Genomic DNA, 260,321 nt, shown 5'->3' on the forward strand with positions numbered 1-260,321 from the left:
GACATAAATAATCTTTCTTACAAGGACCACAATGGAAATCAGTCATAAGTCAAAGAAAAAAATAATGACATAGGAGCGAAGCCAGAAGAAACATCAACATGAACATGAAATACTGTTTAAATGTTATTAGAGCTTAACGTTTGTAAAAACCGGTTGGAAGAACTTTGAAGAAGTTTGAACCATAACCAGATTTCGGGTCAGTTTTCAGATGCTGTTGGAGGCAATTTGACATACCAAATTGAATTTTTTGGCAAACTGTAATCAATGGCCACAATAGCATCTCAAAAATATCTAGGAGACTCCTCCACACAGTGTTTCTGTCTTGGGAGTATTACAAATCAACTTTGAAGTGGAAACGTATTGTTGGATGGCAATTCAGGTAATCATATTAAGTGTTATGTTATTAAGTCTCACAAATCCATATAAATTAAATCAAACTACCTGTAGCTATTAGACTGCCATTAGTTCAGCTCCATGTGTGCTCCAGTGTTGTCAAGGAGTCAAATAATTAAGGACATTGTTGAAAATCCTTTCACTTTGCATCTCAGTGTGTATATTACTTAAGTTTCAATTTTCCATTAGATGCAAAGGTCCTATTGATTCAGTGCTGTTTCAGCCTTAGACAGCGCAATTAACAGGGAAATATTTATGTGTTCTTTAAGTGATGTCTCCTGTAATGTAATTGCTTCAAATATCTATCAGGAAACAAGTGCCTTATTTATGTGGAGAAAAAAAAAATCAGCGTGCAATTTCAGCTGCACTATTTATGCATTGTTGTCATGAAAAAATAAATGAGCAGCAGTTTTCGATTAAGTACTATGACTTAGAAATCTGAGTTGAAGTTATTCATTCATTATTGCTCTGTAGTTTCTGTAATTGACAGAAACTTCAGCTGAACTGAGCTAAGTTGAAATGAGAGACAGAGCAACTCCACAATCTCCCATACATTGAAAGAAAAGAGGAAAAAGTAAGAGAAGAGAAAGCTTGGACACATACAGCAACAATTTTGTACTTGCTGCAGTTCCGATTCGTGTCTCCCTCTACTCGGTACAGGAAGCAGCAGAGGATAATCAGATTACCTATTCTGAATGGGGAAAGATAATTAAATCTAACATGAGCTAACCCACTTACCAATTTATTGCCGGGTTGGAACACCCTTTCCAAATGCAGAGGAATGGCCTTTACATTGAGATCGATAAAATGGATATCGCATTCTTATTCTCCTTTTTCTGTAATTGTTGAGTCACGATTGTGTTTACATGTATGCTCATATTTTTAGTTTTATTCAGGGATGAAGTGGAGTTTAAACTCTCCCTAAACTGAAGTTTAAATTGAACAGTTATGTATTGACAGAGGCTTTCAAGTGGGAAAATGGAATGGTCAACTCATCTATGACAATATATTTTCCGTTTTCTGTTCATTGGTTGTTGTTTGAGTCCTTATTTTCACCAACTGGAGGTTTTTCTTTGATTGTACTGGGGAATCACAGAACAGCTCTTCTTTCTCTGCATGTTTCTGTGAGTATGCTGTCCTTCTTAAGTAACTAAAGTGCATCATCTATGTCACTATAGAGGTGGGTTTCAGTTTGGGGCAGTGAGAGTGGAGAACTAAAAGGATAAAAGCCCTGAAGACTGTGATGAAGCTGGAAAAACAACAGACACACACAACACATGCACACACACACATATATAGACACCAAGTTTCCGAGTGACTGAGACACGACAAAGCTGTTTCTAAAGGACCAACTGCTTTAAATACAAAAGCTGACCCAGAATGGATGTTGACACAGCAGTACACAATTTGCATGACCATCAAAGACTGAGAATGATTCAGTTTTTCTGGTTACATACTATGTTATGTAATACTATTGTTACTTTCAAATGTTATAGCTTTTTTATTTTGAGGATTGAAACGAAATCTCATTTACAGGTATTCACACTGTCACTCTCTTTAATTTAAATGTAGTTGCTATGAAGATGATGGTAGGAACAAAACTGAGGTAGCCCGCTACAGATTCTGATCAAACATTAGGATATTTCCCTACATGGCCAGGAATATCCACAGCAAATTCAAAGGAAATATTACCATTGGGTTTGAAGACACTATCTAGCACCAGTGGACTGATACCTTGAGGTTTGGGCCCCACCAAGCGATGCATAACCACAGTAAACGGCGCATGTGCCAAGGTAATGTCCATGAAGTGTCACTTGTCCTGGCAGGAGACGTCTTTCCTTAGACCTGCGCTGTTTAGTCCAGTTGAATCAAACTCTGGTTCATTTTCCCCCTTGGTGTGATTCATTTGGGCAGGTGTGAACACAGTAATTGTACTCAGGTGTGGACCAAAACAACCGTATGGAGATCCCTTGAGGATGTGGCCTCAGTCCAATCCCAAACAGACTTGGTTCGTTTGCAGTGGGAACATGATCCAACCTCGATCTGACCCACCTATTCAGCGTACTTTACAAATTTTAGCTAAACATCTCCTGTAGCCAGGTGTGCTTTGCATATTGAGATGTGAATGAGCGAAATCAGTGCTAGCAACTAGCTGGAGAATCTAGGTCCAACCTGGACTAGCGCAACAGTAGGTTTCTTGACACGCCTTCAGATATGACTGCAAAGACTGTCTGTTGCTGTGCTGACACTCTGCTCTAAGAAGATGATGAAGCTCCCTGATAAATTAAAAGCTTCAACTCACTGAGCTCTTCTTTATGAATGACAAAATCAACTTTTGTCATTCATAAAGAGAATGTAGACAGATCACCTATACAACCCAGAATAGCCACATTACGAAACAGTGTTGCAGGCATTTACTGTCTCGTTTGTTATTTGGCACAATATGAAAATACAAGTTTCAAAAACTGCTCACCCTAAGAGAGAAACGTGATTCACAGACAGAATGTGTAATAAATGCCACAATTAGCATGCAACCTTGATCCAGCAGGGCGTGCAGGCTCTCCACCCTTTCAGTCCATTAATATGTTCTCCTGCATTGATTCGTTTGACAAAGAGCAAGTATAAAAGAAAACAATGGAGGGAAATAGAAAGAGCATGGATTGACCTGTTCTTAAAATAGGAGGAAAGCCATTCTCACAGATCTGGAGAAACTGCTGCCCATCACTCTGATGGAAAAAATCCAATCATGGCATTTTGACACCTATAAACAAGTCTGAACATGAACACTTCCAAGTCGTCATTTTGGCCTGTCAAGTCAGTCCACGTGATAGAAATGATAATGAATGAATATAAATTAATGGCATGAATGGAGGTAAATGAAAAATTCTTTTCCCATTTTCAATCCTTGCTAATGTCACTTCTATATACAGTAGATGACGTGAATTACATCAGCAGCACAGATGCTGTAACAGAGCAGGTAACTCTTTCCGTAAAATTAAATGGGTTCCTTGAGAGAGGCGGAGAGGCTATTTGTCTCCTAGTCCAAACAAGCTGAATCTAAGTAGGAGATCAATACTGATATATTTAGGCTGCTAACTGCTCCTTTAATATATTATTGATGTCTGGGTCTTGCTGGATTGAATTTGGGCTGCACACAGCAGTTCATCTTGATCAGCGCACACAAGGGAGATGCACCAACAGAAGAATACAAGAATTCCCTTGGATATGGGTATATGATGGTCATACAGCACCAAAAACAGAAAGGTATTACATGTTGAAGGAACTTTCGAGGTGAGTAATGAAGGAGGTTACAAAGAGTGATTGCAAAAGGCCACCACAGCCTTTTGTTCAATTTGTAACGTGTTTGATTTGAGATATACAGACTATGGAGTTCAAAAAGAATGATTATCCAGGGCCTTAGTGTGAGCTGAGATATTTATCACTTGCCAGTCACTCGACTTTGACCTCACTAACCTGGTAACTTGGTTCTGCATATGATGGACTTTCTGTTGCTTCCCCACCTTCAGCAATTACTTTGTAATCACCACAAGTGCATCATCAGGGATGTTTTGAACAGCACAGAAATATATATATCAAAAATAAAAGTCAACTGACAATCAGTGTGAGATATTTGACACCGTTCCATTATTAAATACATTTTGTGGCAGTTTCTGTCATTTCTGAGAGACAGACCTCACCACAAAAACGACAGATCATTTTAAGTGTTTGAACAAATAACTAATGCTAAGTTTTTATCCTTAAGTGCTCTCTTGCAAATAATGACTCTGCTGTCAGAAGCAAAGATGGAAGTAGCGTTAGAAAAGAGGTCAGGTGGCAGGCAGGTTTGTGTCCTGTCTCCTGTTAACAAACAACGTTGGTTTCTGTACATTTTTACAAAATGTGTATGTTGTGTTTACTCATGCTATGCATTTTTATCGACCTTTCTGCAAATCGAAAACATACAACTTCTATATTAGCACTGTAAGGGATCAATTGACCAGTCATGGTGTGGGTAAACACAGAACCTGCGATATGAACTGTAAAATTATTTGAAACAAGCTTGCTACAGTTCATAATGCATCTTTTGACAGCAGTTTTGTGAGAAATACGACCATGGAACTGTTCAAACAGCAAGATAGCCGACCAAAATGTCAAAAATGCCAGAAATCCATCTAGTCATCTAACAGCCAGATCATTGATCCATCGGGAGGTTAATCAGGTGCCATTCACCCCTCCCCCCCACAAACTGAACACCAAACAACAACTGATCACATAGAAATTCATTTGTGGTTTGGCTTAAAAATTAAGCAGTGGCAACCAATGTCAGTGTTAAAATTGAGATTAATTTGCACAATGTATGTCCAGCTACTCGGGTGTTCCAATGTTGGTTTCTTTTAACTATGACCGCAATCTTTCTCTAATCTTAGTATAGTAGTTTTAGTTGTCTAAACTTAATCAAACAGTAACCATAAAGGTGGCAGATCAAAAAACACTCATATGAATTGTTATTTAAAATGGTCATATGGGTTGTTCTGACAAACAAGCAAGCAACTGTATTTTGATATTGGTGTGAGGACTGCACATTACTTATTGTCACTAAAGGAGCCAGGGAGTCACTAAAGTCATTAAGTTTTTCAATTTTAGCAGAAACATCAGCTAAAACAAATCCAAAGATATTATGGGGCAAAGCTTAAAAAAAACTCTAAACTGGCAGAAAATGAGCCAGATTTATTAAACTTGTACATGAGGTGCGAAGACACTGAAAGAGTAAAGAGCTGACTAAAGGCTACGACATAGTGTAATAGAAAAGATGCATAAAAATACACAGTCCTGTCAAAGTTCCACAGCATGATGGCAGAGTTATGTACCTATTACAGTGGCACTGTAAGGTAAGGATGTTATTATCTTGGCAGGGTGCGGCTGGGTGGAGAGACTGCTTTGACAAACATGGTTTAATACTTGGTGTCAACACAGTAAAGCCCTATTCGTCATCTCAGAGTGTTTGCAATCACTTGTGACCGGTACTGGTACTGTATATTCACACAGTACATATACACTGATGTTCACTGTAAGAGTAGTTACATAATATAACATATAATATAGTAATATAATTACCTGCCGGCTCACTGGAATTCCTGGACTGCCACATTGGGATCTCAATCAAATCATTATTTTATAACAGTTTACTGACAATAGTATGATAAATATTCTTTAGGCTGTAAGTGCTTGAACATGCCTGTGAAAGGTTGACAATCAAATACTAAAATGCTCAGTTTTCCCCACCCACACTATGATGTGAAACCAACATTTTTAAAATGTATTACTTTAATGAGCATTTTTTAAACAAGTGCTCTTACCCCAACAGAAAATTAGGTTGCTTGTCAGTGTCACAGTGAGGATGAGTGTTTTCTAATCAGTCATTTCTAATCAATTTTCAGTAGTAAAAAAAAACCACAGGCCTAAATGCCAAATCCATATATAAACCCATCCTTTATATTTATTTGTGATTCAAACAGGCGCCATGCTGTTTGAGCAGGAACTCCCCTTCTTCAATTAGCGTTTTGTGTGAAATATTCAGCTGTAGAAGCATCAGGTGCAGCCTCCCAGTCAGCACATCTGGAGCTCCTAAATAAGGCTGCACTATAATTGCTGTTTGTGCCCTTATCAACCTGAATATGCTAACAATTCATTATTTACACCTTATTGGAGACTGTAGGCTTAAGTTTTGTTTGTAGGATGGGTCAGTTTTAGAATAGGCTTCAGAGCACAAAGTGAGTGTTTCTTGCAAAAGGCATCATATGAAGGATTACAAGTTGGAATTCATTAGCTTCCCTCGTTTCCCCGTCTCTCTTTGCAGCACTCTGAGGCTGCTGTAATTCCACTAATGGAGTGCTTACCGCAGTTATAGTTTTCAGACAGTGACTGATACTGCTTAATTGCCGAGAAAATAGAGAGTGGTTCCCCAGTTATTGCTAAATACAGCATGACTGTAGTTACAGAGAGGTGCAGAAGCTCTCATCATGGTACCCAGACATCCTCTTAGATGTCATGAGGGAGTAATATTAAATGATAAGTTTGCACACTTGTGCTGAACCAGGCCTTTTCAGATCTCATGAACGAAATGAGAAGCCATTATATTGCATAGCTACACACTTTGGAACTAGATTAATTTAGAAAATAATTTAATTTTATGACAAAAAAGTATGTCAATACAATAATATATATTCAATATATTCAGTAAAAAAACTGAGTGAAATGAATGACTATTCTGTAAGAATCAGTCAAAATAGCGTATGTAGCGGATGTACAGAGAGCCCAGTATTTGTATTCATATCTACATTTGTTGAGGCAGCAAAATTATTTGCAGACAGACCTCTACCTATTTATACACCCATAACACAGAGATGGCACACCGTGTAATGCGTAGGGAAGAACTGCAAAGGTGATTCTTGCTTTGCACTTTTCATGTATTGCCTATTTTTTACAACCTAACCTTGTGGAAAGGAGAAGGGGAACAACAGGTTATGGAGAGTACCTTCGAAGCACTTCTCCTGTGTCAGTAGCTCAGCTTTATCCTTGGGGAACAGCCCCAACTATGGGAGTGATGTCCAAATAAGGAAATGCGCGTCATGCAGCAGGTGGATGTGACACCCCTCGTTGAGACCTGCTGATAGAGCAGAGGAGAGAGACTGAAATGTTTTTTTTTCTTCCTGAAAACAAATCATTTTAAAAATATTTGTATGAAACAAATATTTGTAAAAAAAACAAAAAACAAAAAAAACAACTATTTGTGCTTTGCCGGATAACGTATCTGTATTCAGGCACCCCCCTAATGGAAAGTTGACCGCTTGCATAGCTTGCATGGTCCCTGGCAACAAATTTGGTGCAAGCATAGTCACACCCAGATGCTATGATGAGAATATCGCTCTCTTTGCTGAATAGCATTTTTAGAGGTAAGAGTAAGTTTACTGTGAATGCTGAGTTTGTCTGGACGGACTGTTTTACTTATTATACAGTGCATGCAGTGCTGCGGTTGTGTGTGTGCAGGACTGAGCTGAGCGTCGGCCAACAGTTCCATTAGCACTGATTGAAAGCGAGGCGGTGCAGATGAAATATATTCAAGTTAAGACTCTTCTTTGCACACAAACACATGCACACGCTCACTCACACTCACACACAGCTACAGGCCAATGGTTATAGGCCACAGCTCCACCAGACTGATGATGAATGACAAGAAGCAGGAGAGAGAGGAATGATGGAGAGAAAAGAAACATGAGAGACAGCGAGAGAGAGAGAGAGAGAGGAGGCAGTATTTCAGTCACACTTAGCAAACGGCTGTCACTGGTGAATCCAGATGCCTCATCACTCTCTCAGACATCAGCTACTGTGTTGTGTCTCCACCGCTGCTAATGAAATCAACACTGGCCTGTTGTGTGTGTGTGTGTGTGTGTGTGTTCATATCTGCATGTATGTGTTGTGTGTTTTAAAAGGGCCGTGCATTAAACAGGGCTGTCACTTCACTCACTAGAATGAGTCAATATGTACATTAGCTTCCATGGTGACTGCACAACAGGGTCATGTACACACAACACACTGACACTGAAAAATATCATACTCACTGATGGTCTTTAAAAAAAAGGTTTGCAATTATGCAACATCTGGCCTTATAGGCCCATACTAAATATTTATGAAGTATTAGTAGTAGTGACAATATTATTGTAGGGGAACCAGTCCAAAAAATGGCTAGAAAATGTCATCAAGCCCAGCGCAGCTGAACTGACTTGTATACAGACTGTATTTTATTTTTTGTCATGTGCTTGTGGTTCCTGTTGTCTGAATTATAGTTTTCTTTTGTTTTTTATACATCACTCAACATTATTACTAATGTCTTCTCTTTAATACACCTTACCTGCAAGTATGAGATCTATTATCATTATAATTATTATTATTATTATTATTCAAAACTGCTGCTAAGACCAGTCCTGCCAAACCCACGTGCAGCTTCAGTGTTGACTGAAAATAATGTTTGATACATTGTTGGATACTAGAGCTTCACTTCTGATTTAAAACTGACTGTAATTAATTTTTAAAATTAATGTGTGACAAAATAATCTCAGCTCAAAGGTCCAATTTTTCTCTTTTCTCTGCTGGATTATTTATAAAATGCACTTTCACTCTGGTCTACTGCATGCTCTGTTGCTGCAATGATTAGTGAACTAGGTTATTGTTATCTTCATTAACACAAAATTAAGAAAACCAGCAGGTCATGCTAAACAGAACATCATGAAAACAAGCGATCTGACAATAAACAGACAAACTGTGGATGAAGGTAACAGTAACGTTACCACAACAACAAATCTGACATCTCCTGTTAGCTTGCAGCAGAGTCACTGCAACAACTTCTACAACACAGTTTTGTTTTACAGACTGCGTGGGCTGCATTCCCAATAATTACAACTATTTACATCATTTATTCAAACTTAATTTCTGGCCTACTGGCCAGTGATTAGGTTAGGGCAAAACAACAAAATAATCCACATTTTCAAAACAGAAATTAGCTAACATGAACACAATGTCAGGCTGAATGAATGAGTGAAACAAAATGGCAATTCAGTTTATGCTTATTTGTTTCTTGCCTTGGTTTGATTTTCCCAAATTTTGGAAAGTTTATGTAATGCTGTCCAGCTCTTAACTTTGAAGTCCAATATATCAGAAATTTTACTCAGAAGAGGGATTTCTGGCTTCACCTTCATCTAAGAAGCATGGAGAAGGATTGACGTCCAGACAGAAGTCTTTGGGCCATGGATTATCTGTCTGACAAGTTTTTTTAGTTATCATGTGAGATATCCAGCAAACTTGTAAATAAAAAAAAAAGTGTCAACACAAACCTTGTTCCACCTCTTTTGGTGGAGGAAACGTGAGTCAACAACATCTACACAGGATGTGCAAACTGTGCTGTAAGCATGAAGAAGCAAAGGACAAAAGAAGCAACTGAGTGGGGAGGATGAGGAAGAGGAGTAACAGAGGAAGACTGCTGTAATCAAGGCTGAGTGCTAGTGCAGACGGATGCAGGTTGTGCTCGTGGTTCTTGATGAAGTGCTGTTCTCCTGCTGAGCCACCAAACTATTTATATACAACACACTGACAGCCTATGGGCATGGAAGAGAAAACTGCTACACTTACTGTTCTTTCTTCGTTATCCCTCACCTCTGTTCCTCCACTTACACAGGCAGTTTGAAACAAGGGCGTAGATTTACTGTACACTAAATACATCCAGCATAATTTGTCTACAAAATCTTGAATGATAAATACAAAAGAGAAGCGACAACTGATAACTGACAGTCTCATCTACTGTCACTGACTTTCTGTGGTGGACCCGGAGGCTTCAGCTTCGGCCTCAAAAAAGTCAGAACATCCTGAGAGACAGATCATCGTGGAGATCAAAGTTGCAACACCGTCATCAATAATAAATTGGCATCAGGATGGAGCCTTCACTGCTTCTGCTACACAAACACACCTAGACAGATATGTCACCTTTGACACGATTTTTATGCCGTCGCAAAGCCAACGGTAGCGCAAATGCCGTCACAATGCAATGTTTTCCAGTCTCAGGAAAATAGGACCTCTTGTCTTGACTCCTTTGGCCAAAATTCTCCTAGCTTGACAGCTGTCCAACACTGAATACTATCCAATTTCAATGCTTTCTTTGATATTAAGCAAATAATGGAGCAACCACAAGTTACAAATTCATAAAATAGAGATTCAACCAACCTGACTCTCATTAAAAGCATTTTATTTCTCATTTACAGCATCTATGTTTGATTAATGATATCCAACCCTGACAGATTACCTTCTCTGGTAATATGACACACAGACTTTATTAACTATTAACCTATTACGTAAAAAGCCAACATTATTAACAGCCGCTCAGAACATAACGACATATTCTTTCATCTTTGGAGAGTATAAGCTTTGGTTATTTATTAAAAAAGAAAAAAAACCACTCTCTCGGGGTCTACGCTGAAAAGAACAATCAGAGAGGTTCGGTTCCCACAATAATACATTAAAATGTCAAAGCTATATGTTAAAATGTCAGACCTATTAATGGTACTGCCAGTCTGCGGAGGTAAAATGTCAGGAAGCAAATAAATGCAGTAGGCAGTGAACAAAATAATGACGTATAAATGCTGAGTATACTGCAGGTAAGAAGCTTATGTGAAACACTCATTCAAACAAATACTACCGACACTGTGATGAAGGCGACTGAAAATGAATAATCAGCAGTAATTACATAGGTGTGAGCTCAGGTGAGCCAGAATCAAAATGTCTGAGTGTCTTTGCAGCCAAATTGTGGTTTATTCAGGTGATAATCAACGATTCCATTGTTGTTGGCTTGTGAGGGTCCCACTGAGAGGCTTCAATCACACTGTAGGGGGTCAGTGACATAACCACACCATCCCAGCACCCACCCTCAAAGTCACCTTTCACTGATTGGGTAGGAGGTTGAGTGCAGTGGAGTGGAGGAGTAAAAGGAGGAGGAAAGGGTACGTCCACATAAAGCTGGTTGAATTTGTAAAAACATCTTTTTCTCTCTGTTTCAACCCTCCGTCCAGACTAAAATATCATTATCCTCCCCCCAAAACTGAGCTTTTTTTGTACCGAAACATCTTCACAGTGTATGAATCTTAAAAAATGGAAAACTGAGCTTTTGCAAAACAATGAAAACAAGATGAAGGATATTCTCTTACTTGTACTTAAATGATTTCGTCAGACAATGCTGCAATTACAAAATTATCACAGCAGCACAGTAGCTTGAGAATGTTTTCAAGTGATTGCTGAAACTTACAGCCAAACTCTTCAACTCAAAGTTTATCTCACATATCACTGGCTTAACTTAATAAAATTGAAAAGTAATGGATGTCGGCAGTGTATTTTGGTAGTAAATGTACAGTAAACTTTTTATATAAACACAGGTTTATATACTCCAAGCTCCACCTCAATCAGCCTCTGACTCGTCTTTACTCTGCCTATGATGATTTCCAATTATCACTTCTTAATCTTAGGCTGGTTTTAAATGCAGATAAGACCCAGTACATGGTATTCACGTCCACTAATGTCTCTTACTATCCTGCCATTAAAACTTTAAGTTGTACCCATCACTCTTACTGACACTCATCCAAATACTTGACAGCGGACAGTCATTCAAGATTCATATTCAACATTTGACTCAAAAATTTAAAAAATAAATCAGACCTCCTAGAATTAAAAGAAAGTAAAATTAAAAATTTTTAAACTGTAAACCTATTGTTGAGCCCTGTTTATCAAAGTGCAAATGACATCATTGCTTTCTGTATCACAAGGTTTGATGGACTTCCTTACTGACAAGAAAAAAGAAACATTTCCTGATATTCATCAATAAAGTTCTACTGTTAAAGCTTCAAAACTGCATGATTTCGCTTACCTCATTTAAATCTTGTAACTACGGTACATGATCCAGCAGATATCCTGTATGTACACACTAATCTTGGCAGAACCGATTTCAGGTACTATGCACCTTCTTTTATTTACTGCAAACTCTCCTGAAAGCTAAATTCTTTCATTCGTCTTGGAGATTTTAAAGCTTTGTTGTCTGATATTTTTAAGATTCTTGTACCTGTTTTTATTAATTCTTTGTTGTCTGACTTTTGACAGACGTTGTTTCTGTATGCTAGTGTGTGATTGTCTGATTATGATTGTTCTCAGGTTTCTCTTGAAAAAGAGATCGCAATCTCAATGAGACATCCGGATTAATTTAAGTTTACATGGATAAATAAAATTGATGATGCAGTCAAGCTTATAAAGTTGTTGTGTTTTAAGCTTTTAAGATTTTTGGGACTTTGTCCTAGCTGCTGGAAATGTACCACTGAACTGCTGAAGCTGGCAATTACTTTACTGTTGAGTTGTCGTGTTTTCCACATCCTGTATACCACTTCAGCACAAAAAGCCCATGAAACAGGGAGAGAAATGAGCATTCAACTTTTTAGGCCATTCATACAAGACTATTTTTCACAAGAAAATATCAGTTTGACAAAATAACACAGCTACAGTTTTGGCCCAGGTTCACAGCTACAGATTCTCAGCTATGAAAAAAAGACATTTATAACACTGAGTGGTGCAGCACAGGGTGACTCTGCAGACCCAGTTTATGTATTTTCATAGACTGACATTAATCTTTATAGCTAAATTCATGAAAAGCAAAGAAATGCAATCTTACTGAAAATATGATCTTTTACAGGGGTAGAAGACAAATTAATGTTTTAATAAATATTTGATTCTATATTCACAGTTTGATGATCATACGCTGTCATTTTTATTTACCACAAGGAAGGTTTGCAATGTTTATGCAGGCACGGTCGAGACAACAAAATATATTTGCATGTCAGGTGTAGAGGGAGCCTGTCAGATATTCCAATCTCGGCATTTCCTAATCAAAATTAAAAAGATGAGGTGAAAAACAGAAGTAGTAAAGGGGTGAATTTGTCTTGCTCTCCATTTTAACAAGGGAAGAAAAAGATGGAAATGAAGAGAGAAAACAAAAGAAAAAGAGAGGAGCAAAAGAGTGTCTCTTGCTCCTCCTGATAGACCCAGCTAGGCTATTCATTACTCCCTGAACACCAGCCAGTGTCAGTTATATTACAGCAAAGCCGTCCCTGACTGACGGCTACGAGTGGGGGGAGAAAAATGGCAGCAAAATACTGCTAGATACCCTGGGAGAAAACAAGGGAGGGGCTGTGATGGATGGGTGTGTTTGACCCAGGCGGGGTGGAAGGCAGAGCTGGGTCTCTTCCACATGAGACAGGGAGTCGGCAGAGCTTCTGCCCCTCTGCCCAGAGCATCCCAGCCTTGTCAGGATGAGAGGCATCTCGCTAAGCTGCCTTCCGTCAGTGCTTCTATCACTCGTGTCAAAACAGTCGCTCTCCATATTCAACAGATAAAACTGGACCTTATGTGATGGGAATACAGACGCGCAGCCAGGCCATCCACTGAGTTTGTGACAGGCCTGATGTCAGCATCAGGGCAGATACCCCCACCTCCCTATATAGCTGTCCCAAAACCAACAGCATGGTAGCATCAGACAGCTTTGGGCTGATTTTCTGTCCTCTATGTTTTTGCATACACAGTAAAATAACAGGAGAGTTAGCTTTTGGTTCTCAGATACAGTATGTGATACCAGAAGCCTGTGTGCCTTACATCTTGGTTATCAAGGTCTGTGTGTATCTGGGGTTTTCAGCCATGCTAGCAACACGCCCCTATGGATGGAAATGTCAATCTGCCAAGCTGTTGGTTGGTCCACCACTTTGGTCCAGACTTAAATATCTCAACAATTATTTAATGGATTGCTATGAACTGTTGTGCAGACATTCATGGTCCTCAGAGGATGAATCCTACTGACTTTGGTATCCCCTGACCTTTTCTATACCATCACCAGCAGATCAAATATCTTAAAGTCTAGATGGATTGATGCAACAGATATTCATGGTTCCAAGATGATGAATCCTAATGACTGTAATGACTGTAATCTGCTGACTTTTCCTCCAGCGCCACCTTGAGGTTCACATTTGTGGTTTTGAGTGAAATGTCTTGACAACTATCGCCATGAAATTTGGTGTACGTTCCCCTCAGAATGAATTGTAATCACCTTGGTGATTAACTTTCAATCTAGCGCCATCATTAGGTCAAAATTTTAAGTTGTCCAATACTTTAATACCTGCAAAACTAGTGACATTGCAATCAGCCTCAGCCATACTTTGTGTAAAAGTAAAAGCCATTACTATTCATATTTGTAGCTATTCTGCTTTTTTAACTAACATATGTCACTTTCAGGAAATGTGCAAATGAAAAATACTGTTAATAATTTTTCATTGGGCCTCTTTTGGGCTTCTTGAGGTCCTGGTGAGTGCAAGACTAACAAGCAACAGCAAACCACGACTGCATAGTTGCATTTCATATCTGGCCACCCACAGTGTTACCTGGAGGCAAAAATGTTATTAACCTCGGGGCATATTAGTCGGAGCCATACATTATGCTCTTGCTAATAGAATTTAGAGTCTCATTTCATTGCATTCAGAGCCATTATGAAAGTACATAACCTGTGTGACCTGAAGTGAATGTTCACACGGTACGGAGGAGAGAAAGCACTAAATTTAATCATAATGAAAAAACATTGTGATTAAGGAGAAGGATATCCCACTAATTCTACCCACAGTGTCCCAACAACATGCTGTACAACATATTTTGTGCTGTGAATATGATATTCTGGAGAAAATTATTCAATTTCTTTGTCTGAGATTTACACGTTTTCCATCACGCTATAATAATACAGATTTCTTTATCTTAATAAGGTTGTAAGAAAGTATGATCATTTTTTTCATTTGAATACTTCAACCTCACAGCACACTCTTCTCATGTTTTTAACAGCTTTATTGAAACAAGTATACAAGAAGTTTACAGCACCATGTGTATACAACTTGAGTCTACAATAACAAACATGACAAGGGGAACAAAGGTTGTAATTAAAAATAAATAGTTAAATGAATATCTTGTAGGGCTTACAGTGGTTATACGCTTTAACAGCTTTATTGTTCAATATTGAAGAAATGTACTGTTTGACCTGGACAGTCAGCTCTGAACAGTTTGATTTGTGAATATAAAAATTTGCCAAAATAGTAAGCAAATTAATTAAATAACTGCGAGCAGAGATTCCTGTCATATTCAGTGAATCCAATCATGACAATTTACTCCGCAGTTGTTTTGTATGTGTGCAAGAGTAAAATAAATCTACCAGCATTTCTCTGAGCTCCCCACTAAAAGTACAACATCAATGTCTTTCTTGAGTTTCTGCAAATTATGATTAGTTGAACAAAACCTGTGAAGCATATTAAAAGATATCTCTTTGACTTTGTTGGTCAAAAACAACAACAACAACAACAAAAACATAACTCTTTCCTATCAAATATCTCCAACAAATGTGAACCAATATGATAAGGCAGAGGGTGTCCTTATGATGTCTTGTTGAATCTTCTCGTGTTTTCTGACTTTGATTTGTCATAGACTACGTTATTTACTGCAGAGTTCACAAGCATGCAATCTGCAAATGCCAGTGTCAATAAGGCCAAAACAAGATTCAATCCTTTTCCGGTCCTTTTTTTTTTTTTTTTCAAACTTCATTTATAAAACATTCAAATATACAAACAGTGCAAATATGTGCTCAACATAATGGTATATAAAGAACAAGAATATTAATTTAAATAAATAATAATAATACAATAATTTAAAAAGAAACAGAGTTCAGATGAATAAACTTCATTAATATAAAATTATGATTAAAAAAAACATGTTATTCTCCTTTAAAGAGTTCACTGTACTGTTTGACAGTTTTATTACTTTTTTTTAGTGTTTATAAGTGTGAGAGTCTTAATATATTCTTTCAATTCACATAAACATCCAGTGAAATTAGGGGAAACTTTTGTTATTTTGCATTTATGTGAAATTTACCATATAGAATCAATAAGTTTACTATGAATTCAATGTTATATTTATATAAAATGTAATGTAATTTATGTAACGACATTTTTACACTCAGTTTTAATAATGGTATATAGTATGATGACACTATATATATGTTTAATATCATGATGATGAGTTTTGGATTCAATCCGCGTTCCTGTTGACTGCGTGACGTAAATTATATTGACGTCACTCGGCTGACGACTGCGGAAGCAAGTCGTTGCTTTAGCCTGTTAACTCAAAACCAAAACAGAGGGGTTGTTTTCCTTTTAAATCCTCAAGGAATCGGACTTTAACTCGGATATCGCCTTGACTCTGTCTGGTCGACTTACCTGTTGTGTCTCTGTGCTTGTCAGGCGACTGAGAGGAAGCTAAAACAGCTAACTGACTAAAATGGAGGTAAATGTCCAGTATCGAGGAGTTAGCTTTAGCCAGTCTCTTAAAACTCAGTAATGTAACATAAATAACCTAAGTTTCCTAATATACTATAAATATATGTAATCATCTGTCGTTCTGTCATCTATCTAGTTGTTTAATGACAGTAATCTTTACCTATTTAAATAGAGAAAGTATGTGACTTTGCAGCAGGTTGCTCATGCTATTTAGCTGTTACTCGTGTATTTGAAGAGCACTCTTTGATGTGTTAATGTGATGAATATAGATAACTTACACCTACCTGGAACATTATAACATCCGTGATGTTATTCTAGCACAACAGGCATTTATTTACCACGTTGCCAAACATTCAAAGAAGTCGCCTTTCCGTATTTTTCAGGCTCTTGAGTGGATTTGAGTTGGAAAAGTCTGGACTTCTTTTAAAAGCAGAAATTTTAATTAAAGTTCTTAATTTGATCTATATATGCCGAATGAAAAAGTGGATCCCACTGATACAGAAAAGATTTTACTGAATGTATTCTCAGCAATATACTTCTTCAGACAAACAGAGTAACATTAACATTAAACTTATAATTTATAAAAGGAGGTTCTCTGGTGGCTGAGACTGGTGTTATCTGGTACTTATCAAGACGAGCAGTCAGCAAAACCCAAGAAATACAGCACACCTGACAGAGTTGACATCCCTCTAGATTAACCGCAACCTGCATCCATTTCATTTCTTCTTTTTCCTTTCATTGCAACAGGACCCTGGTGGTACAAGAGCAGAGTCGGTGGCTCCATCACCAGCTGGCACACCTAAGTCAAAGGTACTGTACAACTTTAACCTGTTTTTAAAACATCATTGTCTAAAAACACAATAAAAATCAGTCGTGTATGTCTAAATTTGCATGAACATGATTCACTGTAAGATATGTATTGGTATAGATTCATGGTCTTCTTGTATCTTTGCATTGAATTCTCAGCTGGACACACTGTCCAAAGATGACCTTATCAAGTTTTCCAAGAAGCAAATGGCAGCTTTGCAAAAGATGAAGAGCAGATGTGCAGGTAACTAAATGCTCATTTTGAGTTATAGAAAAGATCTGATGCACTCAAGAGGGTAATAAATTTAAAAAGCCTTTAATACTTCATGGCTGCTTAGTCATAGTTAAAAACATGCCTACACAAGACCTTCATCAGGACAAGTACTAGTAGGATCCTTAAACTGAAGAGCACCAGAGGGATACCTTTCTACCCCCACACAGCACTCCGTGCATCTGTTTTTTGACTAATTGCTCATGTTTATGTTTTATTATGACCTACAGTGTAGTATTCATCCCTTTTCAGATTTAGAGAAAGAAGTCGAATCCATTAAACAGCAGCCCAAAAACAGTAACAGCAGCTCAGATGACTCCACGCTGATACAGGTTTGTATGTTTTATGGCAACATCTCATGTTTTTATATGTGTTATAAATATTCCTTTGTTAACATATTTAATTTTCATACTGCCTCATATGAATTATTTATTTTGGGTGTATGTGTAACAGGAGCTGACTGAGAGGATGGATGCGTTATTACTGGAAAAGGCAGAAACTCAACAAAGCCTTGCATTGTCTCGTAAAGATTTAGAGAAGACTAAGCAGCAAGCCAAGGTGAAATAAAACACAAATATGATGTTTAACACAGTTTTACTGGCTGGTAAATGGTTTCTCTGATCATTCTATTACATTTTTGTATATTTCTGCTGATTGTCAGGTCTATTCATTGAAGCATGTACAGTGTGTTAATAATTAAACCATTGTCACAACATATACGTAACTCTTATTTTGCACAGGATGATTTGGCAGTGCTGCAAGGAGAGCTTGAACGTGTGATGGAAGACCACCAAAGGAAGATCAAGACCCTAGAGAGCAGCATTGAGGAATCCAACAATAAACATCAAGAAGAAGTGATTTATTTCCAGAAATTACTGAAAGAGCGAGAGGAGACTGACAGGGAGAGGGAGAGTGAAAGAGAAAGGGAGCGCCTAGCAGAACATGCCAGTGCCAAAGAGAGCGAAGAAGAGGTCCGACGTTGTTTGGAAGCTCAGCTTGAAACTCTTCGAGCTGAACTTGAACAAACAAAATCCCAGGGGATTGCTGAGCTGGAGGAGAGCCACCAGAGGGAGTTGACTGAAGCTCAGCAGGAGGTGGAGAACCTTAAGGAGGAGCTGGCTCAGAGGAGCCTGCAGCACGAGGAGGAAATGAGGGCTCTGGAGGAGGACTGTGAGGTCGAGAGGGAGCGTCTCCTGTTGCTGCATGAGGAGCTGACGGAGCAGCTCGCTCTTAAAGGTACAACAGTGCTTCATTTAAATAAAGCAGTCAGAACATGAACTACATCTATTAGAGTGAAAGCTACTCCCTGTTTTGAGTAGGCAGTTTCACTTATTACAGCAATGATACAATGTACTCATCGCAGCAGAGAGCAGGGCCAACCCAAGAAAACCAATAATCTGTCTATGTATCTATAATCTAACTTATAAATTATATATTTACAGTCTTCAGACTGTTTATGGAAAATATTCTAATTTATTTTTTATACCAAAGAGGCACTAAAACCATCTATATTTGGTTGACAATATTTCAATATTTTTAGGAAAATATGCTTTATAGCTGAGAGTTAGATGAGACAATGGGTATCACTCATGTCTATACAGTAAATATGAGGCTACTGCTAGCGGCCTGTTAGCTTTGCATAGCATAAAACAGGAGGAAACAACTTGTCTCACTCTGTCCAAATGTAACAAAATCTGCCTCCCACATCTAAAGCTCACTAATTAGAGTCCGAGCACGAAAGTGCCAGGGTCCCTGGCACTAAAAGTGTGAGGAGCCTATTGTTTTTGTAGAGATTATTATTATTATTCTAGTAAGCCATTGGCTCTCTCCAATTGTAATAAAATCTGCATACCAGCACATCTAAAGCTCAATAATTAAGACATTATATCTCGTTTTAATTTGTATAAAAACTAAAGCGTAAGAATCACAAATCACCATTTTCTGTGGGGTAGTGTGGGGTTTCATGTATGCTTAATGGGACTCCATGACGGTACTGGTCCCAGCCAAAAAATAGTCTGTTTTTTGTACCAGACTATGAGATATAACGTATTAATTAGTGAGCTGTGTTGGTAGGTAGATTTTGTTACCATTGGAAAGAGAAGCTGTTTCCCCTTGTTTCCAGTCTTTGTGCTAAGCTATAGCACAAAGCTAAGCTGACACCAGAAAGCAAATAAGTGTATTTCTCAAAATGTTGAACTGTTCCTTTAAGGATAATTCCCTTTAGTGAAATGTAGTTAAAACCTTGTTAAGGAGCATCTGTCTTAGTGGCAGCAGTAATTTAGGCTGTTAGACATCTACATTGTATGTTCATACTTCTGTCCATGTTATAAATTATTATATTAGTTAATTGATTTGATTAAGATCAGAATGACTTTTCCAACTTACATTACCTTTATTTTTACAGACAGTTACCTGCAGGATGTGCAAGAGGAAGACGAGGAACCAGTCCGTGGTTCAGGGATCGCCAGAATGCTGGAGCTGTCTGCATGCAGTCAGGGTGACTCCAGCCACGGTGACGGAGAAGAGACAGAGGCTGGAAAACTGAAAGCAGCCATGGAAGATCTTCAAGCCCAGAACACAATGTTACAAGACGAACTCACCCTGCTCAGTAATGTGAAGAGCGAGCTTGAGGCAGAGCTGGAGAGGGCCAAGGAGGAGTTCCAGATGGAGAGAGAGGAGATGGAGTTTAAAATCAATGAGTTGCAGATGAACCGGGAAAGTACCGCCTCTGATGTAGCGATAACCCTACATCAAATGAACACTGACCCTGACCAACAAGAGATCCAAAGAGAGGTCCAGCAAGAGGGTGAAGCACACAAATATGGAGTGGATGCTCTCCCATGTGAATCCAAAGAGTCAACAGTCAGTCCTGTCCAAGACCAAAACTCCTTGAATCCGGAGGAGTTACAGAAGCTGAACCAGGAGCTGAGGGCCCAGTGTGAGGCCTTGACCGGGGAGAGAGACTCTGCCCTGGCTGATTGCCAGTCCATGAGGGACATACTACAATGTGTGGAGACAGAGCTGGGTCAGAAGACAAAAGATTTTGTTCTTCAGTACAAAGCCATGAAGGAGCAGGGGGCTAATACTTTACACGACCTCCAAGACAAGATCGAACAACTTAGCCAGGAGAGGGATGGACTGTTGGCGAGGGTCAAAGAGGTTACAGAGGAGAAAAACACTCTGATGGAGGATGTGCAAGACCTGAAGACGAAGCTTGAAGATTCCCAAGGTGAGGACCAGAAACTCCAGGCCTGTGTAGAGGAACAAACAGTTTTAGCCTCTGAGCTGAGACAATCTGTGGAAGGACTAACCAGGCAGAACGAGGAGATCCTCTCCCAGCTACAGATGAAGGAAACCATGACTCAAGACCTGAGTGAGATGGTTAACATGCTGACTGAAGAGCGCGACAAAATAAAATCCCTGCTTCAACTTCGAGAAGACGAAATGCAGAAGCTTAACAGCGAGAGAGCAAAAGAAACCGAGAGGCTGCTGGAAGAGAAGGAGGCACATTTGCTGAGAGAGGAGAAAGACAAGGAGTTTGAAATAGAGGCAAGCCTCAAAGAGGAAATAGGAAGAATGCAGATGACAGTTTCCACTTTAGAGCTAACTGTCAAAGACATCTCTGCAGAAAAGGCTGAACTCCATCAAAAATTGGAAGAGACACTCTCAGGGCTTTCCCAAGCCCAGGAGAAGAGGGAGCTTTTGGGCTCCAAGCTGGCGACCCTGCAGGCTCAGCTGGAGCAAGAGACGTCTGAAAAGCATCACCTAGAGACGAAGTTGAATTCACTGACGGAGGAGGCGGAGGAGGCCCGCAACACCATTAGCACTCTGGAGGAAAATCAGTCTGAAGAACTAAAAAACACAAAGGAAGAGGTGGAGGAGCTCCGAATTCGCATAGATGAGCTGGAAAAGGAGAGGAACTTGTTGAAGAGTAGCCTTGAAGAAGCTCAAGGGGAAGTAAGATTGGAGGAGGTGCAAAATGAGTTCCAGGCTCGTATCAGGGACTTGGAACAGGAGAGGAACATGTTGAGAAACAACCTGGAGGAGGTTGTGAGGGATACTGAAGGGCTGCAGAAAGACCTGCAGGATATGAAGTCGGTCAATGAGAAGATTAGTGGTGAGAACCAGAATTTACAGGCCCAAATTTCTCTCATGTCTCAAGAGAAAGAAGAGGAGGAGAAAGGGGAAATGGAGAATACGGAAAAAGAGAGGCAAGAGCTTAAAGAGCAGCTGACAGAGAAGGACGAGCTCATCTCTCAGTTGAGGAGCGAGATGGCTGCTCTCCAGGTCAGTGCGTTTCTTGATTTGTCAGGTTCCTCTAAGAATAGTGTTAGTCCACTAGAGTATTTAAGAGATATGGTTGTATTGATCATGATCACTGCTACATATCTTTTCTGTATATGATTTTTTTCTTCATGACTGTCAGAAAAAAGCAAGTCATTTCAAGACATCCCGCTGGGCTCTGGCAACTTCTGAGAGACATTATTTTTCACATTTCATAGAACAAACTCCTGTCCAATACAACTGACAAAACAATCAGTAGATCAATGAAAGAGAAATATTTTTTAAAAAAATATTTTTTTTTTCTTGCAGCTCTAGAAATAATTTTATGTCTGTCATCTTGAGGAGGGTTAGGCTTATCCACCCTAACGAGAATGGAAAATAATAATTAATTCTCTTTTTTTCTCTCCCTCTGTCTCTCTATCAGGACTCTGCTGCCCAGTCTGCTTCCTCTGACGAACATGCAGCCATGGAAATCACAAAGAAAACAAGTATGGAGATAACAATCACTTGTCAATTTTAATGAGTAAAATAAACTAATATTTCAACCAGCAAATTATTTCACTGAAACGAACAGTCCTTCAAAAAACCAAATTAGTTCGCCTGCTGCGATAAATTATAGATAATAAATATAGACCTTTTTAACTCTTGCCCCACAGCTCTCCTGGAGAAAGAAATCAAAGAAAAGGACGAGAAGATGAACAAAATCAAGGCAGTTGCTGTCAAAGCGAAGAAGGAGCTGGACAACAGTAAGAAAGAGGTAAAGTGAGGCGTGACATTTCTAAACTATATGTTGTTTTAATCCTTCATTAACCAAGCTAATCTCATTTGGATTTACATTTCTTTTTCAAAGAACAAAAAAAAAATCAAAAACAAATCCAAAACTCTCTGGCTTTACTCTTAATAAAGTGTATAATATGAGAAAGCCCTTCATGAAAGAAGGTAAATATATTATACACAGATTATACATTTTCTCCATTTTTCTTTTTTCTAGGTTGCAACCCTCAAGGAGGAAGTAGCATCGCTGAAAGCGGAGAGAGAGAAAGTGAACAGCTCAATGAAAGATATCATCCATGGTGCTGAAGGCTACAAGGTAGGACTGTCTGGAAAAGAAGAAGAAGAGTCTGAGGCTCTGCGATGATATAATCCTCAACCAACGGTCATATCAAACACACTGACAGCATCTTCTTTAACGCACATTCTGTTGTACATCCATATGTTTCTCGATACGATATAAATTGTATGATTTCGTCAAATTGACCAGTTTAAACAAAAAAATGAAAGGTGTTGGATAACATTTACACTTTGTGATGTTATCTTATTTCGTACCAAAAGATCCAGTACAATGTTATTCACAAAACATGAAAGAAAAAAACAATAAACAGACAGATTCAAGAAATAGGAACATTAAAAACATAAGAGAGAGGATTAAAAAAAAAATAGAATCAAAGCAAGACTTTAAAACAAATAAAAAGAAAAGTAAATGAAATGACGATTAATACTGCAGGTGAGGTTAAAATAAAGTGCAAGGTTCTCGGTAAAAGCACCTAGAAAAAAAGTGAAAATTTGTCAAAACTGACTGAAATAAATGAATTTATTACTATTAATTCTGTTAATTAAGAATTAAATAATTTGGTAATTACTATGGCGATACAGCAGAGGCTTTATATCAGCTCACCAAACACTGAGCCCTGTAATTGAAGTCGGGAGGGATGCATAATTTACTGTAAGTAGTTATTTTGATGAATGTACCAAATGATGAACTGAAAAACAAACTGATCGTCTTTAAAGTAGATTTCACAGTAGAGCACCATTAAAGATCCAGTATAATAAGTGTTGCTTAGACAGCTGGACCCTGATGGACAGCTTCAGATTGTTAAACATTTGATTAATTGTATACATCCCTAATATGTTGCTAATTGGCAAGCAGAAGCAGGCTCACCTTGAAAAAAAAACTGACTCTCAGTGGTTTCGATAAGCAGCCCCCAGACTGCACTGTGCTTTATGACTGTGACTCCATTAGAAACGAAACCACTCTGTTGTGTCTAATGAGAGTTTTGTCATTTACTCAGATGTAAATATCTGAGATGCATAGTGTTTACCTTCACTGAGCTGTTCAGCCGGCTTTTAGTAATGAATGAATGAATATATGTGTGTGTGTGTGTGTGTGTGTGTGTGTGTAGAACCTGCAGATAGATTACGACACGCAGACAGAGCAACTGGATAAGGAGAGAGAGAAGGTGGAGGCGGCAGAGAGACAGATTGCTGAGCTGACCAAACGACTCAGCAGTGCTGTCACACAGGTAACACAAATACACACTCAATCGCTCACACACACACACACACACACATTACCACGAATAAACACACACACACACACACACACACCACTCACACCCTCCAGTAAATCTAAGAAGTGCCACTTTGTCCAGCAATACATCTCACATAACTCAGTTTCCATCTGATTTACAGCGAGTCATTTTATCCAGCTATGCTTGACAGCCCGGCACCCACAAATAGCCCATAAGATGTGACTGGGTGAGCTGGGGAGAAATTGTTTTTATATACACTCCCCTCCCTAAGCTCATAACTGTCTCTTTCCAATGAGAGAACAACAGGCAGGTAAATGGAGCGGAGTATAGCTTCCATCTGCTGTGTGCGAGTGCAACACCATTTTCTGAGGCGCAGGTTTATTCTTGTGTGCGCTCAGAGGTCTCAAGGGGGGGGGAAGCAGGCAGACTGGAAGCTAGTCATGGATCTCTCAGTACGTCTGGACATCTCTGTTTACCGATCATAGTTTCGGTGTTTGGCTGACAGATGACGGGAGGTGGCCGCCGTTGCTGGTTCAGTGTAGAGAAATCCCACAGAGCCTGCCGCTGTCAGATTTGCATGACTGACTTTCGAATGTGTCACGTGTGTTCGTGCAGGTTTGGTGTACTTCATGTACGTTTTCAAGCTGAAATCTTTAGTGTGTAACATAGTGGTGTTATAAGAGCTTTGTAAAACAGCCTTTTCTCAATGTGATATCCGCCTTTTTTATGTCCAGTGGGATTTTAAAAGAACTATACAGAAACATGTTATACATAAAATCACCACAACAGGCCAAATACAAAAAGCATTTTAGCTCATTTTATTTGTTGGCCAAACCTCCTAGTACATTTTCAGAGAAAAGACTCACAGAGATCATTACTTAAAAATACTAAAGTCAAAACTGAACTTCTCTGTGGATTTTAACTTTTGTTCATATCACCAGTTATCATTAGTTCACATGCTCTGTATTGGTTAACACCTCATTTCTGAGAAGTTGCCATCTTCTAAGTTTATCATCTGGCTGCGTCTGTAATCTGGAGTATTTATGCTTTTACAGACAGAGTTGCTGACCAGTGAGAAGGAGGACCTGCTGGCCGGTTTAGAGACCACGCGGAGCACAGTCAGGCAGCTGGAAACCCAGAACCAGGAGTTTCAAAGACGGTCGGCAAGTCTGGACAGAGACCTGCTGGCTGAGAGAGCTATGAAAGAACAGAAGATGAAGGTAGAAATATAGAGAGATGGACCCTCTGTTTCATTGTTATGTACTAATCAGAGATCACGCCAGCCTCTGCTCCCTAGTTTGTATTTTAGCTAATTTAATAATAGAACAGAAGGTTAAATTTTACCTTTTAACAGACAAATCTGATTCAAAGTATTTTAAAAATACTTCAAGTATCTTCATGTCTACTTTTTGTGTGTGCGTGCGTGCGCGTGCGTGTGTGTGCGTGCGCTTCTCCAGGAGTTGTCATCTGCCACGACAGAGGTAGAAGAGCTGACAGCCCAGCTCCGCAAGCAGCAGCAGCAGTCTCAGCAGACTGCCCAGGAGCTGGAGCAGCTACGCAAGGTACACACATTCACTCACACGAACAGCTTTTCAGACACTAGTGTCTCTGAGGGCTTGTCCAGTCAAGCGACTGGACTGTGATGGCCGGCCCGCAGCTACAGCAGCACCTCTCAGAGAGAAAGAGAGCAGTTCTAGCCCACAGCACAGAAACCGCTGTTGGTTTTCCATTAGCAGAGACCCAAACAGTGCAGCAACGTACATGGAAGCTGCCAGGAGGCCTGACTTTGTCATATGTTCACATTGTTAGTGCAGCCTGACAGTTACTGGAATTTGAGGCCCTTAGTGAAATTAAAAATTATATTTTGGAGTAAAAAAATAATGCAGATACCAGGTATTGTTTTTTTAATAATTATCTAACACAGTTATTTTTATATATAATAATATATTCATATATTAATCTTGAATGAAAAATAATAATGGTCAAATATATGTAATAATATGGCCTTGATCATTATTTTCTACCACACAGTGTAAGATTTCATTGTCTGCAATTATTATTAATAATTCATTTATATTTCAAAGAATTATCACTTTTACGGTCATGTTCAGAAGTTCTCATGTAAACTCCTACATACAATCTCCTTCAGTCTTACAAGGTTTTGACTAGTCAGTCAGTCACACAATCAAGAACGATGTTTTAGCTCTCGTCCCTGTAATGATCTCATATGTTGACTGTACCTCTAGGAGGCGCAGCAGAACTCTCTGCTAGACATGGAGATGGCCGACTACCAACGTCTGGTGAAAGAACTCAACACCAAACTGTCAGAGAGAGACGAGTGTGCTGAGGAGTTAAAAGCTCAGATAAACACACTGACCCAGAGGGAGGAAACGCTGAAACAGGAAATCGGTACGGTTGACGGTCACATTTTGTCTGTAACGCACAGATTGATACAATTTCTTCTCTGTTGTACTTAATAATGATTTGGGAATTACATGAAAATAAAAATATTACCAGCTTTACTCAGTCTTTAATCTTCACAGCATGATTCCACAGAATGTAAACGACCTGTTCGCTATTGACCAATTGGATATGTGTTCAAACCAACTGCATGAGAACAATCATGTCAGAGCCGGTTGACCCTGATGGGCTCATATATCAGTTTTAGTAATAGGACGATATGATTTAGGTCCCACATATTGAAAAGTCATCCATGCTGGAGGTCCACTTTTAGTGAGCCCAAATTGTTTGTCTTCAGTTGGAGAAAACTGTTGCATATAATTATCCTGTCTTTTTCTGATGTTTCCATGTTGTTCTATGCTGTCAAGCTGTGTAAAATACAAAAAAAAATAATAAAAAGCTTACAGTATGTCTTTCAACTAAGCCATTCTTATTTGTGTGTGTGTGTGTTTGTGTGTGTGTGTCTCCAGAGGCTTTGAAGTCCCAGCTGGACCAGGGGGAGGAGAAGACCTCCAAGATGAAACAGCTGCTGGTAAAGACCAAGAAGGACTTGGCCGATGCCAAAAAACAGGTCTGTTTCTCTGTCTCTGTACAAGCGGGGGTGTGTGTGTGTGTGTGTCTGTATTTTTAAGTGTGTCCCACAGGATTTCCTATTACTGCCTGTAACGTTGCTGCCTGATGAATGTAAATAGTGTTATGCAACCATGTGTGGGCATGATTCTCTGGTAGGCCTTGAAGATGTTGGGAGTAGTTAATCATTTGTGTGTGTTGCGGTGTTTGTTAACAGGGGTGTATTAATTTAAATTTTCACTCGGTTTGTGTGCGTGCATGCGTACAGGAGAGCTCCCTCATGGTGCTGCAGGCCTCTTTGAGAGGAGAGCTGGAGGCTAATCAACAGCAGCTAGAAAGCTCCAAGGTAAGACACCCAGTGATTCCCAGCGAAACTCCTCTCTGCTCTTCCTTTTAAAAATTATATCGTTTCAGAAATCAACATTTTGCCTTCATAAGTCACATCTTAAAAGCGTGTGTGTGTGTGTCTTTGTGTGTTCAGATTGAGGTGTGTGAGCTGACAGCCGAGCGCCATCGTCTGCAGGAGCAGCTGAAGTCCGCGTTGGAACAGCAACAAAGAAGCAGCAGCTCTCTGCAGCAGCGCATTAACAGCCTGCAGCAGGAGAGGGACGATGCTAAGGTACACACACACACACACACACATTCAACCTTTCATTTTTTTTGCTTTTTGCTTGTGTTTAATTGACCGTCCTCCATATACTGTACATACGAGTACATACACACTCACACTGACCCCTGAATGGCTCCACCAGAATGGGAAAAAGGTAAAGTGAATTGCTCAAGGACACATCGGTAGTAGTTTCTGAGATACTGCAGCTCATGCTCAGCACTTAGAGAGAGCAATGTGATGTAGGTCTGCAACTAATGACTATTGTCATTTTAAATCTCTGTTATTTTTTAACTAATCGATTAATGTATACAGTTTTTAAAATAAATAGTGAAAAGTGCTTGTCTTCAAATTGCTCAAGGTGACTTTAACCAACATCCGACATCCAAAGGTATTTAATTTACAGTGATATATATAATACAAGACAAAGCAGAACGTCCTCACATTTAAGAAGCCAAGGAACCAGTCAATATTCACTTGGCAAATGACTTGAATAGTCCGTTATCAAAATTGTGTTTGACAATGAACTCTCTGCCAAACAGCTAATGCATTAATCAACTAATTGTTTCAGCACTAGTGTAACGTGACTGGAATTTTTGGCTACAGGGCATCGAGGTTGGAAAAAAAAAAGATCTAATATTTCACGTACTGCAACCCATAAAACACTATCTGTAACTATAAGTGGGAAGGATTCCACTTAATGAGCAAACTGCACCTATTGTTTGAGTCTAGGAGCTGTATAATCTGTATGTTTTTAATCTAAGATAATGAAAAGCACACTGTAAATATAATGAACTTGCATAATTTTCCAAACTTTGTTTAGCTTTCTCACTAACATCCAAGATTGGTAATAATAGTCAAGTCAGCTGGTGTTCATTTCTTCTAACATTACTATTTCTGAAGGCCATGTTTTCACAACATCCTTTTTGTCATCACGAGCTTAAGTTTACCAACCTCTAGGCTACATTATCCTGCCTTTGCAGTTTTTCATCTTTCTCTCATCTCCTTCCTGTCCTTTCTTCATCCCCTCGTTACAAGCAGCTCAAAACTACTATCTGAGATATTTAAATGGATTTTTGACCACTATGTGAATGTGCAGCCCTGCACAAACCAACTGTCATTGGCATCGCATGAAGATAATCACTAAGTGGAAAAGATGGATGGAAAGATGAAAAATTATAACTGGGTCTTCAACCTTGTTAGAGATCGAACACAGGCAGCTTTAATAATAGATGCATTTGTGCAAACAAACTGAAACATGAGCATTAGTGAGACTGAGTTTTCACGTTAAAAGTAATGGTGTTGTTTGTCCAGAGAGAAGTAGTTGAGCTGAAGGAGAGCACTTTTAGAAAATCGAAGAAGGGCAATATAATTCAGTGGGTGAGGGTTATATGACACACCATTCGAAACATCCTCATTGGGAAAAACTGGAAAAAGGGTTTAGAAAGACAAACATCTTACCAATGCTTCTGATGATGAAGTTTTAAGATAGGGCCAGTGCACTGTCACAGCACATGTAGTACTGGTAAAATTGTTTGTTGTTATGTCAAATTGTGAGACAAGCCTTTGAAATGATTCATGTAAAAATCATGATTGTTATTAAGCTGTAGGAGGCTCATACACCTGATATACATCCTCATTTTCCCTGTGTCGTTTCCAGGCTGAACTTACAGCAACAGCCGAAGAGTTTGAGAGTTATAAGGTGCGAGTCCATAATGTGCTCAAACAGCAGAAGAGCAAAACCACCACCCAGAGTGACGGAGACTCCAGCAAACTAGAGAGGTAAGGACACATGAAGAAGTAGGGCTGCTAGTCCTACTCCTCTGACACCCTTAAAGCTGCAGTAATATTTTTTGGGCCACTAGGGGGCAGATTAACATCAAAATGAGCAGACAAACAAGGCTAGCGGTGTACAGACATTGTAAAATGATTAAAACTAAGTGATTGACACCTGAATATCTTTAAGTACTTAACCAAAACACAAGAAGCAAAAACCTTTTGCAATGTCTGATATCAAAAGCTCAGTCTTTCAGTGATATATGCAGATGTTGGGCAAAATACAGCAAATATCCTGTGAGAAATAATTATAATTTTGAGGTAATTAAATCACAGACACAAAGGCAGCAACTTCATATTAGAGTGAGTACAAATCTCTAGTTTGTGGAAGTATTAAACCATCAACATTATAAGAGTGATATGAATGTGTTGTGTGTGTGTGTGTGTGTGGCAGGGAGCAGTTGTCCTCTCAGCTCGATCAGCTGAGGTCCAGGCTGGTGGAGAGTCAGCAGAACCTCCAGAGCAGCACGGCAGAGCTGCAGCAGCTCCAGAACGAACACGACACTCTGCTGGAAAGACACAACAAAATCCTCCAGGAAAATGTTAGCAAGGAGGCCGAGCTCCGTGAGAGGTAAGCTGACTCGGCTTAAGGTTTTTGATTCACATTTTGGGGAACATCTGATTTGACTTTGCGAATATTTCTCCCTCTCCTATTCATGTTCCTGTTACCTGCCATCCCGAATAAAGCAGTCTCTAAACCCTTCCTTCAAAATTCCTCTCACTCTTTCTCCACCACCAGGCTGTTATCAGTGCAGTCGGAGAACGTGACTCTGCGGACGGACCTGTCTCAGGCTCAGGCTGACCTGTCCTCCCAGATCGAGGCCCAGCGACAGACCTACAGGGAGCAGCTGAGGAAACTGCAGGACGAGCACCGGGCCACCGTGGAGACCCTGCAGGGCCAGCTGACCCGCGTCGAGGAGCAACTCTTCAACCTGCAGAGCCAGAACAGTAAGCGTTGCGGCGAATTACAAACTTGATGCATTGTAATTTATCAGCCAGTGAGTGACTGATTCTATACATCAAGTAGCGTTTGAAAAAGATGAGGTGACACATGTGTTACTAAACAGAACAATCAAAACAGGAAAACAGGAAGTGAACGGTATCATACAAATACATCCATCAGATCATCAAGTATTTTTGGATGTTGAAGTTTTGTTAACTCTTCCATGAGAGGATGATGTAAGAGAGAACAGAGGAAGGGCGGTTGTTGGTGTGTTTATCTGCCGAGCAGCGCATTCATCACCTCCCACACAGCTGCCCTCTGGAGTCAAACAGCAAATACACAGTGTGTGTGTGTGTGTGTGTGTGTGTTTCTTTCTCCTCTGTCACTTATGACCAGGTGTTGGCAAGGCTCCTCAGCTCTATTCCCGCCTCTCAGTGTGGCAAACGGCTCACTGTGGCATCTGGAGAGACTCATCATTAGTGACTCACACATGCACGCCAGGATTAGCCCGATACCGTACAAGCAATGCCGATATTAGCATTTACTGAAAGTCATATTTGAGCCCCTTTTACCTCTGTATTTGAATTCATTGGCAGTTAAAATGCAGATTGGTTGAACATCAATGTATTTTACTGGCGCTATTGTGCAGGTGGCTCATGAAACTACTGGCCTATGGACGATATTTACTGGCCTCATATTTTTTTAATCAAACAGTTAAATTCATCTTGTTGTTCCTGTCATGTGTCCTATTTATCTTTAATCTAAGCAATTATACAGTATATAAATGCAAACTATTAATACCAAAATAACTACAAGTCGGTGGAGGCTGAAGATTCCTCTGCTGTAGAGCGATTGATGGATTAATCAATTAGTGGGAAATGAATCTGCAACTATTTAGAAATTCAAATAATTGTTTTACTCATTTTTTTAAGCAAAAAAGTCAAACATTTGCTGGTTGCAGCTTCTCAAATGTGAGGATTTCAAGCTGTTCTGTGTCATACATGACAGTGAACTGAATTTTTTGGGATTTTTGTCTGTTGATTGGCCAAACAAGACATTTAAAGACGTCACCGTGGGCACAGTGAGCTCTCAAGTTTACTGTCCCAACGAGGCTTTCTTCTAGTCCCAGACCATCATGAAACCATAACTCCTGAACCCTGATCAGACTACCAAAGCTGGCTGCACTCTAATGCATTCACGCGTGCACAAAAAAATCGACTAATTCACGTAGCAGGATGTCACCGTCTTGCTCTTCTCGCTCAGCTGCATGGGAAGAAGGGCCAGACCGGAGGTGGAGAGAGGTGAGGGGCGTGGTTTGGCGTCTGAGAGTCGAGTTCATTAATCACAATCCTCCCTTTTGTCCACCTACTCTCTCAAACACCTCAGCTTGTCACTGCTCATGCCAGCTAAACTGGTAAAGACCAGAGTGTGTCTGGTGCCCCCTCATGTCATAATGAAGTAGGACATTGACTCACAACTTCATTATTAATTTAGTGTGGTAAGGGATTAAGAACGTAGAGGTATTCTTTCACAAAATAGACATAAAAGCAATACAAATATAATCTCTACTGGTGGAGATATTGTCATTTTAAACTGGGAAACTTCAGGCCGTTTGAGGACTGGCAGCTATAAACCAAAGATAACAAGCACTCTAACCAACATAATGGATAAAAAATGATTTAAGTGTTTCAAATAAATCTTGTTTGGTGCGATAGAATTGTAAAATCAACCATTATTTTATTCAGTTTTAACATTAATCGTAGTTTTGTGTGACCCACTATTAACTGAATGTAATTTTCTATTGTTTGTTAGCCTAAGTATCTCCTTTTTTAACATTCACCTATTCATCTGCTAAAAAAAAATTATAACAACTTGTTCCTCCATCATTCTAACACCTTTCAGGCTCAGTCTCGGTCCAGTCCAGCCGTAAGTCAGACCTCCAGCGGAGAAATACAGATCAGAACCAGGCAGGGCTGGGACTAATGGCCCTCGGCGACCTCCAGTCTATGGCCAGGGAGGAGGGTGAGGGCATGGAGACCACCGAGAACGAGAGCCCCTCCCCTGCACTTACACCTTTACCCTCTCTGGAGCAGCTCCTCACATCCCCAGACCCCAAACAAGGTGTGTTTAAATACAGTAACATTTATTTAGTGTATAAAAGCACTGTGCACTTCAAAAGGTGGGAAGAGGTAAAAATATTCTACTTAACTGCACCAGGAGGATTTTATTCTCTTCTTAATTTATTTTGTAGCAGCAAAAATGAAGAATCTTTGAGGATTACTGCAAAACACAGAAGGCTGTTAAACAACCCGCTGCATTTCTGAGAGTTTTAATTGCGTTTACTTTTTACAGTGTCTTACTTCTGTGACTCAAATGTGATTATCCATACCACATAAAAAATAAGATGTGATTACAGAAGGCTCAAACTGGAGTTAAACAGCTTCTACTTTGATCTTACAGTTGTGTGTGTGTCTTTGGTTTTGGTCTCCAGAGCCGTTTGTGTGGACATTGGAGCCCACCAAAGAAGAGCTAAGTCAAAAGCTTAACACAGCCACACGCAGTATGGAGCATATGAACACCCTCCTGCATGAAACCGAGGCCACCAACGCCGTTCTCATGGAGCAGATCACTGTAAGTATACAGTAGAAGTCAACAGTTTGGACTTTCTCATTCAAGGGAATGGGGAGGTGTCCAAACTTTAGACACGTACACACACAGTTTATAGTACACACATTGGTCATTCAGAATAGTTTTAAGTATGAAATACTGAAAGAAGTTTATCATAAATATAATTTTCTGACAGTGTTTTGGCTGCAACTAATGATTATTTTCCTCACTGATCAATTGTTGATCAAATAGTTTGGTCTCTATAATATCATAAAATAGTGTAGAATGCTGATCACAACTTCTTAAAGCTTAAGGTGACATCTTCAAATTTCTTGTTGTGTTTCACCAACAGACCAAAACCCAAAGACATTCAATCTATCACATGACACAGAAAAGCAGCAAATCTTCACAATTGGTGGGCTTGAAACAGAGAATGTTTAAAATTTTTTGCTTGATCAATGAGTCAAAATAGTTGCGGATTAATCTTGTGTCAATCGACGTATCGCTTCAGCTGTAGACAGAGATGGGTGTGCCATGTTTGATACTAGACATAAATGAACCTAAACCAGTCTGTAATTGATCTTATAGATTTTATTTCAGTGATGAGAAACAATCAAACAAGGAAAACATATTTACTTGGAAGCAATGTTAAATCACATCAGTAGACGTGTGTGTCTTTTCTTTTCTTATTGATATTCTATTTTTATTTAGGAACCAGCAAACTTAAGGCATTGTTATACGAGTGGCATAGTCTCTTTAAGAAATAGCCCAGTGCATAGGAAGTGCGCGTGACGCATGCGTGTGGTCGAGCGAGAGCGAGAGAGCGAGCGTGTGTGACTGTGTTAGGGGCGACCGGAGCAGTAAGAGAGAGTTAAGTTAGCAGTTAGCTGTGACAGTAATAGTACAGTGTATGTACAGTTCGAGCTGTTCTGACAGAGAATAAATGCTGCAACTCCTCAAGATTGAAGCTGAGTTCCCGTTTCTTGCTTGCTACCTGTTGATAAAGTGGAGGGAGTTAACCCCGAAGTTAGCGGTGACTTCGGCCCTGGAGCAGTAAACTAAGTCTCCCCTGTGCTTCCCGACCACGGTCTGGACGCTGAAGCAGGAAAGGTTAACACTGGCGACCACGAAGGGACCCTCTCACGACAGGATAAGCAGCAGCAGTGGTGAGCAAAACGGTGAAATAAACCGGAAAAGTCCGCAAAAGTCCCTGTGTTTCCCCGCCTGACTAAGAAGCTAAGCTAAAATGGCGGCAGCTAACCAGCGCACCGCGGCCAATAACAGGCACAGTCAGTCTGGAAACGTAACCAGTCACTCCAATCCGTTCATGTCACTGACTGCAGTAAGTGAAATGGAAATAAAAACGGACTATGTGAGTAAAAGGAACGGAAATAATGGACATTATAACCCCTTTCTATGTGAAAGTGAGACTGTTACAGTGAAACAGCAAACGAGTGAGACATCTTATGTGCCAGCTCGGCTAAAGTTAGCGAGCACTAATCCCTTTGTTGATGCCGACGGGGAAAGTTACTGCTTCCAAGACTGTGGGGCAGACACAAAAAGCAAAGACTCGTACCCCCATGTGCTCAATCACCATGCCCATGTCCAGCCATTACAGCTATACAGCACAGTTTTGCCATCAGCTGCGGCCACTGCAACACCCAGTGCAAACCCCTTTGCATCAGCCCATCCAGGGAGTTTTGCTCAGAGCACACCAGTCCCCTGTTACTCTTCACTCCCAACATACCCACAGTTGCACACCCCTTGCTGCTGTTCACTCAAAGACACTAACTATGGACATTCATTTGAGCAGGGCAATAATCAAACTGTGCAGTTAAAGCACTCCTTCCCCAAATGTGAGCGGCCCAAGTCACGTGCACGCCAGCCCAGTCCTACATACTATGAGCCTTCATCTGAAAGTGAGGATGACTATGATCACAAGGAGAGAGTCCCCACCTTACGTCCTGGTCAGTATGATGGCACCACTCCATGGAAAGAGTTCATTCACCGGTTTGAGAGTTGTGCTAAAGCAAATTACTGGTCCAAAAAGACTATGGCTGTTCAGCTTAAGTTCTGTCTGGTGGGTGCAGCAGGGGCAGTAATCCACAGAAATCCACGGTCTTCTCAGTGGGACTACAGCCGTCTGGTGGAGGAGATGGAGACTGCTTATGGCCCCTGTTCAGAGCACGCTGCTGCCGTGGCCATTGAACTGAGACAGCGGGTCCGCAAACCAGGTGAAGCTCTTCATGTGTTGAGGGATGACATATATGAGCAAGTGTCAGTAGCCTACAGTGACAAGACTGATAATGAGCAGGACGCCATAGGCGTTGAAGTTTTTACAAATGCTGTAGGGGATGCAGAGATTGTACAGAAACTATTTGAACGGCGACCCCGCACACTAGCCCAAGCTTATGACATTGCGCGCCGCCACGAAACCACCAAGCAGGCGGTGTCGCGGGTCACCAGCCTCATGCAATCAGTGGCATATAATACACCAGAACGGAGGTCCCGTGCTGCTATGGTTAGAGAAGGAACTGAGGGAGAGGAAGCAGAGACTGTTGTGGCCACCCCAGCTGTCAGTTATAAGCCAAAAACCTTGGACTTCCACCGCACATCGACTCCACAGAAAAGCAGCAAGGATATTAAGTGGGAGGATATTCGTTGTCATAAATGCTCTGGGATTGGCCACATGAAAAGAAATTGCCCCTCCCCTAAGAAAATGACCAGAATTCAAGCCCCAACAGCCACCCATGATTGCCCAGAGCCCACTGTGCTTCATCTTAAAACCCATGATCAAGAAATGAGCATTCATATGCTAGTGCATGAACTGGATGTCTGTGCTGTTCTGGACAGTGGAGCACGGAAAAGTGTGTTGCCTCTGCACCATTATAATGCTGTTCACCCAGATGCCCGTCCCCCACTTCAGCCGTCAGTTGTAAAGACTCTGCTAGGTGTTGGGCCCGGAGATGTTCCTGTGATGGGGGAGGCCCACATCCCTGTTCAGATCAATAACCGGCAGGTGAGCGTGCATTTCCTGGTTGCTGACATTGCCAGTGACGAGGCCCTCCTGGGCCACCCTTTTCTCACCCAAGCCCAAGCACGCCTGGACTTTGGAAACCACCGCATTATACTGTTCGGTGAGGAAGTGCCATACTTCCACACCCTAAGCAAACCAAAGACACATGCAGTGAGAGTGGCCCGGACTGTGGTACTGGAGGCTGGGCGGGAGTATGTGGTAAGAGGCCAGACCCGCATTAGAGAACCTGTAAAGGGGGAGATGATGCTAAGCCCCACCAAAGGTTTTGTTGAGAAACATAGAGTGCTAGTTGCCCGTGTCCTGGTGGAGTCACACCCCTTTAAAGCTGTACCCCTACGCATCTTTAATCCGGGCAATACAGCTGTAACCCTCAAAAAGGGGGCCATCGCAGGGTTCCTCCAACCTGCAAAAGCCCTGCAGCCTGACACCACCACAGCCAAACCAGAGCAGCCAGAACATCCCACCGTTCCCCAGCACCTGCAGGAGCTTTACAACCAGAGTTCAGCCGAGCTCAACAAAGAGGAGCAGCTCCAGCTAGCTCAGCTGCTGTGCACCTATGACAGTGTGTTCTCAACTGGACCCAGCGACCTTGGCCGCACGTCCCTGGTGCAGCACGACATTGTGACTCGGCCGGGTGTCCCAGTTAAGCAGCCACCGCGCCGGATGGCGGGGGAGAAACTACAGGATGCTGACCAACAAATACAGCAGAGCCTGGAGGCTGGACTGGCCCGTCGTAGCCACAGCAGTTGGGCTTCACCCATAGTGATGGTACGTAAAAAAGACGGGACGTACCGCCTCTGCATAGACTACAGGGCCCTAAATGACTGTACCATTAAAGATGCTTACCCACTGCCCCGCATCCAAGACACCCTTGACACTCTCTCCACCGCCAGATGGTTCAGCACGCTGGATCTTGCCTCTGGCTACTGGCAGGTTGAACTGACCCCCAGAGCTCGCCGAGCGGCAGCCTTCTGCACCAGGAGTGGACTCTTTGAATGGAATGTCATGCCATTCGGACTGTGCAATGCTCCGGCGACATTCCAACGGCTGATGGACCGTGTCTTAGCCGGTATGCAGTGGGAGACCTGTCTAGTCTACTTGGACGACATCATTGTGCTGGGCCGGGATGTGCCAGAAATGTTGCAGCGACTTGGCCAGGTTTTCCACAGGCTGCACCAAGCTAACCTGAAACTCAAACCTGCTAAATGCTGCCTCTTCCGTCGTCAAGTAGCCTACCTGGGTCATATCGTCTCGGCAGATGGTGTTGTTACTGACCCCTCCAAAGTCCAGAAGGTGCAGGAGTGGCCCACACCAAAGTCCATCCAGGAGATTCGTCAGTTCATCGGCCTGGCATCATACTATCGCCGATTTGTAAAAGACTTTGCTACTGTGGCAGAGCCCCTCCATGCCCTGACCAAGAAGTACGCCCGTTTCCAGTGGACAACTGAATGCCAGGAGGCGTTTGACAGACTTAAGCACCTGCTAACCACCGCACCAGTCCTGGGTTACCCATTAGACCAGGGTAGCATGATACTGGACACTGATGCAAGCGATGTCGGCATCGGTGCCGTTCTGTCACAAGTCCAGCAGGGCAGGGAGCGTGTGCTGGCCTATGGGAGTCGCAAACTGTCTAAAGCTGAACAGAACTACTGTACCACACGGCGGGAACTTCTGGCTGTGGTGGAGTTCACGTCACATTTCCGGCAGTACCTCCTGGGGCGTCCTTTCATCGTGCGCACTGACCATAGCAGTCTCCGGTGGCTGACAAAAATGAAGGAGCCAGAAGGACAGCTCGCCAGATGGCTGGAGAGACTCGGCGAGTACGACTTTGAGATCATCCATCGCCCTGGCCGGCTGCACAACAACGCAGACAGCCTCTCCAGGAAGCCGTGTCGCCAGAACTGTCCATGTAAACTGCCGGGCCCCGCCCCTCCTCCAGCAAACATCAGGCACCAAGCTGTGCAGTGTGAGTTGGACTCTGACATCAACCAGGCGGTGCAGAGTCCAGTGGGGGTAGAGAGACATCCAGCCGTGACAACAGTGACTCCAGTGGGGGTAGAGGAAACCTTACACACAGACATGGACAATTTAAAGCCCCCTGAGAGAATCTATCTCACTAGGACCGGGGAGACTGCACTGTTTCCTGGCTGGTCCCTGGAAGAGCTGCAACAGGCCCAGGAGGCTGACCCAGACATTGCGCCTATCAGGGCATGGAGGGAGGCCAGTGGCGAGCGTCCCTCATGGAATACAGTCTCCCCACACAGTCCAGCCACAAAGGCCTATTGGAGCCAGTGGAAGCGGCTCTACGTCCGAGATGGAATATTAGTCAGGCGGTTCTATTGTCTGGATGACACCCAGTACTATCCACAGGCGGTGCTGCCACGCACCTTCCAGCCTGACGTCATGAGGCAGATGCATGAGGGACCAGTTGGTGGACATTTTGGTGTGGAGCGCACTGTGGCACGGCTGCAGACTCGATACTACTGGTACCGAATGAGAGAGGATGTTGCCCTCTGGTGCCACACTTGCACCAGCTGTGCGTCCAAAGCCAGGCCCCTTAAGGCACCACAGGCCCCCATGGGAACCGTCAGGGTGGGAGCCCCAATGGAGCGTGTCGCCTTGGACATTATGGGGCCACTGAATGAGACAGAGCGCAAGAACTGTTATGTGCTCGTGATACAGGACTATTTCACAAAATGGGTGGAAGCCTTCCCCTTACCCAATGACCAGGCAGTAACTGTGGCTGAAGTGCTGGCCTCTGAGTGGGTGTGTCGCTATGGGGCACCACAGATGTTGCACAGTGACCAGGGTCGGAACTTTGAGTCAGAAGTGTTCCAGAAAATGTGCACACTGTTCGGTATCGAGAAAACACACACCACGCCCTTTCGACCTCAGTCTGATGGCCAAGTAGAAAGGTTTAATGCCACCCTGCAAAAGATTTTGGCCACAACAGCGGAGCGCTGTCACTGGGACTGGGACCTCATGATCCCCTATGCTGTCATGGCCTACAGAGCAACAAGGCACAGTTCCACTGGATTCACCCCCAACTTCATGATGTTTGGCCGGGAAGTGAGCGAGCCGGTAGACCTCGTAACCGGCTTGCCCCCTGACTCTGAAACCGCCCCCTCTGCTCCTGAGTATGTTCAACGCCTCCGTGAGCGGCTGGAGCTGGCGCATCAAATCGCCAGGGATGCACTCGGTGAATCCGTGAAACGTGCAAAGAGGCAGTATGATAAGAACTGCTGCCGCACACAGTATCAGGTCGGAGATGCTGTGTGGTATCTCATCAAGGGCACAAAGAAGGCCAAGAACAGGGTCAGGAAGTTCCTCCCATCATATGAAGGCCCCTTCTTCATCCTAGGGCAGCTGGATGACCTAGTGTATCGCATCCAGAAAGGCCCAAGAACCAAAGTGAAAGTGGTTCACCATGATCAGCTGAAGCCCTATCGCAGCCGCGAGCTGATGGACAACACCTGGGCCATGGAGCAGGCTCAGGGCTGGGCACCGGTGGAGGTGTCACCTCCAGCCTTGGACACGGATTCTGCAGACCCAGACCTGGAGCTCTCTGGCCTCTTCTCCAACGCGGACATGGAGGAGACCTCCGGCAACACTCCACCAGATCCAGCAGGGCACACCCCTGCATCTGCTATCTCCCCCCCCTCAAACCTTCCTCACCCGGACTCTCCTTCCCCCAGGGACTTTCAGGATAGTGGGGGTGGAGAGGTGGGTCGTCGTCATCAAAGACCAAGCCGCCGTCGTAGGCCCCCGGCCAGGTATGGTGAGTGGGTGGCTCATTAAGGACAGTTGATGGACAGTTCCGAGGGTTAAAGGACAATTCCCAGTGTTAAGAGAAAAAGAATGAGGGGAAATGTCTTGTACTGTTTGCTACTGTTGGAGCTAATTGTTATTTTATATGTTTACTACATTTATAAAAAAAAAAAAGAAACTTGAGGAGTACTTGTTTGATAATAATTATCCACTGTGATACAACTGTATTTTTCTGTTAAGGGAACACCTTTATGCAGTAAAGTTAGTTTCATATGCTCCCGGTCGCCGTTTAGGGCTCAGACAAGTTCATGCCTGTGTAGTAAGTGTCTCTTCCAGAGTTTATCATGCTAGGCTGTGATGTGTGCACCCTATAAGAAAGACTGCTACATGTTCATATTTGCACTGAGAAACTGCACCTGTCGCTAGTTCCCTCCTACAATGGACTGTAAATATGCTGGTTACATTGGATCCTTTCAGATGGACTCCTTACAAATGAGGACTGTATACCTGTAAGAAAAAAAAATGTTGATGTGTATCGTTGTGCTGGAGTGGAATTATGGGGTAATGCCATCCAGAGTGGGGGTAGTGTTATACGAGTGGCATAGTCTCTTTAAGAAATAGCCCAGTGCATAGGAAGTGCGCGTGACGCATGCGTGTGGTCGAGCGAGAGCGAGAGAGCGAGCGTGTGTGACTGTGTTAGGGGCGACCGGAGCAGTAAGAGAGAGTTAAGTTAGCAGTTAGCTGTGACAGTAATAGTACAGTGTATGTACAGTTCGAGCTGTTCTGACAGAGAATAAATGCTGCAACTCCTCAAGATTGAAGCTGAGTTCCCGTTTCTTGCTTGCTACCTGTTGATAAAGTGGAGGGAGTTAACCCCGAAGTTAGCGGTGACTTCGGCCCTGGAGCAGTAAACTAAGTCTCCCCTGTGCTTCCCGACCACGGTCTGGACGCTGAAGCAGGAAAGGTTAACAGCATCATTCACATGTTTTTTATACAAATTACATATAATTATGTTACCTCTTAACTAATTGCAGCAGAGAACCAGTTGTGTGCAACTGGTGCAGTTTTACCGACATAAATGGTTTGACAGACTCAATCCATCCTTTCCAACATTTGTCAAAAGTGTTCATGTGGATAAGTGTTTCATTGGTGTTTAGACTGCTCGGTACGCCCCAACAGTTATATCAAACAGTTTAGCGTTGTTCACTGTCCCCTCTTTGTCCAGAAGATAGTAGAATTTGTGTCCTTTGACCCTGAGAGGGATGAATGAGTGGGACTCCTGTCTGTGAGCGTAACAGCCTACCTGGGACAGCGGGACTGTTATTTTCCGGCCTTGTCCTGCTCCCAGAAGTGACTGTGTGGAAACTGTCACCATCCTCCCACCTTGGTGTAAAACCACCTGGCTGACGGAGCGCCGGCAAAACAAAACCCCGAGCCCGACTATCCCTCCTCCTATAGTCAGGCATCCCAGCGTGAAGCCGTACCTCCAGGTGCTGGACCCCAGGTTCATCTCGAAACTCCACATCCCAGCCAGCCCGGTGGTGGTGGTGGTGGTGGTGGACGCCTTGGCTTTTCCTTTCTCCGTGGCGCCCCCCGTGTCTTTTAGCCCGGTGTAGGCGAAGTGAGCCAGGTAGGTCCAGAAGAGGAGCTGTCCGCCGCAGAAGCCGGCGAGGAGGCGGAAGAAGCGGGTCCTGTCGTGCTCAAACAGGGTGACATCTCTGGAGGGCTGGGTCGAGGTGCAGAGGCTGCGGCGGGCTGGCAGCCGGCTGTGAACCGCACCGAGGTGGCTTCTTTGCACAAAAATCCTGCTGCACAGTCCAGCTAAACACACCTGGTGACCCCGGTTGGACACGTCGCTGCTCGGTGAAACACGTACCGACATGGACGCATTTTGTAAGAGTCTTTGCTGGATAACCAGACGAAACTGTCCGCACAGGCGCTCTAACCCCATGTTTTATGACGGAGAACCGTTTTAATCTGTGTTTTTCTTGACAAATACGTCAATACGCGTAAAGAAATCGTTATCAGAAGTCGTGTTTTAACACTGATTTCTCACCACACTAGAGTCCTCTATCGTAGGCGCCGCCATATTTGTTGTGGGTGACGTTTTTTTCATTCAACTTTATTAACAGCACAGTAATATTACAATACAAACAACAGTATAGGGAGTATTGGAGAAAATAAACTAACCACAAAAACACAAGCAGAAATAAAACTACACGATAAACAAAGATACATAATACAGAAATTAAGAGAAAAAATAATAACTTAAAATAGTGAATAAGCAATATTGCAAACCAACTTAAATCAGCTGGCAATGTTGTCCACAGTGTTTCTCAAGAGATGTCTTTAAAGGGTTTTTTTTGTTTGTTTTTAGATACCCTGCAGACAGAATCACAGAATGTCTGAAGTTTAACATAAAGCAAATTTTTGTTTGGAAGAAACTGACGAAATCAGGCTTTGTGAAAATGATGTTTTTTCACGCAATTTTATCGAGTTATCTACTTCATTGTTGTTATGTGTGACGTTACGTACAGTATAAGATTACTGAAAGTGCCGCCGAACAAAATTAAGTACCACCTGTGTAATGGAGATCTGTTGATTTGGATAATAAGTTGTTAGTTTACCAAAACCCGTCCTCACGCAATTTCTCTTTTGGTTCTTTTTTTCTGTCACTAATTTCCTGAGGTGGAGGGAGTAATACCACAATGAAAAAATACTTCCTTACATGTAAAAGTTTTGCATTTCAAATCTTTCACTCATACAAAAAGTGCTTACAATACCACTCAAATGTTTGGACACACCTTCCTATTCCCTTGAATGGGTTCTGTATATTACCTTTAAATTGTAGTAAAAGTATCAAAAGTGAAAGTTGTCATTATGCAGCAGAATGACCTCTGTCAGTAATATGTTCTTAGATTATTTTGCAGCATTTTAAATTAATGTTGGAGCTGGTCACGGTGAAACTAATCACACCTTTTTATATACTGATGGTAATGCATCATGTCTTATAAGTTCATCATATCCTTTCCATATAAAATCATAATCTTCAAAAAAACTAAGAAAAATGTAGTGGAGTAAAAACTACTGGTTGCATTTTCAGCCAGTTTTTGTCTTTATAAAACGATTGGCTTAAATTCTTCCAGTTTTCTATTCCATCTTTCAGAAATTAGAAACTTTAGAAAATAGTAAAACATGTATTGTATAGATCAGTGAGTAAATATTGCAAACTGACAGTAGTAGACTGAGGGACTTGGCACAGTTCAGGATTTTGTGAGTTAATGCTGTTAATATCTTTTCACCTGCTAGTTGTTGAAGAGTGAAGTGCGTCGTTTAGAGCGAAACCAGGAGAGGGAGAAGAGTGTGGCCAACTTGGAGTATCTGAAGAACGTTCTGTTGCAGTTCATCTTTCTGCAATCCGGCAGCGAGAGGCAGGCGCTTCTTCCCGTCATCCACACCATGCTGCAGCTCAGTCCAGAGGAGAAAAGCAAACTGGCTGCCATCGCACAAGGTACAGTACACACTAAGTGAACAGATTTGTAAAACTGAAACATATCAGTGAAATGTGTGCTTATGCAGTGTACCTAAAAAACATCTCCCTAAAACATGCAGCTTTGTAGTATTGCAAAAAAAGGTTTACTATTAAACATATTCACCAAAATATAAACACAAATTCATATGAATATTGGTTAAAAATAAGGTAACAATACAGTATGACCAACTGAACTGCATATAAACTCAGGTTTTGTGGCAGGAATATTGTTTTAATTATACTGGTTTCGCTACTTCATTTGATATATTATGGATATAAGTGTCTGTATGTATGTTTGAGTGAATTTGATTCACTTTAATGACCACACAGCTCAATAGATGGAATTTGTTGTTGCTACAGTCTGCACAACATCACACAACCACAATTATTAGTACATCATACTGTACACATGTAATGTAATGACACTTACACACATCTCTTGTTTCATTAATAGACAAAATATTTCTAATTTTTTTTTTTCTCCAGGTTTTTCCCCAAGTGAAACAGGATATAATACTTTATCCAGAATTTCTAACCAGGTGCTCTTTGCTTTGCTTTATGCAGGTGAAGAGGAGGCGGCCGGGTCTCGCGGCTCAGGCTGGACCTCTTATCTCCACAGCTGGTCTGGGATCAGATAGACTTGATGACCAACCAACTACGAAAAAAAAAAAAGACTGGGAGTACTGTGCTAAGATGTTACTGGGCCTTTTTCTGTGAAAACCTGTACTGAGCAGTGATACGCCGACAAATAACTCGGAGATTAACTTGGGCATTGTTAATATATCGGGAGCACAATAGAGGGGACCGAGGAATGTATAAATGGAGAATAAGGACGTGTGTGGGAGAGAAAATGAAAACCAAAACATTTGACATGTTTATTGATTTGAAATTGCAGTGCAATAGATACATAGGTCTCCTACCAATGAATGTTAACAATTACACATTTCTGTCTTCCTTGATATTGACGCATGTATTTATATCATAAGATTTACTGGACGTAAGGATGAACTTCCTTGATGTGAAGCTCCCAAGGCATTATAAGACATTAGCACACTGAGAACATTGTGAGAGTATATATATGTATATCACATCATAATGTTAGAATCACAATACTGTATCAAACACACAATGTGCACAAATTATGAGAGGAGGAATCAGTCAAAGGGTAACTGTGTAGTTAATGGCATCATATTAACTTGAATATAATTTTCAGATGTTTGATTACATTACAAGAAGTGTCTGCTTGCACTTCTAATGGGATTTTATACTGTGTAGCACAGTACACTTAAAGGACCATACAAGTGTTTTAGCGCTTTTGGTTAAAAAAAAATCTTATATACTTACATTTCTTTCAAAAAGTTTCCAAGGCAGTGTCTTAATTTTTTTGGTTGTGTTATTACTACCTAAGAGGCAGCTATTGCTCCAATCCTTACATTATGACATCAACATCCATCAGAGTAAACCTCATGTCTGCCTTAATTTCTTTTGGCAGTTGCTGCCCAGAAGGTAGAAAAAAAAAAATACATTCAGAAAATGCAACATGCTCTGGGGAAAGATCAGCAGTGGTGTTAAGTATGTGTGATTTAGTTATTACGCTTAAACTCGCTAAAGCACTAGTATGGTCCGGTCTGTCTTATCATAATCCCACTTGAAGTACAAAAGAATTTATATCTCACATTCTCAGGCTCACCTGACCAACATGACTGACAAAAACATTGTAATATTAGTAATGTTTGTACATTTTCTGTCTAATTTTGTGTTACTAATGCTTCATATTCAGAAATCATGAGCAGTTATAATTTTTATTAATTGGGTTGTAATTTAACATATCATCTAGTGATGATTGTTTTGTGATTTTTGTTCTGGTTTCTGTGTAATTTGTCGTTACTGTTTGCTGTGGTTGTTATTATTTAATACCAAGTTATTATTTTAATTGATTCTACATCTATTTTGGGAATACTTTTTTTTTGTCAGTTGTTGTTCTGCCGTGATTTGTTGCTACTTCATCTGTCCCCATGACAACTACTACTACGACCCTGCTGAAGCCTCATTGAGCAGCAGGACTCATGGATGCTGCTTTTAAGAGTGTCTGACCGTGACCTCTGACCTCTCCGTGGAGGTGGGAGGGGAGGGGGGGGGTAGAAAATTCCACACAGAAGTCCCCCTTCCTTTAAAACACACATCCACCCTCCTTATAATCACATTAATACATTTTAGCTCAAGTCCTACCAATGATGAAGATGATTGGCCTGTTCATTTCTCATTCCAGTGGCAGCTTTTTGTGTGATTCCTTCAGCGTAACTGAATGTAATTTTATCCAGAGTCTTTATATTTATGATGGTGAACGTCAGCAGAAGCTATGAGAGATTCTGGTAACTATAAAATCTTAACTGTGTAAGAGTGAATGAGCAATAACAGTATGTAAAGTTGATTCCACGTTTGACTGTTGTAAAGTGACACTGTAAACTTTTTATGTTACCACGAGGCAACAGTTTAGTTCAGAGACAGTTCTTGTTTTGTTTTTTTTGTTTTTTTTTCTGGATTATTTCCAACTATAAACAATAATTAAGTCAACATGAATGATAACGTTTCCAATTACTTTGCACTCGATCTTTATTATTCAGTCATTAGAATATATTTTGCTATTAAACATTTCACCCACAGGTCACAATTGGCACAATTAGGAGGAACTTTATTTCGGGATATGTTGCCAAAGCACTTGAAACTTCCAATTTTCAGATTTTGAACATGACAGATTGAATCAGGATTAAAAACGACAGTTCAACACAGAGAGATTGCAAGATAAACATTAAAGCACAGCAGTTTTAATATGTCCCCTTCCTGTTTTCAGATTTTATCCTGAACATCTAGTTTCTCAACCTCAGTCTCAAACGATTTGTAATGTGAACTGATGTGCTTTATCATCTGTAGTTTCTTGTCATGAATATCTTCTCCTGCTGTGGAAGTCATCATCCTTCCTTCAGGAGGGAAGAGGGTTGTAAGGGCTTTCCTTTTAAGGAAATAAATGTGGTTTCTAGTATCATGACGCAGTCAGGGGAGGAAACAACAAATAATAGCCTCTGTGCCTGCCACTGGAAGGAAAGGTAAACATGCTATTATGCTTGTACGTCCCGGAGGGGGAGGACAATCATGAACACCGAGCTGTTATGTGTTGCATTTCTTCTTAATATTTTCCTTTAAGCTTGTTAGATATGTTTTCTCTTTTATCTTTCAAAGATGTAGTAGAGACAAATGTGTCTTTTTTTTTTTTTTTAACTTGGGCTTGGTTTAAAAAAATCTCAGCATCAAAAGTAAAACTGTGAATCATAACTGTGGACACAGGAGCCACTCCAAATGAAAAACTATGACTATCAATTAAGAAAAGCACGTTCTTGGACTGTGTCAAGTATCTTTACATAACCCACCCGCCATGATGAACTAATGTAGTTTCCAGTGGCCAGAAAATGAAACCTCAGACTTTCCATATAGATCCTTGAATGATGCTCCATATGTAATAAAATCAGTAAGGAGGATGCAGAAGCAGTAGCCTGCAACAGTCCAACAATAAATCCCGATTTAATCTGTTGATAAAAAGACACATCTTGCACTAAGTTTGCAGGGCGGGTCTGTCTGTTTTTGGCAGTAACACCTATATTGTAATCCTGCAGTGGTGAAAAGTTGTCACAGATACGCAGAATAACATTACATGGACGCTCTGCCCTTCAAAATAAAAGCATAAATATCTGTCAGACATCAGAACAGCTCATGTACAGGACTGCATATGACTTATTTTATTATTACAGCAGACATCTAATAGGAAAAGAAGTTTTTTACTAATAATATGAACAATGATTATGTTCTGTTCAAGTGCTCCCGACCCCTCACCCCCCCTTAGTTTACTTGCTTAGTTTCATTCAATGCTTACATGCCTATGGGATCATTATTATGTTATTTGATCCCATAGACATTCAACAATTGAGCCAAGATCGCATAATATTGCTGTTTGACATGACCTCAGACTACTCAGACTGTCAGCATTTATTATCTTCTGACTCTGGGAAAGTGGGGAAAAACAGTAAAATCTCAGTAAAACTATCTCTTTAACCAAATCACACACGTTTAGGCTATTCTACGTGATATTCTTTTAAAACTAAGATAATAACTAATGTAATATTATTTCACTTCTTTTCACTGAGCCTCCCTGGGAACTGTTTGGAGCCGCCCTGGGGAGGCTCCCACTTTGAAAATCTCTGAATTAGATTATTTACGCCTGTGCTTTTCCTACGTTGAAATGTCAAAATGTCTTCCAGGATAAAGGCCTATAGGTAGAATCATGGCCCCGGTTTGTCATTGAGTCCCTATAGACCCCTACTGTATATAGTAGTACTCTAGAGCTGAAATTATATCGATTAGTTGATTGACAGAACATTAATTATTTAAGTAAATTTTTAAGCAAAAATATCCCAAATCTACATGTATCAGCTTCTCAAATGTGTATATCTGCTAGTTTTCCCAGTTTTTCCAAAACGGGAAACTCAACATCTTTTGCTTTTTGTTGGTCAGACAAAACAAGTAATATGTTATATGTTAACACAGAGGTTGTCAAAGTGGGAAGTGGGCCTCCCCAAAGGTGCTCAGTGAATGCAAGTGAAAAAATATTACATTAGTTGTTACATCAGTAATCAAACTAATGTAGATTAGAGGGGTGGAGGGAGGGGGCACCTTTTTCCAAGCTTTGTCCGAGGGGAGGCTCACAGTCTCAGACTTTAAAAACCCTATGTTAACATACAATATGTTAACTTCATAGGGCATAATAATTAGCATTTTAACTGTTTTCTGACATTTTTAAACACTGAACAATCAGAATAATTGTCAGACCTGTTGATAAGGAAAATCATTGTTGGTTGCAGCTTTACAGTACTCCTATGATGGAATAATACTACCTTACCCTTCATTTTCTCTGTGCAGTTCAGTTAAAACAGAACTTTACATCACATGAGCTCAATATAAACCAAGACAATTAATTAATTCAGCAGAATAGTTTCACTTTGAAAGTCATAAGCGGAAGTGTGATGAGCCGTTGAGCGCGTGCTGACGGTTGGTGAGCAGAGGCGAGGCCCGTTTTTCGCCATAACTGCAACAAGCTACATCCGAGACTGTGTGAACATCTGGACATCTGCAATTGAAGACGGGGGGGAAAAAACAAGTCTGGTTTGAGAGAAAGCGGAACGATGCTCGGCGTTACTGAAATGACAAACGGGTAAGTCAGAAGTTTGAAAGTATTTACTTAATGTAACATTTGCCCGAAAACTTCGGGAGTTGACAGTTTCTCGCTGGAAGAAAAAAAAAAGAAAAAAAAAAAAAAGAAACGCAGCCCCGGTGTTACACCGTATTTGGTGACCCATCAGATTCTCTGACTAGCAGTGTTGGAAGAAGTGCTCAGATCCTAAAAGTACGGTATCAGTATCACAGTGTAAAAATACTTAATTACAAGTAGAAGTCCTGCATTTAAAATCCTACTTAAGTAAAAGTATAGAAGTATTACCAGCTAAATGTACTTAAAGTACTGATGGGTCACCAAATACGTTGTAACACCGGTATGTTCCACTCTCTCATGGGCTGGAAAAACTGTAATTTAGCTCTAAAAACAAACTCATGAAACTCTGCCAGTTTCGTTTTGCCTTATAAATATTAAAACCTAGCTTACGTGCATCGGAAAAAAGAGACTTTTATAACAGGAAGGCACGTACACTACACATGAAGTGGTTAGCTTTAACATTTAATTTCTCTGTAGCTACAATCTCAACTTGGTCACTCAAGCTGCTCTCTAGCGCCCTCCATCATCAACTGATCAACTAACTAATGTGTTTCCAGAATTTAAGTACAGTACTTGAGTAAATGTACTTAGTTACTTTCCACCATTGTCCTACACTGTAAGAGCTATTATCAAAGCTTATAAAATCAATAATTCTCACAGTATGGTACATAAATGTATATGGTTAGGTTAGTTAAAGTAGGCAGCAGCAGCAGCAAGTTGCAACAGTAATGATGCAACTGACAGCTAGCTGTTAGGTCAAGAGACCAAACTGCTGTCCTGCTGTGTCCGTGCTGTGTTTTAAAGTTTGTAAATAGCCGTCTCATTAGCCTCGTTTCCACCAAAAGTTCCAGGTACTTCAGACCCAGAGGAACTAATCTCAGGGACTAAACTTGGAACTTTAAAGTCCCTGTAGTGCAGTCCTGTTTGCGTTTCCACCGCATCTGAGGAACCGGGTACATCATGCAAATTAGACCCATGAGGAATTTAAAATTGACGGCAGCACATGAGGAAACAACAACACAGATTTGTCCTGTTCTTTGTATTTACTGCTGCATGAGTTGGATGTAATGAATGAATGAAAAGGAGAAATGCAGAGGAGGAAATGAAACTGAAACTAAGAGCGTCTTTCTCCACATTATAACGTCTGTTGAGTGGTTTGTGGTTATTTATTTCTGCTTTAGAACCCTAACCGCTGTGAAAAAAAAAAAAGAAAATAACACTTTATTTCTCTCACTCACAGGTGTTGTTCTCTCTCCTCACTTGACAACCACTGTTCTCTCTCTCACAGACAACAATGCCTTACTTTACTTTACAACCTCCCCCCACCCCTGTCCTTAACTGGTCCTAAATCAATATGAGAGTACTTCCTTGTTTTATGAATGAAGTCACACACAAGTTGAAGCAGCCGCACTGTGTGTGCTTGACCAATCAGCAACGGTCATCCTTGCTTTTGGGGGATAAAACAATCTCCCTGGAACTTAATTTAGACCCTGGTCCCTCCGGTGGAAACGCAGGTAAAGGAACTGAGTTCCTCAAATAGCTCTTATGGTACCTGGGGAAAGTTCCTGCGGTTGAAACGCAGCTATTTTAGATCAAATTTTCAGATTGATGAACTGGAAGTTGAAGTTAAAGTTGGACATTGTAAAGTTGTTAAAGTTGGATTTGAGATTGAATTATTGTATCAGTGATCTGGTTTGTATTAGTGATTGTCAGATTTCTATCAATCCTTCACCTTAAGAAGGCGACTTTCGCATTTACATGACATTTCAAAGATCGGGTGGTTGTTCCCAAAAGCCAAGAATAATCAGGTTAATAATCTCCAGGGAGAGACAGAGACTCTATTGTGTATTTCCCTTATGAATCGGTATCATCCCCTTTTGTCTAGACGTTAACAATAAAAGTCAATAGAAATGTGTTGGATCTGAAATTGTTTTTTAGGTGATGTTCCCTTTTCCCCATCTACTTCCTTCCATAATTATTTTGTTCCGTGTGTGTGTGTTCGCGTTGCTTTTGAGCTCATTAGTTAATCAATTAGAAAAAGCTATTTTGATGAATCCTAATGAGTCAGACTGAATTTCCATTTCTTTTCAACCTGTTCATTCACTTGAACAGCTGAATAAATTGGGTAAAGAGGAGGTGATTCAGAGGTCTGAAATCAACCACATTTTGATGAAGTGGTGTCAGTTCAACAAAAACTTTCTGCTCTGATGAAATGATGAAATTGAATCAAAGTAACGTGATAAAAATATAGCGAAATCTGCCTTTGTGTGTAAAAAGATGTTTAGTGTTTTTAGTTAACACTTGTAAGTTGATTTTAATTAGTTAATGTTTTTTAATTGACTTGATTTACTTCTCTCCCATGTTGGATTATAATGATGGTTTAGAGCCAATACCCCCATCATTTTAACCAAGACCAGTCCACACTGGAATCATTTCTGTAGTCACACATCTGACATATATAACAAATACTCATAATGGGGAATCCAACGTTGCATCAAAGCCCTGGCCGCAATCATTTCTTAATTTTTAATAAAAGGCCAGCATCATATTGACAAAAAGACAACGTGGTATATATGTGCTAAGGTGGAAATAGGGATGTTCCTCAATTTTCTGTAGATCAACCTCCTCCCTGCGCAGGAATGTCCACACAAACTCGCTGGACAGTAGTTATTGCTTACCAGACCACTTCCTGACCATCCGTTCCCTGAGGACTTCTATTCAGAGCGGTATTTTTTTCCACTGGTGTGAACCCTACTGTGTTCACTGCTGAGTTAATTATGGCCTGAGATGAATCTGGCTTTTATATAAAGCACTCTGGATACTAAAAGCTGTAAGAGGGCGAGTCTTTCTTAAGGCCCAAGGATTGCTGCATTCCCATCGCATTACATTTTTATCTGATTCCACACTATGTTGATACAACTAGAGCTTAGACGAATGCCCCAGTCTCCAGTGTGAACTTGTCCTTGTTTGGAAGAGCAGTGAAGTTGTGTAATGTAGGATTTGGACTCTGTGTGTAATAACTCGATGCATGTGGTGTGAGGAAGTGTGAAATGTTTATTTTAACTCATGCGTGATACTTCATTGAATTATTGACTTTTAACATGAGGGACAGTCGGTTTCTGTTGTGGTTTCATTCGGGAATTTTAATCTTAGTGCTCTAGAAGCACAAAAAAATTTATCACATTCTCATCATTCATTTATTATAATTGTCATAATTATATCTAAAAAGGTATCAGTCCAACTTTAGATAAAGTTTAGTTTAAGTTTAGTTAAAGATCCCCTCCAGACACATTTTAAATATTCTGCTTTGAATAATAATTTGTGTCTGATGTGGTTTTTTTCCACAAAAGAGTTCAGTTACCTCGTTAAAATCCATAAAATTACACCCCTCCTTCTCCTTCATTGAAAAATCCAGAATATGCAAATATTTTTAATTTCTAAAGTTTAACTGCTGGACACAAGATGTCTCCTACTTCACTGAAAAGTCCATCCTCAGTGTATATATGAGCGCTGGAGGCTTCAAATTCCACAATACACTTGTGTTAGTTGCCTATTCGACCATGATTTGCTCCAAACTAGTTGCAATGTCACAAATCACACTCTCAGGTACACATCTTAAACTCAGATTTAAGGTGAGCACAGAGAAACTTTCCACTTTCAGCAGAGGAGTGTGAAAACAGCTTTCTCCTATCTGACTCTGCACATACATCAGTCTGCACAGTGAAGCTCAAACATCCAACTGCAGGAACAAGAAGCAAAACACATTTTTGAGTGGAGGGGGACTTTAATGTGCGTTAACCTCAGTGGCATTACCACGGTGGCGTTGCAGTATAGGCTTACTGTCTTACTGAAACACATTTATTACTAAGCAAACACAGCAAGTGTTGAGTTAGTATCAATAATCTATTTGTATGTTAGCGTTAGCTTAGTGCAGCAAATAGAGCAGAAAACAATGAGGATGCTGTGATAGAAGGACTAATAGTAGGACTAATTATATATCAGGCAGAAGGAAGTACTGTCATATGTGTGGTTTGTATCACAAAGCTACAAACATAGATACATATAGAGGTACTAATTACTTCTTACTAAATAGTAATATAAGATACTTAGACATTATTGTAAAATACTTGGCTTGACTTATTAGTCACATATATGACATACTTAGTGATAATATTGACCTACTGTGTCGAGCATGAGTAAAAGTAAATAAAGTCTGTACTGGTTGAACCCTTGATGTGTTGTTTTTCTGCAGTATTAGTTGTGGTCAAAGATGGCGCTTTGTAACCTGTGAAACTGCAGCAATGTTCACCTCAATTAGCCTCTAACAGCTAACAGCCAATAACACAGCAGTCATGTGTGTTCTTGTGTTTGCTCTGGTCCACACTGCTGTGAATAGAGGCCGTTGTGGTTCATATTTCTAGAAAGAGGTTCTGTCGTGTTGGCTATACGATGGCTGTAAGAAACACTGTTGTCACTGAGTTTATCTTCGTAGCATATTGTTAACAATATGTGTAGTGCAGAAACTAAAGATAACAGAAGCAAATATAGAAGAACAGGATGTGTAATGGTCCCATAAGGCTTACTTACAGCAGTTCCTCCATGGTTGTGTGTGTGTGTGTGCATGTGAACACATTAAAATATTTCAAGGTTATTAATTACGTTACTCTTATTTCTCTCCCAGATGTTTGACCAGACAAACACAGTACCAGTCAAACATTTGGACACATTTTCTCATTCAACACTTTCTCATTCAAGTGAATATGAAGGTGTGTCCAAACGTTTGACTGCTACTGTATCTCCACTGTGTTGTGGCAGGATTTTGCTCAACAGTTTGCAAAAGTTGCCCAACCCTTCCGGTTAACAGCAGAGAGTTTTAATCTTCATGTTGGCACACTTGCAAGCCTCCATGTCCTTTTATTAATAGAGCATCTCTCTATTCTGCAATATTTTGCATTCCTTTATTTATGTGTTGATAATACGAGTTTAGCACACATTCTTAATGCTGTGATCTCCACCAATACATTCTTTATTTCAGTATTTAAATAAGTTGTTGAAGTAAGGCAAAACAGAGAGAAGTCAGATGAGTTTTTTCCTACTGTAACTGCGATGAAATTGACTTTTGTCATGCTGTATATTTCAAGGCACACCCATTATTATGATTAATTAGCGTAACATGTCACGTGGTCAGTGGATTTAGCCTTTTACCCAGTCGATGGAGGCTAGAGAGTTTTTTTTATGAGGCACTGTTTGTGATAACCGCTTGATTATGCATTCAGTCTGGTCACTTAAGGCTCGCTGCACCTCCTTACGCTAGAAAGACCATCCTTTATCTTCATGAATCTTCCCCTCTCCTCCATCTCACCCTCCCTCCATCCTAACGTACAATCTGGGAGCCAACGACCTAAAGTGCACACACACATAAGACTTTCTCTCCCAAGTGGACGCAAACATTCACACCCATACACACACACACAGACACACACACACACACACCACAGCAAACAGGAAATAAATGTGGTTATGCAGCCTGAGATAGTGGCAGAAGGAGTGTTTGCAGTGACAGCAAAAGGACTTAAGCAGCACCCGAAATATCCTCACTACAGTTTGACACAACACTTTGGTAAGATGTGTATATATTATCATTAATACATTGATAACATTGTAATTACAGTGGCATTAGCAGCTAGACTTTGTTACTCACTTCATGTGGGATGTACAAGCCACATTATTGTGTTGTTGATAGAGCTGCTGGTCTAACACTACTGTATCTTTGCATATTTTATTGTGTATTTCCTCTACAAAGTTTGATGTCAGTGATATTTTTGCGTACATTTTTTTTGCTGTGGTTTAACATTAGGACTGTTTAGACACTTTTTTGTGTGCTTCCTCTTATTTATGTGAGTGATTGCAAGATTTCATCATACGGACTTGCAACAGCGTAGAATGTAGCCTTTCGTTTTTTTACTCTGTACCTGATGAAAAGCCTTTTTCTAAATGTAACTGTAAGTGCTGCTGAGAAGCAGAAATCACCTTACTGGGCTCAGCACCTGGAAAAGGAATATGCAATGATGCCAAGATCCCCATTATTTTAATTTAATGATATTTATTTGATGTTTATTTGTATGGGAATAGCATGAACTTATGCCAGATAATCACAGCATTTATAGCCTAAGTTAGTTTGCAATGCCTGTCCCTAGATGAGCTTTTAAAATACATTAACAGTTCCTATGGTAAATGGTGTCATTGCAGCAGAGAAACAGTTAAAAGATACATCAGTAGATAAAAAAATACTTCTTAACATTTTTGAAAATTCAAGTGAAGTTGCTGATTGAAGGTGTCCAACAAATAGTAACTCCACAGTCAACTGAAACATTATATGACAAACATTTTAATCATCCTTTGGAAAAGCTGGTTTAACTCAATGACGTTACAGATAATGGTTAATAGAATAGCTGTTATACCGCTGTTGTCCACACGGTGGCAGTGTGTTCATGTGGTTCAGAGGTTGTTTTGGGACACGTAAGGCTCATAAGGAATCTGTGTCAGCGGGATAGGAGTGTGATGATGAGGATGCATCAGTGTGAGTGTTTTTTAACCAAATAGTTATCTCAGCACATTTATTCCAGCACAAAACCTTGGCTCCATTTAACTTCAATCCAAAACAGTGGTGTGTTCATGGTGCCATCATCACTTGCAGTCTGTCAGTTAAGACAGATTGATATACTGTGATGTTACTTATATTAGCCATAAAAATCTAGATGTTAATTAGTAAGACAAATTCTAAAATTAAATTGTGAAGAAAGTAAACTGAAGATGGACTGAATTGGAAGAAACTCAAACACGCATTCATGACATACACGTCAGCCTTCTGCTGCTGTAACCCAGTTGTAACTTCTTCAGGATGTGACGCTGACATTGAAGTTCAACATTCACATTCTACGCTCGCGTGTGTATGTGTGTGTCTGTGTCTGTGTGTGTCTGTTTGTGTGTGTGTGTGTGTGTGTGTGTGTGTGTGTGTGTGTGTTTGTGTGTGTGTGTGTGTGTGTGTGTGTGTATGTAGTAGTCAAACCCATGTGGAATGCTGAACAGGTCAAGGCAAGCTGCTGAAGTTGAATCTACATGGTTCATAGGACGTCAACTCGTCTTTATATGGGAGACATGATTTCTGTCAGCTGTTTAACACCAATTTTCACATCTTTTAAAATATCTATAAAATATCTATATTGACGAGTACAGACTGACTGAATGGCACACACAGAATAAAAACAATCCACTCAAAGAAGAAAGAATTGTAGCACCCTTGGTTATAGTGATAGTTGGAAATGGTCAGTGGTAACATGAAGTGTTTTGTAGTAAATGCAGTCAAACACGAGCATTAATCTAACATTAATCAGAATTGTTTTGTACTCAACTACAGTTTTGCAGTTTATATCTGTTTCTTCTTTGGCTACATGGCGACTTTGATTGTTTTGCTCCACGAACCCGCGACCAATCCCGTCCCTGCTTTGGCGACATCACGGCCTCTTGTTTTTAATTAAACATATCCGAGAGGCAACTTTCAGCTCGGTCTGTTGTGTTGGAGAGGATCTCTTGTTCCCACATAACATTGTAATGAATTATTCATAGATTGACATTTTCTCCTTTCTCAATAGCTTGTTGTGTCTGCTGGGAAATGATCTGACAGTTTACAACAGAGGAGCTCAAGTCTAATTGAAGAGCAGTGTATGACTGAAACTGAGATATTGTTTCATAAAGGGTGACTTTGTTCCATATTATGCAACTTAACTCGGCCTGTATTTTCCCACCCTTCCAAACAAGCTGCTGTTTAGATTAAAATGTTGATTGCATCCCTGTGCACGTAGCATAAAAATCTGCAGAGTTGCTTATTTACTGTGTGCGTTACTATGTCTGACCTGGAGGAGACTGCTTTCTGGCTGACTAACCATGCGTTAAATCAAAGTTATACTGTAAAGAGCTTGAAACTGTGTGTTAGAAATATGCTTTTAATGATATACAGGCATGCTGGTACAGTTAATACTTCAGTAGGGTGATTTTAGCCAATATTAGCTTATCATAGATACGTCGGTAATGGCACATGGGATTGTAGATAAGCACAAAGAAACTGCAGTACATAGATATTTTATAGGTGGCATTAATATGTATATTTAACCCTTATTTTTCTTAATCAATATTTAATATATGTTTGTTGTATTGGTGTTTATTCAGAATTGTTGTTCATAATAATTAGGGATGCACGATATTGTGGAGAGCCGGGGATAATGTTAGCTGGGAGGCCCCGGCTCTCCATGTGGATCCAAGTGGGAAGAAGCAGCTGGTCTGAAGGGCAGCTCAGTGAAGTGGAGCCTGCGGAGGAAGCACCAGGACCGTCAGGGTGACACAGTCCATTGAGGGAAGCACAGTCAGGCGGCGGAGGGGAGGGCGACATATCGGCCTCTCATAATCGGCAGCATTCGCCGATGCCGATATTTTATTTTAGATCTTTTACCGGCCGATTCCGATGATGTGCCGATAATATTGTGCATCCCTAATAATAATTTCTAGTGAATTCCCTATTTACCATTAAACATTACACATTACCCAAATATTACTACTACTACTACGACTGATGCAGCTACTACTGCTATTACTACTTTGTAAATGCTATTGCTACTGCTACTTCTGCTACTATCTCTGTCATTATTGATTATAAAGTTTATGGTTTAACTTTTAAATATCCTTCCCAAGTACATCTTTGTCACAACAGTTTAATAACCAAAATTGAGGGATCCTTGCCAAACATTTTATGTAAATTTATTTAAAAATGTATTGGCCGATGTAGCATTGTCGTTTTTTGGTGTTTAACATTTTCAGCTTATAACATCCATGAATACTGACCTCAGTTGCCCTTTCTGAAGTGATTTCTGCATCTCTATCCAATACACACATAACTATTTATCAGGTGCAAACAGCCTGTGTGTATATTCATATCTGCAGTCTATCTTTGTATGAAAAGGCAAAACCGCTTGTTTTCTCTTCCTTTTTCCTCTTTGTTGTTTGTACTCTCTCTATTGTCTGTCTTGGGCTTTTTTTTCTCTATTGTCTGTCTTGGGCTTTTTTTTTTTTTTCAAACAGAAAAGGAATGAGCCATTGAGAAGTAGGAGGCAAATAGAGCCAGCGGAGGCTAAAGGCCAGAGAGGGCAATCCCTCTCTCCTCGCTCTCTCTGTCTCTTTCTCCTTTTCACTGAGGCATTCCCCTCTCTACCTGCTGCAGGAGGGGGGGGAGGAGAAAGTAGTTGATAGGTGTGCAGGCCGCGAAACCACACCTCTGTTATATGTCCTTCCTCAACAGCAGTGTGCCCTGGAGGTGTGTCAGAGAAAGAGAGAGAGAGAGAGGAAACTGGAGCGACAGAAGATATTTTTATTTAAATTGAACATTAACCGGCGCGCTTTCTTTGGCGTATTCTTATTTCTACGGAGTGTTCTTCAGCAGACAAGGAGTAGGAAGGAAGGAAGGAAGGGAGGGAGAGAAGTTGAAGGGAGATGAACTCTTTGAGGCTGAAGGAGTTGTCAAACTCAGACTTGTACAGACGAAGACAGGAGAGACCAGACAGCTATGGAAGTCTTGCTAGGGACAGCCTCAGGTGAGTCTACCTTGTGAAGCGTTCTGTCAAATGTCAAATCTTTGATGAGAATGCATTTAAGAAGTGCTGATTCAACCGTATGATGACCTTTGGTGTTTCACTCGCATATATATGGTGTTGCTGATATTCTGCCCACCACCTCTACATAAATCATTCTCAATTTGTACCCGCCAGTATACAGTTTTTAACTTCTATGCAGTACAAGAGAACAGCTCTCAGGTGCTGCCCTTTTGGTTTTCTATAGCAGCTTATGTACATAAAACTTCATGGTGCGATAAGGAACCGTTAAAAAATGATGGAATTAACAATAACCATACTGAGCTCATAAAATTTGCCAATTATTCCTGCTTGTCAGACTGTCCAGCATCCTCATATGCTGTATAAGAAACTATAGTCATTTCTATTGGGTCTTTGCTAAAATGCCACGTCTGATGACCTTTAAAATCCTGCGCTGTGTCACATTTCTTCACAGATTGTTTGTGGAGGTGTTTGGCCAGCTAACAGATGATTCCTTTCTCAATTTCCACCGTTTTTCATAAGTTTTTACAGTAATAGATTTTTCTTGTTATGTTTGGCCAACTATTCAAAGTGGGCTTAAACTTGTGTCATGAATGTGATGTTGTAATTCAGCTTTTTTTCATGTGGTGTCTTTTGGCTTGATTTGATTATGATTAGCTGGTTATGTGCTTGGTTAACATTAGCGGGCGCTTATCAAAATTGTTGTGTATCTTGTAAGAAATCAGAGTGGGTTTGTTTGTCTCAGTATCATTACTACAAAAGCTTTGAAGAAAAGTGCTTGTCTGTGTGTAGCGTATTGACAGGGATAGATAAGGTGAGATTTGGAGTATTTGTTCAGTATAATACTGCAGCTGAGACTGAATTCCTCTGTTGTGTGACCAACAGCGATAGGACATGGATAATACGTGCAGATTTTGCAATAGTGGTTTCACAATACATTGACATTAGTCAGTTTTGAATGTTCCTTTCCCGTCTTTTACAACCATCCCCCTCTTCTAATCACTTCACAACCTGACGTGATTAGAGGAATGTAGTAATGTGAGGAATGTAGACAGAAAGAGGGAGCTCTCTCTTCAGAAGTGTCCCCAGTCAAACTGAACACACTGCTTTGTAGCCTCTCCTATTCCCATGCAAGAAAAAAAACAACAAAAAAACACTTGTTGTCAGATAAGTTCATCATGCAGGTTAGATGTTTAACTGTACCTGTTGGCACCTATCCCAAGCACAGTATTTGTACTATTCATTAACATTAAAGCAGTTAGAGAGGAGATCATATCATACTGTGCAGAGTCTCTGTGGTGATTGAACAAGGTAAATGTATTGTCACAAACTATTTGAGAAACATAGCTTACCTGCAGATGCTAGTATACATACAGTGCTGGTGGATTAATGGTTGTTAAAGTCACATCTGATTCTGCATTATTTTCACGAGTAGAGAGATCGTCTTCATCAACCCAAGCACTTGTGTTTTCCTCCGAAGTTGCATCAACACACTTTGCACAAGCAGATGGAGCAGAAACAAATGCGTGTGAGAGAGGGGCAGAGCAGTAACACAGTGAAAAAGGCTGTTTACAAAAATGAAAACAAAATGAGTCAGAATCAAGAAAGCCTCGCCAGCGCAGGTGAGGAAGAGAATATAAATTGAAAAAAAAGGATGGCTTTCTCTCGTGTGGACCCATTTCAGATTTAGCATGATGATAACAGTCAAAAGCACATTCTTTGCGAGCAATCTTCTGCCATAGGTGCATCACCGCAGGGTGAAATGTCAGTACAAATTATAGTAATGGCAAAGATATCAAAGCAAGGAAAACAAGCTGAAAAATCCTGCCTAAACAAAACTAGGTTCACAGAGCATCTGCTTTGCACTGTTGTAGGGATACATTAGGGATGTAATATACCCATTGTCATAACTGTAAATGAACCAGGTTGCCCCTAATCACTAGTTTAATGTGTAACAAAGGTGTGTTGCTAAAGCAAACTGATAAAAAATACTGCCTGAGAGTAATGAAAAAGAACATATAAAGTCTTACTACCATCCGTTGGGCTCACTGTGTTCCAGGCTGTCCTGTAGAGTCAAGCGGACCTGTGATAGTACAGGTCAGAATGTGAGTCGGGAACAAAAAGTGCAAAACAAAGGAAATGTTAGTCATGAATTATGTGTGCACGGTCAGTGAATCAGTGTGTGTCACAGACTCTCGCATGTGTGTGTGTGTGTGTGTGTGTGTGCATGTATTTGCTGTTACTGTGCACATACTCGATGCCCTGCCAAAGGAAAAACGGCCCAAGCAACCCTGATGTCTGTGTTGCCACGGTTGCTGTTGACACTGTGTGTTTGTGCATATGGGGGTTTGTTAGCAGGGTATGTGATTCATTTCTTTGGCCTTAGTCTTGCAAAGGTCCGGCTGAGAGTCAGGACTGTTTCTGGAAAATGAGTCTGAGAAAATGTAGCCTCACACATCTGTTCTAAAGAATTGTTTCTGTGAAAAACATTTCTGGTAATGAAGTATTATGTCAGAATAACTATCAAAATTATACTGTACTTATACTGTGATCATTTTGGCCACAATAAGAACTTGTGTACAATGAGTGACCGGGATGCAAAGCTTTGTATTTTTTAATATCCAAACAGGTAGCGGTGGAAGAAAATTCAAGTTATTTTAAAAAAATACAGAAAAAAATTACAAATATTAATTGGAAAATTCATCCTATCAATTTTATTCACTTATGTTGTTGAGGAAATAACATGACTCCTCTAATGTTGAACCAAACCATACAAGTTGGGGTTGCAAAGGATGCCTTTCTTTAGCAATGAGTTGTTTTAAGTTTTGTAAAAAATAAATAAATAAAATAAAAAAACATGAGCAGGGCTTGTCTTTGCAGATGGAAAATGTGAAAGACAAATACTTTTCTCTCTGTGTTATTGGGTGAAATATTTCTGACTGTAGTAGTCAAGCCCACATGGACTGTTAAAACTGAATAACTGCAGTAGGTTAAATGCACAAATCCCCTTCTGTTAGAAAATGAATGGCTTTAGCTTCATAGTAGCAACACAGAGGTCAGTTCATATTCCCTACCTCGTTTTCCAAGTCTTTGGCATGGGTGACCTGACCTGTGACCTCTCCAGTGACCTTTAATGACCCCACAAAGAAGTTTTAAAATCCTATCATGCAGAGGGAACACACCGGAGACACTGTGTCGGCTGCTGACAGTTGCTGTAGCCATTTTTAAGCTCAGGTTGACATTCATAACGGCACTCAGATTCTCTCTCTATCTCGCTCTTTCTTCCTCTCTCTCTCTCTCTCTCTCTCTCTCTCTCTCTCTCTCTCTCTCTCTCTCAGGCACTGAAAACCTCTGCTCTTTAAGCTAAAATGTCTGGTTATTACTTAACCTGAATATTCAAACTATAACACTGAACAACAAAATAGTGTCACAAGCCTCTTTGCAGTGTTTATACTGGCCAGGGCTACTTTTGGCATATCCAAGACAAATGAGGAAAAGGCTCCTTCTGCCTTTAATATGATGTTGTGACCATCATGAAAAGCTAATTTCTGTGTAGTCTGCTCCCTTGTTTAGTGCTGCGCCACACAAATACTCAGAATATCTTTTTAAGAAATGAGAAATAAGTGCCTGCAAGGGTTGTTGAGACGAAGTCAGAAAAGGCAGGTTTTTATTCTGCAGAACAGAGGATGGGCAGTGACTCTGACGTCCTGACCTCAGTGGAAGCTGAACACATGAACCTTGACTGGGATGAATGACGACAGGGTCCTCAGAGGGATTGCACGGCTAAATGTCCAGAAGCAGAGGAGCGTAATGGTCAAGCCTTGGGGTTTTCAATCAGATATTTTTAAATGATGTGATATTCCACCCTCTCTTTGCCATGGTTGGCACTCTGGTCAGAAAATTCCCAATTAGGTCAAGTTACTGTGAAATTGTCCAGAACTGGAATAACAATACTGCAGACAGGAAACTACTCAACTATCACTAGGGAGTTCACTGTTGAAGCAGATACAGATATATACCTGATTGTCATGACTAAACGTGTATTGTAATTCTATTGTGTCTAAAATATAGGATATATATTTGAAATGTTCACTAATGTTAATTTGACAGAGTTTATTGTAGCTTAAATTATATATGCACAATGCACATTCCATCATTTTAGGGTGGAACACCCTAAAAAACCAAAAACAACATGGCACTGTAATCAGGAGGAAGGATTGCGTGCGTTTCCTGTTAAGCACCCACCCTCTGTCCATTGTACCCCAGTCACTCACCACTGGTTCCCAGTAGATTAGATTCCCTACAGAGCCCCAGCTAAGGAGAGGTGGCATTTTCTGCAGTCATTGTTCTGTTTTGGAAAGGCTCTGGAAGGTTTAGAGGTTGCCTGGTGAAATGTTTGTTTTGAAACCAAGTAGTTGCTCCCAAACTGGCAGTATGTGTTTAAAAAAAGCTGAATGTACGAACCGAATAAATTGCATGAAGTAATGCGTAGTAATGGAAGCGCCTTTCAGAAGAGGTAGAGTTGGCTCTTACTATGTATACAAACTCACAAAACAGCAGCTGCCAGCACCAAGTTTGGAGTTGAGGCTCCATTGGGTGTCTATTTGTAGAATGATGGAGTCATGTAGAGGACTGTTTTACTGAAGGGCTAGGAGACGTGTTTCAGTTGGGTCACGCACACATACGGGACTAGAACATTGTGGTGCTGACTCCTCACAGAGATATGTGTTCATTGTTCTTCCCTTTTCGATTTGCACGGTCAACACAGCTGCTGTTCTTAAATAGACAGTCAAACATGTTTGTCTCACTCGAGTATATTTCCAGATCTGGCTTAATGTTGTTTTTGATGGTTTGGGAAGTGGTCATTAATTTGAGATGCGAGTTGAGTTTAAGCACATAAAGGGCTATCATTTACCCGTAGCAAACGCAAATGGGTTTATAGGAATGCCTATGCTCAGACCAATATAGGATTTCTCAGGACGATTATCATATTTTATGATTGTAGCTCCACATAACTCGAAATAGATGTTTTAAACTGATACTCAGGGTGTCCTCTGACTCACTTGGAGGACACGCGTACTGTGTTTCTATTATGTCCTGAGTTTGAATCCTGCTAGGGTCATAAATAAACAATCCATAAACAATCTCATGACATTGTTTACCAATCGGGGGGAGGTGGGGGATTAGGATGTATTTGGAAATTGGGAATGTTAAAGATTCCAATTCAGCCAGCCAACATCTGCATACTGTGGTCATGAAAGCCAATTTGCTTGTTAGCTTGTTATTTATTACAAATCAGTCATTTTGATCTCTGTCTACATGTCAAATTCTATGAGATTAAAGAGAAGAGACATTATGCTGGCAATTGAAAGCAGTAGTAAATACTAAGTTTCACTTTGGGTGTAGCTCCTAAAACATGTGTGATCCAACATACTGCATTATACCCATCCAGTATCTGTCCCTACGTATTGGTCTTAACCCAGCTGTTGCTTGACTTCTGGCTCCAGTGTGTTTATTCCACGATGTCAAACACAATGTGAAAACAACAGTAATTTGTTATCTGCTCCGTTGCTGTTGTATTTGCATCTCTGCTTTGCTATGCGACATTCCCACTTTGCGCAATACTGTGTTGGAAGCACATTGTTAAATCTCCCAGAGAGTTGAGAACTCCAGCTGTTGAACACAAACACAGTCACGCAAATTTATGTCATGGGTAGATATGAGATATAGGCTGTAGAATAATAGGGAAAAAAACTACACTTAAGGATTGTGTGTGTGTTTATGTGTGTGTGTTTACTTGGTTTGTGTGTGTGTGTGTTGGTGCCATGGCACATTGACCTCTGCCCGGACAGGCGTCAGGGTGGGCTCTTTAATTTCAGTAACGTACCCAAGAATAGACAGCAAGTGTGACAGGAGGGGAGACAGAGTGTGTGTGTGTGTGTGAGAGAGAAAAAAGAGAAAGATGTAATGTGGGAAAGAGAAGAGAAAGAGGGAGTGTATCCTAGAGAGAGGGTGTGTGCGTGTGTGTGTGTGTTTCCATGTGTGAGAGAGAACGAGAGAGGGAGAGTACTCCCAGCACAGTCTGATCAGTGTTTCGGTCTCTCTCTTGCTATGTGGATTACAGCTCCCACTACTTACTGGATTCTCATCACTGGAAACTAACATTGAACCAGCACAGAGGATTTTTATTTGAGTGTTTGGATATTTGACTTTTATATAGGTTTTATATACGTGGACTTTCGCAATTAATTCGGCCCTGTTGTAGATGAGTGCCAAGATGAACGGTCGTGCTCTGCCACCATCGATACCTGAGGATGGAGAAGCCCCCGACCACTTTCATCACGGGGAGATGAATGGTTATCACCAGAGGCTTCAGGGTGGTGATGGGGGAGAGGCCGAGGTCCCGGTCTCCAAGTCCCAGAGGCGGAAGAGCGATGTCAAAGTCTATAAGGAGTTTTGTGATTTTTATGCTCGCTTGTAAGTCCACAGTTTAGAGGACAAGAAAAAAAAGCACTGTGGTTATGTGATGATGATGAGACTTACCTTCAAAGCAAAGTTGCTCCTTAAATCACACCTATTATTATTATTATTATTATTATTATTATTACTTTTATGTTTGAGATGTCTCACCAAAAAAATCTTATCAGTGTGGTGTGAAAAAATTTTACTCTGCTAAAACCTGGAGTGGAACCGGCCTCATCCTCTTTCAACGAGCTGCTAAGTATTGAGTTAGTGTGGATTTACGTGTGTAGATGTATCATGACATGATGGTTTAAAGTGTCGTTTCAGATGATTCTCAGGAACACACCTCCACTTTCAATTGTCATCATCCTACAAAAACCCATAGTCATTAAAACCTAACGGCAGAATCTCTGTGGGAGTATCATAGACCAGGACGAAGGTTTCGGGTTGATTTTGCTCTGAGCTTACCATAGTGTTACAGAATGTGAAGAATTCTGATATTCTAGTAGTTTGAGTTTTACCAGCCGGTTTGATTTGCTTAAGCCGCCTTAGGTGCCATGTTTGTACAAGGATAGCTCCGAGCTCTACAGGAAGGAGCACACAGGAAGGTCTATTTTTGTGCCAAAGGGGTTGTTATGCAAAGTAGAATATGCCAACTGGTATTCCAAGTATGTGCGCATGAGGGACAGGAAGGCTAAATATACATGCTGTATTTCTGACTGATCTGGCTTCATCGTAGACATAGGGTCACCAACAGGTTTGTGAAGGGACATTTTGAAGTGTGAAGTTTTTTTGGCTCAGTGTTATCAGATGCTGGAGACAGATAATCTAAATTTGGGTGAAGGACGTAAAACTCAGGTGGTACAAGCAAGTGGCAGACGTCACTGGTGGCTGATGAGAGTCCCGTCAGTCATGGAAACATTACAATTATTTACGACGGTGGTAGAAAGCACACCACGGACAGATTTTACATTTAGTCTTTGGGAAGTGTTATATTGGCATCTATAGACTGTTCCATATGGCTTGGATCAATACAAATTCGGACCATGTGGACAGTACAAGCTATACGAAAAGTGGGGATTGGAACTTCAACTTGTACGTTGAAGAAAAGACAAATATACAGTGGTGTTGGAGGTGGTAACAACTTTAAGATGCTTCAAGTGACAGAGCTGGTTGAAATAGTTGACAGTGATAGTCTGATAAGACAGTAATGTTAAAAAATCATCTGTGCTCAGTAAAGACACCGACTAAACTTTGAATATCACTGTCAGCAATGTGTGAATCTCTGTTTTCTATAATAAGTGTTGAAAATATTTTAAAAATGGTATAGGAAGTCATTGTTATTGATGGATTATTTAACTGTCCATATAGTTAGGGACCTGCTGTCATGTACAGAACATTGAGAGAAGAACAGGAGACAAGAGGAGACCAGAGGAGGGAGGGTGGAGGGAACAGAAGGTATTCATAACAGAGGAGATAGTCTGGATCCTTTCGCTTTGCTGACAACCAGCCTCCATTTATAGTCACAGACCAACATGGTTTTGTTAACAGGGAGGAAGGAGAATCATATCTGGGTTTTTTTTTTAAGAAACCTTTCCTCCCCAACCTACTTTTATCTGGTTTCAATACCTGTTTTTGCTGCTGAACATATTTCTCATATTAAATATATAATATGATATATTTGGATATTTCATACTAAGTACATGAACACAAACATTAAAACTGATGTTGAACCCAAGAATGATAACAGATGTCTGTGTTGTAGTGATGTGTGTGTGTGTGAATATGAGTGTCTGTGTATTTTATGGCTTGCTTTTATGGTTTTACCATATGTACAGTACCAGTCAAAAGTTTGGACACCTGGCACCTCTGACCAAATTAATTTCCCCTTTTGGATAATAAAATAAAATTTTATTAGATTTAATCTAAAGTACATTTTTCTTGAAATGTACAACGTACCTCAGCAGATGTTTGATCCACCATAAATAATGGTACGGTAAGGTAGTTAATGTGATTAGTTTAAAAAAATTGTACCAAGTCGACCATAAACAAAGACACCGTTACCAAAGTCAGTTAAGGTCGCACGTTGTTGGGGAAGCCTGGATGATGCACGGGGAAAAAAAGCTTTTTGCGCCCATTGCTGCACCCAGCAGCCAGCCTGATAGCATTACTTCTGCCTTACCACAACTGGCAGCTGTTGGGTAGCTGATGAAGCTGATGCCATTGTTATAATACTAACACCTCCTCCAGATTAATTGATCTGTCTACACTTCTGTCCGCAACCTTTTAAGGACAAGAGTACAGTTACCAGCAACAAAGACTGGGAGAACTGGCCACCACATTGAGTTTAATGAAGAAAAACTATTTTGTTTTAGTCCTACAACTGCTTTTAGGCTTGTCTCTAACTCATGCAGGGTGCTAGAGGCAGATAGGAGGGTGGAAATGCCTAACAGATGTATCACTTCCTCCCACAAATCCTTTGGACAGGGCAGGGCTGTCAGAGTGTGTGATATCAGTTCAGACTATGTATATAGAACAATATGTATTTGAAAAGTTTGTGAGGAGCGGACCCAGAAGGAAGTCGTGCTTATTGCTGCATTTTGTTTCAGCGTAGTCAGTACATTTGAAAGGGCGTGCCAACTACCTGTTTTTATAGTGCGGATTCTTGAAGACATTTGGTAGAACTGAAATGTGTATTGTTAAAAATGACAAGCAGTTTAGAGTAAAGACCTAGAATTGAGAGGTGATGAGCAGTGTGTCTGGGTGTTTTTGGAATTCTGTTTAATTCCAAAGTTGATCTAATTAAGTTAATATGACCAGATGGCATCACTCCATGTGTGCGTGTGCGCGCGCGTGTGTGTGTGTGTGTGTGTGTGTGTGTGTTGCCTAGATACACTTTGGTATTCTGACCTTTTTCAACAAAGCAGATAACCAGGTGGTTCCACCATCATTCTCGCTTCCTTTTTCTTTTTCTCTTTTTACATGTTTACTTCCAGTCTGCCTCAGGTATTAAGTTGTTAATTGTGTGCATCCGCGTTGATACATTTGCTATTGATTAGCTAGTATGTTGTTGTTTTGTACACTGGCTGCTTATGACTGGTTTGGAACAGCTTGATAACTGTGTTTTTGAATCATGATAGGATCATCATGGATTTAGTCCAAGGTTCAGCCTAGGCATAAATCTGTAACAGAAGTAGGGTTTGGTGATATGACAACATACTGTATATCATGAGATGAAAGAGCATTGTCCACTGAATCATGTTTTGCAGTATCACAGTCATCCATAACACCCATCTCTAAATAGGACAAGAAGTCACACTCTTCTGCTCAAGTTTGCTATGAGATTAAAGTCTAAAAAAACGTTAATTTGAGAATTAATTTAGATACAAACCAGACCAGTCAGCCGACTGTGAGCAGTGTTTAGATGACAGCGTGACTTCTATCAAAATCCCAGACCTTGTCAACAACTATAAAAACTATGTGCTGTAAATATAAACTGACGTACGCTTCACCAACTGCGTGGCACAGAGATCGTTTTCAGTTTCCAGATCATTTGCAGTGTTTGTCAGTCTGAAAATCAAAAGCAAACACAGATGGCTTGTGTGTGTGGTGTTGATCAGATGTATGAAGGGTTTGTGCACGAGTATGTGAAGTGCAGGAGAGAAATGTCAATCAGATTTTTTTTTTACTGATTACCAATTTAAGTTAATTTAAAGTTTATGTAACTTTAATTTTTTAACATCGATTGCTGTGATGATGAGCAGAAAAAACAGAACATGAAGCACTGTGGCAGGTTTTTAGGGTGTGCCACTTTTCGTGCTGTAGTATCTGGCACCAGTGTGTCCAGTGTGAGAAAATATTAGTCTGGAGCCCTGCCCCGTTGATATATTACGGTCGTTTTGTGCAAAGTGCAGTAACAATACTGATTGTTTAATAAAATGGCAGTATTGGCTTCATATTTCATTCTAACTTCACATGTCATTACCAGGGTTTGTTCTTAAAACAGTCATCGGTCAATGTCGGACTGATGTTTTTGGCAGGGTGTCACAGCATATTCACCCATATCTGTACATTTACATACACACATCACCGACAGATACACTGCTAATACAGACTTCAGTGCAGTTGAACTTTCCCTCAAAAGATAACATGTAGGTTTCCCGTCTCATTCATCCCCACACCCACATGAGCAGAGCCAAAATAAACACGTGTGTGTATCCTTGCATTAGGTTGATAACCTCTTACATCACATTTTCCCCGCTCTGCTTGTCCTTTCTCTTTGTGCTGAGTGGATCTTCCAGCTGTTTTCATAACAGGAGAAACACATGATAGATGTTAAACCATTGGTGTTAGGAGTGTCCTGACTTGACCCAGGTTAACGCTTTGCCCAGTCGTTTTCACAGTCCGTTTTTTGTCATTTAACAAAAATGACACATAGAAACAAATTCAACATGAAACCTAAACATGTTCAACCAATGCATGGTCACATTCAAATCCCAAACATTAAGTTTTAATTAAATTAGAAATAAGAAATAGCAAATTACGGAGTTATTATCTTACGTCTTATGACTTGACAGTTAAATATTTAGAAAACACTGCCATGAAACATCTGTGCTCCTAAAATAATCAGCAAAAAATGTTAAGTTTATAGATAAGATAAGTTTATCTGCCAAAAACATTTCAAGTTTAACAATGGTTCTCAGTTAAATATGCCTCTCAGTGCATACTGTTGAACACGCTGTATTATAAGTTTATGGCACAGTTTCTAAATGAGAGCAAATGAAAATAATAAAGATACAAATGTACTGTAATATGAATAGAATGAATATATATTATTATATTGTTGTGTTGATGGTTAGATGTCCTTGAGTGTTTTAACTTTGCAAGTCCACTCCGATCCTGATTATGATTTTTTTTTTTTCTTCCCAGCAACATGGCCAACGCTCTGGCCAATGCCATGTGTGAGCGCTGCAAGAGTGGTTTTGCCCCGGCGGAGAAGATCGTGAACAGTAACGGGGAACTTTACCATGAGCAGTGCTTTGTGTGCGCCCAGTGTTTCCAGCAGTTCCCAGAGGGACTCTTCTATGAGGTAACACGTCGTCCTCACTGCTACTTTTCCAATATACCTTTCATCATCCATCATTTAAAAGATGATGCAGTCACTGACAGATTTAAGCACACCTGGAAGGCAATGTATTACATTAAGCAAGGTATTGCAAATGATCTGGATTTTATATAGACATTATGTATAAAAAAAAAAAAAAGACAAATTGCTTTGATGGGTCTAAACATGTTCTTATAACACTGTAGCATGCAGCTGCTCTCTGCACTGCTCATACACACTTGCTGCAGGCCCTGCCGTAAAGTTACATTTACACTCTGATCCAAATACACAGTTAACATTAAAGCATGTGTTGACAGATCAGTACGTTCAGATTCGTGTGGATCTCTTGCCTGAAACACATTTAAACCACCGTTGAGTGCAAATGGAGGGTTTCTTGTTCATGCACATCCCTCGGACATGTTGAGGTAAATAAAGAGGGGTGAGCACAACCTTAATGCAGTATTGAATTATCAGGAGCTCACTTCCAGTAAGCTGTTTGCTTACCAGCCCTGACACAAGGCCAGATGTCTCTCCGGCTGGCCCCAGAGAACCTGATGCTCTTCTGTTTGTCAGTCTATCAAAGACAAAGTGTCTCTAAAGCTCCGATCGATGTAAACATCAAAGCCGAGGGCGTTAGTGTACACTAACCTTTGATTCCCTGTAGATAATTCTACCTGCCATAAATAAACAGTCAAGAGAATATCGGCCCTCCCTCTGTGTGTTTGAGCCGTAATAGCCTGCTAACACGAGAGAAAAATAAATACAAAGTCAGTATTTTAATCCACACTAGATTAGGGCCTCAATAGCTATAATTCACTTGGTTTATGTGTGTTTGGTTGACGTTGCTGATGATCAATGATTAACTTGTAAATATTGAGGCTTTAGAAAGCACTGCACAATGGAATCAGATACATTAGAGTGATAATAAAATAGTTATTTCAGAATCATTGGCTAACAATCTAAAGGGATGAATCCAAAAATAAAGTTAAAATGCACACCAAGAATTATTTACAATATTTTTTGTAGATTGTAAAAAGACAGGTTTGGATGTCCTCAATACATGTATTGTGAAGTCATGGTGCACTGAAAGCTGTTTGAAACTCTTCTAGTTCATCAGTCAGTGATGCTGAATGATGTTTTGCAGCTGTCGTCATCATTGGATAACAAAGACGCATTGATGCTGCCATTTCTGATCAACACACCATAGTCCTCTATTAGGAAGAATATTAGAAAGAGAGGTTGTGTGTATATATTCTTTTGGGAATATAATGTTAATTAATGTAATTGTAGTTATAGTATGTAAATGTACATCTGTGTACTGTGCTAATGTATGCTAATTGTGTACAAATTGTTTAAATTCTGTTACAGTTTGAAGGCAGGAAATACTGTGAACATGACTTCCAGATGCTGTTCGCTCCCTGCTGCCACCAGTGCGGTAAGTGTACGAACTGCCGCGAAAGAAAAATAGTTTGTGCCTTCTCGACCGTAAACATCTATGTAACTGTTTTGCTCATGAACAAGCATCGTAATCATCTGTTCTTCTCTCAGGTGAGTTCATCATTGGCCGCGTGATCAAGGCCATGAACAACAGTTGGCATCCAGAGTGTTTCTGCTGTGACATCTGCCAGGCCGTTCTCGCCGACGTTGGATTTGTTAAGAATGCTGGAAGGTCAGTTTTAGAAATAGTTATCACATCAGTAGATAGTTATCACATCAGTTAAAGTCTGTTTTTATGCAACGCTACTTGCAGACAGTTTCTGTCCTTGTGAAGAATTGCAGTTTGTGTCAGTTGACGAGGACTTAAACAAAGTTTCTGCTGTTTTATGAACTCGGTGACTCTGGATTCATTGTATCACACAGGAAAAAATACAACCAAATGTTTTCGTATTCATTAAGCACGTGCCAAATCCCTTCCTGTTCTAGGGGAGATTTATTAGTTGACTGACCTTGCAACACATTAGATACCTCACTGATCCAACTTAGAAGATCAGTAAAGTTTCAAATCAAGTGTATCTCGGCCTTTCAGTGTTTTTTTTTTTTTTTTTGTGTATAATTTCCAACTCTTATCTGTCCCTCTCTCTCTCTCTCTCCAATCAGGCACCTGTGTCGTCCATGCCACAACAGAGAGAAAGCTCGGGGCCTTGGCAAGTACATCTGTCAGAAGTGTCACGCCATTATTGACGAGCAGCCTCTTCTGTTCAAGAATGACCCCTATCACCCGGATCACTTCAACTGCAACAACTGCGGGTAAACATGCACAGACACAAACTTGGCCAGCTGTGCCAGTCTCGCAAATCATCCAGAGCGGGGAGGCAAGGGGAGGGCCGGGTGATAGATAGAGGAAGCAAGCTGCGTCAGGTTGTGAATAGTCCTGAACAAACTCTGTGTTCACAGGTAGAGGTCTCTTTAATCCCACATCACACTTTATGTGTTATACAGTCATATTGCTGCCAAGTTTAGGCACACTTTCATGCTCAGAAATATTCAAATGAAACATCCTGAATATCAAGTTTATTATAAGTATTTGTTGCTTTGATTCACTGATTTAATGCTCTTATTATAAATAAAACTTCTCAGATCCTACAAACATAGCACAGTCTATGCAAAATTGGATCAAATACAGCATATGCAGCACTTGCAAAATGATGGACTTGTCAGTGCTCTCTGGTGGACAAAGTGTGTAATGGCGACGCTGTTTAGGAATTATTTCAAAGGTCTAATCTAATAAAAACATAACTATTAGATGCAATATCACAATTATTAGAGCATGGAGGCCTGTATGGGTGGGTCCATACAGCACAGTCATGCACATACAGTGGTCTGACTCAGTCAAAGTGTCGCAACATCTCTTGATTGAGAAGGGTAAGGACTGTAATTGCATTATCACATAACTTCAACCGCCTACTGCATTTTGTGGGTTTTTTAAAATCATGTTTCATTGTGTGAATGAATGAAATAGTTTTATTTTCATGTTCAGTCAATTATATGACCCATCCCTCTTGGGATTATTCAGACACATGAACTAACAACAAACCCAACATTCCAGCATGGAAACCGACCGTCATCTAACAGCACAATACATCAACATCATCCGAACATAAACATAAACCACCCACAAATGATGCTCCAGGAGATATATTCCATAATGGAAACACAACAAACATACAAACGCAGCTCCATAAGCACAAAACACAACACACAAATCCAAACAAAGCAAAATCTACATCTGCATCCATTAGTGTCAAACACTGTATATTTGATCCACTTCATAGACCAATAGTCTGCAATATATAGAGAATAGAGTCTGAGGAATTTATCTGTCATGTGTTACTTTGCTCCTCCTATCCCATACTTTAGAAATATATTCAGAAAACTAAAACACATCATCAAATAGGTATTAAATTAAAGCTCCATCCTCAATTCCTATCAAATTTAAATCTGGATTGTGAACTTTTTTAAACAATATTTGTCTTTGTGTATAAATCATGATATAAAGGACAGTAGAGCATGAAATGAATTTCGCTGACAATATTCACAGATACTTTATCTTCTATCACACCTCTCTATCTTCCATTGTCACTATGTACTGGTAATATACCGCATCTTATCTCTAAGTGTTGTAGTAAGTGCTGTAAGATATGATATGATTGATATTAACATTAATCATTAATATATTTGTGCCAGCTTAAGCACTAATATTCTTGTGAGATGTGTTAATATCCTGGGATCTCTCCATCAGTTACAAGTTGACGCTGTTTTGGTGTGATTTTCCATAGCTGACGTCATATTATTACTAGACCTGATGTTTTTTTCAAATGTTCCTATTTTACATAAGCATACACTCACCAAGCACTTTATTAGGAACACCTGTGCAATCTAATGCAATCCAATACAACCACTCTGCCATAAATATTACCTTTACAAAGCTTATACATTGTCAGTTTTTGTTTACATTTTCAGAAAGGTGATAATTCTACTGCATTATTTTCTTCTTTTTTTATAACAAATACCTCTTTGTCATTTGCATCATCAACATTTGAATGAGTTTAACCGCCTTGTACGTACATCAGTTTGCCTTACCTGATAAAAACAAAAGGTTATCTAGTGTTTACAATTTCCCTCCATCTCTGCAGCAAAGAGCTGACTGCTGATGCCAGGGAGCTGAAGGGAGAGCTCTACTGTCTGCCCTGCCATGACAAGATGGGTGTCCCCATCTGCGGTGCCTGCAGAAGACCCATCGAGGGCCGTGTGGTTAACGCCATGGGCAAGCAGTGGCATGTGGAGGTGCGATGTTAAACTGTATACCTATTTGAAAACAACTTCAGTTACCTTAAGCTTAGAACACACTAATTAAATGTCTGGATTCACATTTCCTGACTGTCAGATTACTTTCAGATGTATTTACATTTTAAATGATTCATTGTCTATGTTCTGTTTGATTTTTACTGCCAGAAAGAGAAAAGTGACCTCTAATCCAAACATATTATCTCCAAGGTTCTCAGTATTTAGTTATTTATTCAAGAGTGTTTATGGCAATTGTTTTGTTTTCTGCGTTATTTTCTATTCATTCCCTACCGGTGAGAGTTCTTAAACATCTATCATGTGTGTGACTCATACTTTTACCAGTTTTATCTCCACAGTTGTGTTCAGTCATCTCCGCTCCTACATCATCCCTCCATTACATGCAATCTGTCTCTTTTATTATTTTTCTTTCTGGCGTCATTCCACCTCTCTTCTGTCTTTTCACATTTTATGGCCGTTTTCCTGTCTTCCGTCCTCCACATGTAGCATCACGTGTGCACTGTGTGTGAGCGCCCGTTTCAGGGTCACCCGTTTTATGAGCGAAATGGTCGCGCCTATTGTGAGAGACACTTTGACATGGTGAGGGAATTAAGGATTGGCCCCCGACACTTGACTGCTGCCCCGTGTCTCACTCCTCCCTGCCTGGCCTCCATACAAGGGTTACACTAATATAGAGGTTAATCGTTGGTCTTTTATGAAGAAGCTCTCTGACTGACCACCATTTTGGTCCAGAGCATGATGTTGATAACTGCTGGCCAGATTGTCTTGATTATATTGTTCAACCAGCTTGCAAATGAATTAGTTTTCCTAATTAAATCTTTATATGTATATTGCTCTCTTTGTTAGTATTTCTTATTAACTTGTTTCATGATGATAAATTATGAGAGAATTATTATGAAGTATTATGATAAATTATAATACGTAATTCGGGCCAAATAATAAACTTTTGCAGTTTCCCACAGTCACCGAAAAAAAAGAAAACAGAAAAGGCATAAAATATCAGTAATGTGTTGATTTTGGCAGTAAAAGCCATGTGCTGACGTAGCAGCAAACAATTGTGGTTTAAATGGGTTGATAATGGTCTCTGGGGTCTTATTGTCTAATCATGTTTCATGCTCTTTCAGAGGCTTTTTATACGCTACAAGAGATCTGTTCTTTATCGTGGGTGTAGAAACATTGAATATTGGCAGGAATCACTGGCTAACAACACCCTTCATCAAAATCACCTTTGTTTTGGCTTTTAAAAATCCATATTTGTGTAACCCTCTTACTCACCCATGCTGTCCTCATTCACAGACACATGAGAGGTCCTTTTTCAATTATTTGTGAGGCAAAGACGGGGCTTTCTCGGAAATATTGGACTCTTTACTTGAATTTATGTCAAACCCTACAATTAATTCCTCATTTGTCTGTTTGGAGGATTAACACACCCTCTAGAGCTCCACCTTCTCTCCTCTTTTTATTCAATTTGGACGCAGTAGCAAGACAGCTGGACTGAACTGATGTGGTGTTGACCTGACCTGATAATGTCTAAGCCAGACTGCGCTGCTGCCTGCGGCACAGTCTGAAAGTGCTGTTGAACTGACTGATTGCTGTGCTAACCATGTGTGCTTGGTCATGGGTTTGTTTGCAGCATTTTGTGTGTGCTAAGTGTGAGAAACCCTTCCTTGGACACCGTCACTACGAGCGCAAGGGCCTGGCCTACTGTGAAACACACTACAACCAGGTAACACTCGACAGTATTATCGGAGTTTTTGCGTTGAACATGGAAACATTGAAACATGAAATCTCTCCTCCTCTGGATCCATTTGTAATCTCTCAAGTACCAAAATCAAGAATAGCAACCAGATGTGACTGCATCTGACTTCAGGGAGGCTAAATTATGAAGTGATGATGAAATGATTAAAAAGGATTGGTCATGTGGGAAAGTTCGACATATTTGAAATTAGAGAGTTGACTGCAAAAAAGACCATGCATTTACAAGCTAACTTCCAATTAGAGAAGTCATTTTTCATTCAACTTGAATGATAAAGTAAGCAGAAGAAGAAAGAAATTAATGAAGTAGGTATGGGAAAGACTTGGCGTGATATTCCATTTGTTCCCAAGACATTTTTTGAACTAGTTTAGTCATCATCACTTTTCTTAAGGAAAAGTTTTCTTATCTCAGTAACACACCAAAGAGTTTTGCTGTTCATTGTATTATTACTTTGACTTGTAAGTTTTTACTGGAGTCTTAACTCTCAATCTGAACCATCTTGGGTCTTAAAGACCAACATCAGTCACTGTAATGACTCCACCTAGTGTTTTTTTTTCAACACAACACTTCTGCTTTTAGGGATGCCCTTGTAGCCCGTGCTTGTTTGCATGGCATCTGAACACAGAGTGTTCAGTGTGAACCGTGACAACGACTGCTGTTGCTGCATTGTGTTACATGATTTCATAACTCATAAGATGTGACAGCGCGTCGCTAACCCTCTCTGTTTCTCTTCCCTCGTCACGCTCAGCTGTTTGGAGATGTTTGCTACCACTGCAATCGTGTTATCGAGGGAGATGGTGAGATAACTTGTTCTGATTGAAAATATATATGAATGTTATAATTATTAATGGACAGAGGTGGTCATATGTCATTCGTTGTGCAGCTCTGTTAGCATCAATCCTCATCAGTGCCCTTTTAACTTGCTTTTCTTTTATATGATGTTGACTGTAGCTTTCTTTTAAAGGCCACCCTTTGAAAATTAGATTCTGAATTCAAGAATAAACCCTTTGACTCATGTGATGGTGATCTGGGACAGTTTCTCATGTGACTTTGTGGTGTGTTTCTTCTTTTTTTTTTTCAGTGGTGTCTGCCCTCAACAAGGCTTGGTGTGTCAACTGTTTTGCCTGCTCTACTTGCAACACCAAGCTCACCCTCAAGTAAGTAACACGAGTCTAAGAGATACACTTTTACATAAATGCTGTCACTGTGGAGTGGGATCAATCCTCATATTTTAACCCAAACAAATTCAGTATTAATTAAACTTGCTGGAATTCACGTGTGAATCGGCCAATCTCTCTCCCTCTGTTTACTTTGTAGTTTTTCTCTTTCACAACTATGCTTCATCTGGGACTATTTGCATATCTGCTATGAGCTGCCTGATTTTCTGTCCTGTTTATTCCTGATTTTCTCACCTTTCTCTAATAACCTTGTGTCTCTGTGGACTTTTTTCTCCACCTCTCCTCCCTTTTATCCTCCCTCTTTTTGTCCTTTTGTTTGCTTCTCTCGCTCCCCTTTTCCTTCCCTTGCCCTATCTCTAACTCTCACTTCTCCTTCCTCTCCTCTTTCCCATCTTGTTGTTCTCATTCTTCCCTCTTTTCTCGCCTCCTCTATATCTTTCTCTTCCCCTCCAACTGCCTTTCCTCTTCTCTTCCCCCTCTTACAATCCTCTCCCCTTCCTCTCGTTCCTCCCTGCTCCGTCAGGGATAAGTTTGTGGAAGTGGATTTGAAGCCGGTGTGTAAGCACTGCTATGAACGCCTGCCGGACGACATGAAACGCCGGCTGGCCAAGCGTGAACGCGACTCAAAAGACAAGAAGAAGAAAACATTGATACCCATGTGTCTGTGATCTTGTCTTTCTCCTTTCTCCACACTTCCACTCTTCTTCCTTTGGTCAGTTTCCACTTTTCTTCCTGTCTGTTCCTTAACTTTCTCTGTTTCATCGTCATCATATTTCAAACACTTTTTATCCCTCTTACTATTATTATGATGAAAGCAGAGATTTAGGTAAACACATCTGAGTGACCTAACACTGGAAGTGTTTCAGTACATGAACACTTCTCAGCCAGAAACACAAGTAGAGATTAGACTGGTACTTTGGTAACCTCTGCTATGCAAACAGGAAAATCAGATCAGTCACATGCTGAAGGGACGGCTTTGTTTCTCGGGTCTCTCGATCTGTCTGGGCGTAAGGGGTAAAGCCTTAATCGCTTCCGGCAGCTTTCTGGCCTCAGCTGTGGAAGTGCCCAGGTCCCACCGGGTTTGACACGTGCCCTTCTCCTGCCAGCGATTATCTGCTTTGGGAGGGAATGCCGCCCAGGAGCAGCTGAGGGGAAAAGGTTTACAGAGCTGACCAGTGTTAGTGGAATTAAAGGCATTTGATACAGAAAACAACTATAAAGAACACATAAACCACATTGTACCTTCAAGGCTTCACAATCCTCAAAATGTGTTATTTTAAACGTAGAAAATGTTTAGAATATTTTTTTTCAGCTTGTGGATCCACATAATATACATACTGATAGACAATAATGGGATATGTATGCTAGATTGTTTTCTTTCAAGTAAGTGCCGTAGTTCATTAAAAAATATAAGATCATCTATGGACAATATTAAGAAATACTAGTCTGGTGGTTAAGATGCATATTATATAACTGTAATGTCCCTGATTTGATTCTGGCAGAGGACCTTTGTTACATATCATCTCCTCTCTCGCTTCCCATGTTTCCTGTACTTGTCTGCAGTCAGTGAAGGATAACAGGTTAAGGAGTTATATAACTAACTAACTAGAACAAAAACAAACTTAGGAGCAAAAACATAACCCTAATCCAAGTATAATACAATTAATGTTGCACTACAAGGCCTTTTGTATAGGTTGAAAAATGGCCAACTTGAGCAGGAGCACTGAAGTTGTACTTAATTGTGTAATATAAAATGCAATTACTGAAAAATAATCTATAAGTTATCTTAAAAGAGGTAATTTCTCAGAAACTCTAAAATAAACAAAAAACATGCTACTCAGTATTTTTTCCAGTGGAGCTACAAACCAGAATGTCACCAAACCATTTTTCATGGTGAATAACCAATTATTGATACAAACAGATTAATAAGTGACACGAGACATAACTTAGACAGACCGCAACACCTAATTTACTGTTCAATGTCTCCTCCACAGGAACAAGTTTGTGGAGTTTGACATGAAGCCAGTGTGTAAGAAGTGCTATGAGAAATTCCCGCTGGAGCTGAAGAAGAGGCTGAAGAAGCTGTCTGAAACCGTCGCACGGAAGTAAACACACAGATGCATAGCAGGAGGGAGGGAGAGGTAGATGAGACCCTAAGGTGGCCCCATGCAAGGGAGAAGTCACATCTTCACAATCGACAATCGTGTTTAAGATAGCATTTTCTGTGTTTCATGTCAGGTGGTGTGTTAAATTTAGGATCGGTTATTTCAGTGGAACTCTCCACTTTTTGTCCTTTCAGTTACAGCAGCAAAGCGTCGAAGGTCATTTCATGAGCCTGAAACTGACAGATGGGTCGACAGACTGTCAGTCAGTAGGTTTAACTTTAACCTGTTCAGTGCCTTTTGGCTCAAATACTGCACTGTACTGTATATATGTTCACATGCTTGCCTTATTTCACTGCTATGTATATATATATATATATATATATATATATATATATATATATATATATATATATATATATATAAAACCCAAAAACACATGATGATGGTCGGTATTTCATGATTATGTACAGTATAAACTTAGAAACATGGGAATAATAAAACCTCTGTTGACAGGTTCAACTGTTGCCAACTTCTGTTTGACTAATGTTACTGACTATAATAATAGAGTAAAACCCAAAGAAAGTTGAGAAAAAAATGCAGTTTGTTTATATAATATCTCTAATATTTACTGTTTTCCACCTATATGTATTATTTCATGTATTATAAATGCTTATTTTCTTTAATATTACGCAAAATGAGTTTGTGTTTAGCTCTATATAAAGTTTTCAGATATTTTTTTTCTTGCATCAGCGGTTTTTTGACGTACTGTATCCTCCTCAAAGCTTCAGTAATGGATTCAACCATAGCTGAAGTTTGTTGGATTATAGTTGGATTATAGTGTTATGTGCTATGCATTGTATATGTGGAGCGATATCTATGCAAACTGGCATTTACGCAGAGTTACCAGTTTATTAGGTTCACTTGTACAATCTAATATAATCTAATAGAACAGCCCTGAAATAAATCCCAAGTTTATAATGTTCAGTTTTTGTTTTGTCCTCTCTTATAGTAAGTACTTACAAGCAAATGAATATAAGAAGCACCTTTAAAAATACAGCAATCCTGTACAACACCACCACTAACTACTGTACATACAGCCTCAGAAATGACCATAGAGTAGACTCAACACCTCTTACACCATGTCAACAAATACTGAACATAATAAGCTTCACGGTGACAGGATTTATTGCGGGGCAACTGGTAACTCTTGTGTGTTACAACTTGATGGCTTGTGGCCTGTGCAGGGACCGGATGCGGGAGCAATGTTAGATGTTAGAACATGAGTCTCTGCTGTTTGTAATCCAAGGAAAGTGATCCTCTTAGTGAGGTATACAGACTTCCTCAGGGCTCAGACCCTCTTAGGAAAGAAAGCCAACTGTTGAATGGTAAAAAAAATAATAATTTCCATTCAAAAAATGTTTTTCGCTTGAGCAGTATTTTACCATAGAAAGCTTGTCTTTTACATAATAGTTAAATAGAAAGACACATTCCACAGTTTCACAGAAACACAAAGCCTATGTTTCTGTTCTGAATTTCACTACGTATGCCACATTTGTCATATGTCATGTAGAGGTACAACTATCTGCTGGACTGTTGTGAAGCAGAACTTCAGCGTCACTAAAAATAGTCCGGTAGAAAGCTTTATTTGATATCTTACAACTGGGGTGACTGAGGTGACTCTACACAGATATACACAGATATGTATTTTATCATCACATTGCTTGTCAAAATACAATATTTATTCATGTAAACACACCAAAGTGCATGTTTTGGACTTGAATGGAGAGTTATTGTTCATTATATCAAAGATAATGCTGTCAACTCACCTGAATAAACATGTACAGTATGTCAATGCTACCTGTGTGGATGTAGTATTGTTTTTGGTTTATAGTTTCTTGCATACATGACATCATTAGCATGTATAGGATTCATTGGGGGCATTTGATTAAATCCAAAGGTAGGACAGAATACCTAGATTTAATACACATTATCAGTATTTCCAAATGGTTTTCTTGCAGCTTTGACTCGATTGGCCTACTTGAAAGTAACGTATTCAGAGTTACATGAGTTAAAAGGCCATTCCTTGGCAAACTAACATGGGTTAAATAAGTATTCTGGTAACACTACATCTCCCCTGATAACACTGATACAGGGGTAATCTCTGCATTTATATTTATTAACACACTGTTACAGTCCTTGTAAAAAGTTGTTTAAATTAACCCTGATGAAGGCAACATGCACGGCTTTATTAAAGAAAAAAAAAATCAAAGTATTGCAAGTATTGCTTGTTTTTCATCTTTTTTCTTATATTCTTATATTCTCAATTAATACCATCACTAGTATTTGTTTAGTGTAATATGGAAGAATTATATTAGTATAAATGGAAGGTTGTTGTTTTTTTAAAACTTTTTATTTAACACATTTCATACATGCATGTACTTTATTCCCCATGATACAAACTAATTTAATCATATAATATAAATAAAACAAAACGAAGAACATACCACAACGTAAGCATTATATATAAATCCAATGTCAATAATTTTAAGTGAGAAGAAAAAAATAATCATCATAATAAAAAAAAGTAATAAAATAATAAAATAAATAATAATACATTAAAAGGTAGATGAAAAAAGTAGTCCCATGTAGTAGTCCCCCTAACTTGGCATAATAATACTTTAAAAACATAACGTACTTTCCACAGAGCAAAGACGACATAACTTTGTCTCGGGCTCAGCCAACCCACATGGTAACTCTAGATTTGCTCTTGCGGGATTTGTACACGGTGCTCCTTCATTTTGCGCGTTGTTTGTCATTGTACAAAACAGCAATGTCTTATGATGTGACAACGCTGAGGTTAAGGTCTTGTAGGGTTTAGGCACAAAAAAAAACATTCGGCAAGGGAAATACAATGTTTTGGGTTAAAATGCTCACTCTCGCGAGAACCTTCTCGAATCTAGAGTTACCATCTAGACCACACGACCAATAAAAGTGCGTCAGTGTGCGTCAAACTGAATGCTCAGCTCTCATTGGACAGCGAGCTGGATTCAAGTAAGCGCACGAACCACGTGACCCCTCTGCCATTTGACGTTAATGAGACTGCGCAATAATATCATCATGGGGAGTTAACGCTCACGGAATGACTATTATGTCAGCTTTTTATATTTTGTGAATTGTCGTATTATATGCACCACAGTCAACCGCTTTAGCAGTACTTTGTTTTGTTTTTTTCGGGGAGCCATGCGGCGGAGTAAGACTGAAGTGGACCGGTACGTTTCCTCCGTACAGAGCTCCTCTCCCTCCCTCAAAGAGGTAAGTTCAACCGGCGGCTAACGTTAGCGTGCTGCTGCCATCGTTTCACACCAACCCGGCGTGAGGAGACAGGCCTGGACACCACGATCAAACGGGCATTAATGGCAGTTATTTTTTTTGAACCGATGTTAATTTGGTTAGTTTTATGTTATGTGTAATATCTGTTAACTGCCGCGGGCTTATCCTAAGGCTAGCGGCGCTAACCGACACGATGACGCTTCGTCATGTCCTCCCCTTCACGCTCGGAAAACGCGCGGCATGGGCTTGTTAGAGTAGCCGAGCTAGTTAGCTATCCCACAAACAGCTCATGACTACTTGTAACGCCACAGCTAGCAACTACCAACTACTACTACAGCCGGGACGGGTTCACAATTTTCCACGCCTTTCTTAAAACAATAGTCAGGAGCCCAAATGAACGTTGACGCCGGTTTTTCGTGCTGTAATCACCCCTCCTGTCCATGCTGACTATTAGAAGATCTCTTCATAATGTTCTTAAAGGTTAAGTAATAGGGACCAGAATCCATCTATCTGTGCTAAAATGTATTTAAAAGTTTATCTGAAGCTACTATGAAGTCGATAGCTTTCAACGTTAGTCTTATTTTCAGAGTTTTTTGAGGATTATTGTGTTGTATTTGTAAGCACATTGAGAGCCACTAAATCGGAGTCAAAGTCCTTTTATATGTGAACATACTTGGCCAATAAAGATGTTTCTTATTGTGATTCATAGTGCCAAAGTCCCTCTTTTTGTTTATATACTTCCACCGCAGCTCAACAGGGAAACTTTTGAGGAAACACAAATAGGGAATTTGATGCTAAACAGGCTGTAAATGTGGCAGATATCCACTTGATATGACTAACTTGGACTGCTGAAGCCTCATATAAGCTTCAGATAAACTTATAACTACATTTTTGCACAAAATCTGTGTGGACACACTGTGGATTTTGGCCCTCATTACTTACATTGAAAGTGCATTTAAAGGGCATCTTTTAATAGCCAATATGAAAGAGAGGAACAATTACAGCAAGTGAAACCTCTTTTCAATGTTTCATTTGGTCACCTGACTGTTGTTTTAAGACAGACTTGAAAAATTGTGAACCTATCCTTTAACACATCTGGAACAAAATGCTTCCAAAGGATGAGCCGTTTACACACCCCAAACCTTATTCAGAAATCTGATAGTATTTATTTAAGTTGCTGACTTGGATAACTGTAACTATATGGTTTGTGCATCACATGTTGCATTAAACATTTAATGAATCTAAACATATATAATAAATATAAACGTTAATTTGACATTATTAGAAGGATGGCAACGGATCGCACACTACTACAAAAGTAGCTGCATAGCATAGATGTAGGAGTCCAGGTGTGTTGGTGGCTTCATACTACCAAGAAGTACCCACATTATCTTCAATAAAATCAAGTCACCTTGGATGATAAACTTACAATGCCAGATTTTCCATAATTCATTTATTGATCTTCCACTTAAAATTACTTGTGTCTTATTGTTTTAACGTCCAAAAGTAAGTTATTCCAGTTCGTGACATGTCTGAACCTGAAGGAACAGGTGTCCATGTTATTATTGAACCTCTGGAAGTACAAGCAGGCAACACTGACCTTGGTCTGGTGGGCATGAGTCCTTTCACCACTACTAAAGACTGACTTGTTTTGAGAACTCTGTAGTTTAAGGGTTTTCCCCAGACCTTCAAACCATGCTGAGATTAAGCAGTCTGACTCAAAACAAGAGAATTGCCCACAGACCCTTCTAATGCCATGCTGTCTCCACTCAGACTTTGAGGTGCCATCAGGGTGTTTTTTGCTCCATTTTGTGGATAGAGAGAGCAACACAAGGGCATAGGTGGAGTTTTTCCCTCTTTTGCCAATTAACTGTCATCTGTAATAGTGAAAACAGCCGGTCCACACCAAGATGAATTCACTAAACTTCAATATTGATGTTTTCTTTCCACAGAAGCCAGTCAAAGGATTTTTATTTGCAAAGCTGTACTTTGAAGCAAAAGAGTATGAACTTGCAAAAAGGTAAGCACATGAGCTTCCCTGTGGTTGACTGAATGTTATTGCCTCTCCAGAGAAATTATACTCACAGTACCCTCGCATAACAATCTGTTTTATTCTCCTAGACATGTATCAGAGTATCTCAAAGTCCAAGAGAGGGATCCCAAAGCACACAAATTCCTTGGACAGCTCTATGAGAGAGAGGGAGACATCAACAAGGCAGTAGGATGTTACAAGGTACGAGGAACATGACTCTTGGGGGGAAAAAATATGCAAAACAAAGAGATTCTTCCTGGAAGAGTGTATTGCATGGTGTGGCTGGGCCTTTTTCAGGATTGGTGTCTGGTTCCTCTTGTCCATTTATGAAAGTGATCTGTGTGTGTGTGTGTGGGTGAATAAGAGGCGTTCAGATTGAAAAGTGCTGTGTAACTGCAGTCCATTTTCCATTTAAAGTGGTCAAATCAGGATGGGGATACCCCTAATTAATGCCCAGATAGTGTATCATATGAGTGTTTTCTCAGTTTTCCTTCCCTTGTTTAATCTCTACATTTATAAACAGTGAGTGACTCTGTGTTTTGTTCTCTTGGTGCTGAACTCCAGCAAATAGGATCTAAAATGAAATGAAGTGCAAACATTAAGCTTTAGAATCATGAAACTGATTGATGAAACGATGAAAAACTTTAACCACTCCAACCAGTGTCTTTATTTAAATCAAAAAGTAACGTTTAATGTGGTTAAATCAGGAACAAAAAGCAGGTGAAGCTGTTGGCATTTATCTAATAGTGATTCTTACAGTGTCTTTTATCCATATGAGTGAAATAGTGTTGGATCAATGTGATCATATCAGCTTTAGCAGACTGTTCCTCATTTGATGGCTCACTGTTGACATACTTAACTGTGATTGACACAGCTGATTCAGAAGTATGACTGACTAAGAGTGTATTTAATAATCACCACACCCTCTGAACTATATTCCACTGTTCCCAGCACTTTCACATTTTACGCTGCTGAGCATAACGCGAACCTAAATAGCTTTTGCGCTTGGAGACAACCACATAGTCTCTGTGCCCGAGACCTGCCACTTCAAGCTTGTTGTTGGACGATTTAAATAGGGCCCAAGGTTTCTGTTTGGAACAGACTTCAATTATCTGTAGACCCAACCAAACAGGTATTTGAGGCTGGAATTAATACTTGCTTAGGGAGGGGAAATTACACTTGTACACTCTGAATGTAGTTTATTTTACTGAACAGGAAGTGCTTTAAACGCAATCCATGAATTGTGTATGCTTTCCATTCCTGTTGACCATTTTTTAATGTAGGGTCAATTCATTTTAGCACAATATGAAACACTTAAAATTTGGTTTGAGATCCAGTGAGAACCAATTTGTAGTGTATTGCATGCATTGAAAATGGCAAGAGGTGTAATGATTAATGTTATTTAGTTGGTTTGGTCCTTAAATAAGATTCTAAGTTTCCTTCATACAACTAATAATTGGAAGCACATGTGCCAAGCTGGGCATTGTTGGTAATTATAATATAATTATAGGTTAAGTTGTTTTACCACAACTCATTGCACTACAGTTGGGCACAGAAGCTATCAAAAGGCCCCATTGTGCTGTTAAGTGTGTGTGTGTGATTAGTCCACTGTCACATTTTTATCCTCTGTAATCAAAAAGTAGAGAGATTAAACATTTAATAGAGCACATGGTGCACATTATTCTATTTCTTTGGCAAACAAAGTCAAAGAGAAAATGAAATTGTGATAAAATCCCATTGAAGTCATGTCAATTTTATTAACAATGTTTAAAATTTTGTGATTTTTATCATGTTCATTGATCATTCAAAAATTTGACTGCTCCCTCCTCCTCTAATATGTTACTTCACTGAGGTATAAATGAAGTAACCAACTTAAATGGTCTTTCTTTTCTCCCTCTCTCACATTTTGGTTATTGTATTCTGGAGGAGTCTTGCTTTTTGGATAGATCTGATATATACAGGCTTTTATAAAAGCTGATGCCAGTATGTCTGCACTTTTGTGTGTATGTAGCGATCAGTGGACTTGAACCCGGCCCAGAGGGATCTGGTGCTGAAGGTGGCTGAGTTACTGGTCAGTAAGGAGGAATGTGACAGCAGAGCTGAGTTTTGGGTGGAGAAGGCTGCCAAGCTGCTCCCGGGGAACCCCGCAGTCTTTAACCTGAAGGTGAGGCTCCTTTTCTTCTGAATTAGCAAGACCTCTGTTGGACACTGCATCTGTCAACTTGTAATATCACTCTTTACATTCATATTTTACCAACTGCTGCTCATTTTCCAGCCTACTATATTCCCCTCTCTGTCTTCATAGTCTTCATTTCATGTTTTTATGAACAGGATCCCATACTGACTCTTTCTGGTTTACCTGTTTCCCTCTATGCAGGAGCGTCTGTTGAATCGTCAAGGTCAACAGGGTTGGAACCGACTCTTTGACCTCCTTCAGGCCGAGCTTGCAGCACGGCCAGCTGACGCACATGTGAACGTGAAGCTGGTTCAGCTGTTCTGTCAGGACAGTCGGCTGGATGAGGCCGTTAAGCATTGCCTGGCCGCTGAGAGAAAGGGCATGCTTCGCAACAGTCTGGACTGGTACACTGTGGTGGTGCACACACTGCAGGTCAGCATGGACTTTAATGTGGAAGGGCAGTTATGCATGGTCGGACTAGTGTGCATTTTTGAAAAGTTGTATGGTGTTGGCTTGTATTTCATACCGTTAAAAAATCTGCATTTAAATTCACAATAATACTAAAAAAATGGATGACTTTTGTTTCAGGAGTATCTGGCTCAGCCAAGTATTGCCAGCAATGAGAAGATGTGTCGGCGTCTCCAGAGAGAGCTGCTATTGGCTCACTGCAACCTGCTGAGAATCACACTGTCTGGGAGTGACGTGCAGCCCAGCATTGATGCCCTCAGAAGGTAAGTGTTTGTTTAGGTTAATATAGTGTTTGTATACACAAATCGTCTATGTTTACAGTACGTAGCCATGAAACCAAATGTAATGTTAGATTCCACTCAGGACTAAATTTCTTTATATATTTACGTTATGTGCTATGTTTATGCCTGTAGAGGATGTACAACATTCTAGGACTGCAACGTATGATTATTTTCATTATTGATTAATCTGCAGTCTATTTTCTACAACACCCATGTTTATGCAGTTTATACAAATATGTGTGTGTGTGTGTGTGTGTGTTTGTGTGTGTAGTTTTGACCAAGCTATGCAGACAGTGAGCAGCGTTGCAGGCCGCCACACAGACGAACTTTGTGAGGTGTTTGTGGAGATGCGCGGTCACCTCTATTTGCATGCTGCTGCATTATTGTTGAAGCTGCCTCAGGATCTGCAGAAGACCTGGAGGGACGTCATTGACCTGGCTGCACTATGCTACCTGCTGGCATACCAGGTACTGACACACCGACACAAATATGATCAGTATATGTCCAGTCCTATCATGACATGGACAACTAATTAATTTGTTGAGCAATTCTGTGGTATGGATACAGATAAGAAAGCTGAACTTCTCAATTATTTTTTTTTTAACAGCTGCCTTACAGGATAAGTTTTACTGTCTTAATAGTTTAATTTACTTAGTTTCCGTACCCAGACCGCATTAGGGAGCCGCGGCCAGGAACATTTGAATGCAGACGGATTTCTGGATGCAGTTTGTTCTCTTTTTTCCTTCCACCAGGTCCCCAGACCAAAGAATAAAGTGACCAAAAGAGACCAGTCAGCGCCACAGCTTCTGGAGCTGCTGGCAAGCGACCGACTGAGTCAAGCCGGCCACATGCTGCTCAATCTGAGCACCGACGCATCCACCTTGATCAGAGAGGTCTGTCCATGCATTCTGAATCAGTGTAGTTAGAAGTTGTAGCACTTTGAGCCTGGAATGAAAAAAGGTTTATTGTGTGTGTGTGTGTGTGTGTGTGTGTGTGTGTGTGTGTGTGTGTGTGATTAATCGATTTGATTAATCTAGTATAATACATGGAACTTAGATTTTCTGCTATAAATGAAAATATTTTATCACTGTAATGAACATGATAGATGCACTTCTACTTTGTCTTGCTAACAGTCATTTTCTGCACCATATCCATCACATGTTGACAGCACTAATAAACTGATGTTTAATTACTTTAAAGTTTAGAAAATGACACATTTGTATGTTCTGTGTGTTTGCATACATAGGTGGTTGAGGCGTTTGGGAACCGTAGCGGTCAGAACTCTCTGCTCGATCTCCTGTTTGGACAGCAGGCCTCTACTGGATCTTCCTTTATTGCCAATGATGACATTCGTTCCATTAACGCACTGACTCCACAGATCTCTCAGCTGGCTGAGTGGGACGCAGGTACAAAACTAGAGATGCACTAATATGGAATTTAAAGGCTGATCATTATAACTGATAATTATAACTGTTTATTGTAACTGATAATATTAAGCTTAGGAATGCAGAAATGTAAAGAGGACAATTCATGTATTTCTTTATTCTAAATTCGTTTGTAAAAACCTTTTGTTTAGTTTTTAAATATGTAAACTAATTGGCACTTGACTTGATTTAACTTCAGAGTGAGCAAATGCCAACAAAACAAATCTAACTAGGAAGGAAACAAATACATCCTGACAAAAGAAACCAAATTACAATAACTGACTTCCCTAACTAACATAAACATTAATTCTGTTTTTTAACAAGCACATTGTAAGCACTCCTATATTTTAATAACTTGGTGCTTCCTCTGTAGGCTCCATCCTGCTGCATGGTGGTGACTTGCAGCATCTGAGCTGGCTGGGGCTGCAGTGGACACTTCTGGCACAGAGACCAGCCCTGCGGGATTGGCTACAGCAACTCTTTCCAAGGCTTACCCTGGAAACCTCCAAACTGGACACGAATGCACCAGAGTCAATCTGCCTGCTGGATTTGGAGGTGGGTGGCATTGCGTGTGGGTTGTTATGTTGGGTCCACGTAACAAGAGAATGAAAAGAGAAGAAAAGGAAAGTTATTTAAAGTATGAAAACACAAAAAAATGCAAGATGAAATTATACATCTAAATTGAAGATATTAATATATATGCAACAGATACATTGGAGAAAATATGTATAATATAGATTGTAAACAGACATGATGAAGACTTTTCAATTGTTGATACATAATTATCTAAAGTTGATAAATGCAAAATTCCCCTGAAATGGTTTTTTAAAAGGGAAATACTGGGTGTGTGATTGACTTCACTGAGTAGTACTTTCAGTAATCTTTCACTTTCACTTGCACAGGGGAGGCACTCTTGCAACTCATTACTGATTTTTGGTTCTGAAATCTTTTTCTGCTTTTTGTTTGAAAACGTAAAGGCCTCTGACTCTCCTCTCGTTTACTCCATCCAGGTGTTTATATGTGGTGTGGTGTTCTGTAGCCATTGTCAGCTCCAGGAGACGGCGAAGATCAGCAGCGGAATAAACCAGCAGCAGCAACAGCAGCTCTACGAGCCTCGCTGCCTCCCCCTCCCTCTCCTCCGCCTCTTGACCACCGACAGACAGAGGGAGTGGTGGGACGCCATCTACAGCCTCATTCACCAGCGAGCTGCGTGAGTGTCAGAACCGCAGGGATCCGGCCAGAATATGATACTCGGAAGATAGTCATGACTACGTTTACGTGCACAAAGTATTCCGGTCTTCGCCCTTATTCCGAAAATGACAATATTCCTACTAGGCTGTTTACATGGCTAATGAAAATGAATATTCCACTAATATTCCCTTTTACATGTAGCCGTGCATACTCCGTTTATCACATCACAATATGAAAAAGTGAAACCCTAATTGACACGCATATTCCAAATGTAATCCAAACGTAATATGCTGTTTACATGACCCATATCAAATTCAGAATATTATTGTACATTATCTGTACTATTTGGAATAATTGTGGAATATTAGTGTGCATGTAATCGTAGTCAACGAGGAACGCTGAGCCAAATTAGAGTTACACCACACTACAGATTTGCAAAAATATAAGCTGTCAGGCTGTCTCTTATAGTCTCTAATCAGAGTTATTGAAAGTTATACCCTCTCTTGTCCTAGCATTTTCCCCCCAAACATATCAATATGTCAGTAATTGTAAAGTTTTAAATCTCATCGCAGAAAATAGAAAGCAAGAATGAACATTTTCTCACTTTTTAAACTTGTTGACAACAGTATTAAACTCACATTGAAACTCCTTTGTAGTCATGTAAGGACAGTTCAGTTGAGCAGGTTTGGGCACAAACATAAAATTTCCACAGCTGGGTGCTTGCCATTCTGCCCGCTTCATTGTTTGTCCTCAGTTTAGTGACATGAAAAGACCAAAACAAGCGTGACTGTTGTATGTGTATCTAATATTCAGTGTGTTTGTTGTGTGTCTCCTTGTAGTCCTGGCATGTCAGCAAAATTGCGAATGATTGTGCAACATGGACTGAACACTCTGAGGGCTGGAGAGAAACATGGACTCCAACCAGCATTGGCTATCCACTGGGCTCAATGTCTCAGCCAAACGGTACACACGCGCACACACACAAACACACACACACTGTTCTCTGCAAGCTCAGCGAGTAGCCAGCTAGAAAAACAAGTGTTTGCCAACCTTAGGGTCAGGACCTCATATGTGGGGTTACTTGACATGCAGATGAAGTTGCAGGAAATTTCTGATCCAGATATTCTTAATAAATAAGTTACTTTATAGCTCTAGAGTCATTTGTGCTGTTAATTATTTATTTTTTGGCATTTTATGCCTTTATTAGATAGAGATTGTAGAATTATGACGGGAAATGAGGGAGAGGGAAGACACACATAACAAAGGTTACCAGCTGGACTTTAACAGAGGAAGTTGCTGTCAGAGATGCAAACTCCTCACCTTTTGGCAAAATTCGCTGTTGAGACCAAATGGGTCACCAATGAGATTCATGTACACCCAAAGAGAATTGTAGAGGGGGAGGAGGGTGTTATCGCATTGATTGTGTTAGATGCAGACTTGGTTAATTGGGGAGAAACAGACCGAGCACCAAGTTATTCTCTTCACCTCAGAGTTGGTTTAAGTTGTTTGTGTGATGGTCAGCTGGTCTTGATTGTTACTGCCGTTTGCTGCTCTGCTCCGCTAACATCAGTCTCTGAGTGACGGTGTAGAAAGTTCACAATATACTTTTACGTTCATCTCGCAAAGGTAATTATTTAGTCAATAAATCAAAAAATGCTTGCAACGCTGCACTGCCTTTTTTGAAGATGAACTCTAGTAGCGTGTGCACGCTGTAGACTGTCTGGGTGCCGCACTGCCCTCACAGTTGAGTTCTGCCTTTTTCGTTCCGACAACATCACATTAATTAACATTTAGAAAATCGATTTTTGACATTTGTGAATCAATTCAGAATCATAAGATATATCAGTCGAGATTCTAATGTGAAACTTTTCTTCTTCTTTTTTTTTTTCTTCATCCACCCCTAACAATTAGAGTTTTGGACAGTTGGTCAGACAAACGAAGACCTTTGAAGATCTTTAACTGTGAGAAATTATAACAGGGTTTTTTCTTTTTTAATATTTACTGACATTTTATATACAAATGATCGATTAATCATGGAAAAAAATGTAGATAAATCAGTAGTTGCAGCCCTAATGACAATATTAAGCAAATTTTTAAATTCATACTTTAAAATGAAGAAGACGAAAAACCATCAAAAAGAAGACTTATTGGAGGAAAAAAGCCACATCTCCTTTCTATAAAGGATAATGTTATTCAAACAGTTCCTCCTTTCCATTAGGAGCTGTAGAAGTTAGCAGATGCATTTACTGTATCCGGTGAAATAATGGTAATGACCTTTTTAGATTAGATGCATTGTATATTGTAAAAGCCAACACTAATTTATTGCCAGTATTTTTCTTCATCTTGATATGTCTTGTTAGAGAGACAGATGGATGGATGAACAGCTGGGGGGGGGGGCAGCCATTTGAGTTTTTGTGTTCTTACAGTTTAAATGCTTTTTTTAAACATAGGGCTGGAAAAGCATTGAGCTGAAGATCAGTGTGTTGATTATTGATTCCTTTTTTTATGTGTTTTGTGTAGGGTTGTTTTACCCCATAATGGCTGTTAGTTTTCAGGCGGATGCAAATAAACTTAAAAGTAACTAAAAATTTGTTTGTAAAGCGAGTATCTTTCAAAATTTTCTCCAAGGGGAGTATGCCCCCCTAGTTGTGGTAGGTTTTCTCTATCCACGCAATGTTCTTACCTTTTTTACCCCTTACCTGTTTGCATCTCTGTGCTCTGTTTTAACCCCTTTAGCCATGGGCTTCTCCTCGTCCTCCTCTTCATTCTCCTTCTTTGTGCTCTTAAAGTTGATATTTAAAAGTACGCCATACGCACATTGACTCAAAATGATAAGATTGTCAGCTAGAGAGGGGTCAGTTATGTGGGTGGCAGTCGTCCACACACACACACACACACACACACACACGCGCGCGCGCAGCACTGCCCGATAAATCGCACTTGTTTGCCTTTACACCTGCTCCTGCCTGTCACTCACTTTACAACTGTTAAATGTGATGCACATGTGGTTTTCCAAACAACCACATGTGCTGCTTCTCTGACTGTGTCAGTTTGTTTGAATGGTAGCACGTGTAACAACTGAAGGCTTGACTTCTGTCAAAAGTTTACTGTATGTCAGCTCTGCATTTAGCTCATGTGACAGGCTCACCTTCTTTCCTTTATATTCAGCTGTGTTTTTGCATGTCTAACAACCCAGGGTGATGGAGTGAACTCGTACTATGACCAGAAGGAGTACATCAACCGCAGTGTTCACTACTGGAAAGTTGTCCTTCCACTGTTGGACAAAATAAAAAACAGACGCAGTATACCCGAACCCCTTGACCCACTCTTCTTACACTTTTCCTCCAAAGATATTCAGGTTAGTATTGTTGTCATGATTTCTGTCTCTTATATGAAATTCAGGATGTTAGCAGTCATTAATTAGGTTTATCCTTGTTTTTACAGTTATCACCCCTATCACTGTATCTTGTAGTGTATTGCTTTGATTAGGTTGTAAATGATTTTTGAGTATGATGTTTTTCAACCAGTAAGTAGTTCTGTAGGTGAGATGATAGAGCATTGTAGAGCTTAGGGTAAGGGGTTTGATTCCCACTGGAGCCACTACAGCAAATACATATTAACCTGTTGTAATATTTTGAGAGATCTAAGTTGTACCATCACTTACAAATTGTGTATTTCTGTGGGTACATGTCCGTGTCCTTTTTTTTTTTTTTTTTAGATCTCATCTGTGAAGGGATATGAAGAGGAAGCCAAAATCACGTATGCAGTTTTCCTTGACATTGAAGGCAAGACAGAGGAGGCCATCGCTACCTTGGAAACTATCAATAACATGTCGTCCGTCTGGCATCTGGCTCAGGTAAGTAATTTGCTTCGATATAATTGACCATCTGACTTTAACAATAGCTGTCTATTTATAATATATATTTCAATTACAGTAGATAACAAACATTTTAGAAGATTATGGCCAATAGACAAGCTTTTGTTATAGATCTTGAGAGCTCTATCAGCACCAATCCTGATACCACACATAGTTGATGCACCAAAGTATTTCTTGATTGTAGCTGAAGATTGTTTACATTTTGAATATTGTGACTCAGGTTTTGGTTTTGCATACCAATCCAGTTTAATAGATTGTGATTTGCCAATAGTGTAAAAGTATTTATTGGTGCAGACGTCCTCAGGGCTACTATCCGTATGAACTCCTTAAAGAAAAAAAGACATTATGGCTAAAGAGGATGCTAATCAAACAATGTCAAACTTATGCAGATACCTCAAAGTTCACCTGTATCATGCATCCCAAGGGTGGATGCTGATGTTAGTCTTTCTGAAGCCTGTGCTTGTCTTTGCATTTGTTTTCTATAATATGTTTTGTTTCCTTGGCAGATCTACCAGCGGCTGTCAGAGGAGGCCAGCAATGGGGTTGAGGAGACCCAAGACAGGTGCATCACTTTCCTGAGGAAGTTCAGGACCTACCTGTCCAAGATCTACAATGCCAATGCAGATGACATTGAGAAGGTAAGTCCAATATTTTGTAGCTCTGAGCAAGTTTAACTTTCAAAACAGAAGCATGTTTGATGAAATATCCTTTACATGGTTTATCCTGTTATCTTTATACTCCTACTATTAAATGTAACAACTCCACAGAAATAAAACCATTGTCTACATTTTGTGTCCCAGTTGCCTGTGTCCATGGAGGAAGTTGTGGACCTCCTGAATGATGTGAACCAACAGCTGGGGGACGATGGGGAGGACATGGATGAAGAGGAAGAGAAAGAGGACATGGGTCGAAGAGGACCAGCCCACTCCAGCCCTGCTCATCCCACAGAAACCAGTGCCACCATATCCCACATCAAATTTTCCACTCTCTCCCCTAACAAAAGCATTGTCTCTCCTTCCAAAAGACACCTGGTAGGTTCAGGTTATTGGTTTTGAAAACAATCATTTAGAAGACAATTTTAGATTTCTATATGGTTACTAAAAGTGTTTGATTGTATATATCTCAGACATCTTGATAAAAGTTGTACATTACTGACATAATTTATTTTCCCTGTTGTATAGATTTCCCCGAAGACCCCACCTCATTGGGTGGAGGACCAGAAAAGTCTCCTCCAGATGCTGTGTCAGCAAGTTGAAGCTCTCAAGGTCAGAATTAGGGACTAAGCACGTTTTATTTAATTTCACACAAATTCCACCCAGAAGGAATTATTTAAGGAATCCGGTGAAAATCTTTTTTATTGTTATTTACCGTCAGACAACCTCTCCGTTTCCCCCTTGCATGTGTCTTGACCATTTCTTCATTCAGTTTATTGTGTCCCTCTCTGATTGTCCTAAAGTTCATATGTCAATGGTTTTCATTCGGTACGATCTCTGCAGCCTTGTGCCCGCTCCCTTCTCAGTCACTTCCACACTACCACCCCTTAGCACATTCTCTTCACTAATGGTAAATGTGCACACCCCCCCCACCTACCTGAACTCCCTCATTCAGCTTTATGCGCCTTCTTGTTCGCTATGATCTGCAAATAAACAATGACAAATCCTGGCATCACTGTAAAACAGGAAATCTCAATCCAAACTCTTCTCCTATGTGGTCCCTTGGTAGTGGAACGAGTTACCAAACTCAACTGGATCAGCAGAATCCATATGTCTTCACAAATCGCTTAAAGACCTACCTCTTCCAAATTTACTATGCGCTAATGTGTTATTTCATGTATCTGCAACTTTGCCTCACTTAAGTCAGGTGGATATGTCTTATTCTCAAAGGCTTCTCCTTGATCTGTGGCTTGGATTTTACCTGCCAAATGAAAAAATGTAAATGGAATGAGAACAATATTTATGTTGAGTTTTCAGCAACATGAAGTAAAACAGGAGCACAGCATTTAGAAATTTAGAAAAGGCCCATCTCTAATAATAGCCTGTTTCAAATAGAGGCCTCTGCTGTTAAAGCAAATAAAGGCCCTGGCCACTATTTGACATTTTTTTATGGTTTTGAACACGGCACAGTAAATAATGTTGATTTTCTACATGAAATGGCTTAATCACTCTTGTGTCTTACTTTTTCTGTGGGTTAAATGCTCTGTTCAATTCTCATTAAGCTCCTTGTTTTGCAGAATGAGGTTCATGATCTGAGACACAACTCTTCAGGGAATGCAGGCTCTCCTCATCACAAGATGTATGGGGAGAGTTACGGAGCTGAGGGCTTACAGGACACTTTCACGCCAGTCCAGTCCTACCATGGGGCCCCTCTAACAGGTCTGCATACTACATAGAACAAAAGCATGTCTTAATGTATAGTGCCATATTGTTTTTTATAAATGCTTTGATGAACAGAATAAATTGTTTTAATTAACAAAATCTTTGTCTGTATTTTTAAGTTGCGACCACAGGCCCCTCTGTGTACTACAATCAATCTCCAGCATATAACTCACAGTATCTCCTGCGCACAGCAGCAAATGTAACCCCCACCAAGGTAATTACATTACTGTTTAACTCTAATTTACAGTAATAAACTTTTTCAGAGTATGTTGAATGACATTTGATTTTGTTTTCTTTTTTTGCTTTACACAGGGCCCAATGTATGGTATGAACCGTATGCCACCTCAGCAGCATATGTATGCCTACCAGCAGCCCACACATACACCTCCATTGCAGACAGCCCCGGCCTGCATTTACCCTCCTCAAGAACAGGTCTTTGGTGCCCCTCTTCGATTTGAATCACCAGCCACTAGCCTTCTTTCCCCATATAGTGAAGAATATTATGGCCAGAGTGTATCCCAACAAACCACCAACCCTCCCTTACCTGAACCTGGCTACTTCACCAAACCCTCTGTAGCCCCTGTTCAGCCACCAAAGAGCATCGCGGGGAAGCCTATGGAATTTGGGAAGCTCTCATTCAGCCAGCAGGCACCTGCTGAAGTTCCCAAAGTGCCTAGTTTTGGAGCAAGCACAGTTGCCCAGTCAACACCTTCAGCTGCATTTAAATTTAACTCCAACTTTAAATCCAATGATGGAGATTTCACTTTCTCGGCTTCTCAGGCCAAGCATAGTGAAAGTTTGCTTGGTCTTCTTACGTCAGACATTCCCACTAAAACAGATACTGTTCCAGAGAAGCCCATAGCTCAAGAGCAGCCCCCCAGCCAAACGGGCATCTTCACCTTTGGCAATAAAAATTCTAATGGCTTCTCCTTTGCTGATGCAGCACAGAGCACAAATACCGGAAGTCTGTTTGGAAATGTGGAGCAGCCATTTAAATTTGGGGATGTTACCAAGCCAGTGTTTGGGATAGCCAAGGCTACTGCAGAAGAGGAAAGGGCGGTAGATAGCGACAATGACAGCACGCATGTTGAGGAGGATGAAGATGGTCCTCACTTTGAACCCATTGTACCCCTTCCGGACAAAGTAGATGTGAAAACAGGTGAGGAAGAAGAGGAGGAGATGTTTTGCAATAGAGCAAAGCTGTATCGATTTGACACAGAGACAAAAGAATGGAAGGAGCGGGGCATTGGCAACGTTAAAATCCTAAAACACAGCACTAAAGGGAAGGTTCGCCTCTTGATGAGAAGAGAACAGGTCCTTAAGATCTGTGCCAATCATTACATCAATGCTGATATGCTACTGAAACCGAATGCTGGCTCTGACAAATCCTGGGTCTGGAATGCCATTGATTATGCAGACGAAGAGCCTAAGCCTGAGCAACTAGCCATCCGCTTCAAAACCGTAGATGAGGCATCACTTTTCAAAGCCAAGTTTGAGGAAGCTCAGAAAATTGTGTTGAGATCGTCAGAGAAGCATGATCAACAGGAGAAGAAAGAGGAAAGCTTAAAAACCTCTGATTCATTGGCCGCACAGTTTGCACTGAAAGAAGGGGAATGGGACTGTACTGTGTGCTGTGTAAGAAATAAATCCAAGGATATGCAGTGTGTTGCTTGTCAAAGTGCCAATCCTAATTCTTCATCAAAACCAGACATTCAGGCTGCAAGTGAAACCAAAGGCAGTCCCTTTACTTTCAAATTTGGGACTGATGCATCAAAACCTAGTAGTTCTGGCTCTCCATTTACTGGATTTGGTGCTTTTGGAGCTTCCATACCCCCTTCATTTACGTTTGGCACAAGCACCTCAAAAACTGCTGACACAGTAACCAGTGCCTTTAGTGCTGGCTTTGGGGCTCAGTTTGGCAAGAAGCCAGGGCAGTGGGACTGTGGCACATGCTCTGTAACAAATGAGGCCTCTGCAGACAGTTGTGTTTCTTGTAAAGCTCTGAAAGTTTCACCTAAAACAACTGCCACAGCACAAGTGGCACCAGCTGCAACTGCACCTGTAGTTAAGCCCTCAGATGTTGTTGACTCTGGGTTTGGTGCCCAGTTTAGCAAGAAGCCAGGGCAGTGGGACTGTGATGTATGTGAAGTAAGAAATGAAGCTTCATCTGGCAAATGTGTCGCCTGTGGCACTCCCAACCCTACTGCTAAATCAAAAGAGGGTGCTCCAGTTGTGTCCACTCTGTCAACAGTGTCAGTTTTGTCAGGAATTGTGCCTGATATTGCAAAGAAGGATGAAAAGTGGGACTGCAGTTCCTGCCTGGTCAGAAATGATGCATCAGCTGCTGAATGTTTTTCTTGCCACACCCCTCGTGAAACCCCCTCTTTAGAAGCCATGTTTGCCAAGAAGGATGGAGAATGGGACTGTGATATGTGTCTGGTGAGAAATGACGCTTCTGCCAATAAGTGTGTGGCCTGTCAGACGCCAAATCCCAATGCCAAAAGCATAACCAGCACTGCTCCTTCAGCTTCCTCCTTTAGCTTTACCTTTGGAACGAAGAGTTCATCAAGCCAGCCTGCTGGAACTGGATTTACAATGCCTTTTGCAGCAGGCAGCACTTTCCAGTTTGGGCAAAACAAAGATAACAGTTCAGCTGCTTCTTTCAAGTTTGAGGCTCCACAGTCTGGATCTAGTACCACAAGTTCTTCAGGCTTCTCTTTCTCAATGCCCATTCCATCTGATGGCTTCAAGTTTGGCATTCAGGACACTGCAAAAGAAACTCCCTCAACTGATAATGAGACAACCCCATCAGGGCCAGCTTCTAGTTTTCTTAAAAGCATAGCTGACAAACACAAGGAGAAAGTAGATGCATCTACACCTTTAGTAGGCCAAACAGAGCAAGATCAAAATCCATTAATTTCTGGGAAAACTGATTCATTCAGTTTTGCAGATCTGGCACAATCCTCTGGAGGAGACTTCCAGTTTGGCCAGACCGACCCCGATTTCAAAGGTTTCTGTGGGGCTGGTGAGCAGGTGTTCTCATCCTTCCAGGCAACGCCCACCAAGGCAGATGCCCCAAATGAGGTGGAGGAAGACGGCATGTATAAAACCGAGGAAAATGATGATATCCAGTTTGAGCCAGTGGTCCAGATGCCTGACAAGGTGGACCTGGTGACAGGGGAGGAGGATGAGCAGGTTCTTTATTCTCAGCGTGTCAAACTGTTCAGATTTGATTCTAACACCAGTCAGTGGAAAGAGCGTGGTGTAGGAATCCTTAAATTCCTAAAAAACACCACTAATGGCAGGCTAAGGGTACTGATGAGAAGAGAGCAAGTTCTGAAGGTTTGTGCCAACCACTGGATTACCACCACTATGAATCTTAAGCCGCTGGCGGGCTCAGACAAGGCATGGATTTGGATGGCCAATGATTTCTCTGATGGGGATGCTAAACCAGAGCAGTTGGCTGCCAAATTTAAAACCCCAGAGCTTGCTGAGGAATTTAAGGAAAAGTTTGAAGAGTGTCAAAGACTTCTCTTAGACATCCCCCTACAAACTCCGCACAAGCTTGTTGACACAGGTAGAACAGCACATCTCATTCAAAAAGCGGAGGAAATGAAGTCTGGTTTGAAAGACCTAAAATTCTTCCTGACAGATGAGAAAACAAAGATCAAAGATGATGACAGCCAGGGAGACATTACAACAACCAGCAATGTTTCAAGCCTTGTAATGAAGCCTCACGGTGAAACCACTGGCCCCACCCTAGAATGGGACCACTATGACCTTAGAGAAGGGGCTTTAGATGATACTGCTGACTCATCAGTCTATGCCTCTCCCCTCGCCAGCAGCCCCCTGAGAAAGAACCTTTTCCGCTTTGGGGAATCCACTGGTGGATTCAGTTTCAGCTTCCAGCCTGGCATTAGCCCCTCCAAATCTCCTGCTAAGCTTAACCAGAGCAGAGCCTCAGTGGGCACTGATGACGAGCAGGATGTAACCCAGGATGAGGAGAGAGATGGCCAGTACTTTGAACCTGTGGTCCCCTTGCCTGATCTGGTTGAAACTTCCACAGGGGAGGAAAATGAACAGATAGTCTTCAGTCACAGGGCAAAACTGTATCGCTACGACAAGGAGCAGAGTCAGTGGAAGGAGAGGGGTATTGGAGACCTCAAGATCTTGCAGAATTTCGACACCAAACGAGTGAGGTTGATAATGAGGAGAGATCAGGTACTCAAGATCTGTGCTAACCACTGGATCACAACGGCCATGAAGCTTGAACCTATGAAGGGCGCTGAGAAGGCCTGGGTCTGGAGTGCCTTGGACTTTGCTGAAGCTGGCGAAGGTAATATTGAGCAGTTGGCTGTTAGATTCAAACTGCTGGACACTGCAAACACATTTAAACAGGTCTTTGAAGAAGCCAAGGGTGCACAAGAAAGAGGGGAACTTGTGACCCCAGTTACAACCGGGGTTGCCACACCTCAAGACAGTGGACCTGCACAATCAGGAAATAGTGCTACAGCAGTGTGTGGGAAGGCAGCCATTGCTGTTCTGGAAGAGACTACAAAGGAACGTACAGACCTTTCTCCCGACAGTAAGCCATGTGCAGCTGGGTCTCAGAGTCCAGGCAACACCTCCAAGTCAGTGGTGTCGCCCCCTAAATTTGTGTTTGGCTCTGATAGCCTTCAGAAGATTTTTGGCAGTCCAAAATCTCACTCTGACACTGATGACTGTGAATCCGGGTTGAAGGCCAAAGATTCTGGACGTCTTGCCAGGACTTCATCTGCAGCACCTGCATTCAAAATCCCAGAGAAAGGTAAAAAAAAAAAAAAAAATCTTACTATTTATGGAATATTTGTTTGATTTTCTGTTTTTGAATGGGTATTATGACTGTTTTTGTTCATTTGATTTTTACTCCATTGTCTTGTTCCATCTGCATCTCATTGCTCCATCATCTTCTTAGTTGACCCAACCAAGACCATTCTCAAGTTTTTCTAGGAAAGTTGTTGGACAGTAGTGTTTAAAATCACTTCCCATCTCCTCCCCATGCAGCCACCTCACATACATTATTTAAGTATACCTAAGATATTATGCACCTTTTATTTACAGTTATACAATAACTTATCTACAGTAGGTTTTAGTGAACATGCTGCACATACGTTGCATACCCTCAGAGCTTGTCTGGTAACATTCATTGCAAAACATTTTCACATAATTGATTCATATTTTCATTTTAACAATTTTGGCCTTGTTTTCTGATTATGATACCAGCCTCACAATTAGTTTCTCTTCGCCCAACAACCCATCATCCTTTAGGGCTGGATTTTAGGCTTTTCAAAGATAACCCAATGGCCTTTTGGACCAGCACATCAACCACCCAATTTGAACCCCCAGGTACTCTAATCACTGCAGTGTGTGTTAACACTTCTCAGCTGTCACCTGGCTGGCCCGTACTATTAGAAAGAAATAACCTGGATGCACGGAGTGGAAAAAACAGTGAAGCTAATGTGTTGCATGTCCTGTGTGTGTGTGTGGAGGTGCAGTTTAACTGTACAAAGAATTTTAGTAATTGTAATCATACTTAAACGCACAATGTCATTTTCTGATGCCAGGGGTCTCTCAATCAAAACCATAACAAAAGATGGAGTTTGATGTTGTGAAGTAGTGTGGGATCATAGGAATTGTTGTCTTCTTTGTTAAACAACCACTACTGCCATTATTGCAGTCAGTTTCTCCCAGTTAGGATTCCGTCAATGTTCATCTTTTAGGAGGTTTTTACAAGGAGCTGAATTATCCACAGAGGTTTCTTCCTCTCCGAAACAAACAGACCTGGTGATTAAAACCAGAAAAAACACTGAATAAAACAGTTTCATGTTAAAAATCAGTGTTTCTAGTTGTTAGTTTCTAGTTGTTAGTTAATTTGGTAATAATGAATGGGCAGTTGAACTTGTACTAATCAATAGAGACAGATTTAAACTAGTTTTGCGTAGCTTCAGGGAGCAGGTTAGTGAAAGCAAAGGTTCTCCGTCTTATGAAAGGTGAGCTGAGAAGATTCCACAGAGAGCGTTCCCTCCGAGAGGAATGCACTATGCAAACGTCACACGTGCCATTTTTAGTGCAGGATGTGTAGCAACAGCATGAAACGCAATTCCCTCTCTAGTCTGGCTTCTGCCAGTGATGTGCACCTCAGCAAAGGCTAATTCGAGTTAAAGCTCAGGTATGTATGCTATTCAATGATACAGGGCCATGTTTCCTACAGTAAGTGGTGTAGTCTGTCAAATAAAAATAAAAACACCAAGACATGCATACATAAATGTTCTCTTAATACAACTTGTCTCACACATCGGTAAATCGAATGCATGCCATTCGTTTTTGCTGTGCATGTTTTTTTTGTGTGTGTGGAACTAACACCTGTGGTTATAAAGGGAATAAAACAGCTTAATCTGTGCCTTTTCTTAAGTTTTTTTTTGCTAGCCTGACTGTGTTGTTCTACTTTAATTTGTCTGTTGTAGGAGAAGACAGTGCAAGGTCGGATGATGACTCTGACGTGGAGATCGTCTATGTCAGGGAACCCACTGCCGAACAGGCTGCTTTAGCCAGGAAACTCCTGCTGCCTCTCACCTTCTTCTGCTACCAGAATGAACCAGGCTACACCAGCGATGATGAACCTGATGGTGAGACCAAAGTATAAGAAACAGTAATCTTTTAATGGTGTACTTGTGAGTGAGAGTTCATTAAAAAAGGAAAATGACATTTCATTTGAAATAACATGGACACTGGTAACAGACATCATGTAAATAAATGAATTAAACAATGGTATTCAAATGCAGTCGTCATAGAGGTAATCACTGTTAAAAAAAATGTATGAACATTATCCAGAAAGCTAAGAAAAGGTCTCTTGTTCTATTTGGATATGGAGGTTTTAGCTGTCGTGTCTCACCTAAAATTGTCACGACACCAGAATTTTAAACTTTGATACAATTCTAGTATAAAAATGATACTCGATACCTCAAAATAGGATCTTTTTTTTTTTTCTTTTCTTTTTTTTTATTAAATTTGACACGTGACCCACTAGTCATGTGGTGGGTTTGTTGCTGGAGAGAACGCTGTAACAGCCACAGGTTGATGACCAGTTGATTTTATTCCCTGTTGTTTCATCTGTGCAGCCTTTGGTTGAAAATCTGATTGTATATCTGTTTTTGGGTTTTTTTTGGTGTTGTTTTTTTAATATCTTTGGTACTTTTGATACTGTCAAATTGATAATTAACGGAGATCGTATCGATCCTTTCGACGACCTTAGTCTCACCGTGACGACAAAATGTGATGTCTGTAAGGCTGGCAGTCATTGAATCTGAATATGTCAATCAGAAGTGTAGACAAAACAAACACAACACTGACTTAACATTCATGCTCACTCGTATTGTCAAAGATCTGTTTTCAGTCAGGTTGCAGTTGGAGATGTGGCACCAACACAGCTCATCTGTACAAGAAAGAAATATAAATTAAGTGACATGTGTTGAATTTGTTTTGAATTTGAATCAGATGAGGACTATGAGTCAGCAGTGAAAGCCTTAAATGGAAAGCTCTACCCTGATCCTCTGGAGAGAAAGGCAGCAGCATCTGGTGGTGGTGATGGTAAGTATGTCATGTCATATCACACATAATGTTAAATACCTCAACCCAATTTTTTTTCATTCGTCAGTCACCATTCTGCTTAGATTAATTTCACTGACTGAGCTGTGATAGATGAAGAATTATCTCTACATTTACAGTATACACTACATGGCCTAAAGTATGTGGACTTTATCGAAAGTCACTCTCTAGTCTTAAACTTGTGTGTACTCCATTTAGAGTCAGACTGCCAGGTGGTCTGGGAGAAGAAGCCGACGCCAGAGGAGGAGGAGAAGGCCAAAAGCCTCCAGCTTCCACCCACCTTCTTCTGTGGCCTGAGCACCACAGACAGTGACCCAGATCACGACAAATCTGAAGACTTTGAGACAGAGGTCCGCAAGGCACAACAAGACCTGGTAAGCAGTTTTTTTTTTTTTTTTTTCTAGATTATTTTTGCCTTTTATTGGACAGTGGGCAGCAAAAAGGCAGACAGGAAACAAGGAGAGGGAGATGGGTATGACATGCAACAAAGGTCCCTGGCTGGAATCGAACCAGGGACCTTGCAGTTATGTGGCATGGGTGGTAAACATTCGGCTATGGGGGCACGCCAGTAAGCAGCTTAATAAAGAGACACATCAATGAGAAGTCACTCATGCAGGTTCCCATTAGGCAATGAATTTGTATCTATAATAATTTAAATCTGTTATAATTAACGATCCTGCAATCCTAATAACATTTGTAATATGTGCAAATCACTTATTTGCAACAGATATTATTTTTACACTGACCAGACAGTTATTAGCAAGTTGACACTTTGTAAATATAATATATAAATATTTCAGCTGCCAAGTCTTGATTTAAAAAAAACAACAACAAAAAAAACACTTGTTTTTCCTCCATACATGTCATATATTGAGTAATGCCATATATTCCCATAATAAGAATATAATGGACTAATGGGAAAAAAAACCTTATTTTGGCTAATGTGCTGAAAATATTTGGTTTAACTTTAGGCAGTTTAACCATTTACAGGATTTATTTAACGTAGCATCAAGCAAGCATCAGTATCACAGTCTTCTAACATCAAGCTCTGTACATAAATACATACATACATACACTGTACGTTCTGTTCAGTGACGGTCCAACATCCAGCTGAAGTAACAATAACAAGAACACATTTATGAGTGTTTTTTGGGTGCGGATGAATCCCTCTTTACATGGATATAAGCAAGTCACTTAGAAAAAGTATTCCTTGTGATTAGAGCTGGAACTAAAGATTATAGATTATGATTTAATTCATGAATTGTTTCAGGATGCCCAGTTAAACCAAGCTCAAAAGGTCTCCAGCAGCCCGGCTGAAGAGACAACATCAGACCCATCACCTAGCAGCGTGGAGGCTGCAGGCGGCACGTCTACACCAGAGGAACAGACTTCAGACCAGACCCCAGACCAGACTTCAGACCAGACCTCAGACCAGACTACAGACCAGCCAACAGACACTCAGAGTGAAGCTCCTAGCAGCGTCTCTCCCATTGACCTTTCGACTAAGAAGAGCCCAGAGCCAGAGTCAAACGCTGGGACTGCCACAGCTACTACTGCTACGACAGCAAATCAAGGTACAGACCACTTCCTGTTCTTTACCACAGAAGTACGACCACTGACAGTCTACCTGATATTTGTGGGTCAGTGCTGGTATGTTAAAGCTGAGATGCAGCCCTTTTGGTCAGAAGCTCTTACCAGCTTTATGATCAAAAGTCTACCGCCATCTTCAGGAGAATACTTGCTTAGAAATGTACCTCTGTGGGTGACATTACAGTACAATCATTGATTTACCTTGTTGAGGTAAGAAAGTGGGGTTTTGATCTGTTCACCTGCTTATTATTAGAGTAGGTTTGTTTGAATGCTACACTGTGGCCAGGAAAGACATGGAAAATTAATATTAGAATTTTCTAGCACAGATAAGTTTGATCATAATGTCAAAACTGCAAAGTGTATGCAGCTGAACCACATTGTCCTGCACAACAGAGTCATGCAACTAATTCAGCCTTTCCTACAGTTGGATTCAGGGCAGGTATCTTTTGGAAACTTACTTGGACTACTTTTAATAATCTATTTTAGATGAAATTCACTTTACCAGTTTTACAGCATCCTTGTATATTCTACTTAATGTCTACTGGGTTCAATTTCTACAACGCTGCTTGTTGTATGAGTTTCCCACTGTAAGTCTTGAATGTGCCACAAACAGACTTGCATGTTTTCCTTTTAAATTGGCTCCACTGTTTTAATCTGAACCTCAGTGATGCTTCAGTGTCTGTGATTAAAGAAATATGATTATAGATTGATGAGTGTGATTAAGGGGTTGGTTCCATTTTCTAAGGATTTAGGTGTTTCTATGAACCCAGTGGGTGGACAAGCTAACAAAAAGCAATTACAAAAAGTGTCATATAAAGATTCACACTTTGTTTATTGCCTCAGATTATATTGTACAGCGTTCATGTTGTGTCCAACCCGCTGTATGCTGGAATCCTGCAGATATACAAATATTTAATGATGAACTTTCTTTCTCTCACCACAGACTCTAACTTCGGTTTCAACTCACTCGGAGGCTTCTCTTTTGCCGACTTGGCCAATAAGACAGACGGATTTGCCTTTGGATCACAAGGTCGGCTTCAGTGCTTAAATTGTCTTATGTTCTTCTTTTTGACAACTTACTTTCTCTCAAAAATGACAAAATTGCATATTTATTGTTTTTTCCCCTTGTGTAGACTCCAACTTCTCCTGGGCAAACGCTGGAGCCACAGTATTTGGGGCCGCAGTGTCTTCAGCACCAAAAAACAATGGCGATGAGGAGGGGAGTGATGAAGAGGAAGCTCCTAATAATGTGGACATTCACTTTGAGCCAATAGTGTCACTACCAGAGGTACCTCAGTCACACACAGTTGTCATACAGATCAAATTGTCTGTGATGCATTGAGCTTTTTTTTAAGTATTATCCTGTACAAGTGTTTATAGAAGGTGCTGTTTTGATTTTGTCGTTCTACAAGCGTGATCACGCTTCAAGCTGACAGGCAACTGGGGAATGTCGAGCTGTGCTCCAACATTTTGGTCCCTTTTTAAGACACCAATCGCCACGCGAGCCAAAAAATCTCGCATGATTTTTTTTTACCTTGATGACTTGTTGGAAATGTGCTAAAAATGCAGTAAGCCTGTCAAGCTGCCTGTCCACAGGCGTCAGTGGGATAGACGCCTGATACAAAAGACAATTAAACTACGATACAACACCCACACACTCAATCAGAGCTTCCTTTGCTTTTATTTGAGATGTTTGGAACAACTACAAGTCTTCCTCAAGCCAAATAAAATAAATTCCTTCCTGCAAGATTTAAAACTGATCCACTTAACAAATGGCGCCAAATATCTATTTGTTTTTCTCTGTTGTAAAGCCCGTGGCTTTGTGGCTTCTTGGCCTCTCCTGTCCCATCTTTTTTTTAATTTCTATTATCTGGATTTTATGTAGTCTTATGTGTGTAGGGGAAAAAAATCCATGTCTCCATGTCTTGTTTTGTAGATTGAAAAATAGCACTACTGAAGAAAACTTATTTCTTATTTATTTATTTACTTACTTATAAGTAAATACATACTTAATTTACTTATTTATATCATATCTTATAACTTCCTCATAATGAAAGCCTTACACTGGTTCATCAGTGGAAAGCTTTCATGTGAAGAAGCAGCAGCACCTCATTGCTGTGAGGCTGGAAACACGTCATCATGGCTTGGCTTGGCTTGGTTTGGCACGGCTTAAGTAGACCGACACAGTACAATTGGGTGGGGGGGAGCACTACAGATCAGTTTAGTGAATAAAGCGGAAGATCACTTCTCATCTTTTGTGCATTTTAATTCTCTCAGGTGGAGACAAAGTCTGGAGAGGAGGATGAGGAAATCCTGTTTAAGGAGCGCGCCAAGCTGTACCGATGGGACCGGGACCTCGGCCAGTGGAAGGAGCGTGGCATCGGTGACCTCAAGATCCTCTACCACCCAACCAAACATTTCTACCGAATCCTGATGAGAAGAGAGCAGGTGCTGAGAGTTTGTGCCAACCACACAATCTCACCGGCGATGGAACTCAAACCCATGAACGCCTCAGCTAACGCACTGCTCTGGACTGCCACCGACTACTCAGGTATGTTGTCACAGTGTTGAGATGACGTCAGTTTCTACACTGTATGTGTCTGCTCTTAGCTTCAGTCTAATGTTAATTAGCTTGCTATTGTTGTAGAAGCATCTTTTTGTGACTACACAGCTGTGATTACCATGTTCGGAGCACTAGTTGTTATAGAGAGATGCAAGCCTCAATTCTTGTCTAAAATAGTGATTCAAATGGTTATAATTACAGATAACCTGCATTTTTTAATACCTTTATGAATACTTATGAGGATTTTAGAGCTTAATGTTATCACCTGAAATCAATATCACGTTTAATTGCCACATTTACCTCAGTAACGATTAATAAAATGATATCTAAAATAAACAGAAAACCTGGATTATGACCATATTTAGTAGTTAATAACACTTTTAGGTATTTCTTTACTAAAACAGGAAATTCAAAGTAAAATATGACGCGGTTTAACATATCTTAATGTCAGAATAAGTAACAATAAACAGATTTGAATAACACTTTTATGACCTCTGTTTTCTCATTTTGTTATCAGCTGGATCTTTTTATTATCATTATTTGAACAAACACTTATGTAACAGACGGCTGTGACTGTAACAGCCTTCAGACTGAGGTCAGGAAGCACAGAGAGACTGTTTTACAGATTCAAGGCTAAGTTGTAGCTAACTTCAGGGTTAACCCCATCAACATATTCAGCTGCTGGTAAACAAAACTAGTGAATTTAGCTTGGTTGTTGAAGAGCTGTGGCATTTTATATTCTGACAAACTGTTGCTCATACTGAACATTTACTGTAACATTTACAGTTTACTGTAACCTGCATTTGCTCCGACGTCCGGCTCACCTGCCGTCTCTCTTTCTGTCCTGCACACTCGCATCACACACCCCCCGCACTGAACGCTCCTAAAGAAGCTGCGCTATGCTGCTATGTTGTCATTTTGTCTTCACTGGACACGTTTGGTTAATTACATCACTTTGAACTGCAGGTGGAGAGCCTTTATGAAAGAATGAGTTTGTCAAACATGAGTAAAATTAGGTGGTTTCAGTTACTTCTCGATTGATTGCCCAGCCTATTAGCTATTAATGCCAAAAATACATTACTTTGTGTTAACGTGTGTCGATGCTTTTTAGCCGTCCTCTTGCTGACGGTCTCTCGTCTTTCTCCGTTTCCCAGATGGCGACGCCGCAGTGGAGCAGCTGGCAGCCAAGTTCAAAACCCCTGAGATAGCCGAGTCCTTCAAGAAGACCTTCTGCGAGTGTCAGAGCCACATTGGCCAAAGTAGCGACGATGACTCATGTATCTCCACACCACAGATGTCTAGAGTTCAAGAGCACTCCAGAGACTCTAACCCAAAGGTGTTCCTCACAGTGGCAGCAGACGGCCAACCACTGGGCACAATCACCATAGAGCTTTTCTCCCATATTGTTCCTAAGACGGCGGAGAACTTCAGGGCTCTCTGCACTGGAGAGAAAGGCTTCGGGCTGCGGGACTCCATCTTCCACAGGGTCATACCGGACTTCATGTGTCAGGTGAGGAGATGGTCTAAGACTTCACTTACACTAATGATTAAAAAGTTACACGTGAGCTACATTTCTTAACTATGGTGTTTGCTCACTGCTGACAAAACTAGTCTCTCTCACTGAGTGATGCTTGCTCCTTATGTTTGTGTTTATAACTACAGTGCTTAGTCTACACTTAATGAAAAAAGCCAAGTAGAGGAAAAAAAAAATGTTTGACTGTTTAATCTGTTTTGTCCAGTAAAAATGTGTGCATCCTAATCATAGCTCAGTAATAAAATCCTAATGCAGTGTGTATCTCCTCTGCTACATGGCTCCTGACAGCCAAACTGGGGATCACACTGGACAATAGTAGAAGGGACACCAGAATCTGTTCTGGTTCAGGGGCAGTTTAGCTGACCTTGTAACCACTCAGCATTAAGCTGCCATTAGACTGAAATCAGCCCTGCGTTAAACCAATGTAAGGTGGTGGGGGGTGTGTTGTTTAAGGTACCAATGAGACTGAGCTGAGTTGGAGCTACAGATCAACGCATTTAAATTGCACTGGAACCAACCTGTGTTAACGCACTGACCCCATTCAAACAAATGAGAGAGCTGTGTTTTTTTCATGCAGAGCTAATGTCAGTCTAAGTGTGTCAAAAACAAATTTGAGTTAACATTTACATACATTGAAGAATTAAAGTATAGGTTCACAATTTTACAAGTGTGGCTTAAAACAACAGGGGTCCATATGAACAGTGAAAGAGGTTTTCCTCACTGTAATCATTCCTCCTGTTCATATTGGCTATTAAAAGATGCCCTTCAAATGCGCTTTCAATGTAAGTGACGGGGGCCAAAATCCACAGTGTGTCTTCAGTCATTTTGTGCAAAAATGCATTTAAAAGTTTATCTGAAGCTTATATGAGGCTTCAGCAGTCTGAGTTAGTCATACCAAGTGGATATCTGCCACATTTACAGTCTTTATCACATCAAATTCCCACTTCGTGTTTCCCTTTTGGTCCGCAGTGGAAGTATAATAACAAAAAGAGGGACTTTGGCACTAAAAAGACTGTAACGTTGAAGGATATTTACTTGATTTGACTCATTTGGGCGACATATTGGCGTCATATAAACTTTAAGTATTTTTTTGGAGGAGGACTGTGGGTTTTGGCCTCCATTATTTATACTGTAAGTGCATCATGAAGAGGTTTTCTAATGGCCAGTACAAACAGGAGGAAAGATTAAGGAAATAAATCCTATATCAATGTTTACTTGGATACCTGACTATTGTTTTAAGACAGACTTGGAAAAAAATGTAAATCTTTCCTTTATCTTTGTTCAGATCAAAAATAAATGAATAAATAAAAAAAAAAACACACTGAGAGCATTGAAGGATGAAGAAAAGTGGGCTTTGCTCTGCCCTTTCTATCACCATTATCCTTATTTTCATTAATAAAGTTTGCAGTTAAATAATTTCCAGACAAGACAAGGTTTATAAAACTTTGCAGCCTGCCATGTCATCATGTTTTGTTCTATCTACAATAGCTGAGAAGACACTATTAGAGCAGTGAGAGAGAAACAGAGGCGTTAAGTTGTGGGCAGGAAAACCAAAACAATGAGCTGAAAGACACTTCCTCTGTAGAGCTGCAGAAGCAGGTGATAATTCTGGGTGTTGTTCATTTCGAGCGATCCCTTTCACATTCAAGTGGTCATGTGATCCATTGATTATAGATTGTTAAAATGAAATAACTGAGCAAATTAAATACAATAAAGTATTTCAGATTCCATCAAATGACCACATGGTTACTGTATCTCTCTTGGGGAAGGGATGTATGTGTGTAACACTACTAACAAGTTCCCCTTTGGACCTTTTTCAGGCTGGTGACATCACCAACAGTGACGGCACAGGAGGCAAATCCATCTATGGCAGCAAGTTTGAGGACGAGAACTTTGACGTTAGGCACACGGGCCCGGGTATACTGTCCATGGCCAATCGAGGACGTGACACCAACAACTCGCAGTTCTTCATCACCCTGAAGAAAGCCGAACACCTGGACTTCAAACACGTGGCTTTCGGCTGGGTGCGGGAAGGCATGGACGTGGTGCAACAGATGGGGGAACTGGGCACAAAGGGAGGCGTGCCCGCAAAGAAGATTGTCATCACAGACTGCGGACAGCTCTAGACATTTTACAGCTTGGTTTAGGTTATAAAATTCACAGTTTGGTTTAGGTTATAAGATTAAGGACTTTGGATAATGATGTGTTCCCTGTGCAGTGCGTACCCTCCTGCTGAAACTGAATCCATAGTCATTAAGCATCTGAGAATTTAACACTGATCATAGGACTACTGGTCAAGACCCTTCATCACAGACACTTGACTCCGGTAGCTTGGGATGAGAAGTTATTTTGCTTTTCTTGTTGTGTATTCTCAAATGGGGAAACGTGTGTGTGTGAGGAGGCATTTGGAGCAAACATAGCGTACTTTTGCTCTGTTGCACTTGTATCTAAATCATTGTCAATAAATTCTCATAATTTGTTTATTTTGTCTGTATAATTGTACATGGACTACTTTTTTAATGTTTGTTTTTTGTTCTTTTGTGTTGCATGTGCTCAGTTTGAACATGCTGGTCCTCTTCATCCGCTCCACTTTGGGGATTTATTTTTTTTCTCCCCTTTTTCTGAAGAAGTCTTAATCATAATGGAAAGATGAGATCCTTTGAAAGCACTCTGGTTTTGTAACAGCGCCCCTGCCTTCTCTCCAAATGCTGCCACTGTGTACTTTTTACTGTAGGTGTCCCCCACTGATTTTTTTCTTTGTGTAAGTGGATTTCACAATGTGCAGATAATTGGACTTCTGACTTTTCCCACATAGACTTGAGTCATCTCACTGTGTTGCCCAGTGGATGCAGGGTGGGTTGATGGTGAAGACATTAATCTGGTTCAGGTTTTACATAGACGATCCATTATAGTTTGAGATTATCACAGTTTAAAGTTGAAATGGTGCGTGTTGTACCAAAATAATATGCTGATAAAGGACAAATAAAGTTGCTTTACAAGTAATGGATGGCTGCAGATTGAAAGGTTATTTAAATGTTTCATGTTTATTCATGCTTAGAACAATAGAAACATGTATGGTCACTGTTTTATTGATTTTTACTTTCTAAATGTCTATTTGTAACCTCATCGCAGGCGATAGTCGTCATGTGAGCATGTTATGAGAGTATAATTCATTTTGCAATCGTTTCATTTGAAGGGTTTTTTTAGGAATCTGAGTTAACTGGTAGATATTTTTATAAATGGTTAACAGTACTTTTATCACAATATATTTAATTTTGACTCATTTTAACTCATGTGTAGGAGAACCTATGGTGGCTGCAAAAAACATGAAAAGCCCTTTCTAGAGCCTGTGTTTGGTTTGTCTGTTCTGGGCTACTGTATAAACATGGTGGGCACCATGTAGATTTAAAGGGCTCATTCTACTATATCTAGTAAAAAAAAGTTGATCTGAAGCTTATATGAGGCTTCAGCAGTCTGATTTAGTCATATCAAGTGAATATCTGCCACATTTACAGTCTTTTTAGCATCAAATTTATTCTTTGCATTTCCTCGGACAGTGTTTCCTTGTTGAACTGTGGTGAAAGTATAGTAACAAAAAGAGGGACTATGGCACTAAAAAGATTGTAACGTTGAAAGATATCCACTTGATTTGACTAATTGGACAGCTGAAGCTTCATATTAGCTTCAGATAAACTTTTAAATACATTTTTGCAGAGAAGGAGAACTGTGGATTTTGTCCCCGATCGATTACATTGTAAGTGTATTATGCAGAGATCTTCTAATGGTCTGTATTGTATTGTATTTATTGGGACAATGTACAGTTTTAAACATAAATGTTAACATTTGATGCACTGCACCAGAGTTAGCTTTAAAGCTAATTTTCATCAGCAGTCCCTTACAATTAAAACATATAACAGCACAATAACAAACAGTACAAAGCAAAAAAACACACAGGACACATTACACAAAATACAAAGCCACACACAACAGCACACCACATACACCCACAATGTCAACCAGAAATCAACAAAGCAAGCATGTCAAACCAAAAGCAAGATTATTTTAGATGACCATGAGATCAAATCCAGACTTAGTGGCCACAGAGCTGAGCAGCCTTCAGCAGATCGTATGAACAGGAGGAATGATTACAGCAAGAAAACTCTGTTTCAATGTTAATTTAGACACCTTAGTATTGTTTTGTTTTAATACAGACTTCTAAAATTGTGAAGCATTAATGTGGTGTGAGAGAGAGAGATGTAGTACCTATTACGGCCACAACGTCGAGGTGGCAGCAGAGCTCAGAGGCAGGGCCGAGCGTCGGTGACGTCAGTAGGATGTAAATAGACGGTCCTGGGGCCTGATCGTTCTTTTCCCTCTTCCGCGCTGTTGGGGCGGCAAGCCTGCACCCTGTCTCTGGAGGATTTAACACCGAAGCAGCAAAAATGATCATCTACAAGTGTCTAATCAGCCGTAAGGATACATCTCTTGATTACTCTCTCGTGTTTATCGGGTAGCGCGTGTAGAAGTCTTTCTGGCTGTGTTAAACGTGGTAGTAAGAGAGTTGGCCAGGCTAAGCTAACTCGTGTTAGCAAGCCAGATGCTAACCAAAAAAAACCGACAAGCAGCCGGTCTGTAGAGAGTTAGCCACCCTGTTGGCTAACCGGTGAGGCTGAGGCCGGTTAGCTTGTAGCTAATAGCCGAGGTTTAACTACCGCTAAGTTGATTTAAAGTGCGGAAAGTCGGTAGCGAAGAGCCACAAAGAGAAGCAGACGGTGTGGTGATAATGTTAACGGCGGTTCAGGATATAAATGTGCCGTTAGTAATGAGACAGTAACGCGGTGCATGTGGCCTTTCGGCGTAATGTAACGTTAGCTGCCGTTTAATTCAGAGAAATGTCTGACTGGCTCTTTTTTTCTCCCCTCCTCGTTAGCATTAGCATCGGTACCAAGATAAAGTGGCGAGAAGCGGCCTCTTCTGTGCTATGATTTAATGTGTTAAACTCGTGTTTAGAGCCAGATGGTGTTTCTTTTCTTCTTAGCAGACTTAGCACGCTGCCCAGGATGTTTGTTTCTTGTGGTGTATGGGGCACAGCAGAGGGAAGCCTGGAGGATCGCTTTGTGATTTATTGATGTTTATGATTTTAAGAAAAAATGATGATCATAAATAAAATTGTCTCCTTCCGCAGAGGACGAGATGTTCTCGGACATCTACAAAGTCAAAGTGTCTGAAAACGGCATCTTCTACGAAGTTGAAGGAAAGGTGAGTCAGTGGTACATAGGTAGATGGTTGGACAAATGCTACTCAAATACACACAGGGGTTGTGAAAAAAATTAAGAGGCCGACGTTTTTAAAACGTTATTATTCATGAAAGTAAACCAGAACCACAGTGGGCCTATATTGACTGAGGCCTGTTAGGCTGTTTACAGCAGCTGTTACAGTAAAAACTATAAAATGATTATGATCTGAAATAAAACGATTAAGAAACTTGAACTTGATCCCTGTGTTTGTAGGAATATCTTAATCTGTTTTTTTTTTAAGAAAGTTAACTCATCAAGTAGTGTGATGTTTTCACTCTGAAGGATGTGATGTTATGCCTTGTCCTTTCACTCATGCAGATACACGGGAGATGTGATCACATACAACAAAACAAAATGTTAAATGCCAATTTAATGTGCCAGAATTAAATCCCTTAACACTCCTTTCAGTACATTACATATATGTTTGTGTGTATATAAGTGTCATTGATACACATCCTAAACACCAAGCAAAGCTGAGATGCATCAACAACTTTGAAAACCAGTCGTTTGAAGAGGATGATACACATGTTTATTTACAAATAACACACTGTACAGACTTAAGACAAATAAATACAAGTACGGCAACACATGATACCCAGTTAATTTTTAAACAACCTGAGTTTAGTACATTTGTTCTTAAAAGTATTCTGCCTACTAGTTGTACAGAAGATTTGTGTTCTCTGGCCATCATTTGCACGTCTGAGTCCAGGGAACATAATTCACTCACAGCCTGTGTAGCTTTCAAAAGATGTGTGTTAAACTTACTTCACCTGAGATGACATCTGTGAGTCATGTGATCAGCATTCCTTTTATGACTGGCCACACCTGGAGTGACATGAATGGCATTGACTTTACATGACTTCACCATGAACTGTCAAGACTTTTTTTAAAAAAAATTTTAAAGGGAGAGGTTGAATTATTGTACTTTAACCACTTAAATATGTTGTGAAATTGTGATTGAGGGTGTGTTTTGTTAAATGTCAACGTTACTCTTGAATTTAGTTAAACTACCAGGATATTTTTGCGAAAGCCAAACTTGATTTTGACAGATGCAGTGGAGGTAGTCCTCATACTGTTAAGCCAAATGTAGCTATAATGAATTGACCTTCCGGTGTACATCCATCCTCACTCACAAATCACCCTCATTATCATCTATCCTCTTCTCACCGTGACCTATGAAATTTGTTTTCAACCCTCCTTTTTTTTTTTTTCTGCGTCTAGACCGTCACCAGGACAGAAGGCTTCGATGACGCTTTAATAGGTGCCAACGCCTCCGCTGAGGAAGTGTGCGAGGCCAACGAGTCGTCCTCCGTCTCAGGCGTAGACATCGTCCTCAACCACAAACTGCAGGAGACGGCCTACGACAAGAAGCAGTACATGGTATACATCAAGAACTACATGAAGACGTGAGTATCAGCGCTGGGTCGAAGCGGAGACGACGGGTTTCTTCTCGCGTCTCCGCCGTTTAAACGCAGAACAAGGTCATGGTCAAATATTGTGGCCCAGCAGCCAACAGCTGATGGCTCTTTTAGTGACATAAGTAACACGTTTTGGTCAGCATTCATTAATCACCACTTGGTCGGGAAAATGTATCAGTTCATACCTGTAACGCTGCCACACGCTGACGTTTCCAGGTATTAAATGTTTAGATAGATTTCCGGTTGCCGTCCTCAGAATCCTGAGTCTGAATACAGTTTCAGGGAGTTATTAAAAAGCGTAATAGATTTCCTGTGAACAGTTTTCAAGGAATAGTTTAGCATTAGAGATGTCGCCCATAACGCAGGAGTACAATACAAGTTTATGCAGGGTGAGTTAATCAGTCAATCACTGCAATAGACATGCAGAACAGCGAGCGCAGTGTATCTGTGCACAACATCAATAATCCTAAAACACAATGTGTCGCATGTACCGGGCTGCTGATGCTGCACATCATCATGTCTGCCCTCAGACCAGATGTGGTTAAAAATGTAAACCGAGGTAGATGCATGAAAACTATTCAATCTCAACTGGTCAGAACAACATGATGATGATGATGATGATGATGATGATATTTAGGACTGGATATCAGCACTGAGCTTTTACGATTTGGATGACTCAGTTGCATCAAATGCCAACACAGCATAATGTGATGCTGCAACTCGGGACAGCTGCCAATGCAAAGTTGTATTGGTACATCTCCAACTGTCACCGTACAGATTTGTCACTCGTTACATCAACTTACCTACTTTTTTTTTTTTTTTTCCTTCCCCTTAATGTCCAGCATCAAGGCCAAGCTGCAGGAAACCAACCCAGAAAGAGTGGAGCGCTTTATGGCAGATGCCCAAAGTGAAGTTAAGAGGATCCTTGGAAACATCAGCAACTACCAGGTAGCTATATGAAGCCACACATCACAGCTTAAAATAGCCGAGGTCGGATGTCAGTCCTGAGATATGGATAGGAGACGTTTAATCGGTTGTTCATGGGTAACGTGCTAATGCGTGTGATAATTTGCATCAATTAGCGAGAAAGCAAGCAAAGTTTATTTATATAGTACCTTTTCACAAACACCAGTTACAAAGTGCTTCACAGTCAAAGAAATAAAACAAAATCAGAATAAAGAAAAGGAAATACACAAGTAGAGCAGATAAAATGGATAAAAGATAAAATGGCACATATTAGAATTACAAGTTCTCCTAGTATTTATTTAAAACAACTGGTTCAACCTCCCTACCTGTGTGGATAAACATTTTATTTCAATTCTTTTTGACACAGTCCAGTCCTCTGGCTGCCGTTTACATAACATGAAGCTTGCTCATAAAACACAACGGACCTCAAGCAAGAACCACTCGTACCAACAGATTCACACTGAAATGGCTAAATTTCTTGTACTTCAATTTTTTCCCAAGGTACGACCTAAACTCACATGTTGTCCAGACCTGTTGTACGAGTAAATAACACAGCATGAGGCCCGATGATGTTTCTGTTAATAGAGACCCACTAATTATTAAGTAATGAGAAAGGACACACACTGTAAACCAGCCAATCACTGCCCGTCATCTTCCAAACTGCACCCTGTTGGTTTCTCATGGTTGTTTTATGCGACTAGTATCTCTGATACTACTCTTTTTCTCTATTGTCCTTTGACCCGCTGTCATTTCTCCCTGCAGTTTTTCACAGGCGAGTCCATGGACCCAGACGGCATGGTAGGTCTGCTGGACTACCGTGAAGACGGCATCACACCATACATGCTTTTCTTCAAAGACGGTCTGCTGGTGGAGAAATGTGTAAGTACTCTGCAGAGTCTCCGAAAGAAAAAGAAAACATCACAAGAGTTTCTTTTTCTTGAGTCATTATGCCGTTTATCATTAATTTATCAAAGCATACATCAAACAAGTCGTGAATGTGTGCCGTCTGTATTTATCAAACATGCACTTTAACAACTCGATGCAATGAGAAACCATAAATCTTTTCTGTTCTACATCAATCTGCTTGTGCGCTCAGAGGCTCATTTACATAAAGCAGCGGGAGGCAAATCTGGTCCTCCAGAAAAAATGATTTGGCCGCCTGAAGTTTTAATGTGTGAATTCTAACATTGTTTAATCTATTTGAGCGTAACAGATTTATTCTAAAGGAACCCAAATAGACAGCAAACCAACAGGAGCGGTGCGTTGATGCTGTTTTTTTTTGCTATCGACGTTTCAAAGGCAACACCAGCGCTTTCAGTCAACCATAAATGAAGCGTTTATCGTGTGTCGTTAACAGATAAAAATAACGTCTCTAGTTTCAAAGTGCAACACAGAACATTCACATATGAGTCACTAGTAGCAATTAGTTTCAGATTAAGCTGTGACTCTTTAGTCCTCGGTTACAAATGGTGGAAAAATAAAGAATACAGGCTTGTTTCCAAAAAAAAAAAAGATCCTGAAAAAAGTAAGCAAAAGTAGCAAACAGGGGAAATAAAGACAGAAAACGTAACAATGAGGTCAAAATACTGAAGCATCCCAGGAGCAGCCACGTGGGACAGTGATTGTGGTAAATAATTGAAAATGTTTCGGTCAAAATGGCAACATCTGCTGGGCAGCTACTGGTATTACACTCGTATGGATGAATGAAATCTGAGGTTGTGATGAAACAGTAAGAATATAAGTGGTCTTACTATTAAAACTGATCACAAAACCAGTGCGACACCATACGCCGCAACGATTACTCAATAAATAGAAAATTAATCTGCATTATTCCTGTATGTAACTGGTGTTTATAGTTTACATTGTGTTCTACAACGTTTACACTATTTACACACTTTATTTGTTGCCATGCAATTAGTTATCAGGAGGAAAATGTATTTAGACCAAATGATTTGACTTAAACAATTTTCAGAGCTCCCCAGTGTTCACGATCTGAGGGCTTGTCTGAATTGATATTGCACCAAAAATATACTGTGAGATGTCAAACTTCCTCTTATTTCATAGCTGAGTACCTGAGATCACCTAAATAACAACTCATAGGTTATGTTAGTTTTGGCTCAATTTAACATGTTGTAAAATTGAGGGATTGCCTCTTTAACTAGAAGTACTAGTAGATAAAGTATTAATGTGTATCCCTCTTTCTTTTTTTTTCTTCCAGTAACTACCTGGAACTACATCTGCTTTTCAACTGGCCACTGCTTCCTGAATCCCCCTCCTCCCCCCCCAAAGAGCAGACAGCAGGAGCACTATTTTGCATCATGCCTGAACGGAAACATTCTTCTATATTCACATCATGGCCCTCAACACCACACCCAAGGCTGGATGAATCAAACATGATCAGTCACTGAATACAGTTTTTAACTTTTTTCTTTTGGCTTTTGCAGTGTTTGATTTTTGTCCCAGGATTAGCCCAGTTTTTTGTAATTGAAAATAAAAGGCAGGACAGTGAGAGTGGAGGTCAGACTCTCCCAGAAAGGTTTTTTCTTTTCTTTTCTGCCTGTCGTCACAGTGTTTTAGCAATGATCCATAGACAGGTCGACCACCTCAGACCTCTTTGTTTGGGTTTTTGGTTGCATTAAATAAAATTCCATCATCCTTGAAAAGACTTCTGGTTTAATTTTGAAAATAAAATCTAGCACCACCACTTTGTTTTTGCTGTATTTTTGTGGGGAAAACCTCGTGTGTACATGTTCAAACAGGCAGCTTTTGGGTTGAATTTCAAATTAGCGGAGAGTCGTTTTCACACTTGTGCTTTTTAATCTGGTTAAATTGAGCTCTGGTTGGTTTTCCTCCTCGGTGCAGGTCTGAACACAGTAATCACACTCAGGTGCGCTGACTAAAACAACCATACAGAGAAAAAGTCTGACTCACGAAAATACAAAGAAGATACAGAATTCTGACAATTTGCAAACTACCATCTCTAACCTTTACCCACCTCTCTAACAATGTTGGTCATAAACATTATTACCATCCTTAAATTCTCACTGTACCTAACATCTTACAGCACAGCTAACATGCAGGGTCGACACTCTAGAGCAGCGCTGACAGAAAAAGACAATTAACTTTGGGGAAAAATGGTAACGATTAAGTACTTTTCCACTGGCGTCGGTGTTTCAGGGTATCTGCAGCAGACCTGCCAACCCTGGATATGTCTTTTTTTTTTTTTTTTTGAGTACCACTTCGGCAACCCAGATGCTGTTCATGCAATGAATTGTACATTATTTGCATAAATGCAGCAGTCATACAAAAAAGTTAAAGATGCACTGATATGAAAATTATTGATACCAATAACATTGTTTACAGAAATATCTGCAGATGCCAACACTGATTGTCTGTCTGTCTTTCACCTGTCTAAACATAACTCACCAAGGAACACAATTTCACTGAGCTACACACTAAGCTACTACTGCTGCATTTATAGTGTATATTGTTTACACCTCCACAATAATCAAACTTTTTGTTGCTTTGTGGCTATGGTGAAATAAATGTTTTAGAGCTGGTTGATACAACTGTTCTTATTATAAGAAGGCTGTTACTTAATGGTATGATGACCTAACAATACAGGCTGAACATGAACATGGCTGTTGAAACTAAAAGCAATCATATCCCTCCTTACATATTGTACTTAATTTGCAGTTGGGGGTGTTTCCTTTCCTTGACATTTTCCTCAAGTAAGCAAAGTTGTAGATGACACAGTGCCAACACACAAACACAAACACACTGCTCGCTCTCAGTTCTCTCCTTCAGGATCTCATGGTGACTTTTCCTTTCTTCCTCTCCTCACTTCAAATGACTCATTAAAAGCTATCATACAACGTAAACCGTCATTTTTTAATTGGTAGGAGAAGAAACAATCACACCAGCTTAATGTCTCGATTGGTTTGGCTAATTTTTTTTTTTATCTATTGCTTAGATGTAAGACAACTGGCCTGTTTTGAAATCTTAAAGTAACAACTCGTACCAGCGTACTTTGTCAAAATGCATACAGGTTGGCAGGTCTTAAAGTCTTTCGCATGTATTTGGGTTTCCTCAAAAAAGGCCTTAGAAGGCATTTAAAAGTCCTAAATTTTGTTCACAAATGTCTTAAATAATTGTCTAGCCTGCCATAGGCAGTAATGTTATAAAATGTTTTTAATGCCCTTTTAGCAAAATTAGTTACATTAGTCATTAGTTATATTATTGGGAATTATTGTTATATACTGCCAGGAAGTAATGACAAAAATGTAGTAAATAATTCTAGGCCTATGTGGTATTAAAATGTCTTAAAGGTCTTAAATTTAAGTCTGCAGAAACCCTCGTTCAGTGTTATTAGTCTTAAACCTTTTTTAACTCGATCATGTCTGTTGCTTCACTGATCCATTATTTCTGAGTTGGCGTATTTAAAACAATCCGGTTATTGATGATTGACTTGTTTGTAACAAGGTAAAGATCTTTTTGTTCTTTGAAGATACTCAGCTGAAGTAATGCAGATCTCCAATATACATGATTATGGTGACAGTTGACTCTTATCGGTGTGGATCATTTTATTTTGTTATGACAAAGATCTTTTAATTTTATTACAGTCTCACACAACATGGAGCAGAGTTCCTTCAGCAGCGCATTTTATACATTTACTGTCATCCTGTAAAAAAGTTGAAGCTACAAGACTGTACATAAAAACGTCAGGGTAGAAGTTAACTACGACTCCCAAGGTGCATTTCAGCAAGAAACAGCCAGTCACCGATCTTAAAATTAGATCAGATGCTTTTAATTTCCGGGTCACTTTTGAGTGAATTCAGCAACCAAGTGTTTTGAATTCATTACGCACTGATTTGCACCAACAGCTTCTTCTCCATAGCAACAGCCGCTGAGGCTCATGGGTATTGTAGTATTCTTAGCTGAATGCCAAAATCACACACACGTGAAGTCTGTTCCCCCCCTTGAACAGTTCTTCCCTCCTACTCTGTCCCAAATGGGGCCAACTGGCCTTAAAGGATGGAAAGTGTCTCAAAACAACAGTCAAGTGCCCAAATAAACACTGACATGTTTTTTTCTCACTGTAATCATTCATTCTGATCAGACTGGCGATTAAGATCCCTTCATAATGCACTCATAGTCTAATTGATGGGGGACAAAATTGTGTTTTCCTGTTCAGTAGCAGTGGCAGTAGACGTTGAAAGACGAGGACTGCAGATTTTGTCCCCCATCACTATATTGTGAGCTCATTTGGAGGCGATCTTCTAACGGTCAGTATGAACAGGAGGAATTATTACACCGAGCAAAACCTGCAAGACCTGAAATATTGTGAAGCGGTCTTGACTGCAGCCCCAGTGATAATCATACCCAGCAGTAGCTCTCTTTCATTTAAAGGTCAATTGTGAGGTTAAATCAAATAAATGTTGAATTTCTGCCCTTTAACAGAGGGTGCGGTCAGACACTCAACATACGTTAAAATTAGAAAAACACAACAGAGGCAGCAGCAGGTTTCTGTCCTGTGAGATCTATTGAAAATATAGTTCAAGGCTGTCCACAGTTGCCATGGTTACAGCACCAGAAAGGTACAAATTCATTCCTGCTGTTGAAATTTAGTGGCTTGCTTCATTTGGGGGAGGATGTCTTTATTTGTTGAACACACACAAAAACATGAACATTGTTGCACAGAACGTATTAATACTTGTTGCGTAACAGCTGAACAAACAAATCATCTGTCTTCTAGCTGCTGTTCTCCCACTAAATAACCAGCCAGATACTTTAAATTACTGGCATTTATTTTAGATTTTTTTTAGATCTGAGGCAGGCAGCAGATGTAAAAAATAAAAATTAAAAAATGAAACAGGCGGAGCTTTTTCACAGCGGACATGTTTGACTTGTCAAACGCAGGTGTGACTAATATAATCATCAGTTGCTACAATGGTGCAACTGAGTCCGGTGTGAAAAAACTATGTGACTGAAATCAAAAAACAAACTAGAGCTGCAGTGTTTAGTCGATTTGACGATTAGTCGATCAAAAGAAAAGGTGTTATTTTAATAATCAATTAATTGTTTTATTTTTTTGAGCAGAAATACCAAATATGGTTGCAGTTATTTATCATGTACGATAGTAAAGTATATTTTATTTGGTTTTTGACTGTTGGTTGGATAAAACTAGCAATTTAAGGACATCACTGTGGGCTGCAGGGAAGTTGTGATGCAGGCTTTTCACTTCTTTTTGATGTTTCATAGACTCTTACTGTGGATTAATCAGTAAAGAAAATAATTGTTTGTTGCAGCCTTAAAATAAACCTCTGACTCTAATATGGAAATCAATATTCAGGTTAGCAAGATTTATTCAGAGAATGAGAAGTAGTACAAGCACACAATTGATAAAATTGGTGTTTCTCATCAAGCAGAACAGAAATCCAAATATTGAAGGTTTTTCTTGCTCTTGAGTTCATTATCAGTGTAGCAGGAGAGCTTTGTGCCTTTTGTGTATAAACATAAACAGGTTGGTAGAAAAGTTTGGTTTAAAACATACCGGGAAACAAACCAATGACCTCCTGTTGGACGCTCTGGAAGATGATAAGCAGCTCTGTTAGGTACAGTATGTTTAATTGGTAACGTTTTACTTTATATACACCTTAAATACTATATAAATGTCCTGTAATTTTTGTTGAGTAAATTGTAGATATCTAACAGTTAATTTTTAGGGTATTTTACAGAGAGAATGAAACAATTTGGTGCAAATTATAAGAAAAAAAAAAGTGTGAAGTTTGTTTAGTGCTGATTTATTATATTTGGGTCAAGTTGTTAATTTGCAAAAATTAGACTCTTAATTCTTTCACTGACAGAAAATACTTAGTTTGCATATTAGGTTGTTACTAAAAATAAAAAAAAAACTATAATGAGCACATTTCCTGTATATCACTACATAACTCTGTCAAAGAAATGTCCTAAGAATGAACATTTACACAGCAGCTACTTTTAGGAAATTATTGAAACAACCTAATATGCTGAAATATCGTTTGACACACAAAACTACACACTGAAAACTATGTTAATTTAAGTGTCGCCAAGAACTATTACGTATGAACCCAAATCTAATGAATTGGTACTTACTGACTAAATCAATTTAACAGCTTTTCTGTTTTTTTCTTATAATAATAATAATAATTTGTACCAAATTACAACTCCTCTCTGTAAAATGACAAAATTCACCGTTAAATACCTGACAATGACTCAGGAAATTAAAATGAAGCGTTACCATTTGATTTATTGCACTTTATCTTTTGAACCCTCAGCGGAAATGAATCATGAATGTGTAGTAATTAGACTTATTCATATTCCTGTTTCCAGTAAAAATTAAATCATGCACACACACAAAAAAAAAATTGTCAGTAATTCACCAACATAAGTCGAACTCTACCATCATACAGATATAAGCTTCATACTGGAAAATAGATTCACCTTTCAGCTCTCAACTGCTGCTTGGTGTTGATCTTACATGTCTTCTTGTTATCATAACTTAAGGAGAGTATCAATTCACAACAAATCACTGATAATATCTCAACAAATCACACAGCATTTTAGATTTTTAAGTTTTTTTTTCCTCCACATGCCTGTGTTTCCACTGGTTGTTCATATTTTCATCCATCACTGTGAACAACATGTCTGTTAATTTATGTCAAAGTAACATTAACTGTCCCCTGCTTGACAAAACAAACAGATGTTTTTTAATTAGTCTGCACTTTACACTGCGTTACCACCCAATAATAATGTCAACCAAAAACAGCAGGAACTCAAACACATCACATACTGCATGCATGTGTGTAAACCATATCGGGCATTTCTCCTTTTTGACATCAAGCCTATATTCAGGAAGTCACAGAAAAAAAAGCTGAATTCCTTATTTACCACCTGAAAGCTCAAGTGAACATTTTATCTCTGCTCTGTTCCTCCAGTGCAGAGGGTTGGAGGAACTCGCTGGAACTAGGCAGTCTGCATCTCCTCCTCTTCCTCAGCAGACTGGTAGTGTCGGTACTCTGGTCTCAATTCCCAGGTGCTTTTGTGAGCTCCTTTGCTGTTGTACGTGCCAATTTCCTTCATTATTTCCTTCAGGTAGGTCTGGACCAGACAGAGGAGAACAGGTTCAGATTTACGGATGGTGACCAACAGCTTACTGTATATCTGTCGTATCTGAAATATGCAACACTGGAGGAAGTATTCAGAGTACCAGCAAACCAGTGTAAAAATGTACTTAAGTACAATGTTGAGGTACTTTACTCAAGTATTTCCATTTGATGCTAATTTATACTTCCACTCTACAACATTTCAGAGGGAAATATTGTACTTTCTACTCCATTATGTTTATTTGACAGCTTTAGTTACTTTTCAGATGAAGATTTGACACAATGGATGATATAACAAGCTTTTAAAATACAACACATTGTTAAAGATGAGTGATTTTTTCCCTCTAAACTGCTCACATGCTTCAATTTCAATAAATGTTCAAATTATCCAATATTTCACCAAAAATCAAAGATTAGAGAAAAAGTCCTAAAACTGAAAACAGATTTGTGTATCAGAACTTTGTTTTTTCTTCTTTCCTCTCCCATTAATCATCTCACGACCCCTCAGATTTATCTAGTGACCCTTTGGAGGGCCCGACCCCTAGGTTGGGAACCACTGGACTAAACTAGCTAACTGTAGATAAAGTGTTTGAAACTAGCTCCACCTCCAGCAGCTACAACAGTAACATGCTGCTTACACACTGACGCCTCAGTATTAATAATCTAATGATGTCATATATGATAATATATCAGTCAGAGGGACCAAACCAATACTTTTACTGCAATACTTTAACTACATCAAGCTGCTAATACTTATGTTCTTTTACTTAAGTGGGATTTTTCATGCACAACTTTTAATGGAGTATTTTTACATTGCTGTATTGGTACTTTTACTTAAATAAAGGATCTGAGTACTTATTCCACCACTGCTGCTTTCTGAATGGAAGAAAAGATTGAATAAGATCTAACTGGCCAATTTATTACTCATTAAAATAGTGGGTTCCCTGTGACTCTACTCATATACGTACACACAGCTTTGTTTCACATTTTTATCTAAACAGGTAAAACTGAAGAGGCACAAATCCTGGACAGCAGCCTAGAATTTAGAAACCTTTCAGTGTGAAAGAGCCTACTCTCTGATAACCACTGGGTGTCTCTGTTGCACTTGTAGACATGTGCTCGCTTGATGAGTAGCACCAATGTGGTTTCAAGACTTTTCATAATGGGCATTTCGGTTACTTCAGTTCATTTAATTTGAGTGTTAGCCAAGTGCTTTAGGAGAGAAATGATGGAGTGTATTGCGGCGTTTGACTCCTACTCAGCCGATGGTTATGCAATCAGATGCAATCAGAGGGAGAGAAGGACCTCCAGGTCTCATCAGCACCTACACATTGCTGTTCTCTGCTAGCTGGAACGAATCCACTGCGCTGTATCGATTCATCTCTTCTCTCTGTGTGTGTGTGTGTGTGTGTGTGTGTGTGTGTGTGTGTGTGCATGTTGGCCCAAATTTCAGCCACAACAGAAGTGTGAGCAGGCATGAACGTCATGCTGTGGGCGATTTGTTCAAATTTAACAAATCAAGGTGGATAGTGGGCAGGTGTATTTTTTTTGGTCTTTCCAGTTATATTGTTACGTGTGTGTGTGTGTGTGTGTGTGTGTGTGTGTGTGTGGCTCACCACAGGTTGTTTGGTGATGTCCACCAGGTCCTTAATGTTGTAATACTGGTGTTTCTCAAAGGCAGAGAAGAGCATGTCCAACACCACCTGCCGCTCAGCTCGCACCATCTTCCCTTCCGACTTCTTCTTCTTCTCATACTCCACCTTAGAATGACACTGAATATTACTACTAATACTACTGATAATACTGCTACTACTACTACTACTACTACTACTACTACAACTACTGCCACTATTAGTGCTGCTTCTTATACAGCTACTACTTGTGATACTATTACTGCTACTGCTAGTACTACATTTTTTAAATCATAATGAAAGTATATACTGTAGATAATATTTTCATTTGTAGTTATTTAAAGTTGCATGTTACATTAAAATATACTTGGTTATTACCTAGTTAATATACAGTATTTTCTTTCCTTTTCTATTTGGCACCGGCTATGGAACCGGACACAGAACAGGACTCTGAGTCAATAGTCCACAGGCTGTTGGTCCAGACTGGTTTTCTGTGCCGATAGTAGTTTGTTCTATTGGTACATAATGGATTTCTGGAATTTATCGCCAGACCTCTTGTAGACCACTAACCGGACATTTTTTAACCATCATGTCGGGCATTTTAGTGCAGTATCACCTGCAAGCAAATACATTCCTCCATTTTGAAAGCATTTGAATACAATCAATACCAATGCACATGCGTAATAATTATAATATATGTAATAAATAATGCGTTTAATTCCGTGAAGGAATCCGTACCAAAAAGCCACTTCCTTTCTATTTATACTTGTTCTTAATTGTCCAGAGCATATTTGTACATTAAAGGGTCACTCCTGCAGTTTAGTATTATGGTTCCATAAAGTTAATAGAGAGATATTCTGACTTATAGTCTCAATTGTGGGTCAAATCCTCAAAACACTGGACACTTTGCTTGTGTAGGATCAGGCTACATATCCTGTAAAAGACTCAGTTGTATCTTTTGTTAGACCTGCCCTCATGTAAATGCTAAAGTCTAGTTCAACTACATGCCCCCAGTTTGTACCGCATAATAAAACTACTACTGAAAAATATGACAAGTAAACTGAATAGCGCGCTACATCTGCACTCCGCCATTTTATTTCAGTGTCAAAATTCTGGGTGTGAAATGTATGCATTATACAGGCCTTCACAAAGAATGAAAAAAGTAGTGTCCACAACATGGAGAATACAACTATGCAATGTTTATAGATGTGAAAATTACTACAGCTGTCAATGATGATGCAAAATGACGATATCCAAAATCTCAATTTGCTGCTCACTATAGACTAAACTATTGAGTGTTTGTTATAAAGAGGGGAGAGAATTAGGGAACAAGGAGGTGATATCGGACACAGACGATGTGGAAAATTAATTGAAACCTGCAGAAGCTTAAACCTGAATTAACTGATTCTTTATCCACTTGGGGGCAGCGGAAACAAGTTGTGAACTAAACACCAACATAATCTCATTTAAACTGATATGTTGCACTTGTTAGCAAACAGCTGCTTATGTACATGGAGCAACATTATAATTCATTTGGAGTTGTGTTTTTGTCCACCTGGGCCAATACTCCATCTCCTTTAGCTCTGTTAATCTGTGTAATCTCTAACAACTCCTGAGGGAAATATCTGGCTCTTTAGCTGCTAAATGCTCCACTATATTCTCCAGCAGGTCACTAACTGTGTCTGTTTGTTGTTTGGTGCCAAGCAGGTAGTGTACGGTGGGTTTTTAGAGCTTTTTCTCTGAAAACAGCTGCCTCCTGCAGCCCGAAAACGACACTGTGAGAGCAGTGAAAGTGAACCAAAACAGTGAAGTTGTAGCCAGATGGCAAAACAATGAGCTGAAACTCACTGTAAAGCTCCTCTTCTCTGTAGGTTCATGACGAGGAGTGACGCTGTTCACGTTACACATTTAATACATTATAATAAAAATCATATATTGATTATAGATGCTTTATCTGCTGTAGCTTTAGCTGCTATAGCTGCTTTAAATACCTTTTATGCCACTAGCGTAATAATATATAGTATAATACATAATATCAACCACACAGTATGACCACGTTATGTTTTATATACATTTAGTGATTCAGACTGCTGAGTGACCTATCGATCACTTTTTATAGACACAATGTACATGTCAGACCTGCAGTGACCTCCATTACCTCAGTGCAACAACTTTTTACTTTATCAAATGGGTGATATCATGTTTTTGAATTAAAACTGGTTACACACATAAATACAGCCTTACTGTGACGAGCTCTCACATTGAAATCATGATTGGCCACAGGCTTGAAGACTGTAGTGATGGCTCTCTCCAGCTGCTGTGACAAACGCTGAGGCTTGGTGGACTCTTTCATCTGCAGCCTGACACACACACACACACACACACACACACACACACACACACACACACACACACACACACACACACACACACACACACACACACACACACACACACACACACACACACACACACACACACACACACACACACACACACACACACACACACAGTTTAAACCCAGGCTCTCTCTGCTCCAAACTTGCTTTGTGTTTTCTATGATCTAACTTGATCTCCGCTGACAGATGTGCCTGTTGGCATGAAGGCGGCTGTCAGCAGCTTAAGGTTAAACTAACCAAATAAGTAATGGCAGCTGCTCTGTTCAAAGATATTCTGCTTTCTATTTATTTTTTTTTTGACTTTCATTCATCATGACTTGGCAGGTCAGTGAACACATTTTATTTATACTGAGGGCCGAATAATACATCAAAGATTGTAGGCCTGAAAGAAACATTAAACACAAGGCACTGCAGCTGCCTGATGTCCTGCTATTACATATTCATAATGATATATTAACCATAAACAATTTAGTAAAGCTCGCTGATGCAAATAAATATTTCTGTCTACATACTTCTTTTTTCATCTCTTGTCTCATTTATGTGTAGACGAGACATATTTCATCCTCCATGTGTTACTAAACAGAAAATCAAGACAGACATCATAGGCATCATAAATAAATACCATAAAATACCATGATGAATCAATAAAGAAATACCACATAAATAGGATTCTAATTATGTATCTTAAAGGGGACATATCATGCACATTTCCAGGTCTTTATTTATATTCTGGAGCTCTACTGGAATATCTTTTACAGCTAAAAAAAACTCCTCATTTATCTTATACTGGCCCTTTATGCAGCCCCTCAGTTCAGCCTCTGTCTGAAACAGGCAGTTTTAGCTTTTGTCTCTTTAAGGCCCCCCTCCCCCTCCCGATGACCCCACTCTGTTCTGATTGGTTAGGTTTGGGAAGCTGCCCATCAGCCATAGATGTATTATAAGAGCTGGATAGGGTGCCGCCACTCAGCCTTGTAGCCAACTTTTCTCAGTGGTCACTTGCGGTATTGATAGACCCCCACGATAGAGACGTCTGTAAAACTGACACCTCCAACTGACTCTCTCCGTTACGAATTTTTGATCCATGGAGATTTTATATTTGTAAAACTTTCCTCTAGCCGAGAAAAGTGATTTAAAAATCTGTGATGTCATCACAATGTAAAGTCTATGGGCCGAGGGGGAACTTGTGGGCGGAGCCAGTGGGGGAAATACTACTGCGCATATTCAGTTGGCTGCACAACACAGAAGGAAACCAGAAAGCTAGATACTTTTTTTGACGTATGTGCCAGCCGAGCAATTCTTATTGGACTGAATGGGCGCCATTTTCAGTCCAGTATCCAGATCTTATAATACATCCAGGCCTTCAACAGACATCTGCCAGCTACGTCAATAAATCATGCAACAAACTATAAATATAGGATTTCACTACCTTTTCTCGTTCTTTACTCAAAATGTCAACTTCTCATATACATCCCTACATATTCGCCTGGACTTTTGACTGGCAGGGAGCATTTTTACATACAACAATCTGAGGTTTTGTAACTTTGACCATGTTAAGCACAGATATCCAACATCATAACAGTATATAAATAACAGAAAACCATAAAAAGTATATGTCCCCTTTAAAGCGATTATTTTTTAATCAGTTTTTACTCTTTAAATGAAAAAAATGTGGAAAAGTGCTACATATAATCACTTTATGAGCATCTGTGATGAAGTTTCTACCAAAACTGTTCTTGAATCATGTTCTTAAGGACACACACACACACACACACACACACACACACACACACGCCTCCATGAAATAATGTCCTGCCATGATGAAGGGACATTTGTCAGCTGCCATCTGAATGGGAGATATTACAAAACTGGAGTGAAAAGAGAAGACTTTGCTTGTCAAGTCTGAAATGAAATACAATCGGACAAATGCAAGTTCAGTGTGTAATCTACTCACATATTACCATCTGTGACTTCTAAGGAGAATCATGACAGTATGACAGAAACCTAAAAAGATAGTTTGATGACCAAGACGGTCACAGAAATGAACCCTTTTTTTTTTTTTTTACATGACCCATCCCCTTTAAAGGCTTTGACTTGTGATTTTCTGTATTTTTATGGTTGTCAACAAATCTCATGTGCAGACCAAGAATCAATAAGATATTAACCCACCACTGTGTGTGTGCAGAAGCGCAGTTCTGTTTACAAACCTATTGATTTTGTACTACATTATAAATTTCTCAAAAGAACTTCAACACAAAATCAAGAGGTTGTGATATGAAGCACAACAAGATGACGAAGCAAATCCGCACATGTAGACAGCGGCAGTTTACTATCATACTGGCATACATGGCTCACTAACGTGTTTTTAATACTTTTTGGACAGCAATAAAGCTCTGCGTTACAAAGGAATATAATATATCAGGCTTTGGACACACACACACAATACTTGTAAGTAGGATGAGCTCATTGTTGGTTCGCCTCTGCAGATGAGATTTGTTGACAGTAAGAAAAATATAGACAATCACCAGGCAAATCCTTTACAGTGTGTTCCTGTGATGTGTCTTGCTGGTTTGAATGTCTGACACAGAAATGGTCTCGCACACTAAAGTGTACTGTGTTTGTGTGTTTTTGCTTTGGGTTGTATTGTAGCAGTGCATCTGCCAGTGATGCAGTTGCTATAGCAATACCATCCACTAACTCTGGCTGGAATAACGGATTCCAATGAAGAGGAGACGATGTCAGAAAGCAGTAAAAAAAAAAAATAAATAAATAAATAAATAAAAAATGGCAGAGTGCACTGAAGTGTTTACAGTGTGTACACAAACTGACAGTGACAGTGCAACATCATTACTTCTCTACTCCTGTTGGAATTCACAACGCTGAAATTTCAACAGCACATTTTTGAAAAGAAAAAACAAATGCTGCTGTAACCATTTTATGCAATTAATGTGCATTTGTGTGCATATGATACCTAAAATTGTATGAATAATTCATCAGTAGTAAGTCTGCTCCCTCACTGTAGTGGAGATGCAGTGACATATTTTGCCACACTGAAATATTACACATGGCAGATCATTGTCGCCAGGTGTAAATCTAAAATGTCAGTTTTTGAAGACAAATTGATGACAGTGTATTTTGACTTTATGGAGGTGTTTATAAGTTGAAGGGAAAACTGCTCAAAACAAACATATGGTTGTTATTCGGTGATAATATATTCTGCTGTGCTTTCTTTTTTTTAACCTACATTTTCATTCATATATTTCTACTAAATGTAGAGTCTTGTTTTGTTGGGTTTTTTTTGCTCCATCTCATCTTTCTAACCCAGTGAACTGTGAGACAGTGTGACATTTACAATATTCTGACACAATTCTGAAGCACGTTTATAGAGCGCTCAGTCTCTCCAAACTGCAGCAATGTTCAAAGTTCACTCACTTCTTCAGCTTCATGTAGTTGTCATTGACGACTGGTCTGCATTCAGCTCTGTGCACCACCGTCCCCTCCAGACTGATTTCATCTACAACAAAGACAGTGACTCAGCAGCTCAACCGTGATTCAGATACGCTGGGTTTGTTGGAGAAAAAGTAACACTCTTTACATCAGCCACATTTACTGATGTAAACTTCATTAACTCTTTTGAGTAGTTTTTCAAGTATGTACACTAGTATTTGCACTTTTATTATGCAATAGGAAGAATTTGGTTTTATTGTACTTATTTGAATTTATAACAATGTTTTCTTTGTTCTCATAAATTATATTTATTTATTTACGGTTTTGAGATTATTGGGTGGGGGGGTAGAGTAGAGTCAGCGTTAGAGTAAAAGAAATACAAATTTGAGTAGAAGAAGACAATAAAAAAGTAGATACATCCAATCTATGTAATTATTTAGACTGTTTTGCTATTTCACTACAAGTTGATATAAAATGTTCCAGCTGATATCCCAAAACCCTGCCTGGAGTCCACCAGATTTAAATAAGTGGGTGTGATTTATGCCAAATTCATGTCATAAGGTAGTTACTGTGAGTTTTCGACTATAATAAATACAGTAATAATAACATAATAAACTAAACTAAATATTTAACTAAATCATCATTCATGTTGACATCCAAGTTATAATTACAACTGGGAAACAGATTTTTCTGAAAGCTCCAATATATTCGACTTGGCGCTTAGTAATTCAGAAGTTCCTGAAAAGGCAAACAAACGTTAGTAAAAGTCCAATGTCAAAGGTAGGTAAATATGAAAGGGTGCAATTTACGCACATAATGTAGGTAAAAGGCTATTAAAAAAACAGCACCAATGAACCATACTTACAAACATCCAAAATGTTTTGATTTGATCCGAAGATCCAACTTGGATTGAAACGTCCATTTGAATTAAAATTGTAGCTCTGGAGTAAGTGTACAGGCTTGTTCTAAGGTTGTTAAAAACACATTTAAAGGACCAGTGTGTAAGATTTAAGGAGATCTATTGACAAAAATGTAATATAATATTCATAAGTATGTTTTAATTAGTGTATAATCATCTGAAAATAAGAATCATCGTGTTTTTGTTACCTTAGAATGAGCCCTTTATATCTACAGAGGGAGCGGGTCTTCCACAGAGGCAACCATGTTGCACCACCATGTTTCTACAGTAGCCCAGAACAGACAAACCAAACACTGGCTCTAGAGAGGACCTTTCACGTTTTTCATGAGTTTAGCAGCCACAGTAGGTTCTCCTACACACTGAATTTAGTGCTGTGTTGTCAATGCTTGTTATTTCTAATCCTAACCCCATAAGATCTAAGGACATTTTCCACAGATCTCAACACAGAGTTGTGCTGATAAAAAAATCCAGAAAAGGGTAAAAAAAAAAAAAAAAAAAAAAAAAAAAAAAAAAAGTTCGGTATGACTCTTGGTGACGCTGGATGTTGAGCCAAAAGTAGTCACGGAGGAGACCCCAGCTGTCACTAACAGAGCTCGGCAGAGACGGGAAGAAGTGCCAGAAAGACGGTCACAGCTCCACGGCCGTTTAACAAAAACTGTAATGACCCGAGTGTCACTCCACATGAAGTCACACTCTCAGCAGTGGAGGCTCTCTGTACTAACTGGGAGGGTATAAATAACCAGGTAAACTGTGGGATTACGCTCTTACGCCACACAGGTGTTGTATCATATTGTGCAAATGAAAACATTCTCTAAATCAGAAGCTTTCACTGTAGAATATTTGTGCTCTTCTGAGCATTACACTGTGCTGCTAGCTTAAATCTAACAAACCAATACAGCAGTCCAGCAATATATCTATGAAACTTATCAGTTTTTGATGAGAAGTTTACATGTTTTCTGTTTTTTGTTTTAATATATAATATAATACGATTAGGCTGGTTTAGGCTGATATCAATAAAACCGCAGCACAGAAATGCCAAATATACTGTATGTTTGAGGTAATTTGGGAACTGTATCTCCATCACTTCACTGACAAGCTTATTTTTCAACTGCTAAAATGTCTTTTTCAGTACAGATTGTGGTCACAATTCCTAAACAAATTTAAGGGATGCTGACTGAATGTTTATGTAAAAAAAACCCAAAAAACATATAAAATATTTTTATGGGATTTTTTTTGTTTTTACTTCTAAATAACAACCTCAAAAATGCAGCACTGGTCAGGCTATAAAGGTGATTTCATCATCAAATATGTTCAATATTTCCACTCTTTCCTATCATATATTCTCAGTTTATAGTTGCACACTTGGCTCTTGTACAGTCGTCTGCTTCCTCTACTCACTACCTGATTTGGGAAAGCCCTAAATATGGCAAACATACACAAAAACTGACCTCAGACTTAGATACAGACACACCTTTCATCAAAACAGTAAATCATGTGGCCATGATGATGCTAGATAGACTTTGTGACAAGAAGCCAAAAACCGAACCAAACTGAAAAATCTGTGGAGAAACCCCTCCAGTCTGCCTAAATCTGGGAGTGTGTGCTGGCAGCAGCAGCCTCAAAAATACTTTCAATGGCTGTCAGTCGTACCTCAAATGTACCTCAAACCTACAAATGTGTAAAAATGTAAAATAATTGGTGTTTAATTATAAAACACATTTAGTATTTAGGGTCATTTGAATGTGAAGAGCAGGACGAAATGCTGCCATTTTCTCCCCTTCAGAACATGTTTTCAGCTCTAAATATGATTTGGAAAGCATACAGTCACCACTGAGCCAGTTATGGTCATACACAACATGCAGCTTGACATTTTCAGCTATTTCTGATTCACCTTGAATTTGTTTTTTTGTTTTCTTTTGTTAGATTTCTCTTTCAGAAGGTGCTTTAGCCAATTATTCAACTGTCCAACCCACATGAACCATTTAATGTCTCTTCACATCCTCTGTTATGATCATGAATCAGCTGTCCAGGAAACTGGTGGAGTCCAGTTGGTGAGCGTTGGCGTAATATTGGCACCAGCTTGGTCTATTGTGCATTGTTGTATGATTTGGCATCGATTTTGTATTTGGACATATAAAAAGGTCTGAGAATCTGCTACATTTTCACGCCTATCAGTTAACAAAACCAGCAGAGAGAGACGCTCAAAGAGCAAACAGAGAGAGCACGTCCACAGAGAGCTGTAGAGGTCAACAATTAGGTGATGAGGGACTGATAATGAGCAGACTGACAGGTCCAGATGACCTGCAGAGGAGGGAGAGAGGCTGTTTCTCTTCCAAATTCCAGAAACAGTTGGGCATCCTCGGATGTAACATGCTGTAAAAATCAAGAATTAGTAATTCCTCCAGGGATCCATGCCAATTCCCTCCCTTGTCTCCATGCTTCCCTCACTGGCATCTTTTCTTTTTCTCTTGGAACGCGTGGGAGAGAGGCAAAGAAAAATAAAACTGTGAAATACATTGTGCCTTCCCTCTCAAGCGTCATCTGAAGCGACGTCAGTTGCCAGTGACGGCGGCACAGCAGGATCTCCAGTCAGTCGGCTGCTACTGCTCTGCGGTAGCTATTGCTCTCTTTGTGTTTTCACCGATAATGTGATGTACTGTCCAGATAATAAGGGTGCGTGTCACCACTGCTCCTGCTGTTCCTGTTTCATTGATGTCCTTCCAAATGACAAAACTGCATGTAAAAAAAAAAAAAAAAGTGGCTCTGCATGTCGTCCCATAAAAGCATCCGCACATGCACAAAAAACCTCTTTTCACACCACGTACAGCTCTACCCACAGTTATATTTTTAAATGTGCTGGATGCACGTGGGCCATTTCTACTGGCAGCAAAGCATTTTTGTATTCAATCACTATTTGTGTCACCTGTGTAATAACTAATACACAAAATGCTGGAAATGTGTCCAAATAATTGATTACCTAAATGTTTTAGGGAAAAAGTGAAAATGTCATTTTCTCATAAATAAATAACACAGGTAGACAATGTCACATATTATGGAATATATTAAGGCTACTGTACTATTAATGATTATTTTCATTATTGATTAATCTGTCGATTATTTTCTCCATTAATCGATTAGCTGTTTGGTCCATAAAATGTCAGAAAATGGTAAATAATATACAATATTCTTCTTCTTTTTTCTAATTTTTTATTTTTTTTTTTTACTGTGAACAAATCATATAACAAGACCAGAACCAAAAAAGCGTGGATGTGTTTCTTAACACTCTCTGATTCTCAGCCACAAATTCATTGGTTCCCACTGGAGACATAAATCTGTGAAAGCAATAATATATTTTCAGCCACTGATTATTACACATTTGGTTCTCTAGTGAGTATTTACAGCAGCAATGGGGGTTTGTGGGACTGAGTCAAAATGACCATGACTCATGTTCATGATAAGGAAGGAACATGTCACCCAGTGCAACACTGTGGCTCATTTATGTGTGTTTTTAGTTGGAATTTAAACAACAATGGAGCTTTATAGCCTTGGATACACAGACGACACTTGTTGGTTTCAGTCTTTGAATGGAATTTGTTGACAAAAGGAAAATTAGTTTGTTGTCAGCCTTGTTATTCAATTAAAAACAGCCTTGATTCGTTCAGTGCTACTTAAAGCTGAACTAATGCAGGTGCAACAGCTGTGGTCACCATAGTAACCAACACATGCCACCTGACATCACATGTCATGCAACGTTCCATCAGCCGACCACAAGAGTCCGTTTTTAATCTTGAGGCGACAAACACTTACATGTCAGCACATGTCACATCGTTCACTAATGTTCATCTGTGCCTTTTCCACAAATGGATGCAATTATGCACAATTATCAGCTGGTGAGTGCCAGAGCACGTGCCAGCGACACGTCTAAAAACACACCCACACACATGAGAAACGTGTGCACACATGCGCACGACCACTGAACATGCTACACCAACATCCCTGTTGTGCATTCGCTAAGGTCAAACAGGGTCAAGGCCATGAAGAGATGAGGACTTCTTCCTTTTCTGCTTCCTCTCTTCAGGATCCAGAGGGACTGTATGTAGGAGAGAAATGTCTTTCTAAACATGGCAAGACATAAATACTGTAGACAAAGAGGACCAGCTTGGGAAGTGGACTGACCACAGCAAGTGTAGCTCAAGGCTTTTATGTGGAGGAGGAACACTTGAGATAAATAGAAGACTCCTGCACGCTGGCTTCACTAAGTGCTAGATCAATGTTTTGGTCCAAACCATCAGCAGACATTCAATATCCTAATTTTCCTACGCATCTCTTATTCAGGGCTGCACAAGAATTCAATGCTCTCCACCTGATGACGAAGAGTAGAGGCCGAGATTTACGGTTTTGATGTAGCCACGTGGTGGATTGTAATGCAGTTATCCAGCTGCTTTCATTTATAATAGTAATATCTAAGTGGTATCATGAATACGATGGGACTCATAATCTCTTGTACGAATAGATTTCAAGTGGCTCGTACAAGGGATTTATGAGAACATATCTCATTCACCAGTTTTCTCATATCCAGAATTTTCTCTTAAGTACAAATGAAATTTACGAGTTGTCCAGACCTGATGTATAAGTCATGCAGAGGAGAGAAAGAAAAACACTATTTAGCCCAATTAGGATGGGCTTAACATTACAGGGGGAGATGGGGAATTAAATATTCACTGTGCTCAGACATGAAACACAATGATATCATTTGGTGTGATTACACTTTCAAAAGGATTTCAATGCCTCTGATGTTCATCACCAATAAACGTCCGTAAATCCACAGATTCTGCTTTCGTCTGAGAATCATCATGTTTTTAAGTTTTCCTCAGTAACAAAGTAGATCCAGTCATTGTTGTCTGTACATCCGTGCGTACATTGCAAACAGGAACTGCTAATAGCGAATTTAGCATATTTCTAATGGCACCAATTTGCCAAAATGTAAACAAATATGGTTTACCGATATGGTTATAACACTTGGGTTTTTATATGGATTAAATAAATATAACATAACATGTTAATTAGTGAGCTTTAGAGGCAGGTCTGTGCCTGTTTGACTGAGGGTGGAGCTGAGCGACACACACACAGAGCAGAGAGGCCACAGCGGACAGGATGAAGCTCTGAATTCACACAAGATCCGGCAATGCTGCACCCTCTCCTGGAGTTGTGCTGAGGTGTGGATGTGTTTATTTGTGCTTCACAACGCAACCACTGTGAAACAATCAGAAAATAATTTTTTACCTTTCCACTGCTTTGCCTTGATCTCTCTACCACCACTCCCTCTCTTCATTCACACTCTAGCTCGCTCGGCCACTGCTCTCTCTCTCTCTCGTCATTGAGCCGGGGAGGAGGGGCCAACTTTGAATGGTTTGTTGACAGCAACCGCAACAAATCCTGCGTAGTCTCCCTTTAAGTTATAATCACTCTTCTCTCACATTGCTGTGTAACATACACAGACACACACACACACACTTGCTCTCTGCCTGCCCATCATGTCATACTCTAAATTACAGAGGCCTGAATTGAACACAAATAATGTCAAAACAATATCAGGAAAGTGCAGACACAGTCTTGAGTGTAGATGCTACTGAGTAATGATCCACAATATTAGAAACACTCATGCTCTAAAACACATTCTGAATGTTTGTATTTCTGACAGTCCATGATATATATAAGTGGCAAAATTCTTCCATTCAGAAGCTGAGTGCCTTTAAGCAGCCTGGCTTTCAGCAGCCTCTGTTTCAATAATGTGTTTACTGAATTTAAGATGCTTTGTTTCCAGTGTTTGAAGCTGTTTTGCCTAGGGCTTGGTATTTTTTATCTCCATTTGTTTTTTTCTCCCTCTCTCTTTTGCATTTCAATTGGAGATTTATATCAACATTATCTGAATCAGCCTTTAATGTTTAACATGCTCACCATCTTAGTTTAGCATGTTAGCATGCTAACGTTTTCTAATTAGCGCTAAACACAAAGTACAGCTGAGACTGATGGGAATGTCATCACAAATTTGACAAATTTTGACATGACAGCGGCACTAGATGAAAAGTTAAGGGATGATCAAAGTCATTAAAATTGATCCTAAGGGGGGCATCAATGTCCATCAGATTTCATGGCAATCCATCCAATAGTTGGATAGGATGGTGTTCATCAGCCTTGTCATTGATTCAACAAGTCTCCGAACTTTTCTGGAGGGATGAACACCGTTCTTCAAAAAGATATTCCCTCGTTTGGTGTCTCGATGATGGTGATGGAGAGCGCTGTCAAACACATCTGTCTGACACATCCTCTCAAAGGCATTCAGTTGGGTTGAGATCTGGTGACTGTGAAGCTACAGCATATGATTCACAGCATTTTCATACTCAAACCATTCAGTGACCCCTCGTGCCCTGTGAATTGGGTCATTGTATCCTGGAAAAGACCACTTCTATCAGGATAGAAATGTTTCATCATAGGATAAAGGTGATCACTCAGAACAACTTTGTATTGATTTGCAGTGACCCTTCCCTCTAAGGGGATAAGTGGACTCAAACCATGCCAGCAAAATGCCCCCCAAAGCATAACAGAGCCACCGGATCCCCTAACTGTAGGGGTCGAGCATTCAGACCTGTACTGGTTTTTCAGTTAATTTGTCACCTGTCTGTATGTATGAACAATAGTTTAATTGAAGCAGATAGGTTTTGTCTTATTAGCTAACACAAACAATGAAGATTGTGTTGTTGTTTTTTTTAAATTAATGATTCCTTGATCAACAAACATGTTGTGTCAGTTCAAATTTGGTGTAACAAATTAGGTCGGCTTGACAGCAAATTCTCGGGCTGCTTTTTGTTGCCAGTCGGCCTCTGGCTATACTACAAATACAGATCCATCTCCAAAAGACATCCTCCGTATTTCAGTGTGTCTCCAAGATAAAAATCTGCCATGAAGACAAAAAGAGCTAAAGATGCTCCTGGGAAATTAAATCAGAGTCTGACTGAAGATTATAAAGAATTTGTTCAAGCCAAATATTTGTCATGACCAGAATCATTTTTTTACAGAGCAGCGTGGCTAACAATTAAAACAAGACACTGCAATAGTCGCTCCTTTATTAAATAATGCAGTGATGTGATTTCACAGCAATTTTGGCATATTATCTCTGTAAAACGACACTAATTTAAAGCACTTTTGTTCCTTTACAATGAAAAACCACTTGATATAAAATAAACCCTCAGTGAGATCAGCGAATGACTGAATGAAACCAAAAAAAATGGCATTACCAGTTTAAATCTGCTTGATTGTAGTCTATAAAATAAATGAAAAGGCAGTATAAGAGTATAAGTTCAGCAGAAAAACATATTGAAAGGTATTTGGAAAGTATAAGACCTGTATTAAATGTATATACGCTATTTAAACACATCTATTTGCATTACATTTAGATGTTTCATTAAGAGTAGAGAAGTGCAAAAGGGCCGAGTGAAGACAACAGAGGAAGAGAGAGACCGATGCGAAGGTGAGAAGGTCACTCGTCCACCCCCTCACGCTCATCTCTTACCTCCATTTGCTCCGAGGCCCTTTCCTCAAAGCTCTGACCTTCCTAATGTTAAACACAACAAACAGCTCGCCGCCCACCAAGCCTCCATCCACCATCGCTGTCTCTGTAACTCTCTAACCATCCCTCCTCATCTGTGTTTCAACATATACAAGCCACAGAGTCTACATACACTACAGTTAGACCAATAAATACAAATAGGTCAGTCAAAGACCTTCATCAGCCTGATACATGGACGCTGCTCTTCAGTATTGTAAAACCACAGCTGCCTTACAGTTCTTCCTTCTCTCGTTTTAAGGGTCACTAACCTAAAGTTCCATTTAGAGTCTACAAAAATAACTTTTTTTTTTTCCAAACACAAGGTATGACCCATTGCATAAGCTGCCTGTTACTGTGCCTCAGGCTCTACATGTGACCCTGTTTTTTTTTTTTTTGCACTGAGATCACTCTCCAATAAAACTTTTGGATTATTTCATTGCCTCTAAAACGACACTATTTAACTGCCTCTGATCTCGATTGAGATGTGATTGAAGCTTGGTGACCTCCTGGAAATCACACTAACACTAACAACTAACTAGGATTTACATTTTCTTGTAAATCCTTTAGAGGGACCTACAGTCACACAACATCTGTACAATGCCGAGGCACAAAGGCACACAAACGACTTAAAACTAACTTTGCGTGATCAGTTTTTATCATGTATTTACATCGGAGACATCCTCTTATTCCTTGTGTTTACGACCTTCTCATATTATCTTTTCTTCTGAAGCCATTCGAAAATCTGTAAAGGCTGTAAGCGATGTAAACTAAACCTTCTGATATCACCGCTGATGACGGTTTGCAGGTACATGTGATGAGTTAATGATACGGGTGCTATAATAAGCCACAGCCATACATAATGACAGCTTCTCTGGCCTTGTTGGAGAACCTCGCCAATGCAAATCGGTGAAATTGTGTCAATTCTTTGCTGTTCTATTCATCGGCAGGTCTAAAGCCTGGTGGAGCAGACAAGTACTGATATGCAAACAAAAACATGTTTACATCTACCTGCAGCTAACCGTGTGGGCAAGAATCAGGCAAACAGGTAGCGACGGGACGAGAAAGTGACGTCTTGTACGACGGTATGACAGAGAAATACTGTGTATTGCTACATCACGCACTCAAGTATGTGGAGTAAGACAAGCACAACACACTGATTGAATCACGGGCAAATGTGTTGCCACGGTTACCTAATAATTTACATAAATACATTGCTAATACAGATTGAGTATTGTAGGATAGGTTAGTTTTTTTTTTATTTATGCTAAAATCACATATATACTATCAAAAAAATCCTGTGGTCAATCCATTTGCTTTCACATCACAAATAAAATGTCTGAAAGGTGTTCACTTCGCACCAGAGTCTGGCTGACAGCTTTCACACCAGCCCAACGAACTGCATTGAACACAAAAACACACTAGAGTTCATTTTAATCAAACCAAACAGGTTTGGAGTGAAAACCGAGTCATGAACCTGCACAAAGAATTATGCATCTGTCCTGCGATGGTTCACATTACTAGTTCCTAATTTGTCAGGTCAAATTTTATGCACCTCACTCCATCAGGTATAAAACACAACAGAAAAAGTAAAATTGAGTCTCTTTACTCTTTAATTTTCTCTTTTTCCACACACACACACACACACACCTGTGACGGAGCCTTGTGTATTAATGATGACAACAAGGAAGCAATAAGGGTCTCCAAATATAATTTTCCATTAGAGCTCATCTCTACAAAGCCTAGAGGCTGCTTCATTAAGCAAATTTAATGATTCCGCTCATTAACTTTGAAGTGATTTTCTGTCTGAAACAGTATTCCACCCACTCATTGTGATTTTAACGTGGATAAGCAGCATCTAGTATATGCAACAAACAAGCTTCAAAGTGCTACTACGGTAATGAACTGGTGGAAAATTTGATTATCAGCCGACTGGGCAATTTCCTCTCTTAAACTTAAAAACTCATCGGCTGTTTGCAAGTTATTCAAAATGTTGCCTCATGGGTTTTAAAAAAGGTCAAGTAGAGCATGTTTGCATGTTTGATGTGGGTGGACTATAACTCAGTATGGTACATAATATTTATGAACTTGGTATATCAAAGACCACCTTTGTAGGGTTGGAGGAACTCATGCCCATCAGACCACCAGAACTAAAGCAGCAGTGCAATGGATAAAAGGCTAATATATGTAGCTATTATTGCATAAATACAGGGAACTGGTGTATATATCAACTGCTCTTTTATTCCAAAAGTCGTACAAGAAAGGGATGTACATATAATAAAGCCCTGGAGGGCAGGAGTGGATGAGCCTGGTTCAAAAGGGAGAGAAACTGCCTTTAAGGGATTGTAATGGCAATTTTTATCATTTCAGTTTGAGCCATTTGGTTGCCTCTTTAGGTTGTCTATTCCTTAAAGGGAAACGTTGGCATTTTTCAACCTGGACCCTATTTTCCCATCATTTTGTGTCTAAGACTAATGGGGACAACCAGTTCCGACAGGGCAATTGTGCCTCATCAATGTACATCTACTAAAAGTGCTTGTTTTTGCCATTGACAGGCTCAGATTGTTATTATAAGTGGAACATTATGGAAAGGATCCATACAGAGAAATAAAATGTTTTTCTTTGCCTTTTGCTCCGGTCTGTTTGTTATTGTGTCTAACGTAGAAGACTAACAAGAAGAAGTCTCACTCTGAAATATTGCGATACCTAAGTTGTTGTTGAAATCAGCTAAATATTCAGCCATGACTTTTGAAAATCTTTTAGATAACACTAAGCTACGCTCTCTGTACTCCAACACAACAGACTCCTCCCGGCGCTCCTCTCTCCAACTCTGTCATGGCTGATTATTTAGCCGATTTCAACAACTCAATTCAAGATTTCAGAACTTTGAGCGAGACTTGGTTTGACACTATAACAGAAAAACATCTTATTTCTCTGTATGGTCCTTTCAGTAATGTCAGATAAACAATCTGAGCCTGTCAATGGCAAAAACAACATCGACGGGGCACAATTGCCCCAAAAGATTACATTGCAGCCTGTTTCACAGCTGCCGGCTGCAGCACTCTCACTTAATACTGGACCAATTTCAAAACTTTTTGTCCCTGTTAATCACTTAGACACAAAATGATGGGAAAATAGGGTCTAATCTGGGAAAATACCAAAGTTTCCCTTTAACATTCAGTCATGCATCCATCTCGACTTGAAGGGTTACTCAGAAATCCACAGAAGAATAGTTTGACGCTTTACTTTTCTCTCCAAGTAGACATGAATAATTCTCCTGTACGGAGAGATTGCATCTTACAATGTAAAATCCATCTGTAGAACAAGATTTTAATCAGAAAAATAATCAGAATCAGAGTTTGTTTTATTAGCCAAGTATGCAATCATGCAAAGAATGTGTTTTAGCGTTTGCTCCCACAGACGCAACATAGAAGAATAAAAACAGAGCAAACATTAAACATTAAAGATTAATATCAAAATGCAACTTTTAAAAAGAAGTCCATAAAACAGTGAATGGAACATGTGACAATGATACGCTCCACTAAAACCCAGGCCGTGTGTCGACTCGTTTAAAAATAAAAATGCATTAATCTGATCAGTCTGATGTATCGGATTAACGTTAACACCAGCAGACTCTCCATAATGAATAAAAAGATTGACAGCTGTGAGCTCATACAAGACCCTATTTTAAGTGGTTGCCATGCCACCTTCACAGCAGTCAGTAACTCCATGTTTCACCACAAGCTCTTAGAGCAGCTCCATGAATAATTCACCACCTTTAACACGGAAGAAGAGTCTTTGCTAACAGTATTTTGGGAAATTTAATTCAACCGTCATCGCTGACAGTTTGGTAAAGAAACACAACAGCCGTAGCAAACAGATTCTCACCGACGTTGAAGATAATGATCGTCCTCGATGAGCCAGTTGTAATCAACAGGAGAAGAGGCAGAAAGCAGGTCAAACCTCCCACAATCCTCTCTGCTGTATTTTGGCCTCGTTTGCAATTCTAGTTTGGCGTTGTTGAATGATACCACTAATCACTTATGATTAGAAAAGAGAGAGAGAGCCGTCACTCCAGGATCTGCTACTAAATAAACAAACATACGAACGTACACACACACACACACACAGAAATAAATGCAGGCATTTCAGAAACCCACATCAATTACCCCTGAGGTCACAGCGTTTGAGTGTTTGAGTGAAAATTAAGCTTGAATAATTCCCTGTGCAATGAACTTCCATTCACAGCAGCAGCTCTGAGGTGTAACTAGTTGATAACATATTGCACAAAAGAAAAAGACACCTGTGGCTCGCTGTATCTTGAAAGAAGAATGAATCTTTTCTTTATTTCTGTTTAGATTGTAACTGAGGGGAAAAGAGCCAGGATGACTTCCATGATTGTGTTATCTGTCAAATTAAATTTGTTATACATTACATGCACATTCAGTGATCAGGACCAAAAACTTATCAACCTCTCAAGTGAAAGATAAAAGTAAAAATCATTCACTTTCAGTCTTGCTTGCAAAGTTAAGAATAAAAGCTGTGAATTTCTTTTGCTCTATACACTATTAAGTCTTTAGCTTCTGTACTGTGACATATTTCCTAGTGAAACAGTACAAATCTGAAGCATTAAATCAAATCCTGATACACTGCGATGCGAGTACAGCAGGATACGAAGCTGTAGAGAGAAACCGAGCTGTCGAGGACTGCTGGCTTCCACACACCCCTCCCTCACCCGTGTTGTTAGATCAGGAGGAGGAGGAGGAATGAATAATTTGGACTTCAGCCACATTCTTTTGGAAACGAAAACATTTTTGTCCACTAATATCCAAAACAAACACCTCCTATGATATTGCTCTGCTAACTACTCTGACCCAGAGGTGGTTAAGTGCAGTTTTATTTGATGAATGCTGTTATGTAGTTGCCATAAATCACTTTTAATTGGATATATTTTTGTATAGAAGTTCAAGATGAGTCATGAAACATATGGAAATGTTTTACAGGAAGAGAAAACACTCAAAAATGATTGTTTTTTCAATGTATATTTGACACATAAGAAGAAATAACTGAATATTTAACACAGGGAGACAGGATTAAAACTGGGAAAATGTATTTTTATTTCACTATAAATCACTCAGGGGGTCTTTTGTACTTCTAAGTTGGCTCTTTGGAGCATTCTTAAGTGTAATTCTTAAAAGTTTCATAAATACAAACCCAGAGAAACATGAATCTTCCCTCCTTTTTAATTTGCTTTGCTAAATAAACAGGTGCATGCAACAACACCTTTATTTCCACACCTATTTTGCATATGAACGGACTGCTGAGAAGGAGCCACGAGTGTGAGGGCGGGTCTGAGCATCACCAAGACTGTACAGTTGCTTTTCTCAATTTGTAGACCAGAAAAACACAATACATCCAACAGTTTGCTACTGTGAGAGGAAGCTGACCCCTGATAGATAAACGTGGGTGTTGCTGGGCGGCTTGAGGCGTACAGTAACAAGAAATCGACTGCGGTAGAGCAGTTTTTGAGCTGTGAATGAACTAGTATGCATCACTGGTAAGAAAGTGGCACTGGTACCGTCAGTGTTTGGCAGCTGGGCAAAGCTCTGCTGTCTGCAGGATCAGCATTAAACAGCAGGGTATGTTGAGTCACTGTCATGACATTTGGCAACCGTTTTCAGGGCCAGAGGTGGTTCATCGAGGTACTCAACGAGGGGCTCTATTTTTCTGTACACAGGCAATTTTTCCTTTTCTCAGCTGTCAAGCTTTTCATGATGAACAAAAGGTTACTTTCTACATATTGGTATGTGGAAGAGGCCAAACTTTTGTTTTCCATAAATTCTACTTTATATGTTTGAATTTTGGGCTATATGTATACAACCTCATTTTCATGTAGTGGGGGAGGGGCAAAAACCATTTAAAATTTTATAAATAGGCACAAATTTGAGAAAATTCTCAAAGCTCAGTAAATTATATTTCTCCAGTATCCTACAGTGATGGAAATGCATTGATGAGTTTGTTTGTATAAGGACTCAAAAAGGTCTTCTGGCTGTTTCTCCAGCCTGTCCCCAACATGTAATGCAATAAGACATATGGGAAAGAATCATTGCATGCATAAATATCTTGGCTGCTTCCAGTTATGCTGTATATCATTTCTCCATAGAGATGTGACAGCCTAATTTCCCCACTGACATTATTCAATTCTCATCTGATCCAATCTAATCCATCATCCCAGGATCTTACTTCTCTCATCTGCGGTGTTCAGTACAGCCGACGTCATTCTCCCACCACAGTAAATGCATGAACAATATTTTGCTACCGAGTAGCAAGGAATATAAACATCCCTGCAAAGCAAACTTGTGTCTCTGCTGTCCTGCAGTGAAAAATGCTGCCACCATCCAGGTATTTTATCATTGTCAGACTCCTGTGCAAGAGCAGGAGTGACCTGGCCACCCAGGTATAAAAAAAAACTAAGTTACAAACCATTTGGACTGAAATATTTCTGTAGCAGAATTGTTTTATTTTTTTAAATTATTATTTTTATTGTATTTAATCTTTATTTAATCAGGCAGTCTCATTGAGATTAAGTTCTCTTCACAGAAGTGTGTCTTTTCAGACAGAAACAACACAACTACACAAAGAAATTAGTAAAAACAGCTACAAAAATAAAAAAAAAAACACAAGCTATTAAAGCTTTAAAGTCTCCAAGAGGAATGTAAGACTCAAGTTTGCAGTTCATTCCATTTAAAAAGTGCATAGTACCTGAAACCAGTTCTGCCAACATTAGAGCGAACATAAGGGATACTGTATCTAAGGTTAAGTAGTTACTGGATCATTACTGTAGTTACTGGATTTAAATGAGAGAAGAGATGTGAGGTAGTTTGGAAACTTTATAGATGAATAACACGAGATGTTTTTTTCTTCTTGTCGGTAAGGAAGTCCAACCAGCCTTGTGATACAGAGAACCTTGATGAGTATGAAATTTGTCATTTGTGATAAAGTGATACAACTGCTGAAGTGTTGATGGGGCAGCATGACAATACAGAATATCTCCATAGTCAAAGTCAGATATGAAGGTTGACTGCACAATAGGTGTACAGTTGGAAGAAGACAGACAACCTTTAATTCTATACAAGAAACCTAGTTTGATTTTTAATTTCTGAGTCAAATGTTGAATATGAATCTGGAATGATAGTCTGCTGTCAAGCCACATTCAAAAGTATTTGTATGACTCAGCAAGAGTAATATGGGTACCATTTAAAGTTTTAATGGCAGGATAGTCAGAGTCACTGGTGGAGGTGGAAAATACCATGTACTTGTGATTAAGGAGTGATAATTATAAAGCATCAGAGGCAGGCTGAAAACGAGTCAGGGCCTGGACTGGGGTGGAGCCTGGGGCATATACAATTGTATCATCTGCAAAAAAATGGACATTTAAGTATTGATTAAGTAGAATTCTGTTATTTATGTATAATGTGAACTGCAGTGGACCAAGGATAGACTCCTGTGGCACCCCATTTCTGATGATAAGATGGCTTGAGGACCATCAGCAACAACAGTCTGAGTTTTCTCTGTAAGGTAAGAGTAGAATAGTGGCTTCATCCAGACCTTTAGACTTTAGTTTATGAAGTAGGAGTACATTTATGATCACCGGTATCATTGTTTGGGTCAGAATCAAACAGACATAAATCAAGTGTTTGTGCATTTGTGACATTGGTGTTCTGCCATTTTCTTCTTCTTACTCCATGGTCTGTTTTTTGGTGACCACACTTTTATCGGATGGTTTTTCTTTTGGGTGCAAAGTGGACAGACGCAGGATTGTTTCATGTGCCATCGTTACATGAGATAAGAGAGAAATAATTGGAACCAATTAATCATCAAATGCTTACATATATACACTTTCACTCATACACACCCATGATATTCACACAGTCATATACAATACATACACACATAGACACCTGTTGCATTGTTGAACCATATACAACAATGTTTATCTGCATGCGCCTATTAATATCAAACATATAAAGCGTTGTTCCTTCCCTGAGCAAGGTTGGTACTGTGCAACCACAACAAAGATTAAATTGGACTCACACTTATGTCCCCCAATCAAAAAGAAATCCATACCCATTTCCATTTCCCAATGGGTTTAATACGGCATAAAGCATAATTTAACCTAATCAATACCATTTAAGAGAGTACTTATCGTAACCTCTTTTGCCACATTTACCCAAGCTATTGAGTTTCAGTGTAAGGATAACTAAATAGAGAGAGATAAATGTGGGGGCTTGCGTGTCAGTAGTCACATCAGTTTTATTTATACAGCCCAATATAACAAAGCACAAATTTGCCTCAAGGGGCTTTGCAATCTGTACAGCATACGACGCCCTCTATCTATAAACTCTCAATTCAGAAGGAAAAACTCAAGGAGTTCAAAGAAAAACTCCCCCAAAATCAACAGATTATCGTTCTTTTTGTTGACGTAACACCTGACAACCAAACGGTTGCCAAACTATGAATAAGAAATTCTGATCTCTGTCTAAATTATAGATTAAGTTCAGTCATTTTTTGGGCATTTTTTGCCTTTGACAGTTAAAAGTGCACAGAAATGGGGAACGGAGGTTGAGAGAGGGGTATGAGTTAAGTTCAGCGCAACCAGCTTAATCAATAATCATTGATGCTCTTTATTGATGGAAAAGTGCATTGCTGCTCACAAGTTAGAGGAAAAAAGCAGTTTCATGAGTTTTTAACCGATCATTGTTTTTTGTCAAAGCAAAAGGAAACAGTATTGTTTCTAATAAATCCTTAAATCATCTCAGAGGAATTTCATACCCTCAACTGAATATTTATCAACAAAAAATCATTAAAAACTGATCTAAATTGGTTACAGAATATTAATTATTTATCACAGTGAGACTGAATTTCCATCTTGCAGCACAGCTAGATGTAGTCGAGAGATTTATGAGGTGGGAAAACATTGATAGAATAAATATGGGTTGTTTTTTTTTTTTTTTAAATTGATTATAAAATGTGGAGAAAAAAAAAATCATTAACTCACCATGTGGTAGCTTAAGCAGCCAGGCCATGTATTCACTACACATTGATCTTTAGCTATAAAATCTCTAATGACCAAACAAAGACACTTCCAATGGACATGTAAGACAACTATTCCACATATCATTTAATACTATAAACCATTTAGTCACTACTTTCCTAAAATGATCATTTTCACAATTTTTAGATCATCTGCTGTAACACAGGATAGTGTCAAGTGTGCGCATAGAGCACCAGATCCAATCATCAAGGGTACATAAAGATTTTTATGTTTTTAATCACATACTGTGACCACTCAGAAACCAAACACATTATCTTAACATACATGACATTAACATGCCCTGTCTGTTTTTTCATAATTGATATGAACTGCAGGTGAACTGGCAGGCACACAATAATATGACACACACACATACACACACACAGTGGTGGTATGAGGCATTTGTACCAAATCACCATTATATTGTAGTTCCCCAGAGGGAGGAAACAGGCCAACGCATTAGTTAATTCAAAATCAGTTCTTCACAACCAGACCATTATTGACTGTAATTGGTTCATTTCCTCCACAGGCACCTAAAAGTCAACACGCACACACACACACACACACACACATTTGCAAAGACAATGAGCTTCCGTGTTAGCTTGCAAGAAAGAAAACAGGCTATTTACATAGATGCATTCCCTGTTGCTTTCATTTACATAAGTGAGGCAAGCAGCCTACTTCTCCCTGTCATTACCAGAGATGAGACAGAGAAAGTGTGTCAATAAATCCCAGAATTAAACTGGATTCCTTTTCAAACAGATTCCAGATCACATGTAACACTGTGTGGTAAACAGATGGATTTGGCTGCAAAAGGAGTTTCATATTCAGACTCACACAAGCTGAGACAGTTTCACACCACAAAAATTATGGAGGCACCCCCCTTCCATCTGGTGACAGGAGGTTGTGTGTGTGTGTGTGTGTGTGTGTGTGTGTGTGCACTAATTGCTAGAGCTCAGCTCTGCACCTCTTTATCAAAGATAATTAGGGAAAGAGAGCAAGGAAGAAAGACGGAGCTCCTGGAGTTCGTACTCTTCTGTTGTTTGCTCTCATATTCCCTCTCTCTCCTCCCTGCATGTGACGTCATCTGCCCACCCACAGAGAGAGAGAGAGAGAGAGAGAGAGAAGAGAGAGAGCAACATAGAGACTGTCTGTTTTCAGCTCCCAGTTCACTGTAGCTCCTTTGCCAGACAGCACTCACCCATCCACCATCACACACTCTCAAACACATTCACTCTCACTATACGACAGCTGACAACACCTTTTCATTTGCTCAGCAGCACCACAGACTCACATTGACAGATCCAAACGAGAAGAACAAAACAGACTCGATTTGTTCTGCGCGCACACACGTGCAGACACACCAGCTCGGAGGAGGCTGGGTTGAAGCTGGAGAGGGTGACTGGAGAATGGAATGGAACCTCGGGACGATGGAAAGTGAACTGAGGCACATCAACCCGGACCTGCTGCAGCCCAGCAAGAGCTTCAAGAAGCCTTCTTCAGGCACCATCACCCTAAACGTAGGGGGGTTCCTGTACACCGCCCACCGGACCACCCTTGCCAAGCACCAAGGTTCCTTTCTGGAAGAGCTTGCCAACGGTAAGAAGCCAGTTCAGCACACCGACTCCATGGGCAACCCGTTCATTGATAGAGATGGTCCAGTTTTCCGCCATGTGCTGAACTACCTCCGAACCGGAGAGCTCCAGCTTCCTGACGACTTCCGGGAGGCGGGGCTCCTGCGAAGAGAGGCCGATTTTTACCGTCTGAGTGAACTGGTGGAAGCCGTGGTCGAGTGGGAAAGTCTGAGGGCAGCCCAGAGGGAAGTCGCCTTTTTGGAGGTGACGGATAGCCACGAGAGGTCGCAGGGCCTCAAGGTGTATTGCAGTGATACCATCTTCATCGATAAGGTCAAAGCGCGGCTGGTGCAGATCTCCAAGAGCCGTCTGGATGGCTTCCCAGAAGAATTTGTGGTGTCGTCCAACGTGATCCAGTTTCGACACTTCATCAAGTCGGAGCCCGGCTCGAGGCTCGTCCTGAAGGAGGACAGCACATTCTTGTGCACTCTTGACTGTCTGAAACTAGAGACAGTGATGCTAGCACTGAGATCAGGCTTCAAGCTGGTTACCAGCCTTGATAGCAGCAAAGGCTCCGTAGTGGCAGCTGAGGCCCTGCATTTTGTCAAGTAGGATGAAGGGAAACAGTGGAAAGAGAGAGGAGGAGAGGGGGAGGCAGAGAGGGAAAAGAGTAGTGCCTGAATCCATATCTACCCCACTAATGTAAGGTATTGGTTTGAAGGTCTTGTAACATGTGCTGAACTGTAATGTGTCATAGGTGGGAGAAGGAGAACAGGTGGGTCTCATAAGACAGTGTTTTTATCTTTAATGCACAATGTCGGCTCAAAAGCACATCATTTAATAAGTTTGGGGGTAACTTTGGGTGAATCTACAATCATTATCTGCAGAATGGCATTTTGATCTTTGCACTGCTTTCTAAGCTCGTATTTACTGATTCAGAATGATCTGGAACAAATTAGCATTTACAATATCTAAATTGGAATTAATTCGGCATAATACAAAAAGCACCACTTAGTAATACGAAAAAAAGAAGACAACAGTGACTTGAAGGCCAAGTGATCAAAGTGAGATTCGACAGCTTTATCAGTGGATGTATCTCTGCACAAGAACTGCTTCTGCTGCTTTGTCAATGGCTGCAAAGCCTTCAAAAACCAGCCGTGATGTGCACTGTTGTGCCACTCAGCTTTTACTACAGTCTGTGCGTGTGTGTATGTGTGTATGTGTGCGTGTGTGTGTGTGTGTGTGTTGCTACAGTATACACTGTGCTGTGTTTAGTGGGTTTAATAGCTTGTGTTTAGTTTATTAGCTTCTCTGGAGCCGGAAGGGAAAAACACAGCGCATTAACGTCGTTTTAGATTGACTGATAAACCGACATCCAAATCAGACAGAAAAACAAACTGTCTCTCTGATCATGCCATCGAGTTGAATTTAAGCGGAAATGACCATGATTATTGTAAGGGCTTTGAATCTAGCATGATGCATGTGTGCACTAAATAAACAGTGTGTTTGTTAGTGCTGTGAGCCTCTGTGAAGTCAGTGCAACAACAATGCCTATTACTTCTCAGTGTGAATATTTTACAAATAAAAGTGACACTGAAACCCTTGATGGAAAGTGTTTTGTGTATCTGCAAAAGTCTGTAAAGTTTATGCATGGTGTAACTGTTAAATACTGCTTGTAATAATGCTGAGAGTTATGTTACTTTGCATTCATGTAAAGCTTTAAACTAAATTATTCAACAGAGAATTAACCAGCAACTATTTTGATGAGTTTCAGTCATTTTTCCAGCTTCTCAAATATGATGATTTGTTGTCTTTTCTTGTCATATGACAGTAAATTGAATATCTTAACATTTTAAGCTGTTAGTGAGACAAAAGAAGCAAACTAAAGACATTAACGTGGCCTCTGAGAAATTAATCAAGATAATAATTGGGGTTTGCAGCCCTACATTAATGACACATATCAATATATCAATAAGCCTCACTAACTGATGGTAAGGTTTTTTTTTGCTTGTATCAGATAGAATAAAGCCCCAATTCTGCATCACAGATGAAAAGTTTTCCAATAATTATTCAGTCCTGACCTGCCTGAACTTACAGTCTGTACACCGTGTGTCTGTTAAGCACTTAACCAGACAGGAGCACTATTAGTGTTAAGTTTCCAGAACCTTCTGATACAATTAAGTGGGGGAGACACACTGAACTGACTCTCACTGTCAGCTTTAGCAAACCAGAACATGTTCCTTGCAGAAATTACTCACTTTACACTTCTCTATATGTGTTAAAACCCCAATTTTTCATGTCTGGAACAAAGTAGTAGGTGTGTAAAACTAATGAAGAATAACAGGGACAGAAATAACACCATGTACAGTATATTCTTTGTCGTTACACATTTTAGTTGTCAGAACAGTGGAGGTTGTAATGTTTCTGGGTTTCTGCTGCCTGAATGAAGGTAACAGTTCAAATCCCACTTGGAAACCATTAATTGTGATAGTGGCTCTTGTTGGCTGAGGTCACTAAAAGCTTTTGCAACTACAGAAACCTCTTGAAATGAACAACCCTCTTTATAAAATGAATCTCACCTTTAGGGCTGCTTCAGCATTTTCACATCATCATCATGATTTCATAAAAAATTATGTTCTATCATTAAACTGCCTGTAATTGGTTAAGCCTATCAGACGTCCCCCAGTGGTAGTATGCTACGTATAAAAAGTAATTTTCCTGGTGGCTTTGACAGAGTTTCAGAATATAAATATAATATAAAACAATTCTGTCACGCTATTATAATATCCCAGCAGTTGGTGGTCAAGACTCTCTATACAGTGCAACACTTTCTGTGTATACCGTGGTTTATCGGACTTTAAATGGAGATAAAATGTGGAAAAATCTACTGTCAAGTAAAAATTGCGGGTCAAAAAAGAAGGCAAATCTTTCTGACTACATGGGCATCGCCTGGCCTGGGCATCTGTGGCTGTAGCCCTTTTTCTTTAGCCCTGAATTCTCCACGTTAAGCAGTTTGTCAATAAAGAAGACAGCAACATTGTAATTTTATATCGTCAGTGTATCAGAACGGAGGCAAGACCAATCAGAGAGGGTTTACAGGGAATGTGGAAATACTGGTGTTTAAGTCTAAGGGTTTACTATACCAAACGCTAGCTCACACAGTCAGTCAGTGTGAGGAAAAAATGGATATAGATAGATTTTTTTTACCGGTAAAGGGGTTGAAGCTGAAGCAGCCAGAAAAACGAGGTGTGCTAATGTCTGTATGAGTTCTAAGTTAAGTGAACATGATATGAGCAGAGCATAAGTTATGTACAGCTCATTGCACTGTAACCAGCCTAATCGTTAGCAATGATAGCTTAGCTGTGCCTCCCCTTGGCTAGCAACACCAAACTAGCCTAGTCTCATGTTAGATATAGCCTGGTAGCGGTGATAACACGCGAGGCAAGTTTTATGACCAGGCCAACTTTTTTGTGATCATGTCACACATTGGCAGCTAAATTAACCACAGCTTCTATAAAACAAAACTTTAGGCTACAAGCTGAGCTGATAACATGACGTTAAAAAGTAGGTCCATCAGCAATGATTTTGCAACCAAATATGGATATTTACTCAGTCACTCTGAGTAGTTAGCTGTTTTCAACTCTCATTCGTGAAATTGCTGTTGTATTTTGGGTTTTGAGGATTTTCCATCATGTAGGCCTTGTAATAATGGTAGCAGGTATCTGATATGATGCTCATTTTAGTTTGAGACATTCAAGTGACTTGAATATTCATGTGCAGATTATATGGTAAATCAAATCCAAACCCTTCCTTCCTTCTTCAATTTTCACATTTTTTAAGCAATGTGTAACCCTCATTTGCAAGAAAAAACAGCATGGAAAGTTTATTTAGAAGAGTTTATTTAGAAGAATGTTTTTAAAAGATAAGAGGCTCAGCCCCTGATGGTTAACAGTCCAACGCCCCTGTCTGACTATATTTTGGGTTTTGCAGAGTAAAAGTAATTATTTCTCCCAATGACTTTAATTTGAGAAAACATGAACACAATAATCAACGTTTCCAAATGTTAAACACCAACTTTAAACCAGCTGAAAACGTTCTCATCACTGTGGTAATGTTGAAGTGCACTGAGGATGTGGTCTGTACATCCCGACATCACTGGTGATACATAATTGATACGTTGAACTTGTTAGCAAGCTGTTGCTTATTTACACATCCAGCAGTTACAGAGCAACATTATCATTCAGTCAGTGTCGTATTTATGTCCAACAGATGAATGCTCTTAGCTCTGTTTATGGTGTCTATCAGCCCCTGAGGGAAATATCTGGCTCTTTAGCTGCTAAATGCTTCACCAGCTGGTCACAAACTGTGTCTGTTTGCCGTATGGTGCTGAGCAGGTGGGTTTTTTAAAACAGCTTCCTGCTGCCGAAAACAGCGCTATAAGAATGGTGAGAGTGAACCAAAACAGTAAAGTTGCAGCTGAGCAGATAAACAATGAGCTGAAACTTGCTACAAAGCTCCGTAATGCTGCAGAGTTGAGTGACAATGTTCTGTATGACTCACTACAAGCGACGCCTCTGAAATTACACATTGTCATTTCATACTTTATTATAGAAAATATTGATTATAGCCACTTTAAAAATCATGATGTTGACGCATTAATCTTCTACTGAGCTGGCTCATATTTGGTAAAAAAAAGACCTTTGATTTTCTGAATTTGTCTTAAGCAAATAATCTTACATGAAGCTTAAACAAATATGACATATAGGCCACTGAAGTAGTCCTACTGTCTTCCAGGAATCCTGCAGGACCGACCACAAAGTAACCTACAACAGGACAGTGTTGAGTGACAGTCGGCTTGTATCTATGGACAGAATTTGATGACACCAGCCATTAAACCCCATTTTCACCACGCAGCGATGTTTGTGCACACTCTGAATTAACAATATAATTAAAATGTGCTCAGCTCCATTCTCACCTGTATCCTACCTGTTGTAAAGCAGTGACTGACACAGAAAGTTGTACTGGCTCGCTGCCACCGAAGTCTTTAGGGAGCCCTTTCAAAGCCTCCCAGTTCCAGTAAAGATATCTGGTATTTTAAAAGTAGGCCAGTCACCCTCTTCCCTCAAGGAGGATCTCTTTTTTATCTGTCTGCATTGCACCCTGATGTGTGTCATTATCAAGTAGTAATATACAATTTTTCCTAGTAATGAACAGTCCAATTCTAATTTCAGTAGTATTATAACTGACAACAAAGTTTTCACTTTAGTTATTCCTCCTCTTAATATGAGCCGAAGTACTGAAACACTGTGATTATTGTCCTGTCTTGATTTGTTTTATCATAAGTAGCCTCCCAATTAAAGGTGATGCAGAAATGCTCTGAGCTTATGACAGCTTCAGTGAACTAGTTCAGATAGAAGAAAAAAAAAAAAAAATGAGAGCAAAGTTGACTTTTCCCACCACTAGGATGTGAAATTGTGAACAAACTGTTGATTTTATCAAGTAAAAAGATGAAAATTGAAGACTAGAAGATGTGCCAAAATGAAACTGATTGACAGTGAAATAAACAAACATGTGATTAAACATACTCTAATATAAAATCAATTAAAAATGATATGTCGAACCATTACCCTAAATTAAATAAGTAGACAATCAAAAACTAATTTAAAAAAAATCAATATCAACAAAAAGACTGAAACATTGTGATTTAATATAATTCAATGTGTTCTGTGTAATTATCATCCTACTGCTGCTACTCCTACTTTTATCTTAGCAAAAGATGAATAACAAAGGCGATGTAGTAGTTATGTAGGAGAAGTGCAAACTGGATTTGATCCACCACTTAAATATAAGTCAATAGATTGACCATACTGGGTCACAAAACAGGCCTGATACTGGTGTGTAAGGGTTTTGTTTAAATAAACAGAAGCTTCTTTGGCACTGGTCGATGTTGCTGGTGCGAAAAGAAAACAAGTCTAGCCTGGTTTATGTCCAAATGATGTGAAACAGGGATGAGTCAAAATCCTTTTTATGGGAGCCTGTGGGAGTGAAAATGTTTAAATTCCAAACATTTAAAAACATTCATTCCCTACAAGGTCAAGTCTTCACAGAGTGGAAAACATCTGTAAACAAGTTGTTTTAAAGTGCCTCTTGCCGCTTGTTGGAATTGTTAATATACAAAGTTAATACACAGCTTTTAGTTGCCGAGTGTACCCATATGGAGAACAACAATCAGCCACCTTTGAGTGAACAGCGTCTCTATCTCTCTCTCTGTGCTGTCCCCCCCCCTTCCATGGCAACTAAAACCATTTGCTCCAGCAGGCGATGTCGTCAAACCCCCGTCATGACTCATACGCCCACATCCACCTCTGACATCAGGCGAACCTCATCCTCGGCCCACGCCTCGCAAACACAGACAACATACAGTACATACAAACACCATATGTGACAAAGCACATACACGCACCATCATGATGGAGGCAAACTCAGTGAACCAGTGCTGTTCAGATGTCACACACACACACATAGACACACACACACACACAGATCTTGACACTTTACTGTCAACAACATCAAACCTTTTGAATTGCAGATCAGCTCCATGCATTTTTTATGACGGTGACTTGCTTTACTTATTAGTCGCTCAGTCAAAGTGATCCACACCTCATCAAAAGGGAGCTTTGGATGAAGAGGGAGGCAGGAGGTACAGGTGGTAATAGCAGTCTTTTCACCTGTTGCCAGGCAAACTCAATTCCTACATCATATGCCTGCACGCTGCTCTCCGACTCTCTCTCACACAACACACACCCCTCCTTATCATCATGCCTCAGGCGTGTGCAGCCGCTCAGCCAGAAAATGACTAACATACCTTGGATTTTTATCTTATTAATCCAGTAAGAGAGGCAATGGTGGTGGTGATGGGGGGCAGGAAGAGGAGAGACAAGGTGATGAAGAGGAGTCGGAGGGAAGGTCAGGCCCCTTCCACTCTCAGCTCAGACAAAAGAGGCAGCAGAAACCATTATACAGTCACAAAAAGGAGATGAGATATGCGTTTATGCAGTAATATATATTTCAGTGTTTTTAAGTCTGACCTCTTTCATACTTAATGTTGTAAAAAAAAAAAAAAAAAGCTTCTCACCAAGAACTGGATTTTTTTCCCTGAGGGCATAAAAGCCTCTGAAACAGCATTTTACACTTGTGCATAAAAAAAAAAAATAAAAAAACTTGAGTCTTGGGAGTCGTTTCTTCTTACATTCAAGAAACCGTTCTGTGAGTGAAGAGATAACAGTGAAGATAATTCCTCTTGTTCCCAGTGCGGTTACTCACTAAAAACATATCATGAAATCGGACAGAAAAGGGCCATTCAGTGCTCTTGTATCAAAGAAATTACTTATGATTATTGTGTAATCTTGAAGCAACTAGAAAAGTATTACATTGTAATAAATTCAGTGTTCCCATAAACTACCAGTATAATGTTGTTAATGTAAATTATACAATATAAAACATTATCAAGCTTGTTACGTTATCATATTGTCCTGATAGATAATCCTGAAAGAGTGAATTAAGGAGTAAATTACAGTGACAAAACACAAGCAAATGAAGGAACCATCTTCTCATTCACTCGTTCTCTGCTCCTACAGGCTCACAGACACTCGATAGTTTACTCTGAGTGATCACAGCAGTAATTTTAGCATCTAAAAATGTGATGCATCGTGTTGTTGGATTGTTAACAGAGATTAATGTTCATGCCATGAGCAACACTTTTTGTTTCATAGTGGGAATGTTTGAGGGCAGCAAACAGAGTGTAAATTTCACACTCAGATATATGATTTATGATTTTGGGCCAATGGCAACAACTAGTGTGCCTGGGCATGTTCAACACTTTCTAATGTCCCCTGGAAACTTGTCTTGTTTTAACTCAGTTCCTTTGTGTTCTGTGGCGTTTCTCTATTTGATTAAATGTTCTGTTTTAGCTGCATATTTCTGTTTTTGTCGTATATATAATATATATATATATATATATATATATTGTTGTGTTTTCTGTTTTTGCAGCATTTTTCTGTATTTGGTTGTTTCCTGTATTTGCAGTGTGGTTTTATATGTTTAAATGTGTTGTCAAATTGGTGAATGTGTTTCTTAAGTTGCTGATGTTTATTTCTTTGTAGTGTTTCCTTCTGAACGTTCTATACCGTATGTGTTGTCAAATTGGTGAAGATGTTTTTCTTCAATTTTATTGTCTTTTGTCTGTTTGCTTGTGTTTTTATAAGCCGCAGATCTCAGGGCCACCGGGGTAAAGAAAGTTAATAAAAATTGAGAGGAGGAGATGGGAGCAGACTGGAAAAAAAAAAAGACGACAAGAGAAGCTTTATAAAGGAAGGATCAGAGAGTGAAAGACACGGGGAAGATCTCCAGCAGAACAGAATCAGAAAGAAGGAGGTGGAGGAGGCAATCAGAGCCAACCTGTCCTGCACCTTCCTACTATATGTGTGAAAGTGGTAATCAACACGCTTTGACACAACATGACAGTAAGGGCTGCAACACACACATGTGTATCTGTGTGAATTAATCAATTAGAAATTAATGCAAATATCAGTATCTTTAGAGCCATGTTGTTATTGATACATGTACAGTATATTGTTTTTAATCCATAATTTCCATCTTTAGGGTGCAAAGGACAATATTTATAATAGAAATGGAGACAAGTAGCTGCAAAAAAAGGAGATTTTTTTCAGATATGACCACCGTACAGATGCTGTTGAAATTGATCTTTAGCATTTTTAAGCATTAACAGAAGCAAATTTAGTCCTAAACAAGAAATAATATCAGGTCATTGGACAGAAAAAGGACATTCACTTCTTATGTATCATAGAAATTACACATGATTATTATATTATATTCATGAAACAACTTGAATTGGACAGTATTATAAATTCAGTGTTGCCCACATATACAAGACAAATACAAAATAGAATTCAACATTTTTCTATCTTTACATTTTACTGTACACCACTTAACACACCTTAAACGCTCCAAGTCAGGTCCCATAAGTTGTAATTTATCATTTTAAAACAACTTGTATCTCACATTTACATCTCATCAGACCTCTAGAAAGTTGATCATGAGTAGCCGGTGGGGTTTGAATGTCTTAATCCAAATTATTTTCTTCTGTTATTTCAACATTTTTTTCATGAAAATTACAAAAAACTGGAGCCATGTCGCATTTTTTCCAGCATAAGAGTTAGAGGTTCATTTGTAGGTATATCATGAAGCTGCCATGTATAGTCTGCTGTGTGCACTGTGCTTAATTGGGACTTAGAGACCTCAGAGTAAATACAAACTGCAAACAGCTGCTGCAGGGGAAACAGCAAACAAACACAAGACTACATGGCTGCATATTATATACATTTTTTAATTCCACTCATCAGCCCTTACAAGATTTAGTAAGCACAATTATTCATCAGCACGCTTTCCTCCATACATCTCTAGAAGAGGGCATTCTCACCGTCATGACTTGCATTTAAATTTGTAGGAAAATGCTACACTTCATCTGAAAACAAGCCTCCCACCTTTCAAACCTGAACCATGACTAACTGGAAGCTGCTGTTAATCTCATACATCTCTTACACACTACAGTATGCAGCATTAAGCTGTATTAATGTTTGTTTTTGACTCATCCATCCACCCATACCTTTCAAAACTTTCTCCTGGTTTCACTCACGAACCATTACAGCACAGTTATTATGTAAAAAGAAGAAATAACATGTTATCGTATTCATCTTATAATAATTCATGAACATATGAGAGCAATGTAAGAGAGAATGAATGAATGAAACATAAAGGAAGATAAAATTAAACTATTAAAAAGACAAAAGCAAAGGGGGGATCTGTTAACATTAGAGTTAAGAGAGAATACAGTTTCTGTACATGGCTTTTGTCGCTACAGTATATATTTACATCATCCGATTTCCTCCTTTGCTGTCATCATAATTTCTACGGCCACTGGAGGGCTTCTGTCGCTTAAACGTAATGTATAATTTTGGAGCACTTGCATAAACGTCTGAGCATGTTTTTCTCTTGTACACTATGCAGCATTAATCATACAGCCTTCCTAGTTTGTTTTTTTTCTTAGCTTCAAGACTTCACAGCTCCATTTGGCAGAGTTGGGGCTTGTCTTCAGGACACAAAGCTGAATCCACGTACAAAATGTTCAACTCAGGCCTGATCTGGAGCACCATGGGACGATGTAACACATAAACGCTCCATTGAAAGCCAGACTAATGGTGGGTGAGCAGCTTTTATGGCTGAGTGAGGCAAGTTTTGTTTTTCTGTTCAGTAAAATCCTCCCACACGACACAAAATCATTTCTCCTCTCAGACATCTCACACAAAAATAATACAAACATATGGTCACCGTGACCCGAGTGTGGAGGAACCTTCATCATATCAGCGGACAACACTCACTGGATATTATTATGTTTTAATAAAGAGCAGCCGACTCATTCACCAGTGTAACAATAATGTGCTACATTTTTATTCCCAGTGACAGTGTTCATGACTCCCTAGAAATGCAATAGCCGGCTCTGAACTACCTCTAAAAAACCATCAGTGCAGGTCAGCTGAGCTTTAAAATGCTGCAGTGATGGAAGGAAAATAAACCTCAGCACAAGCTCTCAGACTCTCTCTGACAGAAAGGATTGGTTGCTAAAATGTGAGCTGTGAAAGCAGCGTTGCCTGAAATTACAAAAACTTTTAGAGGTTTGGTGAAATAGTGAAGAGATTCAGATCAAATTATAAGAAAAATGTAAAAGCAGCTGGTTTTGTACATTTTCTTTAAGTATATTTTGCTTCATTGTGAGTGTAAAAGGACCCACAGCACCTGAAAAATACTGAAAAATAACATTAACTGCAAACTTGGAGACTTAAGTGAAAATCTACTGTGTTTGCAGCTCAGAGACGTGACATTACAATTATCATAATGGGTTCTGTAGACAGAAGAAGAAGGGTCAGGAAAGAGAAAGCACCTCAACATTTTATAGAAAACATGACTTAAAAGAGGTTACTTCTATCACTTTCTCTTATGAATGTGTTTCACTGCAACCTTTTCAACCTGCTGAGGCTCACATTGTATCCTCCTGTAAAGATCTACCGGCGACGGAGCGTCACGTTTTATCCCTCTGTCATTATTCTGGATGTCACATGTCTCTTGTGTGGGAGCAAAGCAGGAGTTGGACAAAGCTTTGTCTCAGAAAGCAAAACAGAAATGAGAACGCGGATGACATTTGTCTGGCTAAACAATTGCCGGCTCACTCTCGTATTTTGACCTTGGCCAGCGACAACAACAACAATCACGGTTTGTCTCTGAGAGGAATAGCTGGCCTTCAATCACAGTGAGCTCAGCCCCCTCCTTCACATGACTGTGAGAATAGAGAGCAAAAAAGTGAGAGCTGCATTCATGCACCAATCAGTAATCCACAAGTTTAGACTTGTTTGATCCGGTAAATAATTGGTACTTTTCCTTTACTGAAGAATGGATTTATGAACAAAGAATAGAAGCTGCCTGCCCTCATTAAAAAGACAATCATGCTCTCTGGGCACAGAAACCATATTTCATATATTTCAGTAATTCTGCTTTATCAAAGGGTCCTTGAGCAAGATGCTTTACAGGAACAGATAGTAGAAGACTCTAGATTTACTGGGCTTTAAGGTTGTAATCCTTAAAGATCCCCCCCAGACATGACGTAAAACATAAAAATACTGAACAACTATATGTGTCTGATATGGTTTTTAATCCATCTAATCCTTCTCCCTCACTGAAAAATCCAGAATTTATGAATATGCAAATATTTTTCATTGCAAAAGTTGAACGAGATGTCTCCTACTTCACTGTAAAGTCCATTCTCAGTGATGGTGCACTGGAGATGTCACATTTCCACATTTTAGTTTAATACTGGACCACGATTGGCTCCAAACTAGTTGTGATGTCATAAATCATGCTCCTAGATACACGTCTTAGACTCAGATTTAAGCTGAGCAAAGAGAAACTTTCCACTTTCAGCAGAATGTGAAAACAAACTCTCTGCTCATACATCACTCTGCACAGCGAAGCTCAAACAGCAAACTGGAGGAACGAGAAGCAAAACACATTTTTAAGTTGAGGGGAATTTAAGCTTCACCATGATATAATCTTCTGATTTGTAAAACTATAAAATATCTGGCAATATTACAAATGTAATGACTATGTTATACAGCACAATTACTATTGGTAATATACAGTTAATATGATCAACGTATCTAGCAAATAAATGTGATATATTTCTATATCATTGCACAATAAACTCATATCTACCAACAAATCCTCCAAACAAATGGCACATACAAGCATTTTCTGATCTGACGCCCTCTATTGGCAGTAATCAGCAGGACGACATCATCTGTCTGCCTTCCAAAACTGTTACAAATCACTGTTGAAATAATAATTATGTTTCATGATGTGTCAACGCTGTGGTTAAGGTATGGTTAGGTTATGGTTAGTGAATCACAGATGAAAACGTACATCAGTGTCTTCCATCAGAAGCTGCTGCGGTCACTCAGCTCATCCTCCGGGTGTCTCCTGAGGGCAGCTGTCAATCACAGCTGTCAATCATGACGTCACACCCCCTTTTTATACCATCAAATAACTAATTAAAAACAATCTTATCAGAAAAATGAGCATTTGAACATCCATCAGCGTGAGAAGAACTATCTAAAATCACAGAAACCATCTTTGGGAAAAATTTATTTGACGTGACAAAACTTTAGAAATACCTCTCAGTACAACACAAATAACACAACAGCATCACACACGGCTACAACTGCAGCCTCCAAAATTACTATGAAGTTGAAGCACCACCTCTTTAAAACAGTTTCAACAAAAACTAAATTACAACCTTCATCAAGGTGGGAGCTTTTGGTGTAACAAATAAACTGGCAACTGAGCTTATGATGCAGTGGATGAGATGAATCCATGCTGCCTCTATTCCTTCTGAACTTGTAAGCAAACACAAATTAATTAAATCTGTTGAGGACAAGATTTTCATCCCTACATAATTGGTGTTTCACAACACAGATAATAAGCTATAATCTATTTTTACACCTCAATGAGCAGCTGCCAGTTTGAAAGTGTGAAACTGTTTAAATGAGACGAGGAGGATTGCTGGAAAAATAGCGGGGAGCTCAAGTGAATTTCTATGGATAAATAAAAGCTGCAGAACAAATATCACAGTAGCTAGAAATTCATTTCAACAATACCTGTAATGCTCATATTTCGAGAATGGTGGTGTTTTTTTTCTGGTGAGCAGTGTAACAGGGGAGAACTGACAGCTACAACCAGCTCTGACAGTGAGTATTCCCGAGAGATTTTAGCTTTCCAACAGCAGAAACTCTGTAGTCTCCTCATAGACAACGTTGTACACGACCTCTCCTAACAAAATACCAAGACTGCTGCTTGACGTCAGCCATGGAAACAGCCCAGCTATACAACTATTAGTGTACAACTTCCAGTGTAGCAGGAGGAACTGCTGAAAGCTGGAGATGAATGCCAAGAATTCATACTGTGGGCCTGCTGAATCCTTGTGAATGAAGTCCAACATAATCCTGAAAGCACGCGTTGTTAGTGTCGTCTGACTGCAAAGTCATGCTTTTCAAGAGGTATCCAGTCAAGAGATTTTCCTCTTTAAACCCTCAGCAATTCATGAGCCACACTTTAGGAATGAACATACAAAGCTAAGCCAGCCACACCGCTTCAATAAAAACACCTACGACAGTCTGACCAGCATCCAACAAGCTGCACAGTTCCAGTGATTCTTCTACCCAGCAGGGATTTCAAATAATCACACAGCAGGGGCAAGACGTATGAACGATGTGTATGCACAAAAATCATGCATACCCCATTTCCCCACACATAAACTGGTGTTTATAAAACTACAACATGCAGTGAGAATGCTCCCAACTCTCACATACTTCAGATCAGTGGGCTGCAGGTGATATGAAGAGGTGGAGATGGAGTGAAATGTAACATAATCAAAATAAAATATAAAATTAATTGTTCTGGTTGATTGGAGTGATTGTGTATGTGTTTATGCAGTCTACATGGCAGGTTGTATCATTATTTTAATTTAAGATAGGATAGGTTATGATACAATCTGATACGATACAATAGACTTTATTGTCCCAGAGTGGGAAATTTGCCTTGGACATCACAGTGTCTGCAGTATAAAATCACAGCAGCAACAATAAAACAACAGATACATGTATAAATCAATAGCCCATCTACATTAGAAAAAGTGCACATAGAGGACGATATGTAACGGTGATCACAGCGAGAAAGACAGCTGAGGTATAAGTATATTTCAGTCTAGGTTTGTTAAAGGGCTTTAATCCACAAGGGGGACTAAGGAATGTTTAAAACAGTGGTGCCTGCTGTAGGGGACCCTGTAGCGCCTGAGCAGGAGCTGATAGGGTGGAGGACACGAGTTGTACTTGAGATAATTATTTTTTGGGCCTGTCTCATTATGGATTGTCTAAAAAAAAGCCTGAGGACTGGGATCTTGGCAGACTCCCATGACTTTCATGTTTGTCTGTATAAGGCGGGTAAACTGGGCCTTTGACTGTACTGTCAGGTTACCAAACGATGCAGAGATGCTATGGTGTAGGAGTATTAGTTTTATTTCTGTTTTATTATTTTGTACCTTGTAAAGTCGGTTTTCAAAATGAGTGCTACAAATGAGTCATTGATTACATTTCTGACGTTTGACAATGATGATTGAGATAGTTTGATGATGGTTTACAGCTACATGTGATGCTATAAATAGCCACACAGCCGTGCGTAATGGTTGCACACAATGACAGCTGCTGTGGCATTGTTGGACACCCTCTCTGATGCAACATAATCGGTGAGAATGCGTAACTTCTTTCTCCTTTGTTTCACTGACAGGTGTAAAGACTGGTGGGCGAGTCTACATCCACTTATGAAACAGAACCATGCGTCTGCACGGCTTTATAAATCTGATGAAAAGGACACATTTGCATACTGTATTTCTGGCTTTGTGCGTACACACAGTTCATGTATTATGCATCTGGTCCCAGGAATGTATCCCTTTCATAAAAACTACACACACACATAAAAAAAACACACAAACATTCATACTAACATGTATGAGCTTCAACAATCTGGCTTTAGAAAATTCCACAGCAAAGAAACCTCAACGCAGCTTTTGATTGATGATCGATCGTCACATTCTGTCAGATCACCTACAAAATTATATTGGTCGCAATGAAACTGCTCTCTCCTGGTTTAGATCATACTTATCTGACAGATCTCACTTTGTTTTTCACAACAATTGTTCATCAGACTACAAGAAGGTCAGTTATGGTGTGCCACAGGGATCTGTGCTCGGTCCTATTCTTGTTGCCCCTTGGTACTTATCAATAATTTCAAACTTGGTTCCCATTCCTATGTAGATGATACACAGCTTTACGTCTCCATTAAGCCTGACATCTATCATCAGCTGGTGAAACTGGAAGAATGCATGTGAGAAATCACACACACACACATCCTTCTTTTAAAGGCTGAGAAAACTGAAATGCTAATTCTTGATCAAAAGCAGCTTAGAAATAAATTCTGTGAACTCGCTCTGAACATAGCTGGTTCCACAATTGCACAAAGCCCTTATAGTAGAAACCTCTGTTTCCTATTTGATCCTAATCTCTCCTTTGAGAACATAAACAATAGTACAAAGATTGCATATTTTCACTTATGAAATATTGCCAAGATTTATCCCATTCTTTCCACGGCTGATGCTGAAACACTTGTTCATGCATTTGTTTTATCAAGGCTTGACTATTGTCATACACTTTTCTCTGGCTTACCTAAATCAAAAAAGTACAACTTGTACAGAATACTGCTGCCAGGATATTAACCAAAACAAGAAATTTTGATCGTGTTACTCCTGTTTTTATTTCATTACATCGGCTCCCTGTATGTGCTAGATCTGACTTCAAGATTCCACTTTTAACTTATAAAATATTACCTGGACTTGCACCATCCTACTTATCATCTCCAGTCACTCCTCATATATCTGCTACAGCTCTATGATCTCAAAATGCCGGTCCCCTGACTACTCCAGAAATAAATAAAACATCAGTAGGTGGTGGGGTCTTCTCTTACCAAGCCTCTCTTCTTCCTACCAAAATTCGAGAGGCTATCTCAGTGGACTGATTAACTCATAAACTCAAAAACATCTTTTCTCACCAGCCTTCAACCTCACTTAGTCTGCCCTAAATACTAAACTACAGGTATCCAACTTATACGCAGTCTGTGTGTGCATAGTTACGTATTTGTACTGTATGTTACATATTTTTGTATATATACACGTGTTGTCATCTGTATCCAGATAAGAATGTTCAAGAGTCTCGTGTACATACTTTGTCTTTTTACTTTTTAATATTTCAAATATTCTGTTTATAATGCTCTATATATAGTTTATCTCACTTCTATATGATTTTATACTTTCTGCTAATGTTGCTCATTACTGTTTTTATTATACATACAGCCCTTTGAGGCATACTTTGTGATATTGAACTACAATAAATGACCTGACTTGACCTGACATTAGTAATCAACTACTTTTTATATTTATTCTGGTTCCAGACCCCTGCATCACTCCCTACATCTCCGACTTTGTGAACAGTTCAAAAAAGGTCTGATGTTGTTTTGTGAATGGCTTTTTCCTGGTTGGAGAATATTTTTCAGTGGGACCAAATGATAAGCTCATGATTTAATTAGGCTGTCAAAGCTGTCAGAGGCAGACGGATGGGGACACGTCTTAAATGATACAGCAGAGTTTCAAAGTTGGAAGTGGGAGTATTTTTCTCCTGTTTGAAGTTTTCTTTTACTGACATTCTCAAAAGTTCCTCAACACAGAAACGCAGGATTCTTTCAGATAATGTAGCAACACTAATGTATATGCTACGGCCATCAGTTTTAATTATTACCTCTTTGTTTCCATCAGTTTGGCATTGCAGACAGATCTGAATACGTCCAATGAGCGTCTGCTGTCATTGCTTTGGAGAAGATGCCAATCAGAGGAGCAAATCAGGGGCTGTATTCAGTGTAAGAGAAGCTCCTAACTGGCTGAGTTACGAGGAACTTTAAAATAAAGGGTGTGTCGGGCCTTAATTTAGGACTCCTAAGGTTTTGGGCTAAGAGTATTTTGCAAAGCGTTTAGTACTAATTCAACAATGCAAACCCGTCATTATTGCGATTGGAGATGAAAACAAGGCACCCTAATTGCAGTAGGGCTGCAACTAATGATTGTTTTCATTATTGATTAATCTGCCGATTTTTTCTCAATTATTCATTTGGTCTACAGAATGATTGAAAATAGTGAAAAGTAGCCATTATATTTTCCAGAGTCAAAGGTGATATCTTCAGATGTCTTGTTTTGTCTGATCAACAGTCCTTAACCAAGATTTACAATTTACTGTTATGTTTGACAAAGAAAAGCATTAAATCATCACATTTGAGAAGCTCAAACCAGCCACTCACCACTGATTAATCGATTATCAAAATAGTCTCCAATTACCTCTCTGCCAATCAACTAATCGATTAATTGGCTAGTTGTACTCTAAATTTGGTCTCAAATAAAACTGTGGTTGGCTTTAAGAAACTTCTTTGAAAAGTCCATGCTAAAACATTAATGCAGTTTTTACATACATTAATGATTGTGTACAACGTTTCAGTTATATAAAGCAATAAACACCAGGTTTTGGTGTCAGTCCTTCAGGACGAAACATCTTTCTATAAAGTCATGAACGAAAATTCAGCGTTGGTACAAAAACATATCCACTGCAGAGAAAGCATTGATACAGATATCCTGAATTGTAGTAGTGTAGTACAGTTATCAGAATGCAATGCAGCAACAAAGATATGGGATGACAAAAAAAAAAAAAGATCTACACTCCCGTTTGCATTTCAAATGAAAGTGGGATTCAAAAAGCACAGAAGTGGTTATTCAAAGTTACAACAGTTCATCCTGATAATAAGGATACAGACATGCTGTGCTGTGGTTTTCAGAGATGTAACAGAATTCAAGGACTCAAAGTTTGAATGAAAAGCTCCCATAGAGGCAGCTGAAGAAAAGTCATTGCCTACAGTAACAGAGCAATACATTACATCTGGCTGTCTCTTCTCTTCTGCACGCTTCTGTGGCAACTAAGCCTGTTGCTTAGCAACCTCTTAATCAATACCTGGTCCTTGCCAGAACAAAGCAGAACAACGAGAGGGGAAATAATGAAGGAACATTTAGCTAGCAGCCGTACAGTACAAAAGCCATGTCAGACACCATTTGTGTGTGTTTCAATCACTGACGGTGACCATTAGCAACCTCTCGCTATCGTTGGCTTATTGAATACGTGTATTACAGGGGTGGTGGAATGAGGTATACACAGTCTAAACGTTTGGATTTTAGGGATTAGACACTGCAAGGCAGGCTGGATTAAATATTTCCTATCAAAAGGGACATAGACGGAGCTCATTTAATTTGGTCAACAATGTCAGTCTGAACTGTACTGTGTGTCATTGCCATTCAGTTTTTTTATCTTTTGATATTTTTATGTGACAAACACAAAACTAGTGTTATTAGGAATGTGTTATACTGAAACAAACCAGGGAACATTTAACCTAAGGAACCGTAAGAGGCAGGCTAACATTAGTGTTTTTGCATATTTTTGCATTAATCTCAAATTACATTTGGTCACATAGTTTTAGAAATAGTCTGAAAATAACATCTGTGGCATTAGATTAAAAGTCAGTATTTAGTCTCTGGGAACCATGAATGTCTGTACCCAATTTTTTTTCACAGATATTCATCCAAAAGTTGCCAAGAAACTGAATATTACTTACATAAAACTTTAAATGCTAATTAGAAAATATGAGCAGAGGAACTTTATGAGACTTAAGAGACTAGAATTATTCAAGTCAAGTCAAGGATATTTTTATAGTCCAATATCTCAAATTTACCTCAAGGGGCTTTAGAACCAGTACAGCACACAACATCCTCTATTCTTAGACCCTTGATTCAGGTAAGGAGAAACATCAGGAAGAGCAACACTATGGTACTCCTCTCACCAGTTCTGTAACAGCGTCCATCAGCGCACCTAAGAAAGTACGAGACCTCCAAATCTCAACTCAGGACGGCATAAATTTAATAAAACTTGTCCATTAAAGGCAAAAAAATGCAAAATATATCTAAAAATATATCTTAGTTGCAGCGTTATTTAGACATAAAGTGATGACATAAAACATATATTTTATGGACATAAGGTAACAAAATGTGGATGCTGATAGCTGAATACATATTTGACTAGATTTCTCATATGTAAATCGATTTTTTTTTTCTTTTCAAAAAGTACACCCACTTTGTCCAAGCTGTCAAGAATCAGTAAAATATGAGTAGGTGTAAGGCGTGTGTGTGTGTGTGTGTGTGTGTGTGTGTCAAAAAAAAAAAAAAAAAAAAAAAAAAAGGTGAGAACGAGAGCGCAAGTGCAGATCAAACCAGTGCAAGTGTGCAGGTACAGTGAAGCTGGAAAGCTGCTGTGTGTGTGGAAAGTGAGTGGGAGACCGGTGTCATACAGTACACCTTCTTGTGGGCGAGTGGAGGTGGAGCTAAGCGTCCGGTCAGGTAAACAGAGACCACACACCACCACATCTCCGAGGACATTTATCCCACTTTGTGTTTCCAGTGCACTTTCACAGTCAAGCCAGTCATCTGGGCACCTTTAAGAACAAACCAAGAGGTTGTTACGCCTCCTGAATGCCATGTTTCCACATTCACAAACACAAATATGTTATGCGGATCCCCTTTGACACTTAAAGCCTATGCTTTTACTTAAATAAGAAAAGTATTTTTAACAATTTATAAACATATTTTTTTGCTGGGAAAATGATTACAGAAGATTTTGAAATGTAGAAAAAAAAGATTAAAGCAAGAGAGCAAAAAAAAAAATCTTGCAAAGGAGAAATGGAAAAATCCATCATCACATGTAGGAGGTAATAATGCACATGCAATGAGTGGGTGCATGTAAAGTGCATGAGGGCGGTGATAGAATAAACCTCGTGGCTGTAGGATGCATCCTGATGAAGAAAGAAAAAGCTTTATTTCACTTTTTTTAGTCAGAGTTTAGAGGCACAGTTGACTAACAATGACAGAGATGTCTCTGATGAGAAATTCAAATTTCCTTTTAAGTGGGCTGTAGTTATTTACTGTATCAACAGAGAAACAATGGACTAAATATAATCCTGGTCAGTAATACTCCTTTCATACAGGAGACACATGTATGATGTGTTTTATACTAAATTTTATATGAGGTTTATATTTTAAGGTCATAATATGGACACGACAAATCTAGTTCCACAGATTTCTGCTAAACCTCCACATAAAATACGTATTAGATAGAGTTAAATTTTAACTTCGGTTCAGTTTCTCTCTCTCTTGCTCTCTCATTCACTCACTAACACTTTCTCATTGTCGCTCTTTTTGTAGACTATTTCAGTAGTATGGAAATGTTCACAAATGTCGTCTGAACATCATCAATATTCAACAACCATCCTGCATCCCTAAATAGGGCGTTCACACTAGAGTTGGTTGGTTGACCTCACAATGTTAATTTTTCATTTTTTTTTTTCCATTGATCAATACATATTTTCATTCGTATGTAAAGATAGCAAGTATGCAAAATAATCAAAATGTCACAGAGCACAGAGGTCCACTGTTACATATTACATCAAATAAAATATTCATTGTCATCAAAGATTTTTACAAGAAAGTTATATTTTATGTTTTTCATGCAGTATTGTTAATTACAGTCTTTCCTTGTGCTCCAAATTATGTTTACTTGGTATATTTGCTACTATATGTTACTTATGCTGTGAGAAGAAAAATACAATACAGTTTTGTTATGTCCCTGTGCTGGAAAAATCCATCAAAGTCATCTTTTAGCCAACGGCTGAAAGGATTGTCAAGCCTTAAAAAATTAACTTTTGCATTAAAGGGAAAATCCAAAAATCCAAGGACTTTGAAAAGTGTGAAAAGTGTTGGACTTCCTGAAAAATGGCGGCTTTTTCAATACAAGGATTTTGTCAATCTTAAAGTATAAAGTTGTGACTTTATATAATGGATATTTTTTTATAACAACAATGTATCAAATGACAATGTGTAATGTGAGAGGCGTCACTCGTGGTGATGAATCTACAGTCATCACCCGACTCTTTATAGCGAGTTTCAGCTCATTGTTTAGCTCTCATAGCAGCTGTTTTCAGAGAGAAAGCTCTAAAAACCCGCTGTACACCACCTGCTCAGCACCACGGCAAACAGACACAGTTAGCGACTAGCTAGTGGAGCATTTAGCAGCTAAAGAACCAGATATTTCCCTCAGGAGTTGGTAGCGAGCAAACACAGAGCTGAAGGACAGTGAATATTGAACCTCTAAAACAATAAAAACTCACTATTAGTTAGCACGATACAATCATATGATGTGATGCCACTGAAAGTGTCACTCTAGTTCAGATTATAGCACAAAAAAACAAAGCTCTTAACCGCACACATCACTTTGTGTTGTTTTGCTCTGCTTTCTGACTTCTGCCCTGCATGTATTGAACACTAGTCTGGGAAATACTTACGATGTTTTATTTATTTATTAATTTTTTTTTTTTTTGGGCATTTTAGACTTTATTAACAACAAACAAAAGCGCTAAAGGACAATTCACCATTTAGACTGTCCTAATTCAATTTCCAGGCATGTGATGGCTAGAAAAGGTTTTTGCACATGTACCAGTGCTGCAAAATATGTTCACAGTACCTTTGATCTAAAACCTACTGGAAATAATGGAAAAGAAATTCCAGGATTTCATAGTGTGAGTTTGTAGTTTAGTATTACTAGTAGAAATTTCAACACAATGACAAACTAGAGAATCTGATTTGCACCAAATTCTGCTCTTTCTATTCATCTGAAGTACACTGTGTTAAAACTATTACACACACACACACACACACACACACACACACACACACACACACACACACACACTAACATGTCATTACTCAAATTCTCTTTCCTACACAGTGATTCAAGGTTTCATCAAAACTTTTAAGAGGACTGCATAATATTCTCTGATTCAAAATGCCGGGGGATAAATGTATTGATTAAAAATGCACAAGGTCGTACAGGAGCCTACGGGAGCTTTAACTAGTTTCTCTGGGCTGAAAGTATTTGTATTTCTTTCTTTTAATTTACACTACATCCATAATAAAATCAGTTTAGAGTTAGTTAAAAGAAGTACTGCAATCAACTTTAGTGAAAATACAGTTCACTGTTCAAGTGTATTTTCTCTACTACTGAGTGTGTCATTATGTTTCTCTTGCTGCGTCCTCCACTAACGGAAATAATCTAATTCATGTGCTCCTCGGTTCGCCTGCACTTTGTTTTACTGTCTGCTCAGCTGCTTAACGAGGAAATTATTTAGATGCTTTCCTGTTTGTCTCGGTTGTTGCCTATCATTTAAAATCAATGAACTTGTGGATTCATGACTTGGTCTCGTACAGATGTTCACCTCGAAAGAAGTGTGTGTGTGTAGAAGTAGGACAAAAAAAATCACATTTTTTTAATATATATCAGGGATTCACTACTGAACTGAAGCGTACTCACACACTGGGCTACGTGCTTCACTTTATGACCCCCTTCAACACCCCAGCTGCGTCAAGCACTGAAGTAGGGCTGCAACTAATTATCGATTAATCTGCAGATTATTTTCTTGATAAATAGATTAATCGTTTTGTCAATAAATTAGAGCCCAAGGTAACACCTCCAAATGTCTTGTTTTATCTGCTCAACAGTCCAAAATCCAAAGATAATTAGTTTTCTATCATGTAGACACACTGAACTTTCAAATCCTCACATCTGAGAATCTGCAACCAGCAAATATTTGGCATTTTTTGTTGAAAAATGATTAAAACAATTATTAGATTATCAAAATAGCTGCTGATTAATTTTCTGTTGATCGACTAGTCGTTGCAGCTCTGAACTGAAGTACAAGATCTGACTTCTTTTGACAACAAAATGTCTCCAATCAATATTAATTCAAAACATGGAAATGACTTCCAACACACGAGTGCACTGGGGAAAAGGCATCTAAATCATTTGGCATCAGTAGGCATTACGGCTCGGCTTCAGCACCCATTTAATGTCAAACACAGGAGCCAAATCGATACTTAGACAAAATATTCAAGTGAAAAAAAGAAATCTACAGTCACTGCGATCCAAATGCACCATTGACTAACAACACAAAAGCAGTCATGGTTAAATTGAGTTAAGTAATAACATCTCTCATAGTTTTTTTAATTGAAAACATGTTGGAAACGCCTACTTAGTCCCTATTTTTTGTGCTAATGATGTCTTTCAGTTACGTTTCATCCATTTTTACCTTTAGGAACTATTCTGGCTTCGGTCCCTCTTCATCAGTGTTATGGATATTTCTGAGCGATGGTCAACACTTCAGTGGAGAGAAGCACACACGAGCCTTTAATGTCTTAATGCTGAGAATGTTTATTGAAGTTACTTGATCAAGGAGAACTGTAAACAGCGAACATCCAAGTTGGTGTAACTCGGATGCTGTCTCTTCCTGTACTGCCCTCTGACAGTCTGAGTGTTAGTATTTAAGCCCAGCAGATTGGCCTACGATATAAAAAAAAATCAGTCTAATTGGTTCACTAGTTTCTATTTGGCCACAGATTCCACCTATCTTTGTTGACTAGAAGGGTCCTCTTTGGCCTTGGCTTCTGCTTTCAACAAAACATCACAGACAACTGATGCCTTGAGGAGAGATTAAGAATTACAGCGTGACCTCAAGGCGTCGTCTTGACCCAATGTCACTCCAACCTGTAACCCCTAAAGCCGGTTCTAACCTATGACTCTACCGTCCCATTTACAATGAAAGACAAATACTGTTCCAGTCTCCTCCTTATGTAGTAGATCTTTCTTGTGTACAAGCTGAGAGAATGTGATGATTATTTTCTCAATTAATTGATTGTTTGTTCTATAAAATGTCAGAAAATGGTGAAAATGTCAAATACTGTTTCCCAGAACAACAACAACCCAAAGACATTCAGATTACTGTCATAGAGGACCAAATAAACCAGAAATATTCACATTTGAGAAGCTGGAATCAGAGAAATTGGAAATTTTTGTTCTTAATAAATGACTCAAAATGATCAACCAATTATCAAAATCGTTGGGGATTAATCAATTAATTGTTTCAACTCTTATTACTTTTATTGTTTTGATACATGAAAGCGGTCAAACAGAACTATCCCATTAAAATTAACATCCTAATTCTCTGGTCACTTTCACACAGACACCAAATGATACAGTTACAGCTATTTTTATGCTCCGTGTTTGATGCAAATCTCTGCAAATCCCTCTGGCTCGGAAAGCAGTATGACACATCATGTCTGGCAGCCAGCGTCCTCCATAAATCAAAAGCCCCTCTTGAGTATTCTCATGAATATTACAATGCAATCAATGCAGAATTCATCAACACTGGCTTTCACAAAGCAAGAAAACCTAAGAAACTAAAAAGAACAAAGGCAAGTTAAATCTGTGATGTAATGTACCACCAGCCCGAGTAAATTCCCTGTGAGTGTAAAAGAGGTTTTTTATTATTTTCTCCTTTTATTGTCATAACAGCAGCTCCAAGATTTGTCTCTTGATAAAGTTTAATCAGTACATTTTATCTGCAGGCACCAGAAAATTCTAAACAAGACTTTGAGAAATCTTTTTGCTGGTTTGAGCTTGATTTAACAACCAAATCAGAAAAAAATAACATAAGACTCAATTTTCTAAGGCACAGCTTACACTTAAAAAGGAGACATGTCATGTTTTTTATTTGTGTGTGTGATTTTCAGTTATATACTGTTATGATGTTAGATGTCTGTGTTAAACATGGTCCAGAACTTGAGGTGAACATATGTAAAAATGCTGCCTTCAAGTCAAAATCCAGGGTTTCAACATGCTCTGAACGCTGTTTTCAACTCTATTTCCTCATCGTGATGCCATCAGATTGTTCGCACATACCCACCAACGGCCGTCCGTTCCATAACCTTTGTTGCTAAGGTTGTTGAAATCCTACTACTGTTTGTTTATGTAGCCTCCAAAGTCTGCTGAGGGGCAGCTTCTTGAAGCTGACCAATCAGAGCAGGGTGGGCTCATCGGGAGGTGGGCCTTAAAGAGACAGGAGCTAAAACGGCCTGTTTCAGACAGAGGCTGAACTGAGGAGCTGTATAAAGAGCCAGTATAAGATAAGTAAGGAGTCTTTTGAACTGTAAATCATGCAAAGATATTCCAGTAGAGCACAAGAATAAAAAATATAGACCTGGAAATGTGGAGGATACATCCCCTTTAATATTTAAAATAGTGCAAAGACTGTTATCCAAACTCTAAATTCTGTCTTAATCCTAAAATAGATTCAAACTTTTTGATTTTGTCTTGGAAACTGCAACATCCACATTCTGAATCAATGCAAACAGTTTTCTTACTCGTCTTTAAAAGTGATTTTTTGTGAAGCCTTATTTTTTGTTTAACCTCTTCACCGCACTTTCAGACTAAGTGATCTGCACTCTGCAGTAAAGAGTTTCAGATCTTAAGCTCACAAAACAACACTCTGCCCTGTGGATAGTCACAGGAATCACATTCACTGTCAGATCTATTTCAGTTTGAACCCTCTAGCCACCCATCAACATGCGTTTCAGATGACAGCACCCAGCACAAAAGACGCAGTGATGAGCACTGAGTTGGACACTGACCTTTGTCGCTCTGGCTGAAGACAGCCATGGTCTGTCCGCCCACTGTGTGCATAGTGAAGGGATGATCTCTGGGCACCTGCAGCGATGCATCCTTCTCCCCCACAGCAGCCAGCTCCTCATTCAGGCTGAAACGTACCTGAGAAACACAGCCGAATCGAGGTGAATGGTCATTTAACAGTCTACTCTGGTTCATCAGATAAGGTCAAATATGAGAAGATGAACATTATTGATCCCTGCGAAGGAACAGTGCAGCAGCAGACAGTGATGGCATACAACAAAGAAAAAAACTAAGAAAAATATGGCAAACCAATAAATATGACCTCGGTTATGTGACTAAAAATATTCAATACACGCAGTGTGAATGAGTGAAAACTATCAAAACTACCAGCTGAATTCAAGAAAATGTTTACAAAGAAACAAATCAATGGAAGGGGCTTAAAAGATCAATATATGTGCATTATATCAAGATGTTTGGGCTGTAAAGTGTCAGAAAATGGTGAAAAAAGTCAATCACTGTTTACAAAAGCCCAACAAGCAACCCAAAATGTTTTGTTTTGTCCTGACCAACAGATTGCAAACCAAATTTATTCAAATTACTGTCACAGAGGACTAAAAAAACCCTGAAAATATTCACATTTAAGAGGCTGGAACCAGAGAATTTCAATTTCATTTTTCATGTAAAAATGACTCACAACGATTAATCGATTAACTATCAAAACAGTTAGCGATCGACTAATTGTTGTAGCTCTAAAAGCTGTCTCACCTCTGTTTTGCTGTGCTTCCTGTCAGGTGGATGAGAAGACAAATAAAAGATTTTAAAAAAGTGTGCATCACCGACACTGATTATCAAAGCATATAAAACATGTATCAAAGGACATTTCCAGAATGAGATACGTACTTTCCAATGGTGATCTTTCCCACTTCTCCCTTTTCTGTTGCTTTGTCCCATTGCTGAGCCAAATACTTGGGAACCTGGTGAGAGATTTGGCAATTCAGGTGTTTTATTGAGATAACCAGTAACATACAGACAGACAAATACACATTAAACTCAACAAAGAGGATCAAGTCAGCTTCTAACTTTAACGAATCATTTTGTTACAATTTTTGATTTAGACAATGATTAAGCTGCTTAATTTAAACTAACAGCTACTAGCGTTAACTGATAAACAAGATAAAATGTGAATCAATACTGGTTTAGCATCCTGAAAGTTATTGATTACTTTGATCATCTCCAGGTGAACAAACCTTTACAAGCCACACGCCTTTACTTTGTTTGACTCCAGATAGATTAACCTCCATTTTATCTGACATGTTGTAGAAAGTTGTACAGACAGATTGAACCAGGTGAACAAGACTGGAAGGTTTCCACACCTCAGTTCAGTCAGGAGTTTTCAATTAAGCAATTACTAACTAAAACTTCCTGTTATATCTTTCAAAATAAAACTGATACATGACACAAACAATAAAAAATATTTGGAGAGCTATAAAAATATCTGTATGTTCAACAGAAACTTTCCTGTCTGCAGTTTATTTTATATCTTTATATTATTTTATATCTTATTATCTTATTTTATCTTTTTGTCTGGGCCAGACAAGCTTCTTCTTCTTCTTCTTCTTCTTCTTCTTCTTCTTCTTCTTCTTCTTCTTCTTCTTCTTCTTCTTCTTCTTCTTCTTCTTCTTCTTCTTCATCATCATCTTCCTCTCCTCCTTCTTTATATTTTATTTATTTATGTATGTAGAATGAGTAAAGCACAATATATGGTGCATATATTTAAATTAGTCTGTGTTAACTGGAGTAACCACACAGCAAACCAGAGAACACGTATTATTCCAGCAGAGAAATGTTGAACCCTATACAAAGACAGAGGGAGGAATGGGAAGTTAATGAGGGACCAGCTGAGCTTTTATCCTGAGGCTCCCTTGCAGCTACATCCGGCCATGATCTGCAAATTAATCATTCGGTAACTGCTGCTGACCACTGACAAAATATCTGCATTATAATTTGGATCAAAAAGAGCTACGGACTAATGTGATGTTGCAACAGAAGAAGTATTCAGATCCTTTACTTAAATAAAAGTACAAATACGGCAATGTAAAAATACTCCATTACAAGTAAAAGTTCTGCATGAAAAATCCTACTTAAGTAAAAGTATTAACAGCAGAATGTAGTTAAAGTATTGCAGTAAAAGTAGTGATTTGGTCCCTCTGATTGATATATTATCGTATATGACATCATTAGATTATTGATACCGAAGCATCAGTGTGTGAGCAGCATGTTGCTGCTGTAGCTGCTGGAGGTGGAGCTGGTGTGAATTACTTTATATGCAGTTAGTTAGTTTAGTCCAGTGGTTCCCAACCTAGGGGTAGGGCCCCTCCAAAGGGTCACCAGATAAATCTGAGGGGTCGTGAGATGATTAATGGGAGAGGAAAGAAGAAAAAACAAAGTCCTGATACACAAATCTGTTTACAGTTTTTGGACTTTTTCTCTAATCTTTGGTTTTGGTGAAATATTGGATCATTTGAACATTTATTGAAATTAAACCATATGAGAAGTTTAGATGGAAAAAATCACTGTTTGGTGGAACAACTCATAGACATCTGAAATGTGACCCCGACTACACACTGCTTTTTATAAGACATCAAAAGCCAAAAAGGTTGGAAACCACTGGTTTAATCTTTAACAATGTGTTGTATTTTAAAAGCTTGTTATATCATCCAATGTGTCAAATCTTCATCTGAAAAGTTACTAAAGCTGTCAAATAAATGTAGTGGAGTAGAAAGTACAATATTTCCCTCTGAAATGTAGTAGAGTGGAAGTATAAAGTAGCATCAAATGGTAAATTGTACTCAAGTACAGAACCTGAGTAAATGTACTTTCCACCACCTCCAAACCTGGTTCCAGACCTTTGATTAATCGCCCACATCTCAGTTCATCTCTCATTCAGTGAAGTGGAGAGAAATAACAATTCAGTCTGATTATCAGGCTACTAAAGTCCAGGATCAGTTATGGTAATGAATGCAGAACACAACCATGAGAGTGGCTTTTTAAGTTCTTTTCATCACCGAACCACCCAACTACCTGCCATCCCACTCAGCGGGGGCCTGCAAATAATTACCTTTTCTAATCATTGTGCTTTTAGTTTCAATTTTCTTCATCTTTTTTTTTTTTTTAGATATTTATTGAAAGATCTAAAAATTAAATGTTCAAGAAGAGGGCAGAGCAAATATGAAGTAGAGGAAATAAAACAAGGGAGTCGACTTCAACTGAGGCCACAAATCAACAAGTCAGTTTGCATTTATTGAACTGTAGCATAAACAGTTTCTGGCAACTTTATTATTATTCCTCTGGGACAATATTAAAGTTAATCTTATTCTCAATCAATAGGAAAATATTTTCATTTCTTAAAGACACAACAATAAACAAACTGAACATTTAGGAAGCAGTATTAATACACTTGCTTTCTTGTGTCTATTTTCTTTAAGTCATAAATGTAATTAAGATTTAATGATTCCATTTATTTGTATTTTTAATACCCCTGTCATGTGTCATTTAAACTTTTGTATCACTGTGTCATTTTTTAAAAGAGACTGGTAGCATCACCATGTGGATCGACAGAAAACCTGCAGTCTTTCACAACGATCCAATCAGAATCAGAATCAGATTTATTGACAAGTTTGCACATACAAGGAATTTGTCTTGATGTCGTGGTGCATTACGATCAAAAAATAGAAGGAGAGAGAAAAAACAAAACGAGTATCTCTGCAAAGTAAGAAAAATACAACTACTGTAAAAGACAGGTGGTATATAGGATTAAATTTGTGTCATTGAACAAAATCTCCTAAGAATCAAACAAATAAGATTGAAAGTGAATAATAATGAATTGAAAGCAACAACAACAACAAAAAAGACCTCAAAGGCAGAACTTGTGACCACAAAAGAGAAAACCTGATCAGTGGAAGAAAGGTGGAGAATATTGTAATCAAACGTCATCTTGTATAGTTTTGCTGAGTTCTGCCTTTGAAGCAACTTTTTTTGCTTTCAATTTATTTTTTATTCACTTTCAATTCATTTTTTTTGTTCAATTCATTTTTTTGTTAAATCATTGCAATAAAGAATAAGTAAAGATCTATTCAAGGTGAAGAGACCTGTTGAGTTTAAAAAAATAATGAACAAATATTGATTGGGAATGTGCAAATGTTCACAGTATTAACAGTATAAACAGTATCACCTGTAGCCAGCAGCACCCGTCTCCTCACTGACATGTTGAAATCAGTTAAGTAAGTATCTAATGTGTGAACCTGAACTACTGACAGTGATAGTTTCCACACTTAGCTGTTTATATTTCATATAACGTGTGTTTCATGACCCTTTATTTCCACAAGAGGGCAGTATCTGTCCTCTGAGCGTCCATCATCACCATGTAAATTAACCTTTCCTGTTACTGATCAGTTGTGATATTTTCTTCAGTGATGTCTGAGCTTGATGTGTATATAGTTCAGTTCAGTTCAGATCTTTATTGTCCCACAAGAGGAAATCATCAAACGTGGTGCTATAAATGCAATTTAGACAATACGGATGTATGTTATAAGCAAGGAAAACAGCAACAAGATGAATAAAGATGAGATGAATAAAGTGTTGAGAGGAATCAACAGGCAATTTATAATGTTTTAGAATAAAGAGCTCTTATTGCACAGAGGATAAATGAAAACCCCAACCTAGTTTTTGGAAACCTGTATCCCTGACAGGTCGGTATTCCTTCAGGAGACGATGGTCTGGATTTGATAACATAGATTTAGCTTCTCTGTGTGATTTGTCTGTTTTAAATCTAATGTAATAAACAGAGGCGGCTTCTGTTCAACAATGATTTTACTTGCTGCCTTGACAATGTTTAAGAGCTGATTCCTGCTTTGTATATTTAAATTCTCACACCAACAGATTCATGAGAAAGTAATGACCGATTCTATGATGGATCTGTAAAATAACACCACCAGTTAACAGGGGTCAGTTGTGAAAAGGGCTCAGATTGAATGAAGGCTGCGGTCAGAGCTAAAAGATTCATTGTCTGGAACAGCTTCACATTTTCTGGTGTGATGATAACATTGAATTTCATTGTATGTTTGAGTTTTGAACCTCTGACTTTTGGAGCAAGTTGATCGTTATCACAAATATTGATTAGACGTGTAGCGACAACCCTGACTGACCTGCACCATACAAAAATATGAAAGAAAGTCATGTAGCTTCACACTCAACACTGAGATGTTTCTTCTTCCACATACACCATGATACAAAAGGATTTGAGTTACAGAGTTATGATTCTTTACACAGTTATATATTTTTTTTGTTGATATTATTTGTTCACTTTATTTAATCTACCATTAAAATTTGCAGCTTTGATGTTAAAAATTAGATTTCACGGATAATATCTAAAGAGTCTAAAGCGGTTTTACTGTGACTTGAAGTTGCTGCTGTTATGGATCGTATGGAGACGTGAGCCAAGCTCAGCTCTGCACTCATTGTTTCACTAAATAAATGATGTATTTAGTAAATCAAGATTAGCTTTCAAGCTCATTAACATGAATTATTGGATTGTGACTGAAATGTAATTAGTCAACTTGCAAACTGCACTGCATCAGTTTGCCTATCAATAATATATTAAAGGTAAATCAAATATTTGGGACAATACTGAGTATATAAAAACATACACACATTGTTCCCCCATTACTTAATGTTAAGTGGAAATAAACATCTGGCTTAACAACACAACTGATTTAAAAAGATTTAATGAAATCAGCTGAGCTATTTTGAGTCATTTTAACATTAAATACCTCGTTCTCATCATCTTAAAACAGTCTGATACACATTGATAATCATGAAACTGAGACAGCACACTGCTAGATATTTAAAATGGTTCCTGAATCATAAACAATGAAAATCTGTTGTTTCTCTGCTTGAATACACTTTGAAGCACATATGATGGATAATTTTATTATCAGTCTTTAACAGAGATGAATGTGTTTGTGTCTCATTTTTTTTGTAATTTCAGTGGTCAGATGACATATTCGTAAATCCTCCAAATAAACAAATCCAAGTAAACAAGTAACCACAGTAGAAGAGAGAAGAAAGTAGTAAATAAAAGTACTTTTCATGTTGAAAACTTTGTGATCGGTATTTTACTGTTGTGGAGAGTCCAGTCGGTGCTGCGTCTAACTGCTTATACAGCTGGATAAACACATTTTAACAGCTTATTGTCTGTTTTGGAGGAAACATCTGGATCTGTGAAGTAACCAGTCACCATAGTTATTAGAAGAAAGTATTTTAGAAAGGATTTTAAAAGTATAAAATCTCAGAAAATAGGGATCAAGTGAAGTTTCACTACCTCAGAATTGTGATTAAGTCACATCTTCTGTAATATAAATAAGCTGGTCTGACCATTATACTCAAATCTTGAAAGAGGACACATGATTACAAACTGATGTGATGTTTTTGAGGTTGGGATGTGGATGTTATCTTCCTCAGATTTTAGTTTTATATAAATATAATAATGCTAACTGGTTTTGAGGACTAATGGACATTATCTTGTATTTTTTTACTGGCTCAGTGAATCCTGCGGTTTTGTCTAAACTGAGGTCATCTCTGTTTATTTCTGGGCAAACATTTTCTTATTTCTGGAGGTCATGTAAGAGTGAAGAGCTGTTTATAAAGGAATGAAAATATTTAAGCACTGCCCTTTAATGATGCAGCTGGTTTGTATGTATTGCCACCTTGTGGATAACTACTAGAACTGGACATGTGTAAGTGAATGAATGAATGAGTAAAACTACATCATATAAAGATAACATTTCCACACGTTACAAAGCCTCATTAGCTTTTCTTGTATATGACGTGTTTCCTATGAAGTGATGTACATATGAAAATTAAACATGGGACAGAGAAGTTACAGTCCTGCACACAGGGCAACATGGTTGCTTTTCTCTGCAGGTTGCGCAGGACATTTTTATAAACTCAAATGACAAAAGAGCCACACAACGGTTGTGTTAAAGTGGTTTAAGGCACCAACAGATTAATCCTAATTCTTTTGGGACACACTGACCTTTGCTCTGGTACTTCCATCTGAGGAAAATCTAATTAAAATTTTAACACAAGAAATACCAGAACTAATGGACACTTTAATGCTCCCCAGAAGTTGACCTCTTTTCTTTCTGAATCTAACTCTGACCTTTCGGCCAGTGTAACCTTCAGGCCAAACTGTCTGTTTTACATGCAAGACATATCGTGATCTAATAGGCAGAACGCCATGAAATTTCCCGAGAACATTCATGCTCCTAAGGGGTTACACCCGTAATGATCTCATGACTTATCCTCTAACTCCCTACCAACCAGTAAGGCAATAAAAACACTAAAAACAACTTGGAGGCTGTTATTTGTGCAGTTTTAAGACTTTTAAAGGAGGTCAAAAAGAGCCAGTGTTCAGCTGGTTTAGTTTTTGTTTGGTTTAAAACCACTTTAGCTGAGAGTGAACACTTACCAAGTCCTCCATGTAAAAATCCTGCACATGCATTGTCTTTGCCGGATATGTTGATTGTCATGCTTTTTTTTTTTTTTTTTTTGATAACAATAGGCAGCGAGGAGTTGTGACACTGGTTTATGGAGCAACATCACTTCCTGTGCTCCAAATGGATCTTTCAGCTGTGTGACCCAGAACAAACCAGCCACATCTCTGCAACACAAAGTTTTTCTCTCAGAGAAATCTGAGTCTCCGCCGTCAGCTGACCAGCCGTCAGCACATTCACATAAAGCTTTACACAGAGAAATCTCTCATCTACAGCGAGACACGGACTCCAACGTGTGCCAACTGCTGGCTGCAGTTCATCAGCATCATTGGAACGTGTTGAAAGTGTGTGTGTGTGTGTGTGTGTGTGTGTGTGTGTGTGTGTGTGTGTGCGTGTGTGCATGAGACACTGAAGCTTAACTTCCTCTTATTACCCAATTTTGACTCACACAGATCTGTGAAACTCCTTTATCAGCCCTCTGCTGGTTGAAAGATTCAGAAATCCCTTTTCATCGGGGATAAAATGAACTTGGCACCAACTAGCTGAGGGTTTTGGTTTTCCCCTCAAGGTCATCCTCCCTTTGAGGTAGGCATTTTTTTGTTGCCCACAGTCTGGGCATATTTCAGGGCCAGACTACAGTGATATATCAACCTCAGAATGAAATGCCAGCACACAGACTGTGTCCATCAACAAACCCTAATCTTCATACGCAAAAAAACATTTCCAAATGATTTTGATTGCCTGATCAAGCAGTTGTCTTACTGAGTGGATCATTTATGCGGGACCTGGCATGGTTTTGCATTAATGTAGCATAAACCTTTGCTATGATTTCTGCAGTACAGTAAGTGCTCGCAGTGAGTTGAAAGGCTGTTGCCATGGCAGCTCACATTTGGCAGATACAGTCTTTAAAGAAGGAAGCCAAAAGGAAAATGACATCTGCCAGAATTTTCCACATACAATGATTTTGGGGAGAAAAAAAAGGGATTTAAAACCTGTTGTTTGAGGTTTCCTGTAAAAATACAGTTAATTGTATGTACCAGTAAAGAGATGTCATTCCTTATAACATGCATTGGAGTGAAAATATTGCCAAATTCAAGCTGCTCTTCCTGTCTTTTCATGCACCTTAATTTTAAGACCAAAATAGTGACAGTGAAGAGAAAGAGAAGTAAGCAGATGACATGAAAATAACCACACTGTCTTCTAATTTGCTAATCTCCTCTTTCATCTCAGCTCATATTATAAATCTTTACGCCGTAACATATTATTTAAAGCTACAACCCGCACAAATGTAATATTAATTCATTTCGTTTGTCTGAAGTTGTTGTCTAAGTGATTCTGGGTTTAACTTATTGCCTGAAGAGCCTTAATTTTGAATGTATGAATTCATTGATGTTCTGGAAAATGTTGCTGGAGGCACATATCTTGAAAGCGCTCCTGTTTCACTTCCATCCTTGAGGTACTTTACTGCGCTGACGCCTGCAGATTATCTCTCACATGTTCTTGGAGCCATGCTGCGATGATGAGAGCTTTGTGATGCGGCACATTATCCTGCTGGATGTGTCCGTCAAAACAGTGCACAGGAGAGCTTCACAGTGGTGCTCTGTTTGTAATGAGGGGGATAAAGAAAACACCCCCGATACAGTTAAACCACCACCTTTAAGAGATTTAAGCTGTTTATAATAAATTCTCATCCCACCGATTAGATTTGGGGATGATGATTTTCCTGTTTTCAGTCATCCAGTTACAGTTTTGACAATTCATTCATGGGACTGTTCTCTGTAAACTCTATGTCTTCACTTGCAAACGTCTCAGGAAAACAGCTGTCAGACTATCTCTTGCTCTCTATAGGAGCTGGATGTTTGCTGTTAAGGTGTATTTAAAAAGTTGGCCACTGGTTATATGTGTTTATCTGTAAAGCTGAATACTCCAGAGGATTAATTAATTGGCTTGTGCTCTATATTGAGACTCTTCCCTTGAGAACTCAGCGTGAATATTCTGTTTACAATCAAACGCTGAAGTGAAGCGTCCTCCAGTAGAGGAGCTGTGTCTTTGAAGTACTGAGTACCTTCCATCTGTTTCCAGCTGCACAGTGTGGACAGATGCTGTTTTGTCCAACATATCTGGCATTAGAGATTAATCGTTACCGTGTCAAACTAAAACATTGAGGGAGAACAATGACACAAACACTGGCTGACCTGATGGAGGTGCTATAATCAAAGGTCTTTTAAATAAATATATATATATATATATATATATATATATATATATATATATATATATATACATTAATGGGAGGTGAGGAAAGTGTTCACATCTTAAGGACACAGATATCTAACACCCAGATACTGATATATTTCTATTTTTTAAAAACCTAACCTACTTGTGAATAAATGAGCATTACAACCTGTTTCGGGACTTACAAATGGGGATCACGGAGCTACAGATTATTGAGAAAATCTGGTTTACGAGCAAAGTTTAAATGATTAAAGTAACTCTTCACTTATTTTCATTTTACTTAAATCAGGTTTATGTACATGATCAATAGGATGTACTGCGCAGAAACCTTCATAAAACACAAAATAATTCACACAATCACTTTTTTCTGTACCTTATTTTCACAAACACCTATAGTAAACATGTCTCCTTCCCTCGTGGCCACGTGGTCCCGTCACTTAAACCAGTTTTTGCTAAAGGTTTGTTCTGTCGATTTTGGACGTGAGCTCTTATGCCTGCAAGTAAGAACCATCTTAGATTCTCTCCTTCATTATTAAATACAGTATTACTCAGGTTTCCCTTTCACTCATCAGTCAGGCAAGCAGATCTAAGGTTACTGTTTTGATTAATTCATTGTGCTGACTGTGTGGCTTTTAATGCAATAACGAATGCACAACCATTTTTCATAACACTGTGTATGATTTTAACATTAAAGCTACAATTTTTGTGAAACATTTTTATCTTTTTAAGGAAATATATCTTCATTTATTTATTCTTACATTGAAAAAAACATTTTAGTGCCTAATGTATGAAACCTTTATTGAATCAGTTATGGTTTAATGTGCCTACTCGTTTCATTTACTTCACAAATATAGTTACAAGGGGTGGAGCCGAATCCGGTATTCGGAAAAGCACAAATAGTGGGTTTATACAAATATTTATTATGTACAAATGTTTTAAAAATCATTAGTGTTCTGGAAGAAAAAAATATATGTCAAATAACAGCGAGCAGATCGGGACTCGTAACGTAGCGAGGTTACATCGCTGTCTCCGTCTTTGTCCTCTGCTCCACTCTGCTGAATGTCTGGCAGAGCTGAGCTTTGGCTGAGCGGTCAGCGCAGTCATCTGTGGTTTGGGAGACTGATGTTTGAGACCCAGTGTGGAAACCTTCCTTTGCAAAATAGTTTATTGAAGAACACTTATTTTAACACTTATATATCCTAAAATCAGGACTGTTATAAAAACAAAAACAGGATTGTTACTCCTATTTCCACTTTTATTTGAATACAAATAATTTTGCTGCCTCAAATAATACAGATACAAATACAGATACTGGGCTCTCTGTACATCACTAATATTCACTAATACTCTCACACATATTCACACCCATTAAACTGCTAAGTAAAGCCTCACTGTGTGTCCTCATTTAAAGTAAACACTATTCTATACTATTTCAAAATGTGGACATACATACACTAATGAGACAGCGGAGTCTTACAGGTATGTACAGTACGTTGTTGTACATACTGTAAAGAAAGAACATGTGCTTGAGGCTATCACCCTCATTCAGCTTCAAGACAAAAACAAACATAACAAAGGTTATGTGTAAGACTATACATTCCTGACTCTGTAGGTTTCCATTTGACATTTACCTGGAAAAAAAAAAAACAGGTGGTATGACTTTAATTCATTGCACATGTCTCTTCATGTGCAAGAAAATGAAATCACAGCTAAAATAACTGGATGCTTTTTGGATGAAGTGTCTTCATAATTCTGTAATGAGGAATCTACTCAGGAATAGATGACGGGATGTTTGAATCTACAAATATGAGCTTGGAAAGTGGATGCATTATGTTTTTGGTCTGCCTTTGAGCAATCCACCATATGCAGGTATAAATGTGTTGAACTGAGCGTATAAAGCAGGTTTTTCTAACTGAGGCGTCTTACACTGGCTTTTATAATTCACAATGTTTCCTCTTTCTTCTTCCTTTGTTAACGTGACAGACAGTAACACTGGTTTTGGTAGACTGCAGTATGTGTGGGAAGACAAACTCATGAATGAATGTAGTTGGCCTGGGTATTTAAACATCTAGTAAATCACACACTGTGATTTTCTGCTGGGAGGGCCGTCCAATAACAATAAAGCCCAGCATCTATTTTGGACACCATTCAGTGTGGGGAGGCTCAGTGGACACAAGCCGCAGACAGAGGCACAGACACCCTGCCCCGCATCACTGGGCACGGTCCAATGCACTCTGCGACCAAAGCCTCTGTTGTTTCAAGAATTTAGGTTGGTTTCACCGTCATCATCACCGCTCTGCTCTGACAAATCTGTCTCTTTATGCTCACAACTACCTGAACTTCAGCAGGCCAGAGTAATTACTACTTGTAGCTATAATCTAAACAAGGCAACTGAGGTCAATGTAACTCACATACAGTAGAAACGTGCATGTTGAGGACAACTAGAATACTTTGAACTGCAGTTCCCAGAAAAAAAACTTCAAACAGTCGCTGTGTTTACATGGAACATTTTATTATATTATTAATCTGAATTGCACAAAACATGTGTTTGTTTTGACCTTGCATGTAAGTAAGCTGAGAGCTATACCGCTGACATCCAGACTCAAATCTAAAAAAACTTGATCCTGATCTGACATAATCACAAAAAAATAACTCCTTTAGAATAAACTGCCTTATTCCGAAAGAAAGAACTCTTTTGAAATCAGTAAAAATGTTTGGAAAAAAAGTGGTTTAAACCTTTAAAAATGCATGTAAAAGACACGTTTGAGTTTTTGTCTTGGCACATTTCTTTACACTGACTGGAAAACTTGTGAACAGAAAACCTGGAATTGTTTTATTTGGCAACTTTTATGGGAACTTTCATTTGTAAAAGAAAAAGATTGGCTGTTGTTACCATAATCAGCGAGGACAGTAATGATAAAATTAGACTTTTTGTGGACCTCTTTTATTCATCTACTTAGCCATGATGAATGAGGTAGATAACATCTTATATACACGGAAACTTTTATTACATTATAAATCTGAATGGCATGTTGGTTTGTTTCTCTCTGTATGTTTGTTTTGGACATGCATGTACGTACACTGAGAGCTATACAGCATCCACAGCCAAAATCCTTGGATGTGTGAACATACTTGACCAATAAACTTCATCCTGATCTGCTTGGAGCATAATCACAAAAAAAATATAAAACTCCTTTAAAATAAACAGTCTTATTCAAAAAGAAAAATCTCTTCAAAAAATCAGTGGAAATGTTTGGAAACAGTGTTTTAAACCTTTAAAAATTCATATAAATGCGTTGTGAGTTTTTGCCTCGACACATGACAGAACATTTCTTCATAATTGTTGTCTGGGAAGCTGTGAACAGAAAACCTATAATTATTTTATTAGCCAACTTTGGGAACTTTCATTTATACTCACAAGAGAAACATTTTCCTGTAACCACAATCGGTAAGAACAGTAATGATACAATTAGATTTTTTTGTAGCTCTCTTTTATTCATCTGCCTAGCTACGGCGGCTTCTTTTAGCTCATGCTAACCACATTATATTACATTACACTTTTATACAAAGTGACTTACATTTATGAGAAGTTTGGGTGTCAATGTCTTGCTCAAGGACGTGTAGACAGGAGGAGTTGGTGACTGAGCTGCCAACCCGCCTTCCACTTGAGCTACAGCCAACCCTAACTGCCTCTTGAATTAAATTATAAACTACCACCATGAGAAACATCCAACAACTTTTCATCAGCTTTAGCGAGCATATAATTATTTTTAATGAATACAGTGTGGATTATTACTTTCACTCAGAACAGAACAGAGTGTTTACAAAATGAATGCAGAGTCCAGAGTATAAATTGAGCATTATTGTTGGGGCAGCGGCACAATAGTGCTGTGTGTTTTTTTGTTGCGGGGTGCCAGTGTGATTTAAAGCTGCTGACAGCACCAGACGCTTACACTGCAATCGGCTCCTGCTGTCTCTCGTCCTCTATCATTTGTATCGATGGATATAGCCTGTCTGCTTGCCTGACAGTCCATCCCTACCTCTCTCTTTTCTCTCTTCTCACTCCTCCGCCTCCTTCACTAACTGCTGCTCTCTCTATGAGTAACTTCAACTCCTCCTCTCTCTTGCTTTCTGTTTCAATCATTTCCCTCCCTGATTTTCTTCTGTGCAACGCTTTCACAGATAATCATATGATTTACAGTTTTTTCCCGGCGGCTGAAACTGAACAAAGCATCTTTACAGACATGAGCCTTTTTGTAAAAGCCTACACATAAGTCTTGGGTACATAGAGTCATAAAATATGCAAAGCTCTAATAAACACAACGTAGAAAGAGAGCTCAAGATGCATTAAAGCTTCTGCACATTTCCTCGAATACCAATAAGTATGCGGATGAGTCTGATGAACTGTCTTAAACAACACTGATTATAGATCTGCTTGCTGAATATATAATTAGTCTACAGAGCCCTAAATAAGGCCTGTAGCATCAATTTTTTGATGTTATTTTAATACATTTTCATGGTGATGTCTCCTTTCTGAAGGACTAGCAGAGTACAGTCTCTCCTTCTGCTACTGAGAGACTATTTAGTCTAATTTATTTACTTTTCTAAACTATTTTAATATTTTATCTTGTCTTAACTGAAACTATTTGGATACGTTTCCGTACCAGAAGAGAAGAGAAAAGAAGTGTTATTAGAGTAGAGATGAACAGAAAACACCAGAACACATAAAATGGAGATGCTTGACTATTTTAACACGAGAGTTCATTGACCCACAGCGGCAACATTACAGGCCAACAAATGTGTACATTCTCTCTCTCAGCCTCTCTACCTCTCTCTATATCACATACAAACACAACCAGAGAGAGAGAGAGATGGAGAGAGAGAGAGAGAGAGAGAGAGAGAGAGAGAGAGAGAGAGAGGCCCCAAACAGTACCTGTGTGTAGAATAATCCTTCAGTGTAGTTACCACCTGTGTCTGCAGAGAGATCTAGCACCTCTCTGTCTACCTTTGTTTCAGTGACACTGTTGTGATGTTGATGTTTTGCTCAATCCACAACAGATGCTCAGGAGCCTGATTGTGTATTTAAAGCCTATATGATTTGGCTTTTCATTGGGCAGTAATTATAAACTACTAATGTACAGTGTAACCGGGCACTATCACTGTAAAATGCAGAAGTGGAAGAAAAATTCAGATCCTTTACTTATGTATAAGTAGAAACATCACAATGTAAAAATCAAATCAGTCAAGTACAGATGTATTGTCAACAAAATAAAGTATAAAAAAGGAAAGTACTCCTTATGCAGAATGGGTACAGAGGGTTATATTACTATGTATATTATAGTATTGTATTGTTGTAGCAGATTGGTCAAGATGGAGCTAATTTGATTTGTTTATTATATAATTGGGTTGTTAAATCTGTAAGAATACATCATACTTTATAAAATAATCACATGTTTTTTACATGTAAAATCTTATATAAAGGTAGTAGACTCAAAAAATACAACATATTTAAAAAATACTCACGTAAAGTACAAGTACCTCAAAACTGCACTTAAAAGACGGGTTCATAGTTTCTCAAGTCTGTCTTAAAACAACAGTCAAGTCCCAAAATGAACATTGAAACAGATTTTTCTTGCTGTAATCGATCCTCCTGTTCATACTGACCATTAGAAGATCCCTTCGTAATGTACTTACAATATAAGTGATGGGGGACAAAATCCACAGTGCTCTTTCAGTGCAAAAATATATATTCAAAAGATTAAAAGAAGCTAATATGAAGCTTCATCCAAATGAGTCAAATTAAGTAGATTTCTTTCAACGTTACAGTTTTTTAAGTGACAAAGTCCCTCTTCCATCACAGCTCAACAGTGAAACACAAAGAGGGAATAATATGCTAAAAAGACTGTAAATGTGACAGATATCCACTTGATGTGACTAACTCAGACTGCTGAAGCCTCATATAAGCTTCAGATCGACTTTTAAATGCATTTTTTGCACAAAATGACTGTGTGGACACACTGTAGATTTTTGCCCCCATCACTTACATGGAAAATACATTTGAAGAGGATCTTTTAATAGCCAGTATGAACAGGAGGAATGATTACAGTGAGGAAAACCTCTTCCACTGTTCATATGAGCACCTGACTGTTGTTTTAAGACACACTTGAACAATAGTGAACCTAATCCTTTAAGTAGCCTATACAGACTTAATTTATTCATTTTTTCCCCAAAAATTTCTTATGTGAAAATGAAAAACATGACATTAAAAAACAAATAAACAAACAAAATGTTTACACATTCCTGCAGTTAAAGTAAGAGTTTATATTCTGAATAGTCAAATAAATGGTCAGAAAAAAAAGAAAACAGAAAAGATTAAAAGACAAAGGTAACAGTGAGGAGTGGGAGTTATGGATGTGGGAAACAGCAGGATGGAGTTGTGGGAGATTGTGTTGGTAAATGTACTCACTTTCCACTGCTGGTATAATAGCATATACAGTAGTGGAAGAAGTACTCAGATCCTTTACTTAAGTAAAAATATCAATACAGTGATGTAAAAATACTCCATTACAAGCAAAAGTCCTGCATGAACAATCCTACTCAATAAAAGTACACAAGTATTAGCAGCAAGCTGTACTTAAAGTATTAAAGTAAAAGTACTAGTTTAGTCCCTCTGACTAATATATTATTATATATGACATCATTAGATTATCTATCTATCTATCTATCTATCTATCTATCTATCTATCTATCTATCTATCTATCTATCTATCTATCTATCTATCTATCTATCTATGAGTATAATACATAAACAGTATGTAAAAACTGGTTCTAGGGGGAGCGCCCTGTCATCGGCACTTTCCGGCAAATTTCGTAGCTGTTGACGTCGGGCTCGTCTCCGCCTCTCCTCTCCCAGACTGCTTTATGTCTGGCAGCAGAGCAGCACAGACCATGCGCGGTCGCCATATTACCGAGCAGCCCTCCCCTCCGGTCAGTCCCGTCCCAGCAGCAGAGCAGGAGACGACACATAGAGGCAGCACCAGTGAGACAGCAAAACCAGCCCCCCCCCCTCCTAAAAAAACCGAGGATTCAGCGGAATGGATTAAACCTTTTATACGCCGCAGTTTGGCGATCGTGTTTGGATTTTGCATCGCTGTGCACCGGATGAAAGGTCGCTTGTTTCGTATTTTCTTCCCGTTGAGCCAATTCAGCAGCTAAAAACGAGTCACTGTAGTCTGTGTTTAGCTAGCCGGTGATGGAGACTGGCAGCTAGCTAGCATCAATACACACACACACACACACACACACACACACACACACATACACACACATACACACACACATACACACACATACACACACACACACACACACCGCACACACACACTACACATACACACACTACACACACATACATACACGCACACACACACACAGCTGGCTTATTCGGCAGCTATTCTCCTTTTAGCACAAGTGTTCACTATAGCTTCTTGTGACAAAACCCTCAAAATGTTAGCTTGTGTTTAAATAAAGTACAAACGGATAACAACCGGCTGACGTTAGCCCGCTAGCTAACGATACACATCAAGCGGCCAGTAGCATCTTTCGCTTCGCTAGCTGTCACCGGAGATCACTGGATCGTGTATGAGAAGCTGTAAATATTGGTACAACTTTGCCTGATATTTGAGAAGAGCCACCAAGACTCTTGATTTTGAATATTTATTTTTTTGATCGTGTTGTCTGTTGGCCCGTAGTTTTGTCAAAACGGCGCCGTTAACGAACTGCACCCTTATTGCATACTGTCAGAGACCAACTACCCCCCGGATCCTCTCGAAATGCATCATCCGGACCCTGCAGGAGACTCTGGCAGTGTTAGAAAGATGTCGCACCCGGGTGTCTTTCACAGGAGGGGTAGCACTACAGGCAGCGGGAGCGGCTCTGCGCTGTCAACACCGGCGAACCCGGTGGTCAATAACAGCCACGTCCCCGCCGATGATTATCAACCCTCCCTGTTGATTCAGTGCCAACCTCCTGCTGGTTCATCCTCCCCGAGTCCCCATCATCATCCTCCTCCTCCCCACAGCCTGAATTTACATCCCCAACCCCAGCCCGCGCAGTCCACCGGGGCTCAGATGAAAAAGAAGAGTGGTTTCCAGATCACGAGTGTGACTCCTGCGCAGATATCTGTGAGTACCAACAACAGTATTGCAGAGGACACGGAGAGCTATGATGACCTGGATGAGTCCCACACAGAGGATCTGTCTTCTTCTGAAATCCTGGATGTATCTCTCTCCCGAGCTAATGACATTGTCGGAGCCGAGAGGAGCTCCTCAGAGGAGACGCTGAATAATTTCCATGAGGCGGAGACCCCCGGAGCTGTATCCCCCAACCAGCCTTCACACCCCCATACCCTGAACATGGTGAACGGGACTGTGCACCATCACCATCAACATCCTCATCATCCTAACCATGTCCAGGCCTACCCTCTGTCCTCCGGGGCTGGGAGCACCCCGTCTGCCCTCACGTCTGGAGCTTTACCTTGTGTCACCCAGAAAATGCCTTCTAACATGGGGGAGAATGTTTCCCAGGCAGCCCCTCCAAGTGGCGTTGCTCAGCCTGTGGGGGTTGTGGCCCCGGGATCTGTACCAGGAATTCACAGCTCTGCTACGGGCACTACAGTTAGCATAGTTAATCCCCAGACCAGCAGTGTTAGTAATGTGAATATGTTGAGCTCTGCCAATGTGCCTGTGAGGGGGGGGATCAGTACGAGTGCTAGCAGTAGCAGTGGTGGCTTTCCTCTCAATGTGATAAGCAGCAGTGGGGGCAGCGGAGGTGGAGGTGGTGCTGTTGCCACTGGGGGTAACCTCATGGCCGCCACTAATGTCAGCATGATTCAGCAACACCAAAACATCAACTCAAACATCACTATGACTACTACGACCACTGCTGCTACTGTTGCTGCTGCTGCTGCTGCCAGTGCCTCTGGAGGAATGGGACTCTCCAGTGTGATCCAGGGCAGAGTTGGATCTGCTGTGCTGCAGCCCGCCAGTGCCACTGTTACAGCTATGGCTACAGCCCCTATACCATCTACTCCTGCCCCAGCTCCAGCCCCTGCAATTGCTACCACCAGCTCTCGCTTCAGGGTGGTGAAGCTGGACTCTAGTTCTGAGCCCTTCAAGAAGGGCAGATGGACATGCACTGAATTCTATGACAAGGACACTCCAGCCTCTGCTTCCAGCTCCTCCACATCTGAAGCTGGGTCTCTCAGCATGCGTCAGTTTGTCTCTGAGAGCTTTGCTGGGGGCTCAGAGAGGGAAAGCACAAGTGGTAGCTCTGTGAGTAGCACGATAAGTACATTGAGCCATTATACTGAGAGTGTGTGCAGTGGAGAGGCTGGGGGACCCCCAGTACCCCAGCATGCCCAGGATTATGCCTCCCCTCCTCAGGGCTTTCAAACAATCCTCCCGAGTGGCTTAAGCATGGGTGTGTCACAAACCCAGCCTCACATGCAGCCCCAGGATTTTACCCATTCACATGTAAAGACTACTGTGGCCCCCTCGACCCCAACAAACATTCAACAGCCTGCACCCATGCCGGGCCACCAGGCCACCATTGGACTCTCTACGTCTGCTGTATCCCAGCAGCAGCTCACCTATGCCCAGGCAGTTGCTAATCAACCTCAAGGCTCCACACAGGGCATAGTGGGTGTGCAGCAGCACAAGATAGGGTATGCCTCCCTGCCACAGCAGCCACCTGCTAACCCACAAGGAGCTCCGGTGCAGGTGAGGCCACCTGAGTACAGCCAGCAACACCAGGGTATCCCCCAGGCAGCTGCCTCTCAACCTCTGATGAACCAAGCTGGATCGGTTCCCTCCGGGCCAGCTAATGGAGCATGTCAGATGATGGGAGGCCCGCAGCAGTCACAGGCACTCCTCCACACACAGCCCCAGCAGCCCCCTTCCCTTCAAGCCACCACCTCTCATGTTGGAGTTGCAGGTCTTGGCCAGCAGCCTCAGAGCCACCCTGCCCATCTGGATTGCCAGCAGCAGAAGCCACAGTCACTCCCAACACAAATCCAAAACCCGGGCCTGGGCACCCAGATGCCCACTACAATCCACCAGAGCCAAGTGTCCGCACCAAGTGTGCCTCCTCCCAACCCCCAGAGTGATCCCCAGGCCCAGCAGCAAGCCCACAATGCTGGGAATAGTGGTAGGATGCCCCCACAGGGTATTCCCCACAACCAGCCGTCGTGTATCAACCTGTCCCAGGACCACAGCACTGCCCAGGCCCTGGCTCATGCCGCCCAGGCCAGTGCCCTCTATGCTAGCCTGCCCACCTTCACCACCACTCAGCTGCAGGACGCCCAGCGGCTGCTCCTCCAGCACCAGTCGGCTCTGTTTGGGATGACCAAGCTGTCCGGAGGAGAGGCTGGATCGGGATCTAACACTGGCCAGGGTCAAGAAGCTGAGGGCAGCGCCACCACCGCCAGTGCCTTAACTGCATCAGCTGGTCTCAAGAACGTAGATGGAGAGGAGGATGGGTAAGATTTTTTTTTTTTTCCCTCTACATTTAGTTGCATGGAGTTTCAACACAGGCACGGGTAATTAATAGATTTGCACTAGAGTCTGGAATCAAAGTAGATCAATGAGCGATGCCTCCTATTAAGTTGGTATTTGTAGACAAGATCAGCATTCAGCGTCTGTGTGAGGCTGGATGGGTTTTACTGGATGCTGTCACTGTTGCAGCTGTGAGGGATGAAGAGTGTTATTGTTATCCCAGATAGTTCACAGACAGTGGCCAGGCTGCCACAGTCTGTCTGTCCTCTGTCAGTGGGACACAGTGCAGGGCTCAGCTGGATGTGATGTCTCTTGTCTTTATCAAGTGGCTGCAGTGATTCGACATTTTACCTAGCCTGTCTGCCCGCCTGCTTCCAATCCTGACTGTCTGCCTTACAGGGCACAATTTCTGCCTGGTGCACAGTTTGCTGTACACTCAGCACATTTGTTGTTGAAAAGCAGGAGACACAGCAGAGGTTGTATGATTATTGAATTAGAAGATTAAACGAGGCAGATAGCTACAAATGTGATAGAAATGGAATAAATTCCACAGATGACAGAACATTACAGCCTACATTTAATTTAGTTTTCTGGTTTGTCTTTTAAAGCAAAGGTGAAAACTTCCCTTTCTATCCTTTGAATGAACTCATCAGGAAGAGACGACGGCTTCCTCGTTGAGATGAAACATATAGTGCAGTAGACCTTCACTAAAAGCTTATTGATTTCATTAAAAGATCTCCATCTGTCTCGCTACACTCACTATCCCTCTCTTCCTTTCTCCGTCTTTGTCACTCTTCTCCAGTCACTACAGTTGGCTAGTGATTCATGTTATGGCCTAACAGAAAATCCCATGGAATTTCCTTCCAATAAGACGTTTTAAGGACCCATTTTGAGTTTAGACAGGAATTTTAATCACCTTCCAGCAGCAGGAAATTGCTCACATTTCAGTCACTCTTAACAAACCTAAGCCCTTTTTCCTGTCTTCTGGAAATTGCAATGTTATGTTAGTTTTTAGGATGTTTAACCATGTTAAAATAAAAAAGGCATGGAGGTGAAAACAAGGAGTGGTAGCCTTTTTGTCTTTTTTTGGAAACTTAATTGGTTTTCATTACTGGGAATGTAGGAGGTAACAACTCTCAACGTATCTAATGCTGGTGGTTTTGTTTCAGTCAGGTCTGCCTGTCTTTATGGGCCAGTTAAATGGATACTGAAGGATGGCTACTGTTATCACATGATGTTTAACTCTGTGGAATGTGAAATCTATGGGGATCAGGTGGATTATTGTCTTTGATGATAAGCAGCATTTGGGTCAAACCAAAGCCCTTGTTACAAATGAGAAGATTGTCTTGGTGAATTAGACTCACGGTTCACTTCTGTATGGTTTACCTGCTGTCAGAGTGGTAGCGGTGGAGCCTGTTGAAGGGCTAAGGTTCCTTATTGATTGGTGGTTGTGACTTGACCTTGCTTTTTCTCTCCCGTTCTTAATAGGTGGATCTCCATTGACAAAAAAAAATAGCCTGAACGCAGACATGACAGTACAGGCTCATCAGCTGATGCGAACACACACATATGCTCATGCATACATTCAAATATGAATTTTTTTCTGGTTAAAACAAGTAGAAATAAGGCACAGTGTGGGAAATTGGGGCATATATTTTAAAAAATAGCAAACTGATAAGACTTATACTGTATGTGGAGCACTGTCAAGTGACTGTCCTCAGTTTTCTTGTATAAGTCAAAACACATATGTGACCATATTGAGCATCTTGATTAGCTTGTTTAACCATTGTTGAGGTTGGAGATGGAGGAGATGGTGCTATACTGATCCACATTGCTCCTACATTATTATTAGGGGTGTAAATCTTTGGGAATGGCACAATTCGATGCAATTCCAATTCTTTCGTATCCGATTTGATTCAGAATCGATTCTCGATCGAATAGAAAAGGTGCTGTTTTCTCTTTCTCCAGTATACTGCGTGCCAAACCATTCACTGCTGTCCTCACTCCTCTGAAATACAATATGAAACATAACTGGCAGATAAGATAAATGATCCACAGCCTTTTCATTTTAAAAAGCTAACTGCATTTGAATGAATTAATTTGGAAGCAGTCTCCTGCCTGTATGAGAATAACAAAATGAGGAGGAGGCAGAGTGCTCCACTGTGTTGTTATTAATGTCATGTCTCCAGCAGTGGAGAGCAGCTTCTCTGCTGCACCGTTAGCTCCGAGGAAAGACATGGTTGTGGATGTCCAAGATGCTGAGTGGATGCAGTGCTTTTGAGGTGAAACGGACTGAGCGTCGAGTTATTTTCTTCACCTCCAGAGTTGGTTTAAGTTGTTGAAGTGCTGCAGTGTGTGTCGGTCAGCTGGTCTCGTTTGTTACTGCTGGAGTTCGCTGCTCCACTCTGCTAACGTCAGTATCGACGAGTGATGACGTAGAAAGTTCACAATGTACTTAATGTCTCGTCTCGCAAAGGTAATTATTTAGGCGTTAAATCAAAAAATGCTTGCAACTGCTTCCTTCTTTGAAGATGAACTACAAGATAACTCTAGCGTGTGCTCGCTGTAGACCGTCCTGGTGCTGCACTGCCCTCGCATTTCTGCCTTTTTCCTTCTGTAAACATCACATTATTAATTAACATTTAGAAAATCGACTTTTGACATTTGAAAATTGATGCAGAATCATCCATGTCTGCATTGGGATACATCTTAGAATCGACCCCCCCCCACCCCTAATTATTACACACAAAACAATTTACCATGCAGAGAAACCTACAGAGTTATGTTTACGTTAACATATACTCCAGCTTTTATGGTTAAGTGTTTCAGAATCAGTTTTTGATTCATAATGGTGTATGTGATAATATTAAACTGACATTAAAATGCAAATAGACTTTAAACTAAGCCTGTATTGGCTATTGCTAGTTTCCTAATATGATACTGAAATTAACCAAGAAATAAATATATAACTAAAACAAACAATGCAACATTAATACCTATTGTGTTATATTTTCATCATCATGGCTGCCAATTTACTGAAAGGTTTTTTCGATTTTTATGATTTTTATTGGCATATTTTGGTGCAGCAGCTTTTACTTTTCAGTAATTATTAGGGAACTTCTCACTCTGACGGCCGCCTCTGTGTCTCTGCGGGTCTCTGTCTGGTATCATCTTGTGTTACAGCTGACTGTGTTAAAAATATCACCTACTGCAGACTATAATATTCTCTTCTATATATCTGTGACTGTCACATGACCGCCTCCCCATCACAGAGCGCTTTGCTTTAGAAAGATGTTTTTTAGCATCCGACGTCACACCACTTTAAAAAAGTGACAGCAGAACAAATTTGTTATGTGTCTGTCTTCTGATTTCTGAAAGCAGGACTTGAAGTTGTGCAGTCTTTTTACTCTTTTGTGAATGAAACTCACCCTTATTTTCCTCCTATCTTTTGTGCAAGAACAAATGTAAGAGAAAAATAAGAAAACATTCATGCATGAGGCCCAGTGTTATTTGTAGACCAAATTTCAGGGCAATTTCTGGAGAAAGAAAGAGGAAAACTAAATCCAGTGCACAGTGGGTAGTTCAGGGGACGTGGGACATTAAGGCATTCCCAGCAAAACCACCAGATCAGGCTGTTTCTCTCTGTGTAAAAATATCTTCTCACTCACTGTTAATTAAGTTTTATTAATTAAGTTTGACCACAGTGTTTATTCGCCTCTGACTGAACTCAGAAGTCATTTTCCTCCAGTCTCTCTCTCTCTCTCTTTTATTCCCTCTGTTTCTGTGTTTATGAACCAGATTCAGTTAATTTTCAATTTACTCTGAAGAGTCTTTGCATCAATTAGTGCCACCCCAGGCAAATTTCTGTCTAATCGTGTCTTTCCATTAACTTTGAATGCAATTGTGTCGCTGTTAAAATTAGCTTTGCTTTCTGTCTGAAAACACAGCAACAATGGAGTGACTGTTCTTGTTAAGCAACACTTTCAGTCTCCTGCTGAAATTGATAGTCAATTTGTGCAAAGAGGCAGTAAATTATTAGTGATTGCACCTTGTAAAGTCACTTTAATGGAAGCCTTGCCAAGATCCAGGACCTTTTTCCTTTGTGTACTAATTGTAGAGGAGATGGTCCCTCTCGTAAAAGATGATTTGTTGTATTAATGTATTTACAGCCATGTTCTGACTGGGGGAGGGGGGGGGGGCTGTGTTGCATATCAGTGGTTGTACAGGCCCTGCGGTCTGCTGTCAACATATTTTCAAGCTTTTATGTGTGGGATGACCCCATCTTCATAAAACCAGCACCTAAGGCACAGCTGTAAAACACCAGGGTCTCTTTAGAGCGTCAGTGCACATGTGTTTGTGTGCGTATGTGCGACAGCGAGGGTGTGTTTGAACGAGAGAGGGTGTCAACAGTGCATGTGCTCCATCTGCACTGACAAGTCATTAATGGAGTATGTTCAAGATGGGTGGGTGGTCTCTGTGTGTGTGTGTGTGCTGATTGACCGCTGGGGTTTGTTGGCCGTTAATGGTGAAACGGGCTAAATGTTGAATAGCATTAGCAAATGTAGCTAACGCGACAGCGGGTATTCTAACGTGATCATATACAGGTTTCTATGCACGTGTTTTTGTATGTGGTTTTGTGCAGTTTGACCTCATGCATGTTTCTGTGTGTGTGTTTCTGTGGGTGTGTGCTTGATGTCTTGTAGTTCAGTTGTTTTAAACCTTCAGACTGAAAACTGTTGTGATGAGAGGTAATGTAGACTGGTTAAAACACTAAATCAGCTTAGTTAGGTGTGACCGGGGTGTAGAATAGAGGTCAGAGTTGGGGTTAAGTTTAGTGTATGATATTATTTTCTATTCTGCTTTTATAAACACTTTATAAACATAATTTTAAAGTTAGTTAATTATTAGTTTTGTTTACTGATCTTTGTACACTTTTGTTCTCACCCAGTTGTTTTACTGTAATATTTCTTGCTCTATTTGTTGTCCTAATGTAGTTTCTATGTTGGTAATATTGTATTATGTTGGTTGTATTGTCTTTTAAGGCTTTCTTGAATGTGAGGTGACAAATTGACAGAGAGTTATTCTGGTTCTTAATTAAAGAGATGCAGTAATCAGATTATTCCACACAGATGGAGAATGTCACCACTAAACATTGGCTGATGTCTTTGATCCAAATATATGTTTACTTTTCTACTTCCTGGTTCCACTGATGGGGGCGTGTTCACCTGCATGCATGTGACAGGCCAATGTGGTTGCCATGATGCTACATTGCGGCAAAAGGTTGAGCCAGGTACAACCCCCCTCGCCCCCCCCACACTCCTCCTCCACCTCCCAAATAAACCTGCATCTTTTCGCTGAAGCCCCTGCTGCGCCAACGTAAAGGTCTCATTGAAATGAATGAGGAGGCTACATTTTCAAACGCAGTGCTATTGTTAGTCTGAACACAGCCTAAGTGTGTGTGTGTGTGTGTGTGTGTTTGAATGTGTGAAGGCTTGGGGGAATGTGGGCTGGCTGGCAGCGTGATGGCTATCTCTGCTGCTGGCTGTTTTGAATGTAATCTTTCCCCTGGCAGTGCAGGGGAGCCAGTGTGTGCTGGGCCTGTTGCTCATTGTGTGGAGATCAACGTGATCCCCAAAATTCACAGCACACAGAGGAAGTGACCCAACCTGACCCAGCCCAACTTTGTCAGGTCTACTGAAGCTGGTAGAGACCAACGACTGAGGACGCAGCAGACTGGACTAGATGGAACCAGACTGAATAGAGTTGTGCATCACTGTTCCAGCTCTGATAAATCCTACCATTGTGTTGCTCTACTATTTCCTTCATCAGTGTCTGCTCTGTAGATGGCTTTGTAGAGTGTCGGAGGTTGAAGGTTATTCCTTTGACAGAGCCGGTGTCCAGACAGTACATTTCCAGGAACAGCTGCTGTTCCACAGTCTGTCTCAGATAAAAGAGATATTCTAAACATCGGCCACATCTTGGTGTGTTTGTCTTTTTCAGATGTTCTTTAAGTGCTGTCCTGTGCTGAATCCTAACCCATCTTTTCCTCTTCAGTTACGTAGATGTGTCATCGGTACTTGTTGTAATCTATCGTGAAATGCAGAGTCGCAGAATTGTTGTAATCACAGACTAAATACTGTTTATTTTTACCACAGTTGGATTGAAAGATGGCTGTAAAAAGTTTGTAGTGTTACATTGTGGCAGCAGTCGAGTTGAATTTCATAAAATTATAATTCACTTTAATTTATCCGTTTCATTTACCGACAACATGTCGCGCATCATCATCGCGACCATCAACAGGCAGGGCTCAGACGGCTACACCCGGACCATCCTGGCTCTGCTCAAGATGGGACAGATGTTGAGTCTGTCCAGCCCAAAATAGCCTATAAATAGATATAACATGGAGTTAACACACCAGGACGTGTTTTACACTGTTTACATTCAGTTTACCTGAAACCAGGTGATTTTACCTTTTTTAAGGAAAAGTCTGACATTAATGTTTTATTGTAAATGAACTGAGGTGTGGCTCTGCTGTTAATGCTGCTGCTGTTTTTGTTTATATTATATTTAATTTGACCTCTTTCTCATTATCTGACACACTGACATGAATCCTGCTGTGTGTTTCAATCTGTAGGGAAAAATATTAGCGTAAATAGTACATTTGAATTAACACAGCTAATGAATATTATTAATCTAGATATGATGACCCAATAAGTAGAGCAGAGTAAAAAAACTGCTACAAATCACTATTAAAATCATGAGCTGATATTTGCTATATAAGTAAAATACTTTTTCATTACACAAAAAAAAGATAATATGTAGGAAATTACAAAATATTATAGGTGAAAAACAGGGTGGGAAAGTACTTTGTGGTTCCCACCAGGGTTTATCTGCACCACTAACTAATATTTTATCAGTATTTTACTTTGAGTTGACTTCAGTGAACTTAAAAGGTTCATCATGTAGTTAGAAAACCAAATACTGTGTCCATGTTTTATGTGAACAATGAACATACACTTGAATTTTCCATTAAAGAAAAGGTACAAAAATGTTTATGCTTCAATTACAGTCCTTAGAAAGAAAGAAAATCTGAATGGCAGGTCAGACTTTTACAAAAAAAATGGAAATCGGAATCGGCCAAGAAAAAAATAAGACATTTAAAAATGTAACCTTTGACTCTGGGAAATTATAACAGGCATTTTCTGACACTGGTAGATTAATGAAAAATGGAAATAATCACTCATGCTCATGTCCCAAAGACCTGGACAGGTGTTCCTCTTACTGCTCATTTAAGCAGTAAATAGTTTACTGACGACATGACAGACACTCAGTCACAGTTATTTATTTATTTTTTTTTGTAGAAACTGCACCAATATTGTGTTCAGCTGTTGCCTTTTTTTATGTAGAGCTGTGGTCTGCAGTAGCACATCACCAAAGTGATTCACTAAAAGTAAACAGCATTTGTTATTTGTTATGCTGCTGACGCCTCCCCCGTTCCCACCAACATAGAGCAAGCCAGAGAGCACCAGAACACAGCAGAGCAGCAACATGCTGTGTATGAGGGGGAGAAAGAGAGAGAGAGAGGGAGAGAGAGAGGTCTCATTACACACTACTGAATATTTATCATGTCTTTTTTTTTTTTTTTAAGCTGAACGATGAAAGCATGAATGGCAGAATGAAACTGAACAAGGAGATTATGAGCAGTTTACTGTGTGTCGTTAAAATGCAGATTAACCACTCACAGATTCATATCTCTCTTTAAATCACTCTCTCGCTTATTTGTATGCTTATTTGTAAGCTTTTAGCAGATCATTGATTTCATTTGTCTGAGCCTCCTTCTTCTTCTTCTCTCTGATGGTTTATTTTTTCATCAATAAACAGGATTGTTTCACTTAGAGTGTGATGGGAAAACTAATGGCTTGTAATGGATGATAATGGATTGTGTGTTTTTAGACTGCCTTTCATCTATGAGAAAATTGCCCACCCACCCCTACGCAGACGCACACACACACACACACACACACACACACACACACACACACACACACACACACTTAAATTTGAGATTACGTTTTCTTCCACAATTCTAAGGGACACCTTTTATGTTTTTTTTGTTTTAAAGCCTCTGGAAATGTGGCTTGAAATAGTAAAAATATGTATGTATACATATGTGATATCAAAGTTGAGTGTCTCATTACGCATCCACAAAAATCTGAATGAAAATAAACATTCATAACTATTAGAAAACCTAGCTCAAAAACAGCTCATTTCTTAGTACTGTGTGGGCGTGTCCAGATCACGTTTGATTGACAGCTCAAGTACCATTTTATTTTCCATTCAATCACTAAAACGTTTCGCTGACATGGAATAAACTACCAAATCTATCAATGGACCCTATTTGGTTAGAAAGGTTGACTAATTGACTAACTAGAAAAATAGGTCTGACCACCCAAATTTGTGTTTTTATTTAACCATACCTCCTGGAGTATGGTGCTAATGGTATTAGCATTCCCCCATTCACATACATGAAACGGTTAGCATAGCTTAAACGTTTTGCTCTTAACTACCAAATCTATCAATTTGACCCTACTTGATTAGACAGCTTGAATAATCCACTAACTAACAAACTAGGTTAGACCACCTGAATCTGTGTTTATATTTAACTACACCTCCTGGAGTATGGCACTAATTGTCCTAGCATCTTCCATTCACTTACATGAACCGGTTAGCATTTTCTATTCTATGTGAAACTTTTTAGCTTATTATCAACTACTGCAGTAGTCTGCTAGTTATCTTGACTAATTAGCTAACTAGCAGACTTGGGTAGACCACACATATCTGTATTTTTATTGAACTATACCTCCCAGACCAAGAAGCTAAGTGTTTTAGCATCTTTCATTCACTCACTTGCAACGGTTAGCATTAGCTTTGCTATGCTACACTTTTGAGCTACTTATCCACTCCGTGATTAATGCAGATTTGGGTGGTGTACCCAAGTCTGCTAGTTAGCTTAACACAGTAACTTTCAAACCATGTCGGGCTAATTTGAATGCTCAGCTTTCTAGCTAAAAGCAAAGACAAGTGCAGTGCATTGTTTTCTCATGGGGGAGACGAGAGTAAGTGTTGTGAAGTCAGCTTGGCTGGATAGCCACATCAATCATCTTTCTCCTAAATATTGGGCAGATTTTTATTATGTAATATATTCCCTTGCGTAGCCCTGCCTAACTGCAACCCAGTAACAAGGGAAGGGAGAGAGACTTTCTAAAGAACTACAAAGGCTATGTTCTCATACTTTTTAGGTGTTTACTATATGCACATAAGAGCCAATCACGCATTTGCCTTTCCAGGCGCTTTAAAACAAAAAAAATGCAATTGTCTTTTATCTAGAAGTATAAGCAATAAGATCAGAAATTTTGTAAAACAGACAGCTCTTATGTAACTCTATGAATTGCTAAATTCAAGAATAATCATCTAAGTCTGTTGTCTTCTCTTTTTTGGCAAATGTTTTCTTGTATTTCCTGTGTTACTAAAACTGTAATTGGTACACAGCTCATCTGTAGCCAGATATTGTTATACGTGCCCCAAAACTCAAAGGAGGCCTTATCCAGTTATGAATAAGACTGGGAGACTGCTTTATGCAAACCACTTCCACCCCCAAACACCAGCAGTTATTAGGAGCCTGCTTCAGTCCTCACGGTCTGTAGGCTCAGACCGTTTATGATGAGTCATTACTGATAAGAAAACAAACTGTCAGGCTCATGTGTGATTCAATAGATCAGCTTGACTAAAAAAAGGATTAATTTTTTTTTTTTGCATATCTGCCTCGACTGACTGATCACTAAACGGTCGTGTGTGACATCAGAGGAGGTAACACAACATGAAGAGCGGTTGTGGGAAGGTGATGAGTCATACTAATCTTCCTCCTGCTGTTGATGTTAGTGTGGTCGGGCTTTTGTGATGTGTCAGGTGGTTGTACAAATTAGCGGTTTTAATTTTTTTGTTGCAAAGTAACTTAGGTACTTTTTACTGTCAACAGTTCCACATAACTGCAAAGTTTTTACAGTACAAGCATTGTGTTTTTATCAGAACTGGGGGTGGATACTTATTTTGTTCTTCCTCCTCATCGCTTGGTGTCTGCAAGGACACATTTTTGTTGTTCCTTAAAAAGCTTTTTCTTTCACTGCATTTTACTCCTCAGTCTCACACACGTGAGATTTATTAATCAATGTCCTGTGTCCTTGTGACTGGTTTGTCATGCGGAGTAATGCACACTTGTCATTTGTTGATCTTTAGGATGAAATTAGGTGCGTTTGTTTCGATGCAATAGATCTCCCCGCTAATGCAAACACAACATAATCATTGTCACATAAAAATGAGATGGCGTAGATGCCTGAATAGAGATTGATTGTATTTTGATTAATCGTGCAGCCTCAATTTATGACACTATAAAGTTATCAGCCACATATTGGTATTTATTTGGCTTTTGTGGGCTGCTACTGTCATTCCCCTAAACATGCAGGCAATGTGCTGAATCATGGCTGGCATTCCTGTGGCCAGAACACTGTCCAGTCAGCTCCAGGAGCACACACACACACACTGATACAGACACAGACACACACACACACACACACACACACAAAGTGCAGTGGATGACTTTGCTATCGGCATAAGCATTCCTGCCTGTTCCTCCTCCGTGTCTTTCATACAGTTTGTTCTCTTGCAGTTTGGTTCATTACGTATCTCTTCTTTCAGCCTGACAGGAATAAATGTTGTCAAGGTCACTCATAGATAAGCACAGTAATTGATAAAAACATGATGTCATACTGTACTATTTACATTCATATGATTGTTCTCAGTGCTGAGCTGAATCGTGTAAATTATTATAATAGTGTATAATTATTGAAAATTACAATTCACAAAACCCTACAAACCAGCCTAATTTGTAACTGAATGTCAAATAGCAATACGTGTGTCATCAATATATCATGTTAAGAAACATGGCTTTATCTGCCAGAGGTGAATGTTCTGTCTACAAGTCCCTCAATAAGGATTAAATGATATTCACTCGATTTAATGCTCGACTGTTATCACGCCATAGACGCTGCAACAAACTATTGTTCTCATCATGAGTTATTTTCTTGATGTATTGTTTGATCTATAAAGTGTCAGAAAATGGTAAAAAAAAAAAATGTTCCCAGTTCCCAAGGTGACATCTTAAGATGTGACATCTTCAGTTTACTATCATAGAAGAAAAAGAAGAAGGAAACCAGCAAATGGTCACATTTGAGAGGCTGGAAGAACATAATATTTGTATTAAAAATTAGTTAAATGATTGATTGCTTGCCATCATAGTTGCTGATTAATTTTCTGTCAATCCTGTCATCGACCAGTGTTTCCGATCTAGAATCAATACGGTAACAAAGAATCTTGTCAAGGCGTTAATTGAATCTTGCTCTGGTCACTGCAAAGATGTTCAGAAGGACACACAGCAGGAGACAAATGTTGTAATAATCCGTTTCAAAACTCTTTGTTCAGGTAAACATTCTCTGTCATTTTAAGGAATAGTTCAACAGTTTTGGAAAAAAAATTTCTTTCAGAGGGGGAGATGTGAAATCTGGTGTGTGTGTGTGTGTGTGTACAGAGCGGGGGTTGGGTCGTGCTTAGCTTAGCGTCAAGACTGTAAGCAGGGGGAAATGGTTAGCCTAGCTCTGTTCAAAGTTCAAAAATACACCTTACAATTGAGATTTCTTGCTTGGATGTTAAAACCAGTCTGTGCATGAATGATTGTCTTTAAGTGTAATGCGGGTTACTGCTGTTCATTTATGTGGTTTCCTCATGTTGAAGGAGTCTGGTAGAGTTTCAGTCTTTCTGTTTGGCTGCGATGACGAAAGGGCTCTGGCCAGTGAGTGTCTTTTCCCATAGGATTTGATATTCATTCACTCTCTTTGTGTGAGCTAATCCCCTTCTCAATGCTCTGTTGCTGAATGAGGAAGGCTGCAGGAGGGAGGGGTGAAGGTCTTTTTTTTTTTTTTTTGTTTTCTATCTTTTCCCCCTCAGTAGTCTAGTCAGCTGCTTTCTTAATAGAATGAATAAAGCACAGAGACATTTGGCTGTTGCTTACGTCTACGTCTGGTACTTTAATGTCCATGTAAGATACTCATTGTTTCCTGTATATGATTCAGAATTAGAAAAATAGCTTTGCTCTCACATGCAGTCATTAGTTGACGTATGAATTCATTACTGTTTAGCAGCAGACTGTCTATGTTCAGGGCTGTTTGCAGCCCAACACACTGCCAACCTCCACTCCTCCCTGAGGTGACCAAAAGTACATCCTGAATTTGTGGGGAAACCCTGATCTACTAGTCTCTTTACCTAAAATCTGTTCAAACTAGAGATTAGCTTGTCTAAATTTGTTGCTCCCAGCATAGCGTGCTTAATACATTTCCTTTGGTTGCTATTGGCGCTGTCACTGCAGCATTATACTGTAATGCCAATTGTGGTCTTCCTGCAAACCATTTTCAGCTCTGTAAGCAGTCCTGCACCCCCCCCTGCTGGTTAGCAAGCTGTGAACTACCTACATACAGCAGGCTCATCATATGTACAGTACCACTCAAAAGGTTTGGACACACCTACGCATTCAGGGGTTTTTCTTTATTTTCACTATTTTCTACATAGAAGAACAATACTGAAAACATCAAAGCTATAAAATAACACACATGGAATTATGTTGTAAATAAAATAAGTGTTAGCAAACCAGAATATCTTTCATAATTTCCTCAAAGTAGCCACCTTTTGCTTTGATGAAAGCTTTGCACACTGTTGGCATTTTCTCAACCAGCTGCTTTTCCAACAGTCTGATGCTGAGCGCTTGTTGGCTGCTCTTCCTGATTTCCTGAATGATGGTTCCACTAAACACAAACCAGATGGGATGGCGTCTCGCTGCAGAATGTTGTGGTAGCCTTGCCGGTTAAGTGTGCCTTGAATTCTGAATACATTGTGAACAGTGTCACCAGCACATCACTCTGACACCATCACACCTCCTCCTCAATGCTTCACGGTGGGAACCACACATGCAGATACCATCCGTTCATGTTTTCTGTGTCTCACAAAGACACGGCGGTTGTAACCAAAGATCTCAAATTGGACTCATCAGACCAAAGTACAGATTTCCACTGGTCTAATGTCCATTCCTTGTGTTTCTAGTCATCTTATTGGTCTCCCTCAGTAGTGGTTTCTTGGCAGCAATTCGACCACGAAGGCCTGATTCATGCAGTCTCCTCCGAATGTTTGATGTTGAGATGTGTCTGCTACTTGAACTCTGGGAAGTATTGATGTGGGTTTTAATCTGAGGTGCCTTTAATTGGCGATTTCTGAGGCTGGTAACTCTAATGATCTTCTCCTCGGCAGCAGAGGTACCTCTTGGTCTTCCTTTACTGAGGCGGTCCTCATGAAAGCCAGTTTCATCATAGCGTTTGATGGTTTTTGCGACTGCACTTGAAGAAACTTTCAAAGCTCTTGAAATTTTCCAGATTGTCTGACCTTCATGTCTTAAAATAATGAAGGACTGTCGTTCCGCTTTAGCTGAGCGGTTCTTGCCATAATATGGATTACTACATTAGTCGAATAGGGTTATTTGCTGTATAACAACACAACGGATGATCTCAAATGCATTAAGAAGGCAAGAAATTCCTACAAATTAACTTTTGACAAGACACGTCCGTTAATTGAAAACCATTTCCAGGTGACTCCATGAAGCTGGTTAAAATATTGCTATTAGTATGAAAAGATGTCATCAAGACAAACAGTGGCCTCTTTGAGGAATTTAAAATATGAAAGGTATTCTGGTTTAACACTTGATTGTTTACTACATGATTCCATATGTGTTATTTCATAATTGTGATGCCTTAAGAATAAAATAAAGAAAAACTCTTGAATGAGTAGGTGTTTCCAAACTTCTTACTGGTATCGTAAAGGTATGTGTGTGACATGTGGTGATCTGAATGCTGTTTTGAGCCTTAAAAGCATTGTATTTGTCTTAAAGTTGAACAGTCAAATGACCTTGGGGGCAGTAGCAGGGCTACTGTAAATTTTAAACACTAGAAACAAGATCAAAATTCTGTCTTTACATATCCAGAATAGCCAGGTTGTGATCTTGCCAAACAGTAATCTCCAAGTGCAATGCGTAAAGGGTCAGCCAGCTGAACCAATTTTCCAAAAGCTGATTTACTTTCCCTCTAATACAGTAAGAAAACAACACATTTCCTCCTTAAACCAGCTTGAACTGAACAATATTTTATGTGCTCAGTTTCTTGTCTAGTTAACTATAAAGGCATGAAAATGTATTTTCTCAGTGTCTTACAATGAGTCATGTTGCCCAACATGAACAAAGTTAGAACTGTTTTAGATATTCCACATGAGAGATTTCTGTGTTTTTGCTTTCATCCATGGTTTCTCACTGGTTTAAAGTGCAGCGGGGCTCAACTGGGAAAAATGTGATGTCATGTACACTCAGCGAGCACTTTATTAGGAACACCTGTGCAATCTAATGCAATCCAGTCCAACAGCTCTGCAATTAATTCTACTTTTATGAAGCTTATACATTTTTAGTTTTTGTTGACATTGTCAAACATTTGATAATCATAATAAGAATTGATTATATTGAATGGTGTTCCTAATATTTTGGCCACCCAATTAACATACATGATAATGCACTTAGAGCTGCAACAATTAGTCGATTAATCGATTAATTGCCAACAACTAAATTAATCACCAGCTATTTGGATAATTGATCAATTGTTTTGAGTCATTTCTTTTAAGAAAGAAAATCCAAATTGTGTGATTACAGCTACTTAAATGTGAATAATTTCTGGTTTCTTTAGTCTTCTACGATAATAAACTGAATATCTTTGGGTTTTGGACAGTTGTGGACAAAACAAGACATTTGAGGACATCACTTTGGGCTTTTGGAAAGAGTGATAGATAGATTTTTCACCATTTTCTGACATTTTATGTACCAAACAACTAATCGATTAATTGAGAAAATAACTGACAGATTTATTGATAAGGAAAATATTTAGTTACAGCCCTAATAAAGTGCTCAGTGAGTGTACATCCGTGCAGGATTTAGCAACCTTTTAATCAGAATTGGATGCCTCTGTCAATCAAATCGAAGCAACCATTAAATCGCCTTTTTATTTTCAGGAAATTCAGTTTAAAGCGAATCTGTTTGAAAAGTTCATGCATTCACGTGCTCGTGGCTTCATATGTTTCAACATCTGAGACTCGAGAAGCCGTCATGTGAGAGCTGTGTGAGTCACGTGAGAGGTCACAGAGTTGTTAAAGCCACAGAAACAGAGATGTTTAGGATGAAAGGAGCTCTTAAACAGTGTTGCCAGGATGTAAATTAATAAGCGTAAAACAAACAAACTAAAAGGATCTTAAACCTGAGAGTTGAAAAAATGATTAGCCACTGTGAGCCATTGAGTGGCTTATCACAGAGGCCCAGATCTTTTGAGCAAGCGGGGTTCAGCATCTGATTGTGAGACCTAGCTGTGAGTCTAAATCGACAATAAGTGGTGAAATGTTACACACTTAAATAACTTACTAACTGCCTGTGTGCACATCTTTATTGCCTGGTTGGTTTATAGCATTTAAGGTGGTAATGGGGTTGTTTAAGTGCTAATAATGAAATGTGGACTTAGCCCAATGTTCCTTTCTCACAGTGACACTGAGTATCTGAACTCACATATGCTGCTCTCAATATATACTCGCCCACTTCATAGGAAATTATGCCCACCCTCTCCAATAGGTCTGAGTATGGGAAATGTTGATGTAATTTGAGTATCAGTACTCTAAATAGACTGATTTTCTGAGCACATGCTTTTTACAGTTGTTATGGCAAACCTACAGTCGCAGGTTAAACCTCTTTTACACTCAGACTGGACCAAGGTCAGGATTGAGAGCTGTTAATACTACTCATTCAGCCTCTATTGGAAACAGAGCAGCTTGTCAGAAGTTTCTGTAAGGAGCCTTGAATTATAATGCCATCCTCCCTCTAGTGGCTGATAATGAACCCTGCATGACAGAGATTAAGTATTAAAGGATTTTAAAGGCTTTTTCCAGCCAATACCTTAATTTCAAGCTTCATTAGTTTGTTTTCCAACTAATCAGATTTTTAAAATACACAGTATACTTTTCCCCATTACAAATGAAGCCAAAATACTGCAACATTACTATCATAAGGTTTGTTTAAGGTGATATAATTACATAAAGTCATGATATGATATATGCTATGACAAAAAATTGACAGTCATCTTAAATCACTTTCTCTTGTAGCAAAAATCGGAAGATAACTGCGGCATGAGACATAAAAAGTCTCTTTGTGCAGTTACTGTGTGTGACACCCACTTTTTAAAGTAACTTTTCTTCTTTGAGGTAGCTTCTGACTGAGGCAATTTGACTCTCTGCGCACTACAGAGAAAAACCAATCAAACGCCTTTTGTTTTGCACCAGACAGAGATGAAAGCTTCCAGACTGCAGAGGCTTTGTGTTCAAAGAGAAGTAACTCAGCCACTGTTCTTCTCAAGTTTGAATTTTTGTGACATGTCAGACATTTTCTCTGATGATCAAGGCTCAGAAGAGACAGGATTGTGTGGGTGTGTTTGGGTCTGATTGATAACATGGTGGCAAAGATTTTACTGGAATTAAGCCCGACGCTAGGAAGTCTGCCACAGGCCTATTGTGATAGTTGAAACTAGCAGTGAGACCAGTGTTGGCTCCGATATTTGCCACCAGATGGCACCGTGCACCAGCCTACACACCAGAAGTATCGATGCATCTCCTGACAGGCCCCGTAGGATGTGCATTTGAAGCCTGAAAATACAGCTCTGTGCGAATTTATAGACTTTCAAAGACATCAGATGAAGTGTCTGCCTTCTGAATGTTTAATACAAACCTAGTATGCGGCTTCTGGCAGTGTTAATCTGTGATTGAGTCAGCCGTTTTATTCATGTGTTTCGGTTTGTGCAGCACAGTCTCATTGTTCTATTATTTAAAATTTCAGTGCGACATCAGTGAGAATCATCAGACAGAATATTTCTAAGCTTTGTTTCCTCCGTTGGCAAAGCACATTTTCTACAAATATGATGTTTTTTCTAATAGTGGGGTTAACATAAATAATATAAGGCTCCTTAAATGTAAAAATAAAAGTCTTTTAACAGCTGAATACTATTGTGTAAGACACATTATGTTTATATGGAAGGTTGTCTTTTCATTTTCAATGCCATATAATCTTCATTAACCAGTACAGTGTAGAGATACTCCACTTTTTATAACCCTGCTTACTTCAGATTTATATTTGAGTCTCTTACAGTGATACTGACGGCAGAAAAGAGCTTCTCTGCACACTTTGACCCGCTGGTCCAGTATATTGTCATTAATCTTTTGTCTTTTTGTCTTTTCTTGCATGTTTCCTTGTGACCTGTCTTCTTGCTGTAACAGGTAAGACTATTTGTTTTTTTTGTTTTAATTTTCTGTATTCACTGTGATCCAAGTGCAGCTTGAATCCAGTTTACAGGAGGGCAGTGTGAAGTCGTTCTGCTCTCCCTGTTGAATTGTTAGAATTGAACTGATCACAAGAGAGCACCCATTTCCACTCATGTTACTTGAGGCAAGTTACAGGAAGCACTAAACAAAAGTTTACGGTCTTTATGTCTGCAGCGCAGTTTTTTCAAAGCAGTCACGGAGGACTTTTGAGTTCTGATTTATCACCAGAAGATGGCAGCGCTGACTGCTCTTACTGTAGTTGTGATATATCTTGATGGACATGTTGTATCAGTCTGAGGCAGTTCTTGCCACATTGCAGCAAAGACTTTCCTCCATTTAGCTGTTTTGTAAATTCATACAACAGCTTTTTTTTTCTGCTCGTCCCATTTTATTGCCATTTCAGGTCAGCTCAGAGAGCGTAGACCAGAGGACTCAGAAATATTAAACAGACTTGCAATGATTAGAGTATCCTCAATGAGTTTAACAGTAGTTTGTAAAGGTAAAAATTCATCTGCAACTATTCTTATGGGAGATTAATTGTTTTTGTCATTTTTTAAGCAAAAAATACCAAACACTTCCTGTTCAAACCTTTGGCATCATTTTATGTCATTATACATAAATTACATGAAAATTTGCAGTTTTGGTTGTTGGGCGAATAAAATACACTATTGAGCTGTAGGACATTAACGGGCATTTTTCACTATTTAAGGACATTTTATAAACAAAATTATGAATCGATTAAATGCGAAAACGTTCGGCAGATTAATTGATAATCAGAATAATTGTTAGATGCAGCCTTAGTGAAGACTTTGCATGTGAACTGGATACGTCATCAGATATTCTGGGCTGAACATGAGAAAATTCAAGCATGTTAAATATAGTAAAGAGAAATAGAGCAGAAGTTCCTCAGATAAGGATCATCTCAGTGAAAGCGGAACGATGGTGAGGCTGTATTGACCTAACTGTAAAGCTGTGTAGGAAACAACCGTTTGTGACTAAGCTGTGCTCATGATAGCTCTGCTGTCGTCAGAGATTTAGGCCCTGACGGAGGAGTCATCATCAGTTAATCCACTGACTGCTCTGTCCTCCTCTCTTCACTAGTAACACACACACACGCACCCACATATAGGATAAAGGAAATGGGCCATGGCTTGTGGCCTGGTTGTTCCACAGTTATTGATTTGATGAACTCTCCCTGACCCGCTTCAACAGCTGATGTAAACTGGAAAACAAAATGAGAATAATGATGTTTTCTACCTAAAATAATCTAGCCTTTTTTTTCAATCAATTGATCTTTCTTTTTATATCTATAAAATGTTATTTAAAGACCCCTATTTCTGTATTTTTGTATACTTGTCATAAATAAGGATTCTTTTGGGCTGGAGATGCTACGGATGATTCATGAAATAGGTTTTCTTTCAGGCAGCGAAGACATTCTTGATATTGAGGGAAAGGAATTCTGCAAAGTGCTGAAACAAACTAAGATGGACATTAACATTTTCTAGATGATCAATGACAGATCAATCCCGCCACACCCTTCAGCCTGCCAGGCTCCTAGCCGAAAAATAAGATGCAGCAGAGCCAGGGTTGGGTACCGAGCTCAGTACTTTTCAGGGTATCGACCTAATTATATCGATTTCGGATTCACATCAGACCAATCGATGCCAAATTTCGGTACTTTAAGGGACAGAGAGTGAGCGCAGCCCCAAAATAAGTTTTAAAAACACACATTTACTGTCCGAAGCGTCTCACATGGAGGCTCCAACACTGACAGGAGCACCAACCCGCGGATATAAAGAGACGCTACGGATTCTTTTTAGCAGCCTGCACAGTGGCTAGCAGCTAGTTAGCATGGCTAGTATCATTAGCATAGCCGTGCCATGTATAGCCCATAGACTGTATAAAAATGAGGTGTAGCGGCGGTGTTGCTCGTTTAGCAGCAGTGTGCTGGACAGGCGACAGGTGTGTTTACAGTGTTTGTGTGCTCTGAAAGACATCACAATGCGGATATGAAGTCACACAGCTGACGGACTGTTAGCTGAACATGCTAATCCTACTAAACATAAGGATAACAAAGTAGTATTACTTTGTTATTACAGAGAGAGTGAAGTACCGAAAAAAGGTAGCGTTGGGTACCGGAATCTGTTCAAATATGAACGGTACCCAACCCTAAGCAGAGCAAATATACACTTTTAGTTAACTATGGTGGTTGGTGGTCGGGTAGAGATAAGCAGAGGGGGGATGGAAGAGAGGCAGCACTACAAACCAAACACACTGTCAGGAATAAACTGAGGTAATGTTTCTCACTGCTTGTAGAATTTCTGGAATATCATGTATTTCTAGAGGTGTATTACAGACTTTTGGAAAAATTACTAGGGAAGTTGAGGGAGAATAAAGGGAATTCTGCAGTGGAGCCACCTTGTAGGAAAATACCTGAATATTTATTTCCATGTAATGAAATTTAGACTGGTCGCCCCTTTATGATGTTTCTCTATCAACAAACCAGCAAAGAACTGCACTGAAACCCATGAAAGCACAAATAACTGTCCTGGAAAATCTGTTTGAATTTGGGAGATTAGTCTTTATTTACTATCCTTGCATAAAAAGTGAGCTTACTGACACAAAGCTGAAAATAGATTGCAGCTGATTTGATAAAGGTTTCTCTGAAAAGCCAGAGGCAACAACAGGCAAACCTTGTTTTGGTTTTAATGTGGGTATAACAGTATTCCTCAGTGCTTTATAGGACTTTTCAAAATCCATCGTTGATGCCACTGAATATAGAAACACAGCTGTAAGGCTTTATTATTTAGCTGCTGCCTGTTGGGGAATATACGTTGTGAGTTCACCGATTTTGTATTTTTAACTGCCAACACATCACAAAGTAGATGTTATCAACCAGATATAGGTACAGGAGAAGTCATATGTACTGTTGACGCCTACCAGTAGGAGCCTCCGATTGTTGATTCCGTATTGACATTTCTATAAGGAGATATATGTATCACTACATTCATCCTCCAACCCCATAATAACGCCTTTTCACCTCATCTTCATCGCTGCTCGCTGCATTATTCTGTCCTGTTTTGTCTGGACTCGGAGCGCTGTGTGTTCTTTGGCTGCTAATCCCTTTAATGCCAGGTTTCACCCCACATTACTCAAACCTGCTGCTCACACACACACACACACACACACACACACACATCACACGCTCTTATGTAATTTGGATCTTCATTGTGTGTGTGTTTTGCGAGAAAGAGTGTTAGACCCTTCTCTGAAATGGGTTATTTTTCCTGCCAGTAGCAGCTTAAGTGTCTCAATGAATACTTTAAGGGTTATTAGCTGAGAAATGTACTACAGTAGCAGCTATCAGCGGACGGTCCACCTGCAGTAATTGTATGAAGTTTCCTCCTGAACTGTGGTGTCATTGTGTCATCTCTTAACTCTTGAGTCATTGTAAGGACGTTCGAGGACAGTTGCAGGTGCTCGTTCATATTAAGTCAATTTACAAAGTGTGATTTTTTTTTTTTTAATGCGTTTTGATGTAGTACTGTTTGTGGTGTGCTCATGTTGCCAGCAGAGTATTGTAAAAATGCACTACCAGTCATTGTACAAATCAATACATTTGAACATTTCTGCACTTTTTTAAGAGCAGAAAAACATGAATTTGACCTGATGAGCTTCAAATAGTCGTGCTTGGACAGATTGATCTGAACGTCAGATTTAAGAATTTTAATTTGCTTGCTGTCTGAACATAGTTGAAAAAAAAAAAACAAGAAATCCTCATCAGTCCAACCACCTTCTAAACATTTATTAGTCTTTGCTCTCCCTCCGCCTGTGACGTTTTGAGACAGCGTGAATGCTGAAGCGGTGGATCTAGACCTTTCCAGCTCTGTGTCTCTGGCTGACTCTCTCCCTCCTTCTCTCCCTCTGGCTCTCCCCCAGTGTGCATGAGCTGAGTACAGAGCGAGGACTAAGGACTTGCTGCTGTCAGCCCAAATGCTCCAATAGCACCTCTCTCTCTTAGAGGCCAAAGTGGCCACTCATCATTCCTCCCTGCCTCTCTGACTGACTCACTCAGTAGCTCTCTGTCATTCTCCATAGTCAGGGTGTGACTATGGAAAACCACTGCCAGGGCTTACTGGTAAAGTCTGTGTGCACTCTACACTATCAAACTACAGCTCAGCCAAAAGCCTTTACAATTCAACAATTCAATAGGCCTCTTTTTTCATCGCTGGGACATGCCAGGCCTCTTTTATTAACTTTAGAGATTGCATTTCCGCAGAAACACAGCAGATGTGACAGCAATTCGTCTTCCTGTGAGAAAGAGACAGTTTGCAGCAAAACACAGGAATTAAACCAGAAACAAAAAAATATAGACATACATAGTACTTCTCGTATCATAATCAAAATGAAAAAGACTGGGTAGTGCTATAGAACAAGCCATTATATTGCAGTATTTAGGTAAGAAACCTTCATGTCATGCTTTTGGCTTCTTAACTTAACAGACTTTTTATCCGGGCTGTTTGGCTTTACTTTGTGCGATTTCATAATTTGGCGATACTTGCAAAAGTGGATTAAATGTATGACTTTTAGTACAAAGTAGGCTTTCATTTAATACATTACATGTACCACTAGATGGGCCTGCTAATTGATGCATACATTACCTCATGCATTCACGTAGCATAAATACTATTGTTGAGTGTTTGTAGTCTTGCAAAGCCAGACTTCATCTTAAGAGCTCAGTCTTTGCTACAAGATTAAAGTCTCAAAAGCTGAGAATCACTGGAGGCTGGTGGTCAGATATGTGCTGAACCAGGAGGTAGTAGTAGTAGTAGTAGAAGAAGAAGGTGGTGGTGAGTGTTTTTAGCTGACGCCTGTTGAAACCCCCTGAACTCCTTCAACAACAAAACTAAGTTGTTGATGTTGCAAATTTAATTTAAAGCGTGCTGCTGCAGCTTTTTGATGCTGCACGACCTGTTTCTCACCTCGGCTTTATTTAGAAATTGACTTCACTAATAGTTTGGAAGAAGTCCAATATTTCCAGAAGCAAAGACCAATGATAGCGCAATAAGTAGTGTTTTTGTTCACTTAAGTGCTCGACAGTTCATTCCTTCACTCGGACATCAACATGAACTGTTCTGCCAGCCAATATTTAGGTCACGTAGATAAAAGTAATCAGAGTATGAAGTTATTTGCAAGTATTTAGTAAATAATTCACTCACATTGGGGATAGCGTCACACCTGCCAACAGCTATTCATCTGACTTGAAATTATCTTTTTATTTTATTCAAACACACATCAAAACAAAAATGGATGAACCCTAGATTTATATTAGCCCCTGCCAGAGGCAACAGCAGTGACTGTAGTTCATGAACGGCTTCTTCTTCTATTCTGATACCTTTTTATAACTGAGGAGGAAGCCTTAGACTGCATTGCACAGATCAGAAATGCCGATATCATATTGTCCTAATGACTTATAGCACTAGACTAACTTTGGACACCATACATAATAATGTGTAGCCCTAGTAGCCCTCCAATCCCAATGATGGTGTCCAGGGCTGCTATAATACTTATTTGGTGTTTGTTATTTTGCTTTTTTAAATTTATTTACTCATTGACTTCCTTCTTATTTCCCCTTTTTCAATCAATTTAATAATTTAATTCCTTAATCTTACTTCTTGCTTCTGTTTTTTTTCTTTCGGTCGTAGATTCACATCCTCATATACACACACACACACACACACACACACAAATACACACATGTCCTACAGTAACTGGCGGGCGTTATTATAATAATTGTTGTTACTACTATTAATATATCCGGTGATTTTTGTATTATTGTAATTGTTTTGTTTTTGTTTTTATTTAAGGATTTGTCAGCTCTTGTTGTGTTTTCTCACTTTATGTCTCTACCACTGTTGTTGTTGTTGTGTTAATGGACTTTGCACCAATTAAAAAAACAAACACAAAGTAATGTCAAGATAAATTGATGAAAGTGATGTCAGCTGCTCATGAAAGGCTGAATTTCACTTTCACAACAGAGGCATTATGACATGAGCCCAACTCCAAGAGGCAGTTATGTCCATTCACTGGCAGTGTTCAGTCTACAGAACATCACATGGGGAATATCAAGCCTTTTCCCTTTTTCTTTTTCTTTTTTTTTTCTGGATAAAAAGCAAAATTTTCAAGGTGTTTGAAGTCTGTTACACTGAGAAAGATTGCCCAGCTGTAGGACTTTTATGGCCCACTGAGAAGTCATGTGACACTAATTCACCCCAGCACACCAAGTCTGTTAGGACAAGTCAAATCCCCTGCATTGTGCTCACCCGTATACCTGTTGTTTCTTGGCCGGCCGTCTCTAAGCCGCCGGAGGCTCTGTGAGTGTATGTTGTGTTTTCTGTCCGCCGAGGCTCTAAGCCATCTTGAGGCAGCCTTTCAATGAGAAATGACAAGATAAGACCCTGATGCACAGGGTCTCCTGACTATCACGCAGAGGGCTGGCATACAAACCTACAGGGTGGACGAAAAAAATCTTGATTCAGTTGGAAACTGCCCACTAAAGCGACAAGTGGAAGTGTCAGAGCTGCTTTTGCACTTTTTTTATGAAAAGACCAAAAACCCTTGACAGCTTTGACCACTTCAGTGATCCTGACAACCATTTGTGTAACCAGAAAAATATGTTACTGGTAATCTCTGTCATCTGTGACTTTGGGACAGTGTGTGCGGACATCTACATCATCCCTGTCACCTCACTTATGTGAGGCAGAAGTACTTATCAAACTAGATTATTCTAAAGAGACACATATTTGTGTGTTGCCCAGTAAAAAATAAAGGGATGTTGAAGAGTTGAGGCTAAAAGTTCTATTGTATAATCCAGTCTCTGGCTATAGAGGGCTTGTGGTGTAGGAGCAGGGAAATCACTGGGCCACATGCTAATCTCTGTTGATGGTTTATGTAACTCCTAGTGTCACATGATCACACGTCACCACCCGCCCAGCTACCGTCCCTACTCAGTCATTCACTCACTAGTCAGCCATTCAAACACAAATGGATGACAGAGGAAAAATGAGCACACACATACACAGTCATCCCAACCTGCTATGCTACCTTTGATTCCCCGTGCAGGTGCTCTCACTAATGCATCTATAGGGGGCCGACTCAGATCTCTCCACCTGATTTTTATAAGGAACGAGGGGTGTTAGTTACACTAAACAAAAGAAGCTCGGGACACACTGCTCTGTCACTTTGGAGTATTTATGTTCCTCCTGACGGACGGCTCCATGAGAGTACGCGGAGTACGAGTACAGGGCCATGACGAGATGGCAATGAAGCTTTTGTTCTGGGAGCTGGAGCAGCATCTCAAAAGGTAAAATAAAGACAGGGAATCCCCAGGGAGTCAGTTCACCGTAGCACTGCCTGGGCCAATCACTACTGTAGCTGCACACAAAAGGCTGTATGGCTGTATTGTCTCCCTCTCTGAACTTCCTATTCAGTCATTCACGGCTTCAGGGGTTGTGTTAACAACTTAAACAGGCACTGTACTAAGAACTCTTCAGGATTTGTTTTTTTAATGTCTATAGTTGATAAGTTGGGAGGTATATTCAGGTGTTATAACAGTAAGTGGCACATATATACTATACATATCTGTCACCTCCATGGCACCGTGAGTAATTAAACCCACAGCATGTTTATTTTCTTGACATATTTGGCTAATTTGTAGCAGCTCTGTTGCCGTCATGTTAGTCAATCTGGTCTCACATGAAGTCACCCTCTGCTCTGCAACAGTATAGTGACACATAAAGTACACAAGACTTGCTCTCCTTTTATTATTGTTTTCAAACTGATTTCTACAGCACTCATGATTTAGGTAGTGTTTACCTTTCTTGTAAGGGGTTTACTGGTACCAGTTTGTTTGTTGTTCTTTGTGAAATGCTTGTTTTTGTTGTCACTATCAGAGATGTTGATTCAACTCTGGTCATTTTTGAGACCTTAGTTATGGTGTTGTAATATTTGACCCCTTCATGCATGTAAGCTTGTTTGATTTAAAGATAACTCTTGATTATATGTAGTAAGAAATGGATGTATATGTTTGGAAATTAATACATTTTGTACAGATTGTACAGATGAATATTGTTTTTGGAAACAGGTCGTTACTCGTTTGTATTTAAAATGCCCCAAACTACTAATTAGTGTTGAATTTCTGTTCAAGCAGGCCTCTGTAAGAGGACTTCAAGCTTTGGGCTGCAAACTGTGTGGGCTGTTTTGCATTTTGAGTCACTTCTCGTAAGTTGCATCAGTAGGTCACTGGGCTGTAGCTGTTATCCAGCAAAACAGCAAGGCTGTCAGTTGGCTGACCCACATATAACACAGTCTGCAATTATTACAGTTAAACACTCAAGTGTTTGCTAATAAATCAAGTACATGTACTTAGAAAACAGCTTTTTTTTTGTGATGTTAGCATCCCCACAAAACATCACAGGAATGCTGTCACTGGTAAACTCCACTGGTAGAAAATAAATCCTACTAATCTCAACAAACAAACATAGACCCAGTTGTTTTCCTGTGTTGTGTAGCATTTAAACTCTAGATTTGTTCCTGAAATAATGAAAATCTTGTCCTTGATCAGTGACTCATCAAAGTGTTTTTTCTTGGAACATTTTTCTCTCTTGGCTAGCTGCCACCGTAACCAAGATATAGCCCCAATCAAACCTCTGTTTGCTTGTGTTTGAGTGTGACCGCATTAGATGCAGGTTTTATTCCTCAAGAGCTGTAAGTTGTACAGGCTATTTGGGTCTGGATAATTGGCTAAACCCTTTTCCATTCAAAGAAGAGACCGGAAAAGATAATCGTGGCTTAGAGCGTCTTATTAAGCAGGTCGGCCTCTTGTTGAGTGCTTAAGTGTTTGACTGGGATCGGAAATAAGCAGAAACTGACATCAGTAAATGTATTCGGGTGCTATGTTTGAGCTCTGTTCATGGTACCGGCGCTTAATCAGCTAAGACTCAGGTGTAGTGCAATCTGACTATGCAGATACCCAAATTAGCCTTAGCCGCTAGTTCAGAGGGAGGCACTGACTTTTGAATCAGTTTGACGGTACTTTACCTTTTACTCCTGATATTAGTGACATATCTGCCCCCTCACCTACTCTCCTCTCTCACTACTAAATACAGCATTTAGTGAAAAGAAATGGTACAATGTGGAAATTAAATGTATTTTTTAGGATCTGTAACATTGTTTAACACCATGTATATGTCTACAACGTTTTAGTTTAACACCTTTTTATTATATTTTTCCAAACTAGCGCCAATAAGCGTAAGACATATTAATGAAAGTTTGATCTCTCTCAGGTCGCTACTTGTTATTCAGGCCCTTAATACAACAGCTACCAGTCGGTAGTACTGGGTATCTAGTGCTAGAGTGTATTTTAACATGGACTAAAGCACTGGTCTTGGATGAGTCAGAGTGTCTTATGTGGACCTTACCATACCTTTGACTTTGTCTTCATGTTTGTTTGATGCCACACCTGCTCTTATTTTAAGTTAGGAGTGTAACCATTGGCTTGTGGTCAATACATGAAAGCTTTACTAGATCTTGAACTTGGCGGACCTTCTTTTCATTGATAAATATGGGAGAAAAGAAACAGAAAGCCGAATTACTAATTTTGTTTCTTGAATGCAGAAGACTGTATAGTGTGTGTGTGTGTGTGTGTGTGTGTGTGTGTGTGGGTGTGATGTGAGGCAGGAATGTGGAGTGTGTGTACACATGATTTTTAGGGTTGTGGGTGTATGTGGAATGTGTGAGAGCGGCCTTTCAGAGTGTGTAGGAGTTGTGTGTGTCGTTTAAAGGGGTGAATTTCTGAGTAGAGGAGTTGTTTTTAGGTGTGTCTGCATGATTGTTCAGCACAAAGATACTCCCCTTGTCAAGTGTTGTAAAGGCATTTTTGAGTGTGTGGTAATGTCGTCAGGTTGACCTCTTTGATCTCCCTTGTCAACTGAATGTCTTATACTATCTTGCAAACTTGATTCTCGTGTGTTTTAAATCTCATAAGGACTTGGTGAAAAGTTTTAATCAAATCAGTGACAGGCCGAGGCATGAGAGGAACACTGCTTAAGAATAGTAACAGGATGATTGTATTGTAGATTAAGATGGTGCAGAGCCTTTGTATCATTCTTTCAAAAATGAATATGAAAAGTTCATGGAAAAAATTCATGGTAACAAATGAGACCATACTGACAAAACCTCCCCACTATTTATTGAATTTTACAGAGGTTAAACCAGTTGGGTTGAGAAAACATCTTTTTAGTATATTCTGAGGATTTAGGCTTGTAATAATCTACTGTGCAAGTTTTTCAAGGTGTCACCCTTTGCATTTAGAGTTCCAGTTTCTAGCTTCACAGTTGACAGCCATCTAGTTTCATATGTCAATTATTTGATCTAATAATTGTTTAAAGGATAGGTTCAAATTTTTTCAAGTGTGTCTTAAAACAACAGTCAGGAGCCCAAATGAACACTGAAACAGGTTTTTCATTCTGTAATAATTCCTCCTGTTCGTACTGGTCATTAGAAGATCCCTTCATGAATTATTTACAGTGTAATTGATGTGAGATAAAATCCACAGTCCTTGTTTTGAGCAAAAAGGTATTTATGTATTTAAGACAATATGAGGCTTCAGCAGTCTGAGTTAGTCAAATAAAAATCTTCCTCATATACAGTCTTTTAGGTAAAAAAAAAATCCTTTTTGTGTCTTGACAGACAGTGTTTTTTTTTTTCAGCTGCAGTGGAAGGATCATAACGAAAAGAGGGAATTTGGCAATAAGAAGGCAGTAACTTGGCTTGATTTGACTAATGTGGACAAGCCTAATACTGGCTTCAAATAAACTTTGAGGGCTGTGGATTTTGTCCCCTATCACTTACATTGAAAGTGCATTATGAAGGGATCTCTTAATGGCCAGTTTTAACAGGAGGAATGATTACAGCAAGAAAAAAAACGTGTCAGTGTTCACTTAGGAGCCTGAATATTGTTTTAACTAAGATTTGAATCATTATGAACCTATCCTTTAGAGTTTCTGGGCTCCCTGACAATACAGTGTCTCAGCCACTATGTTCTGCAGTACTCTACAAGGCCACATGAGGGCAATATGTACATATATATGCATGATGGACCACATCCATGATGGATAACTCATAGATGTCCAAAATTGATTTATCACCTGCCCATAAATGAATGGCATGTTTCTATCTGATCGGAAAATGACTGTTATCTATCCTCATGATAAATGCTGTCACTATTGATAGTAAAGATAGAACATTTGTCTTTCTTTGTGGTCAGAGATGCATCCTGGAATGATTTATTGGATACTGTGTTTGGGTAATATTATGCCTCAGGACTTTATTTTTCTCAAAAGGGGACAATTAGCGTTAGTATGCGAAAATGCTGCAAAAACGCAATTATACACATTCTGACACCCATAAAAATTGAGCATAAAATGACTTATTTGCCACCAAAACCGCTTATATTCACTTCTGGGTAACAAGACCGTGAGTAATAACGCATTAGATATTAACAGAGGGATTCCCCGCAAGTCCTCTGGGGCGACAAACGCTTTGCTTTCTTCTTAAAGAGATAAAAACAAGATCATGTCTGTGAGGTGAAGGAGGCAGAGTAAATTCCCGTGAATATAAAGCCCAAAAGCAGCACTGGCAGCTGACACATCACATTCAAACAGGAGCTGATTAATGTACACTGTCGCTGTAATTCAACAGTCCTAAATCTTTGCCCTTCCCCTGCCCTGTTTTTCAGCATTTGCAGCTCTTTCTTCTTCCTTTCCCATCCGGTTTTCCCCGGTTTCATCCACCTCCTTTCCGCTCTTGGAATATTTTATGGTAAAATCGTGTCAGCTGAGCGGCAGGTGGGGGCGTTCCTACATAAATTATGCAAATAGCTTCCGTCTCGACCAATCAGGAGGCAGTCCCTCGGCGTGTCACTGGATAAATTATGCCGGTTTGTCCCCGAGCTGCAGATCTTTTTTTTCCCACTGTGTAGAGACGAGATGAGCTGACCTTGGATTGTATTTGTGCCGCTGCTGCCGGTGCACGAACGTTAACGGACAACAAAAAATACCGAAACAGAGCTTGTTGGATGTGTCTGGCGGAGCTGGTCTACTCAGTCGGGACACGGGGCTGTTTGCTAAACGGACTGTAAAAACATGAACAGCATGAATACGCCGTGCTACACCGTGGCTATGGATCTAGGCGTCTGCCAGCTGAGAAATTTCTCCATATCCTTTCTGTCGTCGTTGTTGAGCGCAGAAAGCTCGCACGTAAAGCTTGACAATAGGTAAATAATGTCTTTTTACATATAGTCACAGGTGAATGTACTGTCCTATTTTAAACGTGTATTCAGGGCTCAGCTGCCTTCACCTGCACCCAGTAATGTAATGGTGGTGCTCAGTCGATGGATGCTTCAGAGGCAGCACTGCAATAAAACGCTTTCCAGGAAAAAAAAAAAGGCATGAGCAATGGTTTCACAATGAAAACAGGCCGTTGATTTTTATAGAAATTTCCAGAAGCTTCCCTGTAACAACCCACATTTCTATAAAGAGAGAAAGGCTGCTTCTCCGCGGTGCTCTGGCTGGCTGTGTGTCTCATTTATTCATTTATTCATTTATTTATTTATTATAAGCAGAGATTGGTTTCGAACATGTTTTATTAATTTTCTCTTTTTCTTTCTCTTTTGCAGTTCGTCAGGAGCCAGCGTTGTGGCCATAGACAACAAGATTGAACAAGCAATGGTGAGTTTTTTACAACAAAAAAATATCAGTGGCTTTGATGAGGATTACAGGAAACGTACGTGTAACCTTGGTGACCTTTTTGCTATGAGGCAGTTGGTTTATTGCATTATCCGTTAACATTGCTCTTTGTTGATCTTCTTGCGGCACTTGAACAACAGACTTGTATTCATTTAACGTTAAATCACTCGGAACAAAATGGAAGTTGCTTTTGTGTTACCGTGGTTTAAATGAATCATACACATGTACTAAAGCATTAAATAGCACCGAATATGCTAAAGCAATTCTAACGTCAGCGTCTTTCACAGAATAACCGTTACTACTCTGTAGGCAGCTTGAGACAACAACATGAACGTTTTCAGTGTCGTTTATGCCTATTTTCTTAAACATGAAACGATAAATTTAAAAACATAAAATAATAAATGTCAGATTATTGGTCGTATTCAACTTGCTTTCGGTATTCGGAGCTTTTATTTTCCCACAGAAAACCAGACGAGTTTCATTTTCAGTTTGAGTTCAGTTGTCGCTGTTGTCAGCGCTGTTGCTAGGCAAACTGGAAGGCTCTCACGGCTTGTTATAAATATCTCGGCCTCTGATTGGCTGGCACTTTAATGTGGGCAGGATTAATGACGTAGCACCCTGGGAATATACCTTCGTTTTCTGCTTTTTATATCTGATTATTGCATTATCAATAAATTTGATTTGATACTATCAGCCTCACTTTTAAAGATCTGTTTCACTTTTGTCACTCAATATGTGTGTTCAGTATGTAATATCTTTGGTTTACAATCACTTTGTATATATTTATAGTTCTTTTTTATTTTTAGTATATCCAGATTGCAGGTTTTTGTTTCGCACCTCATTCAGAGTGATACCAATATAGATGCTAGCATCATTCATATAATAAATCAGGGTATCTGCAGGTCTCCAAAAACATAATGCAGACCTTAGAGGGTGTTAAAAAGTCTTGAATTTCACTTACAAAAGTCTTTAATATTTTCTCCCTCCTGCTGTGGGCAGGGATGTTAGTTATGAAATCTTTTTGTATCTGATTGCAGGCATTATACACATTATAAACTAAAAGTGGGATTGTTTTGACAGTAGATTGTGCGTGCAGGAAGCTGTTTAATCTTTTTTTGTGCTGTATCAGTCAGCACCGTCAGACCTGTGGCACACACTTTCACTACTGCTAGTTGAAGTTGTTTGAAAGCTTATCAAGTGTCAATTTTAACAATAACTTAACTGAATTAATCATTTTTAATTGATAAATCCATCCATCTATTGTATACTTCTTATTCAGGTCCAGGTTGCATTAATTAAATTAATTATATCACGAGAAATTATTCTTATATACTGCTGGGAAGCACTGAAAAAATAATATATAATGATAAATAATTCTAGGCCATATCGTCCCCACTGGTTTTACATCATACTGTAGTATTTTTTGCCTGGTATTATGATATTAAATTGAATTTGATGAGATATTTAATAGGTCTTTTTGAACCCTGCAGATACCCTGTAAACAAAATTGTCTGTATTCTTTTAAATCCCATTTTCCCTGCTGTATGACATGATGACTAGTTTCTGCTTCAATGACAAACTGTTTATATTGTCATTATTCTTTTTCTGTGGGAAAATAAAAGCTCCGAATACCAAGCTTAATTAACATTTGCTTGGACTTTGTTAAAGAGCAAACAATCTTTTGGGTTATGGGGTCACTTGATGTACAGTTCAGGACATTTCGTAGCATTTCTTGGTCTGTTGCTCAGTAAATCTGGGGCAGGGAAACTCAGGTTGATGTTTATTTGATGGATTCTAGTCCTAAACCGTGATCTCTGTCTGTCTCAGGACCTGGTGAAGAGTCACCTGATGTATGCCGTGCGCGAGGAGGTGGAGGTCCTGAAGGAGCAGATCAAGGAGCTGATCGAGCGTAACTCCCAGCTGGAGCAGGAGAACACCCTGCTGAAGACACTGGCCAGCCCAGAGCAGATGGCCCAGTTCCAGGCCCAGGTCCAGACCGGCTCCCCGCCCGCCGCCCCTACATCTGCCGCTCCAGGGCCCCCAAGCACCGCCACCCTCGCCCAGCCCGCCTCGCACAGCTCTGGCCCCTCGGCGTAGCCCAGTCTGCGCAAACACAAACTTGACTGACTTGACTGTTTTTGAGCTCTGCTACGGCAGCAGAGCTAAACCTTGCCTTCTACAGCAGGAGGTTTCGCTGTTAAGACAAGAATTTGCACATATTTATCTCTCAGAAGGATGCAGCTAGCGGGACGAGTGGGGCAGTGGAGGGTGACAATCTTGAGACGCTCTACGGGGGGTTGGTTTCAGAGGAGGAGGAATCATCGAACATTTGCCAAATAACCCTTGGACATATCAACTAGAATGTCTTATTAAGAAGGAACAAAACAAGCTTATCAGTGGCGATAATATACTTAATTATAGATTAAAAAAAAAATCACTGTGCCTGTGTCTGGATTTTAAGTGATGTCGATTTTACTGATGATGGCGAAGGAAGAGTAGGAGGTGGAGGACTGTGTTGGTTGTTACCATTTTTTGCTGAATGATGTAATGTAAATAAACGCGGTTCTCTCTCAAGGCTAAAGTTACAGGCAGAGAGATTTGAGAGAGAGAGAGAGAGAAAGCGAGAAAAAACGCCTTCTCAGAGTGACAAATGAAGAATGTGAGCAATTATTATCATGACAAAGTCCCCATCTGGAATGGGGTGGGGTGGGGGGGGAGTCAGGGGAAGGGTATTTTGAACAACACTTGGCAGCATTGATGACGTTACTTCAACTGTGGGTTGGTGGGATGAACAAAACGTGGTTTCTTATGGAAATGATAATATTATATTTTCAGTATTTCACTTTCAAGCTCCTCATTTTTGCCCGTGACAAAAGCTCATCGTTGCTGTTTTCTCAGCCCTGCAGTGGCATGTAATTTAAACCTTATTTGACAGGGTTGAGAGACATTTGGGCTAAGCTGCATTTTTTTTTTTTTTTTTTTTTTTTTCCTAAAAAGTTTGGACAGAAGATGATGTATATTTCTGTATAGTGTAAGTAACATGTAAAATAGTGAGGAGGAGAGAAGAAAAACAACAGATGCTATCTAGGTCACACAGATTGAAGTGGGGAAGCGAGGAACGTGCTGGTCTTGCTCAGTCTGTGTCGTCTATTTTTAATGCTGTATTTTCAGGATTGTGGATCGATGGGAGTTTAGGTTATTTAAGTGACAACACACAGCCAACAATGTTGTCCATATCCCCTACTGCTACAATAACTCTTACTGTAAAACCATTTTCACTTGGCTCCTTTTTTTTTTTTTTTTTTCCTGACGTATTGCACCTTTTACGATTTTTTTTTTTTAAATTTTTGACAGTGAAGTACTTCTGGATGAACAATATCTTCAACCTTTAAGAAAAAAAAAAACAAAACAACAAAAAACAATACAAATACAAACAAACTCTGGAGATGTTTTTTCTTTTACATTCTGTGTATCAGTTGTATGCTCATGTTCTGTGCATGTTTTCCGCAAAGACCGGATGAGAAATTGTAACATACATACCACAAAATTGCACTTGACAGCCGCACTTCACAACTTTCAATAAACATGCTTAAGGAAGAATAACTTACCTGGTGACTATTGTTGTCCTTCTCATCCTTCCTGATTGGCTGGTGAGCTCAGTCCAGCGGGTGCGACCACGCGAATGTACACCGAGAGTCCCGTGACTTAGGGAGTCATGTTGCTCAGGGCGATATTGAATCAAGGTTAATGATTGTCTGCTATGTTGATCTGCTTTGTTAGCAGTTAAAGGACATGTTCACAGTGTGTCTTATGAACCCTGAAAGAGGTTTTCCTCACTTTAATCATTCCTCCTGTTCATACTGGCTATTAAAAGATCCTCTTCAAATGTGCTTTCAATGTAAGTGATGGGAACCAAAATCCACGGTGTGTCCACACAGTCATTTAGTGCAAATATGCATTTAAAAGTTGATCTGAAGCTTATATGAAGCTTCAACAATCTGAGTTATTCACATCAAATGGATATCTGCCACATTTACAGTATTTTTAGCATAAAATTCCCCTTTTTGTGTTTCCTCGGACAGTGTTTCCCTGTTGAGCTGCAGTGGAAGTAGAAAGATATCTACTTGATTTGGACAACTGAAGCTTCATATTAGCTTCAAGATAAACTTTTAAATACATTTTTGCACAGAAGGCTTGTGGATTTTTAAAATATTAGGAACACCTTTCAATATAATGCACACCACCACCACCCACTACGACTTCAACAATAAACATAAAGTAGAATAATAACCTTTATAACAACGTCAGCAAAAACCGAAAGCTATGTAAAAATAGAATTTATGGTAGACTGGGTGTGTTTGATTGCATTAGATTACACAGGTGTTCCTAATAAAGTGCTCGCTGAGTGTAGTTGTAGATAGTTACTGTACTGATAGTAGGTGGGCAGCCTGATGATAAACATGGAGGCCAAAGCAGATAATTACTGTTAACAGTTAGGTTTGGTGTGAACATTAACAGTGTGAACTGCATGACCTCCCTGTTGAACCAGACAGAAAGAGATTGGTGAGGCTTTATTTTACAGTTTCTTGAATTCCTAATAATTTCCTGGGAAGGTTTCCAGACAGAAATGTGTATTTTGGCACCAATTACAAGTAAAATATGAAGAATGTTCAGTTATTACACTTTCAATGTGTAAAAATGTGCAGTAATTTGTCTACAGGTAAGCACACAATTCAAAATAGTATGTGAAGAGTAAAGTTTCCAGTAGTAAATGATTGATGAATAAATATTAAATTGGCTTTCAAGGAAATTCCCCTGGACATCAACTGCTTTTAAAACTAAACCTTTGAGTTAACTACAGTAACAGCACATTAGTTTGTTTCTATTTTCTCTATATTTAGCACCAAAACACATTGTTCTTTCCGGGAAACTTAAGAGAAATGATCAGGAAACAATGGATCTGTGAAATAAAGATTTACAATGTAAAAACACAAATCAGTATTTCAGTCGTGGTCTCCCAGACTAAAGTGGACTTGTTTCTGGTGGCTGAGTTACACCTTAAAGAGGGTGAAACTGATTTTTACAGTTTGTTTTTCTTAATATGGTTTAGTTCAATAATCCCACACAGTACTGGACTTGGTTTGAGGGAAACCTCCACATCAAAGGTGTAAACCAATGAATGGTCTAATCTTAATAAGCTTAAGTCATCAGCGTTACAGGAGGTTTGTAAGAGACCCTGGATGCAAACTACAGTTAATAGATTATAATTCTCAATGCACGTTCATCAGGTGGTGTTTAAAGTAATTTCTCTGGTGTGTTACATTGTGCAAAGTGGGAGAGTTCCAGTTTGTTTTTCTGCAAGGTGGATGCTCAGTTTCTCACAGGTTGATATTAACATATTTGAAAGGATCAAACAACATATGATCAGTTCATTTAGTGTTAAACTCTGCAGGAGCTTAATCAATGAACTGATACTTGTAAGGAATCAATTTTTTGTGCCATTCAAGCTGTCGAGGCCTTGAAATAATGTCTTGATATTTCTGCAGCTTCATCCCGACTAAACATGAGACACAAAGTGGAACTGATTTGTTTTATCCTGCAGACACTTTCTGTACATGTTAACATACATATGACAGACATCTGCCCATCATGTGTTTTTGGAGTCCAGTCACAACTCTGTTTTGATTGTTTTCACAGTATATGTACTATTTTTAACAGCATCAATCAAAACAGCACAGAGTGTGTGTGTGTGTGTGAGATCAACACAGAGTCTACAAAACCCGGGCGCTTCCTAAATGCTCGACATTTATTTGAAAAAAGATTCTTCTCACACGACGCAGACGAACACAGGCAGATACAGTATGGCACATTGTCAGCAGACTTCACTGGCCGCACACTCTCACGTTAACAGTCTCACACACACGTACACACACTCACACACACACACACAGAGGTATGAGCCAAGTGAGTGATGAGACACACACACACACACACGTTCTCCAGCCGGCGTGGTTTTAGACTGTCCATAGAAAAGCTGTCAGCACCACAGACTGCAACACATGTAAACGCTGATCGAGGGGTCGCTGGAGGCAGAGGTCGGGGGGAAGCTTCTGTCTCCGAGGTCTGCTGGATCCGAAGCTTCGGTGTCAGTCTCTGGGCCTCTGGAGGGGGTCGGGGGGTGTGTGCAGGCGCGGGTTAGCCAGGCTCAGTGAGGGCATGAGGAGGGGAACGGGAGCCTAGAGGCTCCTTCTGGATCACATCCCCATACGGATGCTCTGAATGATCTGAAATATAGCTGAGAGGACACAGACCGACATGTCAAACCATGCTGGCTTGTTTCATGTTTGTTTGCTTTTCATAAACGACCAATTTCACAGCAAAAATACAGAAACAAAGCTGTCAAAACACAACATACAGTAAATATTCTCATTGTGGTGTGAAACAGAGTGATGACAACTGAGGAACATAGAGTTTAATGATGTTTAAAGGTGCAGTGTGTAGAATTTAGTGGCATCTAGCAGAACAGACTCCGCAGACATGGAATATAATATTTATAAGTATGTTTTAATTAGTGTATAATCACCTGAAAATAAGAATTGTTGTGTTTTCGTTACCTTGGAATGAGCCCTTTATATCTACTTAGGGAGTGGGTCCTCTTCCACAGAGCCCGCCATGTTGCACCACCATGTTTCTACAGTAGCCCAGCTTGAACAAACCAAACACTGGCTCTAGAGTGCTTTTTGCGTTTTTCTTGAGTATCGCATCCACCGTAGGTTCTCCTACATGCTTGGAAGGAAAGGTGTATTCATTTGGTTGCAATCTGCAACCTCACTGCTATACGCCACTAAATCCCACACACTGGTCCTTTAAAGTAAGTTAGTTTGGGAAATACGCTTGTTCGCTTTCTCATGGAGAGTTAGATTAGAAGATCATACTTAGCACAAAGACTAAAATGGGGGGAAACTAGATTGTTAACACATTATATCTTGTTCTCCAAAGTGTAAAGCAACAATTTTTTATGGGGGGTTTATGTATTGGACTATTTTTTGGCTCTGAGCAGTTGCCAGGCAACCAGTGGAGACTCCAGGAAGTTACTGCTCACCACCGAGAATCAGTCTGTCACGTAGCCCCCATAAAATGCAAAATTGTCATTTTTACACTTCCGTTTTTTTTTTTTTTTATAGATCAAAGATATAATGGGTTCATTTGGGGAATTTAGAAGAGTTAATAGACACATTTCGTTACCTTTGGCATAACCAGGCTAGCAGTTTCCAGTCTATATGCTACAATAAGCCTAGCTTAGCATAAGCAGTAAACTGAAGACAGACAGACATAAGAATGGTGTTGATCTTTTCATGTAATTGTCTGACAGAAAGCGAATAAGCGTTTTTCCCCAAATTATGAACTTTAACAAAGAAGATTTGATGCATATTTTGCAACTAATTGTTGGATGTGGATGCACTGAAGAGTTGACATCAAGGTCAAAGAGTTCATCACAAGGTTGAAATTCTCTTTACATTTAATATACAGTATTTTATTCTGTTTTATGTCCTTTAAATTAGGATTTTGCTGTTGTAGCTATATTATTATAAAGTGTGGAAAGTTTTGAAACTATCACAATATGCATGTGTGCACTTTTATAATGTACTCAAAAAAAACTGACTACTTATTATTAATGAGCTTTGAGATTCAGCCTCAACAGCTGGAAAAGTAGAAAATTTGCCCATTTTTTTTCTTACATGTGACTTTTGCTTCACTCCTGAATGTGTGTGTGTGTGGTGATCTGTGTGTAGGTCAAGTTTTCTTCACCCTGAGCTGCGGCTCACAGGCTCTCGAGGGATCGCTGTACAAGGAACGTACCTGATCCACACACAACAAATACAAAGAGGGCGAGTAGCCAGGGGCCCACAGGATACTTCTCCTCTTGTGGTCGCTATGGGAAAGAAACATACACACACACACACACATACACACACACATACAGATACACACACACACATAGAGTACATTAGCGTTACAGCTGCAATAGAAAAGTGACAGATGCTGCAAAGCAAAGCTAAAACTGCTTGAGCGTGGGTAGCTTTACAAAGAGGTTTCCAATTTCCACGGCTGCTCGGGTTGTTTTTTGCTGCTGTTTTTTTGCTGTGTCACTCTTTCTCCCTAAACCCGCCACCGCCAGTTATCTTCAGAAGTAACGAGACGCGATGATACTCATCAAAATGTCCACAATAACAGCTCTGTGGTTGCACTAAAGAACAACAAGAGGTGTCTAATTATAAACTGAATAGTGCAGAGTTAGCAGATTTTCACACTGTGGGTCATGTGGAAAAGATGAGTGGTAAAGCACGAGGCGTCAGTCTAGGATTTAGGGAGAACCCATCAGTCCCACAGGATGACATCATTTGCTTGGACAGGAAACATGTTTGTCTGCTGGTGATGAGGGACACTGTTACAGTCACTGATGCTGAGAGGTTGTTTTCTTCAAGCGTTAGCAGTGTCTGTAACTTGAGCAGCTTGATATTAGACCTTTAAGCTACTATTTAGTCTCCATTTAGTGACAAGAGGGCTGTGCAATGTTACTGTACACCACAACCCACATGAGAAAAATGGTGATTGTACTGTTTGTGGTGACATATTGTAGTACAACGCCCATGAGAGAGTTCAAGAGTCTCCAGAAAAATTAGGTTCAATATCATTACTTAATGCACAAGAATTAATCTAAATTAAATGACAGGAAACACTACTCTACGGCCATAAATCTCAACTCAATCCCAACTATTTTGATAATTGATCGATCGTTTTCAGTCATTTTTTTAAAGAAAACAGTCCAAATTCTCTGATTCCACCAACTTAAATGTGAATATTTTCTGGTTTCTTTAGTCTTCTGTGATAGTAAACTGAGTACTTTGAGTTGAGAACAAACCACATATGAAGACGTCACCTCGGGCTTTGGGAACCAGTGATTCCCATGTTTTCTGACATTTTATAGGTCACTACTTTTATTTGTATAACCAAATCCAAGCAGACAGAAATAAGCTAATTTTGAGCTGTATTAACATCTTACGCCAAGGTAGACATGTGTGATTATGTATACAGCATATAAAAATGATTTAGTGTGTAGTTACCATTTAATGACTGAGCCCATTGCAAAAAAAGTTGTATGTGAGTGTTTGAAAGAAACTAAAAATCAAATATACATATACTTTACAGGAACAACACTCTGTCTGATGAAATATAGCAGAGGATGAGGTGGAAAAACTTAAAAGTGCATTAATTCATAAAAGACTCAGAAGGAAGATGGCTCATATTCTTCCTCATAATGGAGAGATTTAATGGGAAAATTATTCACTGTTCTGGAGCTTTTGATTGCAGGTGGAGTTTCGGTGGTTGCAGATGTTCAAATTCACATTTTTCACATCTTGTCCATGATGTCTTAAAAGTTGAGATTGAAAGTTTCTTGATCTTTGAAACAGGAGTTTCAACAGCTGCTAAATGGACCACATGGTAAATTTGTTTTATCAACTAAAGTCAAGAATCAACTCTCAATCTCAATTTTTAAGCTTTTAAGCCAGCGTGGACAAACAGTCCTTGAAGAAAAACGGGAATTTGAACCAACCAACCAATAATCCAAATATATGTAGTGGTATAAAACAGAGAAAAGCAGCAAATCATCACATTTGAGAAGCTACATACAATCAATGTTTGGTATTTGTGCTTGATAAATAACTTAGATGAATGATTATCAAAACAGTTGCTGCTTAATTTGATCAACTAATCAATTAATCAATGTAGCACTGCCACTTTTAGCATTCTCAGAATTAGCTAAGAAAATATAACTAAGAAAAGCTAAGAAAATATATCCACACATCAACGAGAGCTGCAGCGATTAGTCTATTAATTGATTAGCTGATCAACAGATATCATTAAGCAACAATTTGGTCGTTTTTAAGCAAAAATGTCAAAACTTCAGTGGTTTCTGCTTCTCAAATGTTAATATTTGGTGGTTTTTTAAGGCTTTAGCCTCTGGAAAAATGTGAGTTTATGCATTCTTTTATGCATTTTTGACTTCTTTCTCATATTTTATCAACCTTAAGATTAATCAATTGATCGGGAAGAAAATCCGCAGATTAATCGATAATGAATAATTGTTAGTGGCAGCCCTGATGATAACTAGCCTGTAGACTAATTCACACATGAAACTGCAATCAATAAATTCAAATATTGTCTTATGCCTCAGATATACACCTGAACATGTCTGGATACCTGTTATATTCACTTTTCAGTTTGGTGTTTATTTGATTCACTAATCAGCAGCAGTTTCAGTTACTTTCCAGCAGTGGTGGAAGAAGTATTCAGATCCTTTACTCAAGTAAAAGTACCAATACAGCAATGTAAAAATACTCCATTACAACTAAAAGTCCTGAATGAAAAAGAACTCAAGTATTAGCAGCTTGATGTAGTTTAAGTATTGCAGTAAAAGTAGTGGTTTGCTCCCTCTGGATGATATATTATTATATATGACATCATTAGATTATTAATACTGAAGCATCAGTGTGTGAGCAGCATGTTACTGTTGTAGCTGCTGGAGGTGGAGCTAGTTTGAACTACTTTATATACAGTTAGCTAGTTTAGTCCAGTGGTTCCCAACCTAGGGGTCGGTCCCCTCTGAAGGGTCACCTGATAAATCTGAGGGGTTGTGAGATGATTAATGGGAGAGGAAAGAAGAAAAAACAAAGTTTTGATACACAAATCTGTTTTCAGTTTTTGGACTTTTTCTCTAATCTTTGATTTTTGGTGAAATATTGGACCATTTGAACATTTATTGAAATGAAACCATGTGAGAAGTTTAGAGGGAAAATCTCTATTTGGTGGAGCTGTTAACAACTCATAAACATCTGAAATGTGACCCCGACTACACACTGCTCTTTATAAGACGTCAAAAGCCAAAAAGGTTGGAAACCACTGATTTCATCTTTAACAATGTGTTGTATTTTAAAAGCTTGTTATATTATCCATTGTGTCAAATCTTCATCTGAAAAGTAACTAAAGCTGTCAAATAAACGTAATGGAGTAGAAAGTACAATATTTCTCTCTGAAATGTGGTAGCATCAAATGGAAATACTCAAGTACAAGTAGAAGTACCTCAAAATTGTGCTTAAGTACAGAATTTGACCTTCCAGTCTGTATACTGGGATTAAAGTAAGAAAAGATTTGTGAGCTTGAAAAGTTACTCAGGATGAAATGTCTACAATATATTAAATGAAGTATCATATGGATTTAAAACTGCTCTCTGGCTGAACTCAGACATGGAACTTTAACCTCTGTGTATAATATAATAAAAAAAACTTTTTATTTTTGTCACCATCCTTGACCAACAAAGTAACGTTAAGTTACTGTGAGGAGGGCGGTAACGAGCAGAGAGAATCGAGACTGAATAAATCAAAAATTTTTTTTATTCAAACAGCTCAGCTTAAACCTGGATCCTCCATCTCCCACCACACCTGGAGGGGGGACACATGTGAGATAACCGGGACACACTGAACGGTCATCACCATCATCATCACCACCACCACCACCACCACCACCACACCATCACCATCATCATCATCATGCTGAACGTCACCTATCTGGGCTAATGCCATGCTGTCAGCGGATGCTCACCAGCGTCTTGGCCACGTTTCCTCTCTGCGTGATGTTCTTGCTGTGTTTCTCGTTGGCCATGCGGATCCTCTGTTTAGCCACCATCTTTCCCGGCGTTTATAACGAGCCTGCTGCGCCTGTTGTTTGTTTTCTGATGCTGCAGGCTGACAACAGCAGCTCGCGCCCCCCCTGCGTCAAGCTCGCACAACTCCGCCGGAAGCAAACCGGAAACACGGCGATTCCGCTTTCAGAGTGCAACAATGAGACGTTAGTGGTGCGGTGTGTGTGGTCGAGAGGACGGACGGAAGCGCAGTTTGTATCTTTAAAGGTGTATCTATAGTTGCTTCATTATTCTGACGTGTTTCCGAGGAAACTTAAATGTAAAGTGTTTGTCAAAGCCTTTATTCTGAAGGTTGACACAGGAAGTCACGTGGTTAATGTTGATGCACTTCACACAGCGCCCCTTTCGCGTGGCCCGGGGCGCGCGCTCCTGTCATCAATTATGGATTTTAATCGATTTCATTTGAAAAAAAAAAGTGATTAAAAAAGACAGCATGACAAGTCTGTTCACTTCTTCTTCTTCTTCTTTTTCTTATCATTATATGTTTTACCAAGTAAATATAGCATATTATAATTATAGTTACATCTCTAGTTTCTATTCTATTTTTATTTATTATTATTCCATCCATCTAGTACATGTAGGAAGCATGTATGTAGCGGTGCAAGGCTGTGATGTAAGGAAGCAGATTTATTTGAATTCAATTAGTATAATAAAAAAAAAACTTACTAAAGCTATGTACATAATTCACATTCTAATACTTTACATAAATGAATTATGCAAACACTTGTGTGCAATATGTTCTGAAGAGCAACTCCTTATTATTATTATTATTATTATTATTAATAATAATAATAAAAAGAGAAAAATGGGGACGTGATGATACCAAAATTTAAACAGGAGATAAAACTTTATGTTTTTTCTTTACATTTCATGGAACAATCTAATAATTCAACTCTGTTATTTAATTATTTGTTGTTGCTGCTAGTTCCTCTCTCTTTTCTTTTTAAGAGACATTTGCATTGGGATCGGAGTGCTGTTGAATTATTCAGGAACTTTGTGAAAATGTTGCCTACTGTAGCTTATTTTTGTCTCAAACTTGAGAGCCTTGGCTGCCTTGTGTTTATTTATTTATTCATTTATTGGTCTGTTGTTATTTGCTATGGATTTGAATGGACATTGTGATTTGTGTGTGGGTGTTCTGATCTGTTTTAATAATGTATGTCTTGACATATGGAAGATGATATATGACATGTCCATAAACAAATGAGAGTGAGAACACCAGAGATCAAAATATTGTAGTAGAAATACTAGATGCTGTAAGGCAAACACAGAAACAATCTAAGTTATTATTGAAATATACACAACAGTGTTGCTAGTTTATCAGGTTAGCTGAAATGAATACAGTCTAATACAACAGAGCTCCCATAAATACCATTTTCATGAAGGTTAAAATGTTCAGCACCAACTTGAATCAACACCTCTCAAAAACTTGACATTTTTTTTTTTAGGTCTGCTTTATTTTGAGCTAGTTAAACCTAATAAACTGGTAACTGAGTGTATTTGCCATCATGTTTTACACCATTTTACACCACATGGAGAAGTTTCTAAGTAGGACATTGCTGCAATATTTTTAAATGAGACCAATTTTTTGAATGAAGGGATTATTTCAAACCTATATTTCCAGTAAAATAGTTCCACACTACACTGCACACAGTCAGGGGCACTTTTCACCCTGAGTGACTCCTGCTCTATAGCTTTCAGTTCAATGAAAACAGGGTGACACCAACAGCCTGCTGACAGGATCTTTTAAGGTCAGTGTGATTTATTTCAAACATCAATTTCAAATAGGTCTCTGGCTGTATTATAGTAAGAAAAGCATTCAAAAAGGACCAATATAAAATCTGACCTCAGCCCAATATGGTGAAATGACAACCCAGCTTTACATAAGTGTAACATGCACATGTTACTGAATCAGTTACAGCTGACTTACATCATTGACTCAGTCTGTCAAGACGAGCTCGCCGGCTGCTCAGAGAGAAAGGAGGGCAGAGAGAGAGAGAGAGAGCAGAGGTTGCCTAGCAACTGCATCAAAGGGTTTGCTTGGGAAGGGACACACGAAGTCAAACAATGGAGAGAAGAAGAAGAGACGGCCCGACTACAGTCTAAGCAGCCGACTCATAATTAAGTGTGTTGCATTGCTTTTAAGGATTCTGTACGATGTCCCACATGCAGTTGACTGATCATTTGTATTGACAAACATATAAAAAAAATAATAAATGCAGCTTCATCAGCAGGAATCATGCTGGTGGGAGTGTTGAATGGATAACACAATAATACCTTTTGATTTGGACTATGGTAGTTTTTGTATTTTTCATATTGTCAATAGATCTCTTGTGCAGAACCAAACCAACAATGAATTGATCTACTTACAGGTGTCGTGTGTGTATCCAAACCTGCTCTTGAAAAACTTATGTTCATGATTAAGGGTAAATACTCCTTTGAGGAGATGTGAAGATCTTTTATGGAAGTTTTAGAGGGGGAGAAATCTGTAGGAGCCTTGCCTTGAATATCTGCAAATGTTATAATTTGTGCACATTTGTCCAATGATTTGCTTATATTTTTGTCTATTTTTTTCACTGAAAAACTGTTTTGTTGTTTTGCCCTGTCAAAATGGAGTGTAGCTGGATGGTACTTTCAATTCAAACTGAAGTGTTAATACCTGTACTGTCACTTAAAGAGGTCGCAGTTTTGACATCAATGCTATGCCACTCTCAGTCCACGCTATGCTAACTGAGAAGTGGTATGTATTATTTTTGGTCATGGTTATTTTGGTTTGTAGACAATGCAGACGTAGCAGTATGCAATTATAAATGTTAGTCTTATGATTGTGAACATGCAGCTATGCTTCATTCAAATATAAACTTTGTAAATGCCATTTTGTAAGTTTTATAGTAGACATGTGTTTCAAAGCGCTACATGGTTTTCTTTGTGTTTATCTGCTAACTGGATTGATGACCCGCATGTGTGGAACAAACTGTATGTTACAGAACATTTCTATTTTTTATTGAGTTGTACAGGGACACAACCACCATCTAGTCTTCATTAAAAGAACAACCAGTAGCTGTTTGTGGTTCAGATCCATAATTCAATCAGCGCAGCCACAGAACACAATACAGATCACACAGAAGTTAACGGATGTGCATCCAGTCAGATATAAGACTGCTGTAGCTCAGGAACGTCCGTTACATCTACAATTCAGCAATATAATAATAAAATAGTAAAGATTTAAACATACATTCATATAGACAACGGCATGACAAATTATAAATAAATGCATTCTAAAATATATTTGGCATAGGCAAAGAAATAAAAGTACAAGCATATTATGAAAAACATAAAATCAGTAGACCCTTTATGAATTGTCCTATCGATATCAGTGTGTCAGGTTTCAGTCTATGCTGTAAATTATTCCAGACAAATGGGGTGAAATATCTGAAGGCTGTCTTTCCAAGATTACTGCAGGAACATACAGTGTCAGCAAGTCCTGAGAACAGGTGTTAAAAGTATAATGTCTTAAAAATATAATGCCTTAGGCACAAGAGTGACAATAAATAAGGTGGTAATTTTTTAAGTATTCCTTTATAGTTGAGCAGATAAAAGTGCTGATCTTGCCTGACAGAGATGGAGGGCCAGCCCATCTTCTGATCCAAGACACAATGATGGCTGCCATATGGGTTGTCAATAATAAATCTAAGAGCTGAGTGGTAGACATCCAGATGTTTAAGATTAGAGAAAAGAGCATGTCTATAAATAATGTTGCCACAATCCTTTTCAATGGGAAACAGGACCTGTTCCTGTACAAAAAACCAAGCTGCATCTTTAATTTGCAACTTCAGTTGTCTATGTGGGTTTTAAAAGTGAATTTGTCATCAATCCAGATGCATCCAGAAGTATTTATAATGAGGAACTTTCTCAATCGGTGTACCATTTAAAGTGCAGATCTGAAGACTAATGTCAATTTCCTTAGTTCTTGAGAAAGGCATAAACTTTGTTTTATCTACATTTAAAACAAGTTTAAGGTTTAGAAGGACCTTACTGTAGGCTTTTAAATGAGAGTTGCAGATTATCAATGGCTAACTGGATAGAGGTTGCTGAACTGTATAAAACAGTATCATCTGCATAAAAATGTAAATTACATCTATTGAGGGACATTAATATAGATGTTATTAATATAGATGGTGACTGATACCGGACCTAAGATGGAAGGAACCCTGTGGAATGCCCTTAGTCTGTACCTATATAGCCTATATATGTATATACATTAGCCTGTGCTACTAGCTGCCTTACACTGAACTACTCTCTGGAGACTGAAAACGTGATCGCTGTTATTAGTCTTTGGAGCCGTTTCTAAACAAACTAACGTGACCGTAATCTTCATGGAGAAGGAACATGTCACCCAGTGCAGCAGTGTGGCTCATTGACGTGTTTGTAGTAGTTTTTGGACAACAACGGAGGTCTACGGCACAGAGGAATAAGATGTATCAGACTTTGGACACACACACAAAACATGAAGTAGGATGAGTTCATTGTTAGTTTGACTCTACAGCCTTGTCCTTTAATTTCACCTTCTGTATCCTAACGCCCGTGTGACAGAAGACAACCTGTCCACGGTGTACCCTGCATCTTGCCCAGTGCACACTGGGATAGCTTTCCCATAACTCTGATTGAAGAAAGTAGAAAACAGACGGCTCAGTGGATATATCCGTTAAGTTTGCTTCTGCAATGACTCAAGTTCCCCGAAGCAATCATCCAATCATATCTCATCCCACCGAAGCCTTTCTTTTTCTAATGCTTGTTTGCTTTTTGGCGGTGATCATTCAGCCAAAATATTCAGCTTGTTTTGCTGTAACTGTGAAATGATTTGGCTCATGAGTCTCAGGTCTGCAGGAAACTGATAATTATAACAAATATTAGTTTTAACATTATCACTACTGTTGTTGATTTATTAAAGGAACAGTTTAACCATTTGGGGAATGTGCTTATCTACTTTCTTTTCGGAGTGAGATGATAAGACTCAAGACATGTTTAACCTTGTCCAAAATCTCACTCATCAAGCTCAACAACATGTTAAATCTTGTTTATTTAACCTGTCCAGAAAGAAATGTTTAAAAAACAAAAACAAATCATATTTAAGTTGCGTGTCTCCGGCCATAGTGCAGCTTGCCGGATACAACCGGTGAACAGGCACAATGATACCAAACCTGGCAACCTCACTGTAATGACGAGACAACACTGTTGTTCGCCAAGAAATAGTTCCAGCATGCAACTCCCCTTAAAACCACAAATAATTTTTACATTTACGTGTGAGAGAGACCCTAGAAGTGCTGTGAGGAAGTAAACAGAGGTGCTGGCTGCAGATCAAATGTCTCTTGTGTGTTCAAAGTTAACATCGTTGAATGACCTGGTTTTCAAGCTTCTCTCTTTCCCGTCCCCGGGGTCTCCATTGTCTGTGTGCATGAGAGAGAAAGAAAGAGACTGACACAAAATACCACTTCTTGTATCTCAAGAGAAACTGGCATTTCTGTCCTTTCTATAAATGATTTTGTCTTTGGTGACTGGTGTAAAAAAAAGAATCTCAATAAGCCAATTCTCTTAGATAAAAGAAACCAAAATGTGACTATTTCTACAATCAATCATCAGTGGGGAAACCTGTATTATCACATCTGCTTAAAAACTACATAACCTGGCAGGTATCAAGGGTAAAAAGTTTAATAATTTGTATGTGCACACTAGTAATTTGTACCTGTCAGATGACAAAAAAGCAACGTTTTTCACTCAGTGAAGGTTTTGCTCTCACAGGAATAAGGAATCAAAACACAAAAACCAAATGTGCAAATAATTTTATTGATATAAAGTCCGAGCTGACTGGATAAAAATCATAATCATGATCTTTACTGTTTGTTTTTATGTATTTGTATGATTTAATTGATTGTGTTTTGTACTGCTTTATTGGATTACAACCTTTTAAATGTATTGTTTTAAATTATTTATGGTATTTTAACATTAATTCATGGTAAATATCTGGCTGCTCAGAAAAGTAGAAGTATTGTTCAATATGAGGTTTGTAAATGCTTTAACGTATAGTTTTAGTATTTGTCCATTAAATTCTTGATGAATAAAGATTTAAATGAATTAAAAAGTTCCAACTGTCATCACGTTATGTTTCCTGGTGTAAATTATCTGAGCACACTGAATTTCTTTTTATCCTTTTCAACTTTCCTTGACCTTGTGTTGTTTTCCATCCGAGCTAAAAAAAAAAAGAAAAAAAAAAGTGATTTAAAGGAGGAAAGCTATAATTTCTTTTGTTTTCAGTATTCGATTCCACTGTTTGCTTCACCCATCCCTGTCAAAATAGCTATTACACAACACTGCAAGAAAAACATTGGTAAAGAAAAGAAACAGAATGGACGAAGATTACACAGAACATGTAAAAAAAAAAAATGAAAACAACATGTTATAAAGACGAATATGGCAGGAATTTGAGGAAAACACTGTGTTTTAGTCTACAGGAGGTCAAATGTATAGACCAGACGTGCAGAAGTGCATTTTTAACATTATCCACCTGTTCAAATACTGTGTTTTAAATTTAGACTTGAAGATAACAGAACGTGTGAGTAATAACACTGAAGTAAGTACAGAGTGACCTACATATTCTCGCTGTTTGTTAGACCAAACAAAATGCAGACCCGGGGTGGGGAGGCTCTTTACAGCCCCTGTAGGCGATAATTATGCAAAAAAGTCTGCAGGATGGCATGCAGACATGTTATCATGAACACACATGCACATGTGACACAGCAGCTGTGGCCGACTTTTACAGAGGAAATACCTGAGCTCACGTTCTGAGGAAAGGCTGTTAAAAGACAATGTCTATACGCAGATAAAATGCATAAATACACACAGGATATACAAAAACACAGATGGACATGCAGAAAAGTGAAGTACTCCCGTGGTGCAAAGCTATTCATCGTCAACTGTCTGTTGAAAGCATCTTCATTGCGAGAAAACTCCACCCACAGTAGCTCTGTTTTGAATCTATTTTCAGAGTGTAACATTGAGAATATTTGACCTGAATTCTGGCTTGTTTACCTCAAACCTTCCTCCCTAATCATAGTCCAAACGCTCCCTGTAGAGCAGAAACATGCACTTCAACCACCGCAGGAGAGGAGGGTAAACAGTAGTTAAAGCTAGCAAAATAAACCTGAAACGTGAGAGATGAATTCAGGTAAAGAGAGACGAGGGTGGAGTGGTGCGGGAGGGGACGGAAATGTTTGATGTCTGCATGCGAGGGTGTGACATGAACAAAATAAGCTCTGTATGAAAACATATAGGTGGGTCGCTGGGTTGAAACTCATTACGTCCTAAACAAGCCCCCTTCTTTTCCTTTTGATGGCCAAACTCATTTGCTGGCCCCGCTACCCTGCTGGCCTTGATGTTGCGGTAGGTGCTGGGCCAGACAGAGCTTCATCTGTGATTTCATATAACTCACAGACATCCGAGCCTAACATACATGCACAATCGAACAAACCAGCAGCTCTGTCATGTTCGGTGTATTTCGTGTCTGCAAACAGTGATGTTCAATCTCATTGCTGTCATCCTCAGTGGAGCAGTTCTCTGCGAGTCCCTCAGTGCTACTGTCACGAACGGGGAATAACACAGACACCCTTCCTGCCACACAAGCACCAGTCTTCAGCAGCGCACAGGAAAAGCCAAAACAAATTCCAGCTGTATATTTATTTCAAGTACACGTGCAGCTTGAAGGATTATCCCCAGTCAAAGAGAGAAACTGGCCTGCGAAAATGTTTTCCATTAACTGCAACTCTGAGATCCATAACACACGACACGTTTGGGCGCTTATTAAGTGTAAGAAACAGATGTGCCCTGAAGGTAACATAAAAAGTATAAAGACGATCAACACGCATAATTTTATTATCTGAAAAAACACTTCTGTTGCTGCAGTTATTTAGCCTTCATCTCATCAGAAGCTCTTTATATGAATGTTATTTACAATTTAAGTCAAGAGGTTATGATATAAGCTCTGTAAACAATCTGCATCCCAGCACATGCACAGTGGCTCCTACACAGTCTACTTTACACAGAACTACTCTCTGGAGACTGAAAATGTGAACGCTGTTATTAGTCTTTGGAGCTGATAAACAAACTAACATGGCTGTAATCTTCGTGATGAAGGAACACCCAGTGTAATGGTTTGGTTTTTAATAGTTTTTGGACAACAACAGAGGTCTACGGCACAGAGGAATAAGTTATATTATTATCAATTCATTGTTGGTTTGGCTCTGCACATGAGATTTGTTGACAATAAGAAAAATATGGAAAATTGCGATGAAATGAAAAATGCCTTTTTAACCCTTTAAGATCACATCCCCGGTCATACTGTGCACATATTTAACTATATATGCCAAAAAATACAAAAAAATGCATTTCTTTGCATTCCTACGTCAAAATCCAATCGTGTTTTCTTCGTGTAATACAAAATATGACGTGTGCTTACGTAGGCTTGAACCAACCCATTTCAACCAATGATATCATGACATCTGCCCATCAATAAATCTTTTATCTCTTTTAGTGGCACAGAGATAAGATTCATTATGGCGCCCACTTTTCAACGTTCAAATCAAATTCCTCCAAACGTTATCTCCTACCTGTCTGTCCAGTTTCACCGGAAAATACGTCACGATACAGAAGTTTGATACTTGAACTTTAATCGAGAATTGTAAAAACTGTCATTTCCGTCATCACTCTGTGATGTTTTTGCACACATAAAATGTGCTTTTTGATCAAATTTTCGATAACAATGTAATCAAACTGCATCATAGCATCTTATCATATGATCATTGACATCTGATTTCTAACGAAAGGCTTTTGTCTGCACATAACAATGTAACCCTGGAAAAGAGTGAGTAGTGGTGACATGTAACTTAGTACATTTTACTCAAGTGTTGTACTTTTGAGGTACATGTACTTCACTCCACTACATTTTGGAGACAAATATTATACTTTTAACTCCACAACACTTATTTGACAGCTTTAGTTACTTTGCAGGTTCAGATAATCAATACAAAATACAATAAACTAATAATTTTTTATGATATACATTATTACTCTAGATGCTATATAAAGTAAACTTTGCCCCATCATGCTTACACATCAATAATTTTAATCCAACATCCAACCTCATTCTGCATAATGAGTACTTTAACTTTTGGTAGTATATTTTGTTGCTAATACTCATGTACTTAAGTCAGATTTTTACTTTTATTTCTACAGTGTGGTATTTCTATTTTTATAAGATATTTAAATACTTCCTCCACCACTGGAAGTCAGTTGAGGACAAACAGAGAGAAGTGATATGAGGTCACTTTGGCCGAAAGTAGCCAGTGTTCCTTTAGTAAACTGAGTCACTTATTACCTTGTTAATGATTGGCAGCATTTTATAAACTTAATCAATGTATGGCGCCTAAAAAGGAGAATTTCACGATGTGTCACAGGAAGCTGTGAAGACAGAACAGTGAATCATAGAGCATGAGGAGGGGGTGAAAATAGGAAGTAAAATAGAAAAGAGCGCTGATTTATTAAATGAAAATAGGTCAATGTTGAGGTTCTGCCACAGAGGGATCAACATACCCATAAACACCAACACTGGTTATGTGTGTGTGTGTGTGTGTTTGCAGTCTCTCCACCCTGGCAGTTAACGAATGCATAATTTAAAAAGGAACCTCAACTGTGGCCATGACTGACACACACCCCTGAAAAACAGAGCAAATGATAAAATCATTAAAAATTGCAAAGCCCTTTTTTGAGAATTGGAAAACACCATAAGTATTTATATTTGATACATTGAATAATTATGATATACAGAAAAGTAGCATTTTCAGAGTGACATTTTTGGAAAGCTGCTTGTTTTCTGATCAAAATCAGATGACATCACCTCTGTGCATACAGGACGCTTTTCTTTCACAGTGTACATAATGGAGACCTTCCGCTGAGACATATTAAACCAAGGTGACTTTGTTTTCTACATCAATGTGTCCCCTATGAGCGGTTACATGCAGAGCAAAAATACCTGCAATGATTCAAAAAACATATGGGGGCGTATGTCAAGATGAAACTGTCCTGACTCTAAATATGAGATGGAAGATGAGGCTCTTTCTTGACAAACAACTGTTGGGTGAAGTGACGGCAGTTGTTTAGTGGTTGTTGGATCTGAACTTTAAAAAATACTTATACTTGACCCTCTCTTTTTCACTCATTATAATATTTCTACAGCACACCTATATTTTACTGGCTCTAGTTAATCATTCTCAAAACTAACCTGCACAATTGCTAATGAGCTTCACATCTGCACCAAGCTTTTGTGCTTTTGTTTCCACTGCCCTCTTTGGAGGCAAGTATTACATTTTAGCACCCTTCATGAGGTGGTACAAAATGAAGTTCCAGGTACAACAACATATCAGTAACCACCATTTTACATCTGTAGGTACATCGGTGAGGACTTTTTCAACTTTTCATGATGAAGAACAGTGGAGATCATATTTAGACAAATGACGATGTCCTTTTTGGGATGTTCCTGGTTACGGGTCGTTAAGCCCTGGTAAAAAAACCAAAAAAACTAAATCAGGAACTAAAAATTCGTTTACTGTTTGGTTTTCCAACTTGTCTGAATCACCATGATTTTTAGGCAAATCAGACTGATAAACGAGAGGTTGAAAATGCTAGAAAGACAATATACCTGAGGGTCGAGGATCTGAGCAGTCTGTGGCTTCCAGCCTTGCAAACTCCACTATTACGTGGCAAGAAAGTGTAGCACAGAAACCAAAAACTGAAACCAGACTCTTGAGTTTCAAAAAAGGTGGATTCCTGGAGGTTCCTGTGGTGTAAAATTATCATCTGAAACTGGGTGGATACACAAACACACACCCACACGCCTGCTCACAAGGATGCACACTGACCGACCTGCTCATGCCAGACGGCAGAGTCACCTTCTGCACCCACCCGCCGAATCTTCAGTGTCCTCGATTTGCACTCGGCTTTTCAAACACGACTTCAATCTCACATCGTTGGCTTTCTCTTGAAGATGTTGATCTTCTCTCACCGCGACCTTACGCATAATCCAACCAATGACAGATAGTGTGATGACTCAGGTTCAGTGTCACTCATCCATCTTTCAACAACAGCTGCTCATCAGGTGAATATGCAGAAGTGTGTGTGTGCTACATTTTCCTGATGATGGACAACAGAAGACAAACTTTTTGTGAATCTGTGTTTTTAGCAGTGAGAATATGTAAAATTTAACCTAATGGGAATGTACAGTCAAACAATGAAACACATCTAAAGAATCTTAACTCATCTTAACTCAAGGCACATTCACTAGCTTTTTTCCCCAAGAGCTTTCAACTACAGCTCACAGTCTTCATCAGTATATGGAGTCCTTTTAGACACCATAACAACTGAGCAAACTTCATCTGCTGATGAAAACTTTGAGATGTTTTTTGACAGCTCTGAAAAAAACCAAGCGTGGCCTTGGAGTTAAGATTATTTTTTGTAAAACTACTGTTTCCAGTCAAGAATGGGTTAGGCTTTTACTCAGTTTACAAATTATACAACACGTAGTTCCAACCAAGTAATCTGGTCAACTAGACATGTAGAACGTGCTCAAATCAGCATAACAGCAGACCGAGCTGTGCTCAAATGAAAAAAGCCTCATCACTAAAAATATTACTCTGCCATTCATTAGAACTACAGACCATGACGTCATGCTAACAACAACAGTCATTTCTGGGTAGATGACTTGTGGTTCATTTGAATTGCGGAGATATGTAAACTTGGCAAACTTGTTTTTTTTCTGTTTTGAGTTGTCTTTTTATGTTTGTGAAACTGGATTGAACTGAACTGATTAAGGGTTGTGGGGAAACCAAACAGACCCTTTATCAGGTGGATTGAACTCTGAGACTTGGAACGGGATGAGTTACACACACACACACTCACACACAGTGAAAAACCCAAACCCTACTTTTTATCGTTACCCGGCACCCCCATACACAGTAAAACATAGCCATTTTCCCCTCAGTTGAGAGTATATCTCAGCTCCCACTCTGGCATCCTCCATCAGCTGTGCCGGTGAGTCTGTGACACGGCGCTACAAGCTTAAAAATGCCGCGATCTCTAGACAGCATTAGCTCAAACTGGCTGGCTGACTCATCAGGGACTAGAAATTGTCTCTGTTGCTAGGTCGTTACTAAGGGTTGGCCTACTTGCTGGAGTAGCTAACTAGGTTTTATTACATAAGAGTCAACTGATGTGAGTGATTGTTTTCCAGGTATTAGTCATACCCCATGTATCTCCATGGAAACGGAGATGACACAAGCAAAACGTTTTTTTTTAATTTTTTGAGCGAACTGCCTCACAATATGAATACATTTAGTTTATATATTTTATTTTGTTGGTAAATGTTGTATAATTACAATTTTACACTTGAGGGTGTGCTTTACTTTATTGTTGGCACGACAGTGATGCGGTCACTGAAGTGACTGAATGACGGTAAAGCACACCCTCGAGTGTAATACTGACGACTCCTCAGCCCAAGAAACTAAACTAAATGACATAGCTGCTGCTCAGGGGGCTTTAAACATTGTTTGTGGTGTTTACAGGACAGTAGAGTCACATTTCTATCATGTATTCAACAGTTTTTCACTATTTTAGGTTTGATTGGCACTCCTTTAACTGAGTCATCTTGTTGTAAACTCATCCTCTGCAATGGTCTCCAACTGGAAAATTAGCACCACCAGTTGTTTATCTTAATAAAACAACTCCTAATATAACAGATGGAAACATGCATCAATTTAAATTTTCTTTTGCCAATTTCCTGTTAAATTCAGTTAAATTCTGCACTACATTTGGATGGAAACATACTGTAGCTAATAGGGCTTGTCAATCCAAAACATCTCTCTTTGAGGCTGTTTGTTGGTTTTAAAATGCGTTTCTGTGATCTGCACATAAGCAACCTGTCATGTGGAGTAGCAGGAATGGACCCAAATGCAGAGACCAAAATACAGGGTTGAAGAAAACCTTCTTTAGTCTCAGGACTGCAGAGGCAAAACAGAAGCTGGCTGAGCAGAGAGGAGCAAACTCAACAGAACAGAACCGAACAGAACAATGATCCACCAAAACTCAACTGAAAACCAGACTTTAAATACAAACTAATCAGACAACGAGGAACAAGTGATAAGACACAGGGGCAGGCTGGGAGCTGATAAGCACTGAGACGCTGAAAGCAGGGCAGGGCTGACGAGACTGATGTAGGGCAGGTGTGAAGGTGACAGCAGACTGGAGGAGAACACTGAGACAAGGGCAGGGCCAACGAGGATGAATGCAGGGCAGGTGTAAGGAGGAGTACATGAACACACAAGGGAAACACAGAGTAACAGAAAACCAACACCCAGATACACAAGACTCTAAATCACAACCCTCCATAATTCAAACCGTCCCAGAATAAACTAAAGCACAGAACACTACAAGCTAACTAATAATGCAGTCCTCTAAACCCACTGCCCAAACCATAACAAGCAAAACCATATGACCAGAAGGACTTGACAACAGAAGTGTAACACAGGAAACCCCGAAGAACACAAAAACACAAAGAGTCGAAAAAACACACAAAGTCCAGGCATGATGTGACACGATCAGCCAAGACACATCGCCGTTCACACCTGTGTCCATCATACATCTCCACGGTGTCCAGCAGACCACTTGTGTTCAGATTTTGTTACTGCCTACATCACTTCCACTAGCGGGTCAAAGTGCCCCCGTGCAGTTATCAGGACAAAGTCAAAGACAAAGTCGTCAACCACCACGTCCTGCATTGTTACGTCCTTGTCGGGGACGCATACACGCATTACACTAGATATGTAGTAAGTCCCAAACCACCTCAGCAAGTGGTTTGAGTGATCGGATCACAATGCATCCTGGTGGTCGTTTACACTTGTATTTAGCACTGTCCATTTGTGATCCGATCGCCCAAGACGTATTTTAAAACCAAATGTAAACAAGGTCTTTGAGAGAGATATTTTGAGATATCACCTCCTCCCTTTCTGAATTTTTTTTAAAAAGATATTTAAAAGGTAATGTATAATGCACATTTCCAGGTCAATATATTTATTCTGGGACTCTACTGGAATATCTTTGCATAATTTATAGTTCAGCTCCAGAGCCTACGTCAACAAACAATAGTAGTAAGATTTCACTTCTTTTTCTTGTTCTTTACTTGAAATACAAACTACTCAACTACATCCGCACATGTTTGAGCCTGATCCAAAATATGAGAGTGGACAACATGAACAACCTCAGCTACGGAGGTTACAGAACGGACGGCCATTCATGTAACTGTGCAAGGTGGTATCATCTCATCTGGAAAGCACAAAAACACACTGCAAACAAATCATTTCTACAAACATTCACCTCAAGATTTGGAACTTTGACCGTGTTTAGCATAGATATCCAACAACATAACAGTATAAAAATAACAGAAAATCACAAAAAGCAAATAATGTGTCCTTTAAATAGAAGCAAAATTTGGTGGGAGGACAGGTGGGCTGCAGAAGCCAGGGGGATGCGTTCGGGTTTTGGTGAGTGTGGTTGTGGTTGAGTGGTTGGATCATCCCTCTTTGTCCTGACGATTAGTGCTCCCAGCACTTCTTTGTTTAGGTCTTCTGGCGGTTATGTAGCTCCAGCCTGGTTCATATTGTCCCGCTGTGTTGAGACACAAAACCAGTGCGCTGGTTTAGCAACTAGCCGCTGCTGTTTTACTGAACAACCATCGGGGGAACAAAGCAGCTGCAGACAAAAGAGGCACAATGACGACAAGCCTGAAAACCCGAGAGAACACAAGAACAAGGGGCAGAGGGCAAACACGTACATACAAACACTTACTGTAGTGTGTGAGAGCAAAGACACATACATCTCACATGCACATGCACTGACATGTGGGGACAAGCCCAAAGTGCACATGCAGAAGCTAGCAAACATGCACAGTTTGAAATCAGTAAAATGAGAAGCAGAAAGTCATGCAACTCTTTGAAAGTGTGTTTATGTGGTCGCACATTGTTTAATGAATGAAAGGAGTCAATTAAAAGACTCAGGATGATAAAATGAATGTGTGTGTTCGTGTGTGAGAAGAGAAACTGCTCTGATGAAGCTGAGGTCCAGCCTTCTTTTCCATAACAACATTCCTCACTGCTAAAGTATCTTCTCTCTCTCTGCTCTCCTGTCCGCAGCAATCCCTCGTTTATCTCTCCGTCTTCGGTCTATTTCTCGTGGTCTCACTTCTCTCCATGTTTTCTTCTTTTTCTGGTTTTACCTGTAGTATTTCCCATCCACCCGTTTCTTGTTATCTTCAGGTTTTACTGTTTTCTCTCTCCACTCCATAATCTGCCATGGAGTCACGTTTTTTTTTTAACATGTGCAATTATCCTGACACACAAACCTGAAAGTTAGGGTTGTATTTCCTTCAGGCACACACGGTTTCTGAGGCATGTGAGCATCATTAAGGTGTTCACCTTCATAAGTGGACTCGTCGATGGGCTTCGTGATGCTGGAATACAGTCTGATGTTCACATATTTGAACTGATTATGAGTTTAATCACTGCTAGACTCACTAATGGCTCCATCGTTACAAATGCAGCTTGTATGGACGCAGATCAAAGTTTCAGTGAAAGGTTTCCTCACTTTTATACTATAAACTATAATGATTCTGCAGCTTTTTCATTTTTTTTCCATTCTTTAAAAGAGGATAAAACTGTTTTTGGAGATATTTCTGAAAACAACATCTAAGATTGAGGTCTCTGGGTCTTTCCCTTGGCAGCGGCTGACATTTGAGACTGTCCTTCTGAGAAAAATGACATGCATCGGTCATTTCAGTAAACACCTGAAAAACAACATTTGAGTGAGAAATCTCTCTGGCAGATGTTGGAATTATGACTCTTGTTCATCCAGAGCAAAGGAGAACGTAGTGTGATGTTATAGAGGAGGGAGGTTTCTGTTTGCTTCCCACTTCCAACTGAAATCCACAATTGGTTTCTTTTAATTATGACCAAATTCATTCCCTGTCCTTGACTACTGTAACCATGACAACAAAGGCTCCCTAATCTTAACAAAGTGGTAATTTTAACTCAAATGCTTTTGGAAGGCAGATACAAATAGCATTTTGTTGTTTAATTTGGACTTGTTGTAGCATAGAGATGTCTGCCGCTTTAACATTCGATATTTTAGAGGATCCGTCGTCCTGTGAAGTTGGTATTCCACTCTGTTGTGGTGTGTTGTGTCAGCACAGGTTGCGACTAGATGTTACTTTCCGTTAATGTTATTTCAGCACCTGCTGAGATCCACAGTTAAGCTCCTGCACATTCACTCTTACATGTGGGGGGTGTAACCGGTGTTAGCCGTCTTTCTTTCACGGGCAGTTGTGGTGACAGCAAATGACAGCAGACTGTCAAAACTCACAGCACTCAGACACAGATACAAACGTCAGGGGCACTCCAGAAGAAGAAAGAAAAATGTTAGTTATTATTTGGATAATTAAAATTGTGACCATATAAGTACGTAAAAGAAACGCTGAAGATAAATGTTGGAATTTTTATGGGCATTTTATGTCTTTATGTTGTTCTTAGCAACAGTAGAGAGTTGACAGGAAATGAGAGAAAGATGGTGGACGATGTGCAGCTGAAGTCCTCTGTCAGACTCAAACCGGGGACATGGTAGCTCACAGTTGACGGCTTAACACCAAAGCCACCAGGGCGCCAACCAGACACATACTGTAAAAACTGTGAGTTGAAATGAAATAAAAGCTGCGTTGACGTCCAAAGTGGACTGTTGATTCTGAGTGGGACTGTCAGTAGCAGCTTCACATATTGGGAGTCATTTAATTCAATGTTAACATGAAAGTATTGCTTAATACATCTTTAAAGCTAATAAAGGGCATTTGTAAGAGGGAAAAGCTATAAAGCTGCACATGAGCTTGAAAATAAGATGACTGCCACAGAGATAGAAAGATATGGGTTTATTAGGTGTGATGTGGTTTACTGTTCAACGCTGCAGCGTGTAAACTGAACGGATTCTACTGCAACTAAACATTTAATTAGATTTCACTTGATTTATGAAAATCACATTTCTCTTTCATGTAAATGTGCTCCCTGATGAGAGTCCTCTGAGAAAAGGGAAAGCTTGATTCTGCATTTTAATGTTGGTGAATTTTAATGTTGAATAAAAACACCTTTTATTACTTGATCTTCCCGCATCATTTGAATATTCCTCCTCCAGGAATTCCACCATGACTATGCAAAAGCCTGGCAGACACACACACACACACACACACACACACGCATAATATTCTGCACAGATTTTTTTAAATCACTGTGCGTGTGTGTTTGTGCAAATTAATGCTCATATTTAGCACTGCACATGTTTTTGCAAACACAGGTCAGACAACATACGTGAGCGAGTCAAACTGCATCATCATCAAGGACTAAAATGCACCAATTTATGCTTATTTTTATCACAAGAAATTGAATTTTGTGTGTGTGTGTGTGTGTTTTGGATAAACATACTGGAAAATGGCCTCTTCCTGGCGACCCAGGACTGCCATAAAATAATCCAAAACAGTTTAAAGAGTGTCGAGTCTCTCTTTCAGACAGCCAGAGTCAACACACACACACACACACACATACACACACACGCACACATGCAAATGCTCATAAACAGGTTTCTATGGTATCTAAGGTCTCATGGATTTACAGATTCAAACACAATCACGTTTGGTTTTGGTTTGTGCGTGTTTGCAGTGGTGTGAATGACTCTCTGTGCACTCGACTGCTGCTCGCAGGTGATGCCAACCCTCAGCAGAGAAACTGGGTCAGCACTTGGCAAGCCCAGGTTACACACACACACACACTGACACACATACAGACTCTCTGACACTGTTTCTTCCTCTGCTTAGAGAACCGAGGCAGCGATTAATGGCGTTACTAAGATCCCATATTTTATTTTCAATGGAGAGAACAAGCTGTCCCCCCCAAAAGATCGAAAAGGTCTCTGCACACCTGAATTTGTGACGAGTGCATCGGAGAAAAGCAATACTTGGATAAAAATTAGAAAATCTGCAGGAGCTCTCAGCACCTTAATGTGTGTGAGTCCATGATAACACCTTCCTTACATGAATTTACATCCTAGTTAAGCTAACAGCTGCTTTTATTTAGTCTCTTCTCTGTCACATCACAAGGAATCTTCCCGAAAACCAACAGCCGATCATCAGTCATGAAAATCTTGCCAGTACAGTAGCTGTTGATGTGTCTTTGCTATAAGTGAGTCATGACAGGCTTGATGAATGCTGACCTTTGCACTTCATTCAGGATTTTGTGGTAGAGACTCAAGAAACGCGCCTCTTTCTAGGAACCCTGGATAAATACTACGCTACGTATGGGGTTTGTTTGCTTTAGCTCGTTATTCTCCCCGCCGTCAGGCCAGTAACGTCTGTGTTTTGATTAACATCACGTGACTGCAGCCATAACAACGCTGGCACTCCTAGGAAACTTAATCGACGTTCAGTTTCAGAGGAAATACAACAGAAGAGAGCAGGGAGCGAGGAGGCTGTGGCTTTCCGATGATGTGGAAGGCCTTCAGAGGGGGACGTGTGGTCAACCTGATGTGTTTTGGATGTTAAACAGTCAGAAGGAAACCGCTGGCTGGAAACACAGAGGAGAGTGTTTGTCTTAATGACATCATCGTCCTCCTGTTTGGGTGAACGGGGATTTCATAGCAGACGTTCACAGCCAAACTCACCTCCTTTTACAAACACAGGCCTTCACTCTCATTTATTCTCTCTGCAGAGACGCCTCAATGTGACGGACATGTTGGGTGTCAGCAGGACACCAGATGGTCTAAACCAGCAAAAGAGGAAGCTATTGCAGCTACTTCATATTGCTTCTGGTCACCATGTTTATTTCATTTGTTTCCACATGCAGTTATGTGTGATTGACAACATTCTGAGTGTTGCCTTCATTAAAATGTGTTAGATATAATGAAATTTACTGGCAGCATGAATGCAAAGTCAATAAAAAGACAAAAATTCAACACAAGATGTTTGAAATGAGAAAATTGCAACAGACTCGTGGATAACCTGAGTCGTTAAACTCCATCTGATTAATGTACAGAGACAGCCGGGAGGAAAATAAGTGGAGCTTGTGATACGTTTTGAAAACTTTCCAAGCTGTCACACACTCACGTGCGAAATTGGAGCATGTTGTTGCAGCACACACCTCTACTGTGAGTTGTGCCATGAACCCATTCGCTCAAAAACATCCAAACTGTCAAATTTGCATGAATAAGTGAGATAAAAAAAAAGACCGTTGGAGCATTTGTGCAGTATGTTGATTCACCACATTCGACCAACTGTACAGATGTTAGCTGTAATCTTGAAACAGACACACAAACCATGTGTTTGTGTTCAGTTCAGCCTCTGATTGAACTCAAAACTCAACAGAAACTCAAGTTCTGTCCGTCATTTACCTTCAGTCCTTTTCCTTTTTTCTTCTCATCTCTGAATGCTTATGAAGCAGATTCATAAAGCCGCCATATAAGCATGAATTTTTCTCTCAAGTTGAAACCCTCCCCGGGCAAGTTCACGTCTAATCGTGTCTTTCTATTTATTTTATATGCAATTGCACCGCTGCTGAAATTTGCCTCGCGCTCTGTCGGAAC

The 260,321-nt window shown here is 39.6% G+C and overlaps 9 protein-coding genes and 1 long non-coding RNA gene across 19 annotated transcripts; 6 read left to right on the forward strand and 4 right to left on the reverse strand.

Moving 5' to 3' along the window:
- The first annotated feature begins 16,124 nt into the window (after window positions 1-16,124).
- Window positions 16,125-45,942, forward strand: LOC122991862 (GRIP and coiled-coil domain-containing protein 2). The gene is made up of 24 exons (XM_044365293.1): window positions 16,125-16,338; window positions 17,079-17,141; window positions 17,298-17,382; window positions 17,662-17,741; window positions 17,863-17,967; window positions 18,150-18,645; window positions 19,814-21,696; window positions 22,118-22,181; window positions 22,350-22,450; window positions 22,685-22,783; window positions 23,874-23,993; window positions 25,058-25,222; window positions 25,460-25,564; window positions 26,249-26,411; window positions 26,933-27,033; window positions 27,301-27,378; window positions 27,514-27,651; window positions 29,300-29,421; window positions 29,870-30,046; window positions 30,215-30,423; window positions 32,321-32,539; window positions 32,910-33,049; window positions 43,140-43,341; window positions 43,927-45,942. Exons 1-24 carry the CDS (start codon window positions 16,333-16,335, stop codon window positions 43,998-44,000), a joined length of 4,995 nt encoding a protein of 1,664 aa, XP_044221228.1. The 5' UTR covers window positions 16,125-16,332; the 3' UTR covers window positions 44,001-45,942.
- tmem223 (transmembrane protein 223) lies at window positions 40,825-41,949 on the reverse strand. The gene has a single exon (XM_044365294.1). The coding sequence runs from the start codon at window positions 41,779-41,781 to the stop codon at window positions 40,984-40,986; it is 798 nt and encodes a 265-aa protein (XP_044221229.1). The 5' UTR covers window positions 41,782-41,949; the 3' UTR covers window positions 40,825-40,983.
- A 2,515-nt stretch (window positions 45,943-48,457) lies between the features above and the next one.
- LOC122991826 (LIM and senescent cell antigen-like-containing domain protein 1) lies at window positions 48,458-79,631 on the forward strand. 6 transcript variants are annotated; one of them, XM_044365201.1, is made up of 11 exons: window positions 48,458-48,622; window positions 69,730-69,889; window positions 71,273-71,339; window positions 71,453-71,573; window positions 72,002-72,151; window positions 74,038-74,188; window positions 75,840-75,932; window positions 76,711-76,759; window positions 77,044-77,119; window positions 77,664-77,852; window positions 79,135-79,631. In XM_044365201.1, exons 1-10 carry the CDS (start codon window positions 48,594-48,596, stop codon window positions 77,806-77,808), a joined length of 1,041 nt encoding a protein of 346 aa, XP_044221136.1. In that variant the 5' UTR covers window positions 48,458-48,593; the 3' UTR covers window positions 77,809-77,852; window positions 79,135-79,631. The 6 variants fall into 6 exon arrangements, with proteins under 6 accessions (XP_044221136.1, XP_044221137.1, XP_044221135.1 ...); XM_044365202.1 differs by lacking the exon at window positions 48,458-48,622 and adding an exon at window positions 54,276-54,299; XM_044365200.1 differs by lacking the exon at window positions 48,458-48,622 and adding an exon at window positions 58,078-58,320.
- LOC122991829 lies at window positions 75,853-83,646 on the reverse strand. The gene is made up of 3 exons (XR_006405917.1): window positions 83,635-83,646; window positions 83,488-83,490; window positions 75,853-76,023 (listed from the first exon to the last, which is right to left on the reverse strand). It is a non-coding gene; the product is annotated as an uncharacterized LOC122991829 (long non-coding RNA).
- Window positions 82,315-112,733, forward strand: ranbp2 (RAN binding protein 2). 2 transcript variants are annotated; one of them, XM_044365195.1, is made up of 30 exons: window positions 82,315-82,557; window positions 84,528-84,595; window positions 84,697-84,808; window positions 86,619-86,771; window positions 86,985-87,215; window positions 87,372-87,514; window positions 87,804-87,999; window positions 88,285-88,425; window positions 88,779-88,938; window positions 89,330-89,511; window positions 89,967-90,166; window positions 90,987-91,110; window positions 93,344-93,505; window positions 93,866-94,003; window positions 94,531-94,662; window positions 94,825-95,055; window positions 95,206-95,289; window positions 96,255-96,396; window positions 96,519-96,613; window positions 96,712-101,206; window positions 101,707-101,784; window positions 102,903-103,064; window positions 103,933-104,025; window positions 104,242-104,417; window positions 105,314-105,617; window positions 106,577-106,663; window positions 106,767-106,921; window positions 107,911-108,184; window positions 109,351-109,706; window positions 111,551-112,733. In XM_044365195.1, the coding sequence occupies exons 1-30, from the start codon at window positions 82,486-82,488 to the stop codon at window positions 111,854-111,856; spliced, it is 9,252 nt and encodes a 3,083-aa protein (XP_044221130.1). In that variant the 5' UTR covers window positions 82,315-82,485; the 3' UTR covers window positions 111,857-112,733. The 2 variants fall into 2 exon arrangements, with proteins under 2 accessions (XP_044221130.1, XP_044221131.1); XM_044365196.1 differs by lacking the exon at window positions 101,707-101,784.
- A 1,338-nt stretch (window positions 112,734-114,071) lies between these two features.
- tpt1 (tumor protein, translationally-controlled 1) lies at window positions 114,072-120,115 on the forward strand. The gene is made up of 6 exons (XM_044365203.1): window positions 114,072-114,200; window positions 114,916-114,989; window positions 116,249-116,433; window positions 117,288-117,393; window positions 118,174-118,290; window positions 119,630-120,115. Exons 1-6 carry the CDS (start codon window positions 114,173-114,175, stop codon window positions 119,630-119,632), a joined length of 513 nt encoding a protein of 170 aa, XP_044221138.1. The 5' UTR covers window positions 114,072-114,172; the 3' UTR covers window positions 119,633-120,115.
- A 3,643-nt stretch (window positions 120,116-123,758) lies between these two features.
- On the reverse strand, window positions 123,759-179,492 carry LOC122992778 (general transcription factor IIF subunit 2-like). Its single transcript, XM_044366689.1, has 8 exons — window positions 179,353-179,492; window positions 179,006-179,079; window positions 178,871-178,889; window positions 178,108-178,243; window positions 133,015-133,096; window positions 129,447-129,546; window positions 127,172-127,315; window positions 123,759-125,550 (listed from the first exon to the last, which is right to left on the reverse strand). Exons 1-8 carry the CDS (start codon window positions 179,416-179,418, stop codon window positions 125,416-125,418), a joined length of 756 nt encoding a protein of 251 aa, XP_044222624.1. The 5' UTR covers window positions 179,419-179,492; the 3' UTR covers window positions 123,759-125,415.
- Window positions 151,819-153,823, forward strand: kctd4 (potassium channel tetramerization domain containing 4). Its single transcript, XM_044366688.1, has one exon. The coding sequence runs from the start codon at window positions 152,055-152,057 to the stop codon at window positions 152,829-152,831; it is 777 nt and encodes a 258-aa protein (XP_044222623.1). The 5' UTR covers window positions 151,819-152,054; the 3' UTR covers window positions 152,832-153,823.
- A 15,759-nt stretch (window positions 179,493-195,251) lies between the features above and the next one.
- tsc22d1 (TSC22 domain family, member 1) lies at window positions 195,252-232,403 on the forward strand. 4 transcript variants are annotated; one of them, XM_044365735.1, is made up of 3 exons: window positions 195,252-198,430; window positions 228,727-228,778; window positions 230,624-232,403. In XM_044365735.1, the coding sequence occupies exons 1-3, from the start codon at window positions 195,726-195,728 to the stop codon at window positions 230,891-230,893; spliced, it is 3,027 nt and encodes a 1,008-aa protein (XP_044221670.1). In that variant the 5' UTR covers window positions 195,252-195,725; the 3' UTR covers window positions 230,894-232,403. The 4 variants fall into 4 exon arrangements, with proteins under 4 accessions (XP_044221670.1, XP_044221672.1, XP_044221671.1 ...); XM_044365737.1 differs by lacking the exon at window positions 195,252-198,430 and adding an exon at window positions 223,012-223,353; XM_044365736.1 differs by lacking the exon at window positions 195,252-198,430 and adding an exon at window positions 227,274-228,324.
- A 2,185-nt stretch (window positions 232,404-234,588) lies between these two features.
- On the reverse strand, window positions 234,589-240,814 carry serp2 (stress-associated endoplasmic reticulum protein family member 2). Its single transcript, XM_044366064.1, has 3 exons — window positions 240,458-240,814; window positions 236,657-236,729; window positions 234,589-235,091 (listed from the first exon to the last, which is right to left on the reverse strand). The coding sequence occupies exons 1-3, from the start codon at window positions 240,539-240,541 to the stop codon at window positions 235,051-235,053; spliced, it is 198 nt and encodes a 65-aa protein (XP_044221999.1). The 5' UTR covers window positions 240,542-240,814; the 3' UTR covers window positions 234,589-235,050.
- Between the last annotated feature and the right edge of the window lie 19,507 nt (window positions 240,815-260,321).

The sequence above is a fragment of the Thunnus albacares genome, chromosome 11, assembly GCF_914725855.1.
Source record: "Thunnus albacares chromosome 11, fThuAlb1.1, whole genome shotgun sequence".
NCBI lineage: Eukaryota > Metazoa > Chordata > Actinopteri > Scombriformes > Scombridae > Thunnus > Thunnus albacares.

Coding starts and splice junctions, on each gene's coding strand:
- tmem223 (XM_044365294.1), bottom strand. CDS start 41,781: ATGGGGTTAGAGCGCCTGTGCGGACAGTTTCGTCTGGTTATCCAGCAA.
- LOC122992778 (XM_044366689.1), bottom strand. CDS start 179,418: ATGTCAGATAAAATGGAGGTTAATCTATCTGGAGTCAAACAAAGTAAA. Junction 133,097..178,107: donor CTTCAGCCAGAGCGACAAAG/GTCAGTGTCCAA, acceptor TCTTTGTTGTAG/ATGAAATCAGTCTGGAGGGG. Junction 129,547..133,014: donor AACTACATGAAGCTGAAGAA/GTGAGTGAACTT, acceptor TGTGTGTGTCAG/GCTGCAGATGAAAGAGTCCA.
- LOC122991862 (XM_044365293.1), top strand. Junction 17,383..17,661: donor GATGAAGAGCAGATGTGCAG/GTAACTAAATGC, acceptor ATCCCTTTTCAG/ATTTAGAGAAAGAAGTCGAA. Junction 18,646..19,813: donor GGAGCAGCTCGCTCTTAAAG/GTACAACAGTGC, acceptor TTATTTTTACAG/ACAGTTACCTGCAGGATGTG.
- serp2 (XM_044366064.1), bottom strand. CDS start 240,541: ATGGTGGCTAAACAGAGGATCCGCATGGCCAACGAGAAACACAGCAAG. Junction 236,730..240,457: donor GAAACGTGGCCAAGACGCTG/GTGAGCATCCGC, acceptor TCTTTCCCATAG/CGACCACAAGAGGAGAAGTA. Junction 235,092..236,656: donor ATTTGTTGTGTGTGGATCAG/GTACGTTCCTTG, acceptor GTGTCCTCTCAG/CTATATTTCAGATCATTCAG.
- tpt1 (XM_044365203.1), top strand. CDS start 114,173: ATGATCATCTACAAGTGTCTAATCAGCC. Junction 116,434..117,287: donor ATCAAGAACTACATGAAGAC/GTGAGTATCAGC, acceptor CTTAATGTCCAG/CATCAAGGCCAAGCTGCAGG. Junction 117,394..118,173: donor GAAACATCAGCAACTACCAG/GTAGCTATATGA, acceptor TTCTCCCTGCAG/TTTTTCACAGGCGAGTCCAT.
- tsc22d1 (XM_044365735.1), top strand. CDS start 195,726: ATGCATCATCCGGACCCTGCAGGAGACTCTGGCAGTGTTAGAAAGATG. Junction 198,431..228,726: donor GTAGATGGAGAGGAGGATGG/GTAAGATTTTTT, acceptor TCTCTTTTGCAG/TTCGTCAGGAGCCAGCGTTG. Junction 228,779..230,623: donor ACAAGATTGAACAAGCAATG/GTGAGTTTTTTA, acceptor TGTCTGTCTCAG/GACCTGGTGAAGAGTCACCT.
- LOC122991826 (XM_044365198.1), top strand. CDS start 64,604: ATGAGTGCCAAGATGAACGGTCGTGCTCTGCCACCATCGATACCTGAG. Junction 64,816..69,729: donor TGTGATTTTTATGCTCGCTT/GTAAGTCCACAG, acceptor TTTTCTTCCCAG/CAACATGGCCAACGCTCTGG. Junction 69,890..71,272: donor CAGAGGGACTCTTCTATGAG/GTAACACGTCGT, acceptor ATTCTGTTACAG/TTTGAAGGCAGGAAATACTG.
- kctd4 (XM_044366688.1), top strand. CDS start 152,055: ATGGAATGGAACCTCGGGACGATGGAAAGTGAACTGAGGCACATCAAC.
- ranbp2 (XM_044365195.1), top strand. CDS start 82,486: ATGCGGCGGAGTAAGACTGAAGTGGACCGGTACGTTTCCTCCGTACAG. Junction 87,515..87,803: donor AGCATTGATGCCCTCAGAAG/GTAAGTGTTTGT, acceptor TTGTGTGTGTAG/TTTTGACCAAGCTATGCAGA. Junction 96,614..96,711: donor CAAATGTAACCCCCACCAAG/GTAATTACATTA, acceptor TGCTTTACACAG/GGCCCAATGTATGGTATGAA.